The sequence below is a fragment of the Equus caballus genome, chromosome 4 (genome assembly GCF_041296265.1).
Source record: "Equus caballus isolate H_3958 breed thoroughbred chromosome 4, TB-T2T, whole genome shotgun sequence".
Taxonomy (NCBI): Eukaryota; Metazoa; Chordata; class Mammalia; order Perissodactyla; family Equidae; genus Equus; species Equus caballus.
The window spans coordinates 106,016,838-106,293,631 of NC_091687.1; the positions used below are offsets into that span (position 1 = coordinate 106,016,838).

A 276,794-nucleotide genomic window follows, 5' to 3' on the forward strand; every position below is an offset into this window, starting at 1 on the left:
TAGGCAGCACTCCCTCTCCAGCCCTCCTGCGGCCCCTGCCAGGGGCCGTGGCCCAGCTCTGGAGCCAGCACCAGCGTCCCTCAGCCACCTGCACTACCTGGTCAGGCTTCCACTACCGGACCTTTGACGGGCGCCACTACCACTTCCTGGGCCGCTGCACCTACCTATTGGTGGGGGCTGTGGATTCCACCTGGGCTGTCCACCTCATGCCCAGGGAGCATTGTCCCCCACCTGGGCACTGTCAGCTGGTAAGAGAGGGAGATGGAGGTGGACACAGGGAGGGAACTGGACATGGGAAGAAGAGAACCGCTGACCCCCTCTTCTGCTATGTGTCTCCCCCAAGGCCAGGGTGATGATGGGACCCGAGGAGGTGCTGGTCCAGGGTGGAAATGTCTCTGTGAATGGGCAGCTGGTATCTGATGGGGAGTCTCGGCTGCTGCCGGGTAAGGGAGCTGAGGGGAGCAGGAGACAGCCCAGGGCCCTGTTTGCTCCTCTGGGACAGTCTGTCCACCTCCCCAGGGCGGGGGTCAGAAGGGGCAGTCAGGTGGAAGCCTGCCTCCTCCCCCACCCCCACTGCTGTGGGAGGCATCTGGAAGTGAGGGAGCCAGCTGAGGAGCCAGGAGGTATAGACCTATTCCCTGGCCCTACAACCCGCCCCACTAACCCCTCACAGTGTGACCTGGGGCAAGTCCCTCTACTCAGCCTCTCTGAGCCTCAGTTTCCCCACCTCCTCCAGAGTGCTGTGAGGAAGGACTTCTGTGCCACCCGATGGAACTTTTGTCCAGGTTGGGGTCCATGGAGTGAGGTGGGGCTATGTTTTGTAGTTTACTCTCAAGAGAACGTCAAGAGTGTTCATGAACTTCTCCAAGAGGGCTGTGATGGGGAACCAATCGCTTTTGCCTTCGAGGGCATAAAGTGCAGAGCTCTCGAGAGTTCCTTTCCTTTTCCCTCTCCTTCCCTGGGCAGTCTGAGCCCTGGCATGAAGGTGGGAGGGGAAGGAGTCTGACCCCTGTTTCCCCCGCCCAGGGCTGAGCCTGCAGTGGCAAGGGGACTGGCTGGTGCTGTCAGGGGGCCTGGGGGTCGTTGTGCGGCTGGACAGGTCCAGTTCGGTCTCTGTTTCCGTGGACCACAAGCTCCAGGGACAGACTCAAGGCCTCTGTGGGGTCTACAATGGCAGGCCTGAGGGTAAGTGGAGCGTGGCTTGGTTGCTGCTATAGGAGAAAAGGGGAGACAGGAGACCCCAGACACAGCACCTCTGCCTCACCCTTCCCCAGATGACTTCTTGGAGCCAGGCGGGGGGCTGGCTGTGTTAGCTGCCACCTTTGGGAATTCCTGGAGGCTCCCCGACTCAGAGGTGAGACTCCTGCCCTGGGCTCCCCAGTCCTGCCTGCCACCTACCCCTGGCTTCTCTGATACCTCCAAGCCTCTGTTCTCTGTCTCCCTCACTGGCCTTTTCCCTGGGATGGGACCTGGCCCTCTCCCAGATCCTCAGGGGGGAAAGGCAGGCTTAGGGCCCAATGGGAGCACAGTGCGAGGTGCTGCCCACAGCCCCGGCTGCCTGCATGAACTGATCATCCAGGGGATGTGCTCACCAACCTGGTCACGGGGCAGCTTTAGTTAACTAGCTAGTTAGTTACTCCTGCCAGTGGGTTGAGATGACCCTGCCTCCACGGCCTGCACGCCCCCCCACCCGCCCCCCCCCCGCTCCCCCCCCTTCCACTTTGCTGCCCCCCACAGCCCCAGGGCCTTGACGCAGCTATGAGGGCAGTGGCCATTTTCCTGGTGTCCTGGTTAATGTGCCTCATCCTGGCCCCCTGGCCTGACTCCACTTGTCCCCAGCCTGGGTGTCTGGATGCAGTGGAGGTGGCCCCAGGCTGTGACGATCCCCTGAGGGGCACAGAGGCAGGCATGCAGGCTGGCCAACTGCGGGCTGAAGCCCAGGATGTGTGCCACCAGCTGCTGGATGGTCCGTTCAGGGAATGTCATGCCCAGGTAGGGGTGGAGGTGGAGGTGGTGTCTACCACTGGAGGGTGGGAAGGGGTGGGTGCTATAGAGATGCCAAATGGGGAGTTTGCTCTTGACACTAGATTGCTTTGGGCCATGCCACGCCCCACCCCCCCACACGTCCTCCATGTTATCACTGGGAAATGAGATGGCTCATATGTATGATCTTTGAGGTCCCTTCCAGCGCTCATCTGTTTGATGATAAACCAGGGTGACATAGAAGCAAGAGGAGGGAGGTGCTGGTGAGTGTTGGGAGAGAAGGCTGGTTGGCTGAGGAGCTGTCCTTTGTCGGCAGGTTCCCCCTGCTGAGTACCACGAGGCCTGCCTCTTTGCCTACTGTTCTGGGGCCCCAGCAGGCAGTGGGCAAGAGGGGCGGCGGGAGGCCGTGTGCGCCACCTTGGCCCACTACGCTCAGGACTGCGCCAAGCGGCGCATCCACGTGCGCTGGAGGAAGCCCGGCTTCTGCGGTAGGGCTCCTGCCTGTCCCTCTCTGCACCTCCCCGGCCTCCCCACCCTGCGGAATGGGAAATTGACCGAGCGCCCTCGGGCAGTCCCTGTTTCTGAGCCCTCCCTGAGGCCGTCGTGCCTCCCTGGCTCTTCAGGGGCGGTGGGGTCTGGCGGGAGGAGCCGAATCCTCCGGCCTCACAGCCCACTCGCGTGCCCGCAGAGCGCCTGTGCCCGGGAGGCCAGCTGTACTCCGACTGCGCCTCGGCCTGCCCGCCCAGCTGCGCGGCCGCGGGCGCGGGAGGGGAGGGGTCCTGCGGGGAAGAGTGCGTGAGCGGCTGCGAGTGCGCGCCCGGCCTCTTCTGGGACGGCGCCCTCTGCGTGCCTGCCGCCCGCTGCCCCTGCTACCACCGACGCCAGCGCTACTCCCCCGGTGACACCGTGCGCCAGCTGTGTAACCCATGGTGGGTCTGCGGGCCTTGCTGGCCCTTTCGCTGGGGTTGATGGCCACCTAGTCCCCTCTGATCCCTCCTTTCTGCTCTCTCCTCAACCTGCTTCCCCTTCTGGGGCCTCCCTCACAAGTGACCTGTGACCTCTCATGGCATAATTGATGGCCCTGCTTGAAGACTTAGCCAGTGACCTCCACTAGCTGACCTCTAATCCTAACCGGGGAGGAGGAGGTGCGGGGGATGGAGGAACCAGGGTGTTGAGGGGCGGGAGGTCGTCTCCTGCTCAGCCCTCCTTCCACCCCCTCCCCTCGTGGGTCTGATGCGAAGCGCGCTCCCCGCCCCTCTGTGCCCACAGCGTGTGCCAGGACGGCCGCTGGCTCTGCGCGCAGGCGCCGTGCCCCGCCGAGTGCGCGGTGGGCGGGGACGGGCATTACCTCACCTTTGATGGGCGGAGCTTCTCCTTCCGCGGCAGCCCAGGTTGCCGCTCCAGCCTGGTGCAGGTGGGCAGACGACTAACTCCGGGGGCAGGGAGGGTTTGCCGGAGCAGGGGCCCTCGTAGGGGTGCTGCCGGGGAGAGGTGGCTGTAAGGAAACTACCAAACAAAGAAACAAAACATACAGTCGTCCAGGGAAAGGCTGAGAGAACCGATTCTGGAGGGAGGGTGGCTGCCGCACACCCCCAACTCCCGTCCTCCCCCTTGGATTACCGCCTTCTTAGGTTCGGTGAAAGTTCTGCTCTCAGCACCACCCCAGCCCAGGGGCACAAAACAAAACATTCTCACAGTCCTTTCGTATAGTGGGACAGGCTGGGCTTGTCACAGGGTACTTTGGGCAAAACAAGTGCGGGGGGGAAATAAGGGTCCTCCTTCCTACCCAGTCATCTCTCCATAAAATTAGGTGACTTCCCAAGTTTGGGCCCAGGCCATACTCTTACACATATAGACACACAGGTGTGCACACACGACACATGCTCTGTGTGCACATAGGTTTAGCATGCATGTATACACAGACACACTTAGAGAGGAGCATACATACCCATGGTGAGGAAGGGGGGAGCCACCTCACCCCAACACATAGATGTACACATACACACCTGCACGTGCACACACACCTTCATGTGCACACGTACAGACATTCACACCTGCCAGTTCTAGGCAAGGTCAAGCCCCTTGCTTCACAGGGAGTCTGGCTGGCTGGAAGGTGGTCAGCACACGTGTTGAGTGGAGCTGCCTCCAGGTGTGTGCTGTGGGTGTCCTGTAGCACAGGAGAAGGCGCAGAACAGACCCTGGTCTCAGGGTGTGCCCCACCCCAGCCCATTCCTCCCCATCTGGCACAGGACTTCACCAAGGGGCAGCTGCTGATCGTGCTGGAGCATGGGACCTGCGACTCTGGGAGCTGCCTCCACGCCATCTCTGTCTCCCTGGGGGACACCCATGTCCAGCTTAGGGACTCAGGTAGCCTCAGCTCTCAGGTACCTCCCTTCCAGGACTTCTGCTCCCTGCAGCCCTCAGGAGAGTGGCTCAGGCCCCTGCGGCTTCCTGTCACCCTTCTCTCCCTGCGGACTTGGGCTCTGTTCAGCACCTTCCATCCACACTGCCCTGTGGTTTCTGAGCCCAAACTCTCCCCTAGACTCCAACCAAATTCGCTGCCTCAACTTCCCCCTGAAACTCCCATCTCTGAAGCAGATACACAGTCCTGTGGAAATTTTCCAAAGCATCTTGTGCCCCAATCTTGGGGGAAAACACAACTCATACAGTTCTAGGAGGTCTGAGAGGCCTCACGGCGTCACCAGGCTGGGCAGGCCCCTCCTAGCTCTGGACCCATGCTGCAGTCCCCCACTCCTCCCTGCGTCTGCTCCTGGCTCTCTGCCCAGCTCCTCCTGTGCACTGACTCCAAAGGCAGAGTGGGTGCTGAGGGTGGTCCTTGGGCCACGTGGGGGGTGTGCTCAGGTGGGATAGGTGACCTCCCAGGGGTCGCTCCAGTTCCCCTTGCTCAGTGTGGGCAGTCCACCATGACACAGGCCCTCCCACCTCCCACCCAAGGTCCTTCCCCTTCTCAAAACCCCATCCTGTGATGTGGTCTCCCCCCATCGTCATCAGGCCAGCCCTGCCCTAAGGGGGGCGGCCCCTTCACAAGCCCCCTATTCCAGGAGCTGTGCTGGTCGATGGGCAGGATGTGGGCTTGCCCTGGGATGGCCCTGGGGGCCTCCACCTCTCCCGAGCCTCCTCCACCTTCCTGGTGCTGCGCTGGCCTGGGGCCCAGGTCCTCTGGGGAGTGTCAGACCCTGCAGCCTACATCACCTTGGACCCCCGCCATGCTGACCAGGTGTGCCTGGGGGCCAGTGAGTGGCTGAGCCGGGCCACGGTGGACCCAGATTGACTGTTCCACTCCCACCTCTGCGGCCCAGGTGCAGGGTCTGTGTGGCACCTTCACCAGGAACCAGCAAGATGACTTTCTGACACCTGCTGGCGACGTGGAGACCAGCATTGCCGCCTTCGCCAGCAAGTTCCAGGTGGGAGATGAGGGAAGGTGCCCCTCAGAGGACAGCACCCTGCTCTCTCTCTGCAGCACCCACGCTCAGCACCACATTTTCTCGGAGGCAGCCTGTGCCGTCCTGCGTGGCCCGGCCTTCCAGGTAGCCAGGTTGAGGGCGCTCCTCCTGTTCACACCTGTAAGATGGGGTCGTACCTGCCCTGCCCTCCTCCTGGGCAATTGGGAGGCCTTGCTCCCTGCCATGGCAGGGCTGCCTAGCACAGGGAGGTGGCAGTGGGGACTAGAGGGAGCAGGAGAACCCATGGGGGAGGAACTGACCCATTTCCTCCTTTCCCCTCAAGGAGTGCCACGGCCTGGTGGACAGGGAGCCATTCCACCTGCGCTGCTTGGCAGCCATGTGTGGCTGTGCCCCTGGCAGGGACTGTCTCTGTCCTGTGCTGGCTGCCTATGCTCGCCGCTGTGCCCAGGAGGGTGCCTCACTTCTCTGGAGGAACCAAACCCTCTGCCGTGAGTCTGCTCAGCTGGCCGGCCCCACCCCAAGGCTCCTGCTCCCAGCCCCTTCTAGGAGTAGCTTAGAGGGATCCAAGTGCTTTGCAGCTGGGGAGGGTCTCCAGAAGGACTTCTGACTTTGGCAGATTGCTAGGTTTGCCTTCTTTTGGAGGCATAGAGGGTGTGTGGTCTGGAGGGGTGGGCAGAGGAGCAGTGGCTATGCCCCTGACTTGCATGTGTCTCTATGTCCAGCTGTCCTGTGTCCTGGGGGTCAAGAGTACCAGGAGTGTGCCCCAGTATGCGGTCGAAACTGTGGGGAGCCAGAAGACTGTGGGGAGCTGGGCGGCTGTGTGGCCGGTTGTACCTGCCCCCTGGGGCTGCTGTGGGACCCTGAGGGCCAGTGTGTGCCCCCCAGCTTGTGCCCCTGCCAGCTCGGAGCCCATCGCTATGCACCTGGCAGTGCCACCATGAGGGACTGCAACCGCTGGTGAGGGCAATGACCTTTGCAGGGGGGCAAAGAGCTTGGGGTGAAGAGGTGGAGCTTAGAGAAAAGGCACCAGGCTTGTAGCCTGGGTTACGGCCTGACGTGCATGTCAGGATGACAGAGCGCTGATAACTTCCCCTCAGGTGTGGAGCACGTTCCGGCCTGTAAAACACTTTCACATACATTATCTTATTTAATCTCACTTAATTCTTACAATAACCTAGTAAGGAAGGAGGTAGAAGTGTTGTTCCCAGTTTGCAGATGAGAAAACTGAGGCTTGAATAGGCTACCCGGCCTGCAGAGTCACACAGCTTGTTAATGGTGAGAGACTAGAACCCAGATCTCTGAATTCCAGTTGAGTGTGGTCCAGAGGCTCTTGCAAGGGTTGGGGAGAGGTAAAGGCAAGTTAGGGACCCATGGAGGCAGGACTGGGGTCCGGGGCTGGTGGGAGAGGGTGAGACTTCAGTGAAATCCCTCTCCTGGCCAGGCTGGGAGTGGAGTCATTCAATGTCTCTGCCCCTCCCCAGAGCCCAGGGAATGGCCCCCTTGGAGCTGGGGCAGGAAGGGTGACCATGTCCACCCCAGGCATGGCCGGTGCGGGAACAGCCCTACTTCCTGTAACAACTGGGCTGTGGCGGGGGAGAGCTCAGGTCTACAGGGTCAGGGCCGGGTTTTCTGGACGCCTGGGTCCCTGCAGCTGTCCCTGGTCAGATAGGGGCCTGGAGGGGAGTGTGCATTTGGTCCGGCTCTCACCTCCCTCCCAACCTTGGGCAGCGTCTGCCAGGAGCGGGGCCTCTGGAACTGCACCGCTCGCCGCTGTACCCCTCCACGGGCATACTGCCCCCAGGAGCTTGTCTATGTCCCTGGTGCCTGCCTGCTCACCTGTGACAGCCCCACAGCCAACCACTCTTGTCCCCCAGGCAGCACGGGGGGCTGTGTCTGTCCCTCAGGCACCGTACTGCTGGTAAGTCCAGGGTAGAGCTGCATGGGGCACCATAGGGCCTGCCCCAACCAGGGCACTGCCCTACCCGCTGGCTGTCCAAAACAGTAGGCCAGGCATCAGGTGGTCCTCCAAGGTGTCCCTTTGTCCCCGGCCTCTGCCCAGGATGAGCGCTGTGTGCCTCCCGAGCTCTGTCCCTGCCGTCACAGTGGGCAGTGGTACCCACCCAATGCTACCATCCAGGAGGACTGCAACATTTGGTACGCCCAGCCCCATGACCTGTAACCCTGTGACCTAGTAACCCCTGGCCTGGGGCTGTGGTCATGGGTGGGGTGGGATGTCCAGACTGGCCCAGACAATGGGAGTCCTCAGGATCCCTCCAAGCTGAGGGTCTGTCTGGAGTTGCTTGGAACGTGGACCAGCTCCCTCCCTTGGATACAGCCCTGGATCCCTGTCCTGGTGACTCTGTTTCCCCTCTTGCCCACAGTGTGTGCCAGGGCCGGCAGTGGCACTGCACGGGCCGGCGGTGTGGCGGACGGTGCCAGGCATCAGGTGCCCCCCATTATGTGACATTCGATGGGCTGGCCCTCACCTTCCCCGGGGCCTGTGAATATCTGCTGGTGCGAGAGGCCAGTGGCCGGTTCACAGTCTCTGCCCAGAACCTGCCCTGCGGGGCCAGCGGCCTCACCTGCACCAAGGCGCTGACCGTGCGACTGCAGAGCACTGTTGTGCACATGCTCAGAGGTGACTGCGATGTTGAAGGGTGACATTGCCGGGGTGGGGCACCCAAGTGGAGTCACGGCTCTGCATGGGTGGCCAAGGCCTGGGGTTCCCCATGTCTCCCCACTGCTTGCCATCAGTGCAGTGGACCTGGTGCCTCTCCTCTTGGCTAGGAGAGTCATATTTCTGAAAGGCTCCAAGAAATTAAGGCCCAGAGAGGTCTAATGAGTTGTCCAAGATCCCTTAGCTAGAGAAGCAAAGGAAGGTGGGAGGAGAGGCTGGGAGGGCCTCCTGGGGATCTGGAAGCCCCTTTAACCCCGGGCCAGGCCTGAATGCCTCTCTCTTCCTCCACAGGCCAGGCCGTGACGGTGAATGGGGTGAGCGTGACACCCCCTAAGGTCTACACGGGCCCCGGGCTGTGCCTGCGGCAGGCTGGCCTCTTCCTGCTGCTCAGCACCCGCCTGGGCCTCAGCCTGCTCTGGGATGGAGGTCAGGCCCACCCTCAGCCATCCGACCCATGCCCCGAAACTCCCCCTAAACGCTCCTCTTCCACACATGGGGTCGGGGTTTCCAAATTGTGTTTTTCATAATTACATTTTTCTTCATTATGAAAGCAATATCTCGCCAAAGAAACATTTAGAAAATACCAAGTTTTAGAGAAAAAAAATGGAAATAAATCTCCTAACATCCCACCACCCAAACTCAAGCTGTTGGCATTTTAGAAATAACTATCACTGAGCTCTGTTTGGGAAGGAGTCACCTGGTCAGCGCAGTGGGGCTGCCCTCTGAGCCTCTGGCCACCAAGGCCTCTGGGGCTGAAGGTGTCACAGTCTGTCCTGGAGCCTGGTTCTGTCCCAAATCCAACCTGCTGGGGAATTTCCCTGCCCCCTGCCCCTGGGTTTAGTTAGGAAAGTGGGCTCCCCCTTCTCACCCTAGCCCCCCAAATGTAGGTCTCTTCTTTTATCCCTGTAAAAAGGGGAACCAGCATCCACTACTGGGAGGTGTTACTTGCACGAATGGTCAGACAGGCCCACATGATAGGTGCCTTGCTCTCCTCCCCGCTGGCCCTGACGAAGGCCAGCGGGGTCATTTCTCTACAATGCTGCTCCTGCTGCCCTCTCTGCTCAGGCACCCGGGTCCTGCTGCAGCTGTCCCCTGAGTTTCGAGGCCGTGTGGCTGGGCTGTGTGGAGACTTTGATGGAGATGCCAGTAACGACCTTCGGAGCCGCCAGGGAGTCCTGGAGCCCACAGCTGAGCTGGCTGCCCACTCCTGGCGCCTCAGTCCTCTCTGTCCCGAGCCAGGGGACCTGCCACACCCCTGTACTGTGAGCATGGGCAGGAAAGGGGGAAGGGAGGTGGGAACAGCTGCAGAAACCTGGGGGAGTTCCAGAGGCTGGGTGCTGCATTTGGGTCTGGCTGGTCCACGGTGCTGTGCCCGCAGGTGAACACCCACCGGGCCAGCTGGGCTCACGCCCGCTGCGGGCTAATGCTGCAGCCGCTCTTTGCCCGATGCCACGTGGAGGTGCCCCCACAGCAACACTACGAGTGGTGTGTGTACGACGCCTGCGGGTGAGAGGGGCAGGACTGGGGATGGGGCTGGGAGTGACTGTGGCCAGGGGGAGGGAGGGGGTGCTGGGGCTGAACGCTCCCTCCCACAGCTGTGATTCCGGGGGCGACTGTGAGTGTCTCTGCTCCGCCATTGCCGCCTACGCAGACGAGTGTGCCCGGCATGGACTCCATGTGCGCTGGCGAAGCCAGGAGCTCTGCCGTGAGTGTGCCCTGCCCTCAGTCCCCGACCCGATGCCCAATCCCATCATGTGGTCAGCTCCTTCAAAGATGCTTCTCCTGGCCCACGAGCCAGCCATTTATTCATTCAAGGGCAAATATGTGTAGACACTTACTATGCGCCAGATACTTTTCTAGATACTTTTCAAACATGCCAAAATTGCTTCCCTGTGGAACTTGCATGTTGCAAATAGCCTTGGGAGGGGCTCAGTGAGAGTCTATAGCATGCACCCCTGGAGCCCTCCGTGGGTGTCACCTTGGGCTGGCTCACCTGCTGCTGTTGCATCCTAGTGCCCTTGTGCCTCAGTGACCCAAGCCTCTCTCCTCTCTACCCAGCTCTGCAGTGTGAAGGGGGGCAGGTGTATGAGGCCTGTGGCCCCACGTGTCCCCCCACCTGCCATGACCATGATCCTGAGCCTGGGTGGCACTGCCAGGCTGTTGCCTGTGTGGAGGGCTGTTTCTGCCCCGAGGGGACTCTGCTGCACGGTGGGTGTGTAGGGTTAGAATGAGCAGAGGGGAGGGGACACTGGGACGGGGAAAGGGCCACAAGGCCATGGTGACAAGGCTGGTGCCGGGGGCCACCCTGCGTCTTTTGTTCTGAGCCCTGCCCTCTGTCATCTCAGGAGGAGTCTGCTTGGAGCCGACTTCCTGCCCCTGTGAGTGGGGGGGCAGCTTCTTCCCGCCAGGGACTGTGCTGCAGAAGGACTGTGGGAACTGGTGAGTGGGGGGACTCGGGAGGAGCCCTGGGCCCCCTGGCCTGCTGAGCCCAGCGCTGCGGCTGATCCCAGGACACCGTGTGCTCAGCACGTGCCAGGAAAGTCAGTGGCTTTGTGGAGGTGACGGTACCCACTGTGAGGAGCTGGTGCCAGGCTGTGCAGAGGGAGAGGCCCCGTGCCAGGAGAGTGGGCATTGTGTGCCCCACGAGTGGCTTTGTGACAACCAGGATGACTGTGGCGATGGCTCAGACGAGGAGGGTGAGTCTCCTCACCTGTGTGTGGCAGTGGCTGAGTGACAGGTCAGTCCTTGTATGTGTAACTGAAGTATGTGTCCCAGGGAGGCTTCCTAAGCTGCTGCCCCCATGGCCAGCAACTGTGACTTGTAGGCAGGGGTGTTCTGGTCTCTCTGGGGTCGGGGGCTTCTCTGGGACCATTTATCGGCATCCTGAGCCTGTCTGCTCTCCCCACGCCAGGCTGTGCCACTCCAGGCTGTGGGGAGGGGCAGATGTCTTGCAGCTCCGGGCTCTGCCTGCCCTTGGTGCAGCTCTGTGATGGGCAAGATGACTGTGGAGACGGGACGGACGAGCAGGGCTGCCCATGCCCCCAGGACTCACTGGCCTGTGCTGATGGGCGCTGCCTGCCCCCGGCTCTGCTCTGTGATGGGCACCCGGACTGTCCAGATGCTGCTGATGAGGAGTCCTGTCTGGGTGGGTGATCCCTGCCCCAGACCCTAGTCCACCAGGCACCCCCTCCTGCAGGGCCTATCTGCCTGGCTGCCCTCCTTCACCAATCCATGTTCCCACTGGGAAGGTGGCACCTGTGTGTGTGTGAGTGGGGGCATCCCAAACAATGAGAATAAGGGGCCGTGCCCTGGGAGCAGCTCCTCCTTTCTCTGGCTGTAGGGCAGGTGAACTGCACCCTTGGAGAGGTGTCCTGTGTTGATGGCACCTGCGTGGGGGCCATCCAGCTGTGTGATGGAATCTGGGACTGCCCAGATGGAGCTGATGAGGGGCCTGGGCACTGCCCCCTCCCCTCACTGCCCACTCCCCCAGCTGGCACCTTCCCTGGCCACCCTGCTGGCTCCCAGGAGACTGAACCAACTGCCCTGGCCAGCACCAGTGCTGGTGAGTCTCCTGGAGGAAAGGGGGTGAGCAGTCTGGAGGCCTGGGGGAGAGGGGTGGGGAGGGCATCTCGGAGGGAGGGATGTGGGGCCCGTGCTGGGAGTGGGAAGGAGCAGGGCACAGACCCAGCCTCCTGAAGACACCAGAAGGAAGGAAAGGAAGGGTGTTTGAGGGGGACTGAGAGTCCACACCTCGCTTCCTGATGTTCAAGGTCTCCTCTGAGCTGAGGGGGGTCTAATGGAAATTCCTGGAGGAGGAGAGAGCTTTTGGAAAACTAGTAGGGCAGCAAAATGCGGGAGCGGTTGGACTTGGGGAGGGGCCGAAGGGGAGAGGGTGTGCTCAGGTAGGGGGCAGGAAGGGCCGGCAGCGGGGCGCGGGGCGGCGGCAGGACGGCCAGGGCCAGGTTGCAGGCCGGGGCGGGGAAGCTCTGCCAGCTCCGCCGGGTCTAGCGCGGTGTCCGCCGCAGCGCCGCCCTGCGGCCCCTTCGAGTTTCCGTGCGGCAGCGGCGAGTGCGCCCCGCGCGGCTGGCGCTGCGACGGCGAGGAGGACTGTGCCGACGGCAGCGACGAGCGCGGCTGCGGCTGGCCCTGCGCGCCGCACCACTTGCCCTGCGCCAACGGCCCGCGCTGTGTGGCCCCCGCGCAGCTGTGCGACGGCGTGCCGCAGTGCCCCGACGGCTCGGACGAGGGCCCCGACGCCTGCGGTGAGCGCAGCCCGCCGCGCCCCGCCCCCCTCTCCCCGCCATGGACCTGCGCCCCCCGCGGCTCGGGGCGGCGCGCCTGCCAGAGAGTGACAGTCTGGGGGCGTCAGAGTCTGAGCGAGTTTTGCGCTCCTTAGAGCTTTTTCATGAAATTCTCTTCGAACGCTTTTGCCCTCCTGCCCAGACCCAGAGCAGAGAAGAAAGGGGCTTTTGTCTTTGCCCACATTTCAGCAAGAAGGGATAAGAGGGTGGGCAGTGAGTGGCTCTGCGGGCATGGGGACCCGGCCTGTTGGGAGGGCTAGCCCCCCTCCACCTCCTCCCCACGAGACCTGGGGGTTCCCTTTGTGCCCCTGCAAGTCAGCCCTTCCTGTCCTGGCCAGCCTCCTACCCCCACGCAGCCCCCCTACCCCACCTGCCTCCCACTTCTGGACCCCTCCCAAGTGTGTCTGAGCCCAGTGCGGTCTCTGGCTGCCCTCCTCTGCAGGGAGAGGGTGGGAGGGGCAGGAGGGCAGGAGCACAGCAGGACATTTCTGGTGTCTGCAGGCTCCACCCAGCTGCCCCCATGCGGTGGCCTCTTCCCCTGTGGTTTGGCTCCCCAACTGTGCCTGAACCCAGAGCGGCTCTGCGATGGGATCCCCGACTGTCCCCAGGGCGAGGACGAGCTGGGCTGTGGTATGGACCCCTGATTCCCCTGCTGGAGGCCAGGCTGGTGGGCGCCCAGGAGGTGGTGTCACTCCCCAGCCAACTGTGCTTTCTCTCCTCTTCTCTCCAGGGGGGCTACTAGCTCCAGGAGGCCCCAACAGGACTGGGGTTTCCTGCCCAGAATACTCCTGCCCCGAAGGCCTCTGCATTGGTTTCCAGCTGGTGAGGGCGGGGAGTGGGTGGTGCAGGAGGCAGAGCAGTTGTGCCACCCAAAGTGAAAGGAGCCCTGACCCTGTTCCCTCCGCAGGTGTGCGACGGGCACCCTAACTGTGACCTGGCAGCAGGGGCAGGGCCCTCCCATGACGAACAGGGTTGTGGAGCCTGGGGCCCCTGGGGCCTGTGGGGCACCTGCAGCCAGACGTGTGGGCCGGGGGTACAGGGCCGGAGCCGCCGCTGCTCCCCATCCAGTCTCCCGGTGCTGCAGCACTGCCCAGGCCCCGAGCACCAGACCCAGGCCTGCTTCACAGCCGCCTGCCCAGGTGAGGGGCTGGAGCCCAGGGCGGGCCAGTGGTGCCTGCAGAGAGCAGGGGAGAGGACGCGGGGGCGCCAGCCCAGCCTCACAGTCCCTCCGCCTGCCCGGCCTCTCCTCCTCACAGTGGATGGTGAGTGGACCTCCTGGTCTCCCTGGTCCTCCTGCTCGGAGCCCTGCGGGGGTACCATGAGCCGGCAGCGGCGGTGCCACCCACCCCAGAACGGGGGCCGGACCTGTGCCATGCTGCCTGGGGGCCCCCACAGCACCTACCAGACGAGTGAGTGGAAGGGAGCAGGGCACAGCAGAGAGAATGTGGGGGCGGTGCCGGTGGCGGCTTGTTCCTGTAGGGGATCCCCCCTCCCAACCTCCGATCTCCAGCTCATGCTTTCTTTCAGGGCCCTGCCCTCAGGACGACTGTCCCAATGCCACCTGCTCCGGAGAGCTGGTGTTCCGGCCCTGTGCCCCCTGCCCTCTGACCTGCGATGACATCTCTGGTCAGGCTGTGTGCCCCCCTGACCGGCCCTGCAGCAGCCCAGGTAAGGGGGCCCTGGGCGCGGGGCGTGGCAGACGTGTCTGTGGGGCTGCCTCTCTGTAGGGAGCCCTCACTCTGGCCTTCCCTAGGCTGCTGGTGCCCCGAGGGGCAGGTGCTGGACGCTGAGGGGCGGTGTGTGTGGCCCCGGAAGTGCCCCTGCCTGGTGGACGGCACGCGCTACTGGCCTGGGCAGCAAGTCAAGGCTGACTGCCAGCTCTGCATCTGCCAGGACGGGCGGCCCCGGCGCTGCCGGCCTGACCCCAACTGTGCCGGTGAGGCCCCGCCCTTGGCCCTGCCCAGAGGGTCCCTGGTCCCCTCACAGACCACCCAGCCGGGCACTCACCCACCCGTCCCTGGCCCTGACTCTTGGCCCCCCTTCAGTGAACTGTGGCTGGTCATCCTGGTCCCCCTGGGCTGAGTGCCTGGGCCCCTGTGGGAGCCAGAGCATTCAGTGGTCCTTCCGGAGCCCCAACAACCCCCGCCTCTCCGGCCGAGGTCGCCAGTGCTGGGGCATCCACCGCAAGGCCCGCAGGTACTTGTACCCACCCCGGGGACCTGCAGGGACCTTGACCCCTGACCTCCAGCTTCCAGTTACGAAGCTGCCTGTGTGCCTTTTCTCACTCGAGGTGCTTCTGCATGCACCATGATCCCCAAAGGAAGACCCCCATTCTATACCCCCATCATTCTAAACCTCAGGGCTCCCAGCATCTTTGGGGGCCCCTGGCCTTCTCCTGCATCAGTTTTATGCCCTCTAGTCCTAGAGGGGGATGTAGGAAGCCCACAAATGCACCTTGATAAGCCCAGGGGCAGGTACGGGTCCCTTGGTTTGCTCCCCTTGCTCTGGAGGTACCTGGGGTGAGGCTTGTAGGGGGTGTAGCCGTATCTGCCTGTCCAGCCCTCTCTGGGACAGGCTCCACTGGCCAGGGGTCCTGGCACACTTTGCTTCCCTGCCCCTCTCTCGGGCCAGTTGTGGTTTCTTGGGTGCAGGGGTGGGGTTCGGCTGACAGGGTGGACCAAGCTTCCCAGCTGGCCCAGGACTTTCCCAGGTTTATCACTGAAAGTCCCAAGTCCTAGGAAACCCTTACCCCAGGCTCACCAGGACGAGTTGGTCACCCAGGTAAGCCTGCTCACCCGGCGCGGGGTGGCCCTCCCTTGACAGGTGCCAGACGGGGCCCTGCGAGGGCTGTGCGCATCAGGGCCAGGTCCGCCGCGTGGGGGAGCGCTGGCGCGCAGGTCCCTGCACGGTCTGCCAGTGTCTGCACAACGGCACGGCGCGCTGCTCCCCCTACTGCCCGCTGGGCAGCTGCCCCCAGGTGAGGGTGTCTGGGGGATGAGAGGGGTTGTGTGTAGAGCTGGTGGAGTGGGTCAGGGAGGCAGGTGGCCAGCTCAGCATGTTCAGCCGGACTCTGTGCCCGCAGGACTGGGTCCTAGTGGAAGGATTGGGAGAGTCCTGTTGCCACTGCGCCCCACCTGGTGAGTGGTCTGGGGCATGGCAGAGGACCCCCAAAGGGAGGAGGATGGCAAGGACTTAGAGGGGGCCAGAGGTGGCAACACAAGTCAGGGCATGCTGGATATCCCAGCCTCAAACTGGTGGGAGCTTGGTCCTGGATGCTGGGGAAGGAAGGGGCCCTGTGGTGGGAGGGCTTGTCTCTGTGCTCTTAAGTTTGGGCTTCAATCTCTGTGTGCCTCCTGTGTCCTTTTTGGGACTTTCTGCCTCCCCCATGAGGCCATCCTCGAGGGTGCTTTCTTTGGTTCTGCTGAGCCAGATCTGATTCCTTCCATGTTCCCCGAAGAGTAGCCGAGACAAAGTTCGACTTTTTCAAGAGAATCTTTACTTGAAAACTAGTTACAAATGAAACAGGAAAATACAAAGGCTCAAAAATTGTTGCGTTTATGTGTCCAGATTCCTTATCCTATAAGTGTACCCACAGGATGCTGAGGTTAGGAGAGAGCCAACATATACAGTTGTACAGGTTGTTGACTGCACAACTTAGTCGGTGAGTGGAGGTTAGACTCTAGCCCACAGGGCTGCTTTCATCCAGAGACACCCTTTTCTAGTGCCCACATGCCCTGTTAGCGACAGCAGCCCTGGATTAGGACCTGCAGCTGCTCAGTCCTGGCCTTAAAGGGGCTTCGGACTGGCAGTTTTATTCTGTTCTTGAAATATTCAGTGGAAGTGAAAACCCCCAACTCACACCAAGGGAAGAAGGATGGGCTTTTCCCAGGAGGACGGGGGCTGTTCCCAGAGCTCCTGGAAAGTCATGGGAGAGAAAGAGCACCAAGAAGTGGGTAGAGGCCTGGGTGCTGGGCCAGGGGCTGGGGTGAGCCCCTCTTGAGGTCTCCCCCTACTGACCCTGAGTTTCCCCACACAGGAGAGAACCAGACGGTCTACCCCATGGCCACTCCCACCCCCACTCCAGCTCCTAGTCCCCAGATGGGACCCCCTCTGATCACCTATGTTCTGCCTCCGCCTGGAGGTAAGGGCCATGTGCTGTTGTAGTGCAGAGGGGCAGAGTGCCCAGCCTGGGAGGGGAAGCCAGATCGCTGGATAGACCCCTGGCCTGCCACGGGGCGGATGGTTATCCTGGGGCTCTGGCAGTCATCCCAGCTAAAGTGGCCTCTCCCACTCTGCCCTCCCTGGACCTCCCCTCCCCTGCCAAGGTCAACAGTGTGGGCTCCTCGGATTCCCCGGCTCCCCCTGTGGCTTCCTGACCGTGCCCCTGGCGGGCTCCTGTCCCCCTCTGCCTCCCCCCACTCCAGCCCCTTTCTCTTCTGCACCCAGACCCCTGCTATTCTCCCCTGGGCCTGGCCCAACTCCCCGAGGGGAGCCTGCGTGCACTGCCCTGGCAGCTGGAGCACCCAACCTGGGCTGCCCGCCTCGGGGCTCCCACCGACGGGCCCGGCCATCAGGGCTGGAGCCCCCGAGAGGATGCTCACTCTCAGCAGCGCACCCAGCCCCTCTACCTGCAGCTGGACCTGCTGCGGCCCCGGAACCTCACTGGTCAGTGGGGTGTGCGGGGGCTGGGGGGGGGGGGGGCTGATGGTGGGCTGGGGGCGGCGCTTGATCCTTTACCTCTGACCCCTGCCCCTCCTTGCCCGCAGGCATCATAGTACCGGGGGCAGGGTCCTCGGACTTGCTCCAGTTCAGCAGTGATGGTCTACACTGGTACAACTACCGTGACATCCTGCCTGGTGTCCCACCCCCACTCAAGGTACTGCCTGCCCCCTGGGCCAGTGACCCACCCTGCCCCTTTGTGGCAAAGACTGTTCTGTGACCCCAAGGACCTTCCAGTCTCCCCGAGGGACATTCCCTGTGTAGAGGCTTTTTGAATACCTGTCAGTAGCAGGGACGGTGTTCTGTGGAGCAGAGGGCTTGGGGACCATTATCAAAGGGGCGTTGGAGACTATCAAGGTGGGGCAGGTGTATGAGGCTCTGTAGTGGCCTACAGAGGGAGGGGAGGAGGGTGACATCCAGTTCATCGAGAGCTTTGGGGGCCATATCGAGAGCAGCCGGGTCACAGCCCTGCCCTAGTGGGGTTTGCATCCTCCCCGGGGAGACAAGCCTCGGGAAGCAGGAGGACTCAGTCCACACCACATGTTCACTCTTAAATACTGACGGAGTACCTGCCATGTGCGGCTGCTGGCCAGGCCCTGGGGACACAGCCGTGGCCCCTGCCCTCAGGGCACCAGGACCAGAACACCCGCAGCCTGGACGGGTCCAGATGGCAAATGCCAAGAGAGCGTGAGCTCTGGGAGGGGCGGGGTCCTGCTACTTGGATAGGCAGGGTAGGGGGGCACTCAGCAGGGTCACGGTGACAACCTGAGCAAAAGGCAGGCTGGGCCTCAGTAGGCAGGCCCCCCTGTGCCCACAGCTTTTCCCTGGGAACTGGGAGGACGTAGGCCCCACAGTGCGGACGTTCAGCCGGATGGTGCAGGCACAGCATGTCCGGGTCTGGCCCCATGACGCCCACCACAGTGACACCCACCGCAGCGTCTCCCTGCGGGTGGAGCTGCTGGGCTGTGAGCCAGGTACAGGCTGGGCCGGGGAGGTGGGGCGGGAGTGGGAAGGAGGGCGGAACAGGCTCCCTCAGCCATCCCCCCCACCAGTGTCCCCGCTGGAGGCGTCCCCATGCCCAGGGGGTGGGCACCGCTGCGCCAGTGGTGAGTGTGCCCCGAGGGGGGCCCCGTGCGATGGTGTGGAAGACTGCATGGACGGCTCCGATGAGGAGGGCTGCGTACCCCTCCCGGCAGGCACCGGCAGGTATGGGTGCCCTGCTGCCTAGCGTGGCCTTGGAGGGGTCAGCCGTGGGGGAGGCGCCCTGCATGGCCTCCACCCCCGAGGTGCCCGTGGGCCCCGTGAGCTGAGTCGCTGCGGCCGGGCACCTTCAGAGGCCCCTTCCCGCCATGGGGTTCTAGGATCTTGTGCCATTTTCCTGGAGCCTGGAAGTTAGTGGTTCTCAGGGTGCGGCCCCGGGACCAGCAGCACCAGCAGCACCTGGAACGTGTTAGCAATGCAGATTCTCAGGCCTCGCCCAGAGCCACAGGGGCAGTCGCTTGGGGGTGGGGCGGGGGCTGTCACCAGTCTGTGTTTCAGCAGAATCCAGGGGAATTTTAGGGAGAACCACTGTGGGGAGCACCCTTCCTGAGCGCCCCAGGCCCACCCAGAGACCCTAGACCCTCTGCCTGGGTGAGGGCTCTGAAGCCGGGAGAGCCCCTGGAGACCCCGGGTAATTTGTCTTCTCAGCATCCCGTCCACAGCCAGGACCCCGCCCCTCTCCTCCACCCAGCCCGGACAGCTGCCCCCCCAGCACAGAGAGGTGAGTGGGAGCTGTGGGCCCAGCGGGCGGTGCAGGGCATGGGGAGCCCTGGCCCCACAGCCTCTGGACCCTGCTCCTGTGCCTGTTGTCCTCCTGCCTCTCTTCACCTGTCTGGTGGCATCACCTCCTTGTGTGTCCCTAGTGCCCCCTTCTCGGTCGGCCCTCAGCCTGTGAGCCTTCTGGGGGCCGGCGCTGGGCTGGGAGCTGAGGGCCAGAGGGACGGCTGGGGGTGCAGAGAAGCACAGGGCCGCACCCGGCCTGGAGGAGCTGGGGAGGCAGGAGAGGCCTGCGCCCCTGGTAGGGAGGTTATGCCCACAGGGAGGCACCGGGCATCAGGAGCTCAGAGCCGAAGAACCCTGAGCCCAGGGTCCCTGGAGGCTTGGGGGGGGTTGGTGCTGTAATGTGGAGACGAGGGGCGGGCACTCTCACCCAGGAACAGCCTGGTCAGGAACCCAGACGGGAGAGTGACCACTGTGCTCAGACTCACATGTGGGTCTGTGGGGAGATGGGGTTTTAGGGGCAAGGGCTGCAGTGGCTCCCTCCGTGAGGCAGTGAGACCAGCCCTGAGCTCCCTGGGGGCAGGACCTGAGCCTGGGGTGCCCAGCCCTGGGGTGTCACAGAGGAGTCAGACTCCACTCCCAGCTCTGCCCTGTGCTGCGGGGGCAGGGTGCCTCCCGATGGGAATGAGAGGTGGACGCCTGGACGCCTGGATGCCAGCTGAGCTCCCTCAGGACCCCGGCTGCGTGGGCAACTGGGTCCCTCCCTCCGCAGGGTCTGGCAGAGACTGAAAGCTGGCATCCTGGGCAGAGGTCACCTGTGCCCCCCACAGGTATGTGCACAGACTCAAGGCCCCCTCCCCAGCCCCACAGCCCTCTATCCTTTACGTCTCAGAGTTCAGTCTGCTGACCCCTGCTGTCCGCCGACTGAGCAAAGCTGGCTTGGGGCAGGAGACATGGTCACCATGGACATCTTGACTGGATCCTGCCCTGCCCACCCTCCCGGATTCCAGGGCGCGAGGCCCCAAGGTTGGCACCCAGACTGAGCCTATGCCCCACAGCGTGGCTGCCTCCCCCAGACGCCTGGCCCGGGGCTGGGGGATGCTGCCTGGCACTGCCCCCATTCACACAGCCAGGCACCCCTTTCTGAAGTGTTTGCTGGCAGCAAGTGTCTCTAAGTGGGCGTGGGGAGGAGGAGGTCTCCAAGTTTGCACGTCCTGCCTCATCCTTCACCTGCACACTAGCCCGAGGAGAGCTGTCTTCAGAGAGGAGTGGCCAGCACAGAAGGGAAGGCGTGGCTGTCAGGGCAGCCGGTGTGTCCTGGCTCTCACCTTCTCCCTCAGCAGGTGTTGGGCTCACCTCACTGCCTGCCTGGGCCTCAGTTTCCCCATCTGTGATACTCGGAGTTCTTATGGATGACCTGTATGGTCCCTTCCCATGAGTTCTGAGGAAAGTCATTCAGCAGCCTGGCTGCCTGGGTGTCTGTGTCTTTTGTGAAAAGCAGATAATGCAACTTGTACCTTCACTCAGGTCTGTAATATGCACCCACGTGATGAATTCTAATCTCACTTTTAAGTCTGGTTCTAGAAAAAAGGCTGTCTTTTAACATGAGTCTCTTGTCAGAAAATGAGGCTTTCAAACCTCTTTTCACCATATCTGCTAGGAAGCTCACAACCGTTTTCTCTGGAAAGTGGTAGCAATGGGCGTACCCTGAGTCTCTGGAGTGTTTGCTTCTGCTGCTAAGCATTCTCTGTTCTTTTTCTCCCTAAATGTCTTGTTTTATGGTGAGTTTGACTCGGCAGCTGCCATGTGTGTCTTCTTGGGAGCACAGTGCAAATCTTGGCTCAAAACCAAGCTTTTCTTCTGCTTTTGGTGAAAACCCCTGTGCTCCTTGAAACCACTGAGTCCCACTTCCTAGTTGATCTGAAGCCCCTCGGAAGGGGGCTGTAGTCTGTGGTGTCTGTCCTCACCTTGTACCAGCCGGAAGCCTGGGACACCCTCTCCAGGGCCCCGTCAGCTTCGTCATGGGGAGGGGGAGCTGGCGGGCCTCACCCCTCTCTCTCCTGCATCCACAGGGAAGGGGCCAGCTCGTCACCTCCCAACCTCTGAGGCTCCTCGCCTGAGTCCTGGGAAATCGGTGCAGACCGTGGTGACCACCGCCCCCACACGCCAGCCTGAGGCCGAGGCCCTGCAGCCAGGAATGGCAGCTGTGACAGTGCTCCCCTCCGACGCGATGACTCCCACGGCCCCCGCTGGTAAGATTGCATGGCCTCTTGCCTGCATAGCCTGTGTGTCCCAACAACTCCCCTGGGCGGGGACAGAGGCCCTGGGAGGTTGGCAGCTTTGCCCGAGGTCACACAGCTCCAGGTGAGGGTTTTCGTAGGACCAGGCCTAGGACCCAAGGCTCCTGACACAGTTCACTTTTCTGTTATCCCAAGAGAGGCAGGAAGTGGCAACACACCACACGTCAGGAGGAGGAGGCTGGGGGCTGCTGGGAGGTGACCGAGGGAGGGAGGACAGGGTGGCCACGTGTCTGGTCAGCTGGCTGCGGTGGTGCCCACAGGCCAGAGTGTTGCCCCGGGCCCCTTCCCACCAGTGCAGTGCAGCCCGGGCCAGGTGCCCTGCGAGGTGGTGGGCTGCGTGGACCAGGAGCAGCTGTGTGACGAGAGGGAGGACTGTCTGGATGGCTCTGATGAGAGGCACTGCGGTGAGCATGGGGCGTCACAGGGCTCCCTGGAGGGTCTGGTGTCATGTGCGTGGTGACCGAAAGAGGGCTTTAGGCTTGGAGAAGTCCCTGTCTCCTATTTCTAGCTCCTATGGGGAGGACCTAGGAGAGGCTTGGGGCGGCAGGGAGTGGAAGGAAACTGAGTGGGTAAAAACAACCAGGCATGTGTATGACTTTGGGGACAGGGAAGAGGGGAATGGGATAGGTCTTGGTCCCAGCCTGTTTTATAAAACCTGTCTGACCTTTGAGGAGTCTTATCTAACTATCCATTGATCCATCCCCCCATCTACCCACCCATCCATCCATCCGTCCATCCATCCACCCATCCCCCCGTCTGTCCATCTGTCCATCTATCTATCCATCTATCCATCCATCCATCCATGCTTCATTCATCCACCCACCCACCCATCCATCCGTCCATCCATCCACCCATCCCCCCGTCTGTCCATCTGTCCATCTATCTATCCATCTATCCATCCATCCATCCATGCTTCATTCATCCACCCACCCACCCATCCATCCGTCCATCCATCCACCCATCTTTCCATCTTTCCATCCATCCATCAAAAGTAGATCACCATGCTCAAAGCCTAGTCTTCCAATCAGGAGAGGAGAGATCAGCTGTTAACTAATCACAGGAAAGGGCACACCAGGGAGCACCATTCAGGAAGAGGGTATCTGAGGGACTGAACCGTTCTTCTAGACACTCTGGCCTCTCTCTGGATACTCTAAGAGCCGTTCACAAGCAGAGAGACTATGAGAGATCCCGTGTAGACCAAAGACCCATGATCTCACCCACATATAGGAGAGGGAAGCCAACACTGGGTGTGGGAGGCATCCGGAGGATGTTCTGCTCTTGGTCTGAGGTTGAAGGGGCTTGATTTATCATCCAGCCAGGATCATTTATGTGGCTTCCTTTCTGCTTCCCCTCCATGGACAGCGAGCACTGTGCCCTTCACGGTGCCCACAACAGCCCTGCCCGGGCTGCTGGCCTCACGAGCCCTCTGCTCCCCGAGCCAGCTGAGCTGCGGCAGTGGGGAGTGTCTGCCCGCCGAGCGGCGCTGTGACAGGCACCGTGACTGCCAGGACGGCTCGGATGAGGATGGCTGTGGTATGTGCCAGGCCAAAGGGCACTGCTGAGGGCCCTGCTCCTGCATGAGCCCCCTCTGAACCCGGCCCACCCATCCCCCTGCAGTGGACTGTGGGCTGGCACCCTGGTCTGGCTGGAGCAGCTGCAGCCGTAGCTGTGGCTTGGGCCTCGCCTTCCAGCGCCGGGAGCTGCTGTGGCCTCCCCTGCCTGGGGGCAGCTGCCCGCCTGACCGGCTCCGCAGCCAGCCCTGCTTCATGCAGGCCTGCCCAGGTAACTGGCACCCCAGCCCCCCGGGCTTCCTCAGGCCCCCCGGGTGGGACACCTGGGGTGGGTTCCCATCTAAGACCCACACCAGGGAAATGCCTCTGCTCTCCTTTGGGAGCCCACTGTCCAGGCTCCTCTCCGGGACTCTAGGAGGACAGCCCACTTCCGATGTCACAGCCTCGCACTTCCAAAGGCCTTGTCAGGAAGCCTCCTCCCTGGCCCTGCCCTTTCCCTGCCTGACCGGCCCTGACCCAGTCCCTAACCTCCTCAAGCGTGGGCACTGGAGCAGCGGCCACCCCCACCTTAGAGCGAGGGTGTTAATGGGCTGTGCCACTTGTCCTGGGTTCTGAGCAGAAGGCCTTGTAGCCCTTTTGTTCGGTGGATCCAGAGGAGTTGCCCCCACCCTCTTCAGTCCCCACATCTGGCCTCCTAACCGGCTCTCTATCCACTGCCACTAGCGGGCGCCCTGCTCCAGGGTTCCCACTGTCCCAGCCCTCTTACAGTGGCTAGAGCCTTTATCCCGGGAGGCGTCTAGAGACCTCTCCTAGGGGAGGTTTCTTGGGACAGGAGAGGAACCTGGAGTCCCCTGGGTGCTGGGGGCCGTCCAGGCTCCTCTCTGCCCTGCTGCCCTGTTCTCTCTGGTGTGGTCCACGTCTCCCTGGGCTCACGTGGCTCGTGCCCATTCTTGCTCCCCCTGCAGTGGCTGGGGCGTGGGCTGTGTGGGAGGCCTGGGGGCCCTGCAGTGTCTCCTGTGGAGGTGGCCATCGGAGTCGCCGGAGGAGCTGTGTGGATCCTCCTCCCAAGAATGGTGGCGCCCCCTGCCCCGGGGCCTCCCAAGAGAGAGCACCCTGCGGCTTGCAGCCCTGCACAGGGGGCACAGGTAAGGCAAGCGGGGCTTGGGTAGGGGCATCCAGGGGTGGTGGGGCTGGGGTAGGGGCATCCCGTGGTGGTGGGGCCATTGGAGCGGGTTTCTGGGCCTCCTGGTACCCACCCCATCTTGTACCCATCTCCGCCCAGACTGCGGGCTGGGCCGTGTGCATGTTAGTGCTGAGCTTTGCCAGAAGGGGCTGGTGCCCCCATGCCCTCCTTCCTGCCTGGATCCCGAGGCCAACAGAAGCTGCAGTGGACACTGTCTGCAGGGTGAGGGCAGACCTGGCGAGCAGGGGTGATGTGCAGAGAGCCCTCCAGGGGAGTGTGGGGTGCCTACCAGCCCTTAGTCTCCAGCCTCCCCTCCCTGCTGCCCCCCGCACTGGGGCTGAGTGCCCTTCTCCCCACACCTCAGGGTGCCGCTGCCCTCCTGGGCTGCTCCTCCATGACTCCCACTGCCTGCCCCTCTCCCAGTGCCCCTGCCTTGTGGGTGAAGAGCTGAAGCAGCCGGGGATGCCCTTCCTCCTGGACAACTGCAGCCAGTGGTGAGGGTGTCAGCTCCCGTGCACAGGGCCTGAATTAGGGGGCAGTCCCCTCCCCACCCCACCCTTCCCAGTCCTGACCTCCTTGGCCTCTCCCTCCCCTACAGCACGTGTGAGAAGGGGGCTCTGCTGTGTGAACCAGGGGGCTGCCCTGTGCCCTGCGGCTGGTCAGCCTGGTCCTCCTGGGGTCCCTGTGACCGCTCCTGTGGCTCTGGAGTGAGGGCCAGGTTCAGGTGTGCAGGACAGAGCCAGTGAGGGGAGAAAGGAAAATGGGAGAAGGAAGGGAAGGAGTGTGGTGGAGGGGCAGAGCCAGCTGAGCTGACCGGGTGGTGGTGGGAGCCAAAGGGCATTGGCAGAGGGTGGTGGTTGAGGTCAGAAGGATGAAGAAGGCAGAAGGGAGGGGCAGGGAGAGGAGAGCGGGCGCCAGGCTGCCTCTCTCCTCAGGTCTCCCTCCAACCCTCCGGCTGCTTCTGGCGGTGCCCCGTGTGAAGGCGACAGGCAGGAGGTTCAGGTCTGCCACACCGAGTGTGGTACAGGTATGGTCAGGAGCCCGCCACCCCTCCCAGGGCCAGCCTCCCTCCCTGCACACCGCCATCGCTGCCCTAGGAACACGGCAGGCTCTGCCTGCCAGTCACTCTGCACCAGTGGTCAGTGAAGCCTCCCAGCCCAGAGGCAGCCCTGGAGCAGGCCTGATGCCCGGGGCTTTGATGAGGAGCAGCCGGAGGCCTGGGCCCAGGCGGTGTCCTCCTCACACAGGGACAGCCCAGGAGCAGGGGGTTCTGGGAGCGGGGGGCGTCTGCGAGCAGGGCAAGGGGGAGGCTGAAGCCACTGGCTGTGCACGTAGGGCGACAGCTGCTGGAGGCCAGATGAAAGTGCCTCGACTGTTCCTTTCTTTCCACAGCCGAGGATGAGGCGGAGGGGAGAGCAGGAGAGTTGGGGGTGCAGGCGTGGGTCCAGGGGTCTGGGCCAGGCTCTTGCAGCAGGACAGGGAGGGAGAGGCCAGTTGAGAGTGGCTGCTGGTGCACTGACAGGTGTCTGAGGGGTCTCTGGGGTTTCCAGCATTGAAGCTGAATAAGGACAGTTGTTTAGAAGGCTCTGGAAGAGCTGATCTGGGGAGAGTGAGGATGGGTGGTGGACCCGTCCAGCTGCAGGCAGGCCCACAGGTGGAGGTGTGGGCGAGTTGCAGCCAGGTTCTATGGGAAAGCTCTGCTCCAAAATTGAGACCTGGGCCCGACAGCGGGCGTCCCAGGGGGGCAGAGGCAGCGCCCCCGCCCAGAGCAGCACTCCCCGTCCTCATGGCCTTCTCTGGCCCCCATAGCCTCTCAGACCTGCCCGGGGTCCCCCAGGCCTCCTCAGCCCCGCCAGGACCCTACAGTAGGCTGCCCTTCCTCTGCAGAGACACTGGGCTGGACGCCCTGGGCACCCTGGTCCTCGTGCTCCCGGAGCTGCCTCGCCCCTGGAGGGGGCCCAGGCCGGCGCAGTCGTACCCGGCTCTGCTCCAGCCCTGGGGACACATCCTGCCCTGGAGAGGCCACCGAGGAGGAGCCCTGCAGCCCCGCTATGTGCCCAGGCATGCCCCCGTCTGTCCCTGGGGTGGCCTGGGCACTGGGCTGGGTGAGGGGCACAGGAGAAGAATGACCCCTTAGGAAGGTTCTCAACATGGAGGCGGGGAGGGGGCCAAACCTAGCTGTTGTCCGAAGCTTCTCCCCTGCCCCCTGCCATCCGCCCCAGGAAGCCCACCCCATGGCTAGCAGGGCGGGCCTAGCCTGAAGGAGTGTTTGGGACAGCCCAGGAGGTGTAGGTGATGGTGGGGGCTGAAGCTACAGTTAAGACCCTGCATGCCACACCTCCTTGCTGTGTCCGTGAGAGTGGACTCGGCTCTTCCTGACAGTGCCAAGTGTCTGGGGTCTGTGGTCCCCCTGGTCCACCTGCTCAGCCCACTGTGATGGAGGCATCCAGACACGTGGGCGCAGCTGCTCTGCCTCCGCTCCTGGGGACTCCGAGTGCCAGGGACCCCACAGCCAGACCAAGGACTGCAACACACAGCCCTGCACAGGTGCCACCCCCACCCCCATTCTCCAGCCCCCACATCCAGTCAGCCCCTGGGGATTTTGACCCCTCCCTGCCCCCGCACATCACTGACCTCTGGCTCCAGGATAGGCCATTCCTTGAGCTAAGGGAGACTGCCAGATATCCTGTGTCTCCTCCAGCTCCCACCCACTGGGGACCAGGCACTGGCTGTGGCCCAAGGGAGGGGGCTTCCTCCGACTTCTCAGTCTTGCTGACTGGCTGCCATCCCGACACCTGCATGCAGGCTCCCCTCAGTCCCTCCATCTCCCTACCCTTCCCTCTCGCCTCTGCAACATTCTGTCTTCCCATCCAGCCCAGTGCCCAGGGGACATGGTGTTCCGCTCGATGGAGCAGTGCCACCAGGAGGGGGGCCCGTGCCCTCGGCTGTGCCTGGCGCAGGGCCCTGGGGTGGAGTGCATAGGCTTCTGCGCCCCCGGCTGCGCCTGCCCCCCTGGCCTCTTCCTGCACAATGCCAGCTGCCTGCCCCCCAGTCGGTGCCCCTGCCAGCTGCACGGGCAGCTCTATGCGCCTGGAGAAGTGGCTCAGCTGGACTCCTGCAACAACTGGTGGGTCCCCAGTGCCGGGGTGAGGGGAGGGGTTGGAGGAGAGGGGCTTGGTGGCTACAGAGGTGGGCAGGTGTGGACTCACGTGCACCGAGGGGCTCAGCCTGGTGCTGGGCATGGGTGGCGGGAATGCTAAGGGAATGAGATACCCGCCTCTATGGCTGGGTGTTGGTTAGGAACTGTCATGCCCATTTGACTTATGGGAAGCCTGAGGCTGAGAGAGGCAAGGGATGGAACCAGCACCTGGAGGGAGGCAGCTAACCTCTCCTCCAGTTACCTCTGTTTCTCTCTCCTGAATATAATCCCCTGCCTGGAGCCACTGGATTTCTGCTCAGAAACCTTGAAGCCTCCAACACTCGCGCGGACACAGGCCCTGCCAGCAGGGGGCGCACTAATTCCTTTCCCTCTTTGTTATTTTCTTTCATTTGATATTTTTCCATCTTTTTTTTTTCCTATCCCCGGCCCCTCCCCCAATTCCCTCCTTCATTCTTCCTCTCCCCCCGCCTCCTTCCATTTTGCTTTTTCTCTCATGGACTCTTTTTCTGGAACTTCCATGTATTTGACAAGTGGGCTTTAAAACATTCGTTGGAGAAGAGTAAGAGGGAAGAAAGCACAGGGTCCTCCTCCCCAAGAGACACGAGCTGGGGGTCTGCTCTTCCTAAGTTGCTCCTATCTGGCCTGGAGAGCCGCTCACAGTCATTTCCTCACAGTGTTTAATACACACACACAAGTGGAATAAAAAGTATGAAAAGGTGACTCCTTGATAAAACTGCGGGACGAAGGGCAGTAGGGTGCCTAAGCACCGGGGGCTCATGGAGGGTGGAGTTCTCACCTGGTAGGAATCCTGGGTCACGACGTGAACTTCGTGTGGCACACGGGGCAACTTGCTTTACCTCCCGGACCCTTGGGGTTCTCTGCTGTGCAGTGGACATGGTGGTCCTGGCCAGGTTGCCCTGGGGATGGGGTTCCCAGGGGCAGGGGCTGACTGTGGGCCCCCTCTCTGCAGCACCTGCATCTCTGGCGAGATGGTGTGCACCTCGGAGCCCTGCCCAGGTACCGCTGATGCTCAGGAATGGACAGTGTGGGTCCTCAGGGACCCTAGGGGGTGCCAGCCCCTTCAGAGATCAACCCTGGGGGGTGTCGGTGATGCCTTGGGGAAGTTGGGGTCGAGGGGTGACTTGGCCTGGCCTCACACGTACTGTGCTTCTCCCCACACCCACCCTGCAGTGGCCTGTGGCTGGAGCCCCTGGACCCCGTGGAGTGTCTGCAGCCGCAGCTGCAACGTGGGCCTTCGGCGGCGCTTCCGGGCGGGCACTGCGCCCCCTGCTGCCTTCGGGGGACCTGCCTGCCAGGGCCCAGACATGGAGGCTGAATTCTGTAGCCTGCGGCCATGTCAAGGTGAGAACAAGGTCCTCAGAACCCTCCAGAAAGGAGCCAAGAACACTCCAAGTCCCTACCCCCCGGACCCCGAGAGAGGTGCAAGGGCTTTCCTTAAGAGATGCCACAAAGACGTGGTCCCCAGAGGGCCCTGAGAGGGGTTCTCCCTGGAGGCCAGCCCTGTTCCAGGCCGAACCCCGGAACCTCCTGAGGAGGTGTGAGTTCTCCCGAGGTGGGATGTGAGGCTGCAGGGGTCTGGGATCCGGGGTACGAGTGACCGGGTGTCTGGGTGGGAGGAGGAGGCGGGGCTGTGCTGGCTACTAGGGCAGGGCTGCTGTGACCTGAGTGCCCTCCCCCCAGGTCCTGGTGGGGAGTGGGGCCCCTGGTCTCCGTGCTCCGTGCCCTGTGGTGGTGGCTACCGGAACCGCACCCGAGGTGGTGGCCCGCACAGCCTGATGGACTTCTCCCCCTGTGGCCTGCAGCCCTGTGCAGGTGAGGGCTGCCCTGGGCACGCACTTCCTCCACCATGTCCCTGCCCTCAGTTCTCATCCCCACCCGACTCAGGGCCCTGTCATCCCCTCCCTGTCACTGCAGGGACCCCTCCCTGAGCTCCTGTGCAGCCCCACAACATACCCAGCCACCCCAGAGCTGATGCCTTTCTGGGTTGGGGAGCCTGGGGGAGAGTTGAGAGCACCTGGGCTGGGCCATCAATTTCTGTGTCCTCAGGGCCGGTGCCTGGCGTGTGTCCCAGGGGCAAGCGGTGGCTGGACTGTGCCGAGGGCCCTGCCTCCTGTGCAGAGCTCAGCGCTCCTCAAGGGACTAACCAGACCTGCCACCCTGGCTGCTACTGCCCTTCCGGAACGCTCCTGCTGGTGGGTGTCCTCCCCGCCTGGCCTCCTCTGGGCCTGGGGTCCCTGGGTGGCAGGGAAGGGATAGGCAGGGCCTGGGCAGAGCCACAGCCAAAGGTATGGGGCTGGAGCCAGGGAGACCTTGCAGAGTTGAGGACAGAGCACTGAACTCAGGGCTCAACTTTGCCAGCAGCTGCAGGTGACCCTGGGTGAGTCACATGTGTCTCCCAAGGCCCTGTTGTCTGGTTTGGTGATAGGTCTAGAAGGTCTTTGTGATTCCTGCCTGCTTGAGTGCTCTGACCTCTTATGTTATCACCAGTTACTTATTGAGCACCACTGTATGCTCAGTCTTGGGCTAGGCTACACGGTGGGGAAAGCAGGCTCTGCCCTCAAGAAGCCTCCACTCTGAGAAAACCAGACCCAGAGCCCCTAGAATGAAGACAGAACCATGTGATGCCCAGGAAGTGAGCTTTGCACGTTGTGGAGTGCAAGGTGCAGAGGGGCAGGGGCTGGGTCAGTCATGGCGGGCTTCCTGGAGGAGCTGGACCTGACTTGCCTATCAGAGATTGGAGGATGTGGAGAGCAGGGAGGTGGCCACTCCCGTCAGAGGGCGGGGGGACCCAGGGCTGGGAAATGAGGTGGGTGTGGAGGAGTTTGGACAAAAGCTTGTGGGGTGGTCGGGAGGGCTTACAGAGATGCTGCTGGACCGTAGGTGTGGTTCAGGGACAGACTCCTGTCGGGTCTGGGTTCAAATCAGGCCCTTGCAGTGGTAGCTCTGTGACCTTGGGCTTCTTTGTTTGTAAAATTGGGTTAATAATGTGCCCCTGTAAGTCTGTAAGACAGTGAAGTGCTTCCCAGGGCCTGGCCAGCAAACCTCAGTACAATTGACTTTGAATCATGCTGCTGGATGGCTGTTTTTTTTAAAAATTTGAGACACAAGCGACTTCTGTCTGAACTCCTTGTGCACATAGTTTGGTCTGGTCTTCTTTTGTTGATGAAAATGTGGGCTTTTTACATCATTGCTGTACCAATTGCACGTTTCCTATTTTGTTAGTTGATTTTGTGGACATTTGACAGTTCAGTCTCATGTCCTGCGATCAGAGACGGTCTTTTTCTCCCAGAAACTGGGTGCTCTGGGCCCCTCCCCGTGGTCCCCGCAGCTGAAGGCGTGCATTTCCTGATGTTGGGGAGAAGCCTTTGAAGGGTGGGAGCCTGGGAAGGGGGTGCTGAGCTCTGACTCGGAGAGCAGGCCAGCCCGGAAAGCAGAAGATGACGGAGGGCTTTTGATTCCAGAACAACGTGTGTGTGCCCTCCCAGGACTGCCCCTGCGCCCACGGGGGGCGCCTCCACCCCCCGGGCAGTGCTGTTCTTCGTCCCTGTGAGAACTGGTGAGACGCAGTGGCCCCGTGACCCCTAAGGCCCCTGCTGTCCCTCCTCAGTGGCAGGGATGTTGCCCTCCAGTGGGCCCTGGAGACGCCCCGTCCCCCCCAGGCACGGCCCTCCAGCTCTCTGGGGCTGAGCCTGCTCGCCCCCTCGCCCACGCCACCCCCACCAATCTTCTCTCTTCCCACCTGTCTAGTCTGCCGGGGCTGCCGCGGTAACCCCACAAACTGGTGGCCTGAACACTGAAGTTTATCTTCCCACAATTCTGGAGGCTAGTAATCTAAGATCCAAGTGTCAGCAGGGTTGGTTCCCCCTGAGGGCTGTGAGGGAGAGTGTGTTCCAGGCCCCTGGAGTTGTTGGCAGCCGTCGGCATTGCTGAGCTTGTAGCTGCGTCCCTCCAGTCTGTATCCATGTGGCCGTCTTCTCCCTGTGTCCTCACACAATCTTCCTCTGTGCACGTCTGTCTCTGTGTCCACGTTTTCCCTTTGTATAAGGACACCAGTCATATTAGATTAGGGCCACCCTAATGACCCCATTTTAACTTGATCACCTCTCTGAAGACCCTCCCTCCAGATAAGGTCACATCTGCAGTCACATTCACGTATGTTTGGACTCCAACATAAGAGTTGGGGGGACACAGTTCAGTCTGTAGCAGCGCCCCAACATCTGCCGCTCCTCTTCCAGCTCCTGTGTCTCTGGGCTCATTACCAACTGCACCTCCTGGCCTTGTGCGGAGGGTGAGAAGGGGCCACTCCTGACTGCCCCCTGCACACTCCCTGTCACCACAGTGGGCCTGCACGGGGGTGGGGACAAAGCCCTCGAGAGAGGTGGGGGCAGGGAGGAGGGGCACCCCTGTCCTTGTGCATCATCTCTGCCGGCTGGCCCCTCCAGCCTGTGCTCGCTCCGTCCTGTCTCCGCCTCCCCGTCCTGTGCACCCTCAGGTCAGCCCACGTGGTCGCCCTGGACCCCATGGAGTGAGTGCTCGGCCTCCTGTGGCCCTGCCCGACGCCACCGGCACCGCTTCTGCACCAGGCGCCCTGGCATGGTGCTGTCCAGCATGGCGCTGCTGCCCCCACCGGCCTCGGCCACGCCTCTTTGCCCAGGCCCCGAGGCTGAGGAGGAGCCCTGCCTCCTGCCAGGGTGTGACCGTGAGTCCCTTGGGGCCCTGGATGGTGCCCTCTGTGCCCTGTGGATACCCCTGGCCCTGGTCAAGCCCCCCACCACTTCTTCCTCTGCTGTCCCCCCAGGAGCTGGGGGCTGGGGTCCTTGGGGGCCGTGGTCCAGCTGTAGCCGGAGCTGTGGGGGAGGCCTGCGGAGCCGGACCCGAGCCTGCGACCAGCCCCCGCCCCAGGGCCTGGGGGATTACTGCGAGGGGCCTCGGGCCCAGGGGGAGACCTGCCAGGTTCTGCCATGCCCAGGTACCTGCCAGGGGTGGGGCGGGGGGGAGTCAAGGAGCAGAGGTGGGGAACCTGGAGGAAGCTTCACAGGGCAACGGGCCGGGGTGGGCAACCCACACACTCAGCCCATCCTGTGCCCTCCCCTAGTGACCAACTGCACGGCCATTCAAGGGGCCGAGTACAGCCGCTGTGGCCCTCCCTGTCCACGCTCCTGTGATGACCTAGTGGTGAGTCTGGGCTCCCTTGGCACGCGTGCCTGACCACTGCCCCAAGCATCCCTTTGTGGGAAAGCAGGGTGTGGCTTTGGGACATGGCCCCTTCTAGCCTGGGGCAGTCCAGCCCTGGCAGGGCGGGGTGGGGTCTGCGCCCACCAGGCCGGCTCCTCTCGTTCCAGGGGGTGAGGCTCACTCAATAGCCCTCGTCTCGTTACAGCCAACATTTCTCGATTTAAGCAGTTTATTACAAAAATAGCGTAAACACATAGGAAGGGGAAACTATTCCATTATCTCATCTTATACACCACCAGCACTTTAGTGTACCGACCTTGACTGTGTGTGCGTCTGTGTAAATGAGTGTTTGTGTGCATGTGTGTGCATGTGAATTTGCTTGGGTGTGTGAGACTGTTTGCTGAGTGACTGCCCAGGACCATGGAGAGGGACCGAGGCATCTCCGTGTCCTGTGGAGCCTGCATCGTGGTGGCGAAGCTGACCCGGATCAAAGATGCCCAGAGCCGTGGAGGAGGGATGGTGCTGTGGGGGCCCTGTCTAAGGAGGTTGGGGAGGCTCCACACAGACAGAGGGAGGAGGAAGGGGTGGTGCCTGGCTCCCGGCCTCCCCCACAGGACCCAGCTCCTTCCCAAATGGCCTCCCTCTCCCACCAGCCTTCTGGTCCCCTGCTCTCTAAGTTCTGGGGAGGTCCGGGAGATACCCAGGTTCCCCCTGAACCCTCCGTGGGGTTCACATTTGGAGAACACTCCCACCCAGGGAAGCTCCTCACAGGCTCTCCTCCCCATCCCGTCTCCTCCCCTGGGGAGGGGCCACGGCAGAAACTCCATGGAAACTCGAAGCCTGGCTTGTTGTCCTCCCTGCCTTTCTCAACAAAACTTCGAGGTATAAACTGTGTCTAGAACATAACAACCGTGAACTGGAGCCTCGCACTTTCTCCCCTCTGCCCTCCTCAGCCTCATTCTTACCTCCTGTGACTGTGCTGACCCCCAAGGCACCCTGTCCCCACCTCCTTAGGCCCCGTTTTCTGCCTGACCGGAGCCCTCCTTTACTGTCCCCAGCACTGTGTGTGGCACTGCCAGCCCGGCTGTTACTGCCCCCCGGGCCAGGTGCTGAGTGCCGACCAGGCCATCTGCGTACAGCCTGGCCATTGCAGCTGCCTGGACCTGCTGACTGGGGAGTGGCACCGGCCGGGCACTCAGCTGGCGAGGCCAGACGGCTGCAACTACTGGTGAGGCGGGCACGCGGGCAGGATGCAGGTGCAGGGGTGAAGGCGGAGCATGGGCAGGATGCAGGTGCAGGGGTGGGGGGGGGGCTTGGGCAGGATGCAGGTGCAGGGGTGAGGGCGGGGCGCAGGCAGAAGGCAGGTGCAGGGGTGAGGGCGGGGCTCGGGCAGGATTCAGGTGCAGGGGTGAGGGCAGAGCATGGGCAGGATGCAGGTACAGGGTGAGGGCAGGACTAGCCCACTTCATTTCTGGTGTACCTGAGCTCTCCTGGTGTCAGCTGATGCACGTTAGACCCCCACAGTCCCTGAGAAGATGCGGCAGGCACCCTAACCCCTGTCTGATAGGTGAGGAAACTGAGGCGGCCAGCTCCATGGTTTGTGCTCTGGGAGCCGGGGGCTGGGTGTGTTCTCTGAGGGGGAGGAGAGGTGACACGGGCAGTGTTTCCTCTCACTGTCTGGCCCCAGTCGGCAGCAGACGACCTGTAATCATTCCCCCGTAGGACACATGGTCTGCAGGACACCCGAGAGGCCCTCAGTGGGACAGGGAGCAGGATCTGGAGGCACTGGAGAAAGGGAGGGGGTCACAGATCCAAGACCTCAAAGGGAAATGGGGGGCCTAGGGGTGAGGGGGAGAGAAGAGGCAGCCCAGGAGGGGTGCGTGTGGAGGGTACGGGCAGGACTGAGCGTCAGCTCTCCCTCCTTTGCCTGCATGCCCCGCCCAGCACCTGCTCGGAGGGGAGGCTGACCTGCACAGACCTGCCTTGCCCAGGTACATACCCAGCTCAGAAGGAGGTGAGGAGAAGCGGCCCAGGGTCGCAGAAGGCTGGGCCTGGGGAAAGGACAGCAGTGCCCCAGCGCCCGCCATTGTTCCCCACAGTGCCTGGAGGCTGGTGCCCGTGGTCGGAGTGGACAGCGTGCACCCAGCCCTGCAGGAGCCAGATGAGGACCCGCTCCAGGGCCTGCACCTGCCCTCCTCCTCAGCACGGGGGAGCCCCGTGCCCCGGGGAGGCCGGGGAGGCAGGGGCCCAGCATCAGCGGGAGACCTGCCCCAGCCCCACTGCGTGCCCAGGTGAGATGCCCCCACTAGTCTGCCCCAGTCCCAATAGGCTGGGCCTCCTGAGCCTCCTAAGGCAGATGATTCTGTCTTTCTGGCACAGTGGACGGAGCCTGGAGCCCATGGGGACCGTGGTCTCCCTGTGACACGTGCCTGGGGCAGTCCCATCGGAGCCGGGTGTGTAGCTGGCCCCCTACTGAGGGAGGCAGGCCCTGTCCTGGGGGCCATAGGCAGAGTCGCCCTTGCCAAGACAATTCCACCCGATGCACAGGTGAGGGCTTCCACAGAGGTCTGGGAGGGTCCCTTGTAAAGCTGGGGAGACGCTGACTCTGACCTTTGAGTCCCCTGTACACATGCATGTCACTCTCCGTGAGGAGCAGCCATTGGGTCACTCATCCCATGGCCCTGGGGCAAGGTGGGAGGTCCCTGCAGGTGGGGGGCGTGGCAGGATAGGATCCCTCAGGATGGGCCCCGACTCAGCACCACCCTCTCTGCTTCTCTCCTGCCACAGACTGTGGGGGTGGCCAGGAGCTTCTTCCCTGTGGGCGGCCCTGCCCCCGCTCCTGCCAGGACCTGTCCCTGGGGATGATGTGCCAGCCAGGCTCGATGGCCTGCCAGCCCAGCTGTGGGTGTCCCCCTGGGCAGCTGTCCCAGGATGGCCTTTGTGTGTCCCCCGCCCACTGCCGCTGCCAGTACCAGCCTGGAGCCATGGGTCAGTGCCACCCCTTGTCCTCGCCCATGGGTCCCCAGAGCATTGCAGCGCCCCCTTCCTGGCCCCTGGTCCTCTGCCCATTGGGCCCAACCTGGGGCCACAGGATAGGAATGGGTAACCTTGGCCTCCCCAATGCCCCAGGCCTTAGTCTCCCCTGACTCCTACCACGTCCCTTGGCTGGTCCATGTTGGGGCTTTCATGTCCCATGTCCAGGATCTGGGGCACCGTGGGGTGGAGTCTGGTGGGGAGGGAGGTAGAAGGCAGTGGGGTAGGAGGAGGGATTTAGGGGGTACACTGAGCTGTCTGGAGTCCCCAGCCCCACTCCTGTGCCCTCAGGGATCCCCGAGAACCAGAGCCGCTCAGCAGGGTCTGGGCTCAGCTCCTGGGAGAGCCTGGAACCCGGAGAGGTGGTGACTGGGCCGTGTGACAACTGGTGAGCCAAGAGAAGCAGGGAGGGGATGGGCTGCCAGCCTGGCAATAGGGCCCTCCCGGGAGTTGGGGGGGTGGCCTGTCTTCTGAAGCCTCCTCCTTGTCCCCAGCACCTGTGTGGCAGGCATTCTGCAATGCCAGGAGGTGCCTGGCTGCCCTGGCCCTGGGGTGTGGAGCTCTTGGGGCCCCTGGGAGGACTGCAGTGTTTCGTGTGGGGGAGGGGAGCAGCTGCGCTCTCGACGCTGCGCCCGGCCCCCCTGCCTGGGGCCTGCCCGCCAGAGCCGCACCTGCCACACACAAGTCTGCAGAGGTGAGCCCCAGCCCAGGCTCTGCCCTTGACACTCCGACCTAGGTTTGATTCCCATGCTGACATTTGACCCTGACGCATGGATGCCTTTTGTCCAGGCCAGTGATGGGCAAGTGGAGGAGGAAGTAGCCAGATTTGGGCTGTGCCAAGGGTGGGGGAGCCTGTGGGTGTGGGTGTGACATTGTCCCTGAGGGACACAGCTCAGGGAGGGGGGTGTTGGCACGACTCGGAAAAGATGGTGGGGGACAGGCACCGGGGAGAGTAAAAGGCAGATGGTGAGGTGGGCGCAGAAGGAGGCAGAGAGGGCGGTGGGGCAGGAGCTGGGCACTGACGCAGGTGTTGCCTCAGAGGCAGGCTGCCCGGCCGGGCGACTGTACCGGGAGTGCCAGCCCAGCGAGGGGTGCCCCTTCTCCTGCGCCCACATCACTCAGCAGGTGGGCTGCTTCTCCGATGGCTGCGAGGAGGGCTGCCACTGCCCCGAGGGCACCTTCCAGCATGGCTCGGCCTGTGTCCAGGTCAGAACCCACCTGACCAAGAGCCCAGGGCCCACCCTTACCCCCAGCCCATCAGCTCATCACCTCTACGGACCCTGTGGCCTCTGGACAGCTCGCCCCTTCCTCACAGGATCCTGGGCAAGCATCCGGGCATGGGGGCCGTCCGAGGCCTCTGCTGCCTGCGTTGAGGGGCAGGCAGAGTTCTAGTGCTTAGAGCGAAGGCTGAGGCGCTGCAGCCTCTGGGCGTCCCTGGTCCCCGGGGAATGGGGACGTTGTCTGGGGCCCTGCCCTTCACCAGCACATCTTCCTGGCTCCCAACTCCAGCTTAGAGCCGCCCCTGACTGAGGTGTGGCCGGGTGTCCCCTCTGGCTCCTTGATGCCCAGCTCCTGGCAGCGAAGGGCGGTTTCCTGCCAGGCCTCAGTGGCTCCCCACACCATTCAGGCCACTGCAGGGAATCATGGGTCCTCACTGCCCCCCTTTGCCCTTCCACGCCCTTGTGGGGAAAGCGTCCCCTCACCCTCGCTCTGCCTGGCCCCAGAGACCTTGCCTCCGACTGTGGGGTCCAGACAGCAGGCAGGTGCCCACTCTGCTCTGTCCAGCCCTATAGGCACACAGGGATTCCTTTGAACCCTAATCCTGAAGCTGGCATCCCAGTGGGCTCCCCCTAGCCAGGGTTCCAGAATGCCATGGCTGGCAGGAACCCGAATAGCCACCTAGTCCCCACCTCCTGACTTAGAGCTGATGACATTGAGCCCCAGGGTGGGAATGGGCACACCAAGTCAGCCGACAGTTATTGGCAGAACTAGACGCAAACTCAGATGTTCTGATTCCTAGCTGAAGCCCCCTCCCATGCTGTCTCCAAGTCTTGTCCTGTCAGGGCCTTGGTTGACCTCGCCTGTGTCCTAGCTAAGTGCTCTATGTAGCAAGGTTGGCTGGCCATCTCGGTCAAGCCCCTAGGCCACGCACCTCTCACCTCTCACATTCATACCCCTGATGCGGGTGAACAGTTCCACTTGTTCCCGGAAGTGCTCTTCTGGGGCCCAGAGCCCTCTCCTGGGGCCACACACCTCTCTTCCTCCGCTTCCATTCTTCCCCTGCCTGCTTTGTGCAGAGGGCTGGCACCAGGGCTGGTGGCTCCAGCCTGTGCGATGTCACTGTCTCCTCTGCTCCCACCCCCCAGGAGTGCCCGTGTGTGCTGACAGCCTTGCTGCTGCAGGAGCTGGGAGCCGCCAGCGCTGACCCTGAGGCTCGCCCACCCATTCTGGGAGAGGGGGGTCAGCCCCTTGGGCCTGGAGATGAGCTGGGCTCGGGTCAGACCCTCCGTGTAGGCTGCAGCAACTGGTGAGGGGGACGATGAGGGTGGAGACATTTGAGGTCACAGGAGGGGGAGCACTGGGCTGCCCTCTGCCCCCCTGGCCTGGGCTAGCCCTGGCTCCATCTCCTCACCCTTCAGGGCCAAGACCTTTGCCTACACCCCTTTCTCTGAGGGTCCGTCCTTCTGGCGCCTCACCCTTACGCCCTCTCCCCAGCTCCTGTGTGCACGGAAAGCTGTCTTGCTCTGTGGAGGACTGCTCCAGGGCTGGTGGTGGCTTCAGTCCCTGGGGTCCATGGGGTCTGTGCTCCCGCTCCTGTGGCGGGCTCGGCACCCGCACCCGTAGCCGCCAGTGTGTGTACCCCACGCCAGCTCCCGGCGGCCAGGGCTGCCTTGGGCCCCACCAGGACCTCGAGTACTGCCCCAGCCCAGACTGCCCAGGTGAGGAAAGCAGGAGGGGAGAGTCTGGCTGGCTGAATCCACTTCAGCTGGCCTCTTGTCCTTTCTTATTTCTGTCTGTCGCTGTTTCATTCTCTGCATCTTTCTTCCTCTCACCTTCTAGCTCTGTGTTTCTTTTCTATTCAGGTACATTCAACCAACATTTCTGGAGCTCTTGCCAAATGCACAAATTGGAGTTGGGGTAGTGAGGACCCTGACCTTGGAATCCAGGGGCTCAGATAACCCATTTCAGTATGTGATGAGCCCCGTAGGAGGGCCCATCTGCTATGGGAGATCAGGGAGATTGAGAATTCTCCTTGAGCAACAGTCTAGAAGGGCTTCCTGGAGGAGGCAGCATCTGAGGGGGTTTGAGGGATGCGAAGGACGTTAACAAGCATTGGAGGGGAAGGAATGCCAGGTAGCAGGAACGGCTTGAGTAAAGACCTTGCTGCCACGAGAAAGTGCTGTACCTGGACTGTCTGTGGGAGACCAGGTGGAAGGAAGGGCTGAACCAGATAGCGGCGGGTCTGGAGCTCAGCCACCAGCTTCTGGCTTGGTCCTGGTGCACTGCAGGCTGGGAAACATTTCTGAGCTGGGTTTTCCTTTGGCACAGGGGCTGGAGGGTCCACGGTGGAGCCAGCGACGGGCCTTCCAGGTAGCCCAGACTCCTTGGGTCTTGGCCCTGCACTCCCTGCACCCCTGCCATGCGGCCTCCCTTGGGAAAAGCAAGTCCGGGGCCTCCTCCCTCCCCACACCTGCTTCCTGGGGGGCGGGACCCCAGGGCAGACTCATCAGGAGATGCCCCTGCCTCCCCTCCCCCAGGTGGCTGGGGCCTGTGGTCCCCGTGGTCCCCCTGCTCCAGCAGCTGCACAGACCCCGCTCGCCCTGCTCTGCGCAGCCGCACCCGCCTCTGCCTGGTGAACTGCACCAGCGGGGACACTTCGCAGGAGCGCCCTTGCAACCTGCCCTCCTGCACAGGTGCGTGTACTTCCAGTCTCGACCTCTGACCCTGACCTGTGTCTGAACCCTGACTATCCCCTCTAACCCCAACTTTGCCCTCAAACAATTCATTCTAACCCCTAGCCCCCCACCCCCAAACCCTGACATCTGATACCCATTAAGCAAATATTATCTGATTTGGCATCTGATCTGAATCCATGCCTGTCTCCGGACCCTGGTCCCCTTTGCCACCCCCACCAGCTGCTGGGAAGCGCTGCCAACTTGCAGCAAATCCTCACCCACATGTGTACCGAATACCCCCCAACCAAGGTCCCTTCCAAATCCCTCTGCAGCCCCTGTGGGGCTGGGACTACTGTCCCCTATGAAAAAGGGGAAACTGAGGCCCAGGGGCCACAGCCACACAATAGTCAGTATCAGATCTGGAAGGGGAACCCGAAGGTCTGGATGAGGTCAGAGCTGGCCCAGCAGAGGAGGAGGTCTGCCCTTGAGCTGGGCAGGTTCTGTGTGGCCAGGGCTGGCTCCAGCCCAGCTTCATCGCCTCCCACAGAGCTGCCGCTGTGCCCTGGCCCTGGCTGTGTGGCCGGGAACTGCTCCTGGACCACCTGGGCCCCGTGGGAACCTTGCTCCCGAAGCTGCGGGGTGGGCCAGCAGCGCCGCCTGCGGGCGTACCGTCCCCCAGGGCCCGGGGGGCACTGGTGCCCCGACATCCTTACAGCTTACCAGGAGCACCGCTTCTGCAACCGGCGTGCTTGCCCAGGTGAGGTGGGCTGGTGAGGACCAGGGCGTGCTCTTCCCTGGCCTCAGTGCCCCTCCCAGGCACCCGGCCACCTGAGTGTGGCACTTCCGTCTTAGTGCAGGACCCTGCCCCAGGCTCGTGGGACACGGGGGCCCTCTGCCTGAGCCAGACCCCTCATGTGGCTCTTCCTTCTCCCACTTAGTGCCAGGAGGCTGGTCCCGCTGGAGTCCCTGGTCCTGGTGTGACCGGAGCTGTGGAGGGGGCCGATCCCTGAGGAGCCGTCGTTGCTCGAGCCCCCCACCCAAGAACGGGGGTGCTCCCTGTGTTGGGGAGAGGCACCACGCTCGGCTCTGCAATCCCATGCCGTGTGGTATGGCAGTGGTGACAGCACATCCCTGGTGGCCTGTGCACTCTGCACAGCTCTCTGCACCCCCACCTCTAATTTCATCCCCACATCACTTTGCAACATAGACGGGGCGTTACCCCATTGGCCAGTTAAGAAAACTGAGACCCACAGGGGTAGATGGAGGGATCTGGGCATTGGGTAAGGGCTCCCTGTGCCCAGTGATCAGCTGCTGGAACCCACCCACTGCCCACCCCAACCCTGGACTAGAACTCACTGTGTCAGCTTTGTCCAACTCTCCCATTCCTAAAGAACTGTCCTGCCCTGTCGAGATTCTCGGAGGATTTGAGGGTGACAGTGATGAGTGTACCTGGTGCCCGGGATGTGGATTGAGCCAGACAGCTGTGATCCCCTGCCCTCCCCCACCTGCTTCAGCTCCTTCTGTTATTGGTCCTTCGGAGCTCACTGACCTCACGGACCGGGTTACTCTAGGCCCCACCCCCTCTGTTAGGCCACCCCCTACACACATTGCCTTCCATCTCCCTGCGGATGAACACAAAGGAGCCACATAGGTGAGAATGTTGGCTTTTCAGATGCACAAATTCAGTTCAGCTGGACAAACATCTGTTGAGTGCCAGGCTAGATGCTGGGAACTCACAGGCAGAAGCAAAGAGCAGCTCTGTCCCTCAGAATGTCCCATCCCAGGGTCTCCCCAAAGCCCCATGTTCCCATGGGCACCAAGGTGGGGACAAGGACAGGGCGTATGGCTTCCTGGAGGTAGGGGTGGGCCCCCTTGGGGCAGCGGGAGGGTTTCTGAGCCCTGGGGCTCAGGGTCCTCTTGATTCTGGTCCTCCCCATCTGCTCAGAGGAGGGCTGCCCAGCAGGCATGGAGGTCGTCAGCTGTGCCAACCGCTGCCCCCGCCGCTGCTCAGACCTCCAGGAGGGGATCGTGTGTCAGGATGGCCAGCCCTGCCAGCGGGGCTGCCGCTGCCCTGAGGGTATGTGCTGCCCCGACCCTCCGCATGGCATGTCAGGGCAGCTGGGCAGGAAGGCAGCTGGTGCCTGGGGTGCCAGTGCAGCTCTGAAGGGTCGCCTCCCCACAGGATCCCTGGAGCAGGACAGCGGCTGTGTGCCAATTGAGCACTGCGAGTGCACGGATGCCCAGGGCCACAGCTGGGCCCCAGGGAGCCAGCACCAGGAGGCCTGTAACAATTGCTCGTGCCAGGCCGGGCAGCTCTCCTGCACGGCTCAGCCCTGCCCACCACCCTCCCACTGCACCTGGAGCCGCTGGTCAGCCTGGAGTCCCTGCAGCCGCTCATGTGGGCCTGGCGGGCAGCAGAGCCGCTTCCGGTATGGGGCTGGGCCAGGCTAGGGTCACCTCTCCCCACCCCGGGTCTCCCGCTGCCTGGACACCGTCTCCCTCTCTGACACCAAGTTCCTGGATCCTGCCCCCCGACCAGTGATTGCACCCAGCCTGTGTCCTGGCCAAGCTTTTGTCCCTGCTCATCCTTGCCTTTCCTTAGCCACCTCCACGCCCACCCTGGGTTTCCCCATTGGGTGTCCCTTAGGAGGTGGAGGGGTGATGAAGGGCCCTGGGCCATTTCTTGCTTTCTCTGCCCCCGGCCCCGCCCAGGTCCTCCACGTCAGACTCATGGGCCCCGGAGTGTCGGGAGGAGCAGTCCCAGAGCCAGCCCTGCCCTCAGCCCCCGTGCCCACCCCTGTGCCTGCATGGTGCCCACTCCCGCACCCTAGGGGACAGTTGGCAGCAGGGCGAGTGCCAGCAGTGGTAAGCCCAGGGGCAGGGGCAGGGGCAGGGTGGCCTGTACTGTCCTGCTGGACAGCAGCATCCCTGAGTCTGGGCTCCTCCCCTCAGCTCCTGCACCCCAGAGGGGGTCATCTGCGAGGACACCAAGTGTGCAGGTCTGGGTTTCACCCTGATCCCCGCCTCACCCCACCCTACCAGCCTCGCTGTCCATCTTGCTCTGTATCCTCTATTTCCCTCCCGCCTGTTTCCAACTGCCACCCCCTGTGCCACGAAGGTCCTGCCCAGCCCTCGGGGCCTTCGCTCCCTCTGACTCCTCTAACCTCATTTGTCCCCTCCCACAGAGCCCGGGGCCTGGACACTGTGGTCTCCCTGGTCTGACTGCCTTGTCTCCTGTGGAGGTGGAAACCAGGTCCGCACCCGGGTCTGCATGGCCTTGGCTTCTCGCCTTGAGCCCCGCCACTGCCTGGGCCCCGACACCCAGACCCAGCACTGTGGGTGGCAGCCTTGCCCGGGGCTGCAGGAGGCCTGCTCCTGGGGCCCGTGGGGGCCCTGTTCCCGCAGCTGCGGCCCCGGCCTGGCCTCCCGCTCTGGGTCCTGCCCCTGCCTGCTGGCCGAGGCTGACCCCACCTGCAATGGGACCTTCCTTCACCTGGACACCCAGGCCTGCTACGCAGGGCCCTGCCTGGGTGAGTGTGCAGGGAAGTGAAGTCCCTCCCCGGCTTTCCTCCCTGGGGAAAACTCAGGGAATAATATGTGTTTTCCAAACCCCCAGATTATTCCCCCAAAATATATCTACATCTGTTCCTCCCCCATTTTTGTTTTATTCTTGTCTGCTTTCCCCCATCGCTTCCTCTGAGATGTGACTCTCACTGCTGGGTGACAAGGAACCCTGCCAGTTGGGACCTTTCTGAATTCTTGGCTTCCTTTTGCCTTTTTCCTGTGCAGGGTGCTGGTTGGGGCTGGGATGAGGGGGGAGAGCATGTAAGAGAGAGGCCCCTGGCTGACATCCCCCACCTTGGTCCCTAGAGGAGTGCGTGTGGAGCAGCTGGAGCAGCTGGACGCGATGCTCATGCCAAGTGCTGGTCCAGCAGCGCTACCGACACCAGGGACCAGCTCCCGGAAGGGCAAGGGAGGGCCCCCCCTGCACACGGCTGGACGGCCACTTCCGGCCTTGCCTCATCAGCAACTGCTCTGGTGAGGCCCCAGGAGCAAGCTGAACCCTGGCAGGGGCCTCCCAGGGCCCCCACTGGGACTCTCAGCTCATCTCAGAGCGAACCTCAATGCCCCCAGGACCTCAGAGCAGTTGCCCTGGCCGGCACTGACCCTTGCCCTCGGCAGCCCAGCTACTCCCCTGCCCCACCCTCAGCTACTCTCTCGTCACAGCTGTTCCCCACCCCTGTAGCCTTCACCGTGATTTTCCCACTTTGCAGCTGTGGGCCCAGCAGAGGCTTTGTCCACTTGGAGCTGCCCCCAGGCACAGTGGGTCTGGCCCACCTCCTGTTGTAGCTGCCCTCCATTTCTGCCCCTCCGTCTCCCGTAGACCAATCCCTAGAGCACCTGCTGGCCCCTAACTCCCCGCAGCCCCGATCCTCCATGCAGATTCCTGGCTCTCCAAGGCCCAGACCCGCCTGCCCCTTCCCTGGGGGCACCTACACGGGTGGAGTGGGTACTGGATGGGCGACATTGGGCTGTCCTTTCAGGCAGCAGGGGGGCAGTCTTACACTCCTACAGGGTGTCCCCAAGGGGCCTCGATGGGACCCTGCACTCTGTGCCCTGGGCTTGGGGGTCAGAGGTTGCCTCTGGGCTGCCCCCCATCAGTCTGCCTGCCTCCCCTCCAGAGGACAGCTGCACTCCTCCCTTTGAGTTCCAGGCCTGCGGCTCCCCCTGTGCTGGGCTCTGTGCCACACACCTGAGCCGTGGGCTCTGTCAGGACCTGCCACCCTGCCAGCCCGGCTGCTACTGCCCTGAGGTGAGGGGTGGAGCTAGCGGAGAGGTCCCAGGAGAAGGGGCTCCTCTGTCCACACTCCCACACCTCCTCCCTCCCTTCATGATGCCCACCGTGACACCCCTCCTCATGGTGCCTCCTCGTGGTGCCTTAGTTCTTCACATTCTACCTCGTGGCTGTTCGCCTATCCATTCCCTCAGCAACACGCCTGTGCACCTGCTGTGGGCCAGGCAGGGTGCTGGTGTTAGGATGCAGAGATGACTGCCACACAGCCCTGTTCCTGTGTCCCCTCCTGCACAGGGGCTGCTGGAGCAGGCTGGGGGCTGCATTCCCCCAGAGCAGTGTAGCTGCCAGCACATCTTAGGAGAAGGAGCCGGGGTGACCCTGGCCCCCGGGGAAAACCTGCAGCTGGGCTGCAAAGAGTGGTGAGTGATGGAGGTGGGGGAGGCAACACTAGAGGGCTGGGGCCAGGGAATGGACTAGGAGGGGGTAGGGGCCCCCAGGACAGCCTGACCTCCACAGAGAAGGTCAAGTTAAGGCCCCCAGGCCCAGCCCCAGCCTCATCCTGCTCCAGATGAGCCCAGAGCTCAGGTTACCCCTACATGAGGCCCCGCCCACCACTCTGGGCTGGATCCTGTCTCCCAGAGTCCACCCTGACCACTCCCTCCCACAGTGTATGCCAGCACGGGGAGCTGCGGTGCACCAGCTGGGGCTGTCAAGGTAACCCTGGACTAGGGAGACCAGCTGTCCCCATTTGCCCAGGACTGGGGGGTTTCTGGGACCTGGCACTTCCAGTGCTAGAACTGGGGCAGTCCCAGACAAACCAGGATGGTTGGTCACCCTGCCCTGGCTGCCCGCCACCCACCTCCTCCAGCCTTCCAGGTCACAGCCCTCTGTGTCCACCACGGTCGCTGGGTCTGGGGATGGTCACTGGGTAGGGCGCCCACACGCTGCCCTTCCTAGGTCTTCTGCCTCTCAGTGGCTGGTCCGAGTGGTCGCCTTGTGGGCCCTGCCTGCCCCTTGGTGTCCTGGCCCCTGCCTCCAGGGCTGCCCTAGAGGAGCGCTGGCCCCAGGACCCAGCCAGCCTCTCCCCGACCTCGGCCCCTGTGCTGGCCTCGGAGCAGCACCGCCATCGCCTCTGCTTGGACCCTGAGACAGGGAGGCCATGGGCCGGGGACCCAGACCTCTGCACTGCACCACTCAGCCAGCAACGCCTCTGCCCGGACCCTCAAGCCTGCCACGGTGATGGGGAGGGGCCTAGGCCAACAGGGCAAGGGGCCTGGAATGAGGGTGGAGGGGGTCCTGGCTAGGAGGGGCTGGGCCGTGTTGTTCATTTCTGTGCCTGGGTAGTTAGCTGACCTGCTAACACTCCAGGGCCTGCTGGATTTGAGGAGGGTGGGGCCGCAGCTGGAAGAGAAGGAAGGGACCCCTGGTCGGGGAGTGGAGCTCAGGGTGTGCCAGTGTCTGCTGGGCTGGAGCCCAAGGGCTGGGGTGGAAGCAGGAGGCAGGGGAGGTGAACCCTGGGCACTGACTTCCATTTTACCTCCTCAGACTTATGCCAGTGGAGTCCTTGGGGGCCCTGGAGCCCCTGCCAGGTGCCCTGCAGTGGGGGGTTCCGGCTGCGCTGGAGAAAGGCAGGGGTTCCCCCTGGAGGAGGCTGCCGGGGGCCATGGGCTCAGACAGAGAGCTGCAACATGGGGCCCTGCCCAGGTAACCCCCCAAACCTGGCGTCCGGAGGAGGAGCCAGGGACAGTACTGTCAGAGATAGCGCCTGAGGGGGATGTTGCCTCTGCCCCTGGAGGCATGCAGTGGAGGGCAGGGCCTGAGAACGTCCCTAATGTGGACTCCTACCTTCTGGTCCTCAGGGGAGAGCTGTGAGTCCAGGGACACCGTGCCCACCCCTGACTGTGCCAACCAGTGCCCTAGAAGCTGTGCCGACCTCTGGGACCGTGTGCAGTGTCTGCAGGGACCGTGCCGCCCAGGTGGCCAGGCCATGCCTGGGAACCCTGGGGAAGCCAGGGCAGCGAGTGTGTGGCCTGGGGGTGGGGACAGACTGCGGGGTCATGAGTAACAGGGCAACAGAGTGGGTCCTCGGGTCACTTTCAGCGACTGGCTGGGGGTCCTGTGTAGAGGGAGCCTCAGTCGAGATGGGCTGTGTCTGTGAGGATGCTCTCAGGCAGCCTCAAGGGCCCTGGGGTGGTACCCACACACAGGGCAGCCTAGAGCATCCCCTTCTTGAGCTTGGAGGTGGGAGATATCGTGGAGACCAGGTCACGTCGGGGAGGGAGGTGGCAGGCGGAAAGGATGCTCCAGTGCCAGCCTGAGGCCTTGGAGTCCAGAGTGACTCATCGTGTGTGCCTGCCCTGGCACTGAATCTTGCTTGTCCTTCCTACCCCTACACCAGGCTGCCGCTGTCCCCCTGGGCAACTGGTACAGGATGGGCACTGTGTGCCCATCTCCTCTTGCCGCTGTGGCCTCCCCAGCCCCAATGCCTCGTGGGTCCTGGCCCCGGCCGAGGTGGTGCAGCTGGACTGCAAAACCTGGTATGGCTGCCCACTGCAGGCCAGGCGGGAGGACAGGAGCTTCGGATGGGAGGCCTGGGGTAGGTCAGGGTCATGGGCATTGCTGGGGAGCAAAACTCTGTTCACACTGATTCGGGGCTGGGGCCCTTTCTGCACACCCCTGTCCACAGCACCTGTGTCAATGGGTCCCTGTTGTGTCCACGCCATGAGTGCCCAGTCCTTGGGCCTTGGTCAGCCTGGAGCAGCTGCTCGGCTCCCTGTGGTGGGGGCACCACCAAGCGCCGTCGGAGCTGTGAGGAAGGTCCCAGGGGGGCACCATGCCAAGCCCAGGACACAGAGCAACGGCAGGAGTGTAACCCGCAGCCCTGCCCTGGTGAGTGCCCAGTGGTGGGTGCCTGCCCTGCCCTTTGGTGCTACTGAGCTGAGGCCCCTGGCCCAGCTGACACTCACCAGGGCAGGTGGCAGGTCCTGAGGCAGCCCCCTTGGGACTCCACATCACTATCTGTGTGCTCCCCTAGAGTGCCCACCTGGCCAGGTGCTCAGTGCCTGTGCCCTCTCGTGCCCGCGCCTCTGCTCACATCTGCAGCCTGGTGACCTCTGTGTGCAGGAACCCTGCCAGCCTGGCTGTGGCTGCCCTGGAGGGCAGGTAGGTGTGGGCGCTGGGCCCTGACTCCCACCTGGGGGAGCAGGCAGGTATGGGGGTAGGAGGCACTGACTGGAGTCTAACTGGAGCCTGCACTGCCCCAGCTGCTGCACAATGGCACCTGTGTGCCCCCCACTGCATGCCCCTGCACCCAGCTCTCCCTGCCCTGGGGCCTCACCCTAAGCCTTGAAGAGCAGGCCCAGGAGCTGCCCCCAGGAACTGTGCTCAGCTGGAACTGCACCCGCTGGTGAGGGCTGGGGCTGGGGGGTTGGGGGAGGCAGGGGTTGCTGAGAATGGGAGTGGGGAGGAGGGCACAGGAGGCCTCTGAACACATGCTTCTGTCTTCCCAGTGTCTGCCAAGGTGGAGCCTTCAACTGCTCCCTCGCTGACTGTCAGGGTGAGATGTGGGCCATACAGGCCCCTGCTGGTCCCTCTACAGCCAAGGCTGGGCTGGCCCTGATGAGGGGAGAGGGCCCTGCCCACCCTAGGCATGGCTGCCTCCTTCAGGAAGCCCCTCCCCCATCTGTCCACACTGCCCCGCATCCCCAGGCTCCCTGCCCAGTGCTCCCTGGTCCACCAGGCATGGTCCACCCTGGGTGGCTGGGGCACTTGTCAGGCACACTGTGAGCACTGAGCCAGTGCTGTGAGTGAGGCAGGCAGTGGAGGGTTCTTTCCCTGCAGATGAGGAAACTGAGGTTATAGGGCGAGCTGAAACAGCACCCTTGCCTGGCAGTCTACAGGCCGTGCTGTCTGCCCTGTGCTGTCACCCCTGTCTGATCAAGGTCGACAGCCCTTTGCTAAGGGCCCACATGTGCCCAGCTCTGCCACACTGGGCTCTGTGTGGATTCAGAGACACACTGGGCTAGAGAGCCCCAGGCATCCCCAGCCTCACCTGCCAGAACAGGTAGAGACAGGAGACAGTCCCTGGCTCACTAACAGGCAAGCTGCACCCACAAGGTGTGAAATCAGTGCTGGGAATGGAGAAGTTGGGGTGGACAGGACTGGTCAGGGGAGGCTTCCTGGAGGAGGCGAGAACTGAGCTGGGCCCTGCTAGTATTTGGAAGGGTGGGTAAGAGCAGCGAGGTGTGTTTGGAGACCTAGATGGCTAGAGGCTGCTGGAGCCAGGTGGGCAGTGCATGGGGAGGGAGGAGGGACTTGGGGGTGCCCAGTGTGGGAGGGGGGAGAATTGAGGCTGGACCCAGGGCTGACCCATGTGGTGGGGTGGGTGGTCTTCCCTGGTAGACTGCCCCCCTGGGGAAGTGTGGCAGCAGGTGGCCCCCGGGGAGCTGGGACCCTGCGAGCGGACATGCTGGGAGCCCAACGCCACTGAGTCTCAGAGCAACTGCAGTGCGGGGCAGGCCCCAGGCTGCGTGTGCCAGCCTGGGCACTTCCGCAGCCAGGCGGGACCCTGCGTGCCTGCAGACCGCTGCGAGTGCTGGCGCCACGGGCATCCCCACCCGGTGAGTCACTGCAGCCCCTCTGTGGCCCTGAGCCCTTCTCAACCCCAGCTCCCATCCACTGGCTCCTCCCCTGCTCTGGGGCCCGCAGCAAGGGGCAGCTCCACTGTCGGCCCGTCACACTGGGACAGTCTCTGAGCCCCCATGGCCCACCTGCCCCTAGAAACTCTTGTTGCCGACTCCTGTCTCAGGCCACTGCGCTGGCCAGGCCCCAGGCTGGGTTCAGGGATAGGGTAGTGTTACAGAAGGGTTGGCATGTGCTGAGATGGAGAGAAGGCTCTCCTCCTCTCTCCCCAGCCTGGATCCGAATGGCAGGAGGACTGTGAGAGCTGCCGCTGCCTCGGTGGGAGGAGTGTCTGCACTCAGCAGTGCCCCCCCCTCACCTGTGCCCAGGTACCCGCCTGCTGCCCTGCTGCCCTCTCAGACTGGCTCCCCCAGCTCCTTCCTGGGTCCCTCCCCAGAGGCTGGTGTTAGGGCCTGGGGCAGGCAGTGCCGGCGCATTGGGGCCATCCTCCTGAGTGGACTGGGGGCTGGTCCCTCTGCAGGGCGAGGTGACCATGCAGGAGCCAGGGAGCTGCTGTCCCACTTGCCGCCAGGAGACCCTGGGTAAGTGGGGAACCTGGGGCACCTCCTGACACGCCTCTCCCTGCTCTAGGCCCTTTTCCCAAACCACCCCCATGCCTGCCCTGGCAGGCCCCCCTTCCGCAATGCTGCCCACCATGGGGATTGGCAGAGTGAAGACCTCCAGTGCTGATCACAGCACCCGGCCACCCCAGCCCTGACATGCTCCCCTCAGCTCCACGCCCTGTCCCTCTGTTCCCCACACACACAGTCCCCTCATCACAGCCTCTCTCTCTGCGCTGCCCCCACCTCCTGTCACTCACCTGCCCCTCCCCACAGAAGAGCAGTCAGCCTCCTGCCGGCACCTCACCGAGCTTCGCAACCTCACCAAGGGCCCCTGCTACCTGGACCAGGTGGAAGTGAGCTACTGCAGTGGGCACTGCCCGTCCAGCACCAACGTCATGCCTGAGGTGAGCCAGCCCGGGGAGTCAGGTCGGCCCGGGTCATCTATTCCTGGAAGACAAAGGTGCTTTCCTACCTGGTCCTCCACCCTTGGCCGCTCTCCTGCTCCCTGGGCTGCCCCCTGCGTCTCCGGGGAATGCCTTCCCAGTGACTTTTGGACTGTTTAAAACATACAGGGAGGAAAGGAGGGGAGATAAGAGATTTTTTCCTGGAGAGGAAAAATGAGTGATCGTGGGAAAGAAATCAGAGGGAGATTTTTTTTTACTGAAAGATTTTGTAGTTTTTAAACTCAGTATTGTGTGACTGTATTACCTATTTCAAAATAAAATTAGAATAGAATTATGTGTAAAATTAAACATTCATTGGGACTTATACAGTTACTATTCAATCATAGAGCAGGAGCGCCCTTTGCACTTAGGGTCAGAACTGTGCGGTTTAGGGCCCCATTATGCAGTTTAGAAACTGTTAGTCTGTCTCTCCAGCTAGACTGTAAGCGCCTAGGGGTAGGGGCTGTGTCTGTCCCTCTGCTGCTGGATGCAGTGATGGGCACGGGGAAAGCACTCCTGTAACCTGCAGGCTGTGGACGCTCAGACGGGTGGGGGCTGGAGAGAAGGAGCTGGGCTTCCTGGAGAATGGGGCTTGGTGGTGACACATCCCTCCCCTGCCTGGCTGCCCAGCTTGGCGGGAGATCTGGGATCTGGCCCTCCTTCTGCCCCAGCTCCTCTTGGATGGCAAAGGCCAAGAAAGGGAAGAAGTTTGTCCCCTCCCCAGCTCGGTCACCCCTCTCGCCCAGGAGCCGTATCTGCAGAGCCAGTGCGACTGCTGTAGCTACCGCCTGGACCCCGAGAGCCCCGTGCGGATCCTGAACCTGCGCTGTCCTGGCGGCCACACGGAGCCAGTAGTGCTGCCCGTCATCCACAGCTGTCAGTGCAGCGCCTGCCAGGGTGGGTCTGGGTGGGGCTCCCGGTGGGGGTGGGGCGAGGTCTCCGCAGAGGCGGGGGCGGGGCGGGACGGCCCATTGAGAGCCAGGACCCCGTTACCCAACGCTCAGCCCCTCGCCTGGTTCTTCCTCCTGGAATCCGACCGATCTCCTCCAGTCCACTTCCGAGCCTTCTTGCTCATTTCGTCTCCAATCGCATGTAAGCTTGGGGGTTTGGGTCAGTCACACCTGGTTCAGATCCCAGCTCCTCTCTCTCCGTCCTTGCTGAGCCCCCATGACCTCATTTCACAACCGGGCTGACAATCTGCACGGGCTTGTTGGGAGGACTTGGTGAGAGTGAGCGTGTGAAGTGCCCGGCAGCTGCCTCGTTCCTGTTAAGTACCTAGCGTGTGCTAACCCGAGGGCTCACTGCCTGCAGGTGAGAGAGAGACAGGTGGAAGGGTGCCTACACCACCTGGGTGGAGCACAGGGCAGGAGTTCACCTTTGCTCTGGGCTTCTTCCTGCGGCTCTTCCTCCCTCTTCTGCCGGTTTCTCCAGCCTCGTCCCTTTCTGGCCCCACCACTCTGCCTTTTGTGCTAGCGCATCTCCTCTTCACTTGTCCTCCAGGAGGTGATTTCTCAAAGCGCTGAAGGCTCTGCAGGATGAGATCGCTGCCGCCCCGCACGTGATCACCGGGCCCAGCAGCGCTGACCCCCTCCTCCCTTGCCCACCTGTCCCCTCCCTGCCCTGGCACTAGCATATCCCAAATAAAGTGACATTGGCAGCAAGCCCGTGTGTGGAGTCTGCATCTTGGGCCCAGAGGGGAAAGGGAGGAAGGGCGGGTCTGAGTGCTGGCCTGGACCTCGGTCTGTCCCCTGGGGACCTCGGTGAATGGTCATGGCTGGTAAACAGGGCAAGTCACTTCCCGTGCCTGAGCCTTGGTGTCCTCATCTGTAGCGGGTTGAATATGAAGTCTGAAGGTCTATGGTGTTAGACATCTCCAGCGTCACAGGTCATACCCCTCGCCTGTCTGATTTCAGCTGCAGTGTGGTGGCAATTCCAGGGAAGCTCCAGCTCCGCTCATGCTGACATCCACCCCTCCTCCTCCTTTTAAAAGTTTTATTGAGGCATAATTTACATAACTATGAAATTCACCCATTTTAAGTTTACACTTCAGTGACTTTTATAGAAATATACAAAGTTGCACAAACATCATGACAATCCAGTTTTAGAACATTTCCTTCATTTCATGCCCATTTGCAATCAATCCTTCCCCCCTCCCGTCCCAGGCAACCAATAAATGGCTTTCTGCCTCAATGGATTTGCCTTTTCTGGACATTTCACATAAATGTCTGGCTTCTTTTTTTTTTTCAAAGATTTTTCTTTTTTAATTTTTTCCTTTTTCTCCCCAAAGCCCCCCGGTACATAGTTGTATATTCTTTGTTGTGGGTCCTTCTAGTTGTGGCATGTGGGACGCTGCCTCAGCGTGGTTTGATGAGCAGTGTCATGTCCGCGCCCAGGATTCGAACCAACGAAACACTGGGCCGCCTGCAGCGGAGCGCGCGAACTTAACCGCTCGGCCACGGGGCCAGCCCCAATGTCTGGCTTCTTTTGATTAGCGTGATGATTCTGAGTTCATCCATAGCACAACATGTATCAGCAAGTGTTCCTTTGTTGCTGAATAGTAATCCATGTGTGGATATACCACATTTTACCTATCCACCCACCAGTTGATGGACATTTGAGTAGTTTCATTTTTTGTCTATTATGAATAAAGCTGCTATCCATATTCCTATACAAGTCTCTGGGCATGTTTTCATTTCTTGTGGGTATGTACCTAGGAGTGGAATTGCTGAGTCATATGGTGAGCTTATGTTTGACTTTTTAAGAAACTTCCAAACTGTTTTCCAAAGTGGCTGCCTCATTTTGCGTTCCCAGCAGCAGTGTATGAGGCTTCTAGTTTCTCCACATCCTCGTCAACACCTGTTGTTATCTTTTTGATTTTTTGACAGCCAATCAGTGGGTGGGAAGTGGTATTTCATTGCAGTTTTGATTTGCATTTCCCTAATGATGAGTGATGCAGAACACTTTATTTTCATGTGCTACTTGCCATCCTATGTCTTCTTTTCAAGCTTCTTTTGCTTTCTGCCCAGGGCTTTTCCGACACACAGAGAGTCCACTTGGTCTTCACACAGGCACAGCTAGAAGTGCAAGAGTGAGGATGAGATGTAGTAAATGTCTCTGGCGGTTGCCCTCAGCTACTGGGGATGGAGCTACAGATGGATGCTCCAGCCACCATTGTTTGGGGGCATTCTGTGTAATTCTCAGAAGTGGAATGAAGCCCCCAGCACCACAGCAGTGATCTCTAAAATGTACCCTTCTATCAGTTTTTCCTCTTCCCTGCTTCACCCTCCCAAGTCCCTAGGCCTGCTCTCTGGGGTCACTTTCAGGATGAAGTCCTTGTCTCCAGCTCTGTTTCCGGGATGTGGTGGAGAGAAGGACCCAGGCTGGATGCTTCTGCTCCAGTGCCCAATGATTCTATATATTACATCCTGCTCCCTCATATTTCTCAGACTGTCTCCACAAATGAGAGTCCCATCCAGCTAGAGTTATTGGCAAAGGGGAGAGGGCCAAAGGGAGAGAGGAAAAGGAAGAAGGATCTTTAGTTAATAAAGTGGGACATAGGAAGGGGAACTCTTTCATGAGCAATGAGAATTTGAATTGTCTGAGGTGAGGCCCTAAGTGGGGGCCCTGTTGTGCCAATTCGGTGGGATTCCTGAAAGGGGGTGCCAATGAGCATATTCAATTTCTATATGTTTCCTAGAAAACGTTCCTTCCTGCAAAGCGTTTCTGTTTCACTCTTCGACTTCATTTTCCTGCCCTTCCAGCTGTCACAGGTTTACCCACACCACTCCTATGCTTCTTCCTTGTTCTCCTCCAGGATCTGGGTCCTTCTGTTTTCTAAGTCTATCAGCCCCTGCCTAGTTCTTCTGTCTTGACTAGTGTAGATGAGCGTCTTCAGTTACTTCCCACCTTATATCCTTCTCCCATCCTCTAGAAAATCTAAGTCCTAGTTCAATACTAAAATCTATCTTATCTCTCCTATCCCTGAGGGTAATGTGTTGAAAGAGCATCGCCCCCAGGGAGTTCAGTGGCATGTCCCCCAGTAGGCCAGCGGCAATGCCAGTGATGAGCCTGGGAGGTATTTGGGTGTACCAGAGATCAGCTGTGGCAAAAACGGTGACAGATCCCTAACAGGAGACAACAGAGACCAATGGGCATGGGCAGCCCAATCAAAGCAGCACCTCTGCGGTTGTTTCGGTTAGCTATTGCTATGTAACAAATTAGCACCAACTTAAAACAACCCCCTGTTGTTATCTCACAGTTTTCTGTTTAGGGTCTCTCAAGGCCAAAATCAAGATTTTGTCCAGATGGGGCTTTTATTTGGGGGCTCTTGGTGAGAATCCATTTCCAAACGTATTCAGGTTGCTGGCTCAATTTGGTTCGTTGCAGTTGTAGCACTGAGGTCCCCATCACCTTGCTGGCTGTCAGCTCTCTGCTTTTTAAGGTTGTATTCCTTCCCTTCCATTGTCAAGCACATCAATTCCCCCTCATGCCTCAAATATTTTTTATTTCTTTTCTGTCCAAAGACAGAAGAAATTCTGCTTTTTAAAGGGCTCATGTGATTACATTAGGCCCACCCAGATATTCAGGATAATCTCCCTATTTTAAGGTCAATTGTGCCATATGATGTAACACAATCATGGGAGTGGTATCTCCTCATACCCACAGGTCCCAGGAATTAGGGTGGACATCTTTGGATGCAGGGGAGCATTTTAGAAATCCTTGCTCCCACAGTAGGCCTGCATGGCTAGTCAGTGTCTCAGTCTGGCTTCAAAGGTCAGGCAGTAGTCCCTACTCTCCTACCAGGTGGCAACAGGCAGCCAGCGATAATTATTGATTCTTGATCACATATATCCCTCTACGGGGAAGGACTGTCAGGAATATTTGAGAAGGAAACTGTATAAAAGGAATGACATTCCTGATAGTGAAGCAGCCATTATAATTTGATTATCCGCATGATTTCTGTCCTCTCACACAGGTTACACTCTTTATGCCCTTGTGTATTCAGCCGAAGACTAGAACATCAACCCGGATGTCACTTAGATCCTTAAAATCACCATGTTCTAAACTGCTCTCCACTCATCCTCTTCCCACAACTCCACTCCTCCCCCCAGTGTCTCTACTTGTGCAATCCCTGTTTTATCCACCCCCAAAGTCCTATCCCACTCCGTGGAGTCAAGGAGGGCAGCTGGCCAGAAGCCACACTGCTGAGCTAAGTATTTGGGACAGCGATTGAAAGGAGAGGCCCACTGTCTTCCAAGAGACTAGCTCCTCATGTTCCATGTCCCTGTCTACTTCACTGGTCTTCAGAATGGTCCCTCAACATTACATCTCATTCGCATCCTGCTTGTAAATCCCCCCATTCTGAGCCAGTCCCCCACACCTCCTCTCCCTCCACTCCCCCGACTATGCCCTCTGAAACTCCTGCTTTGTCATCAGTAGACTCGGCTCTTTTGTTAACACTTCCAAAAATTTCTTCCACCATCATGTAATTACGAAGCTAGGTTATCTATTCCCTGAAGTCCCCACTCACCGGGAAGCTGATATTTCTCCCACGTCCCACCTCAGGGCCAGGAAGAGAGATCCTTGTCTTCTGTGGTGCTCATGTTTATGGTTTCCGCTGGCCAGTTCTCCCTCTACCTCCTGCAAAGAGACCTCGTCTTGTGTAGCTTGTGTCACCCAGCTTCACCACCCTCTCTGCTCCCGACTTCCACTGGTCACTTTCCATCATCCAGAGAAGACTTCAGCTCACGGGTCATATTCCTTTCCATGAACTTTCAGCATCTTCAGTGTCCATATGGAGAATCCATTCAAGACTCTGTTCTTATATTCTCACCCCCTCACTGACAATGATCTTCTCTCTCATTTCCACCTTGAGAATCTACTCCCACAATTCGACAATTTTTAAACACTTTCAAATATTTACTTAGCAATCGTGACTTCCTATCATTCCAGCTTGCTTGCTATAGACTCCACTGCGATCATTTATTCTGTTTTTGTAGCCTCATGTTCATTGAGCCCACCAGGTTCTCACTTTTCATCAGCCCCCTCCTATCTCCCCTCAGGATTCAGCTTAGATTCATGGCCTTCATGGTGATTCTCATCACCAACTGCACACTAGAATCATCTAAAAACCAATGCCCAGGCCCCATCCTGGACCCAAGAAGTCAAGTTCTTTAAAAGGTCCATGGGTAATCCTAATGTGCAGCTAGATAGAATTGAGAGTCAACTCTCTCTCATTATGGTCCTCCAACGCAAACACTATTAATCCCCCTGCTTCTCTGCCCCCTCCTTCATACCCGTCCAGCAGTACTCCAGCCCAAACATCTGCCCAAGATTCTGCTTCTGGACAGAATTTTGCAGACTGGCTATTTTTACCTTAAGTGTGTGATCACAAGCCTCAAATTGGCCTTTAATTCAACTTGGCCATCCTACTTACTGCTTCCCCATAAGCCCCATTTCCCATTCTCTAAGATGGCTATCCACACCTTCTCCTCTTCTCCCCACTTCATTTTCATGAGATGACCTTGTCTCATAGAGACGTCATCAGATGGCCATTCCCTCGGTAAATCTACAAACTCCATCTACTCCATCGTCTCCTTCTTCCCTCCTGGTATCATCTAGAAGTGTCCTCACTCCTGGAAAGGCCCTCTATACTCTGGTCCTAGCCCCTACTGCCCTCTCAAGGACTTGGGTCCTGGCTTCATTCTATCTTTGCAGAATCTGCAGTTCCCGTCCCATCAACACAGAAACATGGCCTTCTGTCTCACAGCTTAGCCCCTTGCCTGACCACACATTTTCCTCTAGATTCTGCCCATTTTTCTGCACCTTTTCACAGAAAAACTTGTCAAAAGAACATCTATCTTAGCTGTCTCAATTATTTCACCTCCAATTTTTTTACTCAAAAACGAGAATTTGTTATAAGAATACAGGGATAACTCACGGGTGGAACTATAGCTCTCCAAGGTAGTGATACAGCTGGGCCCCGGAGCCAGCGGTTGGAAGGCCATCTGGAGTCCTCTCTCTGTCTTCTCCTCTTTTCACATGCGTCTTTCTCACAAATGCAGACTCACCTACCAAGGAGTGAATCTGGCAGAAGGTAGCTGGTCAAAGCATACAAGGCTGTTGACTGAATTGTGTGCTCCTAAATCCATATGTTCACGCCTTAAACCCCAATGTGACTGTATTTGGAAATAGGGTCTTTAAGGAGGTAACTAAGGTTAAATGATGTCATAAGGGTGTAGCCCTGATAGGATTAGTGTCCCTATAAGAAGAGACACCCCCCCCCCGCACCCCAAGTGCACACAAGAAGAGGTCGTGAAGGCACACAGTGAGTTGGTGTCTGTCTATAAGCCAGGAAGAGAGATCTCGCCAGAAACCAACCATGCGGGCACTCTGATCTGGGACTTCTAGCCTGCAAAACAGTAAGGAAGTGATCGTCTCTATTTAAGCCATACAGGCTATGGTACATTGTTTTGGCAGCCTGAGCTGCCTAATACAAGGTCAAATATTAAGAAGGATTGAATCTTCCTCACGTTTCTAAAGAAGGTTTTCTTATTGGCCCTACTGAGTTTAGTTCTATTCAACCCTGGCTAGGAAAGCAGGGTCATACAAGGAAAAACGGTTATTTGGGACCTACCCAAGGGTGATAATCAAATGTTTACCAATCGTTATGGCAATATGTATTAATAAAACTTTAAAAATATAAACTATATTTCTTCTTATTTAAAATTTTGCATTGTGACTTAAAACACACATACATAAAAATGCATAAAAAATAAATGCACAGTTTAATGAATAATTGTAAAACAAGCATCTGGGTCACCACCGTCTAAGTCTAGAAACAGAACACTGTTCTCATGCCGGAAACTTCTGTGTCCCTTCCCAAACGCACATGCCTCCCTCTCCCCTAAAGTTAATTTTCTTGCAAACTTTATAATAATCACTTCTTTACTTTCTGTAGTTTTACTTCTATGCATACATAGTGGGGAGAGGGCCACAAAAGAGCTTTCTAGAGTGCTGGAAATTTTCTATATCTGATCTGGGTGGTGATTACATGGTACACATGTAAAAATACATTGAGTCTTACTGGTACTATTATTATTATACTATTACATCCATATATACTACAAACTAAATTGTTATAATTATTACTTTATATAATTTTATATCTCTTAAAGAAGATAAGAGAAGAAAGGGGAGCAAGTATATTTTTATAGTGTGGTCTTCTCTTTTCTAGTCTTTTCTCCCTTAAATTCACCCTCTACTCTGCAATACGACTGATCCAACCAAAGTGCAAATTTTCTTATACCGTTCACCAACTTAAAATGCATTTCAAATTCCTTAATGTAGCAAACTCTCCCTTCCACATCCAGCCACTGTGTATCTCCCCAGCGTCATTTCCCATAACTTCCTGTCTTACACACTGTCCCTGCACCATTTGCTTGTCTCTTTGGCTTTGCTCACGCTCTTTCTTATGCCCAGTTGTCTGTCTGAGCTGGCTTGGGCTGCCACAACAAAATAGACCAGGTGGCTTAAATAACAAAAATCCATTTTCTCACAGTTCTGGAGGTTGTAAGTTTGAGATCAAGGAGCTAGAACAGTCAGGTTCTGATAAGGACTCTCTTCCTGGCCTACAGCCAGCTGCCTTCTCACTATTTCCTCACATGGCAGAGAGAGTAAGCTCTCCAGTGTCTCTTCTTATACGGGCACTAATCGTATCATGAAAGCCGCACCCTCCTGTCCTCATCTAAACCTAATGACTTCCCAAAGGCCCCACATCTAAATACCATCACACTGGGGTTAGGGCTTCAACATGCGAATTTTTTTAGTGTGCGGTGGTACTATTCCGTCCATAGCACCTCCTTTACTTGGCTAGTTCCTACCTCTTGTTTTAATTCCGCTCAGGCACCACTTCCTCAGGAAATCCTTACTAACCACCCCATATCTTCCCATCACTGCACTCTAAAGTGACAGCATGCTTTATTACGGTCTTCTGCTCACCTCTTTCATTGCACTTGTCTCTTTGTTTTGTAATTATCTGTTTCCCCAATAGACTATGAGTTCATTGACGGCAAGGATTTTGTTGCATTCAACTGTGTTACATTCCCAAACCTTGCACAGTGCCTGGCACATAGTAGGCAACCAATGATGCTTTTTGAAGGAATGTAAGAAAAGTATTACCCTCCTTGATCAAATAAAGTCTGGAACCTTCGAGGTTAACACTGGCCCTAAAAATGCGAGGGAACAAACGCAAGAACGGAGGGATCTCATAGCCTAATTAGAGTGCTTTGCCCTATTGCAGGGTCTGGGAGAGCGTCGAAGGGACTTTATCTAAGAACTATCACCCAGGAGGGTGGCGGGAAGGGCAGAGAGAGCTGCTCGGCGTCCAATCAGGACCCAACATTCCGGGAGCCAATAGCAGCTTTGAGAGCCGCCTACTGAGGCCGGACTACGCTTCCCGTGATGCCCCGCTGCCTCGTGCTAGGCAGCTGTCGTAAAGCGGCTCGCTCGGCACGACGATAGTCCCAGCTGCGCGCTTCTCCCGGCTCCGCCAGCGCTCCCGCCCCCACGACGTGGGAGATCCAGTTCCCGGCTGGCCGCGTTACCTCCCCGCCGGGGCGGTCTCCCCTTCAGGGGCTCCCGTCGCCAAGGTGGTCGCGGCTGCGGCTTCCTCGGGCCTGGCCGCGGGGGGAGGGGGCGGCCGGGAGGCAGTGGCTGGGTCAGCACGGGGCACCGAAAGCGGGGCCATGGAGCCCAGGGAGTCGGGGAAGGTAGGCCTGGAAGGGCCCTGGGGCCGCCCATCCCCTTCCCGTAGATCCCTGATCTGGGCTCCGGCGAGGCGGGCGGTACGGGCGGAGTCCCCGCAGATGAGCCAGCCTTGCAGGGAAGGACTCGCCCGCTCGCCCGCCGCCTCTTCCTCTGCGCTTGGGCAGCAGCCTCTGGGCGGGGGCGCAGGGAGGAGCGGACTCCTGGTTCCGAGTGCTGCGCAGCCTCCCGGCTCCGCTCCGTCTCCGGCTTGGCCAGCCGCCCTTCGCCAAGTGACAACTCGGTTGATGCAGGGCTGGGTGACCCCGCTCAGTGTAGTGATGCGAAAGTGCTCCCTGTTTTCCCACACCACCGTTGGCGTTTTTTGAAGAGGCCCAACTTGTTTTAAGCGTTTCAGGCTGAATAAGACCCCAGTGGGAGCCAAGGGGTAGCATCACCGAGAGGAAGGGTGAGGGCTTGGTCCTACCTACATCCCGCTTCTTAAGACAGGGTTAAGAAGAAAAGCAAAAGGCATCTGACATATTTCTTGCCGACTTCAGTTTCCAGCTTATCTGCTTCATGGAGTATCTGAGCATTGCTTAGAAGCGTGTTTCATAAACTTGCCTCAGGCTTTGAGCAGCAGGCTGTGAGTTGGAAGAAAAGGTGGGAAAAGCTACTTGAAGGTAGAGTTAAGTGGGTTTGACAGGATTGCTGGAGCACCAAGGCAGTGTCAGCAAAGACCAGCGTGCTTGTAGGCGCTTGACTTGGAGACTGATAGCCTGTTAGACCTAAGGTCTTGGTGTTCTTTGCCACCCGTTCTTGAGGACTTTTTCTTCTTGGGCACACAGGAAATTACCTCATCAGAGGTTTTGGAGTGCTGACTGAGTCCCTCCTTTAAAATTTTTGTTGTTGTTCATTTAATAAACATCTGTGAGCTGTCATTCACTTTGAACCAGAGGCTAGAAGTACAAAGATAAATGTGAAATGACCACTTTCTTCAATTAGCTCTCTTGCAGTTTTCACTTCAATGACTTGGATAAGCCTGGAAAGGTTGTCCCACAGACAAAAGAGAGAAAGGATGATGAGATTAATTTGATGCTGTAGTTTTTCCTGGAAAGACTGGGAAGGACTCTGAATTACAAAAGAAGTTACTCCTTGCTTAAGCGTCTCTTCTGTACTGCCCCCCTGCCCCAAGCTACAGTGATGCATTTTCCAGATGAAACAACCTACTAAGGAAACAGTCCAAGACAATAAAGTTCAACAGAACCTAACTAAAGGAAGACTGAAAGTCAGCTGTGTGCCAGCCACATGTTAAGCACTGTAGGGGATGCCAAAAAAGTAAAGGAAGTGGTCCTTACCCTCAGGTAATATCCACATTAGTTTAGATTGAAGCTGAGTTTGGATGAGGGGGAGCAAAATGTGAGGCAGAAGGGTTATAAACAATTGGCATTGAAAATTGGAGTTAGTGATTTGAGGTTGATTTCAAGCAATTCTGTTCAGTTATAGGTTTTCTGAGTCTTTAATGGGAGAAGAGAGAAATACAGACATTTTGAGAGGTGGAGGAGAAATTTGATGTCTTTCAGGCCGGAGCACTAATTGAAAGCCCTGGGGGCTGGGAATTTCACTCCTGATTTTGCTCTTATTTGCAGGGTGCTTCAAAAAGGTGCTCACCCTTCTCAAGTGCATCATTTTTCTTACCTGGGAAATGAGAACGTTATCCAAAGATGAAATAAAGTGATTGCAAAATAAACTGGCAGTGTAAGATGTATTGCAAATGAATGACAATAACTAAGGCCTGGGTGGAATGGCTCTTCTCTTCTACGGCTCTATTCTGAATCTCAGTTTTGGCTCAAAGCTGGAGACTAGGGGTCCACTTGAGACAGTGGCATGGTCTGTTATTAGAATCTTCCTTTTGGTGCTATTTTGTGATATTTATTAACTAAAAGCAATCTTGGCCCGTTGGACTGCGTGTGGGGTATCTTGCCTGTCATTGGCAGAAGGATGGATAGAGATCAAAGACTTTTCCCCATCACCCTATCTCATCCTGTTTTATTTTCTTTCCAGCTCTTATCACTCTACAGAAGTCTCACATTTATCTCTTTGTTTACATGTTTGTTGACGTTGCTCTCTGCTGTATCCCCAGCTGAACAGTGGAGCAGCCCCTGGCATTTGCTAGGTTCTCAGTATTTTTTGAATGAATAACTCATAAAGTAGTGTCACTGCAGGAGCACTTTTGCTGCAAGGCATGGGTGCTGGGAAGAGGACTGCAGTCAGGCCCTGGTGTGCCCTCTGGGAGTCTGTTGGTGCTGCCAAAAGAGGGCTGATGTGAAGTTATTTGTGCATGTATTTATTGCCTCAGTGATTCTGGTTCCTGGCCCCCTCTGTCTTTCCCATAGAAGGATCACTTCCTTCTCATTTATCTCTGGACACAATTCTGTTATTGCATTTGTATCATAGTTGTCTGTCCCCTCCAGATAGATTTTAATCTCCTTCACAATAGAGATGGTGTTTTTCATATCTTAGGGTCACGATGCACCAAGCACATAGAAATATAGTAATAAATAAGTTGAATGAAAAAAATTAAGTGCCTAGGAAGTACTTTTCTGTATAACCTGGTGGTGGGGAGCTGGGAGGTGATGGTGAAGGGGGTTATAAAATAAGCCATAGGCTTCCTGAGTACCAGGCTCCACGAGGGATGAAAGCCTTCCTTGCTCAGGGGAAGGAGAAAGTCATGGGCCACATGATTAGGTGGTTAGGCCCTCATGAAAGGGATGGAGTGTGACTAGGAACTTCGTGGGTGGGTAGACTTCGTTGGTGGGAGGAAATGGGCAGAGTTTGGAATCTAGAGATTGGATGTGTAGAGGGAGGAAAAGCGCAAGATACAACCAGTCATTAGAATTACACTAATCTGGCTGTAGTAGAGATTCCAGGTGTGGCAATAACTGGAGCTAAGGTTAGGAAGGTGGGTTAGATTCAGGCTGAGGGGACTTTGTGCTGGGCTGAGAAGTCAGAGCTCTACCCTGTAGAAAGTGGGAATCTTTGCTTTATATATAGATTAGGAACTCCTCTTATTCAAGTCAAGCAGATTTGTGTTTTCTTTATACTGCAGTCAACTGGAATCAGAATGCTCTTGCCATGATACTGGTTAAAAAGGAGGTACCAAGTGTCAGGGGAATTAGTCTTGTTGGGAAGACACTTCTTTATTATCCACACATTCTGTCCTGGCCACTCTCTTCATCCTTGGGGAGCTACAGTGATGGGGCCATTGGCTCTAATTATGCCCACCTGTTCCCTCTAGGGGGAAGCATGAGTGGGTGCGAATAGGGAGCCCTGCTTTCCCTGGTCACAAATCTTTTAACCTGCCCCAGTTGGAACAGCTTGCCCTCTTGTCCTGGTGTACAGTCATCTTGCTGGTTCTGGCTTCAGCGCAATCTTGAGGGTTCTCCCTCCCCGCACCCACGTTGGCTCTCCCTAGGCCATGTCTTGTGTACCCTTTCCTGTCTGACTGCCTTCTTTTAGCAGGGCCCATCCTCCTGTAAGTCTTTGGAAATATAATCGCATTTTGCTTTGGAAGACACTGAGAGCAAATAGTTATTTAAAACATACACATTTGGCAGTACAATTCCATTTTTGTTTTTAAAACTTCTTTCTTACACATTCATAGACAAAAGACTGGAAGGTTACATACCAAATGTTAGTAGTAATTCTTTTTCAGTAAGGGATTGTAGATGATCTTAAAACATATTTTCTGCTTATTGTCTAAATTTTCTGCAGTGAATATGTATTGACTCAAAAGAAAAATACTCAAATTATTATTTATTTATTTATTTATTTAAAGATTGGCACCTGGGCTAACAACTGTTGCCAACCTTTCTTTCTTTTTTTTTTTCTGCTTTATCTCCCCAAACCCCCCCTGTACACAGTTGTATATCTTAGTTGCAGGTCCTTCTAGTTGTGGGATTCAAATTATCTTTTAAATAGACAATTCAGTAGCAATTGATAAGAATTATCTGTGTTGTTTTTCTCGAGACACTTCACTGTTGAAGTTAAAATAGATATTTCATGTGCTTGAAATTTGAGTATAAAGTTACAAGGCAATTTTAAACAAACATACTAGAACTTGTTATAAATGGAAATGAGTGTGTCCCCTTTAGAGTTGTCATTTTGGAAGGACTTATACTTAGCTCCAAGGATGCTATTTTCCCAAAATGTTATTTTTCTTTGCAGGTCAGGAATTTCTTTTTTCTTGGTAATTTTTATTTATTTATTTGATTCGGTCATAAAGGTTTGTGGTGTGAAATTAAAAAGGACAAACAACAAGGAGTTTTCTGACTATTTTCTTTTCTGATTATTTCTTTTATAACTTTGTTTTGTGGCTATTAATGATAGTTGTTGTTGTTTGGTTTTTTTTTTGGTGAGGAAGATTGTCCCTGTGCTAAGATCTGTGCCTATCTTCCTCTATTTTCTATGTGGGGCACCACCACAGCACAGCTTGATGAGTGGTGCTAGGTCTGCACCCAGGATCCGAACCTGCGAACCCCAGGCTGCCAAAGCTGAGTGCAAACTTAACCGCTGCTCCCCCAGGCTGGCCCCAGTTGTTTTTTTTTTTTAATCTTCTCGCTGCTTCCCCTTCATTTCCTTAGTCCACCCCCCATCTGTTTTGGTTTCTTTCAGCCCTGGTAGAGCTCAGATGTCTGGTAGGCCAGTTGTTTGCTAACACTTAACAGAGGAAAGCCAACCTTCTAACTGGAAGCTCTGAGCACGTGGAAAGGAGGGCTTGTCAACTCGGAGACTCGTGTAGGAGACTCTGGGCAGGCATTTGTGGGGGAACAGCTTTCTCCAATTCCTCAATTATTTCAGCCTCTCTGCCTTCACTCCCAGGCTAGAGGTTTGCTGTGCTGTCAGATCCTGAGCATTTTGAAGATTTAGTGGTACAAGTTGGGTTGTTTCTCAGTTTGCCCACTGTGGGATGGGGATTCTGTTTTCTTGGATCTGAGGAAGATTGGCCCTGAGCTAACATCTGTTGTCAATCTTCCTCTTTTTGCTTGAAGAAGATTGTCCCTGAGCTAACGTCTGCATCAGTGTTCCTCTAGTTTGTATGTGGGATGCCACCACAGTGTGACTTGATGAGCAGTGCATACGTCCATGCCCAGGATTCGAACCGGCGAACCCCAGGCTGCCAAAACGGAGCATGTGAACTTCACTATGCCACCAAGCCAGCCCCTCAGTTGTTACTTTTTTATCTTTTCAACTTTTCAACTTCTAAAATTTTATTACTGTTGTCCCCTCATTGTTCCCCATTCTAAGGGGTGTTTTGTTTTGGAGTTTTGGGGGGAGGAGAATGTCTTTTAAATTCACAAGGAGGAAGCAAAATTCAGTGTACTTGTTCAATCTGCCATCTTAATCCAGAACTCCCCAAAACATTGTCCGAAACCGCTCATGCCTTTTTTGGTGGAACATAGCCACTTTTCAAGCCCCAGGGGATGTAGTTCTCAGCTCTAAAGCTTTGCCTGTCTTGATCATCAACTTCACTTGCAGACATAGTTCTGAATGACTTTCGACTATTTCTAAAAATCAGATACATCTTCCTAAGTGAAGATTTACCATGTTCAAGATTTTGCAAAAGAATGTGCCATAAGTTGTTGCCGAGGCACTGGGTGAGAAGGAATGGGTCCTGTGGGAAGGTAGGTGAAGAGCATGCCAGGAAAGGGTTATGAAATTCTTGAGTCAGCCTTCTGTATGACCGTTGTTTCAGTGTGTGGCCCTTCCTAGAAGAGCGAGTCTCATTCCCACTGTGACTTGTACCCAGGTGGCGAGAAGCATAAGTGTAGGTCTTGTATGTAGATTGACAATGCCCCAACCCCCGCAGATCTGATACTCTCCCAGAGTAGGGGTGCCCTCAGGTGGTCGTGAACACAGGTGTGAAAGACTAATCCCAGGAAGAAGTTGGTGCTTAGCTGGTGTCATTTTTCCTTTCAGGCTCCTGTGACATTCGATGACATCACAGTGTACTTGCTTCAAGAGGAATGGATGCTGCTGAGTCAGCAACAGAAGGAAATCTGTGGTTCTGACAAGCTGGTGGCGCCACTGGGTATGGGTTCCTGTGCACTTCCTCCAGCCCTGAATCTGGATCAGCATTCCCAACTGTACCCAGACCATGACATACATGAGACTTTTCTGGAATCCCACCATGTTTTCCAGGCATCTTTGTACTGTTCATCTGTTCATCTCATATCTAACTTCACTGCACATGGGTTCACACACCACCCTTTCTCTTCTACCTTAAAGTGGCCAAGAGCAGTGGGGAAATTGGGCATGTCTAGGCTAGACCTCAATGCCTCAGGATACCCCAAGGTGCCAGGTGGAAAGCCCCGCCTGTGGTCTTTGGAGCTGCAAGGTGGATACTGTTTCAGTGCCCATAGGACACTGGAGGTAGTGAGCGGAGGGAGGAGGAGCATCAGATCGGGAGTGCGGAAATCTGGTCTCAGCCCCTCTCCACCACGTGATGCTCCTTTGCCTTAGCCACGCCCTTTAGCCTTTTTAAGCTTTGGTGTCCTTCTTCATAGGGTTGTTGTAGAGGTTTAATGAGATAAAACAGCTTAAAACTCAGTGCCCGTGTAGGTATTTTTCATCTTTTCTATTTTCGTTTGTTTTTTTGTGAGGAAGATTCTCCCAGGGTTAACATCGGCTGCCAATCTTCCCTTTTTTGTATGTGAGCTGCTGTGACAGCATGCCCACTGACAGAGAAGTGGTGTAGGTCTGTGCCTGGGAACCAAACCTGGGCTGCTGCAGCAGAGCGGGCCAAACTTAACCACTAGGCCGCCGGGGTGGGCCCTTTTCTATTTCTGAATGTCCTTTCTCTGCTTCTATGGGTAGACCTCTGTACCATGGACAGAGGTGATTGTGTTTCAACATGTGTGTACTGTTTTCTGATTTCAATTTGGTGACCATCTGCCCTGCCTTTCATTTCTCCTTTCGTCTTGGCCCTCGTCTAAGGGTTATGGGAGCCACGGTCTCAGATCCCTGTGGTTGGAAGGATTGTGGCTGGGTTGGGTCTTCTTTCCCTGCCTACTAAAAACGGTTTGAAACAAACTACTGGTTCTTTTAAACCAGAAGCAGCAGCTTGTGGGCCAGATTTGGCCCACACCTTTTTGTTGTTTTGCTGTCATCACTTTTGTTTGGCTTCCTTGAAATATTTAAATAAGTTGTCAATATTTAACCGCTGGGAGTTTTCACATGCAAATATGATTTCCGGCTTCTCTTGAAAAGTGAGACAGCCTGGCGGGGCTGAGCCCGTGTTCCACATGGCAGCCGCTCCTGGCGTGGCACAGCAGCTGTCCCCACGCACAGGTGTGAGTCCTCCAGGTGCCCCAGCCTCCGCCCCCGGCTGGTTTCTTCAGTTGTATTACTGGTCTGGCCCCTCTCAGTATTTGAGTTTGTGAGTCTGTTCTGAACCAATAGTCTTCATACCTACAAGCCTCACTTGTGCCCCTCATTGCTGTCACTTCGTCTCCCATTCTTTTAGGGGCCTCACAGGTGTCTGAGTTTCTAAATCACGTATTAAACCATTGAGATTCCTACTTGCCTTCCTGACCATTTATCTTACAATGCTGAGAGCATGTCACAGACAGACCCTCCTTAATGTGGTGACCTGGATCCAGGACCTCATAGTGCCTTTCTCTGTTCCTGACTCAGGACCAACTGTTGCCAACCCAGAGCTGTTCTGTAAGTTTGAGCAAGGGCCAGAGCCATGGCTAGGCAATGTCCAGGGCCAGAGGGATCTCCTGAGCTACCAGCCAGGTGAGTGTGGACCCACCCAGGAGGAGGGGCCTTAGCTGGAGAGGGGGCAGGAGGCTGGGCACGAGGACTCCTGTCTCATCCTCTGCTTCTCCCTGTTCTCTACCAGCTGACACACAAACGCTCTTCTCCCGCTGTCACCTGATCTAAAATATACACACCTGTCCCGTCATCATTCTCCAACCTCTCATCTCCCTCTATTTCATTTCTACCCAAGAGTATATGATTGTTTATAATTATGTATTTTGAGTTCCAGGAAGGCATGACTTTGTCTTATTCATTGCTGTGTTCCCAGTGCCAAGAACAATGCCTGGCACGTGGTAGTTGCACGGTAGATAATCATTGAGTGAATGGATGAAAGAATGAGGGAGTGTCTGCTGTGTTCTGGGGATTTATCTTTGCTTTCCTCCTTTGATAAGCCTGGCCTGTTTGGGGACGGGCTTGGCTAGAGCCAGGCCAAATGGCATCTTGTCGTTGTGTAAGATGACTGAGTTAACCCAGCCCCTGCTGTGGAAGAAGCGGTGGGTGGGAACAAGCTCCTGTGTGAATCGCATCATGGAAGTTTGCCCTCCCTGGTGGTCTATCTCAGAGGGACCATGAGGAGCCCTGGACTTCATAGCTACTAATTCATTTTGTTTTGTTTTCCCATGCTGGGCTCTTAATTTTGAGCCTACTGGCTCTTTATTAGCGGCTTTGTGCTCCTGGGGTTGGCTTCAGTTTTGTCGACTGATCTGTTGGCAGGGAGCAGATACTATTGAGTCCTTGGCCGTTGGGCATCTGACCTTATGTCGATGCATAAGAAATGGCTCTAGAGGAGTTAGAGTCGTCTGAGCTGCATTTCAACTACGGAGTGAATAAAGAAACTTCTAGTTTAGCTTGAAGAAGAAAAATCTTAGTTTGTGAGAGTTTTCACCTCTTTGAAGGGCTGTGGTATGAGAGAGGACTTAGGCTTGTGTTTCTCTTGAGGGCTGCAGTGGCACCCCTGGGTGGAAGTTGTGCAAAGATGGATTGCAGCTTAAGGAGAGCTCTCTGGGGACCTGGGAGGTAGGTTACTGTCTTGCCCCAAATGTACATGAAGGAAGTGCAGAGGCCCCAAAGAAGGGGATTCCTGCTGAGTATGGAGTCGCAGTATTTGGCTTTAATTATCTTTTTTAACCCTGTATTCTATTAGTTCAGTGTTCTTATCCATAAATAAGTTCTTATCCATAAATAAATCTGAAAGATTGTGCCGCTATCTTAGGTTGCAGAGGTCAAATTGCAAAGATCTTTTGGCCTACTGTACCTGTCCTTTAAATTTGAAAAAAAGAAAAAAGGTTTGTTTAAAGCTCATTTGATTTTCTTCTGGGTTAGGTGGGGTGGACCTGGGGAGTTGGGGGGACTGAAAGAAGCGAATTCGAGTAGAGGCTGTGTCGTGTGTGTGTGTGGTTGCCAGTTTTCATATTTGATATATCTGAGAGCCTCCACGAGTTGCAATGGCTCTAACTGTAGGATTTCAGACAAGTCCGTTTGTCTCTTTTCTCTAAAGGAAAAAACGAGATGGGCTACATGGAAGAAATGGATGTGCCAGGTCCAGCCAGAGAAGCTGGGCTATACCTGCCACCTCAGAAGAGAGTGTGTCTTTCCCACTTCACTGCAGAGAATGGCAACATCGAGGTCGGCTGTGCCGGAAAGAGCAAGAAACCCTTGAAACCCCGGTCTATCCAGAAGTCATGGTTCGTGCAGTTCCCGTGGTTGGTGGTGAATGAGGAGCAGACGGCTCTCTTCTGCTCTGCTTGCCGAGAATACCCATCTGTGAGGGACAAACGGTCAAGATTAATAGAAGGTTATACAGGGCCGTTCAAGGTGGAGACTCTCAAATACCACGCCAAGAGCAAAGCTCATATGTTCTGCGTCAATGCCTTGGCTGCACGGGACCCCATCTGGGCAGCCCGTTTCCAGAGCATCCGAAATGCATCCGGAGATGTGTTGGCCAGCCCGGAGCACCTCTTCACTGCGGATTATCCCATGTTGTACCCGCCAGGGCCTCTGGGAGCCTACGATAATGTGGCCCAGCTCCTGCCCAACTCAAGAGCTGAACTGGAGGACCCTGGGGGGAATGGAGCAATTCCTGCCTTGTTTCTAGACTGCATTTCCGATTTGAGGCAAAAAGACGTCACTGATGCCATCCACAGCTCTTCAAACTGTCACATTTTGTTTAATGACTCTGCTGAACCCTGCGGCCAGGTAAAATGTTTGTAATGATGGCTGTGTCTCACGGGGAGGGATTCCGTACTGAGAACAACATGTGTTGCATGACGATGATGAGAAAGTCAGAATAGCGGTACTTGCTGCTAGCATTGTAGTGGTCTCAGGCTAACGTGCTTACAATGTAAGAGACATTGTTTTAAGTGCTTTACCTGTATTACCTCATTTAGTTAAGGCAACAGCCCTATTATCATCTCCTTTTTGCAGATAATAAAACATAATTAGTGGAACAGAACGTTCTAACTTCTGGTATAAAGGAAACACCTAAATTCAGAACAATAAGCTTTATCCAGAATGCCAAACAACCATAGGACTCAATAAATAATCAATTTTTAAAAAAAATTCATCTTTATGGAATCATATAGCGCTTTTAAACGCTGCAGAGTTTCTTCACACATGTTCTCTTACGTAATGTTTCTAACGCTGCTCTGAGGCTGGTCGAGCAAGCTGATAGACTCATCTTGTTGAGAGAAAACTGAGGCTGCGGGGGAAGGGACCTGTCCCGCGTGCAAGAACTCTTGTAGCATCGACCTCCCCGCAGAGCCTGTGGCTGCCCGCCGGTGCTCCCCTCCACTCCCTGCAGCACCTGTGGATCCTAAAAGACTCTGGTTCCCACCTTAGGCTGATTTTGTAATTTTTAATTCTTTGGAAAGTTGGCCTGTAAGGAAACTGTGTTGACTGGAATCTTTGAGTGACTGGAAGCTTCTCCACTTCTCACCTATTCCATATAAGTAGGATTTTACTAAAAATCATTTTCAGTACCCACTCCACTATTCCAGTGAGAATAGTCAGATGGTCGTCATACCTAATGTCGTAAGGGCCTAGCTAAAGATCTTAAGTTCAGATTTTTCCTGAATCCAGAAAAGCAACAAAGCTCATTGCTCTTCATGTTCCTGTTCCTTCCTTTTTTAGTGTTAGAAGCTAATAAACAGGTCTAACCTTTTATAATCTGAATTCCTTCAGCAGTAAGTTGTGTGTTAACCTAGTAACTGAACATAAGCATCTTTGGTTCTTTTTACTTCTTCGTCTTCCTTCACATCCCACTCGGAAATCTTAGCAAGTGCTCCTACAGGCAGGTGGTCACCTGTGTAGTCACGATGAGTAGAAGGCACCCGCTTAGGACTGTGAAGGACAGGTGCAGTCATAAGGCTGTACCAAGACTCCTGTTCTTCAGTGCATTTTTTACCGCCTAACTCTGGGCCTCGCAGATTTGCTTCTTGGACTTTGAATGGATAAACTAATTCCTTAGAGTACATCTGGGCCTTTGGCGAGCTTCCCAGGAGAAACGGGCCTTGAGAAGGACCTGAAAGTGTCAGGCCAGGTGTCTGACGTGAGAGGCGTACTGAGTGACTGCTGCTCTTTGTTGCAGGATCCTTCTGAAGAGGGGCTGTTTGAGGAGGTTCCCGTGGTGTTTGAGGAGCTCCCGGTGGTGTTTGAGGATGTGGCGGTGTATTTCAGCCGGGAGGAGTGGGGCATGCTAGACAAGCGGCAGAAGGAGCTGTACAGAGACGTGATGCGGATGAATTATGAGCTGTTGGCGTCCCTGGGTAAAGATTCACCTAGACCTTTGTTCGCCACCATCATTTGACATGGGAAACCCACAGGGCAGCTGTGTCTTGTGGTCGTCTTCCCATTTCTGCCGTGGCCCTATACATAGGCAGAGGATGATGATATCTTTTGCCTTCAGAACTCTCCCTGCTTCGGGATGCTGTCCTCCATGCCCTCTTCATCCACCCACCCACCCACCCCTCTTCCACCAGATATTTACTAAGTACGGCCGTGTGCCGGATGAACACAAGTGAGGCAAGGTCTCTGCTCTCAAGGGGCTGGCAGGTTTGTGGGAGAGACAGGCACTTTAATAAGAAACTGCAAAATAACACGTGCTCCAAAAAAGGTTCAGGAAAAGTGCCCTGGGGCTGCTGAGGAAGAGAAGTTTGATTTTTCTGGGTGTTGGAGGGAGGGATCAGGAAAGTCTTTATGGAGCGTGAAATGTTTTAACTGAGTTGAAAACCAAGTGACCACGGAGGAAGAAGGCCATCTAAGCATCCCAGAGTGAGGGGACAGTGTGAGCAAAGGCGTGGAGGTGAGAGAGGGCCTCCAAGTGGGTCCCACTCTCTACTTGGTCTGTGCTAAGCCTGCTTCCTCCTGCCCAGGGGCCAGCAGGGGTTGGCCGTCTTGGCCTAGGTGTCGCTGGGATTGGGCACTGGAGGTGATGAAGGTAGTAGTCTTTCTTACCTGCCCACACGGGTGTTATCTCCTGCACCTGCCTCTCATTCTTCTCTTTGCCTCCTTTTTCTGTTGGACACCCAAGGTTCTTGTACTGCACCAAAATGGAAAGGCAACTTTTCGTGTTATAAAGTGTCTATTTATTTATTTTTTTACCAGCATATATTCTAACAGAAACCTTGCAGAGCAGGCTGCCGTACATAACTGAGGGATTCCAGCAGCGAGCTGTGTTGTGACTGCAGAATAAGAAGTAGGAATGTTTGTGACTTAATTGATGCCACATCGCCTAGTTTACACTGCCCTTTGTGTGCAGCTAAGATACAGATTATTTTCTAAACATTCTTGACCTGTAGACTTGTTTTTATCCTTGTTCATATTTTTAAATGGCTCCCCAAACATTCAGAAATGATGGAAACAGTTGTTTATTTCGTGGTGCTGAAGATTCTGTACTCATGTCCTAGGCCCAGGGCACCTGTGCAAAGTGAACCTTCCAAGAGCATCACTGCCGCATACGGTGTGTAAAAGCTGTGAGAACGAGGGGGAAATTCATTTTTAAAGAATACATACTCACTTCCTGGGAGCTGGCTTTTCACTTAAAGGAAGGAGCAGTGGCGAAGCACCTTGCCCCTGGGACCCTGTGGGCAGTCGTGGTGAAGCGGTGGGGGACCAGCGCTGACAGTGGCGCATTGCCCGCAGCCCGGGACCAGCTGGATCGCTCAGCCTGTACTTCAGTCCCTCAGGGTTTTGTTTTGACAGAGCATGGTCTAAGCATTTTATCATTTGTTTTTGAACATTCATAAGTTGGGAAGTGGGGAAATCTCAGCTCCCTGGGGGAAACTAAGGGACAGTTCAGTCCTGGTTAAGTTTTGTTTGGATGAACAGAAAGTGTTCAGCGGACGGGTGGTCAGTCTTGCTTGAGGGTTGGGGGCAGGGGTCGGGGAGGCTTTACAGAGGCTGGGACTGTCCTGCTCGGTTGTCTGTGAAATGAAAATGGGCCCAGGAGTCTAGAAACTCAGTTGCATGCGTGTGATTCCTTTTCATTACTTTAGTTAGGTCTCCAGCTACTATCCTTTAACGATCCTCCAGTTTAAACAACTTTTCATGTTTGAGATATAAAAGCATCTTAAGGTGCCTTGAGAATATAACCAGGCCAAACATAAGTGATTCTTATGTTTAAAAATGACCTTTCAAAGCGTGTCCAGCTGGTGGTTGGGAGATGAAACAGTGCTGGAGAATAGTGGAGACTATTATTTTTGCTTTGGCTAGTGTGTTTTTTTTTTTTTTATCTCCCACACTTTATCCTCCTGTGACAAGTACTTTAACAGTTGGAATGAAATATTATTTGGCATCATCTTTTAATTATGTTTTATAAATAGAACACAAATAGAACTTCTACTTGGAGTGAACTCAATTTTTGAAAAGGAAAATGCCAGTCATAATTTTTGCAGCCAGGAAAAATTCTATTAACCTTTTAAAAAAGTCTCCCATCCATTTTTAACATTTCTCATATTTTATCTTGAAATACTGTGATCTACTTATACTGGGTGTTACAAGGAGCTTCTGTTTTTCTTTTATTCTTAAGCCTGGACATAATAATGACAGTGGTTCTTGCTGTTGACTGCACATCCACCCAATACTGGTCCTATGTTGAGCATCTTACATGTATTCTCTCCAATCCTTAAACCAAACCTGTAAGGCAGGTAGTAGTAGTATTTTCGGATGAGAAAGCAGCCCTGAGAATCCAAGCTAATTAGCTGGAAAAAGACTAAACTGAGATCCTTACTGTTCTGTCCATTGTATAGGCATTAGACTCTGATAAAATCCTACTTTGTATATGTTTATTACCAGTTGGACTCCATTTTTTTTTGTTTGAAGATTTGTGCTAATCATGTTGTTGATTTTAAAATAATAATAGCACCAAAGTATAATATAAGATTATTTAAAAATTCAAACAGTATAGGAATAAAAAAAAAATGTCTCCACTTCCATCTCCAGTTCCTCTTGCAAGAGAGTGAAGTAGTTCCGTCTGGCTCTTTGAGACCTTCTCGGTAGGTCACTGTAAGTTCTCTCTCCTGCCCGAGAACTGAGCTGGAGAAAAGGGACTGACGGCCCGGGGGAGATCAGGTTGCGTCACTGGAGCTCAGGTTGAGCGCATCTTGTCCAGTGGCCCTCATGCCACATTGCAGCACATTTGTGCTCTTGATTTCCTTTTGCTCTTATCATTTGAGGAAATCTGGCTGATTCTTCCATTGCTCATCTCAGGGTTTACAGCTGCTAGATTTGCTCTTTTAGATTTTATAATTAATGCACCTGTTTTTAAAAAGACAGTCTCAATTTGTGCAGTCAAATTTAATAGATATTTCTATCAGTTGTTTGGTAGTTAAGTCACATAAACCTAAGCTTTTCAACAGATGGTGTGTTCCCCAGTTAGGTCCAATCACAGCCTCCTTGGCCTCACCTGCTGTGTTATCAATGGGGCTGAACTTGTAGACGACAATCATTTTGACTATGGATTGTGGACTTGCTCATTTAGAACTACTTAATTTCTCACTCTGCAGAGTTTCTGACTGTTCTTTTATTTCTGTACTTTAAATTCTGGCTTCAGACTTTGGCCATATTTGATGACATCTCTTGCTTCCACCCAAAAAGAAAACTGTTACATTCCACTGTTAAGAGACTAGTGTTTGTCATTAATAGAAGCAAACATGCCAATATAAGGACTATGTGGTAACCCTTGTTTTTATTAGTGACTATGTCGTCAAATGCTAAGTGGCAAGTCGCTTACTTCTGGCGGACAGTGTCTCTTCTACAGGTGAGGTCATCAATCACACATACCTGGGGGAAGAAGTCATGCACTGAATGGAAACCAACACTGAGCGGGAGGCCCCCACTGAGATCAGCAGGACTTAGAATGGCTGATTTGATGTCTGGGAGGCCAGCTGCTGTATGATGGGCCCTGTGATCTGGCCTCCGAGTGGAGGCAGTGCAGGAGCTAGAGAAGAACCAAGGCAAGGTGCCGGAGCTGTCCCAGAACCGAATCCTGGGTAGGGCCTGCCAGCTTCGGATAGAGTTAGCCTAGAAGGATCAGAAATCTTTGTAAGCCAAGCCACTTTTATGCACTTTTATGGGACGTGAGTGTTAGTGTGCATGTGCTTGCCATAATTATGTCCCCTTAGCCATTTTTCCATTACTAAGACAGAAAGATCTGTTTGAAAATTCCCTTCTGCTTCACTTGTTTGGAAGAGACAAAAAGAAAAGGTTTTTGGCAACATTTCAGCCATAGCTTCAAAGAGGTGCAATCAGGGTACAGTGCTTCTGGGGCCATTGGTGGTGTCAGGGGCAATCAAAGGTGGCTAGTCCCCAAAGGGAATGTAACTGAGGCAGACAGGTTCAGGATATTCAGTCTCCCGTGTGTTTATTCTTTAAAAATATTTCTTTACAATTATTTTTTTAAATCAAAGTAGTTCTTTTAAGACATAACAAAAAAAATGACAATCCCCTGTCCCACCTTTCTCTGTTACTGAGTCTTCCTCCTCAGAATCTTTTTAGCTGTTTCTTCTAGTGATTTGCCTCATTGCTTCTAAGGAATACATATAGGCTTTATTTTTGAAAGAGTGAATTTTGGTAGGATGTAGCAATGAAACAACTTCATTCGTTTCCGTCACCGCTTGTTTGGATCAGCTCTGTGGGGCCTTTCTCTCTCATCCTTTGGGTTGTCAAAAGAAGATCCAGAGAGCTTTGCTTGATGTGAATATTTTATTGAACAAGAAGCAGACTGTTCACGAACAGGGAGATGTCAAGCCCAAAGTGGTTACAAGCTTGGCTCTCAGCAGTTAAAAGTTCAGTTTATAAAGCATGAATGAGGGAATACATCTTTTTTTTAAATTATTGTGATTGATTACTAGAAACTTACATTCTTTTTAGGGTAGTAGTACCGTGTAAGCTTTCTTGTGTGTAGCTGATTGACTAGGAGTCTCTAAGGTCACACTCACATGAAGAAAGCTTAAGTTTTGTCACGGTCCCCATTTGGGGGAAATCAAGACAGTTTAATATCTGGTTACGTGATTATTAGTGTTTGGTCCAGGGGTATACTCAAACTGTGACCTCTGTTTTGGTTTTATTTGACAGGTTGAAATCTAGGGCATGGCTAGCGTGTTTCTTATCACACTCAGCTAACAGAAAGTCCTCCAGTCATTTTTAGTTACATTAGTGATCTAATTTTGATTAATAAAATATGCGGTACAGTACTCTTCAAAAATGTCCTGAGTCAGGAGGAGGGGTCAGGGAAGATGGCACGATAAGAAGCACCAGGAATCCGTCTCCCCATCTAGACAGCAATTGCACTGGCAGGATGCGTCTGATGTAACTATTGTGGAACTCTGGAGGCTGTTGAGGGCTTGCAGCTTCCAGGAGAAGTCTTGGATGGTAAATTTAGGTCAATTCCAACTCCTAGCACGGTAGCAGCTACCCATCCCCCACCCCCAGCCCTGTGGCAGGCAGCTTTGTGTTCCTGGAGCAGCTTGCAGGAGCCAGGATGGGCAAAAAGGACCTTCTCCTCCCAATATTGGGAATCTATGCTCTGACTGCTGATTGCTTTTTCTGATCACAGACGTGCAGACAAAGAGGCAGGCAGCCATTGTTGCAGCCCTCCCCCCTCCACCGCCCTGCATTTTTGCAAGCCCCTCCTCCTCTAACTGAAGTGACCTTCACAGGATTTAAAGGGCAAGTACCCTTTTTCCCCTCTCTTCATTTTTCTCCATTTCTCCTTTTGGAAATCAGACACAAATGACTAGGACATTCAAAAACAACTATATATATGAGAAAATTGGAAAGTGACTGTGCATGCCTAGGGAAAGGTTTAAAAAGACCCAAGAAGACCTTAAGTTTATACCTCAGGCTGATATTTGGCACAGAGATAGCCTACAACAACAACAACAACAACAACAACAACAACAAAACAATAAAAACAATAAAGGCAGCAAACCCTGGGGAAGGGGTAGAATCTGATTTCCAGAGTTATCACATTATTAGATTCAAATATTCAGTATTCAACAGGAAATCACTAGGCATCCAAAAAAGCCAAGAAAGTATGGCCCATTCAAAGGGAAAAATAAACCAACAGAAACTATCCCTGAATGAGACCTGGTGGCAGATATGCTAGACAAATACTTTAAAACAACTTTTTTAAAGATGCTGAAAAAACTAAAGGAAGATGTGGAGAAAGCCAAGAAAATCATATTTGAACAAAATGGAAATATCAATAAAGAGATAGAAAACCTAAGAAGGAACCAAAAGGAAAATCAGGAGCTGAAAAGTACAATAATTGAAAGGAAGAATTCACTAGAGGGATTCAAAGGCAGATTTGAGCAAGCAGAGGAAAGAATCAGCAAACTTGAAGATAGGACAGTGGAAATTATCAAGTCTGAGGAACAGAAAGAATTGAAGAAACATTGAAGAAAAGTGAACAGACCCTAAGGGACTTGTGATGCACTGTCAAGTGGACCAACAAATGCATTGTGGGAGTCCCAGAAGGAAAAGAGAGAAAGGGAAGAGAGAATATATGAAGAAGTAATGGCTGAAAACATCCCACATTTGATGAAAGACATAGCTATAAACATCCAAGAAGCTCACCGAACTCCAAATAAAATGACAAAGAGACCCACACTGAGACACATTCTAATGAAACTTTCAAAGGCAAAGAGAAAATCTTGAAAGCAGCAGGAGAGAAATAAATCATCACACACAAAGGGTCCTCAATAAGATTATCAGCAGATTTCTCATCAGGAACTTTTGAGGCCAGAAGGCAGTGGGCCAATATGTTCAAAGTGCTAAAAGAAAAAACCTGTCAACCAAGAATCCTATATCTGGCAAAACTGTCCTTCAAGAGTGAGGGAGAAATTAAGATATTCCTAGATAAACAAAAGCTGAAGGAGTTTGTTACCACTAGACCTGCTCCACAAGAAATGCTCAAGGGAGTCCTGCAAGGCGAAATGAAAGGACATGAGACAGTAGCTTGAAACCATATGGAGACAAAGATCTCGATGAGGTAAATGCGTGGGCAATTACAAAAGCTAGTATAATTGTAACAACGGTTTTTAATTGCTTTTTTTTGTTTGCTACATGATTTAAGTAGGTCTAATACATTTAAAGGAAAAAAATTATTATTCTGAAAGCTTGTATTATTGTAATTTTAGTTTGTAACTCCAAGTCTTGTTTTCTACATTTTTAAAGAGATTAATGCATTTAAAATGATTATTAGTTTGTGTTTTGAACACACACAATGTATATAGATGTAATTTTGTGACCTCAGCAATCAAAAGGGGTGGGGACAGAGCTGTAAAGGAGTAGAGTTTTTGCATGCTATTGAAGTTAAGCTGGTATAAATTCAGATTAGAGTGTTACCACTTTAGGATGTTAAATGAAATTCCCATGGTAACCACAAAGAAAATAGCTACAGAATGTACATAAAAGGAAATGAGAAAGGAATTTAAACATTTTCACTACAAAAAAATCAAGTAAACACAAAAGAAGACAGAATGCTGGAAATAAGGGACAAAATAGCTCTAAAGCATATAGAAAAAAATAGCAAAATGACATGTAAGTTTCTCCTTGTCAGTAATTACTTTAAATATAAATGGATTAAACTCTCCAGTCAAACAACAGAAATTGGCAGAAAGGATGAAAATGCATGATCCAACTATATGCTGTCTACAGGAGACTCACTTTAGATCCAAAGACACAAATAAGTTGAAAGTGAATGGATGGAAAAAGATAATCCATGCAAATAGTAACCAAAAGAGGGCAGGGGTGGTTATATTAATATCACGTGAATAGACTTGAAATCAAAAGAGGTTGTAAGAGACAAAGAAGAACGTTATATATTAATACAAGTTTTAATGCAGCAAGAAAATATAACAATTATAGACATTTACACACCTAATGACAGATTATCAAATATATGAAGCAAAACCTGACAGAATTGAAGGGAAAAATAGACAGTTCTACAATAATTTGTTGGCAACTTCAATACCCCACTCACAATAATGGATAGAACAACCGAAGAGAAGATAAATGAGGAAATAGAGGGCTTAAACAACGCAATAAAACAGCTAGATCTAACAGAGATACATGGAACACGCCATCCAACAGCAGCATACACATCCTTCTCAAGTGCACATGGGACAGTTTCTAGGATAGACCATATATTAGGCCAGAACAATTTGAAAAAGAACAAAGCTGGAGGGCTCACACTTCCTGATTTCAAAACTTACTACAAAGCTACAGTAATCGAAACAGTGAGGTGCAGGCATAAAGACAGACATATAGACTAATGGAATAGAATAGAAAGCCAAGAAATATATCCTCACATATATGGTCAAATGTTTTTTGACAAGGGTGCCAAGGCCATTCACTGGGGAAAGGATAGTCTTTTCAACAGATGGTGTGGGGGAAAAAGGATATCCACATGCAAAAGAATGAAGTTCAACCCTTATCTAACACCATATAAAAAATTAAGTCAAAATGGACCAAAGACCCAAATATAAGACCTAAAACAATAAAACTCATAGAAGGAAACATAGTACAAAATTTTCACGACATTGGATTTGGCAGTGATTTCTTGGCTATGATGCCAAAGCACTGATAACAAAAGAAAAAATAAACAAATTTGACTTCATGAATTTTTTTGAATTTTTGTGCGTTAAAAGACACTATCAACAGAGTAAAAAGACAACCCATGCAGTGGGAGAAAATATTTGGAAATCATGTATCTGATAGGAGATTAATATCCAGAATACTTAGAGAACTCCTAAAACTCAACAACAAAAAAAGGGAAACAACCCGATTCACAAATGGACAAAGAATTTGAAGACATTTCTCCAAAGAAGATATACAAATGGCCAATAAGCACATGGAAAAAATGCTCAACATTACCTCACACCCATTAGGGTGATTACTAGCAAAAAAAATAGAAAACAACAAGTGTCAGCAAGGATGTGGAGAAATTGGAACCCTTGTGCACTGTTAGTGGCAATATAAAGTGGTATAGCCACTGTGGAAAACAGTATGGCAGTTCCTCAAAAAATTAGAAATAGAATTACCATATATAGTAATTTCACTTCTGGGTATATATCTAAAACAAATGAAAAGAAATTGTTAATGAGGGTTGTATTGATGAGAGTTGTACGCTAATGTTGATAGCAGTGTTATTCGCAATAGCTAAAACATGGAAGAAACCTAAGTGTCCATCAACAGATGAATGAATAAGTGTAATGTGGTCTATCCAAACAATGGAATATTATTCAGCCTTAAAAAGGAAGGAAATTTTTACACATGCCGCAACCTAGATGAACCTTGAGGACGTTATGCTAATTGAAATAATCCAGTCTCAAAAAGACAATGCTGTATGATTCCACTTATACAAGGTACTTAGAGTAGTCAAAAATCGTAGAGACAGAAAGTAGAACGGTGGTTGCCAGGGCTCGCTCGGGAGAAATAGCGGGGTGGATGTTTAACGGTACAAAGTTTCAGTTTTACAACATGGAAAGAGTTTTGGAGATGGATGGTGGTGATGGTTGTACAACATTATGAATGTATTTAATATCTCTGAACTGTACACCTAAAAATGGTTAAGATGGTAAATTTTAGGTTATATGTATTTTATTGCAGTAAAAAAAAGTCCTGATCAGGAAAGACAAAGAAAGGCTGACAAACTGTTCATATTAAAGGGGACTAAAGAGTCATGCCAACTAAGTGCAGTGCACGATCCTGGATTAGATGCTGGACTGGGAAAGACAGGCATATAGATAGCTATAAAGGACGTTTGGGGACAATTGAAGAAATTTAGTTGTGGACCATGGATTAGATAGTAGTAGTATATCAGTTAAATTTTCTGATTTTGATCATTATACTATGGTTATGTAAGACATTAGTTTTTAGTTGCCACACGACAAATTATCACAAATTTAGTAGCTTAAACAGCACCCATTTATTGTCTCAGTTCTGGAGGTCAGAAGTCCAGACAGGCTTAGCCAGGTTCTCTGCTTAGGGTCTCATAGAGCCCAAATCAAGGTGTCTGCCAGGCTGGCCTCTTATGTGCAGGCTCTAGGAAAGATCGCTGCCAAGCTCATTTGGGTTGTTGGCAGAATCCAGTTCCTTGCAGTTGTAGGACTGAGGTCCCTGTTTTCTTGCTGGCTGTGGACCAGAGATCACTCTCAGGTCCTAGAGGCTGCTATCAGGTCCTTTCCACGTGGCCTTCCCCATTCTCAGGCCAGCAGCAGTTCACTGGATCCTCTTGGCGCTTTGAAGCTCTGACTGCCTCTGCTGTTGAAGGGCTGATGTGATTAGGGTGGGTCACCCAGATAACCTCTTTTGCCAGTAACTAAGTAATTGTGGGTGTGATATCACTTCACAGGTTCCACCCACCCTCCCAGGGCCAGGATTAGGAAAGGGTCTGCAGTCACTGGAGTTTGTGTTAGAATTCTGCCTACCCCGTAAGAGAATGTCCTTTTTCTTGAATGATACACACGGAAGTATTTAGGGATCAAAGGGGTATGAAAACAATTTACTCTCAAATAGTTCAGGAAAATGTATATGTATTTATACAGTATATATATACATAGAGAGGAGAGAGAGAAAGAGGGAGGGTGGAAGGGCATGTGAGCGCATGAGCATGACACAGCAAATGGGACAAAATGTAAAAGATTGGCGTTCCTTGTATTATTATTGAAACTTTTCTGTAAGTTTTAAATATGAAAAATTTACGCCCCCCCCCCCCAAAAAAGGAAAGAAAAGTCCAGTCCTTGTTTAGTAGTCAAAAATCTGGACTTCATTTAAAACTAAAGTTTTTTTCCCCTCCCACCTCAACCTGCTTCAGGTCTAGAGTCTGGAATCTTGTGGGAGGAAGAAAGGAGTTCTCCTACCCACTAGCTCGTTCCAGGATTTCTGCTGCATACTGGCGGCGAATGGTGGGGTGGGGGAGAAGCACAAGACAGGCTTTACCTGACATGCATGTAAGCTGATACCAGTTACTTGTAGCTGGGATAGTTGCAAGCTGCTCTCTGGGTGTGGGGTCTACGCCCCACCTCATCACTGGAGAGCTCCTACTGCAGTTCCCCTTAGATGGGTGTCTGCTTTGGCAGTCAGCCCACATGGGCTCCTTCTTGGGAGCATCACACCAGTAGACAGTCATGGGCAGAGTCCCTTTAAGTGGCTCCAGGCCTCATCTCTTTCCCTGCAGGACCCGCGTCTGGACCGTGGTAATACGTTTATAGATCCTTTGCTCTGACAAACCCTGGGGATGTAAGCTCTTCCCAATGTGGCCACCACGAAGGAGCTCATCTCTCGATTTCTGCCTTTAGTCTACTCCAGGCCTGGATTTATGAGCAGCCCCACAGCTCCAGGAGATAGGTCCAGAGGTCATTCCATTAGAGTTAAGGTCAGGGGAAGGAAGCCCACCCCTCCCCTTGGAGTTGGGGAAGGGACTCATAATACACTGACAACTCTTTCCAGAAACATCTCTAATGTCCAACTTCCTGACCTCTTCACTCCTTGCACTCTGCCTCCCTCTTAGTGGCCAGCGCTTGGTTACGGCCCGTGTTCCAGCTGCCCTCTTCCCAGGTCCGGCTTCGGTGTCTAGCTTTGCAATGGGGGATAGTTGAGTCCTTTTCTTTGGACCTTCAGCCAAAACAGGCCGACAGAATTACACTTTAGTATCCTGTTGCATATGTTTATTGCTATTCCTGATTTATTGATTTTAGATATTATCTATTGATTCCTACTGTGGAAGATGAGGATATGGCCCTCTTACATCACCCCAGGCCCCCACTTCTCTTCCCTCCATCCTCTCAGAACAGGTATATCACATTTTTTGGTTAATGCAATGTAAATTATTTGCTTAATTATAATTATGTATTATTGGCTTCTGATCAGAGTCACATATTATGATGTTATTTCCTTCCTCGTAGGATTTTTCCCCCCTGGAATTGAAATTTTTTTAAATTTATTTTGCTAGTTTTCTGTACCATCACCAATTCTTCTCAAAGCTCCAGTGGAATTATAAAACTCCTCTGAAGAGTCTTTTCCACATGATAAAACACCCTATGACGTATCGGTTTCTCTCATCTTCTGGAGGCTTCTGTCGTTGGGTCTTCCATTCCCCTGCTACGTCTAAACCAGCTCCTCTTTAGGCCTGCCCCACAGCGGTGGCCTTAGACTGCCCTGTGTCTCTGTCCTGTTCCCAGGATGCACCTTTCAGGTTTGTATCTCACGCTGTTGGAGCACATCCTCTGGGAACTTGCTGAGAGAGGGTGCACGGGGGCAGTTTGTCTGACTCCACACGTCTGGAAATGCCCTTACTCTGCCCTCACTATTGATAACTTGGTTGGGTGTAGAAGTCCACGTTGGAAGTAATTTTCCTCAGCATTTTGAAAACCTTGCTTTTGGTTTTACTGGTGCTGTTGAGAAATCTAAATGCCTTTTCATTCCTAAATCTTCGCACACAGCCTATCTTTCCCACTCTGAGAAGTTCTAGATCTAGTCCAGTGTTCTGAGGGTTTAATAATAGGGGATTTTTCTTCTTTTGTTCTGGGCGTCGGGTGCTTCTCTTCCATGTGGAAACTCGTATTTTCCAGTTTGTGGAAACATTTTTGTATTATTTCTTCCTATGTTCTCTTTTCTCTCTTCCAAAAAGTCCTATTAGTTAGATATTGAGTTTTTGGTTTTGTTTCATTTTTTCTTTTTCTCCTATTTTTCTCCTATTTTCTGCTTCTGTCTTTTTTGTTCTACTGTCTTGGAGATTTCCTCAATTTTATTTTCTAACAATTCTATTTAATTTTTAAATTTGTCCTATCGTATTTTTTATCCAAAAGCCCTTATTGTTCCTTTCATAGATGATATCATGACTTTTCTCTCTGGAAATATTCATTCTAGTGTGTGTGTGGTTTCTCTTTTTTTTTAAGTTTTGTTTTGCTTCCTGCAATATCTCTGCTTCCTCCAATCCTTTTCCTACTTGTTTCATGTTAGAGGCTTGTCTTGAATAAATGTCTTTAGGTTCGTTCATATTTCAGAGTAGAGCCTTAAAAAACTGTGTGGAAGCTCTGTGTGCGTGGCTGGCACTCGTTAAGGAGTGGGTGTCCCTGTAGGGTGGTCAGCTGTGAACCTGGATGGCTCCTTGAAGAGCCTGCAAATGTCAGTGTTCAGAGGTCTTTGGGGAGGAGGCGGTGGGGGCGGCAATTCAGTGTTTCCGAAGAAAACTCACCCAGTCTCCACCTTGGGGCCTCGGTTCTTGGAGCCGGGTCACGTGCCTTTCAGAGTATAGATTCTACATCTCTCTGTTTGCATTGCAACCCTTCTCCTTCATGTTTCACTGTCCCCTCTCTTCCAGGGTCTGGAACCTCCTGGTTAAGTTTTTCTGTAGACTAAGTGTTCTCCTCCTCGGGTGAGTGTGGGGGTGTTTTCTGGTCTCCTGGACTAAATGAAAGGATGGGGGGTTCCGCTGGTCTCTGAGGACTTCGGGGCAGCCCCGTTTGTATCTGTTCCTTACCCACCATCGTCTGCCGCACCTGGGGCCTCCGGGTCCAGAATCTTTCAGGGATTCTGTGGTCAAATCCACTTCCTTCTCCTGGTTGCCCCTTCTGCCAGCATTTGGTGCTCAGCTCTGTTAGTTCTTCTCTCTCTTTTATCTCCTTTCTTTCTTCCAAAAATATATTAACATTTCTAGTCCTGTTTCTCTTGGACTTATGCTTTTTATTATTATTATTCGTTCTTGATGATGTTTTAAGAAGGATATGTGTTCACTCTACCACACTTTACCAATTTATTTAGTTATATTTTTATCAGTAGTAAATATGTGGATATACGCACACGCTTATAATACATACAGATACAGTCAAGCAATCCAAAAGATGAATAGTGAAAATTTCCTCCCTTTTACCTTGTCCTTTAGTCCCTCCCCAGGAGCACCCACAGTTACTAGCTGCTTGTATGTCCTCCCCAAGAAGGTTTATACACACATTCACACAGACGCATACAAAAGCACTTAAGTTGATATTAATGGATTTTATTTTAAATCGAGAAAGCAATTCTTTGCATACCCCTGAAGAATATTCACATTTTAAATAATGGGCAGTGCTTAACCCAAGGACATGAATCCCTTCTAGGCAGGTTTCAGCTTCCACTGCAGGTGGTAGACATTTTTAAGGGGCCTTTCAAGTGCCCCCTAAAATAATCCGTGTAATTAGACACTTGCACAAAGGCCAGCTGTGGGTGTCGCTGAGGGGCACATGCACGGACAGTTGTCTTCCTGTTTTATGCTTTGTGTTTCTTGCTCTTTGCACCCTTTCCGCTGCAGATGCGCTGAGCTGACTCAGGACCCCCAAGGCCGGCCCATGGAGCTGAGGAGGTTATTAGCCTGGCCAAGGGATATACCCTAATCTGGCTGCCTCTTAGGTGTCAAGAATAAACTGGCACCCTAGATGGGTGTGTTTTCATCATGCCCCAGGCTGAATAGACTTTATTAAGCGACAACCCCAGAGGCAGCCCTGACCAGAAATAGCTTCAGGCGAGTACTTGACTTGATGGTCCATAGCAGTGACTTCGGTATGTTTGTCCCTACAATAGGGCCTGCTGCTGCCAAACCAGACTTGATCTCCAAACTGGAACGTAGAGCTGCGCCCTGGATCAAGGACCCTGACGGGCCAAAGTCGGGGAAAGGTCGTCCTCCGGGTGAGTCTAGACCTACTGAGTTCTGAAGGGCACGTCCAGGGGCCAAGTAGCTACAGCAAGTCACACAGTGTTAGTTTAGACATACTTGTCCTGAACATATTGTGCAGCAGGCCTGTGCTAGGCTCTGGGTAGACAAAGATGAGTAAGAAATGAATCCTGCCCTCAGAGTGTAGAGAGCCTGGGAAACTGGGACACATGGAAAAATAATGTCCTTTGATGAGCAGAAGTGCCAGAGGGACCTGTGGTAGAGCTGATGGGAGGAGGGGCGTGGTAGACTGGTTCTGAGGAACCATAGGCCTGGGAGCCTCTCCCCGCTTCCGCCTTCCTCCTGTTAGTGACAACACTGTTGGTCTGTGAGAATTTGTTGTTCTGCATATCTCAGTCAATAACTTATTAGCTGGTAGCTACTGTGTCGACTTCTGTACCTCCATTCTTTCTAAGGCTCATTAGAAAACTTATGGATGTTTAACCTCATTTCTTTGTGGGCCTCGCAAGAAAATTAAAGCCACTTGTTTATGCAGTAGCATCTATGGCCAAGGTGGTTAATTAAGCTTATTAGCAGCTGATGTCACATGATCCCAGGGTAGCCGTGTGGATAGGGAGGGGGAGACTGGCTAAAGGACCCACAAGGATTGGCAAACAACTCATGGGAAGCCAGACCGACTTTCATAGATTATAATGGGGAAGGGTTTAAATAGAAGCCAGTAATGATTTCTAGAAAGGTGGATCACATTCCTCTTCTCTGCTTTGCATATGGGGTACTTATTGAATTGGGGTGTCTTAGCTGGTAGGAGACTGCACAGTTCTGGGCAGCAAAATCAAGCACAGTTTGATTTTCTCCAAAGGGAAAAAGAAGATGGTGGCCATAAGAGAGGCAGACACACAAGGCTCAGCTATAGCATCTGCATTGCTTCCAGCTCCTTCTGTGGAGACATGTACCTCCTACTGCAATTCCAGCCTTTCTGAAGTAGAAGTAGATGGACCTAGGAAAATCAAGAGGACTTACAGACCCCGTTCAATTCAGAGGTCCTGGTTCGGGCAGTTCCCGTGGTTAGTAATTGACCCAAATGAGACCAAGCTCTTCTGCTCAGCTTGCAAAGAAAGACCTAGTCTCCATGACAAATCGTCCCGGTTAGTCCGAGGTTACACGGGGCCTTTCAAAGTGGAGACTTTAAAATACCATGAAGTCAGCAAAGCACACAAGCTCTGTGTCAACACTGTCCAAATCAAGGAAGACGCCCCTCAGGCTGCCCTTGTTCCAGAAATCTCCAATGACTTGATGGCGAACATGGAACACTTTTTCAATGCCGCCTACTCAATCGCATACCACTCAAGGCCCCTTAATGACTTTGAGAAGATCCTGCAGCTCCTCCAAAGCACTGGGACCATGATTTTGGGCAAGTACCGAAATCGCACCGCATGCACTCAGTTCATCAAATACATCTCTGAGACGCTGAAGAAAGAGATCCTCGAGGATGTCCGGAACTCCCCTTGTGTGAGCGTGCTGTTGGACAGCTCCACAGACACCGCCGACCAGTCCTGCGTGGGGATTTATATCCGCTACTTTAAGGAGATGGAGGTGAAAGAGTCTTACATCACTTTGGCCCCTCTCTACAGTGAGACAGTGGATGGATACTTTGAGACCATCATCTCTGCCCTGGATGAACTGGACATCCCTTTCCGGAAGCCTGGTTGGGTGGTGGGCCTGGGAACTGATGGCTCACCCATGTTGAGCTGCAGAGGAGGCCTTGTCGAAAAATTCCAGGAGGTCATCCCCCAGCTGCTGCCTGTTGATTGTGTAGCCCACCGGCTGCACCTGGCTGTGGTAGATGCTTGTGGGGGCATCGATCTGGTAAAGAAGTGTGACCGGCACATCCGAACCGTCTTCAAGTTCTATCAGTCCTCAAACAAGAGGCTGAATGAGCTGCAGGAAGGCGCGGCTCCCCTGGAGCAGGAAATCATCCGCCTGAAGGACCTGAATGCCATCAGGTGGGTGGCCAGCAAGAGACGCACATTGAATGCACTGATCGTGAGCTGGCCTGCCCTGGCTAGGCACCTCCACAGTGTGGCGGAAGCTGGGGGCCAAATCGGGCACAGGGCCAAAGGCATGCTGAAGCTGATGAAGAGCTTCCATTTTGTCAAGTTCTGCCACTTCCTTTTGGACTTCCTGAGCATCTATAGGCCTTTGTCTGAGGTGTGCCAGAAAGAGATCGTGCTGATTACAGAGGTGAACTCCACGCTGGGACGGGCCTATGTAGCGCTGGAGACCCTCCGTCACCAGGCAGGCCCCAAAGAGGAAGAGTTCAATGCCAGCTTCAAGGATGGGCGGCTCCATGGCATCTTCTTGGACAGAATGGAGATGGCAGAACAGCGGTTCCAGGCAGACAGGGAAAGAATGATCCTGACAGGGATCGAGTACCTTCAGCAAAGGTTTGACACAGACCGTCCCCCGCAGCTCAAGAACATGGAGGTGTTTGACACCATGGCCTGGCCAAGTGGGATTGAACTTGCCAGTTTTGGGAATGATGATATTCTTGCCCTTGCCAGATATTTTGAGCTCTCACTGCCCCCAGGATACAGCGAGGAAGCACTCCTGGAGGAGTGGCTGGGCCTGAAGGCCATCGCCAAGAACCTCCCGTTCTCCATGCTGTGTAAGAACGCCTTGGCCCAGCGCTACCGCTTCCCCTTACTGAGCAGGCTCGTGGCTGTGGTAGTCTGTGTGCCTGTCTCCACCTCCTGCTGTGAGCGGGGATTCAGTGCCATGAACCGGATCAGGACTGATGAGAGGACCAAGCTCTCCAATGAGGTGATCAACATGCTCATGATGACAGCAGTGAATGGTGTGGCAGTCACAGAGTACGACCCCCAGCCTGCCATCCAACACTGGTACCTGACCTCCTCAGGCCGGCGTTTCAGCCATGTCTACACCTGTGCCCAGGTGCCACCCCGCTCCCATGCAAGTAAGTACACGGGCAGAGTTCCTAGAGATGAGAAAACAGGGAAGGGAATCTTATCTTCCCAATGCCATGTGGACCTCAAATCTGGTAGAGTCTGATAAAGTCGGCCATCACAGTAGGTTTGGTCTAAGTTATCATTGAGTTTCTGTCGTGTACTAGACCAGTGAGCGCTCAAGACATGACACTACCCTCAAGGAGCTTGTGATCCAGCTAGAGAGGCAAGACGCACACACTGCAGGCAGCAAGGCATAGTGCTAAGAGCATGAATTTCTGGAACTAGTCTGCCCAGGTTCAAATTCTAACTCTGCTGCTAACTAGCATGTGACCTTGGGCAAGTTAATCTATTTGTGCTTTGGTTTTCCAGCTGTAAAGTGAATTAATACATGTAAAGCGGTTAGGACAATGTCTGGCAAGTAGTACCAATGGCCCTGTTTAAAGGTTAAGACTACTGCTGGGAATAACCAGAGGACTGGACCGGTCCGGGCAGTGACGTTGTGTTCTGAGCGGGGCTGTGTAGACTCCATTTGGAGAGGGAAGAGGTCAGCGCAGGTCAGAGGGGCTGTGAAGGAGGTGCTCCGTGGAGAAGGGTGGGGCCTGTCAGGAGAGGAGTCGTGAGGAGTAGGCCTCACTACCCAGGAGGGCTGGGGTGGGGCCTAGCTTGAGGGGGAAGTTATACCATACAAGAGGGCAGGTTACTGAAAGTCTTAGCAAGAAATTTTCCTCTTTTCAAGTAGTCGCTGAAAACAGAGAACCAGAGAGGTCCTCTGGGCTATTCACGTTTACTTGACAGTGACAGAGCCATGATTCTTATCTCTTGCCGTCTTCTATAGCTGGTCCCCTTCCTCTTGCCTCCGCTCTCATTCTTTACCTCTGAGTTTGTGGTCTTCCACAGTGGACTAGGTCCCAGGGTTGACAGAGGCTCTGTAGGAAGCAGGCTGGCCCTGGACCTGTAGCTGGGCAGCAGGGGAGGGGCCCAGGGTAGAAGCAGAGAGAAGAAAAAAGACAGGCAGAGCCCAGATGGGGGGCCAAGACAGGGACTCTTCACCCAAGCATTTGTGGGTGCATTGTTGTCCGTGTCCAGCCCTGAGGGGGTGAAAGAGAGAAAGGTGGGATCAGGTGTGCCTTTTGCAGGTTATTCTTCTCTTGGGGACAGTAGGACCAGTACCTCTGAAGCCAAGAGAGAACATTACCAGATTTTACGTGACAAAGCCCTCCTTCCCAGGCAGGGTTCCTCAGCCTCAGCACTAGTGACATTTGGGGCCAGATAACTCTCTGTTGTGGGGCCCATCCTGTGCGTTGTTGGACCTTTAGCAGCATGCCTGGTCCTTGCCCATTACATCCCCACTGGTTACCAGTAGCACCCTCCCAGTTGTACCAACACAATGTCTCCAGATGTTGCCAAATGTCCCCTGGGGGGCAAAATCAGCCCAGTGAGATCCGCTGTCTTGGGGTGAAGGAATAGCAGAGTGGGACTAGGTCAGGCCTGCAGAGAGCAGTCCTGTCCTGCCGCCAGTCTCTTCTGCCGTGGTTTTTTCACCGAACATACCCTGGGGCAAGGTTGGACAGGGGAGGGCATTACCATCTCATCTGTTTCCCCTCCGTCTGATTGTGCGTTCTCCTTCCTCCAGCACGAGGGGTGGGGCTCAGGAAGGAGAAGATGGGAGCACTCTATCTGGAGGAGGCTGTGACCCAGGAGCCACCCATTCCGCCCTACAGGGAACCGGTGGAGATCCTGAAGGACTGCATCATGGACCCTCCCGACAGACTCCTGTACCCCCACACCGGCCCAGAGGCCCCCGAGCTGTCCTGATTGAGAGCTCATGTGGGAGCAGGAATCCTAGAGGTTGCCTTGGAGACCCTGTGCTGCCCTGCCCCTTGTGATCACGGTGACAGCGCTCTGCAGATTCTAGGCTGCCCTGGAATCTTCGTTTGGTGGGGACTCTCTAAGCACCAGGAAGTGGACAGTGACAAGATCGTTAAGCCCACATCCCAGAGAGGCAGAGTAATCAGGAGGCACACCACCTGTTACCAAGGCCCCTCTCTAAGCAGGGCAGTGACCTCACAGCGCTTAAATATGCAGAAAGGGGCTTAGCTCAAGTTCATTTTTAAGGTGCTTCAGGAAATAATCCCATCACATGGGAGATTTCACCCCATGTTCTGGTGGCAAGAGGACTTTTCTGAAGTGGGGCCAACTGTTGGGGATAGGGGCTTAAAGGAGCACGCCAGCCCCCTGGACAGTTGGGGGCATTCCAGGAAGGCTGCCCACAGCCTCAGGCACATGGGGAAGGCACTCGGTGAGGGGCAGAGGATGACCAGGCTCTAGGGACAGCTGGCCTGGCTCTGGGATCTGTCACCCTGGCTCCATGGCAGAAGCTGGGAAGCCTTGGCTTCATATGGGAGACTCGCACCAGGGAATTTCTCTACCTCTTCCCGGGGCCTTCCTTTAGGATGAGGCAAGCCAAGACCCTTTGCACAGAGCACTCGAGAACGGTTCTCCCGCTGCAGCTTGGGATGGTGGAGGAAAGTGTTTCCCTGGAGGGAGCCTGATGCCTCCTGCCGGTCCAGTGCTCATGTGTGACCTGCATCAGGCTGAGCCCGGCTTCTGAGGAGTGGCAGGGCCAAGCCAGTGCTTGGGAGGCTTGGGATCTGGCCCCTCTCTGCCGCAGGCAGTGGTTCAACCATGATTATCCCTTCCTCTTTTCTGCGCCTCAGTTTCCCTCTCCATGAAGTGGCAGCAGAGAATCCAAATGCCTGCTGGCTCCCAGCCTGCCATAGAGCTGATGAGTGACAGTGCCACCAGCTCCCAAAGGACAGATCTCGGGCTGCGCAGAGTGACTTCGCTGCCTTCAGCCATTGTCCTTGTCCCTTGCCATGACGTCCTTATTGTGGGAAAAGGTGCTCTCTAAACGTGCCGTCAGCGTGCTGGTCTAGGCCACTCTTCCCCCATTGCCTGAGAACCAGGAGGGGTGCTTGTTAATATGCTCCATCCCAGACCTGCTTCATCAGATCCATGGGCCTGGGGGGTGGGAGCTCGGGGTCTGGCTGTTTTCAGCAAGGTCCCCCAGGAACTTCATGGACAAGCTTGAGAACCTCTAGGTTGAGAACCTGGAGGCACAGAAGGGTGTCCCGCTCGCCCTCGCCCCATCTGTCCTGCCACCCTGAAGTAAAGCACTTTGCCTTCCAAGGCAGCTTCGTTTTGGTAGCCCCAGGCTGCCTCTCTGGCTGGGGAGGATGTCGTGTCTGGGTCCTGCCTTCCTAAGCTCGATGGGAACAAGGGGAGCTTAGAGGGAAGGGCTCCTTTGCCGGCCTTTCACCTGCTTTAGACAGGCAGGAAGTGGTGCTCTGTCCATCCTGGCCTTGCTGCCCGGCTCCAGGCTGGGTCCCTGCTCTGTGCTGCGAGTCCTAGCTGTCCGGCCCTCAACCAGCAGCCTCTCCACTTCCCATTCCTAGAAGGTGCTGGGGGTCCCTGAGATGCTGGTATCGAGTGTCTCATGAGGGCAGACCCCCTGCTTCCCAGTGCTTCTGGCTCTCCCTCCTCGCACCCCACCCTAAGCACTTAGCCTCAGCACATTGCTTTCCTGTTTTCTTTAGCTTCGAGCCAGGAATTCTGTTCTCTCTCTCTGCCTTTGAACCTGTGGAACTGTCTCTCTTCCAGCCTGTGCTCTGGGGTCTGAGGTGGACCTCGGGCCCTTGGAGCTAGAGCCCTGGCAGTGCTGCTCTGGCAGTGGTCAGGATGGAGCCCCGGCCTCCCGCCCCATTCACATAAGTTTCTGTGGTGTTCAGGAGTCTGCCTGAGGCCAGGTGCTGTGGGTGTGAATTGGTGGGATGGAAGAGAACAGGGCCCTTTAAGGTGAGGGTAGCCCCCACCCTATTATAGGGATTTTAAATTGAGGTGACTTTGTGGCACGCACCCTCCTCATGCCATCTTCCATCCTTTCAGAATCCTCAGAGCAAGAGGCTAGTCCTGTGAGCGACTCTGTGTGTGAGTCCACACGCACAACTCCCTGTGCGGGCCTAGGCACTGAGGGGAGGCCAGGTGGGGATGCACCTGCCTCTCCACATCTGTGCTCTGCAGAAGCCTCCAAGGCTGGCTTGTGAGAAAGTTGGGCCCACGGAGGGGGGCCACGGAAAATGCTGTTTATCACAGAGATTTGCACAACCCACGTTTCTCAAGGGCGCAGGCATGCTCTGGCTCTCCTTTGTTAGGGGATGGCAGACGCTTTTGTGGGGTCCCCAGGGCTGACACCTGGTGAGTGCCTTACAGGAGGCCTGTGGCCCAGGCTGACCTCTGTTTCTGGAGACTCCTGCTTCATTTCAGGCCCCAGGGCCTAGAGATCCCATTGTGGGAGAGGCTCGCTATTTTTGCCTCACAAGAAAGCCAGCTGAAAGGCATTGGGAATAGAAGAGCAAGCCCTCTGTCCTTGGCCAGAACCCTGGCCCTGCCTCTACCCTCCTTCCCTACCCGTAATCTTTATCGCATCTCCGTGTCCGCATCCTGGCATTTCACACACACACACCCAGCCCTTGACCGGTGCCCAGAGGGTCTGACACTGCATAACCAGCATTTGACAGTTTGATTTCAGTAGCCATAAAGACCAGTGGGCAGGAGGAACCTCAGCTCGCCTCCCAGCCAGAGGGGTCAGAGAGTCAACCTACTCCCGACCTTCTCCTTCTCTCTCAAGCCCGAGTTGAACTCCTACGGTGCTAAGTATTTAGAAGTACCGTGTGAAGGTTGGCCAGTTCTCTCATCCAGGTGGCTGTCAGCCAAGGACACGCCCAGTGATTGGCCCCAGGATGTCCTCCCTTCCTCTGGTTTCAAAGATGTGCAAATAAGTTTAAAAAAAACCATGTTTGATTCTCAACCTTTTGTTACCTGAATAAAGCAGAGTTTATTTCGACACACGCCTCTGTCCTATAAGACCCCTAAGCCAGAACCGGGAAATGGCAGAAGCTGTCTAAGCTAACCAGATCTGGCTCCTCGCAAAGCTCGCCCCACAACCCCAAGGGACGCGCTGATGCGCCTGCGCGAGTCGGGCCCGGCCGAGCGCGCTCCCCAGGGCGGCCGGGCGCGCGTCTGGGCGGCTCGGTCCCGCTGCGCATGCTCGGTGCCCACCGCCCGGCCGGCCCCGCGCGCTGCGGAGCATCTGCGCCTCGGCCCTGCAGCCCGGCCTGGGCATCGCGCGCCCGGCCATGACGGCGCACTCCTTCGCCCTCCCGGTCATCATCTTCACCACGTTCTGGGGCCTCATAGGCATCGCCGGGCCCTGGTTCGTGCCGAAAGGACCCAACCGCGGGTAAGGGATGCTCGCGGGCCCGGCCTCCCTGCGGCCCCTCCCCTGCGCTGCCGCGAGCGCTGGCCCGAGGCCCGCCTGGCGCCCCCTCCTCCTCCGAGGTTTGCGCTGCGCCGCCTTCAGCCGGGCACCAGGCAGGTGGTCGGGGCCAAGGGGCAGAGACGGTCGTGCTTTAGAAAGGTGGAGAGCCGACTGACACGGGGGACAGTTAAGGGCCACCCCCCTCCAGCCAGTAAAGGCTAGCCAGCCGCTGGTGCATTTTGTTCGCTCCTCACCAGCTGTGACCTTGAGCGAGTGTCAACCCTGCAAGCCTCAGTTTCTTCATAGGTTAAAATGGGGGGGAGGAGGATGGTGATACCTGCCTTTTTAAGGCTACTGTGAGGATTCCACGAAATAATGCATATAAAACTCTTAACGGTGCGTGGCACATCTTAGGTATTGAACGACTGTTAGCCAGTATCACTGTTTTTTGAAGGTCCCCAACAGATTCCTGTAGGTGTTGCTCCGTTTACGAGTTTCTGCTTGGTGTTATCCTCTGTTGTAAGAGCCCTCTCTCCTTGCTTACGAGTTCCTCGAGGTTGGAGATTGTCCTTTTCTCCTCTGCAGACTCCGGGGCCCAGTGTGGGACTGGCCCACGGTGCTTAGTAATGTTGGCAAAATGGATTAAGTGCTGATTTCTCTGCCATCACCTGGAAGTGCTTTAGATCCGAGGTCGTGGATTCGATGTAGCTTTGGCTGGAGACTGCTTGGACATATAGGTGTTGCCTCTGTTCTTCAAGAGCTGCAGGGCTGAGGGCCCACAGCTTCGCTCTGTGAATCATTTTGGTGTCTCACCTCTCCTGCAAACCTTGGTGAGGTCTTTCTTCAGTCTAACTGAAGTCTCTCCTGCTGCATTCCAGGCTTCTGTCTCCAGTCTTCTTTGAGTGAACACAAAGTAGCTAGTCTCGGTTCTCTCTATAACCACTCCCCCTGCCTCAGGGGAGCTCACAGTCTCCTTGCTTCTTGTGCTGTCTTTTGCTCTTATGATTTCCTTCCCCTTGCCCAGTGAATTTTGAATTCCAGAGACCCCCTCCACGGTGGGCTGCCACAAATGTAGCTGTGCCGTGTCTTTTCCCAGCGTGGCTACGCTAAGATGGAGTAACAGTGGGTGATGGGGAAGGGAGATGAAGGGAAGGATTCAAAACGTAACTTGGATGTGGTCACGTCGCCCTCCCCATAAGGTGACACTTAGCATTTTTATGTCCCATCTTGCAATTCTTACCCTGAGTAGAACTCAGCCTCCTGTGTTCAGGTGGCATCAGGAAGGCCAATGGGAAAAGGGCCGACACCGGGAGCTCTTTCTCTGGCCCTCGCGGGGCCTTCTGAGGGCACCGGTTCCGTCCGTCCTGACCTGACGTCCTCTTGCATTGCAGAGTGATCATCACCATGCTGGTAGCCACCGCCGTGTGCTGTTACCTCTTGTAAGTACCGCTCTCCCAGCTCAAGAGCAGCCGGTGCCTTTGTCCTCCTGCCGCCCTCTCCCTAGCCCTGCTCCCCTCTGTCCGGGTGGTGACAGATTCAGCTCTTGGAAGGCGGAGTCTGTAAGTCACGTTTAGGAGGCAGTTTGGAATGGCGACCAGGGCAATGGGCTAGAAGTCGTGAACTCTGATTCTGGTTCTAAATGTGTCCCCTGGACAAGCTTTGTCCTAGTAACAAACAATGAAACTTGTTAAAAAATAACAATGACTCTTAGATGTTAGCTTAAATACCTGGGGACGTACTGGCTTTCAGAATTCTCCCTGGACAGAGCATCTCTAAGGCCCTTTCTCGATGCTGCGTCTTGGTCCTTCGGGGCCTGGCAGAGTGTCCTCATCTGTCCCAGGGAGGGTCTCAGAGGGGCTGGGGTTTGATGGCTCAGAGACCAGGACATAGAGGATGGTGGCTGGGAACGTGGGGAGACGGAGTATACACAGGATGTGGGAGGATTACCAACAACAGATCCACCGTGGGCAGGGGAAAGCAGGCTGCAAAGGAGAGGCACACAGGCAGAAAGGGGCGACATAGGAAAATGCCACACCTAGGAATTATATCTATGAAACATAGACCCGGATCCTGCTGATGATAAGCAGCCCGTGATTTCTGACAGCTTTCTGGGGGTCAGGCACATGACTGGCTGCTGCGGGAGATTCACAGGTGAAAGGGCTGGATCCTTCCTGCGAAACCAGGCAGAGCTCCATCGTACGGTCATTTGAGGCGTGCAGGGTCGTGCACCTCCAGAGCCTTTGGGGTTCTGCTGCTGTGGGGCAAACACGGTCATGATGACGGGGCCTGACCCCCTGGCTGTGCAGCCCGCCCCTGGGGAGCTCAAGGCCTAACGGACAGGCCCTGTCCTGACCCCAGCAGGCCTGGGAGTGGAGCTCTCTGGTTGTCAGCTGCTCTCATCTTGGGGTAGTTCCTTCATCTTCCTCCTAAAAGGGGGTGATTCTGACATGCTTCCTGTCAGACCAGCCCTGTCCTGCTCCATGGTGCATACTAGGGGGGCCCAGACCAGAGATGTTTTAGGGCGCAGCTGGGAGTAGCTCCCAACGTGCGCCTGGAGGCTGTCTTACCTCTTCCCTTATCCCGGGGTCCAGCCCCAACTCAGGGATCTTCTACATCTAAAAAACACGAAATCAAACCCAACCCAAGCCCCACAAGCCCCAGACTGAGCCTGTGTGCCTGCTGGAGCGTGGGTGGCTCCCTGGAACACACCCTGTGGCTGCTGTGTTGGTCCTGTGACCAGGGCTCCTTCTGTGTCCCGGCTCACCCTCTCTGTGCTGTCCCTGGCAGCTGGCTCATCGCCATCCTGGCTCAGCTGAACCCCCTGTTTGGGCCACAGCTGAAGAATGAGACCATCTGGTACGTGCGCTTCCTGTGGGAGTGACAGCTGTGCTCCGGCCCCAGGTACTGGGGGGCGGTGGGTGTGGGTGGGGAGGGCCTGGTGTGGAGGAAGAGAACGGGCGGAGCGTCAGAAGTTTGCGTTTGGATTCGGGCATTCATTTATTCAGCAAAAAATAAATAAACAGTTCTGGGCACCTACTCCCTACCTGCCTGGTGGTGTGCTGCCCCCGGGGATGGACAGAAACCAGGGTCCTCGCAGTGCTTTTCCCAGGCCCAGCCAGGGTTATGGGTTTGCAGGCCATGGAGGAGGTGGGTGTGGATGCAGAATCTGTTCTGAGAGGTGAGGCCTGGGGTGTGGGAGCTGTGAGACTCTGTGTGGGGGCAGAGGGACCTAGAAGGACAGTTGAGGTAAACTGAGTGACCAGTGCAGAGGCTCTCCGGGGAGAGGGGGTATCCACAACAGGGAAGTGACTTCTTATGTGATGTTCTTTGCAGGTGCCCCAGCTCTCTGGATGACCTTGGCTCGACTGACCCTGACAACCCTTCATCCCTGCCCCTACAGCTGTGTCCTGGTCCCCTGGTGCTCCCTCCCCCAGGGCCTGCCTGGTTCTGGGAAGTACCGCCTCCTTCAGCCAATTCAGGCCTCGGGAAGCCCCAAGCTCTCAGGGTCAGCCTAGAGCAGGCAATAGCCAGCCCTCAAACTCTCGCTGCCCCCTCCCAAGTAGATCCTGGCCAGGAGCTGACAAGGGTGGAGTCTGCCTTTTACAAATGGGGCAGCCCGTGGAAGGCCATGTGTCCCGTGGAGAGGGGTATCCAGCCCAGAATGCTCTGAGCCTGGAGTGGGCTGGGCCAGAGAGGAAGTCCTGGGTGGGGAGTCAGGGACCTGTTATCATCAGCTCTGCCCCTGTCCTGCTGTGTGACCCCAGGAAGCGTCTCTGTCTCCGTGGGCTGCCTCACCTGTGAGATGGAGAGGCTCCATCTGATCTGGATGTGTCAAAGGCCTTTTCCAGCTCTGGCGTGGAATTCGTCTTCTTTAATTTTCTGACACATTTAGATGTGGAATTTCTGAAAATGTGGAAGTAATGGAAAAATGTTCACACAAAAAAAGCAACATAGTAATTTGGGCCAAGATTGAAACCTCTATGTTTAGCATCCTTGATAGTCACTTAAATTGGCTTGCTTAGAAAGTCGTATGTCCTCAGAATGTCCTCTTCCCCCTTCCTTCCCTACCTGGTTGCCCCCTGTGGCTAAGCTCCCTCCCCCATTCTCAGAGTCTCAGTCTGGGCACTGTAGGGGCCCCAGGAGGATGAAGAGAAGGGGATAGGCGAGATTTGGGTGGCACTGCGGGCACTGTGCCCACCCTGGCTCCAGAGGCCAGCACCACACCTGTCTTCTCCAGAGTGGACTGGAGATGGTGAGGGATGGAGGCGCACGTGGCCTGACCAAGGCTGGAGGCAAAATGTGGGGGTCAGACCAGAGGGAACCCAGGGACCCTCCAGCCCACCCCCTCATGCATCCCAGGAGAGCTGAGGCTGAGATCTTGGATGTTTGCCTACAGTCCCAGAGCTAATCTGGGTCCCTCATTCTGCCACATTGCCTCCTAGGGGAATAAGCCAATCTCACATATTTATTGACTATATTTATTTGATTGGCATCCTTCCCTGTTAGTGGGTATAATCTTTGGAAGGGCAAGCGAATGTGATGCATCTCACCAGATTTCTTGGTTCTGGGCTTGGCCTGTTGCTCAGAGCTCAGGTTGAGGCCTCCCGTAGGCATCCCCCCAACCAGGCTGTTTTCCTGTCCTGACCTCTATGGGCCTCCTGGAGTGGGATGCTGAGTGTAGCTTGTACTGAAGACCCGACCGTGTCAGGTGACTAGTGAGTGGTGGGAAGTTACTGTTTGGTGACGAAGACCTGGCTGAGGCCAAGTTCGCTTTGTTGCTCTACCCACCTGATACCCCTTTCCTCAGTGGGTGGGTTTGGGGCACAGGAAAGGGGACTGGCAGCTACTTGGAGCTGCAGCACTGGCAGGGGGACACTGAGAACCACATTTTCCTGAGACCTGAGGGAAAGTACAGCTGTGCTGGATTCTGTCCAGAGCCCGGCCTGGCAGGACGACAGAGAACTTGTTCAAGTGGAACTGTGACCACCACTCGTCTGTGCCCCGGGTTAGAGTGCATGGTTCCTGGGGCTGCAATAAAGTGGGTCCCCGACATCTCAACATCTCCAGAGCGTGGCCTGCCTCATTCCTGCATGCCCGAGGGCCCGAATCCACCTGCTCCTCATGGCTCCACCTGCTCCTCACCAGGCCTGGGTGAAAATAAGCTTCCTGCATGGGGCATGGGGAGGGAGCGAGCGGAGAAGCTAGCACTCCCAGGCCAGGGAGTATTGTAGCTCACGGGAGGAGTTGCAAGACTTTGGGGCTGGGGAGGAGCATAGAGGAGGAAGCAGGAGAAGTGAGGGCCCAGACCACTGAGGCCCTCAACTCCCACTGCAGCCTGGATGCCGGGGCCTCCGAGTGGAGAGGAGACGTCCACTGAGTGGTTGGACAGATGGGTGTGAATGTCAGGAGGAAGATGCGGCCTGAAGAGCTGAGAATCTTCAAACAATAATGACTTATCCCTGAGGCCTGGGGTTGGAGTGTGAATGGGAAAAGCCCGGACTAGAACCTGGGGAGTGCCAGCATTCGTGGGGTGGGCAGGTGAAGACAGCCCGTCGAGGATACGAGAGGCTGCCAAGGACACAGGAGGAGAGTGGGTGAGCATAATGTCATGAAGTCCCAAGGAAGTGATTCGAGAGGAGGGACTGGTTCCTTGAGAAGGAGGGCAGGGAAGGTGAGAAAGACAAGTGACAGCTTGAGGCGAACCCCTCAGACCCTCTGAAAAGCCTAGAGAGATGGAAGGGGGCGAAACAAGGAGGGGACCTTCTTGGGTCAGTTTTTCTGGGTCTCTGCAGGTCAGGCCCTGGGCCTGGGGAACGTACCCCATAAGGCTGCCCTGTACCTCCAGCCTCCAGCCCTGCAGCTGAAACTTAAACCAAGCCCAGCCTCCTGGGCCATCTGCTCCCCGAGCTGCATTCCCCCTTAGGGCCTGGGGTCTGGGGTGCTGAAGATCACTGGTCCAGGCTCAGGGTTGGGGGAGGGTGTCTCACAAATGGTTGCTTCTCCTTCTTCAGGTTCTGGGCTTCCCCAGTGTTGCACTGCCCCAGCTCCTCGTCAGACCGAGGCATGTGTGTGTCTGTCTCTGAATTCTCACTGAACCACCACGGTGGAGGCATCCTCAGTTCCTGGGGAGGGGGGGTCCAGGGGAGTGCCCCTGCTCTCTGGGCGTCCCCTGAGCAGCTCAGAGGGGGCGGCTCCTTCCCAGCATGGTGGCTGTGCTCCCCTCTTCCTTCCTTTCTTTCTGCCTGTGCAGCCCTATTGTGGTGAGAGGCTGAGAGCTTGGCTGCGCTGCACCCCCTCCCAGGTTCTGGTGCCCACCGGCTCTGTGAGGATTGCCTTCCTACGGAAGCTTCCGCCCCACACCCAAGGCAGGAACTGCAGGCTGAGCAGGATTTGTCAGAGATAAACACAGCTGGACATTCGTTAAAGCGATGAAATGGGGTTTTATTCTGTAACTACTGACAGTAGGGGAAATGTGAGCTCTGTCCAGTGGGTGCTGAGGTGACTGGTCCGTTTGAGGGAGAATGAGAGAGGAGGGAGAGGGGTGAGTGGGCCCAGGTAGACTCAGGAGAGTGAAAAACCGCAAGGGTTGGTCAGTGCCAGAGTGACTAGTCCAGCTGCGTCTCCACAGAGACAGGGGGACAGAGGCCCATCCTTCCTGATTCCATTTCAGAGGAAGGGCTTTTGGGTCCTTGAGAAAGACGTTCCTGGGTTGCAGGAGATACATACGTACATATCTCAAAGGGACAGAGGAAGGATTTGCAATTGTAAGCTTTTTAAAGTAAATGCTCTAAGAAAGGTCTGGGGGTGGGGGGTGGGCAGGGTGTCAGAGGCCTATGGTCAAATATTGGCTAGAACAAACAGTAAGCTCTTGTGACAGCCCAGAGCTTTTTCAGATGGGAACTTAGCAGGCCTGGGTTGTCCCGGGGATGGGGCCTTAGGCTTCCAGAAGCCATGCTAGGTTGGTGGGGTCAGAATTTGGACGGACTTCTTATATGCCCAGAATTCTTGTAGTTTCAAGCAAGAAGCGCCCCCCCCCCCCACCACCACGTGGGAGACACATCAGTAAATGTTGGTCTCAGACACTCAGAGAACCTACATGAAGAAAAAGATCCCTAAAGACAGGCAGCGGCTGTGAGTAGGATCCCCCTGCACCATACCTACCGGAGACCGCCCTCGGGCGGGACCAGCCCATGAAGGCCAGAGGCTGCCAGGCTAAGCTGCACACACACAGGGCGGCCAGCAGAGGGCAGTGCCCCCATGCGGAATGCAATCCTCCAGGGGACCAGTTTATGCTGCCACTGGGGGTGCTTTGCGCTGATGTTGCGGGTCGTGGCCTTAGGCCATGGCTTTTAGTGGGGACAGGGACAATTCTACAGGCGATACCTTAGCCTGGATGAAATGTCCTTCAAGGATATTTAACAACAACCCTGACTAATTGAGCAGTTACCAGGTGCCAGGCACTGCTTGGGAAAGCTGAAGGGCAAAGAGCTAAAGTACCTTGCCAACCTGATGCTGCGCCCACGCCAGGCTTCCCAACAATCTTCTGAGACCTTCTCCCACCTCAGCGTTCCAATCCATAAGAGGGATGCTCATCGGCCTGGATTCTCAGTGGGGAGTGGGCGGTACCTACAGAGGGACACTGTTACTGCAGGGCACAGGCTCACCCCTCCTTAAGGAAGCCCTAAAACAAGGCCCTGGATGAGTTTTGGTTGCTCAATAGATACAGGATTGTTGGTAACAACGGGGATGTGAGGAACGGAGGTGAAATCGAGTGGGCCGGTTGGCGCTGCTCCTGATCAGCTCCATATCTATGTGCTGGAAGTGACCTTTGTTTGTAAACCTTGGGGTTTCCAGGAACAAAGTCAGTTGGCAGCCACCACAGTTTTGCTTGACTTGTAACACCAGACAAGTAAGGGCAGGTGACCAAAGTCTATGCTCACTCAGCCCACGCTCCGTGTTTGCACACCTGCCTGAGAATCTCTTGGAACAGAACAAACCCAGAGAATGCTGGGCCCAAAGCCACGTCTGTTAGGACAGACTCTCCAGAGGAACCCAGACTTTTCATAAGCGCTCCGGGTGGTTCTTAGGCCCGCACAGGTCTAGGGACCAGAGTTTTGTAATCATGCAGTGGTATTTTGAGGGTGGAATGTGGTCCACCTCTACTAGAATTACCTGGAATGCTTGAAAATGCAGATGCCTGGGCCCACTGCAAACCCTGCGGGATTAGAATGTCACAGATGCGACTCAGACTTTGCATTTTAAACAAGCTTCCCAAGGGTTCTTGTGCTACTGAAACCTCTAAGCAGGGTTTCCCAGCCTCGGCGCTATCGACAGTTTGGGCTGGATAATTCTTTGTTGGGGGCGAGGGGTGCTGTCCTGTGCATTGTAGGATGTTTAGAGCACCCCTGACCTCTACCCACCAGATGCCAGCAGATCCCTTCTTCCTGCTCCCAGTTGTGACAGCCACACACGTCTCCAGCCGTTTTGAAATGCTCCCTCATGGGCCAAATCTGTCGCCCTCTCGCCCTGCTTTGGGAACCACCACTCTAGAATCTGGACCCTTCATGTGATTGATGAAATATAATCAGTTGCCCGACTCAGAGCCCCTGCAAAAGGAGGTTGGGAAACCTCGAGGGGGCTGGTATCCTGAGACCAGGGTGCCCGGTGAGCCTTTCCCGGCAGGACCTGGAGTTTCTGGCCTGGAGACCACGCCCTGGGGAGAAGGAAGCAATGGAGCTTTAGGGGGTGTCTGAGCAACTATAATCCCAGCGGCGTGCGGTCCAGCAATAAGCTGGTGGCTCATCGGAGACGGGGAGAGGGAGGGGGCCCCGGAGAACCTTGAGCTCAGCCTGCGGGCATCTTCCCTGAAAGGGTCGGTGGGTATGGTTGGGATGGATATTCTCGGAAACCCCCCGCAGCTCCCTCAGCTCAGGACTAAGGGCCCTGAGGGCAGCAAGGCTTTTCCTCCCCACTGAAGAGGCCAGCCTTTGTTCCCTGCCAAAGACCTGGCAGACATCAGGCTGGCGATTCTTCTCACTGCCCTTTCTGTGTCTCAGGCAGCAGGAGCACTGGGCGCAGCAGAGGCTGCAGCCCTGATCAGCTGTGATACCATGTGCAGTGGCTGTGCCCTGGGTCTGCGGAGATTGATTGGGCAAACATAGTTTTCTCTTTTTTCTTTCTGCCCAGCCTTCCAGAAGCCATTCCCTTTGCCTGAGCAGCTCCGCTCAGCTCCGAGGTTGAGAGAGCAGGATCGAGAACTGGGCTGCCGGGTTCAAATTCCAGCCCCACCAATTATTAGTTGAGTGCAAGTTGCTTAGTCTTTCTGAGCTTCAGCTTTATTGCCGAGTTGCTATAGTAACAATAATAGTGCCTGCCTCATAGGGGTTGTGAACGTGAGCTGAGAGAGTAGAGGAAAGTGCCTGGCTCGTTGATAAATGCCCGCTAATCATCACATTATTTTTACATATTTACCCTTTAGTTCCAGGCCACACTTTATTCCGCCAGGATCTCAGCTTCCTTCGTCTTTTCTTGTTTCCATCACGGACACGATGCTGATCCACCTGTGGAAAAGGAAGTGGCGAGCACCCTGGGAGCTTTGATGTGTAGGACAGGTCCTGGGAATAAGGGCCACAAAAACACCTGGGGCCTGTTTAGTATCTGTGTTTCTGTTTTACGTCAAATGTCCTTAACATGATCTATACGTGTAATGTCCTCAATAAAAACACTAATGCTTTTGGGAGGGTGTAGGGAGAGAGAATGGGTAATGGAGCAGATATACTGATTCTGAAGTTCTCTGGGAAAAATAAACATGTAAGAAACAACCAGGAAATTTCTGAAGGAGGAGAGTATTGAGAGGGACACTCTCATGCCCAGATATTTAGAAGTCTTATAAAGTCACAATTTTCAGGGCTACAGAAATAAAAACAATGTTGCTGGCACATGAATAGACAGACAGAGCAATGGAAGAAAGTAAGAGTCCAGAAATAAACTCAAATTGATAAGCGTGGCAAATCAAATCTGCGAGGAAGGGTGAGTAAAGGCTCTGAACAGTGCTGGGACTTCTCCCTCTGCCAACAAAATAAGTGGCAGATGGATCAGAGATTTAACAAGTTTCCATGAAACTATAAATGTTCTAGAAGAAAACACAGGAGAATTTTAGAAGATTGTCTTATAATAGGGGAGGTCTAACTGAGAATGAAAAAAGAAACCCAGCAGTGGTGAAGATAAAGCTTGATAATTTAAACTACATTTAAACTTTCTGCACAATAAAAAGAAAAAGTTTAAAAAGGTAAATGATAAACAGGGGAAATGATTTGCAACTCATATGACAGACAGAGAGTTTGTTAACAAGATAAAAACAGCACCTCAAGTAAATGGGCAAAGGAGACAAGCAGGCACTTCACAAAAGAAGTAGAAATTACTTTTGAGCATGAAAAGATGCCTCACATCATTTATAATCAAGGAAAGCAAATTAAAACAACAGTGTAACCCCATCATTACCTATTATAGTAGCAAACATCAAACCGATAATAGGCTGCACTGGACAAGTCCATTGGTAGACACCATCAATGTCCCATGCATTTCCCTTTGCTCTCAACACTCCATGCACAGCAGCTGACTTCCAACTGCCAGCACCATCCTTATGTCCCATGCAGCAAGCTGGAAGTGCCATCAAGAAATTATTGCCATCAGGGCACTCTTCAACCAATGGCAGATGGGACTTGGTATGTAAATGCTCCCAGAGTTTCTCCAGCTCCAGTCGCCCACAGAGTAGCTGGCTTGCACTTCTGCCTTCACCATGAGAAATGCACGCCCTGGACAGCCTACTGTCCCCAGAGAAGAACCATGTGGAGCAGACTAATCACAAAATGACCTAGAGCCAAGTCTGGGCAAACCTAGGCTAGACTGGCGAGCCCCAGCAGAAGCAGGGTCATCTGAGCAAAAAATAAATCCTTCTTGTAAGTCACAGTTTCCAGGTGTTTTATTATGCAGCATTATGGTGGCATAGCTGACTGATACAATGTTATTACGTAGAGATTGTGATATACTTTTTATGTTTCTACTCCCTTATGGATGACACTTGCATAACTTCCAGGTCTTCCTCTTACAGATGAGGAGCACTGCTGTATTTATTTTTGTGCACAAGCACAGGAACTTCTCTAGGATGTGTATCTCCACAAGAAAGAGCTGAGTTGTGGATGACGTTTACTTTCAACATTACAAGACATCGCCAAATTGTTCTCCACAGTAATTGTTTCAATTTACACTCCTACCAACCTTATATGAATTCCTAGACTTCATTTGTTAGTCAGCATTTTTTAGTTTTTCAACCAGATAATGTGTGTGAAATGGTATCTTTTTTAAACTTGTGTTTCCCTAATAACTGGTGAGCTTGACTCTTCATCTGTTTATTGACCATTTGAGTTTCTCTTCTCTAATTTGCCTATCCGTATTGTTTGCCTGCTTTTCTATGAGCTTTTTTGCTTTTTCTTCTTGGTTTATAGAATTTCTTTATATATTTTACTACAAGTCCCTGTAATCATGAGCATCTAGAGCCAGGAAGAGAGGGAAGAAGACGGTGTGTGGTGAGAGCAGACAGCCCCATCTCTTCTACTGCTCTTCAAGATCATTGTTAAGAAAATAAAAAGCAAACCACAAATTAGGAGAAAATATTTGCAATACATATATCTGTCAAAGGATTTGTATCCTGAATATATAAAGAATTGAAGAAAATATAAATATATAAAGAATATAGAGAATTCGACAATAATACAAACCCAATTTTTTAAAGTGGGCAAATAATTTGAACCCACACTTTACAAAAGAAGACGTGCAAATGGCCAATAAGCACACAAAAACATAGTCAACATCATTAGTCATCTGGGAATGCAAATTAAAAACACAGTGAGATACCACCATAAGTGAATAGCTAAAATGAAAAAGACTGACAATACAAAGTGTTGACAAGGATTTGGAGCAACTTGAACATTGCTGTTAGGAATATAAAATGACAAACACTTTGGAAAACAGTATGGCAGTTTCTTAAGAAGTTAAACATAATTTGCCATACAACCTACATACCCACTGCTATCTTACTTACCTAAGATAAATGAAAATGTATGTCTACACAAAGACTTTCACATGAACATTCACAGCAGCTTTATTTGAGATAGCCCCAAATTGGAAATAACCCAAATCAAGAGGGAGAGTGGGTAAACAAATTGTGCTGTATTCATATAATGGAATTCTACTCAGCATAATAAGGAAGGAGTACCTGATTCACACATCAACATGGATGAATCGCAAAAACATTGTGTTAAGCAAAAGAAGCCAGGCATATAAGAGTGCATACTGTAGAGCTCCATGTATATGAAGCACTAGAAAAAATGTAAATCTGATTTTTAATAACCGAAGGCATATTAGCAGTTACCTGAGGCCCGGGGTGAGAGAGTAACTGGGGAAAAAGCAAAAGGGATCTATTATTTTTGGGGGGATGGTGATAGAAATATCCTATATCTTGACTGTGGTGGTGGTTCTTCAGGTGAATAACTTTGTCAAAACTCATTGAAATGCACACTTAAAATTGCAACATTTATCGGATCTAAATAATGCCTTAAAAAAAACAGAGATGTATTCCTGCAGGGATAGACAATTAGCATAGAATAGAAAGACATCAGAACAGAATATAGAACTTAAAAATAGACACTGTGTGTATGGAAGGAAAGAGGGGGGCAGAACAAACCAGTGAGGAAATGGACTGTGGGAGCACTGGCTCTGTAAATGGGAAAAGGTGAGATTAATTCCTACCTCAGATCAGGCACAAAAGTAAAGTCCAGGCAGATTAAAGACCTAAAGCAAACATATACTCTTTCCAGTGTTTTTGCAGGTGTCTGAAATGTTTTTTGTGGTTTTCCAGATGTTTGAAGTATTTTATATTTAAAAACAAATTTTAAAATACATACAAGTCATGAAGTGGGCAAAGATTCTTTAAAAGGACTCAAAAAGCACTAACGATAAAAGAAAGACTGACAAGTTGAACTTCATTGCATGGAACTTCTGTTCATCACAATACATGATTAAGAGAGGAAAAGGCAAGAGACAGACTGGGGGAGGATATTCACAATACGGAAAAACAAACAACCTAATTGTTTTAAAAACAGGAACATTGTTGAATGGGCTCTTCAAAAGTGGATATGCAGATAGCCAATAGATATGGAAAAGATGCCCAGTATGGAAGGAATTAAATATTATAAGAAAAAGATGTGGCACATTTACATGCTAATTCCTTGTCAGCATTAAAAATATTTTATTTCAGTTTTTGGTATAGTTAGTACATTCCTATGAAATAAAATAGAAAAGGTACAAATGAGTTTACAGTGCAAAGTCCCCGCTTTGACCCCTCAGCAACCTGGCTCCCTTCCAGAGTCTCTGAAGTCGCTGTTACAAGTTCTTGTTTATCTTTCCAGGGAAGTCCTACACATGTAGAAGCAAACACATCAAGGGATCATTTCTCCAAGAAGACATAAGAATCCTTAATGTGTATGTGCCTAACAACAAAGCGTCAATACATGAGAGGCAAAGACTGATCGAACTGCAAAGAGAAATAGATGCATCCACTATAATAGTTGGAGACTTCAACATCCCTTTATCAGAAATAAAAGCAAACACATACATTCTCACACATATAATACACACATACATTCTTTCCTTAAGGACATAAAAACCTACATTATTCTCTACCTTTTCTTTTTTTTGCAATTGATGATTTATCTTGAAAAATCAGCCCATATCAGGGGCTGGCCCTGTGGCCGAGTGGTTAAGTTCGTGCGCTCTCCTACAGGCGGCCCAGTGTTTCGTTGGTTCGAATCCTGGGTGTGGACATGGCACTGCTCATCAGACCACGCTGAGGCAGGGTCCCACATTCCACAACTAGAAGGACCCACAACGAAGAACATACAACTATGTACTGGGGGGCTTTGGGGAGAAAAAGGAAAAAAAAAGTCTGTATCAGTACACAAAGTTTCTTTATTTTTAAAAATGTATGCGTAACATTCCATCATATGGATGTACCATAATTACTTTAAGCAAGACACTGGGCTTGTTTTTAGACCTTTTATTCCATTCTTAATCTGGCTGTTAATATGTTGCACCAGTACACGATGTTTCAACTGTAGTAGCTTTAAATATATTTTTATATGAGGTAGTTTGTTCCTACCTACCCCCAACCATTACAACTCTTAGTCCAAATTTTTCTAGCTACTCTCACTTGTTTATTTTTCCTTCTGAACTTTAGAATCACCTAATCTGGTTCTAAAAAGCTCTGTTGGATTTATTTCATTAAATTTGCAGATTATTTTAGAAAGAATTGATCCTTTAAGGTATTGTCTCCCTAACCCTGAACATGATATGCCTTTCCATTTGTTCAGATACTTTTTGTAGTCCTTAGTGATGTTTAAAGGTTTATTTTTTTCACGTAGGTTTTGTACATTTCTTGTTAAGCTTTTTCCATGATGTTTAATCTTTTTATTGCTAGTAAAATGCAACATTTCCTTCCTTTATATTTTCTAAATGGTGGTTGATTGCATATACATATGGAGGCTTTTGATGTCTATATATTAATATTAAACCCAGCCACCTTACTGAATTCTCTTATCACTTATAATGGTTTTTTCAGTTTATTATCTTGTGTCTCCCAGTTTTGCAATCAAATCATCACTGGTTCTAGAGTGCCTCTGGGTTAATACTGCAAATGGGCCAGCTCTAAGCCCATTATGCATGGACCCTCATGTAAAATACAGCTTTAAAATCATTTGTGGCTCTTTCCATGTCCTACTTTAACACGCTGTGTGACTGAATCTCAGTTTCCTCATCTGTATAATGGAGAAACCAATATCTTCATTTCTGAGGCATGGGAAGAATCAAGTAAGATTTAAAATAACTTTCATAAAGTGTAACAATGCATACTTTTGTGGCAGGAGTCCTAGTTTTAGCCCAAGCAGGAGGATTGGACCAGCCTGGAACTGATTTGCTTGGGGCCAGAGTAAAGGCACTAGAAGATGGAAAAAGCTGAAACTACCCCTGGTAAGATGAATAGGGAGGACTGCCCAAAGCCTGATGATCCCCTCAGCCTAGGGCCTCAAACTGTCTGACTCTAGAGGTGGAAAGAAGCTCAAGGTAGCCTGGAGACAAGAGTTGGGCACTTTGGTGCCCAGGTGGAACCAACGTGGGAGAGAGAGAAACATTCTCTGCTCAGCCTAGAAAATGTGGCCTCTTTGGCCCCTGGACAACTCAGCTTGGAGAGGTGGCAGAGTGTCCCAGCGGACAGGGCCACAGCCTTCCTCCTGAGTTATGGGCAAGACCTGTGGTTGTCACCTGGCAGTGCGAATTTGTCCCAGGAGACACCCTGAGCGGGTTTCCTGAAATACTGGGCGAGCCTTCAGGGCGGGAAGAGATCTCGATATCCGGATCATTATCGTTAGCATCGTGGTCCCTTTCTGTCTGCACGTGCGCAAGAGACCCCGGTCGCCCTCGGACAGACTCCGGCGGCGCAGAAAGCCAGGGTGAATGGGTCCTTCGGGATCCGTTAGCAGAGGAGGAAGACGAGGACACAATCAGCCACGAACGCGTACGCGTGCTTCCTCCGAGGCCACACCGGTAAATCCGCACTACGAAACGGCGCGAAAGAGTCCCCGTCACGGCCAGAACAGCGCGCGACTTCCGGCCGAGGAAGCGGTGCGACTCCATTGCTTCCGGCCGCTGCCGCCTGCGCCTGCGCACTCGTGCCGGCCTTTGGCGGGAGGAAGGTACCAACTGCGGGGCGGGGGGGCCTCCTCGGTCTCTCGCTCCCGGAAGTAGCCCTTTGCGCGTCCCGGAACCCAGAGCCCCCCCAGGCTCTGCTGGATCCGTGGCGTCTTCCGGGGGCTCCGGCGGCTTTGCGTGGGTGGGTGGGCGCGAGCGCCTGTGGTGGGCGCCGCGCTTGTCTCGGCAGCTTGGGTGGCTGGCTTTCGGCGGGCGGCCGGCCCCATCCCGGACCCCTGGCGTTAGGTAAGCTGGAGCGGGGGCGTTGTGGTCCCACTTCACAGACGTGGACGCTGAGGCTTGGGGAACGGGGGCGGCTTTCCGGACCTGCCCCGCCTCGCCCCGCCCATCGGACGGCGCAGGTGTCCCCCTCCTAGGCCAGCCTCCCCTTCCCAGTGCCCCGCACCTAAAACACGCCAGGTGAGGCCAGAATGTACTGGACAGCAGCTCGTATCCATCGCTCACTCTGTGTCAAGAGCTGCCCTTAAATATGCTGTAATATACGTGCATTAATTCACTTATTCCATGACAAGCTTGTGAGGTGGATGGTTTTATCCCTGTGGTATAGACGAGGAAACCGAGGCTCACCAGCGCAAGATCTCAACTGGTGGGTGGCAGCCAGGATTTAAACCCACATAGATTGCCTCTGGACTGCCTGCTCTCAATCCTTATGCAAAGCAGCCTCGCAGAAAAGAGCAAAAGACTTTAAAACAGATCTCATTTTATGTTACTTTTGCATAATGTGCAATCTAATGATGCATGGTTATTGTTTAAAATCTCTCTCTTAGGGTTTGCAAGTAGCCAAATTTACTTTTGGGACAAAACCCAAAAATACATGGTTTGCTCTACTCTTTTCCTTCCACACGTTTCTCTCCTCTCATCCTGTTCCTCATTGCCTTTCCAGCTCCTCACAAGTGAGTGGGTCAGGAGATGAGAAGCCCAGGACTGGAGGGCGCAGCAAGTGCTCTGAAGTGCCCTGGGGAATAGAGGCTAGGTAGACACCCCCCTCTGCCCCAGTGCAGAGCTGAGAGAAGACAGGGCCAGTGGGATTGGACAGAGTGAAAACTCAGAGAAAGAGCCAGCAAAGCTATTGAGTGCCCAGGGCAACTGAGCTCTGCACGGGCCCGGGGGTGAAGCAGGCACAGGAGGAATAGAAGAGCGGCCTGGGCACGTGGGGGAGGGCCTGGTGAGAGTAGTTGGAAGAAAGTCCTCATCCGGGGAGCCAACACATAGGTGAGTGCTGAGGCACCCCCTGTCTCAGGCTTCCCCAGCAGCTTGCTGCCTCTGCCAATATATGGCTTCCCCTTGGGAACCTGTAGGCCCTTGGGCATAAACTGCCTCAGTTCCTTCTGCTGTCCACACCCGAGGACTCGCCTGCCCCCACAGCCATCCTTCCTTCCTTCGCTCCGTCAGAAAGAAATAGATTCTTGTCTCCAAGGATAAGCCCACCCCGACCCGCGCCCTGAATCCCTTGCCCTCAGAAACTCCTGCCATCACTGCCCCTCTCTCCTGTATATTTGGCCTTAGTTTTCCCACTGCACATTTTCTCTGTTTGGAGACATAGCCAGGCCTTTTCCCTCCCATCCCAAAGCATGACTGTCCCTTCCCCACCCCACCTCGGACGTCAAAAGTACCTGCATTCCCCCCTTCTCATTGCACAGCTCCAGGCTCCACTGTCTTCAGTTACTGAAGTGACCTTTGACCCTCTCTCTCCTTTCTGGAAAGTCTTCCTTTGGCTTCCATAACATCACTTGAGGTTTGCTGTGTCTCTCCTTTGCCTGTCAGTCATATTTGAAATCTGCACAACCTCTCCTCCTCATGTTGTCAGTGTTGCCTGGACAACCACCTTTGCTCTCTTCTCCCTCTGGCATCTCCCCTCAGTTTCTACAGAGACTTTTTACGCTCACCTTTGTCTTCAGCTCGGACCTCTGTCCCTCTGATGCATGTGTCTGTCACATCTATTTCTGAAGGTTTGTTCTAGAAGAACCTCAAAATCAGTCTATCTCAAACCAAACTGTATTAGTGAATGGAATCCGTAGGGAGCCCCTCTGAATCCCTTCCTCCTCCTCCGCATCTCAGCTCAAGCATAATCCGCCTCCCGAATAGCTCTGCTGACTGCTAGTCCCTCTGCCATTACCTGCTCTGGCCTCCTCACCGCCTGCTTCCCAGCGCCGTGCCTGCCTTGTGCGGCCCTACTGTGGCGCCCTTTCAAGAGTCTGTCTTGTAGTTGTCCTCAAGTGTATGTCATCTGTTGTGAAAAGTGTCACAAGTAACTTCTTACTGATAATCAAAGTACTGGAGTTTGTGGATGATTTCCTTTTTAAATTTTATGTTTTAGATTCGTTTAGATACAGGCTTGGCCCTCCACAGTGTCACCCTCACTGGCATCCTTGTGCTTCAGAGGAAGAGAGAGGGGTGGCATTACTGTTGGTGCCATTGATAGCACAAGACCCCGGATCTACCCCAGAGTCTATCATGAGCAAAGGATCCTGAAGCAGTGGCCTAAGGTAAGCAACCCCTTACGAGACAGAACCTAAACTCCGATGTCAGAGACTCGATTCATCTCCAGGTCCGCCCGAGGCCCGGCCTCCACAGCACCGACACCACTTGCCTTGCTGTAGCGCCGTGAGCCCGTTTCCTTCCTGAGCCCCGAGCGCCAGCTGGGGTTATTCTCCTGCACTGGAATTTACAGTCTCCTATGTTCCTATCTTTAGGGTGCAGGGTTGGTCCTGGTAGATATTTAATGAATTGTTGTTGTATGGTGGAGTGGATTGAGAATATCTGCCGAATACAGACGTAGTGATGGGACAAGACTAAGTGGGGAACAGAACAGGCTGGGGCCCTGGTGTAGACTAGGAGGTCCTCAGGTGAAGGCTCTGGGGCGTGACCCGGGCTGCAGTCCTGACACATAGGTTTTGCCTTTGTCCCCCATCGTCAGGGCTGGTTGGACACTGGCCTGATTTCAGTACCCTGTTCTGTGTCCCCAGGAGCCATGAAGCCTACAGACTGCTTCTGGAGCTCTGGAGCCAGCCTGGTCTCCCGCTGTGCCTCTGACCATCACGGTTCTGTCTCTTCTGTCATAAACAGGAGCTGAGGTAAGTCGCCTGCAGTTCTGACATCCTAGAGTGCTTCTGGGACCAGGACAGTGTCTCACATTTCATTTACACCTTTATCCAGCCCCTGCACAGCGCCACCTCCCGTGCTTCAGATGTTTGACTTGGTGGTGGCTGACTGAGCTCTCTAGTGATGGGCTCCAGGTGACTGCCTCTCAGTCCTTCCAAGGCTCTTCCGGCTGGAAGGACCGCCTCAGCGTCACTGCGCCCCATCTCCTCCTTGGGCAGAGGCTCACTTCCGTTTCTGTTCTTCTCTCCGCGTATTTCTCTTGTGACTTCTTCATGTCTCTTTTCTTTTGAATTTGACCTAATCGCCAGGAAAATGAATCAGAGGAAAGGAGTTAAGGATTGTGCGTAGGTTTGGGGTCTGAGCGTCTGGGTGAACAGATGTTCCATTTACCGAGATTGAGTTGACTGTAGGAAGAGCGGGTGAGGGAAGCCTCAGAGAGGCTGGGCGGTGGTCAGTAGGTAAACGTAGTCCCCGTCGGGGAGAAGACAAAGCTGTCCTGGGAGAGTGTAGAATGAGAAGAGGGCCTAGGAAGAAACCCTGGGAGACGTCATTGAGGGACAGGCAGAGGGAGAGGGACCAGAATGGAGACTGAAAAGGAGTTGCCGGTGAGAGGAAAACCAAGGAAATGTGGGCTCCCAGGGCGACGGGAAAACAGCCTTGCAAACGGAGGGCATGGGCAGGTGCAGAAAAGGCCATTGGAAGTGGTGCCAGTGGGGTTGCTGGGCGCCTTGGCAAGGAACCAGGGTCAGGGAGCAGTGGGAGCTGGAGCCAGAGAGGAGTGGGTTTCGAGAGGAATGGGAGGTGGGAAAGTGTAAACAGCTGCCCTCCCAGAGTTTCTCTGACTGAGAGAGGAGAGAGAAGGGGCACCAGGGGCCTGAGTCTTGGGCACTAGGTTCCACCTCATCTTGCGCCTTCTGCGGGAGGCTGACTCCTAGAGAAGGAATTTCCAAGGGTCTAAGCAGAGCCTCCAGCTTAGGTGGCCTCAGGCTGCATTACTTCCTGAACACTAAGTGGCATTCGGTTTATGGTGCCCTGTTGGGGCCGGTGCAGCCCAGGGGCGCAGGGTGCCGAGACCGACAGGCTCTGCTCGCTCCTGGCCTGTGTCTCTTCCAGGGCACCTGTTTAACTTCTTGGCGAAGTCAGTCCCCTCCCCGCGGTCTCGCAGCCCACGCTGTGTTCCTTCATGCCCTGCGTTGTGGCTCTGGTCTTAAATGCTGTGAATGTGACTCTTTTATTCACATCTGTGTCTCCTGCCAGCCTGGAGGCCTCGTGCATGCAGGGCCTTGTCTACTTGATGTGGTAGCCACAACACAGGAGAATTGGCAAGTGCCTACTAGGTTCCCAGTAAACAGTGAAAGAAAAAAGAGAAACATCAGTTAGTTTGGCAAAGAAGAGGGACACAGAAATCACTGGTGTGGTTCAGAGGGCTGTGTGGTTCCAGTGAGGGCTGGTTCATTTGGTCTGGAGGAGTCAGGCTTCGCCAAGGAGGTTGAGATCTTGAGAGTTTTGTCCTGGGGCAGATTTCATATTATCTTGCTATACCCTCCCTTCTCTGCTCTCCTCTCTGCTCTGGGCCTCGCCATCTCCCTGAGTGGTCCCCAGAGTTGAGTAGGGCAGCTGAGAGCCATTCTTTTCATCTTGCTTTGCAGCCTGGGCCCATCTTCTCCTTTCTCCAAGTTCCTAAGCATGTTGGAAGTAGAAAAAATCAGAAAGACTCCCAAGAGACATTCACCCTCAGGCCCAGTGGGGCAGGAGCCCCCTGTGTGTGCTGACACCCTCACGACCAGACTCAGGGGCCCCATTGCCACTGTGGCTTCCCCCTGTCCTGAATTGAAAACCAGGGCTACCAACACCTTTCGTGGACTTGCCTGGGGTGCCAGGGTGGGCCTGCCAGAAGCTGAGGTCAAACTTGAGTTTGTAGACATAGAAGAGAAGACTGGCAGTGGCCACAGGAAGAAGGTCAGACCCTCCGGCTCCCAAAAAGGGAGTGAGAAGGATCTGTTCTTGCAGAGGAAGAGACCCTCCCCCCTGCCCAGGGGCTCATTGGTCCCTTCATCTGACCAAGTCTTCCTGGAGGAGCAGGAGGAAGGTGCCCTGGACCTGTGTGTCTGCAGTGAGAAGAAAAGCTCCTGTTCCCTGGGGAGGCTTGATCTTCAGCCAGCTGCCTCCCGTGCAACGTGCCAGCCCAGCCGTGGGCCGAATAAGCCAAAGGGAGACTCTAGACTCTGTGGCCTTAAGTCTGTGCTTCAGCAGAAGCCCCTTGTGCAGCCCGAGAAGAAGGTGTCCAAGAAGAAGGCACATGGACAGAGAGAGGAGAGGGAGCCAGCAGGAAGGAAGTGGAGGGACCCGGTGCTCAGCTCTGTCCAGGCCCCTTCCACCCCGGCGCTGGTCCAGGCGGCCAGTCTGCACAGGTCAGAGGTAGGCCAGACTAGTGCGAATGAGGAGGCAAGGCAAGCTGACATCCTCATAGCCCTTCTGGCCAGAGAGGTACGGCGCCTCAAGAAGTGGAAGAAGAGGCGTTTGCTGCCTGGTGTCGGAGAGAAGGCGCCCTTGCTGAGCCTCCAGAAGCCACTCTGCTTGAAGAAGCTGGTCAGAACTATCAAAGCAGAGACCAAGGGCTGGGCTTCTCCCAGGTATTCCCAAAGCCCTCTGGACAGCACGGGTCAGAAGCCGACGTTGGATGTTAGACGGTTCTTTACCGTTGACTGCAAGAACATCTGCCGTGTCACCTGCACTCTGTGTCACACCAGCATCAGACAGGGCAGAAATAAGGGGCAGTCCCAAACCTCAGGCCTGGTCCGTCACCTGGTGAGTAAGCACGGGTTGGAGAGGGAAAGAAGGCCGACTGCAGCCAGCCCTGGGGGGAAGCAGGCAGGGGTCGGGGAGAATCAGAAGGACCTGCCCACAGGTGTCACTGGCCTGGTTCCTGAGGGATTCCTGTCACCAGGATGCGATCCAGATGCCTCACCTTTGGGAGACAGTGACAATGATGGGTGGCTGGCCCCGGGCAGGCCTGAGCAGCTGTTACTGGATCCACCATCCCTGCCTACTCCCACCAAAGACAAACCTGCTGCTCCCCCCATGGCAGTCAGGGAGGACAGAGGTGGCATATATGCCCCCAACCAGCCCCGAGCACAGGCCTGGAACCACAGCATCACGGAGTTGCTTTGCAGCCTGGCAGTGCCACTCTCCTTTGTTTCGTCCCTCCCCTTTAGAAGGTTTATGGCCCAGGTCGACCCTTGCTACCATCTGCCACCTCGAGCCTTCTTCTCTGATAAAGCCTTGCCTCTGCTCCACGAGGCGATGGGCGAGCAGGTGTGTCAGGAGATGCAGTGGGCCCAGGGCAGCCGCCTCCACCTCACTGTGTCTGTGGCAGCCCAGGATTCGGTCATAGACTATGTGGCCATCACTGCCCACTGGGGGGTGATACAGCCGCACGCAGTGTCGGGGAGCCTGAGGAAGCGAGCCCTGCTCTGGGTCCGAGGCCTGCCCCTGGAGAGTGCTCCAGAGGACAGGCAGCAGGAGCTGCGGGAGCAGGTCAGCCTGTGGCTCAGCCGTGGCTCCCTGCAGCCAGGCTTCCTGGTCTCCAGTGGCTGTCTCAGCCTGGAGCAGGCAGTGAGGTTGGAGGGCTACACCCACGTTCCTTGCTTTGCCCACTGCCTTGACTCCCTGGTGAGGAACTTTCTGTTTCATCATCATAGCATCCAGATCATCCTGGGCACAGCCAGGGCCATCTACAGCCATTTCCAAGGCTCTGCAGAGGCCCGGCAGCTCCTCACCCAGCTGCAGCGGCAGTGTGGCCTCCCGGCTCACCAGCCCTTTGGGGAGCTCTCAGACCACTGGGTCTCCACCTACTGCTTGATGGAGTGGCTGGTGGAGCAGCAGCAGCCACTGCAAGAGTATGAGGAGAAACACCAACTGGGGAAGGCTGAGACGGCCCTGTCAGCTATGTTCTGGGGCCTGACGGACAGTCTGGTTAAGCTCCTGCAGCCCTTCCAGATGGTGTTCCGGGAAGCGAGCACGGCACAGGCGTGTTTAAGCCAGGTGCTGCCCCAACTGCGCTACCTGCATATCTTCCTGGAGCAGGTGCACCGGCACTTTGAGGAGCAGAGTGGCAGGGAGATGGGTGCAGCCATCCGGCTGGCTGAGGGCTTGGCCCTACAGCTCTCCACAGACTGCCAGCTCAATGAGCTCTTCCACCGCGAGGAGTTCGTGCTGGCGACCCTCCTGGACCCCCGCTTTAAGGGGAAGATTGAGGCCATCCTGCCCGTGGGTGCCGACATTGACCACTGGAAGCAAGTTCTCGTGTACAAAGTGAAGGAGATTATGGTGTCTGAATGCTCCTTGCCTCCCTCCCCATCCCTGCAGAGCCCCAAGGCTATGCCTGTGGACGCCACCTTGACTGGCAGAATAGCCCAGAGCCCTGGGGCTGAGGGGAAGGGCCAGAAGGAGCCTGTGCAGAGAGGCGGCAGCTCTGGGTCTTTGCTGCTGGGCCAAAGGGACAAGAGCTTGCTGGAGCAGCTGGAAAGTGTAGGGCTGCTATCGTCCAAGAGGAACGGAGCCTCGCTCGTCACCGAGAACCACCTGGCCAGCGTCATCGTCAAGAAGTATCTGCGTGAGAACGAGACAGTTGGCACCCAGGAGGACCCCCTGGTTTACTGGGAGAAGAGGCGGGAGGTCTGGCCAGCTCTGGCAAGACTGGCCACCATCTATCTGTCCTGCCCCGCCACAGGCACCTTCTCTGGAAGTATCTTTGCCTCCCTGAACAGCCCTGCCATCCTGGAGCACAGCTCCCCTCTCCCAGTAGAGACGGTTGAGCATCTCCTCTTCTTGAAGAGCAACCTGGAGAATTTCCCCAACTACACTCCCCCACCCCTTATCTTCCCCAGTGGAGACTTGGCCAAGGAGGAGCAGGCCAGTGCGTCTGATGTCATGGTCTAATGCCCTCAGTCTGCCTGTGGGACTCGGCAGTAGATAAAAGGAGAGAGCAGAGGGTTGCATCCTAGGCTATTAGACGGGGGCGGGCAGAATCTTAAACCTATTTGGAAAGAATGGGGTTAGTTTCTCAGTTCTTGACAGGTTGCCGTTTCTTTTTCAGGGAGATGTCATTTTCCATCCACCTTTTGCTCAATTTATCTCTAGTGGTATGTGCATAGAAAAGGTTTACTCGGTTCCTAAGTGACTGTGAGTGTACTGTGTAGTTCTATAAATGGTAATGCTCTCAGGGCCTGCCCCTGGGCTGAGTGGTTAAAGTTCGACACACTCCACTTTGTGGCCCGGCGTTCGTGGGTTCGGATCCTGGGTATGGGCCTGCTCCACTTATCAGCCATGCTGTGGAGGCCTCCCACATACAAAATAGAGATTTTGTACAGATGTTAGCTTGGGGCTGATCTTCCTCAAGCAAAAAAACCCCAAGAGGATTAGCAACAGATGTTAACTCAAGGCGAATCTTCCTCTCTCACACACACAAAAAATGGTAATGCTCCTTTGAAATATTGGTGGGCATTAAGGGCCCTGCCTGCAACTTGTCCATGTGTGTCAAGGGGTCCCTGCCCTGAGGAGGTCTGCTTCTCAAACAGTGGCCGGGACAAGGCAGGGTGAGGGTGCTGGCAGGCAGGGTCTGTGCTCGGCCTCCTAGAGCCTGGGTGAGCCGTGGAAGCTCTTTCAGGACTTGCTTGCACTGTAGAAAGGAAGAAACCCTAAGGGAGAGTAGCCGCTGTGCGAGGGAAGTGTGTGTGCACTCGTGCACATGCGCACACACCAGTCTTCTGAGGGTCTGGACTTCCCCGTGGATCCCAGAGTGGCCGGAGGACCCTGACTGATGGACTGCCCAGCCAGCGAGGGAGACGGGGTCGATGCGAGCTGGGACACAGTCCTCAGATGTCGTTCTTACCAATAGTTCGTTTCCAGACTACTGGAATCCTTGGAGTTCCTTCCTTTCTATGGTGAAAGCAGGCTCAGAGCGTCCCTGGCTTCCCCCGGCTCCAGGGGGCCAAGTATTTATCCCACCTACAGTGCCCACACCTCCCCTGTCCATGGCCACTTTTAAAGGGCAAGTCGCCTACCTGGAAGGGAGACAGGATGTGTATCAGACCCACTAGTAATCCAGAGGTCCTTCAGGGCAGAGTGCAGGACCTGAGGGCGCGGGATCAGGGACTATGGGTCGGGTGGGAGAAGGGGAAGGAGAAGGGGAGTGTTTGGGGCGGGCCCGCCACACTCCTCAGACATGAGTCTCTCCCGAGGTGCCAGGACACTAGGGGAGGTGACTGACAGGCAGGCAGGTAGAGGCAGGGCAAGGCACGCAAGCCTAACTTGGACTTGGGCCTTGGCCATAGGTGTGAGCCTAGAGGCCTGTCCCCTTGCCTCCCCTTGAGGGGTTGTCAGTCCTGTGGCACTATGACCAGTTCACTACGGGACATTTGGAAGTTACTGAGAATGTAAGGACACAGGAAAAATTAGCCATAATCCTTCCACTTAGCCTCTGTTAATAGTTTGACGTATTTTTTCTACCTCGAGATCACTCTCTCTCTGCTGTTCAGTGTGCTGTGTTTTCATTTTAACAGTGTAATAATAACTGCATGTTCTTAAATAAAGCTTTGTAGAGATCCTTTGTAATGGTTGCAGTAGCATGATTTGAGTGAGAGTCTGGCCCCCGAATTGCTCGGATGCTGTCTTTCCGCCGCTGTGGGGAAGGGATGTGTTCATGGGAGGTGAGGCTTGTCTGGGGGAGCGGCGGTACTGCGAGCTCTCTACGTCCAAACTCTCAGCAAGTGCATTTGGGTGGTAAGGTCAGGACAGCCCTGGACCTCTTCCTGCCTCCTGTCCTTAAATGGTACATGGGGCTCAAACTGTAATGAGGATCACCTGAGAGCATCTTAAGAAACACGGTGTCCTGTACCTCCCTCCTAAGTTCTGATTCACCAGGTTGGGTGGGGGGCACCCTAGGGGCGGCCTGCTGGTCTATGCTGCCATCCCTTGAGCTGTTAGAAGAGGCACTGTCCCCTTGCTGTCAGGGTCACTGAACTGGCTCTCCAGTGGTCATGGAGACGGGAAGCCCTGGAATGGAGAGGCAGCAGGGTGGGGAGCATGTGAGGAAGATGGAGAGGAGTGAAAGGAAGAGGTTGAGCTAGACGCTTGATGGTCACAAGCAGTGGTTTCCAACCAGGGGCACTTTTGTCCCCCAGGGGACATTTGGCAATGTCTGGAGGCACTTTTGGTTGTCACAGCTTGTAGGGGATCGCTACTATCCTCTTGTGGGTAGAAAACAGGGATGTTGCTAAAAATCCTACAATGTGCAGGACAGTCCCCATGACAAAGACTGTCCGATCTCCACTGGCAGTGGTGGCTGTGTTGAAGAAGCCTGTTCTAGATTGGGGATGGGAGAGAATGGGGCAGAGGAAGGGTCCCTAGTTCTCTAAAGCAGCCAGGTGACAGTCCACCATAGGCTGCTCTGGGTTGAACCATTTATTTCTAGACTTAGCCCTGCCTGCCCTGGCTGACTCATGGACTTCATTTTCTGGCTCATTTCCTGCATAGGTACACTGAGACTCGGAAAGCCTAGCTGAACAAGGAAAGATGGGCCTCCTTAGGAGATCTGAGTGTCAGCTACGTCTTAGTCATGGTCTCATCCACATAACCAAGTCCTTTTCACAGACTCACGTGTTGGGCCAAGGCCTCTGTTCGCCCATTTCCGTAGCAGGACCAGGCTGACTCCTGTTTTTCAGAGAGGAGTGTTAAAGTGGTTGGATGTAGATGAGCCATCCTCCCATTGTGCAGGGCCTGCTGTCTGCTGCCTGCCTGTGCATTAGTTGGGTTTGCAGAGGTGGGTGGGCACCACTTGGTCCTTGGTTTTGCCCAGACCTGCCTGTTGAGGTTTGTAGATTTGAGGTAAGACGGGAGGGAGCAGAGCAGAGGTCCCTGACGCACAGGAGAATCAGTGTTTCCTGCAGTCCTGCATCTCCCAGCTGGAGGCTGGAGCCCAAGTGCTGCAGGCATGGAAGGCCTGACTTCAGGTTAATGTGATCTTTCTGCTCCACTTTCCTCTTGTGCAAAAAGCGTTCCTCCCATCTCTGACGTGGGGAAAGCACACAGTTGTCCCATCTCCCTGTCTGCCCGCTCCCCTCCTTCTTTCCCTCCCTTCGCAGCCACCATCTCCATCTAAACGGTCACTGACCTACTTCCTCACGGTGTCACTCCTGAACCCTCCTGGTCCGGCTCTGGCCTCACGGTGGCCTGAGACTACCCTACCCGGTGGCTGTGTCTCGTCTGAATGCAGGGGGGGTATTTAACCATGTTGTTCAAGGAGAGACTCCTTGAAAGCCCCACATTTTCTTCCTCCCTCTGACTGCTCATCAGTGCTCTTCATTCAGCCTCATAAATGGTGGTGGTGTCCCTATTTCAGCCCTTGACTTCTCCTTGCCACTGTACACCAGAGGTTCCTGACCACTTTCACCCCCAAAATAGTGTGTGACTGGGGAGGATGTGCATATTCCTGAAGAGAGGCCTACAGATGCTTATAGAGGTTTGTGTCCCCAAAAATGCTGGCCCGGGGTGCTGCACGCTCTCGCTGGGCACCTCCCTGCAGCTAATGCCCAGATCCCTTCAGCCTAGAGCTTCACCGCCCCCTAAGTCCAATGCCACACAGTCACCTCACACTGGACAGATTCTTGCCCCTAAGCCTGTCCTGTCTACGTCCCACATGTTTGAGAAGGGAGCCCCTGCATCCAGTCACATGGCCAGATCCTTGAAGTTGGTCCAGACTCTCCTCCCTACTTTCTGTGACTCAGTGCCCTCAGTGTGATCCTTGTCTCTCGAAGGCTTTTATGGCAGGTTTCCAGTGCCCAGTGCCCCTCGTGCACCCCCACTCTGTGGGCCTGAGAGCTTAACCAGATGCAGAGGTGATTGCGTCACTTGCTGCTCACAAACTCCAGCAGATCCCATTTGAATAGAGTAAATCAGACTTCTTAGTAGATGCCTCTGCACTTTTGGAAAGAAATGAGGTAGAAATGAGGAACGAGCTGGAGGGCTGCAGCTAGAGGAGAGCTAAGTAAAGATATGGGGTCCCCCTGTTCAGAGGTGGTGTGGAGGAGGATGGAGAGGGGGTCAGATCTGTTAGCAGCTTCCCTGAGTCTGGTGGGGGGTGTGGGAGGATCCTGGCTTGGTTTCCCTGGAGAGCGGGAAATCAAAAGTGGTGTTGATTATGTAAACACACACTTGGGACTCTGGAGGCCCAGGGCTGTAAACAGCAGGAGTGAATGGGCTCTTGGTTCCTTGCAGGCGTCACCCCGCCTGGCCTGGGCCTGGCCAGTGTCTACAGGCTTGGGAAGCTGCCACTTGGAGCAAAGGTCCCTTCTTGTTTTCCTCTCTGCCGAAACCTTGAACCCTCTGTGGGCAGCTGCGCCTGCGTCCCCTCCTCCAGGCCTCCTCCCTCGTGCTCCACAGTCCTGCCCTAGCGCCTGGGTCTGTGCTGTCCCACAGCCACTGGTGACTGGAAAGGCCCCTCCCTCCCCTGCCATTCTGGAGCCAACATAGGTGCCACCCTGCCCCTCCCTCCAGGACAGCTGCCTTGACTGCCTGGCATCCCGCTGGCCCTCTTTGGAAATGTCCTGTTTGCAAGGAGGACTGTGCTGCCTGGCAGTGACTGATGCTGTTCTGCTGGTACTAGAGTGAAGAGCTAGTTTTGGTGGGTGGGGGCGGGGGGCAGGAGCAGTGGTCTGGGGACTGGCAGTGTGGCCACTTCCCCTTGGCCTTCACTGTCCCCTCTCTCCCTCAACCTCAGTTTCCTTGTCTAAGACTGAAGGCTGAGCCTTCAGGCCTACAGCGGCAAGCAGAGGTCACAAGTTGGCCCTTGGAATTTGGAAACCATTTTGAATTAATTGCTGCCATTACAGATTGAGTCAAGGACACTTGGAGTGACTGAAGCAAGGGGCCAGGCTCTCCTTTATGTTTGCATGTGCATGGCTCTCCAAGGAAGGAAACAAAAGAGAGTGGTGATGGGGGTGACCTATTATCCATTCAAAAATAAACTGAAGTATTTAAAAAGAAATACCTCAAAATTAGTAAGGATAGATCCTGAGCGGTTACCCAGAAAGGAAAATAATGAGATTTTGTCCCCCAGTGCAGATTTGGAAAATGGGAAGAATTGGTGACACTGGGCCTGAATTCCATCCAGCACGGGCCTAACCGCCAGAGCCAAGTCGGGGACTCCCTGTGGGTGAGGGCCTGTGCCTGGCGACCTCACTCAGACAGGCTCTTTGCCCTCTGGCGCCTTGGACCTGGGTCCTCAGGTCTTGCCACACCGTCTGGGTTTCTGGCCCTGAAAGTAGAGGCTGGGTGGTACTCGGTGCTGTCACCTGCTACAGGGGCTCAGGAGAGAGAGGCCTGCTTACTGTTTAATTGTCTCTCTTTAGGGACCTACTGGCCCTTGAGTGGGGGTGTCGGAAACAGGCCTCAGGCACTGGCCCAAGCAGAGTCGATGGTGCCTTCTTTGGGGTGAGCAGTGGTACCCGCATCCCTGTGACGCAAGTGCCAGGGCCCAGGCCGCCTCGACCGACTTCATCTCATGGAGTCTCAGGGAGAGAAGCCAGGAGAGGCTGACAGGGTGCGTGTCACGCCCCAGCTGCTCAAGGCCCGCTCAGGTGAGTTTGCGCTGGAGTCCATCCTGCTGCTGAAGCTGCGAGGCCTGGGGCTGGCGGATCTGGGCTGCCTGGGAGAGTGCCTGGGCCTCGAGTGGCTGGACCTGTCAGGCAATGAGCTCACCCAGCTGGGCCCACTGGCCTCCTTGCGCCAGCTCACCGTGCTCAATGTCGCCAACAATCGGCTGACAGGGCTGGAGCCGCTGGCCGCCTGTGAGAACCTGCAGAGTCTCAATGCCGCAGGCAACCTCCTGGCCAGCCCTGGCCAGCTGCAGTGTCTGGCCGGACTGCGGGGCCTCGAGTACCTGCGGCTCCGCGACCCTTTGGCCCGGCTCAGCAACCCGCTCTGCGCCAGCCCCTCCTACTGGGCTGTGGTCCGAGAGCTGCTGCCGGGCCTGAAGGTCATCGACGGGGAGCGTGTGACTGGGCGTGGCAGTGAGTTCTACCAGCTGTGCCGGGACCTGGATAGCTCCTTGCACCCCAGCTCCAGTCCAGGCCCCAGAGCCACGGAGGCCCAGCCCTGGGTCGAGCCAGGGTACTGGGAGTCCTGGCCTACCCGGAGCAGCTCCATCCTGGAGGAAGCCTGCCGGCAGTTCCAGGACACACTGCAGGAGTGCCACGACCTGGACCGCCAGGCCAACGACAGCCTGGCTCAGGCCCAGCAGGCGCTCAGCCCTGCAGTCACCACCTCATCCTTCGTCTTTTGAATGTGCCCTATGGCCATGGCCAGGGGCAGCCTGGCATGTGGCTGTGGGGTCAGCATATTGTGGCCTAGCTGCCCACATGTCCCCTCCTACCTGTGCACTAGTCTTCACAGTTTCATCATGCTGGTCACTGGCCCTGCAAACTGGGCTTTTCCTGAATCCTTGTTCTTAAGAGCAACCCCCTTCCTTCCACTCCTACCTCAAGGAACATCCACACCCACCCCCTACGTACTTCAGGGACGCACCTCCTGAGTGGCCTGTAGCGGGTATAAGGCTCCTCCATGAGCAGCTGGCGTAGTGTGAGGCTGTCCTGTCACCTACACTGGGCACCTGGGAGGAGGCCCGGTGCTGAGCCCGTGTGCTGGCTGCTTGCCCCTGAGATTTAGTGGAAGAATGTTGCTTCTGCCTAAGGCTAAAGGTGAGAAAGGCAGGGATGGCGTGCCTCCTGTCCCAGCTGGTCCTGGGAGAGGACATGGGCAGAGCCTGGAAGCCGGCTTTTACCCATCTTCAAACTTTGCCTGTCCAAATGACCCTCTGCTGTGGTCCCCTACTCCTGTGCCTCCCTGGAGCCTTCGCAGCCCATTCTCAGCACGCTAAGCTAATTCCTATTAAATACTTCTGTTTCACTTCGCCTCACTGCCTGTCATTTCACATGGGTGTGCTTGGCTTTGCCAGGCATGAGCTCCGAAAGCAAGATGGGGTCCCTGTCACCTCTGGTCTCTCCTGCAGGAAGGAGGAGGTGCACACAAGAGGTCCCCTGCCCACTGCTTTCTGGGCGCAGACAGGTAGCATCCTGCACCCCCTTGGGCGTTACTTCCTCACTGTAAGACTGGGGCATCCCAGCCTTTCTTCCAGGACGGGAGAAGCTGACGGGAGGGGATGCAAGGGGAGGAGAGAACACAGCTGGGGGAGCAGTTTTATTAGCTCTGGATAATGGGATTGTCCTCCTTGGGCACAGGGAAAGGAGGGCAGTCTTTCACTGGTTACCTCCCACAGCTGTCTGGGAAGCCGGATGAAATTCTAGGGGAAAGGAAAAAAAAACAAAATCTGGATGTGAGGGAGGCTGTTTTGGTCCCAGCTGGGCTCTCTTCCCAGGCTCCGAATCCCTCCCCTCCCTGCCTCCCGCAGCCTGGCATCAGCCCACCCTTCCATCCCATACCCCACCCCAGGGCTGTCCTGCTCCCCTCTGTCCTCCCTCCCTCGTGGCCTCCTACCAGTCAGGCCTCAGCTGGGGGGCAGGGCCTTGGAGAAGGCAAATTGTCCCGGGAAGTAGTAGCTGTGGGGGTCCTCGCCAGCCTGCTCCACCTTGCTGCACTGGGCCTCCTGGCGCTGCTCAAGCTCCTGCCAGCACCAGCAGCTGCTCAGGCCTGAGGCAAGCAGCACTTGGGGGGGGGCCCCCAGGAGGGTGCCCTGGGGGGAGTGCTGGGGTCCTCCGCCCGTGCCCGCCCACCTCCACATCACTTAGGGAATAGCTGGACCAGGCCCAGAGCCCCTCCTCACCTCCTCTTCACCCTCCTCTCCCCTCCTCACCCCCCTCCCCTCCTCACCCCCCTCTCCCCTCCTCACCCCTCTCCCCTCCTCACCCCTCTCCCCTCCTTATCCCCCTCCCCTCCTCACCCCCCTCTCCCCTCCTCACCCTCCTCTCCCCTCCTCACCCCCTCCCCTCCTCACCCCCCTCTCCCCTCCTCACCCCTCTTCCCTCCTCATCCTCCTCCTCCCCTCCTCACCCCCCTCCTCCACTCCTCACCCCCTCCACTCCTCACCCCTCTCCCCTCCTCATCCCCCTCCTCACCCCCTCCCCTCCTCACCCCCCTCTCCCCTCCTCACCCCTCTCCCCTCCTCATCCCCCTCCTCCACTCCTCACCCCCTCCACTCCTCACCCTCCTCTCCCCTCCTCACCCTCTCTTCACCTTCTTCCCCCTCCTCTCCCCTCCTCCCCTCCTCACTCCTCCATCCAGGCTTCTGCCTCTGACCTCTCCCACAGGCCCAGCTTCTATCCATCTTACCAGCCCCCTCCCTAACCTCTCCTCTTCCTCCTCTGCCCACTCTTACCAGCTGAGCCTGTGTCTCTATGGGGCAGTGGACCATCCGGCCCAGGACTTTATTCTCAGAGTCCAGCTTGATGCAGGCCAGGCATTTCCGCTTCCTCTGGGGAGGGAGGCATAGGGTCAGGAGAGGGGAGGGTGGAAGCTGGAGGCCGCCTGCGGTGGGGATCGTGGCCCCTGGCAGGCTCTAGAGCGGAGGGGCAGGCAGATGCAGGCAAGCTGGTGTCAGGTTCAGCCCACCCTCGGACTGGGAAATTTTAGAAGTGAACCATCCTGCAATTTCCAAACTGTGCAACTTTGTGCGTGTGTGAGTGTGTGTCTGTGTAGGCAGGACTCCTCCCCCAGATGGGTCCACCCTGCCTTACTTCCACCAGAGCCACTCTGCTAGATGCTAAATCACCTATTATATTGATTTGCATTTTCTTGTAAGATTTGATTTGACCCCAAGGGTCCTGTCATAAAGTCTGGAAAACCACAGTGTAATCCAGGCCCTCCTTTACCAGATGGAGGGAACTGGGGCCTCCAAAGAACCTACATAGCCACAGGGCTGGTGCTGGGCAGAGCCGGGACTGGAGTCCAGATCCGATGGTTGCACTCCCAGCCTCGGGGTCTCCCTCATGGCAGCGATTTTGTCCCCAAGGTGGCTCATTATAGTCCACCTCTGTTATCAGTCAGCCCAGGCTGGGCCGTCTCCACTTGAAGACTCTCAGAAAATGGGGAATTCACCAGGCTTGGGGTGAGGGCCAAACTAACCTCACACCATGGGCTTCTCCCACCAGTGACCTGAAGCCTGAGAGAGGAACTCAGATGGAAGGTGGACCCACTCTGAAGAACAAACGTCCTCGGAGGGCTAGCCCAACCCTGCCCCCTCCGGCCTGTCCAGGCCCCCAGCCCACCACCAACCATCACAGCCCTCACAACCACAGGCTCTGACTGAGCCAGCTCAACTTCTGGGGTGGCTGCTCCACAGTGGGGTCTCTGACCTCAGGGCTTCTCACTGGGTCTCCTACTAAACCCCAGTTGTATACACTCACATGGGCACGTGCCCATCACACACAGGGGCCTTCACTCACCCCATGGGGCTTGACTCGGCACTCAGCTTTCTTCCAGTCCTTCTTCTGGCAGCTCGTCTGCTGGAGTTTAAATTCCAGCCTCACAAAGGTCCCCGCCAGGAAGGGCTGCCGACAGACAGACAGACAGAGGAAGGCCAGCAGCCAGCTGAGCGGACAGGGCAGTTCCTGGATGTGATCTGCCCCTCGTCCCCACAGTGAAACAGCACATCTGAGGAGGTGGCTGGGGTGGTGGTCTTTCTCCGGAGAGCTTGGTGCTCCCAGAGTCCAAGCACTGTTGCACTGGCTTCCTGGGACTGTGCTGGTGTCCTGGGGTGTGGCCCTACCCCCTCCCCTCCCTGGGCCGTGCTGCTAACCGTGTCCGTGGCACTGTCCACACTGGTCTCCCGGAAGGCCCACTGCACACGCGGGTGCTTGTGGAACTCCTCCAGGGCCACCTGCAGGCTCCGGTGCTGGGCCGCCGTGAGCTCCGCCCTGCCCAGGCGTGCCGTGCCCAGCCACAGGGCCAGTGGGATCAGCAGCCGCCACATGGCTTCACCTCAGTCACCCTGCAAAGGGTGTGTGCGATCCTCAGGTCTTTGTGCCTGCCAGCGGAGGCCCCCACTCCCTGGCCCTGAGGCTGAGGGGGGTGCACACTGGGCTGAGCCCTGGGGGGAGGCGGAGGGGCGGGCTTTGGCCCTTTGCTGAGATTCCCTGGAATCTCCCTGGTCCTTCCGCTCTGCCCCACCCTGCCCCCCACCGCTCTCTGGGGAGGTGCTGAGTCCTTCCGTCCTCAACAGCCTGGGAAGCGGTCCTGTGGCCACTGCAGCCTTTCCCCCCTTTTCTGGCCCACTCTCTCTCCCCTTGTGACTCTGACCCCCTCTCCTGCCCGCTGCCCCCAGAGCCTCTGCTTCCCCCCACCTACGCCTCTCCCGGTGGCTTCCCCCTCCCCACTCTGTCAGTGGTTCCTGGGGTCCCAGCCCCTGGCCCTCACCCCCCTGCCCCCCAGGCTAACTTGGGGAGAGGGAGGAGTGGGGCAGAGGAGGGACAGGAGGCTGAATTTTTTGGGGAGGACGTAAACACGTGGGAGGGGCCCACAGACGGGTCAGAATGAACCGCTGGGGAACAAGGCGGGTGGGGGTTGCTTAACCCTCCCTGCCTAGGGCTGCCCGTCCAAATCGGGGTCTCCCCTAGACCCCATACCTTGCTTTCTTTTTCAGGCAGACTCTCCCTCCCTTGACTTTTTTTCTGGGGCCTTCCCTACCACCCCTCCCAGCCCTTCTGATCGGATCCCCTAATCCATAATTGGGTTGCCTGAGGGGTGGACCCTCCCCAGGACTCTGTCTTTACCGGTAGTCTTAGGACCAGAAAGCCACAGATGTGGAAACTGAGGCCCCCTCAGTGAAGACACCAGGGTGTTGCCTTAGCAAGGTCTCCCGGACAAGGTGACCAATTTCGCCCTTTGCCCGACGCCCCCCCTCCTGTCCTCACCTCCTTTCCGGAGCCTTGGGGTCTCTCCGACACTCCCCGCGGCTGACTCTGGGCCAGGCGCTCAGCCTCTTCCCGGTCCCCCGCCCGCGCACCGCCCCTCCCTCGCGCGGTCGGCCTCCATCTCCTCCCACTCCCACCTCCTGGGCCCCTCCAGCTCCCGGCACGGCTAAGGCTCCTCCCCACCCGGTCAGGACCGGCCTCCGGGCGGCTGCCCTCCAGCGCCTTCCCTCCCCATCCCACCCGCCTGCCTGCCCCCCTCGGTCCAGCCGCCTGACCCTGACCCTGACCCTGGCGGGGCCGCCCTTCCCTCCTCCCGCTGGCCGAGGAGCCCAAGCTTTCGGCGAACGGCGACCGCGGGCCTCATCTCCTCGGGACATGGGATTGCCCTCTCCACCACTCTGTCTCCAGGTAGGGCTGCCTTATTCTTAGGCCCTTCCACGGTCACCAGTCCCCGGCGTCCCCAGGACAGTCGTTTCAGGAAATTCTTCCCAGAAATACAGATATCCTCAAATCAGATGAGATCTTGAGGAGTCCGCCTCCCAAACCCCAAAGCTGCACTGAGAAGGAAGGCGTCTCCTTTAGAGAGGATGTCTTGTCCGACACCTTCTGTCACCAGCAAACATGGCCATTTCTCTGGTTCCAGGCCCTATGCTAATGACCCAAAGTAGAGGATCTCATTTAACTTCCCAAAGCCCTGGCACTTCTGCTTCCTCTCTGCAAGGTGGGGACCAGAAACCCTGCCATAAGGGGTTGTTGTGAGGATTGAAGGAGGAGATTGATGGAAAGTGACTGATGGCCCAAGGTTTTCTTCCCTTCCCTGCTCACCTCTGCCAGCATTCTCCACTGGAGCTGAGAACTTTGCAATGTGCTTTAGGGGCACGGGAGAGATCCGTGGCTTCAGTTAGCTAGTTCTGGTGCCTGGAATCCCATCGTCAGCATTTCATTCCCACCTGTGAGCTGTCGACTACCGTTAAGCAGAGAGGAGAGACAGGATCGTGGTTCTCTAGGAGCTCTAGGTGGGGTTACATGCAGACACAGAAGACAGTTCCCAGCCCAGGGCCCCATCCTGGGGGAATGTCCTGGGCATGGGTGACCAGAGAAAACTCCCGGGACAAGGTAGGACTTGAGCCGAGGAAAGCAGGCAGGTCCTCCTGCCTTCTGTGGTGGCGGGCCGGGGCTGCATCAGGCCTGCCTGAGGGAGGGGGGCTGGAGCAGGATGCTGGCAGTTGGCAAGGAAGGAGACCCTGGGGCTATATGCAAATACGTCATAGGTCACATGCCAGACAGAATCCCCTTTGGGGGAAGGAAAGGTGAGGTGGGCACTTAGAGAGGTGGGTGGCCCTCTGGCAGGCAGTCACAGGTGGGGGTATGTCCCGGCCACTTAGTGCACAATTGCGAGCTTAGCTCCAGGGGACATGTTCCAGCCCAGGGGAGCAGCACCAGGGCTGAGCCATTTGATGATGGTCAGTGATCCTCCTGGGCATCACCTCCATTGGGAGGTGGAGATTCACATATCTGAGGGGTTCCAAACTGATTTCAAAGTTCCAGTAACTGAGCCGAGTACCAAGATGTTTTCCTTTAATATTCACAACCACAGGGACAAAAACTCGTTTATGGTTTTTAGAAGAACTGATGTGACCTTGAAGAAAAAGCATATCAGTTTCAAACCACGCCTGTTCAAGTTAAGTCAATTCACTAGCTCTTGTGTTAACTCAGTATAATTAACACAAATTCAAAACCAAATTTATCAATATCAACAAAGTAGTCTTCAAATTTTTCTTGTAATTTTTATAGCCAATTTACATAAGGCTATTACAATGAAAATCCTTTACATATTGATTTGTATGAGAAAAGTGTGTAAAATTCTAACTATTGCTCATTATTATTAAAAGATTTAATTTGAGATTCTTATATTTGTCTGGCTGGGTCACAGATGAACTTTTCCTTTCCTTAGAGCTTCAAATTTACCTTGATAAATGTGATATTGGTGAGAAAACTTAACACTGACTTTTTTAAATCTTTCATTATTGAATATTTGGTTAGCATTTTTCTGTTTCAAGAAAATCATGGCGTTAACAGTACGGTAAATCTTGGTAAAACCCTTCCATGACTCGACCAACGTGCACTGGCAAAGAAAAGATTATTAAATTCATTGTCTTCTGCTACTTTCAACAGTCCCATAACCTGGTAATGTTTCATAGCACTTGCACTTAAACACTGAACAATTTTAACAACTGTGTGCATGACACTTGCATAGAGTCTGTTCAGAAAAGTGAGCACAGATATTTTCAGTGTGCATCAGACAGTGGGATGAAGCAACACAGGAAACATTAGTCTCTTGTTTTAAATCTCCAGTCCCTCAATCACACTAACCACATGTCAGATGCTCATTATGAATCATGGGTACCATATCTGTTCATAAATGCATGGAATATTTCCAGAAGGAAAAACAAGAAACTTGTAACAGTGGTTGCCTCTGAGGAGAGGAACTGCCTTGCTGGGGCAACAGGAGAGAGGAAAACAGTGTACCTTTGGTGCTTTCAAAATTTCATACCTTGTGGATAATTTGTCTATTAAAATATAAAAATTGGGGGGGGCCAGCCTGGTGGTGCAGCAATTAAGTTCGCACATTACACTTCGGTGGCCCGGGGTTTGCTGGTTCAGATCCGGGTGCGGACATGGCACCGCTTGGCATGCCATGCTGTGGCAGGTGTCCTACGTATAAAGTAGAGGAAGATGGGCACGGATGTTAGCTCAGGGCTAATTTTCCTCAGCAAAAAGAGGAGGATTGACAGCAGTTAGCTCAAGGCTAATCTTCCTCAAAAAAAAAAAAAAGTATTATATATATATAAATAATTTTAAAAACTCTTAAAGTCACAAGACAAATAGCATTTTTGAAAGCTCACTCTGGCAGTTGTGTGGTGAGTGAGTGAGAGGAGACAGGTCTGGGTGCAGGACGACCTGGGGAGGAGACAATTGCCGTTGTCCGGGTGAAAGATGAATGTGGCTGGGACAAAATGGGGGCAGGGAAGATGGAGAAAAGTAGAAGCTAACAGAAATATCGAGGAGATACAAGCAGCAGGGTGTGGGGATAGGTGGAACGTGGGCATGATGGAGACGGGTAGCAGGAGTGAATTCCAGGTTTCTGACTTGCACAACCTTGGGGATGGTGGTGGCCCTCAGGGAGAGGGGGACACGGGAGGGGGAGGCCCTGAGGAGAGGCATGTGAGTGTTTGTGGGACGTGTGAGTGGAGATGTTGAGTGAGCAGGGCTCATGGAGAGCCCTGGCTGCAGATGGGAAATTCTGCATCCTCTGCGTGGAGGTGGAAGTCAGAGCAGAGAGATTCGGACGGGAGCAGGGACTAGCCTGCCCAGGTGGTAGGAGATCAGGTGTCACAGGAGCCTGAAAAGGAGGTTCTGAGGAGGAGGCTCAGCCGGCACTGAGTGCTCAGAGGCCCAGTAAGCTGACCACTGAAACCACAGGACTGAATGCATCCAGGGACCTTAGCCCGAGCTGTCTCAGTGGGGGGTGGGTGCAGAAGCAACACTGAAGGTGTGGAGAAGACCAGAGAGGGAGGCAACCGAGCTGAAAGCGTGGTCAACACTTCCGAGACATTTGGCTGTGAGGGGAAGGAGAAAGAAGGCAACAGCTGGCGGGGCTGGGGAGAGCCTGGGTCAAGAGAGGGTGTGATTTGTTTTATTTTAATTAGATAAAAGAGGAGTAATCAATAGCGCAAGGTTTCTGAGATGGGAGGGAATGGAATCAGACAGGAACTGGGGAGATTGGAGGGGACAGCAGCAAAAGGTGGGGCTAGATGCGGGTAGGCATGTGCCACCCAGCCCCAGAGGACCCCTTGCCAGGCCCAGGCCCAGAGCCCTCCCAGGCAGGACATCTGCAGTGGGGCGGGGACTCTGCCTTCCACAGGATGCTCCTTCCTGTGTGTCCTTCCTCCCTCCCTCCCTCCCTTCCTTCCTTTCTTTTTGCATCGGGGAAGTGTCTTTCCTTTGGTTCATTTATTGAAAACAAATTTCAGAATATAAAGAGGGATGCACAAGGAATTCTGTCTCATGGATTGCCCTAGAATTGACTGCATGCCTTAGTTTCCATGTTTCTGAGATGGAAACTTAGCTCTTTGTGACTAAGAACATGCCCAGGGTCTGTTTGCAGGAATGGCAGGGTGGTCCTGAAAAGAGTTTGAAAAGTAATATCTTCTGATGCTAAATCCTGATGTTCAGCTTTTAATCACAACATGTGATTCTTATATCTTTCATTAACTTGATTGTTGAAAAAGACATTAATAATAAAACTAGAAATTACAAAAAATCATACCACTTGGCAATAAAAATAACCAAAATACCTCTTTTAATAATTCTTGGGTCAAAGAGGAAGAAAAATGAATTGCAGAATTCCTAAAAATAATAATGAAAACACTATATATCAGAATCAATGAGCCATATCTCAAGAAGTACGAATTACTTCTTTTTTACTTAAAAAGATGAAAATAAATGAATTATGTGTTAACTCAAGAAACTAAGAAAAGAACTAACTAAACTCATGGAAAGGAAAAGGAAGAAACAAATAAAAATAAAACATGAGTTAGAAAAGAAATTTGAAGAAATCCATTAATATAAGATACCATATTAATCCCTCAAAGGAGAAAAAAACCTCCTCATGTAATCATTGCTAAAGATCCTGAAAGAACATTCAAGAAAATTCAATATCCTCTTCTAATTAAAAAATAAACCTTTTGATAACATAGGAAATTATAAACACCTTCTTAACATAATTATATATATATATACACACCAACATACCTAACATAATTATATATATACCAACATACCTAACATAATTATATATATATATCAACATACTTAACATATGCTTAACATATATATATTATTATATATTAAGTATACCAACATATACATATATATATATATATATATATATATATACACACACACATACACCAACATACTTAAGGGTGAAGAATAAAAAACATTCCCATCAAATTCAGGATCAAGAAAAGGACGTCTTCTATTACTATTATTGTACATTTTTCTAGAAATACCAGCCAATGTAATTAGGCAAGCATGAAAAAGCGATGATAAAAGGTTTTGGAAGGTAAAGTGAAAAATATCACTATTTGCAAATGATAGGATTGTACACCTGTCAAATCCAAGAGAATTAATAGGAATAGATCATTGGAAACAATAAGAAAATTTAGTAAGTGACAGAATATGGAATTAATATACAAAATCAATAGGCTTCCTATACACAAAAGAATTAGAAAATATAATTTTTAAAAATCCCATTAACAGTAACAAAAAAGGTTAAATTTCTAGGAATGAACTTAATAAAAAACACAAAGAGTATTGAAAATTTTTAAATGATACCGAAGGATATAAAAGAAACCTGAAATAAATAGATAGGAAGAATCAATATTATAAAGATGTAAATTAATATTGAAACTTAACAAGAAAAGACAAATTGATTCCAACATTAATATGGAAAAATAAAAAAGCAAGAATAGCCAGAAATATTATGAAAATAAGAGTAATGTTGGCCTATTAGATGCCCAGATGTCCTGTTAGATATTAAAACATATTAAAAATCTAAAATAATTAAAACTGTGGTATTAACAAATGAATAGACAAATAAATCAATGGAACAGAATAGGAACATCAGAAATAGATGCAAATATCTATGGGAATTTTATGTATGATAAAGCTGTCACTTCACATCTAGGAAAAAGATGTGTTAGCCAAGAAATGCTGTTGGGACATATAGCTAGCCTTGTGGGGAAAAAAGAATAATGTTGGTGCCCTACCTCACTTTTTATAATATAATAAATTCCAGATGAATGAAATAATTAAATGTACCAGATGACAATATGAGGATTTTGTTTGTTTATCTGCTGAATAATTTCATACTGGGGAAGTGTAACACAATACCTAAATGTCATACAAGGAAAGATTGATGAATTTGACTACATGATTATCAAATGTTTCTCCGTGATAAAAAAAAAATCAGCATAAAAACTCAGAAGACAAATACCAAATTTCGGAAAAATAGTGGCAGCACAACCTTTAAAGACGAAGAATTTCAAATAGCTTTTCAGCTGACCTCGTAGAATGAGTTAGGAAGTGTTCCCTCCTGAGAAGGACTGGTGGAAGTCAGCAGTGAAGCCGTCTGGTCCTGGGCTTTTCTTTGTTGGGAGGTTTTTGATCCCTGACTCAGTCTCCTTGCTCGTTGCAGGTCAGTTCAGATTTTCTGTGTCGTTGTGACTTAGTCTTGGTAGGTGTTGTGTTTCTAGATTTTGCCCATTTCATCTAGGTCATCCAATTTGTTGGTGTACAATTGTTCATAGAATTCTCCTATAATACTTTTTATTTCTGCAGACTCGATATCAATGTCCTACTTTCATTTCTGATTTTAGTAATTTGAGAGATATTCTTGACCTTATTTTCCAAAACTTTTATTGAATTTGTAAGTTGAAATTTCAATTATGAGTTTAAAAAAACATCAAAAGGCTCTTTCCTGTTTAAAAATACCATCCTGAATGACTTACAACTAGGATATACAACCATGTACTGCAGCTTTGGGGAGGGAAAAAATAAAAATAAATAAAAATAAATAAAAATAGAAGCCTGTAAATATAGCATTTCTTTTTGGAAAGTTCTGTCTGCTCCTTATTTCTGTTTGTGGTTTTGGTCTTTCATGTTGGAGGCATTCCTCAAACGCCCGATTGAAAGCTTTGTGGGAGGTTTGGGGCCTTGTCGGTTGTGGTCTGCAATGTAAGTTGATCAGGTCGTAGCCTGGTTTTTTGTCTGTTCGTTTGAATGATCCTAAATATTGATATTATTTATAGGTCTTTTCTTCAGAGCTACACAGTTTGTTCAAAGAAGAGACCTTTGAGCTTTTGCCTGTGAGTAGAGCCTGGCTGGATGTGTGCAGGGTGCCAAGTGGGGTCAGCAGGCTGAGAGTGACCATTAGCCTGGGGACTTTGACTCTCCCCTCCTGTTTTCGTTCTGGCCATTGCCCTCACCTGAGTTCATTTCCACAGAGTCGAGCCTTTGGTCCCGGCAGTGGTGGAGGGGTGGAGATGTTCCTCAGATGCCCCCAGCCTCGTCCGTGTCTCCCGTGCGCCTGCTGCCTTCCGGCCCAGAGCCTTCTCAGGGTTCAGTGGATTAAGTCTCTTGATCCCCATCGATCACCCCTGCCCCCCCAGGAACTCTGCTCGGCTCAGTTATTTACCGCTGGTCCTTCCCCCCATCTTATAAAACGTGTCATGTGTCTTGTCCACTGTTGTCCCCTCTCCCATCCTCTTTCCCGTGTGCATTTATACCTTTTTATTCCTTTACTGTTTTTCAATGGAGTTTTGGAAGGGATGGGGACGAACTCGTGTGTAATCCACCATGTTTAACCAGTCTGTGAGTTACTTAAAAAGAAAAATGCCTATCTATCTGTCTATATAGTTGTAGTTATGAGGTAAACTGTGTGCCCCTAAAATCCATATGTTGAAGTCCTAACCCCCAGTCCGTCAGAGTGTGACTGGATTTGGAGACACGGACTTTACAGAGCTATTAAGGTAAAATGAAGTCATATGGATGGATCTTAATCCAGTATGTCTGGTGTTCTCGTAAGGAGGGATTAGTGCACAGATAGAAGGAAGACCAGCTGAGGACACAGGGAGAACACCGCCGTCAACAAACCACGGAGAGAGGCCTCAGAAGCACCAACCCTCCTGACACCCTGACCTTGGACTTCTGACCTCCAGAACTGAGAGAAGAAATGTCTAAGACACCCAGCGTGTGGTGCTTTGTTATGCAATCTCAGCAAATATACACAAACACACACACACAGAGCGGAGTCCTTCCCAAGACGTGGTGCTAGGCACTTGACCTGATCATTTAAAAAGTCCAGATTTGGTCTGTGTCACACAATAATCAGGTGCTTTGTGAGCCGAAGAACAAGGTCAGGATGGCTAATACCAAGCTTAAAAAGAGTTAAAATTGCCTTATTGAGACTAAACATATGAATCCTATTATTTATCTTCAAGAAAAGATAAGAAACCATGATGCCATTTTTAATGTTTTAATGTGGCAGGAAATGAAACTCAGATTTCAATCAGTGGGTGCACCTGAACATCAACTAACATACCATTAACATTGTGAAACTTACAATTATTCTTTCAAGGAAATTCAGCAGACTAATACAAGGAATTTGCACCTTTATAAAGCACATGTAAAGAGTCAGTCTCATAAGTGCAAAATATTTTCCTAAACAAAGTGGTCAGACGGCAGATACCAAGCTGAACGTCCAACAGATCCCTTTAAACCTCACTCAAGGATCCACCACTAGAGGGAGATAGTGAGCGCAAACTAGGTTCTTTGCTCTTTAAACTTGGCAAATTCTCTATTTTTTCAAATAACAAGGCTGTGGAATTATTTTCGTTACATACTTGCGGTAGCCTATAATCACTTTTGATTCCTGGTTTAACCCGAGAACTTCTCTTAACTCCATCTGCCCCATAAATCATGCCAATTTGTTGCAATGGTTTTATACACCATATGCGTATTTGTTAGAACTGTGAACCAGCGCGGGCACAGATAACACACAGCAGCTCAGCCCATGGAAGGCACTTAGAGTAGTTTGGATGCTATGAAATTAAATTTAGTATATTATTTGTTGAATGTAGTAATTTAATAGAATGTTACTATGTAGTCATTAAATGTGTTATTGTGTAATTTCTAATAACATCCAAAAAATAAATGTTAATTCCGTTAAGAGGAAACTCTCTTTTCATGTTTCAGGACAGAGAAGGCAAACAACTTCTGAGAACATCTGCGACTTCACTGGCTGACTCTCAAGGCACCGAATTTAACTGTGACCCAGATTTGGTCTTGGAGCCGATCAGAAGGCACTGAGTTGAAGCCAGGTTTACACTCTGATTCCTCCAAGTCACCACGTGGTTTTATTCGAGAGGGGTCTGGGTAGCAATGAGCTAAGGTTAGAGGTAGTATTTTTGTTATTTGGTAAACATGTGCAGATGGTGTTCACAAACAGCTGCACAGGCCACTCACGGGAGCCAGAACACTTGAAAACACACCTGCTTCTGCTAAATTGCAACGACTTTGCAGAGACTCTGTTTGGAATTGCCTCGTGTTTCCAAATCAAGCTTGGCTTTTAGTAGATTTTAAGCCAAGAACAGATACACACTGGCTTCTAAATCCATCTTTGAATTAAGTTGAAGAAGATATAATCTGATGCCAGCCTGGAGTTAAAAGATGTAGTATTGGAATGATAGATGAGATTTGACCTTGAGGGGAGAACTGTAGATTTCTAGGTCAAGTCAAGTACTTTCCTCTTGGCTGAGACACCGAGATGATTTGTTGCAGCTTTTCCTGGCAACGTATGGTCCTAAGAGCCAATCAGCAAGTGGTGGTGAATGCGGGCGCCAGGGAGCCGGGTGCCCTCCTGGCCGAGCATGTGACTCTGGCCACGTCAGTCCCCTCACAGCCAGAGGTTCCCTAAAGGCTCCTGCATTCCAGTTATCCTGGAATAATGTTCCAGACAAACGAATAAGTTTGAGGCACTGCTGCCTACAATCAGACCTTCAAGTGGGAGAGTTGGAGACACAAGTTTTCTTCCAGGTTCCTGCTCTTTGCCTCATTCACATACTGATTTGAATTTTTCTATAAGACAAAGTGGTATTTTCTCTCACTAGAAGCCCTGCTGGACTCCCACCATCTGTTTAATAAGCAGTAGCCAAGGGAAGAGAGTTTACAGTTTCCTGGTAAACAAGTGGCTCAGCCTGCTGCTCAGGCCACTCGGTGTGCTCTGAGCCACTCGTGTAAGCAAGGGATCCTTGGTTACGTACATTTCCTCTGCATGTGGGCCACAAACACTTACTCAGCACCCAGCCTGCTGCTCAGGCCACTCGGTGTGCTCTGAGCCACTCGTGTAAAGCAAGGGATCCTTGGTTACGTACATTTCCTCTGCATGTGGGCCACAAACACTTACTCAGCACCTTCCGTGGGCCTGACACCTTTCTAGGGGCTGAATATATGATGGTTAAACAGGCCAATCCCTACTTTCCTGTGACTTCTATTGTGGTGGGTAACTACACAAAAGCCCTCTAAATGAATAACTATCTAAATAATTTCAAGTAGGTGATAAGGGCTATGAAAACAATAAAGCTGAGTAGCGGGGCTGAAAGATGATGGGGTAGGAGTGGGTGGTGGGCTGAATAACGGCCCTAATGCCTGTCCAGGCCCTAATCCCTGCACTGTGCCTGTTACCTTATATGGCAAAAGGCACTGAAGATGTGATTAAGCTAAGAATTTTGAGATGAGGAGATTATGTTGGGGAAAATAATTAAAAACAAAATCTCCTGCCAGCCCAGAAAAGCTCCCCATAAAGGTAGAAGAGAAAGAAAACAGTTTTTTTTTAATTGAATAAGCATTACACCAGAATGAGAGGCACATCACCGGCCATCCCCTAAGAGACTGCAAAGACGGAAAGAAATCTCGCCCTGTTATACAGCATGGCAGATGCAGCCCCCACACACCTTCCCCAGATAAGCCGTACCTGGTCCTCAGGCGAGAGGACCTGACGGCGCCATTTGCACACACAGTGCATCCCAAATTCACGAGGTAATTGGGGTGACCACCTGTGTTAGCGGGTTGCCTTTCTCCAAAGGAGAAACACACTTGTCCTGTCCTTACGACAGGTGGTGGTTTTGCGGCTTGGGCCAGGCACCACGGGGGCTTGGAGACAGGGCCCTATCTCCCTTGATGGTTACATCTCAAAGAGCTGGCTCCCAGGTCCTGAGAAGGACAGTCCCGGGGTGTGGAGCTGGCAAGAGGCTTATTGAGCTTTTAAAAAGATTTACAGACATGTCAGAGGGGCAGAGAAAAATGCACAGTGACAGGTTTTCAAAGGAAAGGGATGGTGGTTATGGGGAAAGTGTCTCCCTTGTGGCACCAGGGAGTGTTAAAACTTATTTTTCTGAGTTTTAATTTGTATTCGCCCTTACAATTACCCTGGATTATCTGGGTAGCCCCTAAATGTATCACGAGTGTCCTTGGAAGAGGGAGGCACAGGGAGATCTGACTATAGCAGAGACAGAAGGTAACGCAACGACGTAAGCAGGAGGCGGTACTGCTGGCTTTGAAGGCGAGGGGGGGCCCTGAGCCCTGGAGCACATGGCATGTAGCTCTAGAAGCTGGAAAGGGCAAGGAAACAGATTCTCCCCAGGGCCTCTGCAGGGAGCGTGGCCCTGCCCACATCTTGATTTCAGCCCAGCGGAACTGAGTTTGGACTTCGGGCTTCCAGAACTGTAAGAGAATAAATGTGTGTTGTCTTAGCCACCAAGTCCGTGGTCATCTGTCAGAGCAGCCACGGGCATGAGATATGAGTGCACAGGCGGGAGTGGAGAGGAGAGAGGGCCATTGGGAAGTGAGTTTTGAAGAGAGGATACTTGAGCCCGAATCTGGATAAAGTGAGGGATTGACTCCCATAGAGATCTGGAGGAACAGCATTGTAGGTGGACGGAACAGCAGCTCCAAAGGCCCCACGGTGGGGACGAGCTGTTGTGGCTGTGCAGAGATCCCGCAGGACCTCAGGGACACGGAGTTAGAGAGGCATGGTTAGACCGGGTGGAACCTTAGAGGCCGTGGCAGCGGTTTGCGATGATTTCACAATGTGAAGTGAGCAACCTGATCTATTTAAAAGGCTCCATTAGGTCAGGAGACTGGACTCCATGGCAGCCAGACAGGAGGCAGGGAGAGTAGGAGGTGGCGGCTGCAGTGGGCCAGGGGCGCAGCGGCTGTGGTGAGAGGCAAGAAGTGGTGAGCGGGGCCTCAGCCTTGGTGTACCCAAGCTCTGGTGCTCGCTGCAGGAACTCCGAGATCTCTGCCTGGTTTCCTTTTGACCAACCATGTTCTTTTTCTTTTAGAAAAACGGACTCCTGGGGCTGGCCCCGTGGCTGAGTGGTTAAGTTCACAAGCTCCGCTTCAGTGGCCCAGGGTTTCGCCGGTTCGGATCCTGGGCGTGGACCTAGCACCACTCATGAGGCCATGCTGAGGTGGCGGTCACATGGCACAAACAGAAGGACCTACAACCAGAACATACAACTATGTACTGGGGGGCTTTGGGGAGAAGAAAAAAAAAGAGGAAGATTGGCAACAGATGTTAGCTCAGGGCCAATCTTTAAAAAGAAAAGAAAAGAAAAACAGACTGCTGGAACTAGATATGCAACAGAAAAGTGTCCTCTCTTACAGGAGCAATGCATTCTGCATGTGTTCATGCATGCAAGGATATTTTTAGAACTGCAGAAGTAGGAGCATTTTGATATTTTCCTGAAGAGTTTCCCCATGACCTGGCAAGACTACTTTCACCCAAGATGCTGGCCTCGGACAGTCAGGGCCTCCCTCTTTTTGGGCCTCAGCCACTCTCTCTCCAGGTCCGGATGCTGGGAGGGCTTATAGGATGGAGGGCTGTGTGAGCTCGTACAGGTGACTGTGCCCACCTGGGGCATTCCCAGGTGGTACCTGCTCACTGCCTCGCCTGCGAATGCTGGTATCAGATTTGTGAGTTTCTAAATCTGCCTTCGGGATGCTGTCGGAAGCAGGAATTCACAATAGTGACAGTAAGTTCTATTAGAATGAAGTTTCCCTCTCTTCTCTCTTGCTCCCTAGTCTCCTCCAGCTTTTCAACTGTCATCACTCAGAAATTGTCAACAAGCATCTGGTTTTATCCCATATTCAGCACCAACCCAAGAGCAATTTCCATCGCTAAACCAGGGTTAAAAGTCCTCTCAACACCCATCACACTGTGGAAAAACAGCACCGACTGCTTCTGTCTGGCTCACGATCAGGCCCAGCACCTGACACAGTGGCAGATGGTGGGCACTGAATAAATATTTGTTGGATGTATGTGCGCGTCTCGTGGGGAGGACTGGGACGCCATCTGTAAGAGGTGGATGCAGTTTTCCCTCTTGCAGCTACAGGACTGCTTCTAAACAACACTTGGGCGTCTCCATAGAGGGTTTCTGGAGACGCTGTTCCCCTCATCCCTGGCATGCCCACCTGCTTTGCCGTCTCATGCAGTAGGGGGGTGCAGGCACTGTTGGAGGGGAGATGCACCCCCTCCCCAGGGGCCCTCTCAATTTTTGCTGTCCAGTGGGTCCCATACCCTGTACAGCCTATCTTCCTCCCACAGCTGAGACCATCTCCATTGGGCTGGGCCGTTTGGCTGGTTGCTGCGCCACCCTCCCTAAGGCACATTGAGGAGTGAAGTCCCAAATACCAAGGCCTAGAATTTCTGGCTGCCATAACGGTTCAGGAATCCCTCACAACTCCTTTGCCACTCATTGTCTCTCTCCAGAGCAAAGGCCCAGACATGCTATACTTAGCTTCCTTTGGCTATGCCAAAAGAGGAGGCTACAGCAGGTGGTTATCTCCTGACTGGGCGAGAAGACATTTCTTCCAGTGGGGGATGGGGAGTGAGCGAGTAGTTTAGGGTCTTGGTTAAGCCAAAAGCCTTTCTGCCAAGAGACTGGTTACGGACAGATGAAGATGCTTTGTGAGTCTGTGCAGGAATTCCCCAGAGGGCTCTTGCAGGAATGCAGTTATCAAGCAGCACAAGATGCTCCACATTTACACCGAACTAACAGGTATTTCACAATTACACTTGATGCTCCTCCCACACACATAACTTTAGGGGTTAAGAATGGGACACGGTTCCTAACAGCCACTATCCAGCTGTGTGGCCTTAGGCAAATTCCTTAACATCTCCGAGTCTCAGTTGTTTCATTTGTAAAATGAAGACTAGAAGAGTATGTTTCTTAGGGTTAAGAGGGTTAAATGAGATATGTATATAGAGAGTTCACCCCTGTGTCTGACACAGGATAAGGACTCTAAATACTAACTACAATTACTAAGTATTTAGGTAGAAACCAGAGGATCTTCTGATAGCATTGATGATAGAAAAATCCATTCTTCTGCAATCACCAAACTTGATGTGTATTCTACAATATGCTATGACTATATTTTCTGAACCCCAAACACCATATGATCTGACAAAGGAGTTTTTTCATATTTGCCAATTTTACTATATGAAAAGTATAAAAGTTATAGATTTAATCTACAAATGAAACTGGACCGTGAGAGTACGGTAAAGTAAGACCCAAACAAGTGGAGAGACACGGATCTTACATCTCTTCAAATGGGTTTTTAAAAGAAATCTAAGAAGAAATTTAAAAATATTGACAAGCGATTCTAAACTTCTTTGGGAAGAAGAAATGGGTGATGGACGCTAAGAAAGCTTTGGTGGGAAAAAAAGGGAATCTGTGAGTAGGGGGGGTACTTACATTACTGGCATTAAAACTCATTTTCTGATAAAAATACAAATATAAAGTCTAATGTGGGGCAGGTTGGTGTGGCCTCTCTAAATATACCACCAAACGCAGAAACCGTGAACACCACCTACTTTACAAGGAGGTCACCCCAACAACATGAAATAAACCCAATCTCCTGACTTTTAAAAATGGACAAATAGAAAAGGGGGCGAGGGGCCATAAGCAAATTCACAACAAAGACAAGACAAACAGGCGATAAACTGTGTGAAAGAACAAGTCAGCTAACTAGTAATCTAGGAAATTAAATTCAAAACAATGAGAAGTAACGACTTTAAATTTGAAAAAATGGCCTGCGTGGTCAAAGATATGGAAAAATGGGCATTTCTCAAGGAAAATGAATCCACTTTCCTGAAAGATAATTTGGAAAACACTTAAAAATATACTTTGTCTTTGACCTATTAGTTCCCCACTTGTAGAACTTTTCAATCAGGCATGTGCAATAAAAGATGAATCTATAATGATATAAAAACCGGAAAATTTATGAACAATTTGTTCGTACATTTATGCTGCTTTAAGAATCACGTCATAAAAGATTATCTAATAACATGGGAGAAAATTCACAGTATTGTTAAGTGCAAAGGGCAGAGTACATCTTTGCACGGCATTATGCCACTATGTGAGATCTGCATAGGTAAGCATAGACAAAACACGGGAGGAGACGTACCAAAATACTAAATACAATTCACTCGAGGAGCTAAAAGTATGAGAGATTTTTATATTCTATTTCCTATTAATGCAAGAGATTTCTCAAGTGTTTTAAAAACAATTGTACACTTAAAAAACTGCCTTTGTTGAAAAGCATCAAAGTACGTGAAACGGTGCTAGCCTGGAAAAGCCAGGAAGTGCTTCGTTTGGAAGCCAAGGCCACCTGCTAGCGGGTGAGTCACGGGCGCAGGCTCGCACCTGCCTCCGCGCTCGCCCCGCGCCGGCTGCGCGCTTCCGCCCAGACGCCCCCCGCGCCCGCCGCGCCGGGCCGCCCGCTCCTTGCTAAGATCTGGAATCGAAGGCATTCCTTTCTCAAAGGTCACCCGGTCGGGCCTTTTCTCTCTCCACTTCTGAACAAACCAGAAGCCAGACTTGCGGGTCAGCCGCGCCGACCCGGCCAGGGGGAGCGCCCGCGCGCCCAGACCCCGCGGCCGAAGGGCCAGGCGGCCGGAGCGCGGGGGCGGCCCGGGGGCGGGGAGCCTGTAAGAGGCCGGCGAGGCCCGGTCTAGCCGAGTGACCACAGTCTGGCCACGCGGTCGCCCAGGACCGCTCGTCCTCCGGCGGGACAAAGGGTCGGGAAACTTGAGCCGGGCCGTCCCGGAGAATCCAGGCTGTGGTCGCCATGGCAACGGAGTCAGGCCCCCGGCCGCCACCCCCCGCCCGGCCCGGCCCGCGAGGGGGCGCTGGGGGCGGGGGAGGGGCGCGCTCGGCCGGCGCGGCTGCCCGCCCCGCCCTCCGGCCGCGGCCGGCGGCCCGAGCCCGCGACTGACCCTCGGCAGCTCCTGTAGTCACGTGGCGCTGGGAACCGGCGGGGGGGCTGGGCACGGGCCTGGCAGTGGTGAACTCGAACCTGCTGCTGTCGCGGCGGCGGGTGGCGAGCGCGGCCGCCGGCCCGGCGTTCCGGCCTCATGGACGCGCCACGCGCCTCCGCGCACCCCGCCGGAGAGGTTCGTCCCGGGCAGGGTGCGGGGTTCCACGCGGGCCGCGGCCGCGGCGGCCCTACCTGCCGGCGCGTGACTGTGTGCGCCGGGTGGGGGGGACGCGGCCGGACCGAGTGGGGGGGCGAGCGCGTGCACCTGCGCACAGGCTCCGCGAGCGGCGCGCTGCGCGGGTACCTGGGAGGGCCCACCCGGGGAACGCGGAGCCGTGTGTCCGCGAGCGTGGACGGGGGACACACGCGAATGCAAAACCGGGGAGTAGGGGCTCCACGGCTCTTCGCCATCCAGGATGCGCATGGGGATTCTGACCGAGTCGTGGTCGCACTAGCTCGCCTGCACAGCTCCCTGGGAAACGATCCTGGAATTCCTGTTGGGAGGAGGGTGGGGGAAGGGGAGCCAGCAGGGATTCCAGAGTTCCTGCCATGGGCCGGCCTTTGGCCATCAGCATGGCGAATTCATGCCGTGACCTTAGCAGTGGAGGAAGTGACCCCCAAACTGCAGCAGTACTTCCTTGGGGAAGGGGGCCCATTCATTTATAATCCAAAATCCATTAAGGTCACTCTGTCCGCGCGGCGTGGGGCTTGGGTGGGGGAGGAGGTTGTGGCTGGCGAGGACACAAAGATGACTGCCCTGGAGGAGCTCAGAGCCTCATGCGCGTTTTCTCTCCCCTCCCCACAGGTAAGGCTGGCCTCTCTGCACTCAGAGGTCTGAGCTCTGCCATGGGGGTAGGGGTGTCTTTACTGCTGCAGTTTTCTCTGACATCTGGGGGCTACCAGAGTGTGGGCCGAAGCAGGCGCTGCAGCCGCAGAAGTCTCCCCAGGAACGTCCCCGGGAGGAGCTGGAAATATCCTCACCTCCAGCTCCACCGTCTCCAGGGTAGAGTTTGGTCTTCTTTGTTGGGTTCCCAAACCATTCCACAGCCCCAGCGCTCAGGCCTCTCCATCCTGGCGGAAGGAAGGCACCTGTGGGGGAAGGATCACATTCTCATACCCTGGGCATCTTCCCTGTGCTCAGTCTGGCGTTGGGAATGAGTCATGTCTGTGCTCCTGGAGAGGAGTGCAGGCTCTAGGGAATTTAGGAGGATGTGTCTGGAGCTTTCCAGCAGGCCTTGAGGGTCCCTGAAGAGTCCAACCACCACCCCAGCCCTCAGAGGGTGGAGGAAGCCCTCCTGCAGGAATCTGGGCTCCCCATGCCATGGAGGAGGCGAATGGGGGGCAGACCCTGCAGGCTTGGGGCAGGACTGGGCAGGAGACAGAGATTACAATCTCTTCTTTCCCCCCCTTTTCTTGCCCCAGTAATCCCTACCACCCCAAGGGAGGCAGAGCCAGGGATCCAGGCCCCTGAGGGCAGCAGGTTGTGGGTGTTCCTTGGATTCAGGAGAGCTTTCCTTCAGTCGATGTCCTAATCGTGTGTGTGGGTGGAGGGGGCAGGCGGGCAGAATGTGGGCAGTCTGGACAGGCGGTGCCCTGAGTCAGGCTGTGCTGGGCATAGCTTCCAGTGCCCCCCTCCTGTTCCCGAGAAGGGCTGTTCTCGCTCCTCTCCAGGCTTCCGCCCTGAGAGACTGAGGTTGGGGGTGTGAAAGTGCCTCCCCCTCGTAGGATTAGAGCCCAGGAGAGGATAATAGGAACGAAAGGCTATGGAAATGTCTATCTGTGCGATCGTTATAAACCCAGGTGTTTTCAGGGAAGAACGCTGGCCTGGGAGTTTAGAAGACCTGGCCCCTAGTCTTGGTTCTGCTGTTGGTTACTGTGTCCTCTCGGGCATGTCCTCTCATCTTTTATGCCTCACAATTGCTTCATGTGTCAAACAGGGAGCTTAGTGTCTGCTTGTGCAGCCTCACAGCGTTGCTGTGCAGCTCGGATGTGGCAACAGGACATAGTAGAAACGAGCAGAGGGCAGTGGGGAGCCCTTGGAAAAGCACAAAGCAATGTCAGGAAACGGGGCCCTGTTTTCCGGGGAGTCCTGAGGCAGGCGTGTTTGTGCAGCCGACATTGGAGTGTTTACTCCATGCCGGGCACCAGGCAGCTGTGGTGAGGGGGATTCCAAGAAGTGTCAGAGTTTCTCCCTTCTGGTAGTTTCCAGGGTCAGTGAAGACTTAGGACAAATATACCTGAAATGGTATCTAGAAGCCCCAGACTGAAATCACATGGAACATACAAGGAAGTGGAAGTGTAGACTCGGGCTCCAGGAGCGGAGGGGCGGGCTCCCCTGGGGCCTGGGTGGCTGGGGAGGCACTGGGGCAGGACGAGCTGACCTTCAGAGTGACTGTGCTTCTCCCCGCAGCAGAGGAAGCACCGATGCTGGAACGTCGCTGCAGGGGCCCCCTGGCCACGGGCCCTGCCCAGCCCCGACTCCTTTCCGGGCCCTCCCAGGAGTCGCCCCGGACCCTGGAGAAGGAGCCCCGCGGGCTGAGGTCACAAGGCACTTCTGCAGCCCAGTCGGGGAGCCAGGCCCCGGGTAGGGCCCATCGCTGTGCCCACTGTCGAAGGCACTTCCCGGGCTGGGTGGCCCTGTGGCTTCACGCCCGACGCTGCCAGGCCCGGCTGCCCCTGCCCTGCCCTGAGTGTGGCCGTCGTTTCCGACACGCCCCCTTCTTGGCACTGCACTGCCAGGTCCATGCTGCTGCCACCCCAGACCTGGGCTTTGCCTGCCACCTCTGCGGGCAGAGCTTCCGGGGCTGGGTGGCCCTGGTTCTGCATCTGCGGGCCCACTCGGCTGCAAAGCGGCCCATTGCCTGTTCTGACTGTGAGAGACGCTTCTGGCGACGAAAGCAGCTTCGAGCTCATTTGCGGCTGTGCCACCCTCCTGCCCCTGAGGTGCGGCCCTTCATATGTGGCAATTGTGGCCGGAGCTTTGCCCAGTGGGACCAGCTAGTTGCTCACAAGCGGGTTCATGTAGCCGAGGCCCTGGAGGAGGCAGCAGCCAAGGCTCTGGGGCCTCGGCCCAGGGGCCGCCCCGCGGTGACCGCCCCCCGGCCCGGCGGAGACGCGGTGGACCGCCCCTTCCAGTGTGCCTGCTGTGGCAAGCGCTTCCGGCACAAGCCCAACCTGATCGCCCACCGCCGAGTGCACACGGGCGAGCGGCCTCACCAGTGCCCCGAATGTGGCAAGCGCTTCACCAATAAGCCCTACCTGACCTCACACCGGCGCATCCACACCGGCGAGAAGCCCTACCCGTGCACGGAGTGCGGGCGCCGCTTTCGCCACAAACCCAACCTGCTGTCTCACAGCAAGATCCACAAGCGATCCGAAGGGTCTACCCAGGGCGCCCCTGGTGCGGGGAGCCCCCAGCTGCCAGCCGGACTCCCGGAGCACTCGTCAGAGCCCACCCGAGAGGCCCCACTGAACCCTGTGCAGGGGCCTGCACCTGAGCCTCCGCTGGAGGCCCCAGGAGAGCCCCCACAGGACCAGGCGGGAACCCCCGCATCTCTCTACAGCTGCGATGACTGTGGCAGGAGCTTCCGGCTGGAGCGCTTCCTGCGGGCCCACCAGCGGCAGCACACGGGGGAGCGGCCCTTCACCTGCGCCGAGTGCGGGAAGAACTTCGGCAAGAAAACCCACCTGGTGGCTCACTCCCGGGTCCACTCGGGCGAGCGGCCCTTCGCCTGCGAGGAGTGTGGGCGCCGCTTCTCCCAGGGCAGCCACCTGGCGGCCCACCGGCGTGACCACGCCCCCGAGCGGCCGTTCGTCTGCCCGGACTGCGGCAAGGCCTTCCGCCACAAGCCCTACCTGGCCGCCCACCGGCGCATCCACACCGGCGAGAAGCCCTACGTCTGCCCCGACTGTGGCAAGGCCTTCAGCCAGAAGTCCAACCTCGTGTCCCACCGGCGCATCCACACGGGCGAGCGCCCCTACGCCTGCCCCGACTGCGACCGGAGCTTCAGCCAGAAGTCCAACCTCATCACCCACCGCAAGAGCCACATCCGGGACGGCGCCTTCTGCTGCGCCATCTGCGGCCAGACCTTTGACGACGAGGAGAAGCTCCTGGCCCATCAGAAGAAGCATGATGTCTGAGAGAGCAGGGGCGTCATTTCCCCGGGAGCGTTGCAGTGGGCCATGGCGCCTGTGTTGCTGCTGGTGTAGGCGAGGGATCGGAGGGAGGCGGGGTGTGAGCTGGGCCCTGTTAGAGGGAGGTCAAGCCCGCCCAGGCGGCCAGGGAACCCACTTGCAGAGCCCAGGGACCCCGGCCTCCAGCTCTTGTTTGTTTGCTAAGGTTCGGTCCTCACTGTCCTGTGCCCTGGAAAAGTAGCAATAGCAGCTCTACCCTCCCTGTCCCTTAGAGCCTTCCAGCTGGAGGGGCTGCCAGTGGACAGGAAGACTCTTCTCCTCTGGTGTTAACGCCTTAATGTCCCAGTCTTTCATTATGAGTTTCTTCACCTCCTTCCTGGATGTAGGTGTGGTACAGCCCTTAGTAAATGAGCGCTCCGCAGGAAAAGTGGACCAGGTGGCTACCCTGGGAGAACCTGCTGGCCTTGTTAGGCAGCACCTGGGCCTTTTCCAGCACTGGGAGGCGAAGCCAAGCTGCTCTAACCTGTCCCACCCTGTCCCCTCCCCTGCCCCTGCACTGGCCCCCAGACTTGGAGACACCCATCTATTGTTAGCACTCAGCTCATCCCTTTCCTCCGAGAAGGTCAACCCCCAGGTGTCTCCCCGGTGGTCTGATTTGCTTTGTCCAGCACCCTCTCGCGCTTAGAGCACCCCCTGGCTGTGGGTAAGCCTGTGTCCAGGCTTTGATCCAGCCCTCCTCACTCCTTCCAGAAGTAACACGGGTGGGAAGGACGGCCCCACCGAAAGTGGAGGTTCGGCTGATGGGAGTAGGGGTGTTTCCTCTTCAGCATTTCTAGCCTGTGGATGCCCAGCCTCTGCTTGAACACTTAGGTGACAGGGAATCCCCACCCCCTGAGGCCCTGGTTCTACTGTAGGATAATTCTAATTGTTAGAAATTCTTCCTTAAAATGAATGAAATCTGCTTTCCTATAATTTCTACCTACTGGGCCTTGTTCTGTTCTCTGGAACGAAACAGAACAACCACTTACCCTCCTTTTCAAACTAGAGAATAAAGATTTGGTTTTAGAGCTGGTGGCTGAGAAGTGTTCCTTTCTCCTAGGGAGCTGTGGGCCTGAGTGAGGAGCAGCAGGCTCTGCTCCCAGGAAGGGGCTGCGGGGGGCTTGATGACAGGCCAAGGGCCTGACTTGTGGAGCCCCTCTGCGCCCTGCCTCTGGCTCTTCCCCGTGGTGGGGGCGGGTGAGGGTGGGCACACCTGGCAGGTGGGGCTCATTCTCTAGAGGTTCAGCCTTGTGTGGGGTCAAGCCCGGTTTTCTGGGTGCCAGTTGCCTGGGGGATGGTCTGACTTGATTCTGTCCTGCAATGCCTGCCTGGCTGGCCTGCTCCTCTCGCCCACGTCTGTTACTACCTACGCTCCCCTGCACTTGTTGCTTCATACAAATTTGAGTGCCTATTTTTGACAGGCATCAATAGGCCCTTTTCCTGCCTGTCTTAGTAATTTCTGCATAGATCTCTGACACCTAGCACGTTGTGGTGCATAATAACCACAATTTGTTTACGTGAGTGGCATCTGCAAAGAAGTTTACTTAAATTATTTTGCATAGTCCTTGCACGGTATGTACTCTTCTTTTACAGATGGAAACATTTGCTCAAGGTTATGTAACCGGCAGTCACCAGAGGTGATTTGAGCTGGGGTCTGCCGGACTCCTGGAACCCGTGCTGTAGCCCACCGCCACGGGTTTGTCAGGGAAATCGAGTGTGCTGCTGCTTTTGGTGAAGATGAGTTTTAAATGCTTGCCGTGTGCTTGCTGCTGTGATGGGAACTGGGGATTTACAAAGCTAAGACCCAGTCCCAACCCCTAAGATCCTAAGTCTGGGGAAGACATGTACATGTACACGATGAGTAGAGAGGGAGGGGTGGGGTGGGTGGGGTTCCAAGTGTGTAGGATGGAAGCAGATAGCTTCAAAGCTTCATATTGGATTATAGGGTTATGGGGCCACTTAAAAACCTGCCTAGTTGATGGTAAATGATCTTTCAGAGCCCGGGGCATCGCACAAGAAAGCATTGCTTAAATCTGCCTCTTTAAGGGAGCCCAGGGCTTTAGGAGAAGGGAGCAATGCTTTTTTGGGGGACACCAGGAAAGTAGGTAGATGGCAGGGAATGATGGCAGGGAGCAGGAGTCAGGTCCTCAGGCATCCAGGGTTAGTATCAGGGGTTAGGGAAAAGGATGAGGGAGACAGAATCTGGCCACGGGGCCTGACTTTTTGAAAAGTCAGTTTTTAAGGAAATGCCTGGTGTGTGGGGAAGGCGGGTGTGGGTGGCCTCTAGTGCTATGCTGCCCACTGCTTTCAGGTACAGATGGTGAGGAGAGGTCCAAAGGTCAGGGAATGCCACAGAAGTGGCCTTGAGGGGGCTGGTAAAGCAGGGACAGAGTGAACTTGCCCGTGGTTCCTGAGGCCCTCGGGGGACCTGGTGGTCCCAAGTCCTTGCTCAGCGTGGCACATGCTGGCCGCAGTGTTGAAGGAGGAACTGGCCCGGTTGGAGGGGTCAGTGCTCTGCTGACAGGAGCTGCCCTTCTCTTCTGAAGAGTCCAGGGTTTTTCTCTCTTTTTTCTTCTACACTTAGAAAACTATTATATTATCTTGTCAAAATTAAACAATGCTGACATATTCACATTTATTCTTAATGTGAAACTCCTTCATTTCCCCCACCCTACTCCCCATGTCTTTTCTCTACACCATGTAAAGAGTTTGAGGGTGTCCTTCTAGACATTTTTTCTGTGCATTTGCAAACATACATATGTAGTGTCCCCCTTTTTTTTTTTTTGCTTAATGGAAATAGGATCTCAGATGTGCTTTATTCTTCCCGCCTTGAAATACCCTTGTCATGAACTCTCACTCTGGAGGAAGTCTTTCACTCTGCAGAGGACGGAACAGGCCCTGAGAGTGGAAATGACTTTCCCACTCGGGGCCCGTCACAGATCTGGAACTAGACTCCTGGAATCCACGAGCCTTCACTGCACCTCCACCAGGTACTCTGGAAAATAGAGAGATGAATGCGACTCTTGAAAGAGTTGATGGCCTGGTGGCGTCTGGCCTCTGAGTAGGGTTTTATACTCTACAAATGTTTCTATGGAGAACAGAACCACTTAGGGTCCTGCAAAAATCAGCAAGGCACGTGTGTAACTAGAAAATAATTAACCCTTTTACACGTAAGTCAAAGTCCAGAGACAGAAAGTGTCTTTTGTAAAAACTACACATGAACTTTGTGGCATAACTGACAGAAACTCGGTCCCCCAGTTTCTGTTGTGTTATGAGGCCAAATGGCAGCCGGCCCGTGGCAAGTGCTTAGTAGGCAGCTGCTGACTGGTCAATTAAGGTCCACCGGCTTAAGGATAAGGTTTGTGGCAGTCCGGAGCGAGGCCCAGCTTCTGTTTGTGTCACCGTCGGGTCCCAACGGCCGTTTCTAAGCAGCTCTGCAGAGAATCCTGCCAGTGGGAGTTGAGCTAGCTGGCCCCTTTGAGGTAGCAGCGTCAGGAATTTTATCGACATAAAGGAGCATTTCCTTCCAATCAGGGTGGGTATATGGGAAAATTCTCTTCCCTGAAGGTCCCCAGGAACAGAGACCCTCCTTGGCGGTCTGGACCCTGCCTCTAAATCAGCAGCGACACTCGACCTAGGAACGTAACCTCCGCAGGTCGCCGTTTCCTCCACTAGAAAGCGGCGGGGATGGGGGCGTGGCGGGGGGCTTGGACTTAACGCTAAGTCTCTCCCAGAGACCCGGGGTCGTGCATCACGCGCCCACGACGTGCCTGGGCGGCGCGCGTGCAGAGGGCGCACCGACACGCCCATCCCACTCTAAACCCCGGTGTGCTGCAGTGTCAAGTACCAGCGCCGTGTCAAATACACACGCGAGTGTGAGCGTCGGAGCGCAGGTCGTGCGTCTCGTTCCCCGGACCGGGCACCAAGAGCGCTGCGGGCGCGTGCCTGAGTCGGACCGAGAGGTGCCGAGTGCCCGGACCGATTTCAGAGCGCGAGTCGGCGGGGAGGGGAGGAGGGGGTCCGCGGCGCCGTCGGGTCTCCAGCAGCCCGGCCTCGGCCTCGCCCCCCTCCCCCTCCCCTCGGAGCCCCGGCCCTCGGCCCAGCGCCCGGCGGCCAACGCGTTAACGCCGCGCTGGGCCCGGAGAGACCCCGCGGGGGGCGAGGTCAGCCCGCCCACGCCGGCCATTGGCTCCGGAGAACAAAGGGGCCGCCCCGCGGGCTTCTCCGATAGGGCCGAGCCGGTCATCTGAGCGGCGCCGCCAATCGGGCAGCGGGGCGGCCCGGGGGACGGCCAGGCCCGCCCGCCAATCAGGGGTGCGCACCCGCCCCGCTGCCCCCGGACTGGCGGGGCCGGAGAGCCCAGTGCCCAAGTCGCCCCGGGGTGGCAGTTCCCGTTAACCTTAGCCACAAAGTCAAGGTATTTATTCCTGTCCCCTCCCTGCGAGTCCCTGTGAATCTGGGCGGGGAGGGGCGTGCGGTGGGACGGACTGTGCCGTGGGGCCAGCGCCCGGCCCGCTCCTCCCGCGCTGCCTCCAGCCTGCCTCGGGCTGAGGCGGCCTCGGGGTCCCCTGAGCCCCCGCGCTCCGGCCCCGAACTTTCCTCACCCCACACAGCCCCTGGGGAAAGGGGCCCAGGTCGTGCGTGGGGAGGGGCTGCAGGCCGGGGCAGAGAGCGGGGTGGCGGTGAGGTCCTGAGAGCGGGGACCGGGAGGTGAGCGGGGACGTTGCCCCTCGGCCCCTCCGGGCGCGCTCGAGCAGAGCGCTGTCCCGCCGTTCGGGAGCTGTGTCAGTCTCCCCAAAAGACCGAGCTCCCGGAGGGCAGGAACCCCGGTGCTCGCGCAGAGTGACACATAGTAGGAGCTTAATAAATGATTAAACGAGCGGGCATCAGGATGGGTGTGAGAACAATGAGAGAGAAGCACCACGGAAATCGGAAGTGTGTATGTGTGGGGGTCTCCCCCAAACCTGGCTTCCAGGAAAGTGGGTGCGGAGCCAAGATCTAAGTGGGGGTGGGGGTAGGGGCTGGAGGCTTCTTCCCCTGTAAAGGCGGAAAATATAAAAGTGCTGCTCCCTCCAGCCCTTGGGGCAGGATGGAGCCTGGAGTGGGTCCTGGTCAGCCAGACCCGGGGTTGGGTGTGGTCAGAGCCCTGGAGGCTGAGGCTGGGTGATGTCTAGGCTTCACCTTAGCTGTTCTTTTGGGTCCCTGGGTTCATCTGTGAAAGGAAGAGATTAGAGGGTTTTAGTCTCAACTCAAAGTTCCATGATTCTGTGCTTCTAATCTGTTTTGGGTTTAAATTTCTTTTGTATAAGTGATTATTAAAATTTTTATTAATGGTTTATAGCATACAGGACCTTGTGCTGGGTGTTGGGAAGAGAGAAACACTCCGTGTGTTGAGAGGTTTACAGGCTCGTTGTGGAGGCAGACGAATTATTATTACATCATGTAGATGGCACCGGGTTGTGTGGGCGCACAGGTTACAGCGAGAAGAGCCCCTAACCCAGCCTGGCATCTCCAAGAAGGCTTCCTGGTGGAAGTGACCCCTGATCTGGGCTGGGCAGGGGAGAGTTGGGCAAGGCTGTTCCAAGGCTGGTCACAGGCGTGTGAAGACACTCCAGGTCATGCCTGTTGGGGCAGTGGGGTGGGTTGGGGTGCAGTGAGGAAGGTGAGCAGAGGCCAGATTTTGAACCGTCTTGCCAAGAAACTTCTAGCTGAATGTGAAAGTGCTGGGGACCCATTGAAGTATTTTAAGCAAAGTAGAAACATGTCCAAACTGTAATTTTCGGAAAGGTGCGTTGAGTTCCGGGTGGCACCTGGGTTGGAGGGGCAAGATAGGCTATAAACAGGTGCAGCCTCCAGGGGAGAGGTGCTGAGGGCTGAACTAAGGCAGCGGCAGTGGGAGATCTTGCAGGTATTAAAAAGAGCACTGGGATGGCTTAGTTCCCCGGGGACTTTGAGGGTTGTGTCTGTGGTAGGAAGGTGGTGGTGGTTTTGAGAGGCCTGCTGAAGACTCCCTGTCCCCCTGGAGAGGCAAGGGATGCCCAGGGCAAAGTGCAGAGCAGGGTGGAGGCGGTCTGTCATCCTACCTGCCCCCTGGTGAGGGTTAAGCTGAGGAATCCGAGGTTTTGGTGGGGCGGTGGTGGGGGGTGGTGGCTTGAGGAAGCGCTCCTTGTCACTCTCTTTGAGGCAGGGAATGGCTCCTCGGGGCCTTGCTCTCCTAATTCAACAAGGGGGCAACACTGCTTACCCTTTCCAAGCTCCTTAGACTGCAGCAAGGAATGGAAAACTGTTTATGCATTAAAGTGTGACACCTGCTCAAAGTGTTGTTAGCAGTTGGTTTTGTGCCTTGCCTTCTGATCAGGGAATGGGGTCCCCCAGCCCTGGCAGGCTCCTGAGTCTTGGACTTGGGGAGGAGGACTTGGGGAGGAGGAGCCCTTTTCTAAAGGGCACAGATGAGCAAAGATGCATGGGGATGCCGTGGGTGTGGGACAGGCATGGGGGTAGGGAGGTGTAGGGGTGGGACAGTGCCAGCAAAGGTGTGCATGTCCGGCAGGTGGAGGCAGCAGTCCTGGAAGGAGATGTCTCAGGGACTGGCCTGGGGTCCAAACTGGGGACCTCCAGGAGGTGGGCAGGCATGCTGGGATAAGGCAGCTAGCTGTCCTTGGACTTGGTCCCAAGGGAGTGCTGGCGGAAGCAACTGAAGTCACCAACCCTGCTGTTCCTACCAGGGCAACCCTGAGGTACAGTCTTACAGTGTGGGGGCCCTAAAAGAATTCTCTCTGCACCTTGAATATTTTTCAGAGTCCTTTCATACTATCCCCACCCTCCCCCTCCTTGATATCATAATTCTGCACACAAGAGCAAGCATGATTATTTCCATTTGCAGATGGGGAAACTGAGGCCCAGAGAGGCAAGTGGCTGGCCCCCCAGTCCTGGGCTCTTTTCGCTAGGGCATTCCATTTCTGTGGGATGATGGCCTGGCCCCCCCCCCCCCCCGCCTTGTCCCACCTCTGTCCTCTCCTAAGACTGAGGACCACTGTGTTTGGGAGGCTGAGGTGTAGAGAAGCTGGAGTGGGAGATGGGGAAGCGACAGGGCTGGGAGGAAGGGTAACAATGGGGGGACACTGGTGGGATCTGGGGAGTCGCAGAGGAGGGAGGCATTCTTGAGGAGCAGGGTGGGTAATGGGAGAGGAAGATGGGGTGGGGGTGCTGAGGGGCTGCGGAGCTGTTGTGGGAGTTGTAGAAGGGTTAGGGGTGGGCTGAGCATGCGTTAAGCTGGGGTTGGGGGCGGAGGCCAGCCTCTAAATGATGGAGGCGACACTCACCTGGTCTGGGTAGGACCTCTGGGCCTGCTTGTCTGTCCGTGGACACTGGGCTGGATAAGGTAGGAATCAGGCGCTTGCCTTTCCAATAACATTTTAAAGCCACTTGTTAGCAATTGGTTTGTGTGTCCTCCTTGGTCATAAACTGTGGATGAGAGGAGGGTGCGGGGTCTGGTGGGTCCAGGTACAGGAGACTCGATGCCTGGAGAGGGAGCTGACCATCCAGAGGCCAGCCAGAGCACCACCCAGGGGACAGGCCTTGTGCTGCAGTGACCTATGTAGGACTGGTCTTAGGGCAGGGCCTGGTGGCTGTGGAACTGGTCCTGGGAGACAGAGGCCACACTGGCTCCCTCCCCCGCAACAAAGTTGGGGCATGAGGCCATCGCGGCTCACCTGAGCTGAGCCTTCGAGCCGCAGGCCAGCAGAAGTGTCCACGGCTTCTAGTCCAGCCCCTGCCTGGCGCTCAGGCCCCCGGCCGTGCTTTCCTTACCACTGCCCACCCAGCCCCTCCACCCCCACCGGGTTAGGCACCCTCACCAGCCCAGCGGAGCCCCTTCTCCTCGCCAGGTCTCCACCTGGGCTCCGGGGGTCCAAAGCTGTACCTGGGGCTGCTCTGTTGAGCGCATGGCTCTGCACGTAGTCCCCATAGTAAAAACCGTGCCCACGCCCTCTCCTCCTGTGAGGCCCACCCCAGTTGGTGAGTAGAGTTTGGGGTTACTGTGTGGATGCTGGGGGCCTCGGAAGATTCTGAAGCAGCTTGAAGGAGTGATGGTTTAGGAAGAGGGACAGCAGTGGGGGCGTTGGCAGAGAGGGCTTGGAAAATGCCAACGCGTGTTGTTCTCAGGCTACAACAGTGGGAGCGAAGAGGCCCTGCCGGTTTATAGGCTTCAGCAGGTGTAGTGTTGCCGTGGACTCGCCTCATCTGATGCTCGTGACAAAGCCGCGGAGCAGGAGGTGTCAGGCATCTTCATCGTTGGGAAACTGGGCCTGGAGGCGCAGTGACTTGCCAAGGACAGGAAGGCTGGAACTCAGGGCTCCTGGCGTGCAACGGGCAGCCTCGGCTGAGGAGCTAGCCTGTGGGGGCTCAGGGTCACAGGAAAGGGAAGGGGCCTGCTGCTTCCTCCTGGGCCAGACCCCTGGGCACCTGGCCTTGCAAGGGGGTCTCAGGCTGCACTGGGCTTGCTGGGCAGAGCCTAGTTCTCTTTCTAGGGCTTTCTGTCCCGCTCCAGCCTCTCCCCAGCCAGCTGCAGCTCTCGCTGGCCTCATGCCACCCCTCCCTCTAGCACAGGTAACCCAATAGGTGACTGTCCCTTGTCATACTTCCTCCCATCTCTGCTCCATCTCTGCTTGGAGCTTCCTGGCTCACCGTGGACGTGTCGCCCGTTCCTGGGAGCAGTGGGCCTGCTGGGATGGGCATGGACGTGGGAGGGCATCTATATCAGCATAGATTCACATTTCTGTTTCCACCGGTGTGATTTGTGCTTACGCGGTTCACGTCGGCACAGTTGTGTCTCTGAGGAGCTGTAGGTGTGTCTGTGGGTTTTCAGGTCCCTCAATTTCTTTGTACTTCACATGTGCAGTTTTGCGGGTGTTGGCATATCTCTGTATTTTTGCATCTTTGAACTTTTGTTTACTTAGCTGTGTTGGATGTTAGATTTGATTGTCTCTGGATGTGTTTGTGTATGCATTTCGTGTTTATACCAGTTTCTTCTCCTGTGCCTATGACTGGATATTTCAAATGAAACTTTCACTGATATTAACTGAAATCAGTTTCCCAGGCGGAGGACATCCTTACTGGTCCTGAGGTTTTTGTGTTTAGGGATGAAGTGCTGGGGGCAGAGGAGCCCCGCTCCAGTCCTCCATTTCTTTTGTTCATTCATTCATTCACCTTCTGCATTTCAGGGACCAGGCAGGGCAGCTCCTGCCTTCCTGGGGCTGACAGTGTGGCGCCGCCCAATCGAACTTTGTGAACTTGGAAATTTTCTTCTCTGCTGGCATTATGGGAGCTCTAGCCACATGTGGCTGTTGAGTACTTGAAATGTGGCCAGTGTGACTGAGAAACTGAATTTTTAATTTAATTTATATAAATTTAAATAATCCCATGTGGGGACAGAAGCCAAACAAAATGCAGGACTGGTAGTTTAGGTTTGGTAAATCCTGTACCTTCTCTTCAGAGGTGACGTGGGGCAGGCCGACCCCACTTCAGTCCTGGCTTGAGCACTTCCTAGCTGTGCGACCTTGGGCCCGTGCTTCCTGAGCCGGACGTGATTGTGAAGGACGGAATGGGCGGTGCTCGTGCTTTGTACATAGTCGGTGCTCAGCAGGCGGTGGCACTCCCCCTCTCCCTGTTAGAGTCTAGAGCCTCTTCTTTCCACAGCCAGATCAATATTGAGGTGATCAGGGAAGCCCCCACTCCCCTCAGGGATGAGGGTAGGAGAGGCAGAGCCTCCGCACCCAGGGAGTACCCTGAGAGCACACCCTGCGGAGGGTGGAGACTGGCTGCAGCCCGTGCACCCTTGCCCCCCAGCAAACACTGGCCTGGTCCACAGTCTGCAGACGCGCTCCCTGGGCATGACCTGTGCAGCCAGTGCAGTGGGTCAGGGCAAGGAGAGGAGAAGCGGGACCTGCTTCAGGGAAACTGGAACCACTGAGGAAATAAGGCAGAGGGCAGGCCAGTGGGCTCAGAGCGTGTGGGGAAAAGGTGGGAGGCGGGGTGGGCTGGGTGATGCACCGGGGACCAGCTAGGGTTAAATTGGCTGGAGGATGGGAAAGATGTGGGTTATAGAAAGGTGGCCAGCATGGCCCCCACTGGTGTGGCGGACAAGGGCAGAGGGGGGAGCTGGACGTGGAGGGTATGCTGTGCCTGGGGAAGACGTCTCCTGCCCGGTTTCCTGTGGGGGTGAGGGTTGTAGGTATAGGTGAGCAGCCTGAGTGTGGCCCTGGGTGGGGGCTCGTGGCTGAGCAGGGCCTGGGAGCTGGGTCTTTGACTGGAGTCTGGGGAGATGTCACCCCTCAGCCTCAGCACCTGGTGGAAGGCATGTGGCCAGTCCCCACTCCACTGGTGACAAAGGACATGCGGGGCGCCATCCACTTCTCCTTCCCGGCCTGGGGCCTAAGTCTATGAAGAGAGATATGCTTGGCTGGTGCAAAAGTTCCCGGGGCCTGAGATTGGGAGGATGTGGGGAGACCTGGACATGTCCCTGTCCTGCCTTTCCCAGCCTGTGGCCTTTCTCCTCAACCCCGCTGCTGTCCACCCCCTCCCTGTCCCCAAGTTTCTGCTAAGACCAAAGCTCCTTTGTTACCTTCCTCTGTCCCCAGACCTCACCACCTGCTGCAGGCCACAATCCCCGCTTTGTGTGTTCTGGCAGTTGTCATGGCAGCTGCCCCGGTGGAGGCCTTCCTATTAAGGGGGCTCTCACCCTGACTGCAGCCTGACCCAGTGTGTGGAGGGCTGGGCCCAGAGCCAGGGGCTGCGAACGGGGAGGTGACCAGAGCCCTGTCCCAAGACCCATCCCCTGCATGTGCCCTGCTCTCCACAGAACTTGCTGGGCAGGGAGGGGAAAGGTCACTGGAGATTGGGGTCTACCCCTGCATGATAGACCAAGTGGCCTTCAGAGACTCCGTGTGGGCACTGGTGGGGGTGGTGGGTTGGCCCCTGTTGCCTCCTGTTTTCCGGGCGGGGCGTTTTGCTGGGCGGCCTGCTCACCGGGTTCCTGGGCATCTCTCGGGTCAGCTGAGTGATGTGTCACGTGGGGCAGGAGCGTGGTGGGTAAGAAGGGGTGTGCAGTGTGGCATAGCAGGCAGAAGGCAGAACGAGAGAGAAGGCAGAGAAGGCGCAGCTGGGGCTCGCTGGCCTGGAAAGACGTGGCCCCACTTGGGGACTTCCCTCGGTTTGGCTGTCTCAGGGTTTTGTCTGCATGACACCTGCTGGCCTGTTTTGCAGACACATCCCACCTGAGCACAAAGGTGGAGGGGGCCTCTGAGACATGGCCTACTTGCCCCCCACCCTGTCCTCTGTGCCTCCCCTTCTACCTCCGCCCTCTCATGTCTTACTTCTTCCCCATGAGGGTCCCCTTCCTTCTGTTTCCACTCTGTGCCTCCTTGGGCCACAAGCTCTGCTTTCCCTGAGCCCTGGTGAGGCCCGGACAGAGGTGTCCAGGGATGGGGGAGGAGCCCCTCTGGTAACTCGCTGTGAATTGTTCACCAAGCATTGAAGCCCTCTGCCCCCGAGGCGATTTTTAGGTCCTAACACCTCTTGGGAGACAGAGTGGATCAAGGAGGACTGATTGGGGCTCCAGGGGTCTCTGTTGTGTTGTGTTGGGGTTTTGTGAATAAGGCCAAGTCCCGCCCTCTGTCCTCACCCCTGCCCTATGGCCTGGCTTCTGGCACCCCGGTCTGAGTTTCCCCACGTCGAGGTGGGCTCCCTGCTTGCCAGTCCTCTGCGTCTTTTTAGGCAGATATTGAATCTCCAGTTGGTGAGAGGCTTCCCCAGCCCTGGGACACAGAGTAACCTGGAGGGAAGGGGGGCGCTAAGGCAGGAGCAACAGCATCCATCAGGGCCCCACGGTGGCCTTCTCCTCCCCTCTTCTTGCGGCCACCTTTTCTTTGCACCACAGGCAGGTTTTAGTGTCTTAAAGACACTTTCTTATAGAAACCACAGTAGGAGTGTGGAGCAGGCCCTTGCTAGGGAAATGGAATTAAAAACAAAATCTCCTGCCAACTCAGAAAAGCTCCCCACAGAAGTAGGAGAGAAAGGGAACAGTTTTTTTAATTGAATAAGCATTACACCAGAATGAGAGGCACATCACCGGCCATCCCCTAAGAGACTGCAAAGACGGAAAGAAATCTCGCCCTGTTATACAGCACAGCAGATGCAGCCCCCACACACCTTCCCCAGATAAGCCGTACCTGGTCCTCAGGCGAGAGGACCTGACGGCGCCATTTGCACACACAGTTCATCCCAAATTCACGAGGTAATTGGGGTGACCACCTGTGTTAGCGGGTTGCCTTTCTCCAAAGGAGAAACACGCTTCTCCTGTCTATAACAGGAGGTGGTTTGATGGCTTGGGGCCAGGCACCACGGGGGCTTGGAGACAGGGCCCTATCTCCCTTGATGGTTACATCTCAAAGAGCTGGCTCCCAGGTCCTGAGAGGACAGTCCCGGGGTGTGGAGCTGGCAAGAGGCTTATTGAGCTTTTAAAAAGATTTACAGACATGTCAGAGGGGCAGAGAAAAATGCACAGTGACAGGTTTTCAAAAGAAAGGGATGGTGGTTATGGGGAAAGTCTTCCTTTTTGCACCTGAGAAAACGATTTTTCTGGTTTTTGGATTCGTATTTACCCTTACACCCCCGCCTCTCTGGGCAGGGTCCAGATTCCCAGCCTGGGTCTCTGTCCCCCGAGTGGCTGCTGGAAGGACACCTGGGAGAGGGGAGGGGTGAGACCCTTCAGATGGCGTCTCTGGGGGGCTTTCCCATATGCCCACTGAGGTGGGGAGCAAGGGAAGCTTGGGTCTCCTGGGAGGTGGTTGAGCCGAGGCACCTGGACGGAAGCTCTGACTGACACCTGGAAAAGCCCCTTGGTAGCAGCAGGTAGTGCAGCATGAGTTGAGCGACAGCTGCAGATCCTGGCTGGGGCCTTTGGGAGTGCAGGGGTTGACGGGGAGCCGGCATGTGAAGCAAGGTCCCTGGCCTTGGGAGAGGCCGCGCAGGGCTCCGGCGTGGAGGCAGGGAACCCCCAGCAGCCCCATGTGAGTGTGGTCAGCTGGCAGCACTTTCGTGCCACACACAGGTGTTAAGTGCCCTCTGTGTAGGGGCCCTATTCCCAGACCCTGGGGACTCCGCAGTGAGCACAAAAAGTTCCTGTCCTCGCAGTGACCAGGAATAAACAGATAAGTAAATGTCACATCAGGTGGCGAAAAGCATCCTGGAGGAAGGTGAGGTGGAGTTAGGGCTGTGACTTTGCAGAGCAGGCAGGGAAGGCTGCTGTGAGGAGGTGACATTTAGGCAGAGGCCTGAGAGAGGCAAGGGGCCGTGCGGAGATCTGGGGCAGAGGGAGCCAGCACCGGGCCAAGGACTCGGAGCAGCATGACCCGGCCCCATCACGTTCCAGGTGTGGGATGAGCCGGTCGGAGATGTTCGAAGACTTGAGCATTAGAGAGGAAGAAGAGCCCCAGCTTGGCAAGCTAGTAATCTAGTAGCTAGCTAACTAACTAGTACCCTGGGTGGACTATGTGTGTTCCGGGGGCGCGAGGGATGGCTGGGAGGCTCCCTGGAAGGTTTGCCCTGGAGCTGGGAGGGGCCCTTGGCAGAGAGCGGAGGTGGTTTTGGACGGATTGTTCTGCCTTCCAGGGGGTCTGCATGACCACCCAGGCAGGTCTCTAAACTTCCTAGAGTTGCCTGGTTCTCACGGGTGGCACCCTTCACACCCCACCCTGCCGGTTTTGAGAGTGTGGGCATGAGGTCTGGTCTGGGAGTTAGAAGACCTGGGATCTTGCCCACGTCCACCATTCAGCCACCTCTGTGATGTGGACCATGTCAGTGGTCCTCTCTGGGCTCAGTTTCCTCTTCATAACATGGAGATTATGCCTCTTTTACCTGCCTAGCATGTGTGTGTCCAATTAAAAAAAACCCTGCACATTTCAACTGAGGTCATGGATGGAAAAGCTCTTGAAAAAGAGGGAACACGTTCTATGAGGTGTGACGGGAGGACTGGGAAACCCATTTTGTCCTTGTCCCCCAGGCCAACTCTCCTTCTTTGCTCCCATCTCTCCTGCAGACGGCAGGGCAGGGAGCCGCCACACTGATGCTGAGGGCCTCTGGGGATGGAGAGTGGCCTGGCTGGCGCCAGCAGAGGTAAGAAAGAAGATGGGAGGTGGGAGCCAACCATAGGTCCTCCCCCAGACCCGTCTTCCCTGTCCCTCTGTAGTCGAGTGTAAGTTGCTGCCCTCACTAGCAGCTTACGGACTGTAGAATTGCAGGGCGGGACCAGGACATTGAAGGTCACATCAAAGGATGGAACAAAGACAGACTATGGGAGCTAAGAAGAGGACAAAGCCCAGCCACGACTTACCAGGCAAGGGAGCACATGCACACACACGCACACACACATGCACCCCATGTAGAAATTTGCTGAGATGGGAGAGCGAAGTGTCTGTTAAGTGCTGGAACAGGGAGCCCTGGTGGGTATCTGCACGTGTTTTCTCCTAGACGTGTGCTGTCCCGTATGTGGCCACTGGCCATATATGGTTATTTAAATTTAAATTTAGATTTAAATTAAGTTAAATAAAAGAAAATAAATTCAGTTCCTCAGTTTTACTAACCACGCTTCAAGCGCTGTCACCACATGTGGCTAGAGGCTGCTGTATTGGGCAGCTCGGGTGTACAACATTTTCACTGTTACAGAAAGCCCTGTTGGAAAATGCTGCCCCAAACTATCATTTCTATTTTACTTATGTTTGTGGTAGCTTTTGTTTTTATGTTTTGTATCCTGTTTAAGAAAGGTTTTAATGACCTCTAGATACTAAACAAATTCTCCGAATTCTTATAATACTTGTATTTTCTTCTTTTAAACCAGCACTTAAATCCACCTGGAACAGATTTTTATAAACAGTATGAACTAGGAATCTAACTCAACATTTTTCCCCAGAAGATGATTAGTTGGTCCTAAATCGATGAATAGGCCAGCCTTGCACAGCTGACTTGGAAGGCCACCTTGCACCGTGTATCAAACTCTTCTGTTCCGTTGACCTGCCTATGGTTTGTATTCGACACTGTTTAGCTTTTTTCCTTTGCTGGAAGGGAATCTGACTCACAGCCTCACCTCACCAGGCTCAGCACAGAGCAGCCACGTCAATAGCAGCTGCACCAGTCAGAACTTTTTTTTTAATGGACTTTACTTTTTAGAGCAGTTTTAGGTTTACAGAAAAATTGTGCAGAAAGTACAGAGAGTTCCCCTACAGCGCCTCCCTCCAGCGTCTCCCATTATCAACATTTTGCGTGGTGTGGTACATTTGTTACAACTGATGGGCCTTTATTGATATATTATTATTAAATAAAGTCCATAGTTACGTTGAGGTTCACTCTTTATGTTGTACATTCTGTGGGTTTTACAAATGCATAATGTCCTGTATCCACCATTACAGTATCATACAGAACAATTTCTTTGCCCTAAAAATCCTCTGTGTTCCACCCATTCATCCCTTCCCCAGCCCCTGGCAACTACTGATCTTTGGACTGTCTCCATAGTTTTGCCTTTTCCAGAATGTCATATAGTTGGAATCAGACAGTGTGTAGCCTTTTCAGACTGGCTTCTTTCACTTAGTAATGTGCGTTTACATTTCCTCCATGTCTTCTCATGGCTTGATAGCTCATTTCTTTTTTTTTTTTTAAAGATTTTATTTTTCCTTTTTCTCCCCAAAGCCCCCCAGTACATAGTTGCATATTCTCTGTTGTGGGTCCTTCTGGTTGTGGCATGTGGGACGCTGCCTCAGCGTGGCTTGATGAGCAGTGCCATGTCCGCGCCCAGGATTCGAACCAACGAAACACTGGGCCGCCTGCAGTGGAGCGTGCGAACTTAACCACTCGGCCACGGGGCCAGCCCCGATAGCTCATTTCTTTTTATCACTGAATAATACTCCCTTGTCTGGAGTACCACAGTTTCTCCGTTCCCTCCTGAAGGACATCTCTTGGTTGCTTCCAAGTTTTGATGTTTATGAATAAAGCTGCTAAAAAGCTGTATGTGTGTTTTTGTGTGGACATAAGTTTTCAACTCTTTTGGGTAAATACTTAGCATAGTGATTGCTGGATCCTGGGGTATGAGTATGTTTAGTTTTGTAAGAAACTGCCAAACTATCTTCCACAGCAGCTGTACCATTTTCCATCCCCACCAGCAATGAATGAGAGTTCCTGTTGCTCCACATCCTCACCAGCATTTGGTGTTGGATTGTAGCCATTCTAACAGGTGTGTGGTGGTCGTATTTTAGCTTTTAATGTTGTATAAGCCAAATTCTTCCTTGCTCATTTTAGAATTTTCTGGGTGATTTATGCACATTATAAATTTTATGTACTTAATTAGGAGTACACTGAATTTAAACATTGTTTTGCAGTAAAGAGCTTCTTTCCTTCTCATCTAAGAATACAATGTATCATTTTCTTTATTCCTTCAATACAGTTTAATGTTTTTCTTTATATAAATTTTGCATGTGTATTAGGTATATTCCCAGTTATTTTATAGCTTTTATTGCCACTTTTAAGAAGTTATGAGCTTTTGTATGTTTTTGTATCTGGCAATCTTGCTGAAACTCTTATTTCTAATATTTTGTCAGTGGATTCTCTTGCACATTGTGGGTTAATAATCATCAGCAAATGCAAGTTTTCTCTTCTTTGCCAATATTTATGTGTATTTTTATTTTTCCTCCTATGCTTTGGCTGGTTCCTCAAGGACACTGTTGAGGAGTGACAGTGACAGCGAGCATCCTCCACTTGTCCTGACCTGAATGGGCTGCTAAGCTTTGGCTTTGGTTGTTACATTTGCTGCACTTTCTAGTATAGCTCCTTTGTCAGCCTAGCAAAAGTTTCCCTATATTCCTAGTTTGCTAAGAGCTTCCTTCCTTCTTTATTTTCTTCCCCCTCCCTCCTTCCTTCTCTCCCTCCAGAAATGATGTTGAATTTTATATGACTTTTTTGCACCTATGGAGATGGTATAAGGTTTTTCATTTTACAAAAGTTAATGTCGTGAATTGTATCGAGCCATCTTTGCTTTCCTGGGGAAGATCCCAGCAAGGTCATGAGAATGTCGTTCTTTTACTACTGTGAACCTGCTTTGCTAACATTTTTGCTTGTTTGTTTCTGTATCTACTTTGAAAGAACGATAAACCTACAATTTCCTGCCTGCCCCGCCCTTGTCTTGTTTTGACCCTGGATCATGCGAGCAGGCTCCCGCCCTGCTCTCCTCCTCGCCTGTTGCGTAAGCTGGGAACCACCCTTCCCTTGAAGCTGAGGTTGAACCAGTTTATATAGTTAACTGGCCTGCTCCCCACTTTTGAGGTGCAACTTTGGCTTTCTGTTCAGTCTCTTCTAATTGTTTATATAGACACATTTTCTACCTACGTGAGTCAGTTTCGTTAATTTATATTTCCTCACAAAATCATCCATTTTACATAGATTTTTCAAATTGATATAACATCTATACACAGCATTTTAGTATTTTCAGGCTCCTTTTTCTATCTATATGTTCCTTTTATCCTATAATCACTGCTTTTATCTTTATTAATTCCTTCCTCCTACTTCCTTTGGGTTTATTTTGTCTTTTTCATCTTAGAGCCTGTTATAGAGTTTCTCTCTCTTTTTTGTTCACAGCTGTTTCATTTCACCTACTTTTTATGGATTGTAAACTTTTTATTGACATATAACGCACAGAAAAATGCATAGGTTGTAAGCTCTATAAATTCTTATAAAGTGAACATGCCCATGTAACCAGTACCCAGATCAAGAAAGAGAAGATTGCCAGGAGCCCAGAAGTCCCCTCAGGCCCCCTTCCAATCACTGGGCCCTCTCTAAGGAGCCATTATCTCTTGCTTCTAACTCACTGACTAGTTTTGCCAACTTTTGAACTTCCTGCAAATGGAACCATCCAGGCTGCACTGAGTGTTTGTAGCAGACCTTTCCCATTGCGGCTCCCTGAGGTCCATGAGCTGGGGAAACGGCGCCTGTAGACATGAGCACGGTGTAAGGGGCGGTGAGCAGCAGTGCCTAGGGGCCTCTCGGGAGTAAAGTGGACTAGGTTTCGTACCAGGACAAGGCAGCACCTATTCTGGGTGCTCAGACCTTTCTGACCTACTTTCTTGTTATTGTTTTTGCTGAAAAAAAGGTGAGGTTGCCAAACAGCCAAGGTCCATGAAGATGAGGCATCCACGCACCGTGGCTGCTGCCCTGGAGAGGGCCTGGCGGTGATGTGGGGCTTGGTGACCTGACCACTGAGGGACTGGCATGCCCTCGCTTAGCAAGCTCCCAGCACATGCAGTCTTTTAGAAAAAGAAGGAGATATATTGAAACTTGGCATTCTCTGCTTGCTCCCTGGGGGAAGGCTTCTCTGATTGGTCTCTTTAACCTCTGCATCTCCTGGGCCCCGGGCAGAGAAGGCGGTGTCCTTGGCACAGCAGCATTCACTCCTCTTTCCCTTCCTATACTTTTCCTTTGCCTTCTCCACACCCCAACCTGCCCTTACCTATCGTCCTTTCTACCTTCCCCTCCTCTCCCTTTTAACATCTTCCTTTTGCCTTCTTTTCTCCCGCCTTACTTTCTGCTATGCTCTGCGCTGCCGACCGCCCCACTCCCCAGCACGTCTTTCCTCTCTCCAGCTCTCGCCCCCCACCCCACGACTTTGAATGACTCTCTCCTCCTCTCCCCCTTTGCCTCGGGCAGGAGATGGGCTGCTGATGAAGATCAAGCAAGAGAAGCCAGAGTGGCTGCTGCAGACAACCGTGCCGCAGGCCGCGCTTTCCGAGAAGGATAAGGAAAACATTTTCCAGCAGCATCGGGGCCTCCCGCCATGCCAGACCATGGGGAAGCCTCGAGCCTTGGGGGAACAGGAGGAGACTGGGGGTCCAAGGTGGACCCCGCCCACTGAGCAGGACCGAAGGCTGGCCGCCCGGGCTCCCGGGGCAGCCCCTGGCCCCCTGAGTCCTGCTCTTTCTGCCGTCGAGGGTCACTTTGTGTGCTTGGACTGCGGGAAGAGGTTCAGCTGGTGGTCGTCCCTGAAGATCCACCAGCGCACCCACACCGGGGAGAAGCCCTACCTGTGCGCCAAGTGCGGCAAGAGCTTCAGCCAGAAGCCCAACCTGGCGCGCCACCAGCGGCACCACACGGGCGAGCGGCCCTTCTGCTGCCCCGACTGCGCCAGGCGCTTCAGCCAGAAGCAGCACCTGCTCAAGCACCAGAAGACTCACTCTCGGCCCGCCACGCTTTCGTGCCCCGAGTGCGAGCGCTGCTTCCGCCACCAGGTCGGCCTCCGCATCCACCAGCGTGCGCACGCCCGGGACCGCCAGAGCGCCCGCGCTGGGCTGCACGAGCTGCTGCGGGACGCTGCAGCCCGCAGGGCTTGTCGCCTGCGGCCAGGGCCGCCGCGGGCGCGCCCCGAGTGGGCTTGGCTGGGGCTCTGCCAGGGCTGGTGGCGCCAGCCGGAGGCCCGGACCGCAGTCCCCACCGCGGCGGGGCCGGGCGAGCAGCGCCAGTTCATCTGCAACGAGTGCGGCAAGAGCTTCACGTGGTGGTCGTCACTGAACATCCACCAGCGCATCCACACGGGCGAGCGGCCCTACCCGTGCCCCGAGTGCGGCCGCCGCTTCAGCCAGAAGCCCAACCTCACGCGGCACCTGCGCAACCACACGGGCGAGCGCCCGCACCCCTGCCAGCTCTGCGGCCGCAGCTTCCGCCAGAAGCAGCACCTGCTCAAGCACCAGCGCACGCACCTGCCCGGCGCCCAGGCGGCGCGTTGCCCCAGCTGCGGCCAGAGCTGCCCGAGCCCCGCGGCGCTGCGGGCCCACCAGCGCGCGCACGCCGCCGCCGAGGCCCAGCTGCTGTGCCCCGGGCCCGCCGGCCTGGGCGCCGCCCCGCGCTCCGAGCCGCCGGTCGAGGCGCCCCCGGGCCTCTCGGCGCAGCCGCGCAGCCCTCAGCCAGCACTGGGGCCCGGGGGCGCGCTGTGGGGCCGGGCGCGGGCGGGCCTGGCCGTGCCGGGCGAGCAGCGCCAGTTCATCTGCAACGAGTGCGGCAAGAGCTTCTCGTGGTGGTCGGCACTCACCATCCACCGGCGCATCCACACGGGCGAGCGGCCCTACCCGTGCCCCGAGTGCGGCCGCCGCTTCAGCCAGAAGCCCAACCTCACGCGGCACCGGCGCAACCACACGGGCGAGCGGCCCTACCTGTGCGCCGCCTGCGGCCGCGGCTTCAGCCAGAAGCAGCACCTGCTCAAACACCAGCGCGTCCACCGGGGGGCCCTGGCTCCCACCCCAGGCGCCAAGAACGAGGGGCTTTAGCGCCCCTGGACTCCCGCAGACCCGGGGGGAGGGGCTGTTTGCGGAGGTGCGGGTGGGGCATGGGGAATGGTCAGGAATGGTGGCTTTTAGGACCCCAGGGCGTAAGACCCTATCAAAAGGTGGTTCCCTCAAGGCTCTGAAGACCTGAGAACAGAATTCCAGAAGCATCCCAAAGAGGGACGGGGAAAGGTCCGGGATGGGCTGATCAAACGTTACTTGCCCTGGAGCGACGGTCTGTATCCTTCCTGAGAGGTGGGACCCCAGCCCTCAGGCACCGAGTGAGGGGGCTGTGCGGCTCAGGGAGAGGCTCCTTGGTGTGAAATGGCCTAGGACTGGACTGGTCAGCTGTAGCACCAGCCTGTCACCCTCGGGCTGCAGGATGGCCAGGGGCTGGCCCAGTTGAAGAGTTTCAGGAGACTCAGTGATACCACGGATGGAAGCCAGAAGCCACGGCTCAGGAGGGGCAAGCATATCCGCAGAGCCAAGGGCAGGCCTGGCACTTGGTGGCCATTCCGTACGTGTTTGGGGGAAGAGTGAGTGGTTCAAATGGTCCTTCTAAACCCCCAGTGCACCGCAGCCCAGGGTGCTGTCATGGCTGGCCTGACCCTAGGACTGGTATGTGTGTGCTGGTCAGGGCGGGGGCATGGGGTGGGCTCAGCTGAGGTTTGGCGGCTTGGGGAGGACTGCAGCAGGGGACTCAGATGTGCTGCTCCTGCTGGTGGGCGGGCATGCCGTGTGGCTGGCCATCAGACCTGGATCCCCATCAATGCCGGTGTTGCAGAAGAGGAAAATGAAGGACTGACTATCTCACGTGGGCTCATTGTCCTTTCTAAGCTTCCCTTACTGAGCTCGGGTCTGTGTGTGCTCTGAGGGGTCCGTCTGCCCCAGGACCAGGACAGGGAGCTTTGGCCATGAGCATAGCAACTGCCCAGGCACAGTTCTTGCTGGCGGTGGAGGGCAGTATTCTCTTCTCTCTCCAAGACAACTTGATCTCTTCCCCCCACAGCCCTCGCGACCCCCAGCCCCCCAGAGGTCACCCTCATGCCTTTCCAAAGCAGGGTGCTGGGGCCCTGATGCCGACAGAGGAACCCAGGGCTCCAGCTGGGCTGTAGCCTTGGGCTGTGTGTTCCCACAAGGGGAGGGGGAATTGCAGAGAGGGATGGGTCTTGGGGTATCAGGGTTGTATAGCCAGAAGGTGAGAGGAAAAAGGGGGGACTCTGGTGTGATTCTGTAGGAGGATGAACTGTGTCTGCCAGCCTCCCAGGGGCTGCCGGGTTCTTCTCTGAACTCAGAGAAGCGTTACCCTCTCCAGGAGCTGTGGGGTTCACCCTGGCTTTCAGTTACCCCTCTCTTCAGGTTTTGCTTAATCTCTTCATCTGGTAGGAGCTCTAATTGTTGTAGTGTCACAAGAAGACATACAGAGGTGATCCAGCTTAGCTGGGTAACACGGTGTCCGTAATGGTTAGCATTCGGTGGGCGGTGGGGTGGGGCCGCTGACTCCTGTGGTCTTTGATCATGAATGACGCTGTGTGAACTCTCACACCTCGGGAGGTGTGCTCGTCTAAGAGTTGAGCTCCCAGGACCAGCAGGAAGCCAAATTAGAAGGGTTTTCCTAGGCACCTGCTCTGACCCACACCCGCCCTGGGTGCTTCCCTGTCTTCCTGTAAGGCCCTCCTCCTCTCCCGCAGCCCTGCCCCCAGCCTGCCCTGCTCAGGGAAGCCAAGTGCCTTGGATCTCATCAAAACCCACTTTAATCATGGGGAAAGTTCAAGAGTCATTTGCTTCTTCCTCTTTGCCACTTAGCAAATGCTGAGACCAACTCAAGCAAGCCCACTTCCTCCAGGAAGGCATCCCGGAATCCCATGCCTGCATTAGAGAGCCACTGTCTGCATGGAAGGACCTGCAGAAACCCTGGGGCCCTGTGGAATCAGGTGCCTGAGGGGCGGTGCAGGCAGGTACTGGAGAGATCAGTGGGCGTGAGTTTCTGTACAGTGGGATGCGGTACCATCCACAAAGGGCTTCTGCTTAATGGTCAAGTCAAACAGTTGTGTGTAGGACCTCAGTAACCCCAGGCCTAAAGGCAGCTTTTCTCCCTGTGGAAACTCATGAGAATGCCTGTTCACTGACCCCCAGCTGACTGATCCTCTCACAAATGGGTGCTTTGGGTCACAGTGGGGATGGGGCCGGGTCTATTGGAGTAAAGAACTACTGAGGTGTGTGTCCCATTGACCAGGTCGGGATGGCACAGCACTGACTCACTACACAAGGCTACTGTGTGCCAGGCACTGTGTCAGACTTCAGGGATGCTGTGATGAATAAGCCGCTGTCTTCCTCGGCTCGGGCTGCCATAACAAAATACCACAGATTGGGTGCTTGCACAGCAGACAGTGATTTCTCCCAGTGCGGAGGCTGGGAAGTCCACGATCAAGGTGGGGGGAGAGAGAGCACTCTGGTCTGTCTTCCTCGTCTCATAAGGACTCATCTCATCAGGTGACCCCACCCTCATGACCCCATCTAACCTTCCTTGCCTCCCAAAGGCCCTATCTCCAAAGGCCGTCACACTGTGGGGCAGGACTTCAATACATCAGCTTGCGGGGGACACAATTCAGTCAATAGCAGTCATGGTCCTCACGCTCGAGGAGCTCATGGACCTTTGTGGAAAATCATTTTAATATACCCACAGCTCGGAACAATCCATGCAGTCAGCTCTTGAATAAATTGTCCACAGCCCTGGCTCTCTTAACAAGGCTTTCTTATTCACCATCTCATCTACTCTCACCACGAGTCAGTGACCTAGGCAGGGCAGTGACCTAGGAGAGGGGGATGGCGACAGTGGCGTTAATTGGCCAGGTCATGTTGCAGATTGACGGCAGGTCCCAGGCCTCCTGTTAGCCAAGCCTCTTCCTCTGTCACAATCACAGGCTTCTCCAAGGATGGCCTGGCATTGTCAACCTCCGTTTTCATTCCCTTTCATTTTCAAATAATAAAACTGGGTCAGAGAATATTTAGGAGGAGGCACACCATAAAATCAAAGATAAGAAGGTTAGAACTATCCTAGCGATTTACAATCCAAAATACTCCAGAGCGTGCTGAGATTAAAGGGTTGCACAGGGGAACAGAAAACAACCATGAGCAAATAAATCAAGATCTTAAAGGACTTATTTCCTGTCCAGGGCCAGGTGAGTGCAGGTCTGTGGTGGGGACCCACAGCAAAGCTTCCAACAGGCCACATGAGCTTAGTGGAGCTGGGGTTCCTGGAACGGCATCATCCTTGTGTTCTTTTGTTAGGAGGAGGCTGGGAGCTAAGAGAAATGACTTAGGTCCCTGGAAAATGGTTGTCCTTTGGCAAGCAACACGAGCTTCAAGTCAGCTGGCAAGGCGGCCAGCCTCCTTGGGCGGGTTTGGTTCCCCACTGCCCAGCCCCAGGGAGCTGCCCGAGGGAGAGCAGGCTGTGAGGCCAGCGGACAGGTATACCCACAAGGAGAGAGCACCTGGCGGGAGTAGGGGATGCTGCCTGAGAACTTTTTCTAAGTAGTTTGGTAAAGAAATATCCTTGACCTTTTGGCAAGAGGAGTGTTGGGGCCAAAAATAGTATGTTCTCTCATATCACGGCTTTTAGTGGGTCATGGCAGAGAAGAGAGGGAAATGAATGGTGTCCTGTAGGTTGTCCCTTGGGTTAAAAAGAGAAGGGTGTCTCCTTGCTTACTCAGATCTGGAGGTGGAGGTGCCCTAGACCAGTGCTGTCCAGTAGAGCTTTTGTGATGAGGAAAATCTTCTATATTTGTGCTGTTCAGCACCATAGCCACCAGCCACATGTGGCTATTGAGCACTTAAAAGGTGGCTAGTGAGGCTGAGGAACTGAATTTTAAATTTTATTTGATTTTAATTAATTTAAATGTAAATAGCCACAGGTGACTATTGGACACTATAGCCCTAAGAATACTGCTCCTATTGAGAGGAAGCTCCCTGCCTCCCCCTCCTGCCCCCCAAATCTAGAAAGAGCTTTCTTTGGTGGTTGGGAATAGTGGATAGAGTCAGATAGTTCTGGCGCTAAATTCTAGCTTTGCCATTTAAGATGTGGGACCTGGGGCAAGTCACCTGGGTAAAACATGTAGTATCGTGCCTGGCACACAGCAAGCGCTCAATAGAGGGCAGTCATAATCATGATTTTAATAAACTCCTTGCCGGCTACTTGCCCCACATTTGTAGAAGTGGAAGCTGTGCTACGGAAGAGAAGGAAAGGGCTTTCCCAAAGAGCTCGGTCCCCATCAGAAACTAACTATCCCCAGTGGTAAGCAGGCCACTGCAGTTTAAGGGCTGGGCTGAACTGATGTCATAAGTCACGTCTTGGGCTTTAATTTCAAGGAAAGAAGACTTTGGAGCAGATGAGACCTCACACCCAAAGCCCACAGCTCCATCTGGGTCCCTGCAGTGTCTCCCAGCCCTCGGAGCTGTGGCTGGAGCTGGAGCTCTGCCTGCACCTCCCCGTGCCTTACGTTACATTAGCACACTGGCTGGCCATGGACCATCTTTTCGCTCCACAGCTCTCAGGTGTGGCTTGCAGACGTGCACATTCATTCAACAGACATTGACTGGTCGGGGGGGAGGGGGGCTAGTTTATACTGGGCACCTGGGACACAGAGATGCTGAAAATACAGTGCCTGTCTTTGGATGCTCACAACCTGGGGGAAACAAATCCCCTGGGGTGCTAAATCCCAATTTGAGGTCTTCCAAGATGCTCTGGAGAGGGATGTTAGAGATCACTGTCCAATTCAGGGAGATGGGATTTGCTAGTCACCAGGGAGGTGGTGGCCCAGCTGAACACAGAAGCCCTGGGGATGCAGCGCCGAGCAGGAGGAGCTGGAGGATGGCCAGGCTGGTATCTGTGAGAGCAGCGGTCTGGGGCTGTGCAGGGCAGCACTCGGGGTGATGGTCTGTCCATCTGTTGTGCCCCCCCCAGGGGGAGGGGCGGGGGCAGGGAACACAGTGCAGGGCCCTGGGCAGGGCTCTGCTGAGCAGTACACACCCCTACCCACAAGGGGGCCACGGGCCAGCTGTTCTCTGGCCGCCCAGACTGTGAGCAGCCCAGGCCTTTGTTAGGGTCCAGAGTCCAGCTGTCACTTGGACCTCGAGGAGTGGTGGTGACGGCCACTTGGGCCTCGGGCTCTTCTGTATGCAGAAGCATGTCTGCGTTTGCAGAATGTTTCCCTTTGCCGTTCTATTGTGTTCACCACAGCACGTGAGAACGGCCGGGGAGATGGGGGGAGGTGTGTGTGTGTGTATGCAGCCAGAGAAACTAGTGACTCAGCAGAAGTCATCTGGTGGCAGAGCAGAGAATGGACACCTCCTGAGCTGGGGTGTGTATTAGGTCCTATTGTCTGCACCCTCCACGCTGCCCAAGCCCAGCTGGGTTCCTTTCCTTTCTATTTTGGTGCAGCTTACCTAGAAAATGCTGCTGAAAATATGGGCCACATCCTCTAGTCTGTTATTGATTTTGCTTTTGAAAACCCTGGTCATTTATATGCACGGGGGTAGGGGTTGGGGTGGGTCCTCGGGAGGCTGAGCGTGACCCCCGGTGGACCTGCTGGGATAGACTGGTGCGCAGAGCGAGCTGTGAAAGCAGGCAGGCCCGACCTTCAGGGCTGGTGTCAGGAGTAAGCGATTGACTTTGCTGCCAGGTGGACCCCACCTGGAATTCTTCACTTCCGGGCTCTGAAAGGCACATTGGGCCCCTGCAGAGCTGCAGGGGGTCCTCATGAGGCTGGGATAGCACCACCCCAACAGCCACATCCACTGTCTGCTGTAAGGAGCCTTGTGGGCCCTGTGCAGTCCCAACTGCTCCCTCCACCTGGCAGCTGCCGAGGGGCCCCAGAGAAAAAGGCCAGTTGATGTTCCTCCAGCACCTTTAACTTTAAAAAAATCACTTGCCCTCTCTGGCCTCAGTTTCTTTATCTATCAAATGTAAATTCTGAGGCACTCTCTCACCCTGGATGAGATTATGATTTCCAATCCCGGCTGACACACTGTTTCTGCTTTGGGGTCCAGGTACCAGAGTGCTGCATGGAGAGTGGGCTGGGTGGTGGGCCTGGCTTCTCATCTGGGCTCTGCCACTTAGAGCTGTGGGTCCCGGGGGAAGCTACTCTGTGTTTCAATTTTATTTTATTTTCCCACCTATAAAATGGGATAATAATACCTGTATAAACAAGACAGCACATGGTTATTGGAAGGCTTGCGCGAGATGATATATGCGGATGGCTTTGTAATAAGAGAACTAATGTATAGGTAAAAGGTGCTGTTACTAAATGACAGTTGGAAGCTGGAATGCAGCCCAGCCCTGTTCACCCAGCTGCTTCCCCTGGGTGTCATAAGCAGCTCTTTTATGGGACATCTGTGGGTTGACCGTAATGGGTTCGATTCTGAGGAGGAGCAGACAGCAGTGCTGTAATTTCTTCTTCCATTCCCTGATATCCCAGTGACATAACCTGGGCCTTATAGTAGGGTGGGCTTTGGAAAGCTGTCAGCTCTGATTCCGCCCCTTCGACTGCCGTCTCCCACCCACGAAACCCCCGCTCAGAAAGGGTCCGCAGCCGGGGCTCCTGCGTTCACCCCACTTCTCTCTCCTGCAAGGAAAGGCTTTGTCCCTCCGGCGGCCCCAGACCCTGCTTCCTACGCGCTGGGGGCAGTTCGTGGGCCTGGCTGGGGTCGCCCCGCCTTAGGATGAGGGAGGCGAGGAGGAGGCTCTAACGGCTGAGTTGGGGCCTCGGGGATCCTGAAATGGGAGTGGCTGGGGCAGCGGAGCCGGGGGAGTTGGGGTTCTGCCTCCACGCCGGCCGCCGCCTGGCTCCCTCTCCTGCCCGGGCGGGCGCAGCGTTCGTAGCCCTCCGTTTGCCGCCATCCAGGTTGCTGGAGAGTTAGACCTCCCAGCCTCACGGGGCTGCTGTGCGGCTGCGGCGACGCTGGCGGCTGCGGCGCCGCGGAGGAGGCGGCGGGCTCGGGAGGCGGCGCCATGTGAGTCCCGGGCCGGGCCGGGCTGGGGCCGCGGCGGGAGATTACCGTATTTACCGAGGCCAGTGCTGGACCCTTGGGGGCGGGTCACTGCGGGTGCGCTACCGTATTTGCGGGGAGCCGCGCAGACCCTTTCGGGGAGTGGGGAGCGCCGCGACTTAATTACGTATTTATCCAGGGTGGCGTGGTTCCCCCGGGGCGCTGCGGGAGCGGGGGGTGGGTTGCATTAATTCCCTAAGGGAGCCGGGACTTGCAGCGGGGTGGGGTGGGTTTCGGCAGCAGGGTGGCAGGCCTACGTATTTTCGTGGGGGTGGGGTTGCGACGCAGAGTTTACCATATTTCTCCAGGGTCCCTCGAGCCCCAGGAGTTGGCAAGGTTGTGCGCAGGGGGTCGGGTGGGTGGGGTCGGCTCTTTTGCAGCTATTTGATAAGAACAGCGGTGCAGGAGGCTGGCTGTCTTTATGGGGGCGGCGAGGGGGCGCGGGAGTCGCTGCGGGAGAGTTACCGTATTTGCGTTGGGCAGTGCAGACTCTAGAGGAAAGAGCCACCGTGGAGACCGGAGGAAGAGGGGCGCAGCCTGGGCTGTGAGTGTGGGATGGGATGGAGGAACTTGGGGGAGACAGGGGGGCCATGGCCTTGGACCCTCTCGGCGGCAGGCGGGGCCTTGGTCGGGTATAGCTGGGGAGAGTGGGGAGGCTGCCTAGAGGCCAGGCTGAGATTGGCCACGGGACCGAGATGATCTGTCTTTGCAGATGTCACTGCAGCTGCCTGGGGAAAGGCTTGTGGGTGGGGTCTACTGCAAATAGAACACGTCCCCTTCTCCAGGGTGAATGTGTGCTCCACCCTGGCCTGAGAGTAGAGGGAGACAGAGGGAGTGTCTCTGAGACCCCACTCTGCAGATAGATCGACTGAGGTGGTAGTAAGCAGTGAGATCTGGAAGCGTGGAGAAGGCCTGCATGGAGGTCAAGGGGAACGGCCAAGCTTCCCTGATGGGGGTGGGGGAATGCAGGGGAGTGGCCAGCTCATCTGGCTCTGGAGCAGGCCTCAGGGTTCCACAGGAGCCTAAGGATTTTTGGAGGCATGGGGCTGGTGGCAGCCAGCAGTGTCCTACAAGAGCAGTGGCCCTTTGGGAATGGATGGCTCTGTGCAGGCCAGGATGGTGGTGGTGGTCTATGTGTGTGTGTGTGTGTGTGTGTGTGTGTGTGTATTTTGAGGGGAGTTGAGTTGGTGAGCAGCTAGTATATTGAGAAGAGCTTTTGACAGTGAGTCAGGAAACTTAGGGCCTAGTCCTGGCTCACCTTGCCGTGTGACCTTGGGCAAGTCTGTTGACCTCACTGAGCCTCAGTTTCCCCAGCTATAGAGTGGTGCTCAATAAGCCCTGCCCCTTCCTCAGGACTGTGTGAGGACAATGGGAACCAGTGTAAGAGGAACACAGTGCCCTGGGGAAGAGGATCCTTAGAGAACTAGCATGAACTGGATGGAGCTGAACCTGGGGGCTTTGTTGAGCATTGCGGGTGTTGCTCAGCTTGGGCCAGGCTTTGCTGAGGGGCGCCAGGACTTAGGCTGAGACTGGCCCCCGGGAGCTCACACTCTGCTTCAGTGACTTGCAGACTTCTTACAGGCATGCCTCATTTTGATAAAAAAAAAAGAGCTGCTGCCTTTAATATTTAATAAGGTTACTTTCAAGTACAGAGTTTTGTTTCTTCTTTTAAGCTTTGCAAAAATATCTTGAAACCACCGGTGACCCCACCCTTCCCTCCAGATTGGGGTGCACCTCCATACCCCACCCCGCCTTGAGCATCTGGTTGGAGGGATGGCATGTCCTGGTGCAGGATGACTCACAGTACCAGAAGCCCCTGAATCTTACCCATCGGCGTTTATTCAGTGCTTTGTGTGGCAGGCACAGTGCTCAGGGATAAGGAAAGCAACTCAGTCCTTAAAAGGCTCGCAGGGTGTGGTGAGAGGCAGAGGTGGCAGGACTGACCCGCATGCAGCGTGATGTGAGGGTCACAGGGTTGGGCCACGAAGCTCGGAGGGGTCAGGAAAGGCTTCCAGGAGGATATGGCACTTGAGAGGGGCCTGAAGGAAGGGCAGAATGTGATTAAGGGGTAGAGGAGAAAGAAGGGCATTTCCATAGGGGAACACTGGCTCGAACAAGACTGTAGAAGGGCGCATGCTGGAAGCTGTGAGTGGCCAGTGGGGTGTCCTCCCTGAGGCTGGAGACTGGCTGACCCTAGGGTCCCCCCTGACTCCTCTCTCCACTTCTGCCTCCCCAGGGGCTGGTGATTGCAGCTGGAAGTGCCCATGAGCGACCTGGCGTCCTCCGGGGGCGGGTCCCCTGCGGGGGACGGGGAAGAGGGCCTGGGGGACGAGCGAGGCCTGGTCATCCACCACCCCGCGGAGGAGCAGCCCCACCGCTGCCCGCTGTGCGGCCAGACCTTCTCGCAGCAGCCCAGCCTGGTGCGGCACCAGAAGGCGCACGCTGGGGCAGGCCGCGCGGCCGCCTTCGTGTGCCCCGAGTGCGGCAAGGCCTTCAGCGTCAAGCACAACCTCGAGGTGCACCAGCGCACCCACACCGGCGAGCGGCCCTTCCCCTGCCCCGAGTGCGGGCGCTGCTTCAGCCTCAAGCAGAACCTGCTCACGCACCAGCGCATCCACAGCGGCGAGAAGCCGCACCAGTGCGCGCAGTGCGGCCGCTGCTTCCGCGAGCCGCGCTTCCTGCTCAACCACCAGCGCACGCACGCGCGCATGCCCGCGCCGCACCCGCGCCGGCCCGGCGTGTTCGGGGAGCGGCGGCCCTACTTCTGCGCCCGCTGCGGCAAGAGCTTCGCGCGCGAGGGCTCGCTCAAGACCCACCAGCGCAGCCACGGCCACGGGCCCGACGGCCAGGCGGCCCATTTAGGCCGCGTGCTATGATGCGCGCCGCGCCTGCCGGCTGTTTGCTGCCCCAGAGCCACGTCCGTGACCCCCGGAGATGGCGCTGGGCTGCGGTGCCCCGGCTGGATGGGATCCCGGGAGACGGGGAGGGCTGGCTTGGGGTCTGGAAGGAGTGGGCCGCTGCCAGGCTCGGGCGGCCTCCTTCCGCTCCGCCCCTAGGACCCTCCGGCTGGCTGCGTACGCCTGCTTTGGGCCATTGTGTTGGTTTTCCTCCTCAGGCTCTGCCGGCCTAGAGCAGGTGAGACCCGACTGACGGCCCGGCGGGAGCCCCTCTCAGGCTGGGCGTGGGGGGACAGGAGGGGAAGGTGGGGCTTACTGGGTTTGCAGGTGACTATGACTAGCTTCTTACCAGACCTTCATTCCCAGAATGTCAAGAGTTGCAAGCGACCTGGAGAGGGCCCCTCTCCACAATCCCCAGACCCACCCGCAGTCCCCAAGCTCTCTTGGCTCCAGCAGTTACTATCTGGTGTCCTTGAGAAGTTATTTCAAGTCGTAACTAAGTTGCCCATCTGTAAACTGGGGCTAAAGATGACGGACTTCTCCCTGGGATGTTGTGAGGATTGTAATTACTATCACTAGAAAGAGAGGGTGACGTGACTGATCTGGAAACATTGAGCACCCTGTGTGCCAGGAGCTGGGCTGGGCGCTCGGAGGAGGCACAGACACAGGGCCCTGTCCCTGAGGTCATGTCCGGGCTCACACAGGGCCATGCAGGCTACGGTGGGGGACAGATAAAAAATGCTCTTGGAGGGGGGGTAGGTGACAACGTCACCCAAGGCAGTTTGATGGTTTGAGCTGGGTCCTGGGGACGATGGAGTTGCCCTAGGGAGAGCAAGGTGTGGAAGGAGGCATCAGAGGTGGGGTCTGATAGTGGAGGCTCCTATTTGCCCTACAGAGGACTCTGCGGGCAGGGACAGGGGACACCGAGATGTTTAATGAGAATGGCACAGTGATGTCAGACGAGCTGTTCAAGGAGAACTGGAGGCACTGGGGGGACAGATGGAAGTGGAACGAGCAGGAGCCTCAAGGGTCTTGGGGTCATCCAAACAAGAGAAAATGAGGCCCCCAGCAGAGGGGCTTGACCAAGGTCACGCCGTGAGAAGGGAGAGCTGGGGCTTGCCCAAGGGGCCTCTGACTCCATGGTGGCTCTCCCAGGCCTGGGCTTCCTCAGCCATCTGGCAGATGAGGAAACTGAGGCTTCCACAAGCCTGCCCCGAATCACACTTAGCACTTAGTCTACAATGGTGCAAGCCTGGGCTTCGCTTTGGGTTCTGGACCCCAAGACCCTTCATCTCCACTCCACCCTCCTTAAGGGAGGCTCTTACTCGTGGGAAAATGGAGCTTTGAGGATGAGGAAATGTGACCAGGGACCACATGGTAGGAGCCTGGGCAGGGGCGTCACTGGCTGGTGTGGGTGCCTGGAGGGGACCTGGGATCCCCGGTAGTGGGTTAGGAGGAAGGAACTGGGGTTGGAGGAGACCTGCCCCTGGCTCCATGGCCAGTCCTTGCTGGGTGCTGGAGACCCTACCCTCTGCTCTTCCTTAGAGCTTCATGGCTCCTCCAGCATTGCCCTCTGCCTGTCACCCCCAGGATGTTGTAATGTGGACTAGTACTTAATGGCAGAGATTAAGAGATTAAACTGGGACCTGGGACATCTAGAGCCAGTCACCAGAATATCCTGAACCCAAGCTGTCTCATCTGCAAATGGGATTAATAATCCCTGAGTGCTTGGTAGGGGCTGAGAGGACTGGCCAAGCCCTGGACAGATGCAGGGTGGCCCAGCTGACTGCTCCCTCCTAGCCTCCGAGGGGTGGCTGAGGGGGGCTGGGCAGGGCCGAGTCACAGCCCCAGACCTGACCCTGGTCTCTGTCTCTGAACAGATGCGGAGTGGGCAGGACCTCTGGGCAGTGTGCAAGGCACATCTGGGCACAGAGACTGGGACCTGGGACCACGGGCCCTGCACCCCAGCGTGAGGATGCTCCTCAGAAAACCTACCTCGGGAGGGCCCTGCAGCGATGGCGGAAGGAGCGATGGAGCGTGGAATTGGAGGCAGCGTCCGTGCCCTGGTGGAAAAACTCCCTGAACCTGTTGGAAGTCGCAGCCAGAGAAGAGCTCTTCCTGGCCGCCTGGCCACGGACCTCAGCAGGGACAGTGCCTGTGTGGATAAACGGCTTCTCTGCTCCTGCCTGGCCCACCAGAGACAGGAGGGGACTGGCCTTGGAGAACACGGCAAGTCCGGAGCAGACCTGGCTTTAGACGCAGAACCTGACCCCGGTGTGATCCCTACTTACAGGCTTCACTCTCCTTTCAGAGCAATTGTTGTTAACACTTTTGGGGGCGTGAAGCCCTTCGACAATCTGACAAAGGTTTGGAACCTTCTCGCCAGGAAAACACACACACTCCTGCAGACCACAAATCTCCAAGCAGTGTCGGGAGCTCTTGGACTCCAGGCTGAGAACCTGGGCCCCGGGGCCTCACCCACTGCTCTCCTTGCCTGATGCAGAGCCTGGGGTCAGGGCACCAAACTAGTAGCATTTTTCCCTCCCCCACCGACCCTCCTTTCCTTGTTCAGGAATAAAGAATTCTGAGGAGGGGACCCGTCTGGTCACTCTCTTCTCCCAGACCTAATGCACAGGGCAGCAGCTTTCTGAACCTTGCTTCCCTTCCCCAGACGTTGCTGGAGGCTCCCTGGGCTGGTTTGCTCTTCTCTGTTTTTGGGGTTGCTTGCTCTGGTCACCTGGTGCTGGCTCTCACAGTGCAGCCCTGGGCTCCTGGCCTGGGCTCTGATCTCACTGGGAAGGTGGTGGGGAGGGCTGGGACCTCTGTGGACGCTGGGCAGAGGCATGAATTTGGGCCGAGCCTACCCCGGAGAAGGAATTCTGCTTCCAGCAGCCACAGCCAGGTGGACCTGCCTCCTGCCAGAGCCGGCCTTTGGCCTCAGCCGGGCACGAGATGGGAAGGCTGCCGAGGAAGATGGAGCCTCGCTCCTCGTGCCACCGGCTCCAGGTGGAGACAGAGGCAGACTCCACAGTTCTGCTGTGCCCTCGGAACAAGTGGAGGGGTGGGTGCTGGAGCGACAACAGGGCGAGGACTTCTCAGGTCTTCAGGGCAGCCTGGAGCCCAGAAGTGCCCCCTGGCCTCCCCAGAATGAACCGCCCGTCAAAAAAGGTGTGACCGACCAGGGCTAGGATGGGTTTTTGATGAAAACCAGACTTAAGAAAGTGGGTTACATTTAGTGAAACCCTTGGGGTGGAGAGAGGCCTTTAGTCGTGGAATTGAGATCCAATCCCAGTGATGTGAGTTGTGGGGGTGCGGAGGAGTTGTGTTTGGGTGGGAGGTCCCAGGGCTGGGCTGGGTTCGGTCAGGGTCGTCTCGGGCCCCTGTGGGTTCCTGCCCTGGGCTCTTGCTTGTCCCGTCTCCGTTGCAGTTTGGCTGGTTGTTACTGACCGTCTGCCATGCGCCTCGTCCTGGGATAACAGACCGCTCTAGGGGGAGCACAGAAAGAGCAGCGCTCGGTGCTCCAGGAGCTTCCACTTCCTCTGATCCTTGGCCAACCTGGAGGGGACCTCACAGATGCACTTCTCTGCTGATTGTCGGCTGTCTCCTCCCTCCCCTGTGACTGTGCCATCTGTGTCCTGCCTCTGCCTTCCCTGGTATTGCTCTGAAATGTGCCCCTCCTCCCCTCCGCCCTGCCCACCCTCTTCTCCACCAGGGCCCAGCTTCCCTGACCGTCTAGCCCGCATTCCCCCTTCCTTCTCTGAACAGCACCGTGTCTTACACTCCAGTTGTGTGTGTGTGTGTGTGTGTGTGTGTGCGCGCGCGCGTGCGCGTCTTGAATCTCCAATGAGACTGTGGGGTCCTGGAGGACAAGGGTCTGGCACAAGGCTGGGCCCGTAACACTCAGGAAATACTTGTCGACTGGCTAATGGGTCAGGTGCCGGAGGTTGAGGGGTGGCCGGTGCTGGGAGGTGTGAAAGGGGAGAGAGCACGTGAGCTCATTAGTGGGTACATTTTACTGGGCTGTGGGCTGGCTCCCCTGAGGCAATAATGGCCATAGGAGGCCTCAGGTCCTCCCCTGCTTGGGGCATTGGGACAGGAGGACCCCCCTGGTTATGCAGGAGTGTGCGTAAATGCTCGTCCAGGCTGGATGTTTCCATAGGTCACAGACACCTGCTGGAGATGACCAAGTGGAATAAACATTCTCTTGACAAGAGCTGGTGTGAGGAGTGGTCATTTGGGGCTCAGCTGGGAGCAGGCCGTGCCTCTAGCTTGCCTCCATCATTTCTTGAGGAGTTCTGTTCAAGGTAACTCACGGTGGCCAAAGGCTGGAGGGAGCATAGCTAAAGGGCACAGCAATGAATTACCTTCTGCTGCCCCCACCCTCCAGTCTGGAGAATGGCTGCCACCTGGATGTGGGTAGCGGATAGTAGGCCTCTTGAAGTATCCCCAGCTGCCTACTCAGCCCACAGTGAGGCCAGACCTGCTGAGAACCTGGGGGGTGAGTCCCATGGGTACCTGAGAGGTGGGTGGCTAAGACGGCACGAGTTGGAAGACATCCAGCTGCAGTGCTGGCCCGGCTTCACCGAGCCGTCTCGGGCAGTCGCGTGTGTCTCCTGAGTTCAGTGTTATCTGTGACACGGGGAAAATAATTCCTGCTCCTCCTACCTCGAGGAGGGCCTGCCTGGCAGCGGACCACTTCATTTCACAGCCCCGTGTCTTCTGGTGCTGGAGAGTGGAGTCTATGTCAGGCAGCCCAGCAGCCGTGAGACTTGGGTTGAGTGACTTCCCTCTTGTTTTTTGGTGAGGGGCTGGGCCCGATCATGGCTGAGGCTCACTTCAGAACCTTCCTTCTGTGCCTTGCTCTTTGACCCAGATTTGGGGCTGCATCAATTGTCTCTATCAGCCAAGGAGTGTCCCAAGCGGTGGTAACTGGAGGACAGGGACCTTGAAACCTGGCTCTGCTGGGGGGCGGGGGGGAGGGGTGCAGCAGCAGGACTCCTGTTCACCTCACACTGACTGACCCCACAAAGGGGAACGGTCCTCATGTAACTGAGAGGAGCAGTGGCTCAATGGGGACCCCGGGACTAGCCCCACTTTGACTCTGCTGTCCCTCGTGTTGGCTGCCTCCCTGGCTGGCGGGGCAGGAAGAAGCGGGCAGCAGCTCAGTCCTCTGCCTGCCCAGGCTCCGTTCTTCCCCTGACGGTCTGAACCAGTTTCAGGGCTGACTCGTGGGCCTGAATCGGTCGATTTCTGTCACCAGACCAGTCGCTGCACCAGGTGGGGGTGTGCAGTGTTCAGAATGGCCAGGCGTGGGCACACGCTGCTGCCGAGTGGTCACCCCAGCTGGAGTCCGCAGTCTGTGAGTGGGGGAAGGAAAGATTCTCCAGGGAAAACCAGAGGCAACAAGGCGGGTGAGTGGGTTCCAGGTGGCAGACCAATGCCCCTGCTACTGACCAGCAGTGTTGCGTCACCTGGGAGCTTGTTTTAAATGCAAAATCGCAGCCCCACTCCAGCCTCTGGGTCAGGAACTGCATTTTAACCAGATCCTCAGGGAATCGTGAGGCAGCTGCTCTGCTCTGCCTCACTTTTCCACCTCTCTGGTGGCCTTTTGACTCAGACGTTCCATCAACTCTACCACCTAAAGGGAGGAGTGACACTTTTCTTAGGCAGGCTTGTGGGATGTGGAAAGAATACACTGCCTCTGCCAGGGTCCAGGGTCCAGGGTCTGGCCCATGGTCACCCCTTGGGGACAGGAGCATGTATCATCAGTGCCCGTCCTGACCTGGCCTGCCCAGCCTGGTTTTACGGGAATTTACCATCAGTACAGAACACAGTACAGGAGAGAAAGGCCCAGAAAAGGGCCGGTCCTGGAGGAGAAAGCAGGCCCCTCGCCCAGGGCGTTTCCTCCACCCTGTCTGTGCGCCCTCCCTGTTCCCCTCTCCACCCTCCTAAGACCCTCTTCAAAACATCACTAAGCCTCACTTTCCTCACCCTAAGCATGCCCAGGTGAGAGATGCCTGCGGTGGACAAGGCTTTGCCAGATCTCCTTTCCAAGCTGCTGGTGTTTCCCAGCTGCCTAGCCTGGGGGCTGCCCCCAGCCCACCCCCACCTCCGCAGATGAGTGCTGATATGGGGGAGGGGGCGGGGGGGGGGGGCGGACAGCAGCTCTGAAGTTCTCTGTGCCCAGAACTCCCTGAGGGATCCAACGATGCTAGTCTCCAGCTGAGACCACATCACTGGCCCCTTTCCCTGCCCCATCCTGCTTCCCACTCCTCTCCAGAGAGCACTTCCCAACAGGTCTTGTTCCCTTGAACAGAATCCTCATCTCAGGCTCTGCTTCTATGGACTCTGACCTAAGGCAATGTCTCCAACGAATACACACTCCAAGCATCTTGCACACAGAGGAGGTCAGGACGAGTATCTTCTTTTGGTGATTCTGTGTGGTGCTGGTTACCCGTAGGCTTTTAGTGAAGAACTTCTGGTGGATTCATGGATTGGAGGTGGCCATCTCCTTTGTGAGAGGCCAGGTCAGAGGAACTAGTGCTGATGTGGCAGCCCCTTACCAGCTACTCTGAGGCCCCTGGTAACTGGAGACAAGGCACAAGAATCTAGTTCGGGGGTCAAGGGTTGGAGTCTAGTGACCATGTGGCTTTGGTCACGTCCTTACCACTTTGCACCCCATTTTTCCTATCCATGAAATGAGTGGTACACCACCTGCTCTCTGAGGTTTTCTTTCTTTTGGGTCTGAAATTCTATAGTCGCTTCCCGACTGCTTGTGTGGGCTCACTCAGGTGGGAAGGAGCCGAGACCCACTTGGGCTGGTGACGGGCCATGTGGCAAGGCCTCGTGAGATGTGAGCGAGGCCCCGCGTGCCCCTGAGCCCCCGAGGACGGTGTTCCTCCTCCTCTGGTCCCCATGCTGTTCCTGTGAGTCAGCCTTGCTCTCTCCTTCCGCTGCCGCCACCTCTCCTCTGTAGCAGGTACTCAGAGGACTGGAACTGGATGTCTGTCCCTGTAGGCAAGGGGCCTACAGTCCTAGCAGAGGAGACAAAGTCACCTTGGAGCAGAACTCCTCCGTTTCAGGAAGGCCATCGGACCCTTTCACTCAAACCCACGGAAACCAAATACCCACTAGTATCCTCACTATTCTCCAACTAGCTTTGGACTCGGGAAGCATTTCAAACACAGGTGCTTCGGACCCGCAGGTTTGCTGTTGTGTTTAATAATAATCCTTTTTAAAAGGCTGTTGTTAGACAGAGCACCTGAGGGCAGGGGCCTCTGAGATGTAGGAAGGACTTGAAATTCTCTCCCTGGTGAGAGGCAGAGCTGGCCCTTCCCCTCGCATGTGGAAACCTGCAAGGGCACAGCATTGTCCTCTGGGACCGAGTTTAAAGCGTGTGGGTTCAAGAGAGCCTTGTTTATAGGAGGAGTGGGAACTGTGTCCCTGTGCCAGGCAAGAGAGGTTCCGGAGACGAGTGGCATGATGGTGCCCATGGGGTCCTGAGAGGTGGGAGGGACACTGGCTGAGGGGCAGAGGGCACAGGCAGCATCCACCGCATGTGAGCATTCCTGGCGAGGACTGGCTGTGGTGTGGGGCCCTGGAGGAAGGATGGACCGTGTAGAGTTCCAGGGATGGGGAGGGCTCAGTCTGTATCAGAACAGAGGAAGCAGCGTGTTTCAGGCCGGTGAAGCCGGACCGACCGGCTGTTGCTTCCCCACCTCCTGCCTTCTGCTTGCTCCTGGTGCCTGCTGCTCCTGGTTACTGCTTGTCCTTCTCTTTTATGCCACTGCCCTCGGCTTCCTCACCACCTGCTCTGTGCGCCCTTCTCTTTGTCTCACATGCAGACTCCTCAAGGCAGATTTTGGTGTGACTGGTCACTGTCCCTTGGGCAGAGTCCATTTTCCTGGCATTGCTAACATTGCTGGTGAGTCTGGAGATGCACCCCTGGGTGCAGACACACGCCGATAGCTACAGCCAGGGCATGGAGGGCCAGGGTGTAAGTGCTGGGACCTTCCTCACGAGGGAATGCCTGAGCGCGTGTCCTCAGAAGGGGCTCAGCCAGTGCTCTGTGGTTTCTCCCTAACTTGCACTGTGCAAATCTCTCATTTGGTAGATTATCCCATATGCCTTGGGCCTTTTGTATACTGTTTTCTTAAGATTTAGTTTCTCGTGTTTTGGGCTTGATCTCCAGTCAGTGACAGATGGCGTTTGTACATCATTTGATGGTTCACTTTCGCACGTGTAAACCCCTCGAGGGCTTGGATGACATTTTGCTGGTCTGGGAGCACAGTGTCCGACCCTGGGAGGCCCCCGCGAGCGGGGTGGGGGGGCGGCCCGGTTGCTTGAATGTTGGCTTTGATGGAAGTCATGCGCTGGGGACACTGCTGGAGTTGGACAGAAATAACACTTTTAGAGCTGCTTTCAGTTCCTATTGCGTCCTCCTGGTTGGCATATATTTGTAGTCACTTCTCCCTGGTGCCCGGAGAGTGTTATAAAATGGAACTATTTTCTTGTCCATCACTGGAGCATATTTGGGAAATTTTATAATGTGAGGAAATCAAGAAACAGAGCCAGTGAATACAACAGTCTTATTTATTACGCAACTCTCAAAAACTCCCAAATATCACTGATAGATTGTATTCTGTGGACACAGTGCAATACAATTAGAATCGGTAACAAAACAAAACCAAAAAAGCAGCTCTGGGGCTGTAGGATGCCCGGGACGCCCCCCCTCCCCGAGCCTGGGGCCGACATCGCTAGGACCACAGCTGGAGGGGGCTCTGCTCACCTCGTCTTTCAATAAAGCTGTTGGTCTAGCTCAAGAAAAAAAAAGCCAGTAAAAGCTTCTATCCATTCAGGGATTTAAAAACACATTAATAATTCACGGATCATGGAAGAAATTGTAATGGAAATGATAAAATATTTATGAACGAATGACGATGAAAACACTACATTTCAAACCTTGTGCCATGCCACTACAATATTATTTAGAGGAAAACTTTAGTCTTAAATGTATTCATTAGAAGAGAAGAAATTTTGAAAATCAAAAAGTCAAGTTCAACTTAAAGGGGCTGGGCCAGTGGCATAGTGGTTAAGTTCACACACTCCACTTTGGTGGCCCAGGGTTCACAGATTTGGATCCTGGGCGCGGACCTACACACCACTCATCAAGCCATGCTGTGGTGGGGTCCCACATACAAAATAAAGGAAGATTGGCACAGGTGTTAGTTCAGAGTCAACCTTCCTCACCAAAAAAAAAAAAAAAAAGAAAGAAAGAAAAAAGAGTTCAACTTAAAAAATTAGAAAAAGAACAACAGAATATGTCCAAAAAGGAGAAAAATAATAAAAAAGATAAAAGTAATGGAATAGAAAACAAAATAACATTAGAGAGACTCAATAAAACCAAAACCAGTTTTTGAAAAGACAAATAAAATAGGCCTCTGGCAAAGAAAGAGAAGACACATGTAGACAATGTTGGAAATGAAGAGGAAGTTGTAACTGTGGACACAGTAGGGATTTTGAAATCATAAAAGATCCTATGGACAATTTATGGCAATTTTACATTTACATGAAATAGATGCTTTTCTAGGAGAACATAAATTACCAAAAGAAACTTAAAACAGTCTGAATATACCTATAAGAATTCGAGTAATGGAATCAGTAGTCAAGTGGCCTTAACTGGGAAGATTTGTCACCCTTTAACGAGGGGACGATCCTTCCTACACAATCAGTTCTGGAGAATAGGGGGAAACATTCCCACACTCATTTAATGAGGCCAGGAAAACCTTGCAAACGAAACCAGGCAGGGACAGCACAATGAAGGAAAATTTTAGGCCAATGTGACTTAGGAATATAATCGCAAAAATCCAAAATGAAATATTGGCAAATCAAATCCAGAAATATATTTAAAAATATGTCACGACCAAGGTTTGATCGAACAAATATAAGGATGGTTCAACATCAGAAAATCTAATAAAGAAATATACCACTCCAACAGATTAATGGAGGAAAAAACATGATCATCTCAATAGATGCAGAGGAAGCGTTTCCTAAAATTCAATTTATTTGTAATTAAAAACTCAAACCAAAAACAAGCAAACAAGACAAAACCAAAACCAACAAACCTCTTTCTCGCGGTCACCTCTGTTGTCTGTCCCTATTCCTTGTTTTAAATGTAATCAGGTATTTTTGAGACTCGATTTAACAAGGAGCAAAGCTGATAATGTCACTCTTTGTAGACATTTAATTGAAGATTTATCGATTTCAATTTTGCAATTTTCTGGTATTTTGGAATGAAACTAGTTCTCAACATTTTCATAATTTTATAAAACCTGTAAGCCCTTGGCATTCTGCCTGTGTCTAATGGATGAATGGACCTGTTCAGGGAATTATTTAATTTCTCTTTCCCTCTTTGTCTATGCATCCAATAAATGCAATTTATTTTGCTTCTAAGGTGCAAGTTGTGTGAGATTCTTCATTTGGTCGCCTGTGTGGCTAGGTATAAAGAACCTAAATAAGATGAGGGGGATAAGACTGATATTGTTTAAGGGTACAAACTTGTGACAAGGAGTAAATAAGCTGTAGAGATCTAAGGCACAGTACAGCAAATATAGACAACAATGTGTACTATAATTATGAAGTGTGATAAATATTGCAGTCATATTGTAATATATAAATGTATCAAAGTAACATGTTGTACACCTTAAATTTGCACAATGTTATATTCAAATTTATTCAATTAAAAAAATGAGAACCTAAATAGGCTGCATATTGAGTCACTATGGACTTTTTGTAACGGATGCCAACGGGAGAGTGGCGCCCTCTAGTGCACATTCGGAGAACTGATGTTGAACGAATTGGACTTGGTAAGGAGGGCTGTTCCTCTGGTGCCCTAAGGCGGGGCCGCCAGGTTTCTATGAGAAAGTACAAGCCAGGGACCATGCAGGTTGTCAGTAAATATTTGTTGAGTGAATAAACAGAACCATGAGGCTTTCCGGAGTGCCCTATGGAAGTGGTCAAAAAAGCAGACTTGTAAAAGTACATTTCTTAGAGACGAAAGGAAGGCCAATGGCCAATATGGGGAAGAAGAGAAAACTGGAGGCAAAAAAATTTGACATGTGTTTCTTTTCTGGGTTTCAAGAGGAAATAAGAAGGAAATGTAGAGTAACTTTCCAAAGAGAATTAGCCAAAAAGCCAGCAACAGAAGTTTGCTCATAAAAGCCGAAAACATTCTAAAAGGGACTGGGCCTGAAATTGGGTGAACCCCACTGAGGGCTGAGCTGACGCAGACGAGAGAGAGAGTGAGAGAGAGAGAGAGAGAGAGAGAGAGAGAGGGAGAGAGAGAGAGAGAGGGAGAGAGAGAGAGAGAGAGAGGGAGAGAGAGGGAGGGAGAGAGAGAGAGAGAGGGAGAGAGAGAGAGAGAGAAGGAAGCATGGAATAAGAGTGGGAGAACCAACAACAACCAGCTGAAACGTGTGGGCTGTTTCCTCTGTACAGAAATCTTCAAAATGTACATATTATTGGGGAAATTTGAACGCTTATTGGACATTTGATAATACAGAATTATTCATTTTTTATGAGTTATAGTTAGGCTATTGTGCCTATGTTGATAAGAGGCTCTTTACCTTCCAGAGAAACATACAGAATGAAATGCTGTCTGGGATTTGCTTCAGAACAGCCTGGGGGAGGGTGTGAGGGGTGCCAATAGAGAGGGGACAAGGCGACCCAGTGTTGACCATTTGAAGTTGGGTGAGAGGTAGCTGGGCCTCATGACACTCTTCTCTGTGCCATTGTCATGTGTTAGAAAATTTCTGTAATAACAAGTTAAAGTATGTTTGTACATAATCCTTCCAGCGTTTTGAAAGTTCCCTTCTTAATATCCCTAAAAAGGGTTAAGTGTTGGTGAGGGGAGAGGAAATGTTTGAGGCTGATTTAAAGTTTTGGTTTTGAGCCGTTTCCTTTGGGCCAAGAGATCATGATGGATGAGAAGGAGGCGGGGCCAAGAGAACACGTTCCTTAATTTACATATGAGGTGATTTCAATATTGTCCCTTTAAGATGGGGAAAGATGAACTAATTAGATAATTGAGTCAAATAACTTTGTGATTGGATTGACTTACGGATGAATTCACTTTTTTGTATTTGCTGGAAAATAGGAAAAGTTTTCCAAATGCTACTGAGTAAATAAAATTGCTTCAAAGACCTCTTTGCTGTCCAGCAGATAGTTGAGTATGAAACAACTTTTGACTCTCTAGAATGGCAACTCTAAATTGGGATGCTTTAAGGGTGTTTGTTGGTGTTTTTGAACTGAATGTTTTTAAAAGGAAAAATGATATAAATAATTTTTGAGAGAATCCCAACTCTTCAGATTCTTCTGACCCCCGGGTGGGATGGTGCGGCTACTCTGGAATGCTGAGTTGGTGTGTGGGCGGGCAGTGCCTAGTCCATGCCAGTATTTCAGCTGTCGATGCCTAACTGTAGCAGAATTCTCTGAGTCAAGGCTAAATGACTGCGTTTTTGAATTTTTGGAAGTAATTTCTGTGTTTTTCCGAATGTAGAAAAGTTCTGAGGAACACTGGAAACGACTAGAGATTGCATCAAGAAATGCAGCATTAATGTCGACTCCCAGGAGAGACAGGTTCTGGTCCCCACGCTCTGGATCTTCGTCCTGGGAAAGGCGGTGGGTGGGGCGGGTGGGTGGGGTGCGGGAATGTTGGAAGCAGGTGTGTGGGTTGCACAGGCTTCTAACTCTTCAGTCGGCCTCTATACAGAAATGGCTGTAGAAGGAAGAGTGCCAGTCTTGGTGTCAAAACTGGGTTAGCATCCTAGCTCTCCCACGTCCACCTGCGCTCTTGGGGAAACTGGTTCCTACCAGGAATTGTCTGGCCCTCTGCACCCTGAAGGTTCCAGAGCTAACGCATGAACGGCTGTTGGGGAGTGACCCCTTTTTCCAAAGCGCTTCCCCCAATACCTGTTTCCAGGCTGTACCCCTCAATCCTTGTCCCAACCTGGACACAGACAACACCTCCTCCTGGGTGCCTGCTCCCCCCTGGCAGGTGGAGGAGGTACATGATGGGGAGGGGCAGGAGAACCCTCGAGAGGGAGAGCGGCTGGCTCAGGGGGTCTGTACCTGGGTAGGGGTATGGAAATGGAATCGTCAGTAGGTTGAGATTTCCAGGACTACTAAAAGGCTCCCAATAAAGCTCCAGAACTCCTTTGGGCTGGAAGACTAACATGAGCAGCTTTCTGTTTCTTTGACTCTGGGGGTTTTAGAAACCGCTGCTGGTCCTCCGCGCTGCTTCCAGCCATGCATTTCCTCCCTTCCACCACGAGTAGAATGGAGGGGAGTTTTCCTCGGGTTGAACTCAACGCCTGAAACCTTGCTGGTGCCACCTTCTAGCTGTGCATCTCCCCATCGAGTGGGGTGCGGAATCTGAACGCCTCTGCCTTGTCTTCCCCTACAAGATGGTGCATCGCCTCCTGGTGAGGCCTGGATCATCCTTTCCGTCTGGGATTAGTCCTGGCACCAGATGAGATACGAGGAAGCTTGTGGGCTGCAGTGGGCACTGTGCCATCCAGAAGCCGGGGAGCTGAGGAAGTCCAGCTGGGCTGGGAAGGCCCTGGAGCAGGTGTGTGAAAGGCAGCATGCAAGGGGTTTCAGGGAGGTGCTGCGAGTTCACGGTACAAAGTGAAACCAACACAGGCTGGTGCTGAGCAGATGGAGGGTGGGACTCAGGAGGGGAGTGTGGAGAGAGCCCAGGGCTGCACGCCCACGGGACGGCCTGAACCAACCCAACAGAGGGTTCTGCCCAGGCCAGACCCTGGAAACAGGCCCAGGCCAAGGGGTTTCTGGGCATGGGACTGAGGGAGGACAGAAGGACAGAGTCAGACCGAGTGTGCCCGGGAAGGCCGTTCCCCGTGGGGAGGGATGGACAGAGTTGTGGGGGCAAGGCACGAGGCAGCTCAGCAGGGAGAAGCTAAGAAGAGAAACAGAATCAAACATGAACCGGAAAAAGACCTGATTAGTCGGTAATAATCACACACACATACACACACACACGCACACACGTGTGAACTGGGACGCCCAAAGGCTGAGCTCTCTGAAAGGCTGTGTTCCTCTAAGATGCCAACCTATGAGTGTTCAAAAGACACACATGAGGCTGCTCTGTGCTGGACACCCCAGTGTGCACCCCCAAGATTCCTCTCCCTGTAGGGGATTGCAAAGGGGTACACAGAGCAGAGGGGTACATGGAGCAGAGGGGTACATGAGCAGAGGGGTACACGGAGCAGAGGGGTACACGAGCAGAGGGGTACATGGAGTAGAGGGGTACATGGAGCAGAGGAGTACATGGAGCAAAGGGGTACACGAGCAGAGGGGTACATGGAGTGGGTTCTCTCCAGGTGTGGGTGTGGGGAACCTGCAGAGAAGGCTAGGGCTTAGGGAGAGAAAGGCCTGCATCCAGGGGCTGTGGCCTGAGGTGTGGCCATGGGCCCAAGGGAGGTCCAGTTTCAGGGTTTCTCCTGGAGCCTGTTGTCACTGTTGATGCAAATAATCCACAACCAATCTACAAATGAAAATTGGGGTGAATTTATTCAGAGCTAGATCTGAGGACTAGCCTGGGGTCTTCCTTCCCTAAGGAAGGAAGGGCACCGAAGAAGTGGGGTGTGCAGAGTGGTTATATACCCTCAAAGAGGATGTTTCACGTATGATTGAAATGTCCCTTTTACAATAGTCATGAGACTGCTCTGTGCACAGTGATTGATGGACACAGCAGGTAGCAGGTCTGCTGTCTCGGTGGACACAGCAGGGTGGCAGGTCTGTTGTCTCGAGCTGGGTGGTCACAGGTGAGCACAACAATCAGTTCCTAGCCTAGGGAGAGGCTTATCCTTTCGGAAATGCCAATGTGGGGGAAGTTGCACCTTTATCTTAAGGGCATTTGTTCTTGTCTTTGGGACACAGCAAATGCTTAAAGCAGATATACAACGTATGCTCATTGGCTATGTCAGGCCCTTTTGGAAAAACAAAGTCAGGCCGAATTAGGTTTACAACAAATGGCTTCGTCATATACGCCAATATATCCTATTGCTTGCCATTTCTATTTGTCGTCACCCACACTCAGCTGGGGGTAGGAGGATAGAGGGAGCCACTGGCCTCGCCCTGGAGGGGCCTATGGGGCCTGTGCTGCCCGAGGAGACCCCTGCCCCATAACTCCCTCCCACGACACCCAAGGCTCCCAGTATCTGTCACTTAGGGTTTAAGAACTTTCTATTTTCACTCCTGATTCAGGTCTCTAGTCTTCTTGTGCTTAGCTTGTGTCTCTCTAGAATCTTCCAGAAGCAATTCAACTCTTTTATACCTTTGGTGCCAGCCAAGGAGGTGAGAGAATGACCACCATCATTGTAGCAACAAGGGAGCACTTTGTCTGGCTTAGCAGTCAGCACAGTGAGGCACAGCCAGCGTTCAGGACAGCTGGTCAGTGTCCTTCACTGTGAGGGGCCATTTGCCCTCCTCTGAGTCTGCCCCTGGCACCCTGGGCACTGTGACCCTTCTCCCAGGTGCCGAGGACTGTCCTTGGAGAGGCTGTCTCAGGTCCTACAGGGTGTGGAAAGGGGGCTCTCGCAGCTTCATCCACCAGAGAAAAGTTTCTCACGACTGTTTTCTCTTGGGAAGTGGAGAACCAGGAGCAAAACCACATGTGCCCCTGGGTAGCAGCCCACCGGGTTTCTGGTAAGGGGTTCTTCTTGTCGGCCTGCCAGGACTCCTTTCTAAACTCTTCCTCCTGCTCAGCACCTGACGGCAGCATGGGGCAGCCTCCTGCTTCTCCGGGAGAGAGAGCAAGGTCAGCCTGGTCCTGCAAAGAGGCCGCGGGAGCCTGGTGCGGCTCCCTCTGCCCTGTCTCCTCTGGAGCAGAGGGGAGAGACAGACAAGGATTGCGGGAACCCACAGCAGCAGCAGCAGCGAAAACCCTCCAGAAACCCCCACACCAAAACATACCAAAAAGAAAAAGAAAAACTTGAGAAAACCCCAGCGGAATTGCCAGTGGTCTTGAATTGGTAGGTGCAGAGCAGAGTTGATGGCTGCAGCCTGGGCGCAGGGTGCCCACGCAGGGTGCCCAGAGGCTGCAGGTAAAGGTTGGAAGACAGCTTACTAAAAATCCTGCTCTTGCCTCTGCTCCACCAGCAGCCTGGATGGCAGGGGCAGAAGTCCTCGTGATAATGTCAAAGTCCTGCTAGGTGCCGATGAAAACATTTGCAGATGGAGCAGCTGCCCTCTGTGATCCATGTCCAGCCCTCCCTCCCCAACACCTCAGGGCTAGGGGATTATAGCCTGGAGAGACCACCTTTTCCCAAGGTGAGCCTGAGTCTAGACACAAACATCAGCAAAATATGCTGTAAGGGAGGGAAGTTAGGTAGCTGGAGGAGGAAGTGGAGTAAGGGAATATTTTTTTTAAGATGGGAGAAAGACAGCGTGTTCTATGCTGATGGCAGTGGTCCAGGAGAGAGTGGGTGTGGATGGACAGGGCAGGAGGATGGCTCACTGGAGCAAGTGGGTGATGGGAAGATGGGGTTTGGTGCACAATCGGAGGAGCGGGGCTTGGCTAGGGGTCTGGACAGGTCATTCATCGTAAGGGGAAGGAAGGAAGGCGGAGTCTGCGGGCACAGCCTGAGTGGATGGGGCGATGCAGCTGCCAAGGCTTTGGGAGGTTCTCTTCTCCTCTTTTCTGCTTTCCTAGAGAAAGAGGAAGTGAGGTCATCCACTGAGTGGGGATGGGGAGGGTGGTCAGGGTTTAGAGAGAGAAGGCAGGAAATAGTTGACTAGGGGAGTGGGAGAGTGAATGGACCACAGTACAGAGGGGTGACGCCCAGCGCTGGGAGGCCGGTTGAGGACAGTGATCATGAATGTGAAGTGAAGTCAGCCAGCAGGTTTGGAGGTTTTCCATCAGCCGGTCTCAGCTGTGCAGGCGTGGTGCTGACAGAGAGCTGGGTGGACCAGGGCCGTGTTTAACCAACTATGTTCATGTTCCCCTCAGCTTGACTAAACTTTGGACTGGTCTCCTTCTGACCCTTGGCTCCCAACCTACATTTTCTTAGAGCCATCCATGTTAGAAAACTTGTAATTGCAAATTCTTTCTCTGCCCCTTTGAGATGTAAATCTTTTAAAAAGCCTCCTGCCAGTTTTTACAACCCAGAACTGTCTTTCAAGGATGTGGGAGCCATTCTTTTGAAATCTAACCATCAAGGGAGATAGCATCCCCATCTCCTAGTCTCTATTGGAGGGTAAGAGCCCTTGATGGGTGCCAATTAGCAAACACACATGACCTAATTACTTTGACACCCCCCACCATGTCCTGCAGTACTTTTCCACCAGCTCACCCCAGCCCTTCAAATCCCGTCCGATGTGCCAGCGGTTGAGTCCACTGTTAGTTCTGGGCCCTCTCCCGCATTATCAGAGCCTTGCATAGACCCTTCCCTGCCTGGGTAACTTTGTCTGGGGCAGTTTTGGCTTTGGCGCCTCCCACTGGGCTTTCCTACTGTTCCCCTCTCCCAGGGAAGCTAAGGTTGTCATCTTCCGGGACGGACACCTGCCTTCAGGGAAAAGGTGCTCAGGGCTCCCGGTCCTTACTTTGGCCTGGTAGCTCCTTATTGCCTTATAGCTTCTTGGATGCTTTTGAGAAGACAAACATATTTTTGTCCTGTTTAATTTTAGTGTTCAGTGGGAAGGTTGGTGTGAAAAACTTATGGGAAACAGGTATCCGTCATGACCTGTTGGCCTTCTCTGCCTGCCCAGGTCTCCAGTAGCTCAGATGCAGTGTCCCCAAGTTGAAGTCCTCATCTCACAGCCCTATCTCCACAAGGGACACTAGAAAGTACTGGGATTCCAGACTATTCCACAGCCATTTAGCCTGGGATGACCACTAGCCTTTATGTGAATCAGAAAATGGTGTCCCTTTTTCAAGTTAAAACTTTTTAAATAAACATATTATTTCTTAATAGTAATTATTGTACCAACAAGAACATTGTTTGAATAAGACATTTAATTCCATCAGAAAATTGTCAAAATATACAAATTTAGTTACAAGACACTTTACTGCCATCTGCCAAAACTGTAGTAAACACACATTTTCTGACTTTGAAGTGAAACAACATATAATACAATTTTTCAGAGTAAGAAATGTCTGTGCTGTGAATAGCACTCCCCTTGATGTGGCAACCTGAGCAAATGTAATAGCAATCCTGAATTTGTCTTTTTAAAATTCTTTTGTTATTTCCATCTCCTAAATGTATCATAAATCTGTTCTCTTTTCCACTGTCCATTTCCACCATCACTGGCAGTCCACGTCCTCACTTCTAGCTGGGACTATTGCAGTAGCTTCTAACTAGTCCTCTGACTTCAAGGCTGTCTCTGTTTCCCCATACACCCAAGCTGCCCTCAGCACCTGGAATGCCTGTGGCGTTGGCCATTCTCCCTGTGCCGAGTGTCCTTCACAGGGAAATTCTGACATGCCCTTCCAGGCTCGGGGCAGACACAGCTTCCTTGTACTGCTTCCTCCTCCACTGTGCCTCATCATCTCCTCCATTAGAGCACCTGCCACAGTCAGGTCGGCTCATGGATTTGTTTCTAAGTTTGTATCCCATTTGGCTGTTTCTCAGTCTTGTGTGGCTAATAGTGCTCCCCCTTTGCTCCCATGACACCCTGGGCACGTCTCCACGACAGCACACCTTACACTGTCCCATAATCTTAGCTTTAGTCTCTTTTCCTATGATTTGACTGAGGTCCGTGAGTAGGGGATCTGTCTTGCGAGTTTTTCATCCCCTGTGTCTGATATGGTGCTTGGTCCTGGTAGACTCCTCCTTGCTTGATAACTCTGCCATCCTGGCTGACTCCATTTCTGGACGTCCAGCCCCTCCCCCTCCTACCCTCTCTGAGAGTCTGGGAGAGGATCGGGGAGGGGTGTTTCATCTGTAGCGTAAGAGCTGTCAGTCCCCGGGGCTGCGTTTTACTGCCCTGTCATTAGCCACAAAGCCACTAGGGGGCAGGGAACCCCCACCGTTCCCTAGATGAGGGCCCAGGCAGCATCAGGGGCAGCCTTCCTCACGGAAATCAATTCTCCAAAAGCCGAGTTGCTGAAAGACCATTTTGCGAGAAATGGTCCACTCAGCAAATGATCATCTTGCTAAAACGCTGAGGAGGCATTTGAAGCTTTGGTTTTATTCAGAGTGCCCCCCAAGTGCTTAATATTTCATTGAAGAATGAGCGAGCTGTTTCCTAACTCGGTTTGCTGTCTTGTTCTCTGTTTCGGGGAAATGATCTCCCTCGAGGTCTGTGACGCTGCCCCTGAACTGACCCCACTTCTCGGAGTAACACACCTGGGATGACCCCCACCTACCGGGTTGAAGGCTCTTGTCTGATTGTTTTGATGAGCTGATTTGATGTGACGTGACCTAGCGTCCAAAGGAGGGCGGGGTGGGGCATCTTCCTGCAGCTGGTCCTCCTTCGTTAGGGGGGGGTGCGGGGCGGGGGTCACTGGGTGGGCGACGGGGAGGCTTTGTCGGTTTTCCCACCAGCGAGCAGCCCCAAGCCCTCGGTGGGCAGCGCCAGCATAACCCGGTTTTCTCTCAGCTTCCTAAAGAGGCTAACCCTGAAGACCAGCCCAGAGGGAGGTGGGCCCCTCTGGACAGAGCAGCCCTGGAAGCCTGCTGGGACCCCCGCTACTGCTCCTTCCGCGGGGTCTCTGGAAGGCTCGGCACCACCTCAGACGGTCGAAGACCAAGCGTGGTGTGCCGGCGTGGGCCCGCGTTCTCCATCCCGACCATACATCTTCCCACAAGGATGAACCGCGGGGACCTTACGCTAAGCGAGAAAAGCCAGTCACAAAAGGACGAACTGTCTGAGTCCCCTGGTGCGAAGCTTCTAAAGTCAGAATCATAGAAACAGAAAGAGGAACGGGGGTTACAGGGCGGGCGCGGGACCGGCGTGGGGCGTCAGTGGGGCGAGACGGACAAGTTCCGGAGCTCCCTGCACAGCAATGCAAGCGTGCTTGGCGCTGCTGAACTGTGGGCTTAAAAATGCCTGGATGGTAAATTTAATGTTATGGGTTTTTTTTTAATGATAATAAAATAAAACAAATTAACGTAAGTCTTTCTCAGTGTTCAACTTCCTTCTGCAGTAGCGACCAGGGACTTTGGATACTAGTCTCTCTCACAATAAAATTCTCTCTCGTTTTCAAATAGCTATTTGAAAGCATTTCAAGTGACTTCTAGCCCGGGGAAAGGATTCTTTGGCCAGGGAGCAGCGTCAGTCTGCGGCCTGAGTTGCTGAGGCGGGGCTAGGGAAGCCCCCGGAGGGGATGTGAGACCCGGTAAAGGATGCCCTAAGGGCGGCTGCAGGAGGACAGGGGCGGGCGGGGGGCAGGCGAAGGTGGACAGTGTCCTCGGGCCCCTGCCTCGGTCTCAGGAAGGCTCTCGGGTACGGGAGGGGCGGAGCTGAGGGCAGCGGGGAGGGGAGGACCCCATCCCGCCTCGCCGGCCGCGCTCAGAGGCGGAAGGCACTCGTTGCGTCCTGGGGAACCGCCAGCAACCTGCCCATCGCGCCCGCGCCCTCCTCACGGGTCCTTCCCAGGGGCGCTCCTGCAGCCCGGCCCGGGGCCCCGGCCCCCCAGCCTCAAGCCGAGCCCCGGCTCCCGTTTCCCCACGTCCTGTCAGTAAGCAGTTGCCCGAGGGGCCGCGCCCTTTAGTGACCCTCCGAGGGGACGGCCCCCGGGAAGGTGCGCGCGTGTCCCTCCTAATCCCGGCTGCGCCCGAGGTTCTCACCCTGTGACGGGGCCTCACTTGTGAACTTCCCGTCCGACTGCGTCTGTGCCTCTCTTGCCATCAAAACTGCTTCTAGAAACCTCTTCCTCCTCAGGAACAGAAAGACCCAGAGCCTGTCAAGCGGGCCCGCCGCTGCCTCCCCTCTCCGCGGCCCCCAGCCCCCTTAGGATTCCGTTTGCTCGCAGCTGCTTCCATGGGGCCAGCAGTGGAGCCGGGGGAGCAGGCTCAGTGTGGGGGTTCTGAGACGGTCACAGGCCAGGGGACAGGACCGAGGTACGTGTGTGTGTGTGGTGTGCAGACATGTGTGGGGCGAGGATGTGAAAGGGGAGGGGAGAGGACCGCCTGGAGGGCCGGATTCCAGGGGCCCTGGGATGGTTCCTCCTGATGCAGCGGGTCTCCCCAGCCTGGGAGAGCAGGCTGGCCGGGAGGGAGCACAGAGGCTCAGACCCCTGGGGAGTGGAGCCTTCTGGCAGCCCTCTCAGCAGGAGGCTGTGCTTCCTTCCGCCAGGGCTGAGATGAAGGCCGGGGGCAGGGGGAGGAAAAAGAAGGCGGGAGGGGAGGGGCCCCCTCTCAGGAACCCCTGGACTTCTGATTGTGCCCCAGAGCAGCCCCTGGTCAGCAGGACCTACTGGGGCTGCCGGCCACAGGGCACAGGGGGCTGGCTGTTTGGACTCTGATTTTCCATATTCACTTTTCTGATATTCCCAACCTTGCACACTTAGGATCCACTAGCTGAGCATTGAAGGTGGTCAGTGTTTGCCAAAAATGATGGTTCTGATTTTCCCTACATTTAGGCCACCGGGGCCCTCAACCCATGAGCTCTTCCCCTTCCTCCTGATGACTGACCTGCTGGGCTGGGACTGAGTCCTCCCCAGGCTGGGCTCTGCAAGCTTCTCCAACCACCTTTTTCTGTGGGTGTGATATGGGGGAATCCCTGCACCGTTGGAACTTTGCCTGGGTGCCCGCAGCCGTGTCCCCCTCGGGAACATCCTGAGAAGGGGGAGCCTGCTTTAGCGTCTCAGCTAGGGTTCTGGAGACAAAGCTCTGTTTTTTCCCCATGGCCCTGCTGGAGTCTCCAGAGTGGCCTGGGAGATGATCACAGGGAAATGCGGCTGTAAAGACGGGGCGAGGGACGGGGGTTCGGTTCTCTTTTGTCTTTAAAGGTATTTTCTATATGCTTGGGAGGAAATGGTACAGGTTGGGCAACTGTATGGGGGGGAACTATGCTGATTCAATATGGCATCACTGGCTGGAAGGAGTTCAGCAAAGACTCATTAATTTAATCACACTGTGCACTAGGGTGGGCAACCATGTAAACAGAGGTGCTTTCTAGGGAAATAAATTCCTTTCTTCAGACCTGCTGGAGGTCTCTGCTTCCTCTAGCTTGTTGTTTACTCAGTAGTGTCTTTTTTTAAGTTAATGTACAAAAACATCCCACTTTGCTGGCTCAGGATACAAAATAAAGTCACTTGTCTTTTACTTTTCAAAAGGACATCACTTTAATCTTCCTCTCCACTTCTGAAAACTGTTTTTCTTCCTTTCCTCACATCCCTCTCTTTCAGGATCATTCATTCGACACCATTTCTTGAGCATATACTGTATGCCAGGGACAATATTAGGGCCTAGGGACACAGAACAAGACAGGCGTGGTCTCTGCGCTTATGGAGTTTCACACTAAGGGCAGTAGAGAGAAAATAAAAAGACACAACAGACAGCATCAGGCAGAACAGCGTTATGAAGAAAATAAAGGCGAGTAAGGAGATGAGGAGTTGGGGGAGGGTTTCTCTGTAAAGGGATGTGTCCGGGTCCCAGGATGCCCTTCGAAGAGTCCCAACAGCGACTGGACTTAGGCAATGGAGAAGTCCATTTCTCCTTGGCCTGACGTTTCTGGGGCGAGTGTTTGAGGCTGGGGCTGGCCTCTTGGGTTGTGCAGAGATCCAGGCCGTTCTAGAGAGGAGCCCCGGCCTCTGAGTGCGGCCCGGTGAGCTCTCCTCCCCTCAGCCCAGTCGTTTCCTTCCTTTTTTGGGTGGCGAAGCTTCTCGAAGGAGGGGTCTATGCCCTCTCTTTCCCAGCTCCCCTGCTCCTTCCTTGCAGTTAGGCTTCTCCCCTGAGCATTCCACGACACCGTTCTCCTAACAGGGATGAGCTGTCAAATGGCTGCCGAGGAAAGGGGCTTTTCTCAGCTTCACTGTCTTCAGCTGCGTTTCTTTCTTCCTCAAGTCAGTCAGCATCTCCTCAGCCGTAAGCGGGTTTATCAGACGCCATCTCCATGTTGTAGGGAAGGAGGTGACCGCAGCAGAACAAGTCCCTGTTCTCATGGGACTTATCTTTTGGGGAGACAAAGAGAAAGCGGTAAGCAGGTAGATGCATGGTGTGAAAGGTGGTAGCAGTGGGGCCTGGGGAGAAAAACAGGGCAGTGTGCGGCCCGGCTGCTCTTCAATGCAGGGTGACTGAAGAAGGCCTCCTGCACCACGGGGACAAGACAGTAGAGACCTGAAAAAAGTGCCACTGCCTTGCACAAACCTGGGGGAGGAATGTCCTAGCTCAGAGGAACAACCAGCACAAAGGCCCAAGGTTGCAGGTTTGGGGAACAGCAGGGAGGCCGATGTGCCTCTAGCAGACAAGGCAAGGTGGGGAGGGTGGAGATGAGGTCAGAGAGGCAGCCAGGGCCCAGACTGGGGAGGCGGAGGGGCTTGCAGACTGCTCTAAAGGCGTTGCCTGTTCCTGTGAGGGGCTGGGAAGCCATTGGGGGATTTTGGAGGGAAGCGTGACATGATCTGTCTCGTTTTAGCAGGAGCACCCTGGCTCTTGATGGATGATAGACTCTAGGAGGAGGGAGGGAGAAGGGAGACCAGTGATAACATTATTGCAGGAGTCGAGGAAAGAGCTGATGATTGCTTAAATCTGGAAGAATCAGGAAAGGCTTGAGGTGGAGGTGCCACGTAAGCCACGTGGTGAAGAACGGGGAGGAATTTTCCAGGAGGAGGGGGGGCGGAGTGCAGGGTAGGGCATGCTGGGCCTTCTGGGGACTAGAGCTGAGGGGGAAGAGATGGAGGGTCCCTGAGTGTGAAAGGCACCCACAGTTACAGGCTCTGCACTCTTTTCAAGCCCACATGAAATATTTGCAAGAGTTTTATTGGGCCAAAAACTCAACCAAGGACAAATACTTTATACAGATGTCGTTCTCTGGCCATAGTGCAGTAAGATTGGAAGTAAAGAAAAAGAGAGCCGGTCTCCCAATATATTTTTAAATTTAATAATTTCTTCTCTTAATTTATGGATCAAAATAGAAATCAGTTGAAATTCGAACGTATTTAAAACTCATCAATGAAAAGAACGGAGGGAATGACAACACTGTGAAGATGACAGTTCTTCTCGAACTATGCCATCAGTTCAATGCAGTGGCCTTCAGGATTTCAACAGGATTTCCTAAAGAAAATTACACCTGATTTTAAAAGTCCTATAGATGACTAAAAAGCCAAGAATAGTGAGACAATTTTGAACAATAGCAAGGTTATAAGGCCGGCTCAACAGAGAACTAAGACTTATTTTAAAGTTGTACTAATTAAGTCATATTGGTTTTAGTAATTAGGGCCTTCTGGTTCAGGAATAGACTAAGAGTCCAATGGACAAAGAGAACCTGGGGTCACTATCGTGGAAATAGGGTCACCTGGCGTCCGACAAAATCATCAGAGAAAGGATGGACTGTTCAACCAATGGTGTTGGGAAATTTGGCTCTTCCTGCGGATTCTGATTCAGTTGGGAATGCTAATTTGTAACTGATGGCGGCTTGCACCGTGCTTCTCAAACTAGAACATTCATGAGAATCAACTGGAACCTGTTAAATTACAGATTCTGATTCAGCAGGTCCGGGGCGGTGCCTGAGATTTGGCATTTCTACTCTGATCCCAGTTGTTGGCAATATTGCTAGTCCGTGAATCACTCTTGGAGTAGCAACAGCTTACATTGTAAGAATATTAAGTGTTTATTTAACAAAGAGGTGATCTCAAGGACATTCGGGCAGCTCAGTGACGTCATCAGGGATCCTTCTATCTTTCTACTCTGCTGTCCTTTAGCTAGCTTGATGGTGCATGTTGACTTTTTGTTCTCTCATTTGTTACCTCATTGCCCCATGATATCTATCCAGATATCACATTTAAATTCCAAATAAGACAGGGGAAGAGGCAACAACAGGAGCTCTCTACTTGAGTCTGCCCCATCATCAAGAACAACAGCTTTCCCAGCAGGCCCAAGCCAACGTTCCCTCCACTGTCACCAGGTCACATGGACAACCCTGGTTGGAAGGGAAGCTAGGAGAGAGAGTGTATGAGTTTCGTTTTGCTGCTGTAACGAACTGCCACAAACTTAGTCACTAAAACCCCACAAATTTATTATTTTACAGTTTTGGATGTCAGTTGTCCTAAAATCAAGGTTTTGGGCAGAATTGTGATCCTTCTCAGGGCACTATGGGAGAATCATTTCCTTGCTTTTTCCAGCTTCTAGAGGCCACCTGCATGCCCCTTGGCTTGTGGCCCCTTCCTCCATCTTTGAAGCCAGCAGTGTGGCATTTTCAGATCTCTCTCACTCTCTGACCTCTGCTTCTGTCTTCACATCTCCTCTTTCTCACTCTGACTTTCCTGCCTCCCTCTTATAAGGACCTCTTCCAATGTGCTTACATTGGGCCCACCTGGATGACCCAAGATTATCTCTCCATCTCAAGATCCTTAATCACATTGGCAAAGTCCCTTTTAGCGTGAAAGGTAACGTAATCACAGATCCTGGGGATTAGGACACACACATCTTGTGGGGGCATTGTTCTATCACAGAGAATGTCCAGCTTCCCCCAGTGTGTATAGTGGGTGATGTGTGTAGAGAAGGGGGTTGTTGGATTAGCCAATCAATAGCGTTTGACATTTTACCAATATGGGTTTATTTTAGAGACAAGAGCCCAGAGAGATCCTGGGAAACAGGGTTTCCTGTCCCAATCTCGTCTAAGTCTAGGAATTCAGTAGCCCAAATCCTTGGGGAAAAACTTGAGTCAAAAAGAAAATGTGCTTTCTTGCTGTTCCTCTCTCCCCTCTGCGTGTGAGTTGAACATTGATGTGTTGCTTTTTGTCCCAACAGAATAAGCAGTGACCTGTGTCTGGAGAGCAAGTCAGAGGAGGGCTGCTCCATATCGGAACTGAGGCTTCTCCTCCTAGGGAAACGTGCTGCAGGAAAAAGTGCCACAGGAAACACTCTTCTGGGCAAAGCTGTGTTCGAGTCCAAGTTCAGTGTGCAGATGGTGACTGAAATGTGCCGGAAGGAGAAGGGGGCCACAGGAGGGGGGGAGGTTGTGGTCATCGACACTCCTGACCTTTTCTCTTCGGTAGCTGGTACCAATGACAGGCAACGCAACATTGAACACTGCTTGAAGCTCTCTGCTCCCAGTGTCCATGCCCTGCTTCTGGTAATTTCCATTGGCAATTATACGGTGGAGGACAAAGAAACAGTCGAGGGCATCTGGAAGTTGTTTGGAGCTGAAGCCAAGAGGCACATCATGATTGTCTTTACTCGGAAGGATGAATTGGGGGATGACTCCCTGCAAGATTACATTGAGAATGACAGTTCTCTTAGGGAGTTGGTTCGAGACTGTGGACACCGATACTGCGCTTTCAACAACAAGGCAAGTGAGGAGGATCAGGCCACCCAGGTGAGGGAGCTCCTTGGCAAGGTCAAGAATTTGGTGGATGAGAACCGAGGACCACTTTGCGTGAACTTCAGAAATGAAGGCAATGGATTCCAGGTGAGAATTCTTGTTAAGGTCTCCAAAGATCTCTATGTTGCTAGAGCTAGTGGGATGAAAATAGGCACAAATAAGTGAAATGTTGCATGGTGCGATGGAACATAGGCTTTGTGTAAGGAGATATTTATCCCTATCTTGAAAGATGAGGCACTAGATGGTAGGTTACTTTGAGTATTACCCTTTGGACTTTGGACTTTATTGGCAAATTATTGGATGCATTTAAGTCCTTACCTAACTTTACCTTTCATAGTATTGGACACACAAGTTGACTCGTTAGACCCTCTTTTCCCTTGGCTTCAAAAAAACTACCCTCTGATTTGTTTCCCCTCTCTCTTTCTGGCTACTCTAGAGATTGCTGAGTCCTCCTCTAATGACCTCTAAAAGTTGGCATCTCAGGGTCTTGGATAGCCTTTCCTCCATTCTCCACACTCTCTCCTCAGGTGATAGCATATTGGTATCGCTTTGAGCTCCATCTATTGCTAACAGCTTCTAAGTTAGTAATTCTAGTCCAGGTCTGCCCTCTGAGTTCTGACTCCTTTTTCCAATTGCTATCTTGACATCTATCTCCACTGGGCTTTTTTTTATAGGATCTCAAACTTTACATGTCCAAACTTTTGCTTTTCCCTCTTAAATCTATAAGACTTCAGCCTTCCTCTCAACTCAGTTAATGGTTGTGCTGCTCACCATGTTCTTGAAACCTAAACCCAGACGTCAGCTTTGAATCCACTGCCAGGTTGCATCTGATACCCAAGGTGTGACCGCTGCACCTGGAATCCACCTGCCTTTCTCCATCTCCACTACCACCATTTGGTCCGAGCCAGCCTCTTTTCTTGCCTGTACTAGTTTATAGATAATATACCAACTTTCCCCTCATTCGTTCTTGTGCCTTACCCTCCAATCCCTTTAACATACAACAGCCAGAGTGATATTTTGTTTAATTTTTAAATGGGAATGCAAAATGTATTTGTAACTAAGGAAGATACAAAAATGCAAGCTGTTCCCTTCGAGGAGCTTACCCTTCAGATGGAGTGACTTATGGATAAGAAACAAAGCAGTGAGTCAGTGTGGGCAAGCAAATGTTGGTATAGAGAATTCTATAAAGCTAAGTGCCAGAGAATGTGAAGCAGGCCAGAATCCAGCATGGGGGCAGCACTGGTCAGAATGAATCTTCTTACAGCTGCTGAGTATTGAGCCCAAACAGGATGGAAATGAGAGGGAAATGGATATTCATTGAGGGCATACTGAGTTTCAGGCACATACCTGAACTGATTAAGTTTTCACAATAACTCTGTGTCCTAATGTTCTGCAGGTGAGGCCCCCGGGGCTCAAGAGAACTGAAGTCATTTGCTCTCTTACCTCCTAGGCCTGAGCTCTCTCTCCCCTTTATGACCATCTGTCTCCCCTTTGAAGGCTGCCTGTAACAGGGATGTCAGCAGAGAGGAGAAGGGGCACAGAATGAGTTTTTATGGTGTAACCTGAACACGATACCCTCTAATTTAAAATGCTTCTGGGACTGCCTGCTGTTCTTTGGATCAAGTTCAGAGTCCTTGACCTGACCTGGTCCTCACCCCCTACCTTGCTCTCCATGTGCTGGTCTCACTGGCCTTCCCTTTGGTCCTTGAGTTATGCTCATATCGATTCTAGATCCTCAGACCTGCCGTTTGCTCTGCCTGACACTTCCCTTCTCCCATCCACACCCCCCCGACCCCGCCAATCCTAGATCTGCTTTTATGTGTCCATCTGCCTCAGCTTAAACTCACTTCCTCAGGGAGGCCTCCCTGATTGTCCCCTGGAATGAGCCCCCGCAGCTCTCCTCCCGCAAGGTGCTCCTCACATGGTCATCATCATACCAGGTGATTCCTGTGAATAGATCTGTGATGGGCGCCTCCCCACAAACTCCACGAGGACAGAACTTGTATCTGTTTGTTGATCACAGCATCTTAGTTTTGTCTTCTGTGAAACAGAGGTAATAATACTATATATTAAGGATTAAATGAAATACTTTCAAAGCTCTTTGCAAATACTACAAACTTGGTAAGTGTTCAATAATTATTAGCTGTTATTGTTATTATTATAGAAGTATATGAGGGTCAAATAAATTATGGAGATATTAAGGACTTTAACCATCTAAAGACTGAGCAAGATGCCCACTTTTAGGACTCTCACCCAGAAACAAAAACGTTTGTATGTATAAAGATGCACTTACAAGAATATTTATCGCAGCATCTTTTGAAATAGTAAAGCCGGAAATAACCTGAGGTCTACCAGTAAAGCAATGGTTGCGTTAGCTGTCTTTGTTCATGCTATGGAACAAATAGCAGCTACTAAAAACATGGGGCTGATCTGTATAAATTGGCTTGTGCAGATGTACAGGGCATATTATTAAGCAAATTGCAGAACAAAAGCCTAGGAAGTTTCTCTATATGTTCATATGTATTTGTGTAAACATAGGAAAACATAGGAGGGTATATATCTGTTTATATAACTGTTATGTGTCTATATATGTATGATTCTACACATATGATATGTATATCTATTTATCATCTATTTATATAACTGTTACTTTTCTGGTGGATTGGAGATGGAAAAATTATTAATTTTTAGATCATACACATTTGCATTGTAACAAACTTCTGCATTTAAAAAACACGAAAGAATTTGAACCGGGCTATGTAGGGTGAAAGAAGTCTGATAATCCCCGCTGACTGGAGAGGACCCAGGGAGAGAGGCGATCGATGGTATCAGCGGTTCGGGGTAAGGCCAAGTATGAAAGCAGAGGGAAAATTTCCTTGGCCGACATGGAGATTTAACAAAGATAACGCTAAAATACAGTATAGGAAGTTTCTGTGAAAAGCAGATTCATCAAGGTTGCATATCATTGTTTTCACCTTCTCTTTTGGTTCCATGACAATTTAAATTTCAGGAGCGAGTATAAGGCTTCACCAGGCAGGTGGAGGGGATGTCAGTTGTGTGTTTGGCCCCCCCATCCTCTGTTGTCTCCATTTGCCCACCTGGATGGGGAAAGTTCCAAATTTTACTTGATCTCATGTTAGAAGAAGCTTCATCTCTGTACTGGGGGTGCAGTGAGGGAAGAGGACATTGGAGCTACGTGGGGAGCTTGGTCCCCAACCTCCTTCCTTCCCCTTGTTCCTCAAATGCACATCACAGGCACTATGAGGCTAGTTTCTTCTCCCAGGGAGTCCAGAAGCTCTTCCTAAGCCTCTGGATTTTCTTCAGGAATAGCAGAAACTCTGGAAGACTTTGGAAGGAATTGCTGTCACTCTTAGGCAGTGTGGAGAAGCAGTTAGAGAGCTTCAGGAACAGTGCCTTGGTTATATGGCATTTGTGGGCTTCTCTGAGTGAGAACACGACCCATCTTCCTATTCTGGGAAAACTGTTGCAGTGGCAGCAGCAGCAGTAGTGCAGTGGGGTCTCAAGATCTACTGTCATTATGAACAGGTCTGCAAAGGCCAGCAAGAACCTTGACCATGGCTTTGGTTTGACCATGTCCTAATGATCAGATTACTCTGAATTATATACAGTCATGCACCGCATAACGACATCCCAGTCAATGACACACCACATATACGATGGTGATCCTGTAAGATTAGTCCCATAGAGCCCAGGTGTGTAGTTGGCTGTACCATCTAGGTTTGTGTAAATACACTCTATCATGCTCGCACAACAATGAAATTGCCTAATGACACATTTCTCCAAACATATCCATGTCATTAAGTGACGCACGACTGCACTTGTGTCTCCATTTCTTTACTTTGCAAAAAGATGAGATTTTAGATCTGTGTACATCATTTTCCCCCTTTATTTTCTAGGATTGTGGGAATGAAGCTACATCTCAGAAGGAGGACAATCCACATGGTAAGATGATCCTTAAAAAATGTTAAGCTCATATTTGTATTCTTTTGAATGCATGATGTGTCAAAGTGAAGTGGAAAAATTATCTAGATGAGTCAGAACAAAAATGCACCCTGGAGACCTAGCTCAGGTCAGTGCCCACCACCTGTCTCCCAGGGAACTCCTAACACTTATGAGTAGGTGCAGTGCCAGCAAAGGTCCTGGACATGGTGCAGGTGTCCCTGGCCTTCTCTGAAATGTTACGGAACTGGGCTTGCCTCTTACGGCTTCTTTCCTGACTCAGTTTCTTCTTTCTGGCCTTGAATCCGTCACTACCCAATTTTTGACTCCTACTGGGAAAGCAGAAATCACACCTTCATGCATAACACTAACTTGCAGAATTCAGTGATGGAGCTCAGTATCCATGTGATGATTGCCACCAATGACATGCCCTGCACACTGCACAAGTCCATACACATAGCTCTCCCTTGTTCTGCTTAATAGATGCAATGGGCATACCAACTACCTCAACCATCCCATTATTGATGGACTTTCAGGTTATTTCTGGGCCACCTCTGTGCAAGAGCCAAATATTCCGCAGTGAATAAGATAGATGAGATCTCTGTCCTCATAGAATTCCACAAAATAATAATTATAATTATAATTTTAATAATGATAATATTGCAGCTATTATGTGTTTGGAAATATATAAATCATTTAATCCTCATAAGATATAATATATAATCCTCATAACGCTATATATATATTTCCATCATAACGACCCCATAAAGAAGTTGTTATTATCATTATTCTCATTTTATAGATGAGTAAACTTAGCCAGAAATATGTGAACTCAGGCAGCAGTAGGGATTTAAAATTCTGTCAATGTCCTTCAGCCAAGACTCCCAGGAACATACCTCTTGCTGAACAAAATTGGGTTTATTGACTCATGGCAGTGAGGGGATAGCCCATTGTGGGGAACCATGGGGCATCCAGAATGAGGGTGTTGGAAAGGACTTTTTATAGAGCATGGGCTTGTCTGAGGTGAGTTTGGGGGAAGTAGTAACTTTCCCAAGGGGACATAACAAGGACACAGCATCACCAGCATTTCAGGTGCTGTCTTTAGACGCCCTGTTTACTCTCCGTCCCAGACCTGCCGCTCAGATGCTGCGTGGTGGCCCACGGGATGCACAGTGATAGCGCCCTGGAGGACTCAGACTTAGTGAATCTTCCCTGTAGTTCTGACTCTGCCATTTGCTCAGCGCGTGGGTTGGTGTTGAGCTTAGATCACGGGAGAAGTGTTGGGGACGGGGCTGTGTGGAGGGATGGTTTTGCGGTGCAGGGTTTTACAGAAATCCATTGAGTATAATTTACATAGAGTCAAATGCACAAGTCTTAAGTATACAGCTCAATGACATCTTATGTATCTACATGTATATGACCACCGTCTAGATAAAGATATGGAGCATTGCCATCAGATAGCGTGTGGTTTTGTGTCTGGCTTCCTTCACTTAGCATGTTTGGGAGATTCATCCATGTTGCATATCAGTAGTTCACTCCTTTTTTTTTTTTTAAATTGCTGAGTTCTGTTCTATTTTATGAATATGCCACTAAGGGGCATTTTAAACTCAGATTCTCCCTGGTCCTGCCTTAGCCCGTTGACCTCAGGCCCCACTACTTACCTTTGGTAGCAAAATGAGAGGAGCCCTAAGGACCAAGACCAGTGAAGGCCAAGTTTAACACTGTCATTTCCTGGGCAACCTCAAGTCCTTTATGTATCTCTTAATTTGTTCCTGGCATCTCTTGTGGCTTTCACCTTGATGGGTCGCTTCTGACTGGGACTAGAGTTCTCCTGGTTCGGTGCCTTACTGCCATTCTCTATAAAAATTGACAAGGACGAGAAATCATAAAAGCTATCCACATCTGTGTCTACTGCAAGAAGAGACTCTGAGTTTGTCCTTTTCTCCCACAGGGCCAGGGGAGAAGCAGCTGCAGGCTACAGGATGTGAGCCCAACCCTGGAACGCCAGAACTGAAGGTCCTGCTTGTGGGGAAACGTGGGGCTGGAAAAAGTGCTGCTGGAAACAGCCTTCTGGGGAAGCGAGTTTTTGAGACCAAATTCAGTGAACAGTCAGTAACCCAGACGTTTAGGTCTGAGAGCAGAATCTGGAGAGAGAGGAAGATTTCAATCATTGACACTCCAGACATCTCATCTTCAAAGGGTGTTGGATCAGAGCTTTCGAAACTCATCTTTCCAGGCCCCCACGCCTTCCTGCTGGTGACCCCCCTGGGCTCTTTCAGTGAGAAAGATAAAGCAGTGCTGCGCACCACCCAGAGCAATTTTGGAGAAGAGTCCTTTCGGTACATGATCGTGCTCTTCACCAGGAAAGAAGATCTAGGAGATCAGAATCTAGAGCTGTTCTTAAAAAACGGAAATAAAGACCTCAACAACATCATCGAGAAATGTGAAAAGAGATACAGTGCCTTCAACTACAGAGCGACAGGAGAAGAGGAGCAACGCCAGGTGGACGAGCTCCTGGAAATGATGGTGGGCATGGTGCAGCGGAACGGGAACAAGCCCTGCTTCCTCAGAGGAAGAGGTAAATAATGAATAGAAAGCACTTCATATACACTTACAAACACATATAAAATGTACAAGAACTTTTCATTTTCTGAAGGGCATAGAGAAGATAAAAAAGACAGGTCCATTCATTGGCTAACTCTTTTCTCTACCTTGTTCTTTTCTCACATTTTACTAAAGTTATGTCCTTTCTGTGCCCAGTGTCCTGACCTGGTCTTTAATTCTTTCATGACCCGTATCCCGTCTCTCCAACTCGATGGTGAGGGTCTTTAGGGAAGGGGTTGACCTTTTGTAATCTCTTGTTTCCCTCGGTGTATCTGTTGTCCAGGGCTCAGCACTCAGTGCTGGTGATGAGAAAGTTCTGGTCATTGGTTTACTCTTCTCTTTCTCTTAGGCCCAACTCTCTCTCTCGACCTCCTTGTCCACTCTCTTGGTTCTTTATTCTTCTCTCTGTTAGAGAGGGGACGCCATTTTGTCTGGCCAGGACAGGGAGCCTGAATGCTCTGATGGGCAGCCTCCACATGGCAGTAGATGGGTTTTATTAGCCCAGTCACACTACTCTATCTACTGCTAAAGCAGAAGTCCCCGTATGCTCAGTGCTCCATGTTCTATTGACCTGAACTGAGGTCCTTCCTGCCCACCCCTACTCATGCCATTCTGTTCTGCTTCAAATGTCCTCACTTGGGAAGAACATCAGACCAGGAGCGTATCTGTTTACTGAGTCTCTTCAATTCCTCCTGAGAGCCAGGTGCTGGGGAGCCTCCTGAAGAATTATAGCCATGTGGGAAAACTAGGGGAGGCTGTGTGGAGAAAGCCCCATTTGAAATGGACTTTGGAGAATGGGTAGAGTTTGGATGACTGAAAAGAAAGCTGGAAGTCATTCCAGAGAGCACAAGCAATTTGAAGCAAGGAGGTCGGACTAAGCATGCCACTTGTGAGGGAATCAAAGGGAATGGTCTTGATGGAAATGGAGGGTTCACACCTCTAGATAACGTGGGATGGGGAGGTTAGACCAGATTAGAGAGGACTTGAGAAGCACACCCTCTGAGGGTGTGGAAGCAGGGACTGAAATACATGGCAAATATGGGGGTGTCAGAAGATTAATCTATTTTTCATCCTGAAAGCATAGCTATGAAGATTGTGTTCAGCATAAGCAGTTCAATAATTTCCCCTGGAAGGAAGAGCACAGGATGGGCTTTCCTCCCTCTTTGTTTTGAGGCAGATACTAGTAATTTGGTAAGGAATTCATAATTGAATGTGAAGAGACCTGAATGGAAAAGAGAGAGAGGTCATAGTACAAGTGCAAAGCCATAAGGAAACCCCCAGTAATACACCTTGTAAGATCTCTATGCATCTGTAATTCCGTTTATAGGAAAATTTATTCTCCATCATTGTCACCACACAGAACGGTATTAGTGGATATTCATTATGATAACCATGAAGTGCCTTTTGACTCATCAATGAAAGACACAATTAAGGTTAACATGGTTTTAATGAGAAATGGATTTTAGTGTGACTCAGGCAAGGGAACTGGTAATCCATCAAGGGTATATGTTGTTACTTTTTCATGAAAAGTCAATTCTAGGGAATAATTTTTCAAATACATCAAGGAGATTTTGCTACGTTAGCATTAGTTGGCAGTAGGAAGACATAGTCACAGTAGGAACAGAAGACAAAGAGATGAGATGTGTAGACAGGCCCAGCTGAGTAGGTGAAGAGTAATAAAGCCAGTGGCACTCACAAGGTGCCAGGGAGTCAGAGAAGTTAGCAGAAAAAGGGAGCAGAGCAGATTCTGAGATAGGAACAGTGCCCTGTCAGTGCATGAGCACTGGGCAGAGACCATGGTCAAGTCCTGCTTCTGAGTTCACAGACTGCATGACTGGAACAAGCCGTTCCTGTGCTTGGGGATGGAGCTGTCAGGTGAGAGGGCGGCCCTGATGCTCTCGGAGGGTTCTCTGCTGTGATGTATGGTATAACTCTGAATGTCATACCCAGATCAGCCCATGGTTCACAAATCTTTCCCATTTTCCTTTCAACAGAGGCCCTGAGCATTATCCTTGTGGGGAAGAGTGGGAGTGGGAAGAGCGCGACGGGGAACACCGTTCTCGGGAAGGACAAATTCTTGTCTCGGCTTCGAGCGCAGCCTGTCACCAAGACGTGCCAGAGCAGAAGGAGGGCGTGGCAAGGGCAGGAGGTCGTGGTTGTGGACACTCCTGTGTTCTGCCTGATGCCCGCTGCTGAAGGAGGTCCATCCCAGCTAGAGCAGGAGGTCGAACGCTGTTGGTCCTGCTGTGGACAAGGGAGCAAGATTCTGGTCCTGGTGCTCCAGCTGGGACGATTCACTCAGGAGGATGAAAAGGTGGTGGGGGACCTGGAGGCCATCTTTGGAGAGGACGTTATGAAATACACTATTGTGCTGTTCACCCGGAAGGAAGATCTAGTGGACGAGAAACTTGAGGAGTACCTCAAGAACACGGACAACAAAGCTCTTAAGAAGATAATTAAAAAGTGTGAGCAGCGAGTTTGTGCCTTTAATAACAAGGAAACTGGCCAAGCCAGGGAAGACCAGGCAAAAGATCTTTTGCAAAAGGCCAACGAGCTGATAGGGAGAAATGAAGGGCAGGGTTACCCTCATCACTGGGAGACGGTCAGCAAAAAAATGAAAAATGCCCAGGCAAAGCCCAACACCTCAAAATTACTAAAGAATTTAAAAGATATGTTACTATAGGTAGCTGAAATGCCTAGGGTCTCTTTCACTTAGAGACATCTGAGGTCGAGGGTGGGCATGGGTGGACTGGTAGGCTGGGAAGAGGGTCCATGACTTGGAGGGCTGGGGAGGTAGGTGCATCTCACCCGTGAGGCGGCAGCTCTTTGTACGTAAATAAATTGTCAGGCTGCTGCAGGTGGTAGGGGATTATAAAGGAGAAAGAAGAGATAACGTGGGTAAATCTGGAAAAGGCTTCTGAGGCGAGGCTGATGTTAAGGGTCAGAATCAGGTACACGAGTCACCTTACCCGTGTAGGTGGATTGGAGTCAGGACAGACACCGTGACCAAGGCCGAGGCCAGGCTGCGGCAGAACACAGATCATTACTCAAGAACCAGGGGATCCAGGTATGTCACAGCAAGGCACTGTCCAGCCAACTCCTGGGCATGACAAGCTGGAGAAGCTGGACTCCTGTGGGCCTCCCGGTTCCCAGGGCTGCTTGCCAGGCCCGCTAGCCCCTGAGCCTGTCTCCGGTGGGGCAGGACTCATGGTTAGCAGGTTCCTTTCCGCGTGTGGTGGCCACTCTTTAGTGCTCTCCTCCTTCCAAGCCTGAATGGAAAGTGGGACCCAGCCTACCCTCCCTTGTTGTCTCTCAGGAAATGAACACAAGACTGTGAGGTTTCAAAAGATTTTATTGCTAATCATCACAGTGCAATACAATAACACAAAAATCAGAAGCATGTAAAATTGTCAAGATTAGACAATCTTGCAACGTTCTAAAATTCTAACTATAATTCTAGATTTCCTCAAGCAAAGCTTATGGAAAACCTTTTTGCCCTTTTCTCCTTTTTTATCCCTGAGGGTTAGGAATTGGTTAAAACTCAGAGAACTCAAACGATGATGGTTTAAACACATTAGGGGCTTCTTGTGGTTCATGTCAAGAAGTCCAGGAGTAGGCAGTCTGAGGCCAGTGTAACATCAACATTCCAGCTTCATTGCATCTCTCTGCCTCAGCTTCACTGGCGTGCAGCCTCCATACTGAAGGCTGCTTCTTGGTTCCAAGATGGTGGTGTTCTACCCATGGCTGAGCCGATTATACTGAGAGCTGCCTGATGTGGTGGTGTATGAGACGAGAACGATGGAGTCTTCTTCCTGGTTGATGTCTGGTCAGATGTGTTCACTATTAGCCACTTTACACACGCTTTGAGGACAGAGTCTATGTCACCTGCTTTTGTTTTTTGAAAGCAGGTTACCTTCAAGATTAATCCATTTATAAGAAGGTGGACAGTCACCATTAATACTTTTGTCCCCTATATAACCCTTAATATGACAAATTCTGGAAAATATGTGTGTAAATATATTCAGTTGAGTGAAATAATAAAGATGAATTATATTATAAATTCCCGGCCTCCTGATTCCCATTCTTCTGACTTGGGAGAAGAGCATGCCTCCATGGAGAGGCAATGGAGATGTTTAGATCCCTTGACTCTGGTGAGGTTTTGCATCTTTGGTGCCTGAAGACCTTTAGACTGGGTGAAAACCACTTTACTGGGTCGCTGCCAGCTGAAGACACTTCCACTCTGGGCATTTCACCATAGCAAGGACAAATAAATGTAACCGTATTAGAACCAGGAACATGGGAGGAATAATGTCTAGAAGGCATTTTGTGCCTCTTCCTAGAGTTTCCCTTCTGTCTGCAGGCAGGAACAAATCCCAGTGTGCTACCCAAGGTTGAGCAGGCGACACTGGGAGCTGCATGAGGTGGGGGATTGAGGGCTAAGCAATGTGGCATCCTCTCCCAGGTAGGACCTAACATACGTCTTCACTTTCCTTAGGACCACTCTCGAGGCAGGTGACAATACTGCTGTGTGAGTTCCTCTGAGAAGCACTGCCAAGAAAGAGTTAGGAGTGCAAGAGGTTTACTGGGGGTGGGGAACAGAGTAATGCCTGTTAAAGATAAAAGGGAGGAAGCAGAACTGGGCATAGAAAGTCTTCAGACCATGATGCGGATCTGATCCCTGCAAGAGGAAAGGGGGGAAGGTGCTGAGTTAGGTAGGGAGAGCCTCAGATCTGACAAAGCCTGGGCCATCTCGATAGAGACTTCTGGGGTGAAGGCTGACCAATAGGGAAGTCTTGCGTTGGGCAGAAGCTGGTAGCTCTGCGGGGCTCAGCTTTGGCCGGAAATGCCTGGGAAGAACATGGCTTTGGCTCAAAAGCTGAGGCAGATCCTGAAAGTGTTGCAGCTGGGGGCTGTCAGCTAAGTGCACTCCTTGGAGCAGATGGCAAGTTTTCTTTTCTTTTCTCTTTTTTAATGCTTTATTTTAGATCCTCAGAAACTATTCATCTTCATGCTGGGTTTTTAGCCTTTAACCAACATCTCCCATTTCCCCCGGCCCCAGCACCTGACAACTATCATTCTACTCTCTGTTTCTATGAGTTAGACTTTTTTAGCTTCCGCATGTAAGTGAAATTCTATTTGTCTTTGTCTCTCTAACTTATTTCACTTGGCATATTGCCCTCAGGATCCATCCTTGTCATGGCAAATGGCAGGATTTCCTTCTTTTTAATGGCTGAATAATATTCCATTGTATATATTACCATGTTTTCTTTATCCATTCATCTGTTGACAGACACCTAGGTTATTTCCATATTTTGGCTATCGTGAACAATGCTTCAGTGAATATGGGGGTGTAGATATCCTTTGAGATCCTGATTTCATTTCCTCTGGATAGATACTGAGAAGGGGAAGCTGGATCACATGGTAGTTCTATTTTTAATTTCTTGAAGAACTTTCATGCTGTTTTCCATAGTGGCTGCAGCAATTTATATTCCTACCAACAGTACACAAGGGTTCCTCTTTATCCACATCCTCGCCAACATTTATTTCTTGTCTTTTTGATAATAGTCATTCTGTGGGTGTGAGGTGATACCTCATTGTGTTTTTTTTTGTCAAGAAGATTGGCTATGAGCTAACGTCTGTTGTCAATCCTCCTCTCTTAAAATTTTTTTCTCCCCAAAGCCCCAGTAGATAGTTGTATATCCTAGTTGTAGGTTATTCTATTTCTCCTATGTGGGATGCCACCACAGCACGGCTTGATGAGCAGTGTGTAGGTCCGTGCCAGGATCCGAAGCAGTGAACCCTGGGCCACTGAAGCAGAACATGCAAACTTAACAACTCGGCCACGGGGCTGGCCTCAAACATCATTGTGGTTTTGATTTGCATTTCCCTGATGATTAGTGATGGAGCACCTTTTCATGTACCTGTTGGCTATTTGTATGTCTTCTTTGGAAAAATGTCTATTCAGGTCCTTTGCCCATGTTTTAATCATATTATTATTACCATCATTATTTACTATTTTTACTATTGAGTTTATGAGTTCTTTATAAATTTTGGATATTAACCCCTTATCAGATGCATGATTTGCAAATATTTTCTCCCATTCCATAGGTTGCCTTTTCATTTTGTTGATGGTTTCCTTTGCTGTGCAGAAGCTTTTTACATCGACGTTATCCCACTTGTCTGTTTTTGCTTTTGCTGCCTGTGCTTTTGGTGTCATACCCAAAAAAGTCATTACCAAGACCAGTGTCAAGGAGTGTTTTCCCTGAATTTTCTTCTGGTAGTTTTACAGTTAAGTCTTCAATTAATTTTTGAGTAATATAAGGTGCGGGTCCAATTTCATTCTTATGCATGTGGGCATCCAGTTTCCCCGGACCATTTACTGAGCAAACTATTCTTCCCCATTGTGTGTTCTCAGAACCCTCATCAAATATTAGTTGACAAAGTTTTCTTCTTGGAGGGAGAACCTTCAAGAGTGATGCACCTTCGTGGCTTCCACGGCTGGTTGGCATGCTCCACGCAGATCCACTTCTCCGTATGTATTTGGATCTGTTCCTTCAGGGTTCCCCTAGGACTCTCTTCCTGAGAGGCAGCTAAAAGTGGAAGATTTCTAGGATGGACTGCAGCCATTGTTGCTGTCCTCAATCCCGGCTGCAGCTAGGGCTCACTGTCTTCCTCCTCCATTATCCATTCTCAATTCCCCTCACCTTCAGATTTCATCTGTTTGTGTCAGTGCTTACCTTTTGTGCGACTCAAACTCTCATTCCTGAGGGATCTCGGACCTCAATAACCGTACTCTTCTTACGCTGGGGTTGCGGTGCTCCCACATTCATAGTTTCAGTTGGGCAAGGAGTACCCAGAGGCACCCGAGTGGAGTTCCACAGGTTCTACCATGTCCCCATTGTGAACAGCAGCCTTTTCTTCTGCTCATCAGGGTCAATTAATGATGCCAAGGTGAGTCTGCTGTTCTTGGCTGCTGGTTTCCGGACACAAGGAGTCTACAGTGTTCAGGTGGCAGCCATAGGTCATGGTTCAGTGGGACTTTTGCTGCAGATGGGAAATCTAACCCTGCAGAGCCCAGGGACAAGAAAGACAAAGCCCTCTCCGGTGGGTAACTGGGAATAATGGTAAGTGTGGCTTCTTCTGCTTCTTTTATCTCTTGGTTCTCAAACCTGTGTATTCTTCTTCTTGGAGATCACCAATTCACTTTGTCTGGGGCATTCTAGAAGGTGGCAGCCCACTCTCACTGAGGATCCCCCCTTTGAGCTGGCAGTCCAGAATTTATCCTCCTGTCTCTCAAGCATATGTATCTTGCCAAGGCCACTAGCATGCTGGCCATCTATTGCTCATCCTGCCTGTTCAATGTGATATCATTGATGTGATGTGGTTCTCAATTGGGAATGATTTCCCCCTACAAGGGACATTGACAATATCTCGAGATATTTTGGTTGTCACAACAGGGAAGTGGGCACCACTGGCATGTGGTAGGTAGAGGCCAGGGATGCTGCTAAACATCCTACAATGCACAGGACAGCCCCCTAAAGAGTTGTCTGGCCCAATAATGTCAATAGTGCTGAGGTTGTGAGACCTTGATGGAATGCATCAATGTGATATATTGCAAGATGTCCAGATGGTCCAGATCTCTTTGGGTCAGAGAGCAGGAGAGGTAACTCCTAGGGAAGTGGTTTTCCCTTATTCAGTGTCTCAGTTTTGCTAACGCACTAAGCATGTGCTTATTTTTCACCTTGGGTCATCCAGCACCCCCAGACTCACCCTGCACAGCCTTCCCTTCCTCACAGCAATTTCTTTCACTTCCATTTCTTCCTGTTTTTGCACTGAGAAAGACATAGTGAAGAATATGGCTTTTTTCCCCCCTCTGGTGAGAAACATTTGCTCTGAGGTGACATCTGTTGCCAGTCTTTCCCTTTTTTTTGCTTGAGGAAGATTAGCCCTGAGCTAACATCTATGCCAGACTTCCTCTAGTTTGTATGTGGGTTGCCACCACTGTGTGGCTTGATGAGTGGTGTAGGTCCATGCCTGAGAACCAAACCTGTGAACCTGGGCCACCAAAGCAGGGTGAGCCAGACTTAATCACTGCACCATGGGGCTGGCCCTGAAGAATGTGGCTTTTGTGGTGAATTTAGCTTAAAGAGTCAAAGAAAAAAAACAGTTGCCTGATTACAAAAAGACAGAAAATCTGAAAAAATACTCATCTTCCTGTCCCATCATTACAATTGTTTGTACCATGGACCCATTGGTCCAGCCACTCCCGTGGGCATAGTGTTATCCTCCCTAACAAACTAAGGCATCAGCATGTCTCACCTCCCATTTTCCCATGAGAGGCAATAAGATGCTAACAAGAAACCTCTGTGGCTTTAGCTGTTGCCTTTATCTCTGAGAACACAGGATGTACTCATTTGACTGTTGTTGTAAAGTCTAGCTGTGAGCAACATGACGCATTTGTCTCTTCAGCTACAAGCCTTTCCTGTTTATTGCTTTTCCGTTAATGCTGTCCTCACGTATGTTGGTGGGTGGTAGTGTGGCAGCCCTGTGTTTCCTGACCCCCAGTTTATGGGACAGTGTGTAGGCTAGTTTAAAGGGGTCAAGCCTGGGCCAAGGAAGTAATTTGTCCGTTGTCTTTCATAAGGCTGCAGTAACCTGAAGTTTACAGTGAGGTCATTTTGACATTGGTCATGAATGTTTTCTTAGCTTTCACTCCACCTGCTATTGCAGCACTCCAGACCCCCAACAAGTTCTTGTTTTCCTTGGATATATTTCTGAGGTTCCCCAGAGGATGAATTATGTTAGCTCCTGAAAATTTCTTTCACCTGCTATGTGGTATTTACCATGCTTTTCCTGATATGGATCCTTCTCTGCTGGGTACTGCCTACAAGGCACCACTGATTACCAGGCATGATTCTCAATTTTATTGGTCGTCAAGTCTCAGGTTGTCAGCCTCCAGGTCTACTGGGTACTGGAGCATCCACCAAACTCCTCTGGTGTTTCTTCTGAGTGTGTCTTGTAGGTACCACTATTGGCTCTGCGGGCCATGCATCTCTTTCCTCCCTGGGTTTCCCACCCTGGGAATGGTGCCACACTCCGTCACGGTGCCCGAGCCAGGAACCTTGATTTATCCCTCCCATAAAAAACACAAGTTGTGGATTATAATGGCTTTGTATCTCTCCAGAGCATTCACTCCTCACCCCCATCTCCACCCCATTTTATGGTCACCATGATTTCTGGTCTGGATTGTTGCAACTGTTTCCTGGGACTGCACTTGATTCAAGGATTGCTGCTCTCTAATTGCCCCTCATGCTGCAACCAGAATGCTATTTATAGGGCTTAAGTATAATTATGAGGTGATATAGTTGAAATGGCAGAGTAAAGACCTCCAAAAATCTTTAGCTTTACAAAAACAAGGAATACTTTCAAAAATGGTCAGAATCAACTTTTTCAGAACTTTGGATGTTAACCAAAGGCTTGGAGGGATGTGATTTTCAGAGTTGCAACATTCTGTTACTTAAAATGTCCAGTATTCAACAAAATATTACTGAACAGGCAAAGAAAAAGAATGTATGATGCCTATACAGGAAAAAAAGCTATGCAGAAGCTTTTTAGCTTGCTAGGGTCTCACCTACCTATTTTTGCTGAGGATAGAGAGAAAAAAGAACGAAGAAAAATAAGCAGATCATCAGAGACCCATGGAACGTCATCGACATACTGACATACACATAAAGGGAACCCCAGAGCAGAACACAGAGAGACGAGAGAGAAAGAGGCAGGAAGAGTATTTGAAGAAATAATGGCCGCACACTTCCAAAATTTGAGGAAAAACATTAATTCACATATCTAAGAAACTCCATGAACTTTAAGTAGGATAAATCCAAAGAGACCCACACCTGGACATAGCATCCTCAAACTATCAAAAGACAAAGATAGAAGCTATAGAAGCCAGTGGTCCATAGGATGATACATTCAAAGTGCTGAAAGAAAAAGACTGTCAACCCTAAATTGTTCAAAAGTGAAGAAATCTAAAACATTCCCAGATAAAGAGAAACTGAAAGAATTTGCTGCTTGCAGATCTACCCTACAAGAAATACTAAAGGGAGTACTTCAGGCTAAAGTGAAAGAACACTAAATAGTAACTCAAATCCACATGAAGAAATAAAGAGTACCTCATAAAGATGTAATTTATATGATATTAACAGCACAAAAGTGGAGAAGAGAGAACAGAGTGACATAACAGCAAAGTTTTTTATACTGTTTAAATTAAGTTGGAATTAACCTGAAATAGATTGTTGTAAATTAAGATGTAAACTGTAATCCCCAGGGCAGCCCCTAAAATGATGTAAAAAGATAATATTTAAAATATAGTAAAAGAAATGACAAAGGTGTTAAAATAGTACACTAGAAAATATCTATTTAACACAAAAGAAGGCAGTAAAATAGAGGAATCGAAAAGACATTAGATATATAGAAAACAAACAGCAAAATTGTAGACATAAATCCTATCTTAGTAATGAAATATAAATGGATTAAACATTCTAATCAAAACGTAGAGATTGGGAGAATGGATTACAAAAAACCCATGATCCAGCTGTATGCTGTCTACAGGAGACACACTCTAGAGGTCTACAGGAGACATATTTTAGATTCAAAGATGCAAACAGGTTAAAAGTTTAACGACGGAAAAGGATACCATGTAAACCATAACTAAAAGAGAGCTGGAATGGCTACACTAACATTAGACAAGATAGAATTAATAAAAAAATTGTTACTTGTCACAAGTAATGGCATTTTATAATGAAAAAAGGGTCAGTCTATCAAGAAGGTATAACAATTATAAATATATATATGCACCTGACATCTGAACCCCAAAATGCATGAAGCAAAAACTGACACAATTGAAGGGAGAAACATACAGTCCAACAACACTTGGAGATGTCAGTATCCCACTTTCAATAACGGAAAGACCAACTAGACAGGAGATGAGAAAGAAATAAGAAGACTTGAAGAACACTCTAAACCCACTAGACCGAACAAACATCTATAGAATATTCCACCCAAAAGCAGCAGAATACACATTCTTCTAAGGGCTCTTGGAATATTATCCAGGATAAACTATATGCTAAGCCATAAAATAAGTCTCAATAAATTTAAAAAGATTGAAATAATACAAAGTATGTTCTACCACAATGGGAGAAAATGAGAAAACAATATCAGAAGGCAATTTATAAAATTCACAAATATGTGGAAATTAAACGGCACACTCCCAAATACAGCAGTCCCCCTTATCTGCAGTTTCACTTTCCACATTTCAGTTACCCAAAGTCAACCGTGGTCTGAAAATATTAAATGGAAAATTCCAGAAATGAGCAATTCATAAATTGTAAATGGCAGCGCCATTCTGAGTAGCACGATGGATTCTCACACCATCCTGCTTCATTCCGCCTGGGACGTGAATCATCCCTTTGTTGTATCCCCAACCGTCAACATCATCTGCTCCTCATATCCGACCATCAACACTGTCATGGCTCCATCATTGTCCTTCTGACTTATCATCAGAAGGTTGATAGTAGCCTAAGGCTACCTCGCAATTCCTACATCATTGACCTCACTTCATCTTAACATTTAGGCATTTCATCATCTCACATCATTACAAGAAGAGTGAGTGCTATTCAATTAAGATATTTTAAGAGAGAGGGAGAGAGTGAGAGAGAGATCACATTCACATAACTTTTATTATAACAGTTATAATTATTCTACTTTATTATTAGTTATTGTTGTTAATCTCTTCCTGTGCCTAATTTATAAATTAAACTTTATCATAGGTCTGTATGTATAGGAAAAAACACAATATATATAGGTGTCGATACCCTTCACGGTTTTGGGCATCCACTGGGGGTCTTGGAATGTATCCCTCATGGGTAAGTGGATAAGAGGGAACTGCTGTGGCCAGTGGGCCAAAGAAGAAATCACAAGAGAATTTAGAAACTACTTTGAGATGAATGAAAATGAAAACACAACATACCAAAATGTATGAGATGCAGCTGACACAGTACTTAGAGGGTAATTTAAAGCTGTGAAGGCCTTTATTAAAAAGAAGAAAGATTTCAAGTCAGTAATGTAACCTTCCATCTTAAGACACCAGCAAAAGAAGAGGGACTGAACATAAAGCAAGAGGAAGGAAGGAAATAATAAAGATGAGAACAGACACAAGTGAAATAGACAATAGAAAAGCAACAAAGCAAATGAGTGAAACTCAAAGTTGTCCTTTGAAAAAAAATTGACAAAATTGACAAACATTTAGCTCGTCTGACCATGAGATAGAGAGAAGGCTAAAATTACTAAAATCAGGAATGAAAAAGGGTACAGTGCTGCTGATCTTACAGAAGTAAAAAGGACATAAAGAAATACTAAGAACAACTGCACGCCAACAAACTAGATAATGGGTGAAATGGACAAATTCCTAGAAAGACAAACTACTGAAAGTGACTCACAAAGAAATAAAATCTGAATATACTTACAGTCTATCAGTAAAGAGAATAAATTAGTAATTAAAAAACTGCCCCCAAAGAGAAGCCCAGTACCTGATGTCTTCGCTGGTGAATTCTGCTAAATATTTAAGGAAGAAGTAACACGAATAATTCACAAACACTTAAGAAGTAGGAGAGGAGACAGTACTTCACCATTCATTCTATGAGGTCTGTATTATCTAGACAAAGATATTACAAGAGAAGAAAACCACAGATCAATATCCTTTATGAATATAGACATAAAAATCCTCAACAAATACCAGCAAATCGAATATGATAACTTTTGAAAAGAAGTATATGCCATGAGAAGCATGTAGCATTTATAAATATAGATTCTTTGGATTTATCCCGGGAATGACAGATTGGTTCAATATATAAATATCAATCAATGTATTACACCATATTAATAGAATGAAGGAGAAAATCACATGATCATCTGAATAGATGCAGAAAAAAAACATGTAACAAAATCCAACACCCATTTATGACAAAAACAATCGACAAACTAGGAAGAACTATAATAATCATGATGTTCTCCAGCTTATTATCCTTTATGCTCTCACGTGTCCTCGCAAGTTCTAGACTCCTTGGTATTTTAAGTGAGGCTCTTCGTATTGAGGCATCCATTGAAATCTCCACTCATCGATCACTATGCTTACTCAGATAGTCACCCCCAAGGGTCCTGCCCTCCTGCCTGCATTGCTTCCGACAGCAGCTCTCCCCCCACCCCTGCCAGTTCCCTCCTCCCCAGGCATACACACATGCTCTGGATGGCTACTCCAACTCATCATTTGGGTTTAAGGATTCACCTTCAATCTCACATTCTTAAGGAAAGTTTTCAGACCCACCTAAGGCTGACTTAAGTGCCCCTCCTGTATAATTCGATCACGTTCTCTGCATACACAGGCCAAGTGCTTCTATTTCTTGTCTATATCCCCAGATACATCGTAGAAACCTTGGTGACAGAAGACTCCTTGTTGTTAAATTATATCCCAATGTGTGATATGTCCAAGGCCCTCAATTTATAATTTATCACTCATATGTCAGTTGAGTATCCCCTACTCTGTGAAGAATTGGTGAAATTTGGTCTAAGCTGTAATTACACAATATGAAAGCATTCAGAGTCCTCCCTATTATTACTAAGAGTTCCCTTTACTTCTTCCTCAGTCGTGTCTCTGTTTCCTCAGTCCTATGAAATTACGTACTGTTTCTATTTCAGCCTATGACTCTAAAAACCTAAAATACAGTGTTTTTTACTGTTTTTTTTAAAAACTAGTATTCACACATAATTGCTCATAATCACCTTTTTCTTTCTTTTTCTAGGTTTAGAAACTTTACTGGAGATTCTGCAGAGTACGAGAGTCAGCACACAGACTTTTTCTCCCCTTCTGATCACTCTCTTCTCTTTGTTCTCCTCTCATTTAAAAAAGCTTTTAAAATGCTTTTATTCGTGTACATGAGATCCTGTCCCTTAGTGGATAATAAAGGTGTCTCTGTTTTAGTTTGTCAAGCTTTGGTTAAAAACAAAACCTTATTTCACTTAACATAATTCCCTCAAGGTCCATCCATGTTGTTGTGAATGGGACAATTTTATTCTTTTTTATGGCTGAGAAGGACAATCTCTGTATGACTCCACTCATATGAGGAATTTAAACATGTGGACAAAGAGAGCAGATTAGTGGCTACCAGGGGAAAGGGGGGGTGGGGGGTGGGCACAAAGGGTGAATGGGTACACCTACAACACGACTGACAAACAATAATGTACATTTGAAATTTCAAAAGTTTGTAAACTATCATAAATTCGATAAAAATTAACTTTAAAAAAAACAAAAACAAAAAAACCAAAAACCTTATGGAGCTGGCCCGGTTGCACAGTGGTTAAGTTTGCGCCTTCTGCTTCAGCAGTCTGGGGTTAGCAGGTCTGGATCCTGGGCGTGGACCTACACACCACCCATCAAGCCATGCTGTGGTGGCGTCGCACATACCAGAACTCGAAGGGCTTGCAGTTAGGATATACAACTGCGTGCTGGAGATTTGGGGAGGAAAAAAAAAAAGAAGAAAGGAGGAAGATTGGCAAAAGATGTTAGCTTAGGGCCAATCTCCCTCACCAAAAACAAACAAACAAAACCTTACTCCCTCTTCTCCCAAATTATATTGAAAGGTAAGAAAAATAAATTTAACAAAACATTTCCCACATATTCAGAATTTTGAATAAATTACATATGAACCTCAAGAGTGGACCAGAGAATGTCAGGGCCTCCAACAGGTTTAACAAAGAGATATATTTGTACTTATTTCTGGTATCCAACCTGTTTTCTAGGACTATTTAAAAGACTCAATTCTAACCCTTCTAGCTCCTGGAGATAACCCCCTTTCTCCAGCCATTTCTTCCAGCTGTTTGCTACCTCCTGCTTGTTATTTCAGTGGTTGGATTGCTTTCCGTTTCTTTTTTAGGTTCTTGATTTTTTCCCCTCTAGCTCATGCTGGGTCTCATGTTGCTGAGAGAAGACGTTTTGTGGTGTGCTTCCTGTTTGGCACTTTTGGCCTCATCCTTCCTTTGTTTTTCAGTGGATGTTTTTGATAACAGCTTATTCATTTGCCCTTGTGATTTCATCCTCTGAGGTGGCTTCTCATGCAGCTTGAGATCAGTGACTTGTTTGTTTCTTACAGCTGGAGTTCTAAAACTCATTCCAATATTGGCTCTCACTGGGCACTTCACCCTACAACTGCTCGAGAAGGTACTGATTTCACTACAAATACTATGCCTGAAAATTTCTGCTAAGAATGTGGCCATATCTCTGCATTCGATGGCACATTATACTTGTGCAGGAAAAGGCTAGTATAATGCAAATCTTGCACCTGTTACTATCACGGAACCTGGCAGCACATGTAGCAGTGACGTTGTGCTCCTCCTCATGCAGGCACCACACAAAGCATGTAAAATCAGAGGCCACTGTTTTTAGAATAAGTTTGTGTTTTGAAATACCCCACATCTTCATTTGTCTCCTTGATTCCCACACCCATATAGTACTAGTATGGCTGCATGAAAGCCGTTGTAGACTCCGTTATGAGAGCCAGTTCCAAAGTCAAATTCACAGCCACATAGCAAGTAGCAACAAGCAAATTGTTGCTTCGGCAAGAGTTTGGCTAGAAGGCCAAACTCAATAATTGGGGTCATTTTGGGGTAGTTGCACCATAGCACCTTCTTCATGTGTTGTAATGTAGAAGAGTGTTTGTTATCCACAGTAGCAAACGATTGTTTTGTTGACATCTGTACTAGCTATTATCAACTCACGGTTACTGGTTCTTAGTTAATATCATCCCTGATGTTTGTTCCCTTACAGTGAACCCAGCACAGATGGGGTTAAAAGCAAAAGCACCTTTTCCCAGTTCCCTGCTTCTTTAGCTACACTCATGTAAATATCTGTTTGTTTAACCTCTGACTCCCTGAGCCTTTACAACCAAATAGAAGTTACAATTGTTAAAGCTCAGGTGGGCTGGCACTGGGCTCACATTAAAGTGCACCACAGGGAAACTGTTGTCTAGAGAATGTCAGAAAGCCGAGGATTCCCAGACCTCAACTCTTTGGCTCCCTGATGCTAAAATCCACCATCCATAATGAAGGCAAGACAGCCAAGGACACCCACCTGCAATCCTCCTGTCTTACCATTCCCCCCTTCCTGCAAGCAGCCTCTCAAGGCCAAACACAGGCTGGTGAGAAAACGCCAGCCAAAGCTACAAGCACCCCTCCCCCACCTAAAACCCCAAATAAAAGCCCCTACCTGTTTCTTAACAGGGAGCTAGCAATTTTTGAGGCATGAGCCCTTGCGTTGCTCTCTTTGTCTGGCAAAGAAAAATAAAGGCTTTCCTTTCCACTCAAGACTCTGTTCTCGTTACTTGGATTGGCATCAGGTTCAGAGACCGAACTTTCGGTAACATCACCAGTGGCTTTTAGATTCTATAGCTCTGAATCTCTGTTGGCCTCAGACACTTTTGTGGCTAAAGTTTCATGATATCCCCCAAAGCAGGGTACAGATTTACTTTAATAAAAGAAGGTACACCCTTATTTTCAGGAACATACACATTTGATCGCATGGTTGAAGTCCTGGGGGATAATGCAAAAGCATTGATCTTTTTTGCCAATTAATTCATATGTAATATTTCATCTAATATAGTTGTAATTTATTTACAACATTTCCAACATTTTATTATCTGCTCCATGTGACCTTGGCTCAAGGTGGAGCTGTCTGGGGGCTCAACTGAGCTGCGGTGTACGAGATGCTTCCCTCACATGGCTGGTGGTTGATGCTGGCTATCAGCTGGGAGCTCGGCTGGGACTGTTGACTCCAGTGCCCACACGGGGTCTTCTCCTCCAGTTTGAGCTTCTCATAGCATGGTGGCTGGGTTCTGAGAGGGACTGTTCCAAGAGCAGCATTCCATGAACCCTCCGGTCTTTTCAGAGAGACCCTCTTGCTCCTTAATTTCCAAAGGAGAGAATATTTAAATACCACTCCCTGGGAAGAGAACAGTATGAAGGAGAAGTAATTTGGGGGGAAGAATTAGGGGGAAACCCTGATACTCACTGTTTCCAGACATGGGACTGGAGTTACTTTGCCTCAAACCAGGAGACAGGTTCCATGCCCCCTCCCTTGGGTTCCTGGATCTCCCTGTGCCCATGTGTAGCCTGCTCGGTACTTCCTGTTTCCATGCTCTAAGCTGACCAGAGAAGGTCTTTTTCTGGCTGACTCAGGCAAGTCTTTCCTCATTGGGTTTACTCTTCTCAGTCTAGTATGGTAAGGATGTTAGCTGAGGCCCACTCCAGACCCAGCATCGTCCATTGAGGGAGAAGGTTTGGGAAGCCCCATTTGGACCTTTGATTCTTGCTGCATTTCTTCATCTCAATTCACTAGGAGGCTCTGTGCTTTGGATGAGAAAGTGATAGTTTGCCCAACTGACTCCGTTCGTTGTCTGTATATGCTATTGTTCAAAACTATGGAGGAAAGAAGGGGCTCATTGGCAATGTGAATCTAAGCAATGACATCTGGAATGTGAATAGTAGTTGAAAAGTATTAATGTGCTTTTGTCTTTCTAAGCATGTGAAAGTAGCTAAAGTCTGTTGGAGGCATTGTCCTCGGAGAGATAAAATATGCTTAGTTACAAGAGAAATGCAAAGAGGAAAATCAAGGTAACATTCGGATTCAAATATTTTAAAAGTGGTTTTGCCCAAATCCAACATCATTGCAAATCAGGGTTTTGTCTAAGCATATCATAGGTCATGGTCGCTGGGCTAGGCACTCCAAGAACTTATCAAAATGTTCCAATCACATTTGTCTTCCTAAAACAGTGCTTAATGTTGACTGTGTATCCTGCAACATGTTCCTCTTATTTATTTATTTATTTTTTTGGTGAGGAAAATTGGCCCTGAGCTAAGAGCCATGCCAATCTTCCTTTGTATGTGGGACACTGCCATAGCATGGCTTGATGAGTGGTGTGTACGTCCACACCCGGGATCCAAACCTGTGAACCCCAGGCTGCCAAAGTGGAGTACATGAACTTAACCACTATACCACCAGGCCAGCCCCAATATGTTCCCCTTTTTAAAAAATGAATGAATTCATCCAGCTACCAACTACTTAATTCCTTCCAGTACAAAAATCTTTTAACAATTTCTGGGGCTTCTAATACTTATGTTAAGCTTAAGGCATTAATGAATGACAGTTTCTGAAAATTCATATTTTTTCCTTAGATTTGTGAGATAAAATAAAACATCATGAAAGTCAGATAAGGTCCAGCCTGAGAATTCTATTCTGGCTGAATAATGATATGTAGGTATGAGAGCAATCTGTTTGGGTGTTGGGGCCGCCTGCTCTTATAACTCCAGCATAACACAAATTTTACATTCAAGCTCCTTTGTCTTTAAAAAATAAAATCAAAATATTCAGATGTTAAAAATATATTATGACTCTGTATAAGGAAGATTGGGAGCTCTTTTAAATTTAATCTTCTTTTTTTTGAGGAAGATTAGCCTGGAGCTAACGTCTGCTGCCAATCCTCTCTTTTTGCTGAGGAAGATTACCCCTGAGCTAACATCAATGCCCATCTTCCTCTACTTTATATGTGGGATGCCTACCACAACATGCCTTGATAAGCAGTGTGTAGGTCTGCGCCTAGGATCCGAACTGGCAAACCCCAGGCTGCCGAAGTGGAGTGTATGAACTTGACCACTGTGCCACGGGGCTGGCCCCTTAAATTTAATTTTTGAATAGGAAATATATTCATATGATTCCAAAATCTAACAATATGAAATCCTACTTCTTCTTTATACAAGAGAATTTTTTTCCCAGCTTTGCTGAGCTATTCTTGACATATAACATTGTGTAAGTTTAAGATGTACAACATGATGGTTTGATACGTGTATATATTGCAAAATGATTACCACAATAGGGTTAGTGAATACTTCCATCACCTCACATGATTACAATTTCTTATTTTTTGGTTGTAACAACATTTAAGATCTACTTTCTTAGCAACTTGCAAATATATACTACAGTGTTGGTAACTATAGTCACCATGCTGTACTTGCATCCTCAGAACTTATTCATCTTATAACTAAAGGTTTGTATACTTTGACCATCATCTCTTCATTTCTTCCACCCCCAAGGCCGTGGCAACAACCATTCCACTCTCTGTTTCTATGAGTTTGGCTTTTTTAGATTCACATATAAGTCAGATCATACAGTGTTTGTCTTTCTCTGTCTGGCTTTTTTCCCTTAGCGTGATTCTCAAGGTCCATCCATGTTGTTTCAAATGGCAGGATTTTCTTCTCTTTTATGACTGAATAATATTCCATTGTATATACATACCACATCTTCTTTAACCATTCATTTGTAAATAGAGTCTTAGGTTGTTTCATATCTGGGCTATGGTGAATAATGCTGCAATGAACATGGGGGTGCAGATATCTCTTCTAAGGTCCTGATTTCAATTCCTTTGGATAGATATCTAGAAGTGGGATTGCTGGATCATATGGTACTTCCATTTTTACTATTTTGAAGAACTTCTGCACTATTTTCCATGGTGGATGAACCAATTTACCTTCCCACCAACAACGTGCAGGGTTCCCTTCTCTCCACGTTCTCACCAAAACTTGCTATTTCTTGTCTTTCTGATAATAGCCATTCTAATGGGTGTGAGGTGATATCTCATTGTGATTTTGATTTGCATTTCCCTGATGATTAGTGATGTTGAGTATTTTTCATGTACCTTTTGACTATTTGTATGTTTTCTTTGGAAAAATTTCTATTCAGGTCCTCTGCCCATTTTTAAAATTGGATTGTTTATTTTTATTTTTTGCCATGAGTTATATGTGTTCCTTATATATTTTGGATATTAACTCCTAATCACATATGTGATTTGCAATATTTCCTCAATTTATGTAGCTTGCCATTCATTTTGTTGATTTTTTTCTTTTGCTGTGCAGAAGCTTTTTCGTTTGGTGTAGTCCCGCTTATTTATTTTTGCTTTTGTTGCTTGTGCTTTTGATGTCATGTCTGAAAAATCACTGTTAAGTCTGATGTTAAGGAGTTTCCCCCTATGTTTTCTTCTAGGAGTTTTATAGTTTCAGGTCCTATCTTTAAATCTTTAATCCACTTTGAGTTAGTTTTTGTGAGTGGTAGGGAAGTATTTTGGAAGATAGGGGTCCAATTTTATTTTTATGCCCGTGACTCTCCAGTTTTCCCAACATCATTTATTGAAGAAACTATCCTTTCTCCATTGAGTATTCTTGGCTCTCTTGCCAAATTTTAGTTGACTGTATGTGCAAGGGTTTGTTTCTGAGTTCTTGATTGTGTTGCATTGCTCTATGTGTCTGTTTTATGCTGGTACCACACTATTTTGGTCAAAACAGCTTTGTAATATGGTTTGAAATCAGGAAGTGTGATGCCTGCAGCCTTGTTCTTCTTTCTCACAATTGCTTTGGCTATTTGAAGTATATTGTGGGTCCATATGAATTTTAGAATTGTTCTATTTCTATAAAAAATGACACTGGAGTTTTGATAGGGATTGCGTTTAATTTATAGATGGCTTTAGGTAGTAGGTACATTTTAGCAATATTAATTCAACTGATCCATAAACATGAAATATCTTTCCATTTATTTGTGTCTTCTTCCATTTTTTTCACAAAAGTCTTATAATTTCCAGTGTGCAGATCTTTCACCTCCTTGGTTAAATATATCCCTAAGTGTTTTATTTTTTTTGATGCTATTGTAAATGGGGTTATTTTCTTTATTTCTTCTTCAGATATTTTGTTGTTAGTGTATAGAAATGCAGCTGATTTTGTATATTGATTTTGTATCCTGCAGCTTTACTGAACTTGCTTATTAGTTCTCACAGTCTTTTGGTAGAGTCTTTAGGATTTTCTACATGTCAGATCGTATCATCTGCAAACAGAGACAGTTTTACTTTTTCCTTTCTGATATGAATGCCTTTTATTTCTTTTTCTTGCCTAATTGCTCTGGCTGGGACTTCCAGTACTATGTTGAATAGAAGTGAGAGTGGTCATATATGTGTTGCTCCAATGAGAGGAAAAGCTTTCAACCTTTCACCATTGAGTATGATGTTGGCTGTGGGCTTGTCAGATATGGCCGTTATTAGGTTGAGGTTAAGTTCTTTTTGTACTCATTTTATTGGGAGTTTTTATCATGAAAAGATGTTGTACCTTTGTCTATTGCTTTTTCTGCATCTCTTAGGTTGATCACGTGATTTTTATCTTTAGTTCTATTAATGTGGTGTATCGCATTGTTTGATTTGCATATGTTGAACCATCCTTGCATCTCAGGGATAAATCCCAATTGATTATGTTGTGTGAACTTTTTCATATACTGTGGAATTTGGTTGACTAATATTTTGTTGAGAATTTTTGCATCTATACTGATCAGAGATATTGCTTTGTAGTTTTCTCTTCTTGTAGTGTCCTTGTCTGGTTTTGATATCGGGGTTATTCTGGTCTCATAAGATGAGTTTGGAAGTGTTCCCTCATCTTCAATTTTTGGAAGATTTGGTATTAATTCTTATTTAAATATTTGGTAGAATTCACCAGTGGAGCGATATGGTATTGGCTTTTCTTTCTTGGGAGGTTTTTGATTACTGCTTCCATCTCCTTACTTGTTATTGGTCTGTTCAGATTTTCTATTTCTTTATGATTCAGTTTTGGGAGGTTGTATGTTTCTAGGAACTTATCCATTTCTTTTAATTTATCTATTTGATGCATATAATTGTTCATAGTAGTCTCTTATGATCCTTTGTATTTCTTTGGTATCATTTGTAACTTTTCTCCTCTCATTTCTAATTTTATTTATTTGTCTTTTTTTAAAATTCACCTAGAGAAAAAGGTTTGTCAATTTTGCTTATCTTCTCACAAAAAGTAGCTCTTCATTTTGTTGAGCTTTTCCATTGATTTTCTGGTCTTTATTTTTGCTCTGACCTTTGTTACTTCATTCCTTCTGCTACCTTTGGCCTTAGTTTGTTCCTCTTTTTTTGCTTCACTGAGGTGTAAGTTAAAGTTGTTTATTTGAGATCTTTCTCTCTTTTTTTTTTAATGTAGGCATTTATCACTATAACTTTCCCTCTTAGAATTGCCTTTGCTGCATTCCATAAGTTTTGGTATATTGTGCTTCCATTTTTGTTTGTTTCAAAATATTTTTTGATTTCTCTTTTGGCTTCTTCCTTGACTCACTGTTTTTTTAAGAGTGTACTGTTTAATTTCCATGTTTTTGTGAATTTTCCAGTTTTCTTCCTGTTACTGATCTTTAGTTTCACACCACAGTGGTCAGAAAAGATTCTTGGTGTGTTTTCAATCTTTTTAAATTTGCTAAGACTTTTTTTGTGACCTAACATATGATCTATGATGGAGAGTGTTCCATGTGTGCTTGGGAGGAATGTGTATTCTGTTGTTTTTTTACAATAACCAAGAGGTGGAAACAGCTTAAGTGTCTATTGATGGAGGAATGGACAAAGAAAATGTGATATATATATATTTACACACACATGCACACAGTGGAATATTATTCAGTAATAAAAAAGAGGGAAATCCTGTCAACGCTACAACATATGATGAACCTTGAAGACATTGTGCTAAGTGAAGTAAGCCAGTCACAGAGGACAAATACTCATTTTCTACTTATATGAGGCATCTAAAGTAGTCAAATTCACAGAAACAATAAGTAGAATGGTGGGTGCCAGGGGCTGGGGGAAGGGAGAAATGGGGGCTGCTGTTCAATGGACTGAGCGTTTCAGTCGCGCAAGGTGAAGAAGTTCGAGAGATCTGCTGTGCGTTGTGCTTACAGTTAACGATGCTGGACCGCGCTCTTAAAAGCTGCTAAGAGGGTATGTCTGATGTTATGTGTTTCTTACAATAAAAGACTATGAAGAAGCAAATATTAAGAGATCTTGGCTTTACCTTGTCCACTTGAGTCTCCCACAGTCCTCTAAAATTAACCACTTTCTTTCTTGGATATACTTACAGTGTTTCTTTCTGCAAATATAAGCAAGTCTGAGTACATAATCTAAACTTATTCTTTTTCTGCATGAAAGGTAGCATACTATTTCTATGGCTCTATATCTTGTTCTTTTCACTTAACAACACACCATGGGCGTTTTCCATATTGGCATGCAGAGAGCCTCCTTATTTGTTCTGTCCCGCTGCACAGTAGTCTTTTGTGTAGCTATACCCGAGTTTCTTTTTCACCTGTCCCAGTTGATGGTCATTTGGGGTTTTTCCAACCTTTGCTGTGTCAAACAATGTTGCATTGTCTGCTACACATGGGTTGTGCCATCCTGTGTTTTGGCTAATGAAGTATGAAGGCAGCTGTCTGTTTCATACTTTTGGGTCTTGAACACCTAATGGGGAGTAATCATGTCTAAGTGCAGTTTGATATGCATTTCTGTCCATATGAGTGAGATTAAGCGTGTTTTCCTATGTTCGATATCAGTTTTTTTCTGTTAATTCTCTTCATATCCTTTGTCCATTTTTTACAATGGGTTGCTGGTCTTTTCATTTCAATTTCCTGGGAACTCTCCATATTAGAGAGATTAGTCATTTGTCTATCATGTGAGTTACAAATATTTTCTAGTTTGTCATTCATATTTTACTTTGTTTTGTTATATAGATGTATATCACTATTATGTAGGCAAATTAATCAACCACATTATTTGTGTGTTCTGGTTTTTGAGTCATAGTTAGAAAGACCTTCCACATGTGTAGTGTATAGTGGAATACTTTTCTGTTTCCTTCTAGAACATTTTAGATTTCCTTTCTTGCTAACATTTAAACCTTTTATTCATTTGTAATTTATCCTGGGGTTTATCAAGCATTTATCCTGCCTTTCCTGCATGAACTACTTCATGTTACTAAATAAGTGAAGAGGGAAAGAATACTCTAATAGAAATACTAAAGGAAAAAAGAAATATTAGAATAGAATATCACCATTTTGAAATACCTATTAAGTAATACATCTATGCTATGATCATCAATGACTGCTCCCATAAAAAAGGGCCCCCTGACGGAAACATACAACACCAACTAAGAGTAAAATTGTGAAAAAAAATTAAGCTTGATTCTTATCTGTCTGATCAAACTAACCACCACTAACTTCCATTTTAGGAAAAGTATGAGATAGAGCAATACATTAAATGATATCATGAGGATGCGAGCAGCAAAGTTCAGAATGTGGGAAAGTCAATAGTACAGATGCCTAGTGTCTTTGATAAATATTTTGCAAGAAAAGAAATGAGGGAAAGGTCTTCTGTCTCTGGCCGTGATGGAGTAATGAGGATTGTTACTTACCCTCCTTCCATAAACAACCGGAAAACTATGCATATATAATATATTAAAAATACTGTTTTCAGACATTGAACAACAGGCTGCTCAGGGCTGACCTGTAAGATGGTTCAGGTGGATGGAAATAAAAGTGGATGACAAGTGGGATCTCCACAATGAAATGACAGGCCAAAAATAGTAAATAGATTGGTAAATATAAAAGATTCTTTTTATCATTTAAAAATTTCTTCAAAAGATAACAGACTCTTGAAAGCAAAATAAGAATATATTGTTGTTTCTATTTTGTGTGAATGTCAAATTTATAACACCAATAACGCAGAAGATAGGATGGAGGAAGTAGAAGTGTAATGTTATGAAGATCTTACAGAGTATGTGAAGTGATGTGACATTCACTGGAGGTAGAATACAATAAGTTAAAAGTGCACATTGTAAATTGTGGAGAGACCGCTAAGAAAATGAAAGGAGGTGCAGCTAATAAAGCGGTAATGGAAATAAAATGGAATCTTAAAAAATCACCAGAAAAAACAAACAGATGAAACAAATAGAAACAAATAGCAAGAAAATGAATTTTAACACAATGCTGAGAACCATACTAGATGTAAATTGTCTAAACTTTGCGATTATAAGACAGATTGTCAGACTGGATAAAAAAGCAAGACCCAAATGCATGCTTTCTAAAGGAATTCCCACTGTAAATACTAAGACACAGAGAGATTAAAGTAGGAGAATAAAAAGATACCGTGCAGAGATCAAGCACATGAAACCGGCAGTGGCTATACGAATCTCAGACGAAGCAGGGTCAGAACCACACCATCTCCACACCAGGGATAGGGAAGGACCTTTGATAATGACAGATAGGTTAATTCATGCGCAGGACAAAATAATGCTCACTGTGCATCACCTCCTAAGTAACAGACCTTTAGAAAAACAAGAGAATTTCAAAATTCAAGAGGCAAAACTGAGAGAAATGATGCAGAAATAGACAAATCCACAGTTACAGTTGGAGATTTCAACACTCCTTTCTCAATAAGGTGTATTTCCTTTTTTTCTTAAGATTGAACACAGACAAGGGAAGAGAAATTATGTTTCCTTATTCAGATTTCTTGCCTCCAAACTCTGACTTGTGGTTTCATTTCCATATTTACCACAATGTCATCATTGGGTGGGTGGGGTGGGGGCTCAAGAGGGGCACGGAGGGACAGAAGGAGGATGAACTATAAGACGTGGATTATGGTTCCAGATCCAGCACAGTGGGCGGCTTAGTGTACGTCATCTAAGCTTTCCGGGCCTCAGTTTCTCCTTTTGTCAGAAAAAGATAGCAGTCCCTCCCCTGTCTGCAAGTAAAGCTGGAGTCCCTGAAATCACTACCAGCGGACCGAGGAGCACGCTGCTCGCAGTGCCTCAGGGATCTGACCCGTGGTGTTCCCAGTGTTCTGTGAGGCTGATTCTCAGCATAGCCTGGAAGATGTCTACCCCTGACCAGGTAGTCGCTTTCATAACTTTCACCAACTGGCCACGTTATACTAGTTGCAGCTGATCATGCCCACGGGGTTAGCTATGCTGTAACTGGTGGGCAGAAGCTGGCCAAGGGCGAGTAGAGACTGAATTTGCTGCTTCTTGAGTAAAGTCATCCGCACTCATAGTAGAAAAGGAGTGGGTGAGTGGTGGAGCCAGGAGACAGACGTGTGGTAGGGAGAATATGATCCCCTCCTTTCTTCAACAACAAAGGAGACTGGCTTCAGCCGTGGGGAGAAAGAAAGGAGAAATGGCCATTTACCCCTTACTTTTCCATCTTCTGTGACCGTGTCATGAGTGTTTCCCAAGACCAGAAAAGTCCCTTTCCAGACGTAGAACTGGACAGCGGACGGAAAACAACAAGGCCTGTCTCAGATTCTGATGATTGTTTAGAGTCACGATGCTGCTGATGGGGCAGTGAAGACATTTCTGGTGTCTTTCTGCTATCGATTTCTAGCTTGACTCCACCGTGGGTAGAGAGCATATTCTGTATGATTTCAATTCTTGTAAACTTCTTGAGGTTTGTTGTCCCCGCCCACCCACACCTATGTATGACCTGCCATTTCATCTCCCAACAACATGTAATTATAGCATGTTGACCAGGGTTAACTAGAGGGAATCACAACATGGAGGAGCTAGCAGTTTCCTAGGGCTGCCGTAACCAAGACCTATGCAAACCTCAGGATCTGGTCCATCTTGGCAGGTGTTCCATGAGCACTTCAAAAGAATGTGTCTTCTGTTGATTGTTTGGTGGAGTGTTCCATAAATATCAATTAGATACTGTTAATTGACCATGTTCTTGAACTCTTCTATATCTTTACTCATTCTCTATGTAGTTGTTCTATGAATTGTTGAGAGAGGGGTGTGAAGTCTCTAACTGTAATTATGGATTCATCTATTTCTCCTTTCAGTTCTAAAAAAACATATTTTGCATCTCTGTTGTTTGGGATTACAGATTTAGAATTGCTTAGTCTTCTTGGTGGATCAACATTTTTATCACTATATAACATCCCTCTCTGCAGCTGGTAATTTCTTTGTTCTGAAGTCTACTTTATTTGATATTAATATAGCCATTCCTTCTTTCCTTTGCATGATTAGTATTTGCACTATTTATCTTTTTCCATCCTTTGATTTTCAACCTATTTCTACTATAACATTTAAAATGATTTTCTTGTAAGCAGCATATAGTTGGGTCATGTCTTTTAATGTACTCTGCCAATCTCTGTCTTTTAGTCAGTGTATTTAGATCCCTTACATTTAATGTAATTATTGAGATGTGAGGGCATCAGTCTGCCATTTTCATTTGTTTTTTCCTTTGTCCTCTCTGGTTTTCATTTCTCTATTTTCCACTCTACATTCCTGTGGGTTACTTGAACAATTTTTAGAATTCTATTTTGATTTATATATAACATTTTCAAATTGTACTTTTCTGTATGACTTTTCAGGAGATTGTTCTAGGTATTACAGTATATGTACAGAACTTATCACAATCTACTGGGGCTATTGTTTGACCAGTTTGCCTGAAGTGTACAAACTTTACCTCCCTTTACATCCCTTAACCTTCTCTGTTTATAATATAATTGTCTTAAATTTATTTCCTCTACATAAATTTAGAACCACATCAGACATTGCTATAATATTTTCTTCAACTACCAAACATAATTTAGAAACTCAAGAGGAGAAGGAAAGTCTATTTACCCATATTTTACTACTTTCTTCCTTCCTGGTGTTCCAAGCTTCCTTGTTTTACTGTTTCCTTTCTTTTTCAGAACTTCCCTTAGTCACTGTTTTAGAGTAGGTTTGCTGGTGACAAATTCCCTTAATTAATTTTCCTTCAGCTGAGAACGCCTTGATTCCCTTTTATTCTTGAAGGATCTTTTCTCTGACCACAGTATGCTAGGTTGACAGCCCTTTTCTTTTAACACTTGAAAAATGTTGTCACTTCCTTCTGAGCTCCATGGTTTCTGACGAAAAACCTGGAGATGACCCTGTACTACCATAGAAGTAGAGCATGATGTGCCTCTCAAGGGCCTGCCACTTCTCCATCCCCTTTCTACCAAATGGTAGGATCCAGGCACCCCACTCCCCATCCCACTATGTATTCAGGGTTGGGGAGTATATGTGTCCTGGTGCTTCCAAGTTTGCCTTTGTGCATGAACTACTCCAGGATCACGCTGTGCTTGACTGTCATTCAGCTCCACAGTGGGCCTCAGCTTGCTTTGGTTTTGGTCAGCAGCTGGCCCTCTAGGACCAACATCCTCCCTAGGTCATTGCTGCCACCACTATGCCATCCTCAGAGGAGGGTGATGTGGGGGCAACCTGCACTCCTCTTACTGCCCTGCCCACCCACACCTATGTATGACCTGCCATTTCATCTCCCAACGTGTAATTATAGCGTGTTGACCAGGGTTAACTAGAGGGAATCACAACGTGGAGGAGGGGTAGTTTCCTAGGGCTGCCATAACCGAGTACCACAAACTGAGTGGCTTATAACGCGAGAAATTTGTTCTCTCATAGTTCTGGAGGCCAGAAGTCCAAAATTAAGGTATTGGCAGGGCCATGCTCCCTCTGGAGGCTGTAGGAGAGGGTCCTTTCTTGCCTCTTCAGCCTCTGGTGACCCCACGTGTTCCTTGGCTTGTGGCAGTAGAACTGCAATCTCTGCCTCTATCTTCACATGACTGTCTTCCCTCTGGGGGTGTGTATGTGTATGCGTGTGTGTGTGTGTCCCAATTCCCCTCTTCTGATACACATACCAGTTATAATGGATTAAGGCTCACCCTAATGGCCCTATCTTAACAATGAAATCTACAAAGACCTTATTTCCAGGTAATGTCACATTCGTCACAGTCAGAGGTACTGGGGGTTAGGACTTCAACATTTCTTTTCTAGGGGAACACAACTCAACCCAGAAGAGGGGAGGAAAGCTTAAAAAGTGAAGCTGAATATAAATGTTTACAAACTAAAGCTAAAACCCTTTTAAGGACACTCTCATGAGCTCACTCCAGTTTCTGGACATTTCACATAAATGGAATCATACCTTCTGTGGTCTTTGGTGTCTGACTTCTTTCACTTAGTATAATGCTTTCAAGGTTCGTTCATGCTGTAGCATATATCTGTATTCCATTCCTTTTTATGGCTAAATAATATTCCATTGGATGATATACCTTATTTTGTTTACCCATTCATCAGTTGATGTAAATTTGGGTTGCTTCCACTTTTTTGGCTATTACGAAAAATACTGTTTTACCATTCATGTGGAAGTTTTGTATGAACATATGTTTTCAGTTCTCTTGGATCTGAACCAAAGAATGGAATTACTGAGTCACATGGTAACTCCACAGTTAACTTTCTGAGAAAGTGCCACACTGTTTTCCACAGTGGCTGCAGCATTTCACATCCTCACCAGCAATGTATACAGGTTCAATCTCTCCACATCCCCACTGGTATTCTTTCTTTCTTTCTTTCTTCCTTCCTTCCTTCCTCCCTCCCTCCCTCCCATCCTCCCTCCCTTCCTTCCTTCCTTTGTTTCTTTTTAAAATGATAACCATCCTGTGACTATGAAGTGATGCTTTTTTTGGTTGTGATTTGCATTTCCCTAATGACTAAAGGTGTTGAGTATCTTTTCATGTGTTTATTGGCAATTTGTATATCTTCTTTGGAGATACATCTATTCAAATCTTTGGCCTACTTTAAAATTGGGTTATTTCTATTTTTATTGTGGAGTTATAAGTGTTCTTTATATATTCTGGATACTAGATCTTTAACAGATGTATGATTTGCAAATAATTTCTCCCTTTCTGTGGGTTGTCTTTTCACTTTTTTTGATGGTGTTCTTTGATGGGCAGAAGTTTTCAATTCCGGTGAAATCCAGTTTATCTATTTTTCTTTGGTTGTTTGTGATTTCGGTGTCATATATTAGAAACTATTGTTTAATCCATGGTCATGAAGATTTATATCTACATTTTCTTTTAAGAGTATTATACTTTTAACTCTTATAGTTAGCTCTTTGATCCATTGTCTATATAGTCATGCTGCATAATGACGTTTCAGTCAACAACGGACTACATATGTGACAGTAGTCCTATAAGATTAGTACCATACAGCCTAGGTGTGTAGTAGGCTATACCATCTAGGTTTGTGTAAGTGCCCTCTATGATGTTCACACAATGAGGAAATCACCTACTGACCCATTTCTTAGAACATAGCCCTGTTGTTAAGCAAGCGGTGACTGTGCTAATATTTGCCTATAGTGTGAGCCAGGGATCCAAATTCATCATTTTGCATGTGGATGTCCAGTTATTCTCGCACTACACATTGTTTTTATCCATTAATTTGTTTCAGGTACTTTTCCTGGCATCCTTAATCCTTTTGCATATATCCCACATATACATAGACAGCACTCCCAAAACTCTTCCCCGGTGTGTCCTAGCTCGCAGCCTTAGCGGGATGTGCCTGCCCTCTGGGGTCCCTGGAGTGGTCCAGGCACGAATGTGCTTATCAGTGGATGGGTCAAAGTCCTCTATAAGGTCTGTTGGCCCGGGTCGACCTCCCCCAAGGCGTCCGCCCAGCGTCCGGCAAGCAGCAGGCAGAGCAGGCCCAGGGCCCCCAGTAGCGCAGCCACGACCAGCCTCGGGCTGCTCCAGGGTGCCCTCCCGCGCCCCCACAGCGCCGCCAGCAGCCCGCCCCGCCGCCGCTGCACGCGGGCCGCCACGCTCTCCGCCACCCTGTGCAGCCGCTCCTCGGGGCGCGCGCGGCCCAGGGCGCGCGCCAGGCCATACACGTCGTTGGTGTAGGGCGCGCCCCCGTGCGCGCGCACCAGCCGCTCCAGCAGCGCCATGAGCTCCGCTATCTGGGCCTCCCGCTCCGCGCCGCTGGCGCGGTTGTCGAAGGCGCAGACGCGGCCGCCGCACTCGGCCACCAGCTCCCGCAGCGCGCGGTTGTCGGTGCAGCGCACGTAGTCCTGCAGCGAGGTCCCGGCCAGGTCCTCCTTGCGCGTGAAGAGCAGGACCGTGCGCGCCACCGCGCCCTCGCCGAACATGGCCTTGAGCCGGCGCGCGGCCTGCTGGTCCTGGGCGGTGAAGCGGCCCAGCTGGCTGACGAGGAGCAGGGCGTGCGGCCCGGGCGCCGAGAGCAGGTAGCAGCGGCCCCTCTCGCCGCAGCCCGGCTCTGTCCTGGGGTCTTCGGCGCCGAACAGGTCCGGGGTGTCGATGACGTCCAGGTGCCAGCCGGCCCAGCGGCAGCTGCCCACGGCGCAGGTGGTGGTCACCTGCGCGGCGCTGAGCCTCGAGAGGAAGCGCCGCTGGCCCAGGATGCTGTTGCCTGTGGCGCTCTTGCCGGCCCCGGTCCTCCCGGCCAGGATGAGCCTGAGCCTGGGCTCCTGCGGGTCGTCCTCGGAACCTGCGCGGACAATGATTCGTGAGCCGCACGCCTGGAAGCGACTGAGCCTGCTGACCTGGACCTGCTGGACGCCTTTTGAACAAAGGGGAGCAATAGTGCCTCAGCCTTTGCTTTTCAAGGCCAGCCTTCGCTGAGGTGATCTGGTTAGAGACTTTTGGACTCCCGGGGGATCTTTACCTGTCTACGTCTTTCCTCTTTGGCGTCACCACATGCGCCTGGGGTTGCTCCAAGACCCCGTGGGCTTTTCCCTAGAGCACGCCCCTTTACAGTTCCAGGCCACATGGACTGCATCTGACGTGACCTCTGGTCACCCACAGCGTGCAGAGCTGTTGCTTATTTCACGACTTCAGTGGCCTCTGCGATACTCTCCCAGGTGCCATCCCAGGAGGAAAGGCAGCAGGCCTCGTGTGGAAGGGCTGCCCAGAGTCCCAGACACCTGGGTTTGAGCTACAGCCCCGCCATTTGCCAGCTGTGTCACCTGTGAAGGTGCTTACTGTAAGAGTTAAACGTCTTCTGTAAAAATGGAACTAGATTGTTTCTCACAGGGTTGTGGGGGGTGAGCTGAGACAAGCTCTCTTCTTCCCTCCCTCCTCCTTTTCCTCCTCCTCCCCCTCCTCTCTCTTAAACCTGCTGCCTAAGAAGACAGCAGTTTAACCTTCCATCCTGTTCTCTAACACCTTCTGCCTGGCAAATCGTGTTCCCTCTAGTCCATGATTGGATCCCTTCTCCATCCTCCTCTGCGGAGATCCGAGTAGATCCATGGTCCTCATTTCCCACTTTGGGATTGGAGGCGCAGGCTAGTCACAGAACTTAATGTCTCCCAGCAGGGCAGGGGCAGAGGTCCAGCTAACGTGCAGGTGGGGCTTGTCTCTGGTCAGTCTGGAGTTGGCTTGCCCCTCATCCCCCAGAGCTCACCCCTGGGGGCAGGAATGCCTTGGGAGATGTGTTCTTACCATAGGCATTTTCTTCGTCTCTTACCATCCTCTGTCCTCCCATGCTACCTGCAAGAGTCCCAAACACAGTTTGATCTTTCGTTTCTCATTCATTTATCCATCAGATAGGTATAACTCCCCACAATGTGTCAGGCAAAGTGGAAAGAGCTGGTGACCCCACAGTGAGGAAGCCACGGTTCCCTCCTGCCCCTGAACATCTGAGTTTAGGGAGGAACCTGGGAAGAGCCTGGGCTGAGGTTGGAGTGAGGCTGAGAACTTGGCTTTGTCATTTCAGGGACTCCAAGTGCAGCAGCAGAGCGCAGAGCGTGACACTCTGCGTCAGTGAGGCGGCTGTGAATGTTAATTTCCCAGGTAATTCTGTATCAGTACATGAGCCTTACATATTAAATTTTCCCAGGAGGTTCAGCAGCCAGAGGAGACTTTGGAAAACCCTGAGAACCCCAAAATTTGCCCAGTGACTTAGGGAACACCCTAGGGTGGTTGGCCTGGGAAACAAACAAGAAGAAAATTGGCGTTTTGTTTGTGGAAATTGGAAAAGAGACATACCTCGCAAGCTGCTCTGGACAGCCTCTGACTCTGCTCTCAGCAAGCTGGATAATTTGGCTCGCAATGTGTCTAACTCTGATCTGTGTGCTGGAGAGACTGGGGCGCTCCCCTCCATCTCCTGATGTTCTGCCCCAAATCTGAGGCTTCTCGAAGTAAACTGATGATGCCCAGTTCAACCATCATTTAATACAATAAACGTTCAGGGAGCACGTTTGCCGGATCCCACAGGTACCCGGACGCAAGTGCACAGTCTCTCCTCCATCTGCGTCTCCAGCCTCATCTCCAGCCACTCCCTGACTCGATCAGCTGCTCCACCAGGAGCAGACTTCAGGGCCTTTCCAGCCCACCTTGTGCTTTCCCTCCTGTGACCATTCATCCTCTCCCACGTTCTGTCTGAGTCCTGCCTGAGCTCACATCCGTTTCTAATTCTCCCTGTCCCTGTCGTCCACCTGGTTACTGCAGTCGACCGTGTTCTCTCCCACTGGCACCACACAAGGGAAAGCAAAGCAGAGGTTTGCTGAATACCTTGTCTCTGGCCAAAGGACCAAGAGGACAGGTTTGCCTGGTCCTCAGTCCAAAGTGCTCATGTTCCTGCAGTAAGTGCCCTGCCACCTCCCCAAGCCTTAAGTTCAGCCCACGGGCCTCCTGTGATTAATTATTTTGTGTGTAGAAATCAACAAGCTGCCATAATTGACAGCAGAGCAGAAATGAGGAAACAGCCACAAGATTAGAACAAAGATCAAGACTTTAGCCAAAGTGAGCAGTCCTCGTCAAAGATGGAAATGAGAAAGTGTGCTGCAGGGAATTCACTGAGCCCTTGGGAGGCGTTTGGAACCTCCCGCGGAGTTTGGAGTGGGATTTGAACAGTTCTCCCAAAGTTCCTAAGAGCTGAAACCTGGGGTGCACAAGACGAATTGTTGCTGAGGAACGTCAGCCGTGTAGAATCCTGTCATCTGAAAGCTCCGAGGGTCGGAGTCTGTTTACCTAGTCCAGTGCTTCTTGAACCTGCTGTCTTTGGAATTCTCTAGGGGATTCTTTAAAATGAAGATTTCTTAGAGATTTTGATTCTCATATCTGTCCTTTTGAGAAATAAGTTCCCCCTCCTGTGACTCTAAAGCGTTCGGTCCACGGTCTGAGTTTCTGATGAGTTATCCCAGCGCCTCCTTCATTACACGGGTGAGAGGAGGTGAGCCTGCAGAGCCCTGGGCAGCTGAGATTGGGGGCAGGTGTTGAAGGGCACACGTAGGGTGAGGGACTGAAGACCACGCTCGTAACCTTAGATGTCTCCTGCAAGAGCTGGTTGTGGACAGAGCTGAGGAAAGTGGAGCGTTTCACGAGGATTCAGTTCAGGTTTATACCGAATTTTCACTTTGTAACTTGCTCGAGTTTAGATTTGTATGTATGTCCTCAAAAATATTTTTTGCCTTGCTGAACATGCATCTGGGGAGTGTTTCTGCCTTCTAGAGTGTGCTGTGTTCCCTGTAGTGGTTCTAGCAAACACCTTCCTTATTTATTAGGGGAGGAGGGAAGGAGAGAGGATTTGATAAGACTGTGTGCCCTCCAGAGCTGGAGAAGCTGCGTCCCATTTCTTGGGAACTTACTCAATTTGAATCTCAGCACATCCTTTAAAACCTGGAGGTGTGAAGTGATTCTTTCTAGGCTCTGCTCCCCGCCACCCCTCAACCTCGTAGCTCACTCATCGGGTGACATACAGACACCGCATTCCGCACAGGTCCTCCTCCCCGGCCGGCTCCCTTGCCCTTGGGCTCACCTTTCCTGCAGAGTTGGTGAAGGGCTCTGACGCTGGCTCCCGGGAGCCTCTGACCTACTGCTTTCCCTTGGTTGTGAGGCCAGCAGGCTGTTTCCTCCCAGCACAGGAGGAAGTCTGCCTCTCAGCCCTCAGAGCTCAAGAAGCTCGGGGCGGGAGGGTCCCCGAGGTGATGACTTAGTCCCACTTGTTTACTATTATTGTTACCCTTATTTTGACTTTTGTTGCCTTTGCTTTTGGTGTCAAATGGAAAAAAATATTGCCAAGACCCTACTCAAGGAGCTTTCCACCTATGTTTTTTTCTACGAATTTGATGGTTTCTGGTCATATGTTTAATCTTAATCCATATTGAGTTGATTTTTCTGTATGGTGTGAGAAAGAAGTGCAATTTCGTTATTTTGAACGTGGCTATCAAGTTTTATATATACTTGGCTCATTTGTCATAAATTTATTGCCCATATATACATAAGTTTATTTCTGGCGTCCCTGTTCTGTTCTGTTGATCTATGTCTCTGTTTTTATGCCAATGCCATGCTGTTTTGATTAGTATAGTTTTGTAATATAGTTTCAAATTAGGAAGTGTGATGCCTCCAACTTTTTACTTTTTTAAGAGTGCTTTGGCTATTCCAGACCTTTTGCGTTTACATACAAATTTGGGTTTTATTTTTCTACTTCTGTGAAAAATGCCATTGGAATTTTGATAGGGGTTACATTGAACCTGTAGATCACTTTGTGTAGTATGGACATTTTCACAATATTATTTCTTCCAATCTGTGAGTACAGAATATCTTTCCATTTATTTGTGTCTTCTTCAGTTTCTTTCATCAGTGTCATATAATTTTGAATGTACAGGTCTTTTACCTCCTTGGTTAAATTTATTCCTAGGTAGTTTATCCTTTGCGATACTATTGTAATGAGATTGTTTTCTTAATTTCTCTTCCTGATAAATCATTACTAGTGTATAGAGACACAACTGATTTTTGTATATTGATTTTGTATCCTGCAGCTTTACTGAACTTGCTTATTAGTTCTCACAGTTTTTTGGTGGAGTCTTTAGGATTTTCTATATATAAAATCATGTCATCTGCAAATAGAGACAATTTTATGTCTTCCTTTCTGATTTGGATGCCTTTTGGTTTCTTTTTCTTGCCTAATTACTCTGGCTGGGACTTCTAGTACTATGTTGAATGAAAGTGGAAAGAGTGGGCATCCTTGTATTTTTCTTGATCTTAGAGGAAAAGCTTTCAGATTTCCTTGCTGAGAATGATGTTATCTGTGGGCTTGTCATATAGGGACTTTATTATGTTGAGGTGTGTTCCCTCTGTACCCAGTTTGTTGAGAGTTTTTATCATGAAAGGATGTTGTATTTTGTCAGATGCTTTTTCTGTATCTATTAAGATGATCATATGATTTTTATCCTTCATTTTGTTAATGTGGTGTATCACATTGATTGATTTGTGGATATTGAACCATCCTTGCATCCCGCTCCATCTTGTTTTTCAACAGTGTCTTTTCTTGCCTACTTGCCCTAGTTAGAACCTCTTGTACAAAGTTGAAATGAAGTGACAAGAGCAGATATCCTTGTTTTATTCCTGATCTTAGCAGGAAAGCTTTGAGTCTTTCATCATTAGGTATGGTACTAGTTGTGGGATTTTCATAGATGCCTTTTACCGTATTGTAGAAGTTTCTTTCTCTTCCTAGTTTATTGAGGGTTTTTATTATAAAAGGATATTCAGTTCTGTCAGGTGCTTTTTCTGGATCTATTGAGATGATCACTTTTTTTTTTCTCCTTTACTTTGTTGATATAGCTTATTACGTTAATTGATTTTTGGATGTTAAGCCAATATTGCATTCCTGGGATAAATTTCACTTGGTCATGGTGTATATTCCTTTTTATATATTGCTGGATTCCCTTTGCCATTATTGTGTTGAGGATTTTGCATCTATATTCATAAGAGATATTGGTCTATAGTTTTCTTTTATTGTGATATCTTTTTCTGGTTTCGTATCAGGATAATACTGGCATCATAGAATGGGTTGGGAAGTATTATTCCTCTTGTATTTTTTGGGAGAGTTTGTGAAGAATTGGTATTAATTCTTCTTAAATTTTCGATAGAATTCATCATTGAAGCTATCTGGGTCTGTGTTTTTCTTTGTAGGTAATTTTTTTATTCATGCTTGAATCCCTTTCTGTGTTATAGGTCTATTCAGACTTTCTATTTCTCCTTGAGTTGGTTTGGTAGTTTAAGAATTTGTCCATTTCCTCTAAGTTATCTGATTTTGGAGGCATAAAAATTTTCATAATACTTCTTTATAATTGTTTTAATTCTGTAAGCTCAGTAATAAGGTCCCCTCTTTCATTCTTGATTTTAGTAATTTAATTCTCCTCCCTATTTTTTTGGTCAAACTAGCTAAAGATTTGTTAATTTGTTGATCTTTGCGAAGAAGCTGGTTTGGGTTTTGTTGGTTTTCTATATTGTTTTTCTACTCTCTAGTTCACTAAGTTCTACTCTAATCTTTATTATATCCTTCTTCTGATTTCCTTAGGTATAGTTTGCTCTTAGTTTCTCACCGCCTTAATGTGCAATATTAGATTATTGGCTTGAGATCTTTCTTCTTTGTTTAATATTGGTACTTCCGGCAGTAAACTTTCCTCTAAGCATTGCTTTAGCTACATCCCATGAGTTTTGCTATGTTGTTTCTTAATTTACATTCATCTCAATGCATTTACAATTGCCCCTTTTTATTTCTTCTTTGACTCACTGGTTATTTAGGATTGTGTTGTTCAATATCCACATATTAGTGAATTTCCCAACTTGTTTTCTATTATTCATTTCTAATTGCACTCCCTTTTGGCTGGTGAGCATACTATGTATAATTTCAAGCCTCTTAAATTTATTGAGGCTTATTTCATGGCCTCACAAAAACAGTCTCTTTAGGAGAATGTTCCTTGTGCACTTGAAAAGAATGTATATTGTGCCGTTGTTGGGTGGAGCATTCTGGTGTTAGACCTAGTGGATTTATAGTGTTGTGGTCACATCTTCTACATCTTTGTTGACCTTCTGATTAGTTGCTCTACGCTTTATTCAAAGTGGGGTATTGAAGTCTACAACTATTATTGTTGAATTGTCTATTCCCTTCTGTTATTTTTTGCTTCATGTGTTTCAGGGCTCAGTTGTTAAGTTCATATATGTTTATAATTGTTATATCTTCAGATTCATTGATTCTTTCTTCTGCTGGTTCAAATCTGCCATTAGAGCCCCTCTAATTTTTCATTTTCAATTATACTTTTCACCTCCATCATTTCTATTTTGTTCATTTAAAAAAACATTTGTATCTCTTTCTTTTTCTTTTTTTTTGGCTGAGGAAGGTTCACTCTGAGCTAACATCTGTTGACAATTTTCCTCTTTTTGCTGAGGCAGATTTACCCTGAGCTAACATCTGTTGCCAGTCTTCCTCTGTTTTGTACGTGAGCTGCTGTCACAGCGTGGCTGCTGACGGACGAGTGGTGCAGGTCTGTGCCCGGGAACCAAACCTGGGCTGCCGAAGCGGAGAGCACCAAACTTAATCACTAGGCCACCAGGGCTGGCCCTCTATGTCTTTCTTGATATTCTCTATTTGATGAGATAGTGTCATTGTAATTTCTTTTATTTAAGTGCGCTTTCCTTCAGTTCTTTAAACGTGTATAATTGCTGCTTTGAAGCGCCATCTTTAAATCCAATATCTGGGCCGTCTCACAGGCAGCTTCTGTTGCTTGTGTTTTTTCTAGTGTATAGACTACACTTTCCTGTTTCTTTGTCCGATAGTTTTCATTAAAAGCTGGGCATTTTAAGGAATACAGTGTAGCAATTCTGGGTACTGATTCATCTTCTGCTTTTCTAGGGCTCGATTTGCTGCTGTTTGTGTATTTGCCTGGTGACTTGGCTGGACTCTTCCAGTGAGGTCTGTTTCCCCTGCAGTGTGAAGCCTCTGGTGTTGTCCTCAGAGGGTGCAGCCTGGAGCCTGCACACAGTCACCTGGAGTGAGAGCAGTTTAAGCAGTGCTCTCTCTGACTGTCTCCTTCCTGCTCTCTCTGTTAACCTGTGTGTCTCTGTTGGTTTTACACCTGGCTGTTAGGCTTGCTAATTACCCCCTGATTGCTCTCTTGTTTTTGACAATGACCTTGGACATAAATTGCTCCCCCATCTGATCTGATTAAATTTTGCTTCCTCTGCAGGGGTAGTTTTCGTGGTCAGTCTTTCAGGTTTTCTCTGACCCTGGAGGGACTGTTCTTACCTGTCTCTCTTCCTGGTTCTCTCTGGCAAACTTGCTGCCCTGTGGTTTCTCCTGTGGCTCTCAGACTCCTCTAAATTGCTTACCATGAAAATCTTCATTGTTTTCAAGAGTACCCTTGACTTGACCTTCCCATACTGTTTCTAATAATTTCCTTTGGGGAGAGCTTAAGAGTTCTCTGTTATTATGGACTTGTTTTCATCCTAAACAAAATCTCTGAGCCACAGCCGTGGGCACAGAGCAGAAGACAGTAGTCTCTTGTCTTCTCCAATGTGGAACCTCCATCATAGGAGGGAGTTGGAGTGTGGGCCAACTGTTGTGCCTGCTCTTAACGAGGCCCTGGTGTGCGTTTGGAGACTCACAGGAAAACTCTGCCACTTCATCCTCAGGCAGCAGCAGCCTGAGGAGGGTCCGAAAAGGAGCCTGAGCACAGTTCGGAGTGACCTCCATGGTGAGATTTCTCCTTGGCCCAGTCTTTCTACCCTCATTCCTTCTGAACGCTGCAGCAGGTACAAACAAGGGGACATGGCCCTGCGACCCAGCCTTTCCAGCCTGTGCTTTGACCACAACTCTCTGTGCAGAGTAAGATAGAGTCAGGGGAGGAGAGGCAGGAAGTGGCTGTGGCTGAGGCAGGAGGCCTGTTTTTCTGTGCACGAGTGAATGTACAAAAAATCATCCTGTTGCTCATTTCTTGAAAATATAGGGGATTATGAGAAGCAAAAATGTGTTGTGATATGCTGAGATATACATTACAATTGTTCCCTTTATCCCCTGTTAAATTTTATTTGTAGAATTTATCATTAGCACTAAAACACTTAAGAACACTCTCTTAATGCAAGGATTGGAGTGAAGCAACAAAAGACGTCAGATTGAAACCAAAAGGAAGAAATGAAGATCATAGCGGAAATTGTGCAGACCAAATTGCAAATCCCAGAAAGAAGGGAAGTTACTGAGCGCTGTTGGGTGGTCATGGCGGCCTCTGAATCTTTTCCCCGATTCCTGTCCTCCTAGGCAGCCTCTTCTTCTTCCACTAGGGTCATGGAATGGCTAAGAGTTCAGGGATATGCAGGCAAACCTTGTGGGCTTTGGAGGGATGGGACTAAAAAGTCTGGTAGCCGAGTGAGGAAGGGAGCCGTGGGTGTGTTGAGAGCAGCAGGAAGCTGTGGGGAAAATGCCTGATTCTTTGCTTCTTGCTTTCTTGGCTGTTGGTGCCAAAGGGTAAATGACGCTGACTCTGTCACTGTCTGTAACTATACGTTTCCCTGATGACCCTAGGGACTCAAACGCCCTGGGAGAAGGGCCTGTGCTCATATTGCTCCTTCACACTAGACCTCTTAAGCCAAGAGCCCCAGGCCTGGTGCACCCCTTGTGGTCTCCCTTTGAGGACAACTGCTCTTTGTGCCACTGCTGGAGGTTTGTAACTATAACCACCCGACCTCTGAGAAGTAGCGTGAGTGAGCAGAGCTGGGCTCGTGATCGTGCCACTGGGAGAGTCTGGGGATTTGTTCTCATGGGAGAAGCCTGAATATTATTGTCTGACACAGTTCCACAGCAGGCATCAGTCTGAGACAATCCAACCCTGCCCCGTCTTCGCATCTGTAGAGATGCTGCGGCTCAGAGGGCTCATGGGTTTTTCGCCCAAAGCCGTAGGTCTTGCTAGTGGCAGAATCAGACCCACACGCTTTCCCACTGAGCACACATCCTTGTTAGAGGGAGACACCCAGTGCTGTTGGGCTGATATGCGACTCCAGTACTGAAGCTCATGGAACAAAACAGTTGCCATTGGGGGAACAGAGGGTGTGATTGACCTACTTAGACAGGGTAGTAATCCTGTGCAGCCAGCGTAGCCTAGGAGGAAGGCTCCTGGATATTTAGACGCTTCACAGCTTGTTTTGTCTTATTGTGAGGGGATAATGCCCCCCTCCCCCTTTTCTTTTAGATAAAACCGTTCTTTTGTGTGAGTTTGGTATCCTGTAAGAGCGTGAGCTTGGCTCTTGCTGGTGGGACTGGGCCATGCTGGGAGGCGGACGTGGTCTGATAACCCCTCAGCTCAGCCCATCCGGGAGTCTGCCTGTGCCCCTCATGAGTCAGGAGGCCTCAACTGCACTCTCAGGACTTGAGTCCCTCTGTCCCTCTTTAAAAGAAATGGTTTTTTGTTTTGATTTTGGTGTTGAATAAATTGTTGACAAAAACTAAACTCCCCTGAGAATTTTAAAGCTAAATTCTCTGAGGAAGCCAGCGTCTCTCCTCCCTGAGATTCCATGGTCATCTGGGCCTGCCGTGTGGGTGGGACTGAGGGAGAAGATGTGCTCGTAAGGTTGCACCGCTCAGACTGCGCAGTGCAGAAGGGGAAATCTTTGAGTCGTTAAGAGGATGGAACGAACCGCAGGCAGGAGACGAGGTGTAGGAAGGATAAGGTGGTGCATTAGACTCCCAGGGCTGCCGTGACAGATCCCTGCACACCGTGTGGCTTAACACAACAGAAAGGTATTGTCTGTTAGTTCCGGGAGTCCCAAATCAGAGTGTCACAGAGCCTTGCTCTCTCTGAAGGCTCCAGGGGAGGACCCTTCCTTGCGTCTTCACAGCTTCTGGTGGTTGCTGGCAATCCTTCGCATTCCTCGGCTTGTCGGTGCGTCACTCCACTCTCTGTCCTCGTGCATTTTCCCGTAAATCACCAAGAGAACCCGGGCTGCACCATCCACACTTTGCTTGGACACCTCCTCAGCTAAATATTCAAGGTCTTTGCCTACGAGTTAGGCTTTCCACCCAGTGGTAGAGCATAATTCAACCGACTTCTCGGCCACTTTATAGCAAGTATCACCTTTCCTCCAGTGTCTGATAGCGTGTTCCTCTCTTGGATCTGAGATCTGACCAGAAGTACCTTTAATGTTCGCTTGTCCTCCAATAGTCTCTTCAAGGCAATCTAGGACTTTTCTATCCGGCACCTCAAAATTCTTCCAGTTTCTGTCCATTACCGAATTTCAAAACCACTTCCACATTTTAGGTATTTTTTAATGCAGCACCCCACTTCCTGTACCAAAACCTAAGTTAGTTTCCATGGGCTGTTGTCACAAATGGGCACGAACTGGGTGGCTTACATCAGCAGAGATCGGTCGTCTCACAGTCGGAAGGTAGAAGTCCAACACCGAGCTGCTCTCAGGGCCACGCTGTCTCTGATGCCTCTGGGAGGATTCTCCTTTGCCTCCTCCAAGCTTCTGGAGGCTGCTGGCCACCCTGGGCCTTCTTTGGCCTGTAGATGTGTCACTCCAATCTCTGCCTCTGTTGTCACCTGTTATTCCCCTCTGTGCGTCTGTGTCCAAATTTCCCTCCTTTCATATTGATACAGTCATTGGATTAGGGCCCCCCCCCCCCCCCTTAGTGACCTCATCTTAAATGGATTACTTGCAAAGACCCTATGAAGTCACAGTCTCAGGTACCAGGGGTTAGGACTTGACCCCATCTTTGGGGGAGACAATGCAACCTCTAACAGGTGCTCAAGGAGCAGTGTACGCAGTTGGAAGGTGAAATGCCCCGATCTCTGTCTTCCCAGGCCTAGTTGTAGTTAGTAGGTTAAACCCATGTGCTCATTGGAAGATGTTTTCCAGGCCTCGTCTTCCTCTTTTTCTCTTGGTTCCCAATGGTTTAGACCCTTTGGCTTAGTTTCTGAGTGCTGTTAACTTCTGAAAGAGTAACATGAGACCTTCCTGAAAGACTATAGTAAAAACCCACATTATAGGGTCACTGGGAAGCATCCCCAGGCTCTAAACTTGGAAACACCAAGCCACATATCTGAGTTCTTTCTTCCCCGAATCACCCTGCAGTCTCCCACCCCACCCAGGGGAGATGAGCAGACCTTGTGCCTGGCTTCCTGGGCCAGATGTGGGTCATTTAATAAGGTCCCTTTGGCTCCACCACTATAACCCAAAACAGTGAATGTAGCTTTGGAAATTCTGGTGCGCTAGCAGGCACATGGAGAAAAAGCTTTCAACTTGCGAACACTGAAGCACCCACCAAATCATGAGGCAATATTTCTGTCTCTTTAAAGGCAGAGAGTTCCTTCACTGGCTCCACCCAATCTGAGTTTCCTCACTCAGAGGTTTCAGAGGGTGCAAAGGCTTTTTCCCCAAAGTTAAAGCAAAAGCACCATTTCAAAGAGCTTCTTTGGAGAGGACTTGAGAACTCAACTCATTCAAAAGAAGGTGAGCCTGGCTGAGAGGAGACCCCCTGAGCATAGAGCTGTGAGGGGCAGTAGGATCCAGGGCACTGCCTGGGGGGTGGATTCTGGTCTGAGAGTGGTGGGAGAGATGTGGTGGTGGAGGGTAGCGTGGGGAGTGAGGAGACGGCGTCTGTCCATCTCCTATGTAACGGGACAAACTTGTGCTGAGTAGGGCACCTTCCATCCAGTTGCTTCTGTGATGGACATGAGTGCTACCTGATAACCCACCCTCTTCCCTGACTAGGAAGTTAGTGTCCCCAGGGCAGGTCTTAGAGCAATTTAGAGACCACCTAGTCTAAATCCCTCTTTTTACTGAAAAAGAAGCAGAATCCCAGAGTGTGGTGACTCTCCAGGGGTTACACAGGTCACTAACGGCAGAGGAAATTTGGAATTCGGTTTGCTGAATCCTTTCCAGCAGTTAACAGAGAGAAGCTGTGTCCCCAGCAGTGTAAGAGACGAGGTGAGGAGGGGAGAGGGTCAGCTACGCTAAGGAGACAACGTGTGTGACGCCCTCCTCGTTCCTGCCTAATTACAGCCTTGCTGCCAGTTCTCGCTTCTGGAAAGAGTGGACTGTCTTCCCTGCTCTGCCCTGATCTCTCTCTGTCCTGATGCAGACTGAAATTTAGAGCCGTGCTCCTGAGGAGGAACTCAGAAGAGGCCGTAGTGTGCAGTGGTTAAGAGCGAGCGCGGCGTGGTCGGACAGACTTTGAGCTGGATGCCCCTCTGCCCACAACCTTTAGCACCGTGACCTTGGGCAAGTTTCTCAGTATTTTTGAGCCACATCTACTTCCTCACTTAAAAAATTAGAGTAATAAAATTAGTTTCGTTGCAGATCATATTTTGGGAGTAAATGAGATAATGTGCGAAACATATTTTTCATGGTGCTTAGTATACGGTGTGTGTTCAGGAGTAGTTATACTATACACAGGTTAAGTTTTTCATTACGGAAAAGTTTTAACTTATTCGAAGATAAGGAGAATAATATAAGGAACTTTCCTGTGCCTATACCAAGATTCAACCATTATCAATTGATGCAGTTTTGTTTCCTCTATTACTCAGCACTCTCTATCCTCCTCAGATCATTTTCAAGTAAATATCTGACATGACGTCACTCCATCAGTAAATATTTGAATATGTCTGTCTGAAAGATAAGGGCCGTGTCAAAAATATTACCATAATCAGACTTCAGAAAGCAACTAGAATTTTAAAAAATATTACTGAGTATATTCAGACTTCTCTGATTGTCTCATAATTTTTAAAATTGTTTGATGTCAGATCTAAATAAGGTCCATAACTTGCAACTGTTCAATATTTCTTAAGTTTAGCTTAATATTAGGTTTTCACCTTCCTTGTTTCTTTCTCTAAAATATCTTTTTTTAAGAAAGGGGAAGTTTTTTGTCTAACAGACTTGGACAGTGTACTTTTTGTCGATTGCATCCTCAAGATGTGATTTACCACGCTCTTCTAGTTCTAGTGTTTTGTGTGAATTTATATTTAGGGAGAGGCTTAATCAGATTCAGGTTTGACTGGTGTTTTGGTGGGACCGCTTCAGAGGTGCAGCTGTGAACTTCCATCAGAAGACGCGTGATGTCCTGTTGTCTCTCCTTCTGTGATGTTAGCAGACAGTGATGACTGCCTGGAGTAAATTTGTTTCATTAAGGGTCACAAATTAGGATATTCCATCTTTCTTTCTTCGTTTATTAGATAGAATAATCCTATAAAAAGAAACTTCCCCTTGGCAATCCTTTCATTTCCATGAGGTACAGTTGTTATAAGAAAGACAAGAGAAGTGCTTGATTCTTTCCCTTTTTGTCAATGTTCAGAATGATTAGATGCTCTCCTGGCAGACTCCAAGGAGAGCAAGTGACTTCTTTTCTGAAGGTGGAACTGTTAGCAACTCATGGATTTCAACACATTTGATATATTTCAATCCTTTGGAATTATTATTCTTATTGACGCTCAAATGGTCTCATCTTTGTCCAGTGGGAGCCTCTTCAAGTTGGCTCTTGAGTCTCTTTGGTAAGATCCCAGAATTTTTGGTAGCGTCCTGGCTTTCTAGTATGACAAGGTGGTCTAGGGTCAGCTTGTACATTTCCTGGCCCAGACCCGGAATCAGTTCTTCCTTCTAAGAGCCTTAATTTTTTGTTGGTGGGAAATGGCATTTGAAGACCACAATCTGGGCACTAAGGGTACTTGTTGCTACTGGGCTCATTGTTATTTTTATGCCTTTACAATGGACTTGAAAACTAGATACACACACACACAGACAACTAAGGATCGGATTCCTTAAAACAATTTATGATTTTTGCAAATTATTATATATTGCAATGATTATAAATTGCAAATTATGCAATTTATGCAGGGTTTTTTTGGCCTTAAGGTATTTCCCACTAGGGATGGACAATGAGATTACTGCATTTTCAAGTCTCTTGGACCAATTCTTTCTGTGTCTCATCTACTACACACACACAGTTAGGTTCATTCGTTTCATTTGCTTTTGCTTTTCACTGGTATTTTTTAAATGTAATTTTTGTTGTATAATTATGTAAACTATTCACGTGGATTCAAGATCAAATCTAGCAAATCTGAATATATCCAAAAAGTCTAGTTTTCATCTTTTATCCCGGTTCCTCCCCCTGTTCCTCCCACTCCGTGTAAGTAACACTTTGTTTAGTTTTCAGATTAGCCAGCCCCGGCGCTCTAGTGGTTAAGATTCGGCGGGTTCATTTCTTGGTCAGGGAGCCACACCACTGTCTGTTGGTGTCACACTGTGGCAGCTGCATGTTGCTGTGATGCTGAAAGCTGTGCCACTGGCATGTCAAATAGCAGCAGAGTCACGAGTGGCGGACAGGTTTCAGCAGAGCTTCCAGACTAAGACAGACTGAGAGGAAGCACCGGGCCACCTAATTCTGAAAAAACTAGCCATGAAAACCCTGAGAATCGCCGTGGAGCATTGTCTGATGTAGTGCTGGATGGTGAGGGTGGCACAGAAAGACCGGGCAGAGTTCTGCTCTGCTGTCCACAGGTTTGCCAGGAGGCAGAATTGACTCCATGGCACTAACAACAAAGTTTTCAGATTATCCTGGCGTTGCTTTCTCCTATATTTGAAAATACATATATTATATTTTATATGTGTAGTTCATATTCCTCCCTGTTAGAGAAGCGGTAGTAAACTGTACATCACTTTCTTCACTTTGCTTTTTTTGCTTGATGATACATCCTGGAGACCTCTCTATACTGGTTTATAGAGATAGTGCTCATTCCTTTTCACAGTTGCAGAGTACTTCACTGTGTGAATACCTAGGTCTATTCACCCAGTGCCCTAATGATGGGCCTTTGATAGGGTTTTGGTCTTTTGCTATTACAAATAGTGGTGCAGTGAATAGCCTTGTGCATAATATTTGTCTGTATTTTTGTCAGTGTAGCTTTGGAATAAATCCTAAAATTGGGATTTCTAGTCAAAGGGTAAATGCAGATGGACTTTTGCAAGATGCTGCTAACTTCTCCTCTGTAGTCGGGGCTGCCTTTCCACTCCCTCTGGCCGTGTGGGAGAGCACCCGCTTCCCCTGTACCTTTACCAACAGATTGTGCCAGCCGACTTCTGGATTTCTGACAAAGCTGTAGGTGAGAAGTAGTGTCTCAGGGTAATTCTAATTTATTTAATTTAGTTATTTTACTTTTTCTGTTTTGACTTATTTTCCTCTATTTTGAGTGAATATCTTTTTATATATTCAAGGGACATTTACGTTTCTTTTCTTCTTTGGACTGTTTATTCATATCTCTTGCTCCATTTTCTATCAAGTTGTTGGTCTTTTGTTTCTCTCCTTTTCGATTTCTTTGTCTAATAGGGGAATTAACCCTCTTGGATTTAAGTTGGAATTTTTTTCCCCTAGTTTGACATTTGTGTTTTAATTTGTCTGTGGTGATTTTTCCCTCACATTGTCTTTTAGATTTTTATGTAGTCAAATTTATGAGTCTTTTTCCTTTCTCTGTTTCAAATCCTAGCAATATTTCCCCTGCCCTCAGGTTACAAAGAATTCATCTGTGTTTCTTCTATTATTTATAGGGATTTGTGTCTTACCTTTCAGTTCTGATCTGCTTGGAATTTGAATGGCATGAGGAAACGAATGCAGTTTCATTTTTTCTGTCCGGTTATGTAGTTATCCCGGTGTTGCTTATTAGTCCATCTTTTTTCCCATTGGTGTGAGATGTTGCCTTATTGAATATAAATGTAGCATAATATAATCGAATTGAATATGAGTGAATATAGTATGATCAATTCGGTCTATTTGTGAACTTTCTGTTTTTGTTTCCCTGTTCTGTCTCTCTTCTCATGCACCAACATCATACTGCTTTAATTATAGAAACTGTGATGTTTTACTCTCTGGTGGAGCTAGCCTTCCTTCATTGTTCTTCTTTTTCATATTGTCCAAGCAAATTTTCTTCTTTCTTCATCCAAATGAACTTTATAATCAACTTTTTTAGCTGCAGGAAAAAAAAATGGTATGGCAAAATTTGCAAAATTTATGTTTATATAAAATCACATTAAAGAATTATCTGTTAGGCTGGACCGGTGGCATAGTGGTTAAGTTCACATGCTCCACTTCAGTGGCCCAGGATTTGCAGGTTCGGATCCTGGGTGCAGACCTAGCACGGCTCGTCAAGCCAAGCCACACTGTAGTGACATCCCACATAAAATAGAAGAATATTGGCACAGATGTTAGGTCAGTGACAATCTTCCTCAAACAAAAATGTGGAAGATTGGCAACAGATGTTAGCAGGGGCCGATCTTCCTCACACACACACAAAAAGAAATATCTTTTAATTCCAATTTTATGAAATGCTTTAAACACGAAGCTGTATTGAATTTGGTCAAATGTTTTTTCTGCATCTAGGTAATTTTCTTCTTAATCTGTTAATGGGATGTGTTGTAACAATCAATTTTCTCACATTGAACCACCCTAATATTTCTGAAATAAATCACATTTAATCATGGTGTATTACTTATAAGTGTCTAATAATATGTTTAGGATTTTTGTGTCAATATTCACAAATGAAACATGTCTGTAGCTTTATTTATTGGTGAAATCTTTCTTAGCCTTTGGGGTCAGTATCACACTTGCTTCATGGAAAGAATTGAAAGTTTTAGTTCTTTTTGATATGATCAGGAATAGTTTATGTAGCATCAAGATGATCAGATCTTTAAAGGTCTAAATGAGTTCCCCTGTGAAGCTGTCTGGACCTGGTACTCCTCTGTGGGGAAACTCTTTAACTCCTTTCTCTATTGTGTCTTCCATAGTAATTGAACTGTTTCATCTTTCTGTCTCTACTGGGATCAATATGGGTAATAGACTATTACTAATTTTCAGGGAGGAGAAGAAAGAAAAGAGAGTTGGGAATGGTTCCTATTTACCAAAATTGAACCTCTTTTCTCTTCTTCTCAGCCTTTCTAACCTCAAGGTTGTGGGTCCCTATGTCTCAGATCTTCTGAACATGGCTGCTGCTCAGGACAACACTCTGAGGATTGTTCTGGTAGGGAGAACTGGAAGCGGGAAGAGTGCGACAGCAAACACCATCCTTGGGAGAAAAGCATTTGTTTCTAGAATTTCTGCTTACGCTGTTAGCCAGACCTGTCAAAAAGCATCCCGGGAATGGAAAGGGAGGAACCTTCTTGTTGTTGACACCCCAGGGCTCTTTGACACCAAGGAGAAGCTGGAAAACACCTCTATGGAAATCAGCCAGTGTGTTCTCTCCTCCTGCCCTGGGCCTCACGCCATCATCGTGGTTCTGAAGCTGGGCCGCATCACAGAGGAAGAGCAGAATACCATCGCATTGATCAAGGCTGTCTTTGGGAAGGCTGCCATGAAGCACATGATCATCTTGTTCACTCACAAAGATCACTTGGAGGATCAGAGCCTAAGTGACGCTATAGCAGAGGCGGATTTGAAGCTAGGAAACATCATCCAGGAGTGTGGGGGCCGCTGCTGCGCCTTCAACAACAGAGCAGACGAAGCTGAGAAGGAAGCTCAAGTGCAGGAGCTGGTGGAGCTGATAGAGAACATGGTGCAGAAGAACAGAGGGGCGTACTTTGCAGACGCCATATACAAGGACACAGAGGACATCTGGAAACGATGGGCAGAGGAGTTGAAGAAAATCTACACTGATCCACTAGAGAATGAAATTAAACTTCTAGAAAAGGAATATGCTGATACACTGAAAGAAAAAGAAGAAAAAATTAAATCAATACAGCTGAAATATGATGAGAAAATAAAAAATATAAGGCAAGAAGCTGAGAGTAGTGTATTCCAAGATGTTTTAAATGCGATTATGAAGACACTTTCAAAAATATGGCATATGTTTTGGAAGTAATGTAAATTTGATTTTTTTCTTAATCTGCTATGATTTGTAATGTGGTGGATTATGTTTTCCAAAGATGGCCATGCCAGTATCTTCTATCCTACTTATTCTTCTACTATCTGACCTTGTTACTCCTTCCATTGAGTTATGGGATCTGTGCCCCTTACCCTGAAATTGGACGGACTTTGTGACTGCTTTGATAAATAGTGGATAGTTGGAGCAACACCATGTGACTGCTCAGGTTCAAGAGGGAATTGACTCGTTGCTCTCTTGGGGTGCTTGCCTTTGGAAATTGGCCACCATGTTGTGAGGGAGCCCCAGTTGCCCATGGGAAGGCCCACATACAAGGATTTCAAGTCACAGGCCCATTTCCCTGGCTGATCTTTCATCTGCCAGCCTCACAAGTGAGGCAACACAAAAGTGGATTGTCCAGCTGCCAACTGAGCCACCTCTGAGGAAGATGCAAAGAGCAAAGATGAGCCGTTCCCACTGAGTCCTGCCCAAATTGCAGATTCATGAGAAAAATAAATGATTCTTGCTGTTTTAAACCACTAAGTTGTGGGATGGTTTGTTATGCAGCAGTAGCTAACCAGAATTAAACATCTTCACAGCTCATTCCCTACCACTCCCTGATCCCACTTGTCCCCCATCACAGTGCCAACGAATTTAAGAAGTTACAAAATTGGCAAAATCAGGCAATAACCGATCACTAGAATTCAAAGACTCAATTTAGGAAAGTTCAGATAAGAAATCCTGCATACGTTACGTGTTAGCACCACTGGTCATGTGTGTTATTTCAGTCCACGTCTGTGAATACTTTGTTAGTGAAGCATCAGGCTTCTCTGGCAAGATTGTCCTGTGGTTCCTGGGGCTCTGGAGGTTGACAGGTCCTCTTATTGTTTTTCTCTCTTTTCTTTGTCAGGCACCCTCCTAACTTCAGCTGTCCCTGACTATGACTTAAAACTCTCTTCTGTGCAAAATACTTTCCATTTGCCTCTGCAGACCCACTCTTCACCCTTCTTCACTCTAGCTCTTTCCCTAGGAGGGGATCTCTGTGGACTCCACCAGTGGATCTCTTGCTTTCTGCCTTCTGCTTGGCTTCTGCCAATGGGAAGTCCAGGCAGGGGGTCTCTTGGGGGCAAACAAGTTCAGGGTGTTTGTTCTCCTGCCTCTCTCCCTGTAGGGTCATCACTGACTAGCTGCAACCCGTAGCCCAAAGTCACAGCTCCTGCCCTGGTGGCCTCTCCACCCAACTCTCCTTCTGGGCTCCAGTTTTCACTCACCCCTTAGGGTTAGGATGTGATCTCCTCACCGTCACCAGTACTCCCCCTGGTTGTTTCCAAACCCCGTATCCACAGCTTGTAGGAAACCCCTTCACTCGACATTCCTCCAGGTCCCAAATTACAGCGGGCCATCTCTCCTGATAGAATCCGGATTGATCAATCGTATGACACCCACTTCTTTTTCTCGTTCAGAGCATTCCTTGATCTTTACTTTTAAAAAATTCTCTCTAGTGTTTTCTTCCACCAGAAAAATCTCTCCTGACAGCTGAAATCTCTGGGACAAGATTACCCTCACAAACTGTGACATTGGCAGCGAGCAGATGAAAGGTTCTGTCTTGCTTAAATAATCGAGAATCTTCAAAGTTAGAGGGATGACTTTATATCATTTATAGTGATTGCAGATAAGCCAAATTCAAGTTGTTGGGATTTCTCCAGTTGTCCTTTATTTGGTTTGTGAACATGACCGAGAGTATTTACTGTATCAGTGGATTTTAGGGAGACAGGGAATAGAGAGTAAGTCGGGAGAAATAAGGTCCCAAATACCTGCTCATTCTAAGGTCATTACAAATGTTGTGAATGGAGTCAAGACAACGTGGAAGGAAATAACTGTGGTGAGAAAACACATTCATAATATATGTGAAACAGCACAGCTGACCCAACTGCTATTTGCCATAATGCAATTCTCCTGTTTAAAGGTCGTTTCTGGTGAGTGACACATCAGTGCAGAATCATCTCTAGAGAGCAGAGTATGCATGCACAGTCCTTACACTCTTCATTTAAGAACCATTTAAAAGATATTTTCCCTCAGAGACCTCCAGAAGCATTATTTATTCAATTAACCTGTGTGTGTCTAGGCCTGTGTTAGGGTCTATTGAAGATCAACTTAAGTGAGTTGATGTCTTTTCTCCTGATCTTATATTCTACTTTGGAAGGTAAGACATACCCAGAGGAGAAATGAGCAAATCAAATAAATCGTATCAACACTATCTCTTTGTTTGACATATGAAATATTCCCCACTCAATTATATTTACAATCTTTATATCTCAGTTTTCTCCAAAAGTGGTTCTGATTGAGTTCTGAGGTCTCTGGAAGTTCCATCATTTGATGTGTGCATTATCCCTGTTGTTGAAATATATGATCACCATGAACCATAGTGGGGAATTAGACTAGGATTTCTAGGAGAAGACTTGAGGAAGAATTCAGAGCTTGAAGTCTACTGCGAAGGAAGTGTAGGATGTGTGCATGTGGCTGATTGAACGATGATCTTGCTTCTTTTCAGAAACAGGAAAGTTGGGGGCTGCAGGCAACATTGTCAGGGGAAGCATAGACTCAGTGGCAACAGCATTCAGTGAGGTTTGTGACAAGTTGAGTTTCAGTTGTCAAAGGGAGGGTCCAGTGTAAGAGTCCTGCATTAACCTGAAATTTTGGACTGAAGATGATGTGAAAGGCCTGGGGCGAATGTGGCAAGATATTAGCATAAATATCTCCCTCAAGTTCAGCTGAGTCCTCAGTATTTGCCAATATGGCCAGATTCCAAAGCTGTGTGCCAGAAAATCTATGGAGGACTTGTCAAAGGAAGGAGCTAGAAACCAGTTATATGAGGTTTAGTCTTCAACTAATTCGATAGGTATTTGAAGAGGTCAAGAGGAAAGGACTTTGTAAAAGAGGACATTTAGATTTTGGGTCACTGACCTCAGGGTTCCTCTGTAGAGTAACAGCCTTCCCAGCAGTAAGGTGATCTCTATGCAACAATGTGTTACGATAAGGGAGGCCCCACAGTGACTCCACCTTGCATCTCCTACCCAGTGCGATGATGGTTCCCTCTCTCCTCAAACATAGTACGGAGCCCTCTTGGACTCTGAAGGTGCCAGAAAAGGTGAGTGGTGTATGGTAATAGATTCCTTTGAGGACATGAGCTTTGTCCTCTGGAGTTTAGTTTTGGAGCCTAGTGGCTCTAAATATATGAAAGGATGTTGCTGTGTGCCAGAGGAAGCAGGGTAAAGATTGAGGAGCCTGTACTGGAAGCACCCATAACTTTCTCTGACTGAGGGGAAAAGTATGTGTTTCCCATAAATCAAATGTGGGCTACACAGAAGGGAGCCAGCCAGAGCCAGCTAGAAGGGAACTTGCCCTGGAGTCCACCAGGGATCCCATCAGTGATGAATGGACCAGACCTCTGGGAGCCCAGGTGCTGGGAACTGGGCTGGAAGTAACCCGCTGGAGGGGACATAGTGATCATTAGTTGGACTTGGAATTAGGCATTTCCAGGGCACACTCTATGACGAGTCATCAATGGTGCCCTATGAGGAAAAGAGTCACTCACTGTGCCTCCAACCCCCAAGGCCAGATTACACCTGACTTGTCTTCAGTCTCTCTTCCTGTTCTCCTCCAACCCATGAGGAGTCAGACCTATGATGCCTGACTGGAGGCGGAAGAGGAGAAGGGCACCGTTGGGAAGCCCTGTCCACACGGCAGGTCCTTCAGCTGAAGCAGGCACCAGCCAGGGGAAGGAGCCACTTTACCCTTCAATGAAATTCAGAGTTTGATGATTGGGTTGGATGTTTTAATTACACAAATCTGACTAACAGTGATTGGAGAGGTGCTTGCTAAGGGCAGAATCCATCCAAGATTTTCCTCTTGAGGCACTAACGGAGCCAGTTTGAAAGGCCAGTAAGAGAAAAGAATAAAAGTCTTCTTTCCATGCCCCTGTGGAGTCCCTCCTATGCAACCACACAGTTATATACAGATTGCCTTCTTGGCTGTGGGGGAGATGACTCTAGAGAAGAACTCCAGGATCTCGCCAATCCTGAGTCCTGCACCTGAGGTGTTGGGAATTCAAGTGAGTTGCAGGAGCAGCAGTCAGGGGAAGGCACTGTGCTCATGCGGATTACTGAGAGAGTTTTGAAGCTGCCACATTCCTACTAGGGAGGGGTGTTTGTGTACAAATCCCAGAGTCACGAGATTCAAATAGGTGGAGTCGGCCCTGCAGTATCTGAAGTGGGAGAAGTGTCCCCGTGAGCCCTGGGCCTTGTTTACTCAAGGTCAACCAGAGCCCAGCCTTGACCAGCAAAAAATCTGTGCTGAGGGGTCTCCACATCCTTGTGGCTGAGGAGAGGACAGGCAGTAAAGAGCAGTGTGGTGCCCGGCAAGACATTTACAGTGGTGTGGGAGACTTTCACAGCAAGCTTATGGTACGTCTGTGGCAAAAGTTCTGACCATTCTTAGGGATCACAACTCAACTTTTTTTTTTTTGAGGAAGATTAGCCCTGAGCTGACATCCATGCCTATCTTCCTCTGCTTTATATGTGGGACGCCTACCACAGCCTGGCTTAACAAGCGGTGTGTATGTCCGCACCAGGGATCTGAACCGGTGAACCCCGGGCCGCTGAAGCAGAACATGCGAACTTAAACAGTGTGCCAGAGGCCTGGCCCCACAACTCAACTTTTTGAGAGCGGATTTTGTTTTTGACAGAGTCTCAATCTGGTGTATAGGGCTAATGATTAGACTTGAAAGTATGCTTATGGTTGAAAACAAGAAGATGCTATAAATTAGAGACCTGTTTTCTGCTGTGACTTTTAACTCTGAAGACCACCCCACCAGAGAAGTTCCAGAGATGCTGTGAGTAATAAGCCCCCGAGGTCAAAGGAGGCATGTTTGAGATGCAGCAATCATTTGCCAAAGAGCTGTGCACGTGGTCCATGGACAATGACCAAAAGTTCATTTGTATAGTCAGTTGTTGAATATGGATGTAAAAATTGCAATTTCTGGATGTTGTACCCCACACCGGAGCCCTCACTAAATTCATAAAGCAAGCTTTGAATGGTAGTCAGAAACATGGTCCTTACTGAACTCTAAAATGTCTCTAATGAGAAAAGCCATCCTCCAACTTAGAATGGCCTTAAACATCACTGCCTCTCAAGGAGGCACCTGTGCCATTATCCAAACAGAATGTTGTGTGTTCATACCTGGTGCGTCTGCTAATCTGTTGTCTTTCTTAAATCACATGAGGACACAAGTGAATGCCCTGAACCAACCCCCAGCCTGGAGGACTTAGTAAATCAACGGTGCAGATCACGGGGCTCTTGGTGGACAAAGTTGTCCCTGATTTGGGGAATTATTGTCTTGACCTGTGTTTTCTCTTGCATGTGCCTGTATTGCTGCTGTAGCATTTGCCTCCAACGCAGCAAGACAGCTGCCAAACGAGCCACCTCCGTGCTAGAGAAACCCCTTGCTGACCGCTGAGGGCACATTGGGGAAGGGGGGCATGAGAGACTGGAAGAGCTGGTCACAAGAGGTGGAGTGTCGTGGGAGGTCATGGAGAGGACACGACTGCCAGTTGACCCTAGAGTTGGACCTGGGCAATTGGAGGCTCCCCACTTCCTATCCTGTTCTTGGAATGTGCATTCCGCATGCCTTCCCCATTCCCAGAAGCTGCCCCAAGGATCCAGCCTTGAGATGGAAACGTGGTGTTGAGACTATCTGGATGGCATATGTGACTGAGCCAAGTAAAGGCTCTATATACATTTTTAGGATTTGGCGAGCAGGTGGGGAAACTACTCATCTTGCCGCCACCTGAGACAAGCCTCGTAAGTAAGCTCCCTGGCTTGCTCGACCTGCCGCCCGCCCATCTAGCATGGTCTGCCTCTTTCTTCCGTTTCTCCTTGCCGTCCACCTACGGAGGTCAGGAAGCTCCTGAGGAGGTTGTGAACCAACATATGCTTTTGACACAGCAGTCTTATCTATGTTTATAAACAACTATAAAAGATGGAATCTCTAAGGCCATGACTCTCAGTTCTTTCTTCTTGTTAGAAAGCATCTTGATGACCTGAAATTCCTTCTACTCTGGGTTGCATTCTCTGGGATTTGGACTCAGCAAATTGCTGTGTTGCAGAAGTTTGTGATGATGGCAATGCACACCCTCATCCTCCTCCTCGTCTCCTCCTCCATAAAGATCTGCGACCTCAGCTCTGAATCTGGGACTCAGGCAGTGTCTCAAATGTTCCCATCAAGGGACAGTTGCTATGCATGTCGGTGCACAGCACATAAATGGTTGCCTGGGATGAGGGTGGTGGGATGGGGAGGGATTGCAAAGAGCGTGAGGAACCTTTTATGGCTGATGGATGTATTCTTTTTTTTTTAAAAATTTTTTATTGAGTTAATGATAGGTTACAATCTTGTGAAATTTCAGTTGTATATTATTGTCTGTCAGTCGACTTGTAGGTGCAACCCTTCACCCTTTGTGCCCACACCCACCCCCCTTTCCCCTGGTAGCCACTAATCTGTTCTCTTTGTCCACAGGTTTAAAGTCCTCATATGAGTGGAGTCATACAGAGATTGTCCTTCTCTACCTGGCTTATTTCACTTAACATCATTCCCTCAAGGTCCATCCATGTTGCTGCAAATGGGACGATTTTGTTCTTTTTTACGGCTGAGTAGTATTTCATTGTATATATATACCACATCTTCTTTATCCAATCATCCGTTGATGGGCACTTAGGGTGCTTCCACATCTTGGCGATTGTAAATAATGCTGCAATAAACATTGGGGTGCATAGGACTTTTGGAATTGCTGACTTCAAGCTCTCTGGATAGATACCCAGTAGTGGAAGAGCTGGATCATATGGTAGTTCTATTTTTACTTTTTTGAGGAATCCCCATACTGTTTTCCATAGTGGCTGCACCAGTTTGCATTCCCACCAGCAGTGTATGAGGGTTCCTTTTTCTCCACAACCTCTCCAACATTTGTTACTATTTGTTCTAGTTATTTTTGTCATTCTAATGGGTGTAAGGTGATATCTTAGCGTAGTTTTGATTTGCATTTCCCTGATGATCAGCGATGATGAACATCTTTTCATGTGCTTATTGGCCATCCGCATATCTTCTTTGGAGAAATGTCTATTCATGTCTCCTGCCCATTTTTTGATCGGGTTGTTTAATTTTTTGTTGTTGAGTTGTGTGAGTTCTTTATATATTATGGACATTAAGCCTTTGTTGGATGTATTACTTGCAAATATTTTTTCCCAGTTAGTGGGTTGTTTTTTTGTTTCACTCCTGTTTTCCCTTGCCTTGAAGAAGCTCTTTAATTTGATGAAGTCGCATTTGTTTATTCTTTCTATTGTTTCCCTTGTCTGAGAAGACATGGTGTCTGAAAAGATCCTTTTAATACTCATGTCAAAGAGTGTACGGCCTACATTTTCTTCTAGAAGCCTTATGGTTTCAGGTCTCAGCTTTAGTCTTTGATCCATTTTGAGTTTATTTTGGTGAATGGTGAAAAAGAATGGTCAATTTTCGTTCTTTTACATGTGGCTTTCCAGTTTTCCCAGCACCATTCGTTGAAAAGACTTTCTTTTCCCCATTGTATGCCCTCAGCTCCTTTGTCGAAGATTAGCTGTCCATAGATGTGTGGTTTTATTTCTGGGCTTTCAATTCTGTTCCATTGATCTGTGCACCAGTTTTTGTACCAGTACCATGCTGTTTTGATTACTGTAGCTTTGTAGTATGTTTTGAAGTCAGGGATTGTGATGCCTCCAGCTGTGTTCTTTTTTCTCAGGATTTCTTTAGCAATTCGGGGTCTTTGGTTGCCCCATATGAACTTTAGGATTCTTTGCTCTAATTCTGTAAAGAATGTCATTGGGATTCTGATTGGGATGGCATTGAATCTGTAGATTGCTTTAGGTAGAATGGACATTTTAACTATGTTTATTCTTCCAATCCATGTGCATGGAATGTCTTTCCACCTCTTTATGTCGTCATCCATTTCTTTCAGAAAAGCCTTGTAATTTTCATTATATAGGTCTTTCACTTCCTTAGTTAAATTCACCCTGAGGTATTTTATTCTTTTTGTTGCGATTGTGAATGGTATTGTGTTCTTGAGTTCTTTTTCTGTTAGTTTGTTATGAGAGTATAGAAATGCTATGGATTTATGTAAACTGATTTTATACCCTGCAACTTTGCTGTAGTTGTCGATTACTTCTAAGAGTTTTGCAATGGATTCTTTGGGGTTTTCTATATATAAGATCATGTCATCTGCAAACAGTGAGAGTTTCACTTCTTCCCCCCCATTTGGATTCCTTTTATTCCTTTTTCTTGCCTGATTGCTCTGGCCAGGACCTCCAGAACTATGTTAAATAAGAGTGGTGATAGAGGGCATCCTTGTCTCATTCCTGTTCTCAGGCAGATGGCGCTCAGTTTTTGCCCATTGAGAATGATGTTGGCTGTGGGTTTGTCATATACGGCCTTTATCATGTTGAGGTAGTTCCCTTCTATCCCCATTTTGTTCAGAGTTTTTATGATGAATGGCTGTTGGATCTTGTCAAATACTTTCTCTGCATCTATTGAGATGATCATGTGGTTTTTATTCCTCAGTTTGTTGATGTGGTTTATCACGTTGATTGATTTGCAGATGTTGAACCATCCCTGTGTCCCTGGTATGAATCCCACTTGATCATGATGTATGATCGTGTTGATGAATTGCTGAATTCGGGTTGCCAAAATTTTGTTGAGAATTTTTGCATCTATGTTCATCAGCCAGATTGGCCTGTAGTTCTCCTTTTTCGTACTGTCCTTGTCAGGTTTTGGTATCAGCGTGATGTTGGCCTCATAGAATGTTTTAGGAAGTGTTCCATCCTCCCTAATTTTTTGGAATAGCTTGAAAAAGATAGGTATTAAATCCTCTCTGAAAGTTTGGTAGAATTCCCCAGGAAAGCCATCTGGTCCTGGGGTTTTATTCTTTGGGATGCTTTTGATGGCTGTTTCAATCTCTTTCCTTGTGATTGGTCTGTTCAAATTGTCTGCTTCTTCTTGAGTGAGCTTTGGGAGGCTGTAGGAGTCCAAGAATTTATCCATTTCCTCTAGGTTATCCATTTTGCTGGCATATACTTTTTCATAGTATTCTCTCATAATCCGTTATATTTCTGTGGAGTCTGTTGTTATTTCTCCTCTTTCATTTCTGATTTTGTTTACTTGAGCTTTCTCTCTTTTTTTCTTTGTAAGTTTGGCTAGGGGTTTGTCAATTTTATTTATCTCCTCAAAGAACCAGCTCTTTGTTTCATTGATCCTTTCTACTGCCTTTTTTGTTTCACTAGCATTTATTTCTGCTCTGATTTTTATTATTTCTCTCCTTCTGCTGACTTTGGGCTTTGTTTGTTCTTCTTTCTCTAATTCACTTAGGTGTAGTTTAAGATTGCTGATTTGGGATTTTTCTTGTTTGTTAAGATGTGCCTGAATTGCGATGAATTTTCCTCTTAATACAGCTTTTGCTGCATCCCATATGAGTTGGTATGGCATGTTATCATTTTCATTTGCCTCCAGGTATTTTTTGATTTCTTCCTTAATTTCTTCAATGATCCATTGCTTGTTCAATAGCATATTGTTTAGTCTCCACATCCTTGTGCCTTTCTCAGCTTTTTTCTTGTAATTAATTTCTAGCTTTACAGCATTTTGATTGGAGAAGATGCTTGTTATTATTTCAATTTTTAAAAATTTTTAGAGGCTTGCCTTGTTTCCCAACATATGGTCTTTCCTTGAGAATGTTCCATGCGTGCTAGAGAAGAATGTGTATTCTGCTGTTTTTGGATGAAGTGTTCTATATATGTCTATTAAGTTCAACTGTTTTAGCTTTTCGTTTAGCTCCACTGTTTCTTTGTTGATTTTCTGTCTGGATGATCTGTCCATTGATATGAGTGGGGTGTTGAGGTCCCCTACTATGTTTGTTTTATTTTTGATATCTCCTTTTAGGTTTGTTAATAGTTGCTTTACGATCTTTGGTGCATTCAGGGAATCCGTATTCTGTTTTATCTGATCCATTGTATTTTTCATCTCTAGTATTTCTAATTGATTCTTCTTTATAATTTCAATCTCTTTTGTGAAGTAACTCCAGGACTTGTTGACTTGTTTCTCTATATTTCCCTTGACCTCATTGAATATTTTGGGGATAGCTATTTTGAACTCCTCTTCACTTAGTTTACCCATTTCCAAGCCCTCAGGACCTACTTCTGTATTTTTATTGTTTTCCTTTTGGACTGGAGCTTTTATAAATTGCTGGATGGTAGAGAAGCTGTTTTTGCACATGATGCTATTATTCGGCTGCAATTACACCCTGTCACCACTAGATGGGGGTGAGAGGGTTGTTTTCTGAGCCCTGAGCCTTCAGCCAAGATGGCGGCGCCCAGGGTGGGTTAGGGGAGGAGGGCCACTTTCACTCATGCCAACCCGTATTGGATCAGCTCTCACTTTCTGGTCTCCCGAGGCCCTGGCTTGCTGGGGTTCCCCCTGCAAAAGCTTTCCCCTGTTGGAGGGTTTCTGCTGCTCCGGTGGTGGGAGTCCTGGACCATCCCCCCCCGACACGTGGCCCCTCCCCCACTCCTTCCCGCACATGTGGGAGAGATCCCAGTCTCTAGGGGAGGGAGCGAAGTTCTCTCCTTCCCCATTCCAGCTCCTCCAAGGCTGGCTGCAGCCTCTCTGCCTCCCGTCGTTTGGCTGCTGTGGGTCTCTGACGATTTCTGTTATTAGGATTGTTTTTTTGGTTGGAAAGCAGTTGCTCTTTTTGGTTGTACTTTGGAGGGAAGAGAGTCCCGGGTGAGCTCACGCCACCCTGTTGCTGACGTCTGTCTGATGGATGTATTCTTTATCTTGGTTGTGGTGATGGTTTCACTGGTGTACACATATGGTAAAATTTATGCCTATGTACACTCGAATGATATGCAGTTTATTATATGTCAAAACTGCTTATTCATATCTTTTGTCCATTTTAAATTGGGTTGTCTTGTTAATGAATTGTAAGTGTTCTTTACATATTCTGTTCTTTTTCAGCTCTTTACCAACTATGTATACAAGTTCTTTGTCAGATATTTGATTTGCTGACATTCTCTCCTTGTTTCTAGCTTGCTCTTATTTTTAATATTTTCTTATTACTTAAGATATATATTTTGCTGCTTATTTTTCATTTCTACTATGTACACTTAAAGCTAGAAATTTGATCTGTAAATACTGCTTTAGCTGCATCTCATAAGCTTTTAAATGCAATATTTTAATTATGCTTTAGTTGTAAATATTTATCAATTTCTATTATATGTTATTTGCTCCATGAGTTATTTAAAACTATGTCCTCGAATTGCCAAACACATGGCATTTTATTTATTTATCTTTTAATTACATTGTGGTTAGGAAATATAGTCTATATAATTTCAATCCTATGAAATTTTTAGTGTTTCTTTGTGGACAAACATAAGACCGATATTAATAAATGTTCCCTGTGTCCTTGAAAACAACTGACTGAAACTTTATGAACTAATCTATATAGTTCATTAGATCAAGGTTATTCATCATGTTGCTTAAATCTTCTGTGTACTTTTTGATTTTTTATCTGGCTGCTCTAGCAATGACTGAGAGATGTGTGTTAAAATCTGTCATCATAAATGTAGATTTGTCTATTTTCTCTTATGAATCAATTACTCCCTTTGTAAGTGTGATGCCTCTTCGTGTGGTACATGTAAATAGAGAACCAGTTTTACTTTGACGAATAGGACTTTGTAGCTGTGCCCTGCCCACACTAGTGATGTGTGACCTGCCGTCTCCTCTCTTGATCCTCTTTACCGTACTCTACAATTTTGTTTCTTACATAGGTGAACATCTTCTCATGTATTTTATAATTTACAAATTTATTCCTTCTTTGTCTGTTTTCTGTCCTTTCAAGAAACACTGAAAGATCTGGAAATGTAAGGATCTTTACCTGCTGTTATCTGCTGACATATCCAATCACCGAGAACAGCGCCTCTACATAACAGGCTCTCAATAAATAGTGAATGAAAAGTCGACTTCATTTGATATTTTGCTCTCGTTTGTGTATAATTTGCTGTATTTGCCTACACTTCTGATTTCAACCTTTCTCTAGTTTCATGTTTTTGATTTGGATTTCTTTTTGAATCCACGGAAAAAATGTTTATTTCTTTAAACTGAAAACTTTGGTTCATTCATCATAGTTATAATATCTGATATATTTGGATTCATATACAAAATTTTATTTTTTGCTTTCTACTTGTCTAACTTGTTCCATAATTTGTTTTCTCCTTCTTTGTGGTTTCGTTTGGATTCTTTGAGTACTTTTTCACATTATGTATTCTTTCTCTACTAATTTTGGAAATTATATACAGTTTTCTCAATTTTTTAGTGGCCACTCAGTAATTACAACACATATTTTTACTCTTTTAAAATTTATTTTTTGTGGAGGATTAGCCCTGAGCTAATGTCTGCTGCCAATCCACCTCTATTTTGTATGTGTGACGCCTGCCACAGCATGGCTTGAGAGAAGTGGTGCATAGCTCGGCTCCTGGGTTCCCAACCTGTGAACCCCGGGCCGCAGAAGTGGAGTGAATTAACCGCTACGTCCCCAGGCTGGCCTCCAATCTTCCTCTGTTTTGTATGTGGGGCGCCTGCCACAGCGTGGCTTCTGATGAGTGGTCTAGGTCCACGCCTGGGAACTGAACCTGGGCGACAGAAACGGAGTGTGCTGAGCTTCAACACTAGGCCACGGGGCCGGCCCCACCACACGTATTCTTAAATTAGCAAAGTCTAAAGGTCATCTCTATTTTTATATTCTTCTAGTACAACAAATTACTTTAGAACATTTTAATTCCATTCCCACTCTCTACGTCAATCTACATATAATTGTTGTTGTGTATTTTAATTTTGTTTTTTTCTTTTTTAAACCCTAGAAATAATTACTATTATTTTGTACCTTTTATGTTTGTTTAGACTTAGTCTTTTTTTTTAACCTCTGATTTACTCTCTGGAATTACTTTCCTCTTGCCTCAAGTACATTCTTCAGAAATTCCTTTAATGACAACTGGAGGCAAGAAGTCTCAGTCTTTGTTGTCTGAAGTGTGTTTGTTTTGCCCTTATTTTTGATAGTTATTTTCCCTGAGTATAAAATTTTAGGCTTACTGATACTTTCTCTCAGCACATTGAAAATCTGTTTTCACTGTTTTCTGGCTTCCTTTGTTACTGTTAGGAAATCAGCGTAGTTCCAGCCGTCTCTTCTTCAAACCTCATCTGTCTGTTCTTTCCAGTGAGTTTTAAGAGATTCTCTTTTGATGTCCTACAGTTTCACCATTATGTGTGAAGGTGTGAATTCTTTCTTAATTATTTTCTCCGGGATTCATTAGATTTCTTGAATGTGTGGATTGGTGAATTTCACAAGTTCAGCAAACAATTCAGCCATCACCACTTTGAACATTCCCTCTGCCCTATTCTCTTCTATTTTCTCTCTGTAGCATCGTTTGCCTGTTTAATTGCATGCTGGCCTGTCTTTCTCAAATCTCTCATCCAGCTCACCAAGTAGAAGTCACTGGGTTCTAGATCTCCCTTCACTGAGGGAGTGCCCTTTGGGGTTCGTGGTGAAAGTCCCCCTATTAGATGCTCCCCTGAACCAGCCATTGCCTTTGACTCTCGTTTTCATGTCAGAGTGGCTTGGAGAAGCAAAGCTCTCCAGGGATAGTAAGATGTCCCAGAATGACAGCCAGCTGCCATCCTCACTCACCTGTCTGGGTTTCATCCTTTACTTTGCTCTGCATCTGAGAAAGCTCATTTTCTTGCCTGCTCACCCATGCTTTTCAGAAAATATATGTAATATCGTTTAGTATTTTTAGTTGATTTCAATGGGAAGATTAATAATCTAAATACCTGAAAGAGAAGTTTCTTTAGATTTATTTGGTTAGTTTGTTCCTGTTTTTATTTCCGTTTCCTGAGTTAATGGCTCCCTTTAGAGTTATTTTTCTGTTTATCTTTGTCTCTTTTGTCTCTGTTTCATATTGTAGTCTTTTCTCAAATGTGAGTTCTCCCTGATTGTCTTTTCATATTTAAGGATAAATCATCACTAAAGCTACCTGAAAGTTCCATGTGGTGAGTGAGGGTCATGACTGCAGGCTTCACCTGAGGTGACAGAGCGGGACAGGCTGCTATGCAGAGGGAACCCTAAATGCCAGAATGCAGAGGTTTCCCTCTGGAGATGTTCTAATCTTTAGAGAAGAGCCCTCTAATTACACACTGGGGAAGAGAGACTTTGAAGTGTGGTTTTCTGAATTAGGGGGAAGTGATGGGATGATGGCAGAATCACTTGTCTCATATTCATGTCATGCCCTACTTTCAGCCCCACAGCCCCATTCCACGTAGCTGAAGTTTCTGAAGCCGGACCTCCTCGAGGTGCTCCAGGCACCGTGTGAGCCCACTCCACCTATAGCGTCTCTGGGATTGTGTTGACTGGGGATGTCCTGCCCCAATGCATCCTTCATCTCTCTCTGCCTTCCAGAGATTTGTTGAAACTTCTTGTCGCTGATACTCCTACTTTGAAGGTCTCTATGACATCGTGGTTTAATTAGGGGTTGCAAAAAGAGAGGACGTCTGTGGTCTATGATTTATGTTAATCATTTCCCACAATGGTTAGCATAGGGCCGGTTTGCTATCTTGACTCTGAAATCCCTGATCTCTTGTTAAGTAGAAATAAAATATAATAAGAGAGAATGTGCAAATGACTTTGACATATTTATCCTTACACAGAATGATTTGTGGTCATTCACAACTTGGAAAGAGAGAAACTCAAATACTAATTTCAAGTTGCTATTACTTTAAAATAAGGAATAATAAAAAAACGATTGACCTGCTAAATTTCATATAAACAGTTTAGGCTTTTTAAGCTCCATCATCAGGATTCTAAAAGCAGAGACAGGCAGAACAGCCTGCACCCACTAACGGCCCTGGTCATTTTCCTCAGCTCAGGACAGGGTGTGAGTGTCCTGAATTAGGCCTCCTCTCCAGGTCTGAGTCCACTGTGAGCACCGCCCCCCACAGAGTGGGGGACGTGGACCTTGCATCTTAACCTTTCTGTCCTGGGCCGTCACCACAACTCAATGTGATAGATAAGACAAAAGGTGAAGGTGACGAGGCAGGAAATGGTGGTGGAGACAGGGAGGAAGGTTGCTCTGCAGAGGTAAATTTACAAAGACCTTTCTTGTTTTTGTGGAAGGTTCTAAGAAATGGGCTAACATCATTGCAGACCACATTCTTCCTGGGGACCCTGCTGTGATGTGTGAGAATCATCCTCTGGTCTCTTTACCATATAATTTCTAGTAAAGTGGTACACATATGTTGATATGCATGAGAAGGTGGTT

The 276,794-nt window shown here is 51.1% G+C and overlaps 12 protein-coding genes and 2 long non-coding RNA genes across 50 annotated transcripts in view; 11 read left to right on the forward strand and 3 right to left on the reverse strand.

Annotated features, from left to right (window-relative positions):
* Positions 1 to 5,784: 5,784 nt before the first annotated feature.
* Positions 5,785 to 51,287, forward strand: SSPO (SCO-spondin). Its single transcript, XM_070264310.1, has 88 exons — positions 5,785 to 5,896; positions 6,131 to 6,365; positions 7,137 to 7,326; positions 7,468 to 7,562; positions 7,790 to 8,046; positions 8,377 to 8,511; positions 9,151 to 9,347; positions 9,464 to 9,591; positions 9,681 to 9,790; positions 10,144 to 10,293; positions 10,431 to 10,524; positions 10,612 to 10,781; positions 10,997 to 11,230; positions 11,426 to 11,641; positions 12,111 to 12,347; positions 13,117 to 13,208; positions 13,294 to 13,525; positions 13,643 to 13,795; positions 13,914 to 14,054; positions 14,140 to 14,322; positions 14,432 to 14,582; positions 15,210 to 15,363; positions 15,469 to 15,523; positions 16,423 to 16,527; positions 16,833 to 17,051; positions 17,153 to 17,262; positions 17,923 to 18,079; positions 18,158 to 18,311; positions 18,795 to 18,867; positions 19,639 to 19,696; positions 20,939 to 21,118; positions 21,427 to 21,570; positions 22,529 to 22,699; positions 22,784 to 22,948; positions 23,643 to 23,822; positions 23,960 to 24,082; positions 24,225 to 24,354; positions 24,459 to 24,584; positions 24,796 to 24,887; positions 25,748 to 25,921; positions 26,243 to 26,407; positions 26,735 to 26,987; positions 27,991 to 28,037; positions 28,212 to 28,382; positions 28,722 to 28,853; positions 29,088 to 29,233; positions 30,503 to 30,597; positions 31,277 to 31,329; positions 31,534 to 31,740; positions 31,840 to 32,010; positions 32,137 to 32,216; positions 33,275 to 33,444; positions 34,161 to 34,207; positions 34,316 to 34,507; positions 34,596 to 34,763; positions 35,004 to 35,204; positions 35,541 to 35,637; positions 35,744 to 35,943; positions 36,289 to 36,455; positions 37,616 to 37,776; positions 37,965 to 38,188; positions 38,799 to 38,840; positions 39,008 to 39,163; positions 39,693 to 39,902; positions 40,084 to 40,251; positions 41,091 to 41,222; positions 41,328 to 41,574; positions 41,858 to 42,010; positions 42,098 to 42,144; positions 42,331 to 42,675; positions 43,016 to 43,183; positions 43,828 to 43,958; positions 44,235 to 44,359; positions 44,608 to 44,654; positions 44,898 to 45,176; positions 45,486 to 45,644; positions 45,800 to 45,916; positions 46,339 to 46,477; positions 46,627 to 46,829; positions 46,975 to 47,102; positions 47,204 to 47,346; positions 47,450 to 47,496; positions 48,342 to 48,559; positions 48,854 to 48,949; positions 49,102 to 49,162; positions 49,457 to 49,587; positions 50,373 to 50,523; positions 51,127 to 51,287. Exons 1-88 carry the CDS (start codon positions 5,785 to 5,787, stop codon positions 51,147 to 51,149), a joined length of 13,095 nt encoding a protein of 4,364 aa, XP_070120411.1. The 3' UTR covers positions 51,150 to 51,287.
* A 7,800-nt stretch (positions 51,288 to 59,087) lies between these two features.
* Positions 59,088 to 93,214, forward strand: ZNF862 (zinc finger protein 862). Of its 3 annotated transcripts, none has more exons than XM_014739316.3 (8): positions 59,088 to 59,396; positions 65,350 to 65,461; positions 67,066 to 67,170; positions 68,693 to 69,390; positions 70,781 to 70,958; positions 85,255 to 85,359; positions 86,205 to 88,319; positions 89,945 to 93,214. In XM_014739316.3, exons 1-8 carry the CDS (start codon positions 59,373 to 59,375, stop codon positions 90,124 to 90,126), a joined length of 3,519 nt encoding a protein of 1,172 aa, XP_014594802.1. In that variant the 5' UTR covers positions 59,088 to 59,372; the 3' UTR covers positions 90,127 to 93,214. The 3 variants fall into 3 exon arrangements, with proteins under 3 accessions (XP_014594802.1, XP_070121282.1, XP_070121283.1); XM_070265181.1 differs by having other exon boundaries at positions 59,104 to 59,276; XM_070265182.1 differs by lacking the exon at positions 67,066 to 67,170 and having other exon boundaries at positions 59,128 to 59,396.
* A 119-nt stretch (positions 93,215 to 93,333) lies between these two features.
* On the forward strand, positions 93,334 to 98,690 carry ATP6V0E2 (ATPase H+ transporting V0 subunit e2). Its single transcript, XM_023639954.2, has 4 exons — positions 93,334 to 93,610; positions 95,020 to 95,067; positions 96,416 to 96,529; positions 96,962 to 98,690. Exons 1-3 carry the CDS (start codon positions 93,507 to 93,509, stop codon positions 96,507 to 96,509), a joined length of 246 nt encoding a protein of 81 aa, XP_023495722.1. The 5' UTR covers positions 93,334 to 93,506; the 3' UTR covers positions 96,510 to 96,529; positions 96,962 to 98,690.
* Positions 98,691 to 109,386: 10,696 nt separating this feature from the next.
* LRRC61 (leucine rich repeat containing 61) lies at positions 109,387 to 141,417 on the forward strand. 14 transcript variants are annotated; one of them, XR_011438035.1, is made up of 7 exons: positions 109,387 to 109,672; positions 111,765 to 111,933; positions 112,414 to 112,521; positions 122,959 to 123,186; positions 135,348 to 135,404; positions 137,293 to 138,132; positions 140,439 to 141,417. XR_011438035.1 is itself a non-coding variant. In XM_070265186.1 (6 exons), the coding sequence occupies exons 5-6, from the start codon at positions 115,230 to 115,232 to the stop codon at positions 117,488 to 117,490; spliced, it is 1,368 nt and encodes a 455-aa protein (XP_070121287.1). In that variant the 5' UTR covers positions 109,423 to 109,672; positions 111,088 to 111,182; positions 111,765 to 111,933; positions 112,414 to 112,521; positions 114,199 to 115,229; the 3' UTR covers positions 117,491 to 119,164. The 14 variants fall into 14 exon arrangements, 7 of the variants coding, with proteins under 7 accessions (XP_070121288.1, XP_070121286.1, XP_023495718.1 ...); XR_011438036.1 differs by having other exon boundaries at positions 137,293 to 137,488; XR_011438037.1 differs by having other exon boundaries at positions 137,293 to 137,417.
* RARRES2 (retinoic acid receptor responder 2) lies at positions 124,792 to 128,718 on the reverse strand. The gene is made up of 6 exons (XM_005609485.4): positions 128,473 to 128,718; positions 127,359 to 127,550; positions 127,006 to 127,110; positions 125,940 to 126,035; positions 125,102 to 125,228; positions 124,792 to 124,907 (listed from the first exon to the last, which is right to left on the reverse strand). Exons 2-5 carry the CDS (start codon positions 127,530 to 127,532, stop codon positions 125,112 to 125,114), a joined length of 492 nt encoding a protein of 163 aa, XP_005609542.2. The 5' UTR covers positions 127,533 to 127,550; positions 128,473 to 128,718; the 3' UTR covers positions 124,792 to 124,907; positions 125,102 to 125,111.
* Positions 141,418 to 144,264: 2,847 nt separating the features above from the next.
* On the forward strand, positions 144,265 to 149,618 carry REPIN1 (replication initiator 1). Of its 6 annotated transcripts, none has more exons than XM_023639935.2 (3): positions 144,265 to 144,553; positions 145,223 to 145,420; positions 146,828 to 149,618. In XM_023639935.2, the coding sequence occupies exons 2-3, from the start codon at positions 145,264 to 145,266 to the stop codon at positions 148,555 to 148,557; spliced, it is 1,887 nt and encodes a 628-aa protein (XP_023495703.1). In that variant the 5' UTR covers positions 144,265 to 144,553; positions 145,223 to 145,263; the 3' UTR covers positions 148,558 to 149,618. The 6 variants fall into 6 exon arrangements, with proteins under 6 accessions (XP_023495703.1, XP_023495702.1, XP_070121291.1 ...); XM_023639934.2 differs by having other exon boundaries at positions 144,294 to 144,553; positions 145,294 to 145,420; XM_070265190.1 differs by having other exon boundaries at positions 144,300 to 144,553; positions 145,294 to 145,420; positions 146,831 to 149,618.
* Positions 149,619 to 151,211: 1,593 nt separating this feature from the next.
* Positions 151,212 to 152,690, reverse strand: LOC138923847 (uncharacterized). Its single transcript, XR_011438038.1, has 2 exons — positions 152,460 to 152,690; positions 151,212 to 151,585 (listed from the first exon to the last, which is right to left on the reverse strand). It is a non-coding gene; the product is annotated as an uncharacterized lncRNA (long non-coding RNA).
* On the forward strand, positions 151,994 to 169,751 carry ZNF775 (zinc finger protein 775). Of its 4 annotated transcripts, none has more exons than XM_023639941.2 (3): positions 151,994 to 152,125; positions 162,686 to 162,762; positions 167,332 to 169,751. In XM_023639941.2, the coding sequence occupies exons 2-3, from the start codon at positions 162,732 to 162,734 to the stop codon at positions 168,939 to 168,941; spliced, it is 1,641 nt and encodes a 546-aa protein (XP_023495709.1). In that variant the 5' UTR covers positions 151,994 to 152,125; positions 162,686 to 162,731; the 3' UTR covers positions 168,942 to 169,751. The 4 variants fall into 4 exon arrangements, with proteins under 4 accessions (XP_023495709.1, XP_023495711.1, XP_023495707.1 ...); XM_023639939.2 differs by lacking the exon at positions 151,994 to 152,125 and adding an exon at positions 152,846 to 153,007; XM_023639940.2 differs by lacking the exon at positions 151,994 to 152,125 and adding an exon at positions 155,131 to 155,327.
* Positions 169,752 to 171,669: 1,918 nt separating this feature from the next.
* On the forward strand, positions 171,670 to 183,095 carry LOC100063113 (gastrula zinc finger protein XlCGF7.1). Of its 5 annotated transcripts, none has more exons than XM_070265195.1 (3): positions 171,670 to 176,042; positions 178,222 to 179,120; positions 180,763 to 183,095. In XM_070265195.1, the coding sequence occupies exon 2, from the start codon at positions 178,250 to 178,252 to the stop codon at positions 178,859 to 178,861; it is 612 nt and encodes a 203-aa protein (XP_070121296.1). In that variant the 5' UTR covers positions 171,670 to 176,042; positions 178,222 to 178,249; the 3' UTR covers positions 178,862 to 179,120; positions 180,763 to 183,095. The 5 variants fall into 5 exon arrangements, with proteins under 5 accessions (XP_070121296.1, XP_023495719.1, XP_023495720.1 ...); XM_023639951.2 differs by having other exon boundaries at positions 171,670 to 176,007; XM_023639952.2 differs by having other exon boundaries at positions 171,670 to 175,949.
* Positions 183,096 to 199,400: 16,305 nt separating this feature from the next.
* Positions 199,401 to 216,014, forward strand: GIMAP8 (GTPase, IMAP family member 8). Of its 2 annotated transcripts, none has more exons than XM_023639931.2 (5): positions 199,401 to 199,965; positions 204,817 to 205,477; positions 209,308 to 209,353; positions 211,302 to 211,928; positions 213,949 to 216,014. In XM_023639931.2, exons 1-5 carry the CDS (start codon positions 199,886 to 199,888, stop codon positions 214,635 to 214,637), a joined length of 2,103 nt encoding a protein of 700 aa, XP_023495699.1. In that variant the 5' UTR covers positions 199,401 to 199,885; the 3' UTR covers positions 214,638 to 216,014. The 2 variants fall into 2 exon arrangements, with proteins under 2 accessions (XP_023495699.1, XP_023495700.1); XM_023639932.2 differs by lacking the exon at positions 199,401 to 199,965 and adding an exon at positions 201,907 to 202,044.
* Positions 216,015 to 218,885: 2,871 nt separating this feature from the next.
* Positions 218,886 to 225,997, forward strand: LOC138923848 (uncharacterized). The gene is made up of 2 exons (XR_011438039.1): positions 218,886 to 219,078; positions 225,811 to 225,997. It is a non-coding gene; the product is annotated as an uncharacterized lncRNA (long non-coding RNA).
* Positions 225,998 to 242,247: 16,250 nt separating this feature from the next.
* Positions 242,248 to 246,611, reverse strand: LOC111773285 (GTPase IMAP family member 1-like). The gene is made up of 3 exons (XM_023639947.2): positions 246,506 to 246,611; positions 244,189 to 244,236; positions 242,248 to 243,235 (listed from the first exon to the last, which is right to left on the reverse strand). Exons 2-3 carry the CDS (start codon positions 244,229 to 244,231, stop codon positions 242,358 to 242,360), a joined length of 921 nt encoding a protein of 306 aa, XP_023495715.1. The 5' UTR covers positions 244,232 to 244,236; positions 246,506 to 246,611; the 3' UTR covers positions 242,248 to 242,357.
* The window catches only part of LOC111773288 (GTPase IMAP family member 4-like), a 44,858-nt gene continuing 10,706 nt past the window's right edge, over positions 242,643 to 276,794 (forward strand). Inside the window, exons 1-2 of one of the 3 annotated variants that reach the window (XM_070265198.1) lie at positions 242,643 to 243,721; positions 244,463 to 245,920. The gene's annotated coding sequence lies outside the window, so the exon portion shown is untranslated. Of the gene's footprint in view, positions 243,731 to 244,462; positions 245,921 to 255,605; positions 255,745 to 276,794 lie in introns of those variants that run through there. The other 2 variants (XM_070265199.1, XM_070265197.1) reach the window with 2 other exon arrangements.
* On the forward strand, positions 253,069 to 261,898 carry LOC100146699 (GTPase IMAP family member 7). 7 transcript variants are annotated; one of them, XM_005609486.4, is made up of 3 exons: positions 254,613 to 254,973; positions 255,605 to 255,744; positions 260,435 to 261,898. In XM_005609486.4, exon 3 carries the CDS (start codon positions 260,484 to 260,486, stop codon positions 261,357 to 261,359), a length of 876 nt encoding a protein of 291 aa, XP_005609543.1. In that variant the 5' UTR covers positions 254,613 to 254,973; positions 255,605 to 255,744; positions 260,435 to 260,483; the 3' UTR covers positions 261,360 to 261,898. The 7 variants fall into 7 exon arrangements, with proteins under 7 accessions (XP_023495717.1, XP_005609543.1, XP_003364924.1 ...); XM_070265203.1 differs by lacking the exon at positions 255,605 to 255,744 and adding an exon at positions 255,355 to 255,450 and having other exon boundaries at positions 254,855 to 254,973; XM_070265202.1 differs by lacking the exon at positions 255,605 to 255,744 and adding an exon at positions 255,312 to 255,450 and having other exon boundaries at positions 254,859 to 254,973.

Bases quoted from the DNA above. Each gene is read 5' to 3' on its own strand.
- LRRC61 (XM_070265183.1), top strand. From the start codon at position 114,236: ATGTTGGAAGTAGAAAAAATCAGAAAGACTCCCAAGAGACATTCACCC.
- REPIN1 (XM_023639934.2), top strand. From the start codon at position 144,515: ATGGACGCGCCACGCGCCTCCGCGCACCCCGCCGGAGAG. The intron at 144,554-145,293 runs GTTCGTCCCGGG...TTACTGCTGCAG, and splicing joins CCGCGCACCCCGCCGGAGAG to TTTTCTCTGACATCTGGGGG. The intron at 145,421-146,827 runs GTAGAGTTTGGT...TTCTCCCCGCAG, and splicing joins CCAGCTCCACCGTCTCCAGG to CAGAGGAAGCACCGATGCTG.
- GIMAP8 (XM_023639931.2), top strand. From the start codon at position 199,886: ATGGGGCCAGCAGTGGAGCCGGGGGAGCAGGCTCAGTGTGGGGGTTCT. The intron at 199,966-204,816 runs GTACGTGTGTGT...TTGTCCCAACAG, and splicing joins GGCCAGGGGACAGGACCGAG to AATAAGCAGTGACCTGTGTC. The intron at 211,929-213,948 runs GTAAATAATGAA...TCCTTTCAACAG, and splicing joins CTGCTTCCTCAGAGGAAGAG to AGGCCCTGAGCATTATCCTT.
- ZNF862 (XM_014739316.3), top strand. From the start codon at position 59,373: ATGGAGCCCAGGGAGTCGGGGAAG. The intron at 67,171-68,692 runs GTGAGTGTGGAC...TTTTCTCTAAAG, and splicing joins TCTCCTGAGCTACCAGCCAG to GAAAAAACGAGATGGGCTAC. The intron at 88,320-89,944 runs GTAAGTACACGG...TCCTTCCTCCAG, and splicing joins GCCACCCCGCTCCCATGCAA to CACGAGGGGTGGGGCTCAGG.
- RARRES2 (XM_005609485.4), bottom strand. From the start codon at position 127,532: ATGTGGCGGCTGCTGATCCCACTGGCCCTGTGGCTGGGCACGGCACGC. The intron at 127,111-127,358 runs GTTAGCAGCACG...GTCTGTCGGCAG, and splicing joins TGGACAGTGCCACGGACACG to CCCTTCCTGGCGGGGACCTT. The intron at 126,036-127,005 runs GTGAGTGAAGGC...CTCCCTCCCCAG, and splicing joins GCCGAGTCAAGCCCCATGGG to AGGAAGCGGAAATGCCTGGC.
- ATP6V0E2 (XM_023639954.2), top strand. From the start codon at position 93,507: ATGACGGCGCACTCCTTCGCCCTCCCGGTCATCATCTTCACCACGTTC. The intron at 93,611-95,019 runs GTAAGGGATGCT...CTTGCATTGCAG, and splicing joins CCGAAAGGACCCAACCGCGG to AGTGATCATCACCATGCTGG. The intron at 95,068-96,415 runs GTAAGTACCGCT...TGTCCCTGGCAG, and splicing joins GCCGTGTGCTGTTACCTCTT to CTGGCTCATCGCCATCCTGG.
- LOC100063113 (XM_070265195.1), top strand. From the start codon at position 178,250: ATGAGCGACCTGGCGTCCTCCGGGGGCGGGTCCCCTGCGGGGGACGGG.
- SSPO (XM_070264310.1), top strand. From the start codon at position 5,785: ATGTGTGGCTGTGCCCCTGGCAGGGACTGTCTCTGTCCTGTGCTGGCT. The intron at 23,823-23,959 runs GTAAGGCAAGCG...ATCTCCGCCCAG, and splicing joins GCCCTGCACAGGGGGCACAG to ACTGCGGGCTGGGCCGTGTG. The intron at 40,252-41,090 runs GTATGGCAGTGG...CCATCTGCTCAG, and splicing joins CTGCAATCCCATGCCGTGTG to AGGAGGGCTGCCCAGCAGGC.
- LOC100146699 (XM_023639949.2), top strand. From the start codon at position 260,484: ATGGCTGCTGCTCAGGACAACACTCTGAGGATTGTTCTGGTAGGGAGA.
- LOC111773285 (XM_023639947.2), bottom strand. From the start codon at position 244,231: ATGGGAGGACAGAGGATGGTAAGAGACGAAGAAAATGCCTATG. The intron at 243,236-244,188 runs GTAAGAACACAT...TTGTCCGCGCAG, and splicing joins AGACGAAGAAAATGCCTATG to GTTCCGAGGACGACCCGCAG.
- ZNF775 (XM_023639941.2), top strand. From the start codon at position 162,732: ATGGAGAGTGGCCTGGCTGGCGCCAGCAGAG. The intron at 162,763-167,331 runs GTAAGAAAGAAG...TGCCTCGGGCAG, and splicing joins CCTGGCTGGCGCCAGCAGAG to GAGATGGGCTGCTGATGAAG.